At 44.5% G+C, this 288,358-nt stretch overlaps 1 protein-coding gene across 2 annotated transcripts; it reads right to left on the minus strand.

Moving 5' to 3' along the window:
- Nucleotides 1-17,207: 17,207 nt before the first annotated feature.
- Nucleotides 17,208-216,823, minus strand: FAM110B (family with sequence similarity 110 member B). Of its 2 annotated transcripts, XM_075316337.1 has the most exons (4): nucleotides 216,699-216,823; nucleotides 141,332-141,460; nucleotides 63,324-63,407; nucleotides 17,208-20,378 (listed from the first exon to the last, which is right to left on the minus strand). In XM_075316337.1, the coding sequence occupies exon 4, from the start codon at nucleotides 20,070-20,072 to the stop codon at nucleotides 18,960-18,962; it is 1,113 nt and encodes a 370-aa protein (XP_075172452.1). In that variant the 5' UTR covers nucleotides 20,073-20,378; nucleotides 63,324-63,407; nucleotides 141,332-141,460; nucleotides 216,699-216,823; the 3' UTR covers nucleotides 17,208-18,959. The 2 variants fall into 2 exon arrangements, with proteins under 2 accessions (XP_075172452.1, XP_075172453.1); XM_075316338.1 differs by lacking the exons at nucleotides 141,332-141,460; nucleotides 216,699-216,823 and adding an exon at nucleotides 110,505-110,663.
- Between the last annotated feature and the right edge of the window lie 71,535 nt (nucleotides 216,824-288,358).

The raw sequence follows: 288,358 nt of genomic DNA on the forward strand, positions 1-288,358 counted from the left end.
TCCAGAGTCCATAACTGCAGCTGTTTGCGATCTTCGGCAGACTCCAGTACCTGTAGAAACTGCTCCACTAACATCTTGTTGCTGTCGGCGTCACTGATGGTGTCCACCCGCCTCAGGGTCCGGAGGGCCGTCTGCAAGCGCAGGGCATAGTCTCTGATACTGTCCGCGGGCCGCTGCCGACACCAGTAGAACTGCATCCGCAACTCAGCCTCAGTCCGGATCTCAAAGGCGGTTTTTCAAAGATAGTGGCTACCGAGGCCTGGCCCGCTTCAGTCCAGGTCTCCGTCTCCTGCTCGGCCGCGCCGTTCAGCTGCTCGAGTACTACCGTCGCACGCTGTCTGTCAGTCCTGGCGTACAAGTCAAGAATCGAGTTTATCTTTTTCCAGAACACCTGTAAGGCGTCAGGCTTCCCATCGTACTGGGGTAGCCAGGTAGCACCGGGCACGTATGGCAGGGAGATCGGCATTACCTGGGCAACTGCTGGACCCGCGGCCTCTCCCGCTTCTGCGACTGGAGCGAGGGCCGCCACGTTCCCATCTTCGGGCGCTGCCACTCCTGGAGCTGACGCCCTCCCACCGTCTCCGGTAGGTACGGACATCTTCTCCCCGTCCCCCCTTGGTCTTTCTACAGCACTTCTCTCTTTGGGGGCGGGGCTTCACTTTTGCGCCTTCACTGCTCGGGGAAGACGACTCGAGCGGGAAACTTTCGCGCCCAAAATGGTGGATCTTCAGATTTTTCAGCGGGAAGCCGCCGACGGGGACTACAAGGCGCACCTCTACTGGTAAGTAGACTGGTTCTATCCTGTTCGCAGACGCCAGAAGAGTCGCCGAGCCGCTCGGATCCATTCTCATGTACTGCGGGTGGTGGCTCGAGCCTCTCACGGACCCGGGGGTCACGTCGCTCTGCAAGGGGGTTGGCGCTAAACGCGGGGATGTGGGGGTGTTTGGGTTTGAGGCGATAGTTCGTGACGCAACCCACGGGTTGTGCTGATCGTGGACACCACCACTGCGGTGAAGGTACGGGGACTCCCGGGAGCGATGTAGTGGCGCAACTAGGTGTTGACCCCTCCGTGGGCAGGGGATGTTGGTCCCGAGGCCTAGTTGGCGAGAGCTGGGGTGCAGGGCGCGGTGTTGCGGTGCAGCGCGGTGCAGTGCCTGATAGCACTGGTGTACTCACTCTGACACAAGACACTGGAGTCGCTGGTAAAACAAACGGAGTGATGAACGGGGCCCACAGCCGGCTGCAGCTTTTCCAGTTAGGGTGGAAATGTCTGCCTTTCTCCTGCACCTGTGTGTGAATCTTGACTCCTGTGCCTGGGCACCGGTAGTCCGCTCCCCGGCGTATAAGTGTAAGAAATGATTCAAACAGTGAGGAAATAACAAACAGGTGACTGACTGAGACACAATACAAGAAATGCCCAGACATAGAAAACAGCTAGCAATACATAGCAATAAAATGCATGGATAAACTGAGCCGCAACAATCACCTGTTAATGGACAAAAATGTGTGTTGAACCAGAGGATGCAAGGGCAGACGCTAGTAAAAATAAGGGCTGGAGGCAAGAAAAGTGAAAAGAGGGAGTGGGGTGGTGACCCCACGCGTATCGCTACAGCAAAGTGTAGCTTCCTCAGGGGAAAGTGAGGAATGCCATGATTAGCGTGTCTTATATACAAGGAGTAATTAATAGTTGTGTCTCAGTCACCTGTTTGTTATTTCCTCACTGTTTGAACCATTTCTGTAAAGGCATGTTCTCCTTTATATTGTAGATTGGGCTGTTTGGCTTGTTGAGGGTGTGGGGTGCGTTTGGTGTCATATACCATTGACATCAATCATGTGCATATCTATAAGCTTGTGCTTTTTTAATTGTTTTTAATGTATGTCCATGTTGGTGCTTTGTGTCAAATAAACGATATTTTTTGTTATACTGGTGATCCCACTTTTTGCACATTTTCTTCTCCATTTGCTTCAGTCCTTTTAAAATGTGCTACTGGTTTTTTGATCCCTTTCTGATTTTCTTATGCTATATACATCTAGTGCCCTCCCACACTTAAGTGTTACATTTGGCGCAGTTGTGAAGGCTTTCCCTTCAATTCTGGGAGTGTGGCACAGTGGTTGTTTTTGTGATTGTGGTACATTTTTGCAGCATGGATTTGGAGGCCAGAGAGGCTGTATGGAATAATCAATCTGGTGATTTGTTTGGTGCGCCCTCAGAGGTGCCGGCTCAGGACTCTTTCCATCAGTTGTCTACTGAGCTTACGAACTTACATAAAGCGGTCACTAAGACATGGTGGAATGTTAAGACTTTGGAAGAATACGTGAAAATGGGTATTGTGCCCCGTGGGCTGAGAGTGCAGATTTTTCCCGCGTGGGAACCGAACGCAGGGTTTAAGAGCACAGGAGAAGCTGGTCTTATGAAATGCTCAGACATAATCTTACACATGCTGATCGAACATGATAGGGCGTTGTTAAACGACATCAAAGATAAGATTAGAATGTGGGAGTCCAAGTTGAAAACCTTTGACCTTAACACACAGGTCCTTCCCTTTCAACAACAGCTTAAAGCATCTATTGAAAGATATGAAAAGGATATAGTTAGGGGCAAAAAACAAAAATTCTTCAGAGACAAAAAGGACTTTGAAAATGGTGTCGCCTTTAGATGGACACATCAAGGCAACCAGAGATTTCGGAAAGCTGTCGCAATGGGCCACAGTGGATCAAATATCACTACCCGTGATCTATCCTCGAGTGATTTTTTGTCCTCGGACAACAGCGACAGGGAAGGCCCACCAGACGAGGGAGACGCAAATCCACCAAATATGTCAGGGGGTGCGTCACACCAGACACAACGCAAACAATGACCTACAACGTTCAACAGAACAATGAGGAACAGGAAGAAGTGGTGATGGAGGATGGCACCTGCTCTGTGAACCAGGGGAATGACTTGCAAGGTATCGACAGATCATTAATCTTACGAACTATCAGTTGTCTGAAGAAGAATCGAGTCTCTTGTCCAAGGGTCTCTCTTTCTCACCCACCAAGACACTCGATAAATTCGAACTTACTAAAGATGTGTACCTATTTTGTAGGCAACTGGTTTTTAAACTTCTGTACCATCAACCTGGAGTCATTGATACATTACCCGTGGAGGACAGACAAGCATTTCGGGATCTGCTGGAGCTCCTCGAGGAAAGCGATGGACCTGGAGGTAAGAAATTGCCTTTTACATCAAGACTGCCCTCACAGGCTACACCCGCCTTCTCTTTGTTCCCGGCAGTACAAATCTTTTTTGAGACTGTGTGTCACGATATACGGAGTCTCAGGATTTTACCTTTCCGGCAAAACAATCTTACTGCCGTGGAACAAAAAGCCCTGTCTCGACTTAGGAAGAATACCTCATTTATTATCCGTGAGGCAGATAAAGGAGGAAACGTAGTGCTATGGCCCGTTGAATTATACACAAAGGAAGCTATTAGACAACTTGTCAACCGGGTTTTTTACACTATTCTTCCTTCGGACCCTACCGATTCGTATAAGGCAAAACTGGACAGGCTTTTGGGACGGGCCTTTGATTTGGGCATCATCTCTAAACGGGAGAGGGATTTCCTTACCACACGTTATCCTACCATCCCTACGTTTTACATGCTCCCGAAGGTCCACAAATCATTGGTGGACCCACCGGGAAGGCCCATAGTATCGGGCATAGGGGGGTTGTATGAACGTCCGTGTGAGTATTTGGATTTCTATTTGCAACCTTACGTGTTCACTCTTGACTCCTACATTAGGGATTCATCGCACCTAATTACTCAATTGGAGCAGGTTGAACTGCAGGCTGGTACCTTACTGATCACTATGGACATCGAATCCCTATACATGTGCATCGATCACAACCTGGGCATACAAGCGGTTAACAACTTTTTGGATCGTCGCTCTACAGGTGACAGAAAACACGATTCTTTTCTATTAGATCTATTACAACTTGTCTTACATAACAGCTTCTTTGTGTTTGATCGTGTTTTCTACAAGCAGGCGTCTGGGACCGCGATGGGCGCCCGCTGTGCCCCTTCGTACGCCAATCTATTTTTAGTTTGGTGGGAGGAGACACACGTGGCGCCCACCGCTTTGTCCCAGGGGCTTGTGTCACATTGGTTCAGATACATCGACGATGTTCTGTTTTTCTGGGTAGGTGATCGTGCATCGTGTGAGGATTTTATTGCCCAGCTGAATGACAATCCGTGGCATATTAAATTGTCATCAAACATCTCAACCACTTCGGTGGATTTTCTCGACTTGAGGATTACGTTGGAGAACGATCGGATCACGACCTCTCTGTTTCGGAAACAGACTGCAACCAACAGTGTGTTACACTACACTTCGTTCCATCCTAAACATGTGCGAGATGTCATATCCAAGGGCCAGTTCCTGCGGGTACGTCGCAACTGTTCTAAAATGACTACGTTTAGGTGTGAAGCACAAGATTTAACTACACGTTTCCTTAAGAGAGGGTATCCACGAAAAGTGGTCTCTAGAGCCTTTCAACACTCAGCCAATATTCCACGATCTGACACCTTCCGTGGTCGCCACAAAACAGAGATGAGCACTATAAATCTTGTAACAACATATAACAATCATCAATGGGAGGAAATACGACATGTTTTTGCGAAGAATTGGAATATTCTTCTCAGCGAATCTAGGTTGGTCCCTTTTATCAACACCCGTCCGAGATTGATCGCCAAACGTGCCAAAAACCTGAAAGACCTCCTCTCCACAAGTCATTTTAAGAGACCTACGGTATCTTTAGGTCGGGGGGAGAGATTGGTCGGTTCTTTTCCCTGTGGGGATTGTTCCATCTGTCCCTTCCTTGCTGCTGATAGGTCTGTCCAAATTTCTATCTTTCCAGGAACTATCACTACCAAGGTTTATTCCAACTGTCGAACCAAAAATGTTGTGTACCTTTTGATTTGCGACTGTCCCAAGTTGTATGTTGGACAGACCACACAGGAGCTTCGGCGTCGGATTCAGCACCACTTTTCGGATATTGGACGGGCTAAGAAAGATCAAGCCCAAGGTAAGCCCATTACATCTGTGGCTAAACATTTTCTTGACTTACAGAATGGTTCTTTTCACAAGGTCCGGATATTGGTGCTTGAATCTGTCCCCCCTAATATTCGGGGGGGCAGGATGTCCGACGAATTGCTGAGAAGGGAAGCCAGGTGGATTTACCAGCTACAGAGTCTTTCCCCTAAAGGCCTTAATGAGGAAATGTTGTTCACAGGCTTCTATAAGAAATGAGGGCCCAATTTGGGTTCAGGCTTGGACCCTTCTGTAGGTGCTCTCTTTCTGTTGTAGAGGCCAGCTGAACTTTCCCAGTTGGCCCGATATCGGCCGGTTTTTGGGCCATCCTATTTCCCCCAGTGAAACCCCCCTTCTTTTCTGGGGGGTCCCCTTGGGCGGCCTGTTTTCCATCGGGGCCATTCATTTGTGGGTTTCTTCTTCTCTTGTAGGTGCGATTGTATACCTTGGTGGTCTGAACCCCTACGTTTGAACAGCATGAGGACTCGTCTATTTCTCTTGAAGAACTTTGTCTAGTGTTGGGACGTCCCTAGTGATGGATTTTGGTCCACCCACGGCTTCATCTATTTTTCCCTGGCCATAGGTCTCATCAAGCTTTTTTTGATCTGCGGATTTTTCTACACCATCTTGACATCCCTTCATCTTTTGTCCAAGAACTTCATAAAATTTTGTGTGCTTATTATGAACTATGCTTTATAAAAGGAGGGGCTTTCTCCCTTCCAGAGATTGCTTTTGCCCCCCTTTGTATTAAATTAAGGACTTAAATTGCTACACAATTCTCCTTTTCTGGTATGCTACCTGTCATATATGCATATATATGTGTAGGAGTTCTGTATAAACATTTTTTGTACATACATCTATGGGGATTTTGGGATAGGCTTACCCTGTAGGGGGGCCCCTTACTCACTGTTCTGTACTTTCATGTGACTTTTCTGAATGGCTACACCGTGGGGTTCACAGTCCCTATATGGTTGCTTTTATCACCATTGTGACTCACCTATGATTTAGCTGGCTGATTCCCAGTAAATGTTATCATGTCTACAATCTCATTGTTCTCATGCGAACCATGCTGTGTATAATGTCATTTGCTCTCTTTAGAGCTTACATCTCTGGTTATTTTCATAACCGTATATATCTATTTTTTCGACGTGATGGGCGTCACCATCTTTGCGCATGCGCTGGGCAAAGATTTATTTATAGGATGTTGTTGTGATATCATGATACGATTAGCGCTGTAGTTGCGTTTGATGCTCCATAAGTATCTGCAATATATGTAATGCGACCGTGCCAGCGCATGCGCTTTTGACAAACGACGTATACATAGCCTGTGGCCATGTGACTTTATGATGTAACGTTCCCCCTGCTTGTAGCATGCGCATGTGAGGCTCCTTGTACGGGTGCCATGGTTCCAGCGCATGCACGGTGGAGGGCACCTCCACGTCATGAGCCCACCTGACTAGATCAGGTGGCGAATATGGTGGCGCCCATCGGCGTGCTTTGCCAATACAGAGATTCCTCTCTGCCTTCCTTCTACATGCTGGTAAGCAATCTATTAATTACTCCTTGTATATAAGACACGCTAATCATGGCATTCCTCACTTTTCCCCTGAGGAAGCTACACTTTGCTGTAGCGATACGCGTGGGGTCACCACCCCTCTCCCTCTTTTCACTTTTCTTGCCTCCAGCCCTTATTTTTACTAGCGTCTGCCCTTGCATCCTCTGGTTCGACACACTTTTCTCCATTAACAGGTTATTGTTGCGGCTCAGTTTATTCATGCATCTTATTGCTATGTATTGCTAGCTGTTTTCTATGTCTGGGCATTTCTTGTATTGTGTCTCAGTCACCTGTTTGTTATTTCCTCACTGTTTGAACCATTTCTGTAAAGGCATGTTCTGCTTTATATTGTAGATTGGGCTGTTTGGCTTGTTGAGGGTGTGGGGTGCGTTTGGTGTCATATACCATTGACATCAATCATGTGCATATCTATAAGCTTGTGCTTTTTTAATTGTTTTTAATGTATGTCCATGTTGGTGCTTTGTGTCAAATAAATGATATTTGTTTGATTTTTGTTATACTGGTGATCCCACTTTTTGCACATTTTCTTCTTCTCCATTTGCTTCAGGTCTGCTTCTGGACACAACCTGCCTTGAACTCGACTCTTCCAGAGCCAGACTACCACTCTCTTTTCTGTTTTCCTGCCTCCAGGCCTGTGAACTCCTTGGTGGGTGGAGCCAACCGCCTGGCTCCACCCCCCCTGGTGTGGACATCAAACCTGGAGGGTGGTGACAAGGTTTTTGTGTTTGACTGGTGTTACCTAACTGGAAGGGGTGTGATGTTGGGTGTGTGACTACCTGGGACGACCTGGATAGTCCAGGGCGTCACATTTGCACAAGCATATGTGATACATCGTCGTAGGTCCTGCAATGTTGGTGGAGGGGTCGCATACACCTGCTGTTTGATGAGACCTCACAGAATGAAGTCCAATGGGGTCAGGTCAGGTGAGCGTGGAGGCCACTCCACCCAGCCACAATAGCCGATAACTTGTAGAAAGGTCTCCATGAGGTATTGCTTCACGTCCGCAGCCTTGTGAGTTTTACACGTTCTAATGATAGCATTTCTATAAGCAAGGTGTCGATTCGTATTGAATTGATGATGCCCTACCACTTTGTATTTCACTTTTATTCTCTATCTTGTTCTGTTTTCGAGATAAAAATGCTAACTCAGTTGTTTACCACCAGGTGGCGCAATAGGTGGTTTCATTGCGTATAGCATGGCTACTTTACTATAACTAGACACCATTTCTATGCCTATAGCTGTCGCCGTTCTTAAGTTAATGGTGGTGGACAGGATATGGGAGGACACACTGTATATTATATGCCACCTCACACCAAAATCTTGGGAGTAGGATTGGTTTGGCATTACCTATTGAACAATTGTAAAGTGAAAAAAGGGTGGATAGAGAAACCTGAGAATGCATATAGCGGAACAATTGTAAAGTAAAAAAAGTCTAACTCCGACAGCCTGTGTGATGTGGGCAGCCAGTGCAACCGGTGATCTGAACCCAGTTCATGGCCTCACCTTCCCAGCTAATCATTACTGAAGAGAGCTTGTGACAGCGACAGCAGCACAGGAATTGGATGTCGGTCCTTCACTTTCTGCTATCAGCTAGCATTGTGCCTGTCCAGCACAATAGCACAAGCTGATTGACACTCACCTTCAGTGGATCCTGGCACAATACAGATTCAGAAATTGGAGTTCCTCTCTTCCTATTCCTTATTGAAGGTGTATTTATGACATTGTCCACATTGTTTACAGACCAATTTCTGGCAATCATTGCGTTTAAGACAAATGCAAGACTCATCTCTGAAGAAGATAGGCCTCCATTTCAGCTTCCTTTACTGTTTTGCTCTGCACCATGATAGCCTTTCAGAGCAGGGGTATGAAGTTAATTTAACAACTGTACCTGGAAGTCTGTTCCATAGTCCACGTCCCATGACTCTTCCAGCTCTGCTACATTTGAGTTCACAGCGAGTGCCATAGAACATAAGTGCCCACTGTGAGCTTCAGGCAGAGACTGAGTGTGCCACGTGATCAGCAATGACATTACTCAGGTGACTTGCAGTCACAGCTGGAGGTGCCCACAGTCCTCTGTGACCGCAAATAGCCTGGGTGACGTCACTGCTGATCACTTAGCTCACTCAGTATCTGTCTGAAGCTCACAGAGTGCAGTCATTTTCTATGGTGCTTGCTGTGAATTCAGATTTAGCAGAGCTGGAAGTGTCGTGGGACCTCGTGTGGATTACGTTGGACCGGCTGGGGTGTTTTGGGGGTTAATAAAGTTGTGAAAGAGGGTGCTTTTTTGTCTTTTATTTCAAATAAAGGATTTTTTTGTTTTTTTGGCATTTGCATTTATTTCTTGTCCCTTTTTTTTTTTTTTTTAAATAACCCAGAATAGCAGGTTGAACCGGGATATCTGAGAGTCCTCCCATCACTACTATTAACAATCCACAGGGATGTCCTGAGACAATGCCATGGCACACGTCTCGTACTTGACACAGATTGCATGCTGAAATTCATTTCACATCAGATGACAATTTGCATCCTGCACATGTGATTAGAGTTTCCATAACCTCGTGCACGGGCTTCGGAAAATGTCTGTGTATAAATCTGGCCATGTGGGGAAAAGCCTAGGATTAGCTTCATTGAATGGCTATGGATTGATCCTCGGGAGGATTGGCTGCACACCTGTAAAGAATTGATTGAGCACAGATCATGTACTAATTACATGTTGGATTTCTAATATGCAAATTCTACACATGAACACCATTAATGAATCCTTTAACCCTAGAATGCGCAAGCAATTCAATCTACCATAGAAAATAAATGACCTAGCAGGCCTGCGAGGCCCCAGGTATGCGTTCTAGGGTTAAATATAGATGTTGTCATTGCTGTACTGATACCTATGATATAACAGATTGCACAATTTCCTTTATAAACTCAAGGTGGCGTGTGTAAGATCCAGGAGGAAGCCGATATTGATTTGTTACGGATTGTATTGATGTTTTAGAAATGATTATTCACTGTGAAAATATGGAAAAGATTTTCCTTTTTGTGTTGTTCAAGATGCACCTCAGGAATCCACTTAAAGAAGATTGTTAAAAAAAACTAAATATATATATATATATATATATATATATATATATATATTATATATATATTGCTACCACACTGGGCTGTGAACAATGTAACCATGTCACCATGATAAAGTGCTTTATTTTAATATACCGAGACGAAATAAAAGTGTCACGCACATAAAACAAATAGTAATCATTTGGTTAAAGAAAAAAATCAAAAGGTTATTATCTAGATTACAAAAAGTCAATTTGAGCCACGAGTTTCTTTCCTTCCAGACCGTTCCTTTTATGCTGTTTTGATGGAAATTAAAAGCAGCTGCTAGAATGTGTGCGACTGAAAATAACCATCACAAAGAAGCGTTCCCACTCCTAACGCTCTGCAACAAATGGTTCATGTTTTATTTATTATGATGAAAGCAGTTTACCTGGGGCAAGTCATGCTATGGTGCACAATCCTATTGAGAACAAGTACCATGCCGTGCATCTACAAAAGGGAGATGACAGGTACAGAACGGGAAAGTGTCAAAACTTTACAAGAACATTTTTCAGTTTAAAAAGTATGCTAGTTTTGGCAAATAAATATTTGTGTACAATAAGTTAATTTTTTTTCCAGAATAGCTTCTATATTAAAAGGGAACTTTTGGTGGAACAACCATAACTCCCAAGCAGCATGCTCGCTGTCTTGGGGTTATATTTGACACAAAACTTTCCTTTATTCCCTATATCCAATCACTCACTAGATCAAGTCTCCTGCATCTTAAAAATATTTCCAGAATCTGACATTTTCTAACCTTTGAAACTGCAAAAAGCCTTACTGTTGCCCTTATTCTTTCCCGTCTAGACTACTGCAACTCTACAGATCTGTCTCCCTCTAACCAAACTTTCTCATCTCCAATCTGTCCTGAATGTGGCAGCCAGGGTCATATTTTTGTCCAATCACTTCACTGGTGCTTCAACCTTGTGCCAGTCATTACACTGGTTGCCCATCTGCTACAGAATACAGTACAAGCTTCCTTCCCCCTATCATCCACAAAGCCCTTCACAGTAATTCACCTTATATCTCCTCCCTCATTTCGGTTTATTACCTTACCCATGCTTTCCATTCTTCAACTGCTCTCAAATTCTCAATAATCCAAACATTGCACCTCCGCCTTCAAGACTTCTCTCGTGCTGCGCTAGTGTTCTGAAATGCACTACCCCAAATGATCCAATTAATATCTTGCCCCCACGTCCTCAAGTGTGCTGTAAAAACACATCTCTTTAGACAGGCCTAACACCTCAACTCATCAGCCTAACTCTCCACGGTTCCTTCCTTCTAAAAGGTTAATCATAATCTGCTCCCTTCTATTCATCTTTCTCCACATCCTCCATGCACACTACAACTATACTTGACAGATCCTTGCTGATGAACAGATCATACTGCTTTAGATGAAAACCCCTATTAAATATAATGATGGCTGGACCATACATGACAAGCACATTCTACGTTTTGTGTCCCCCTATTTTCCTAATAGATTGGAAGCTTGCGAGCAGGGCCCTCACTACTCCTGTTGTGATGAACTGATTAACTATTTGTTACTTTGTTAAGTTTGTACATGTCCCCGCTAAATTGTAAAGTGCTGCAGAATACAGTATGTTGGCGCTATTTAAATAAAAATTATGTTATAAGCAATCACCAAGTTTTAAAGTACAGCCACCCTTGTTATGATCTAATTTGCAGCATACTAAAAAGCTGTAAAAAGCCCCCAATCCTGTCTGCAGATCAGAAAAAATCATTTTCATTATACCCACAGATGGTGATGTCCAGTCAGATGGACGGCTCTGGTCTCGATCAGTCACCTTTTCTTATAATGGTCATCCTCCAGCTTGCTTCATGTGGATGACTTCTTATTCATACAGTGTCCTCCAATTGGACACCTGTGCAATTACATTTCTCTCTGCTCCGTAACCAGAGGAAAAGGAATTTCTTTGCAATTACTGGAGGTCCAACTGCTGAGGCCTTGGCATGCGGTTTCAGTGTATTTTTCTGCCAAGAGATGCAGATTTGGTGCAGAAATGTCTGCAACCACATTTTCAAGATGTACACAGCATCTAATCTAGTAATGTGACATTAAGTCTAATTGATGTGGGGCAGCGGTGGGCTGCTATTTTCAAGCTGGGGAGGGCCCAATAACCACGGGTCTCTCCAGCCTGAGAATACCAGCCCCCAGCTTCATCTTGGCTGGGTATCAAAATTGGTGGGACATTAAAAAAAAAAAATAATAAATAAATAATTTAAAAAAAGCTGCATGGGGTCCCTTGTATTTTGATACAGAGCCAAGATAAACACATATCGCTAGGTGCTGCAGCCTGCAACTGTCTGCTTTATCTGTACTGGTATCAATATACAGGGGATCCCAAGCCATTTTTTCCAATTATTCATTTTTACACTCCACTTCCGAGACCCAGACAGCTACTGTGAGAGCAACCGACCAAACACAGACACCGGCAGTCTGACTGCAACCAAAGATGCTGTCACAGAGGGTGGGCGGGGGAAGCAGGGAACATTTCTGAGATCTAATGAGCGAACCCGAAAGCAGTATGATAGCCATGCAGCAACTTGGTAAGTAAAATTGTCCTGCTTTAATCCCAGTTTTGCTTTTTTTCTTTTCTGGGTGGCTAAACCCGAACAGCAACATGGACTTCCCAGGGAAGTCAGTGGTTGGGACCCCAAACTCTACAGGTCGGGTTGCCCATCACTAGTGTCCAAGCCCTGTTATGCCCAGCTTTAATCTGGTCTGGTGGCAGATGGATGTGAGCAACACGCGCACTCAGGACAGTACAATTCCAAAATTTTAGCAGCTGCTTCTGGGTGCTGCACCTCATCTCTTCTTCACGTGAGCTCTGTACATTGTTTTTAATCCGGCCACCGTAGTAAGACAATAGTTGAACTGTGGGGGTATATGCACTCCTGGCCACATTCTGAATAGGTGGGCTCGGCCTTACTCAACACACTTGCATTGACCAAGGCCGCAGCCATTTAGACGGAGTCTGGCTGGGAGTGTGCATATCTCATACTCGCAGCCATGTGACCACTGTTCAGGCTCTGACATCGGCGAATCCTCCCAGCACATAGTGCATGCAATGTGAGGGCTGACAAGTTTGCGGTCACAGAGTGACCGCAGACTTATGGATTTAGATTGGACAATCCCTTTAAGTAACATCCTTTTATAGTCACTTGTCACCTGAACCTGTTTAATAACAACACTTACCTGTGCGTGAATTTTTGTTCATTACAATTTTATACTCTAAACTTTAACGTGGCTCCTAAGACTTTAATTGGGATGTACCGATTTTTTGCAACGTAGTCGAATAAAATTGCTAAAAAAAAATAAAATACTTTTTGGGGTGTGCAAAATAAATCTTGTTTGCAGTCATTGGCCCATATTTGTGTATTTTGTAGGGTTGTATTCCATATTCCATAAAAAATGTTGATTCTGAAAGGAAACTAAAGGTTTTCTGACAAATCTGTTGGAAGTACACATTTATGCTGATTACTGCATATTTTATATATAGCATGTAGTCGGGCTTCTATTGCCGCAATGTCGCCAGCTCATACTCTACAGTTTTATTTCATCATCTTGCGACCATTGGCATCCATAACAGAAAAGTGTGTCATGTATAAGGACTGGATGATATAAATATATATTTGAGATCAGCCATTAGCTGTTCCTTGCACTGGCATTTATAAAAGGGGATTATCAGCGGAGTTCATCAGTTTTCACAGTTGATATACATACCATATATATTATATATATATATATATATATATATATATATATATATATATATATATATATATATATATATATATATATATATATATATATATATATATATATATATATATATATATATATATATATATATATATATATATAAAATTCAATGTGCTGCGGTAAGTCACGCCCCTTACCGGCTACTTATTGTCTTAAGCAAATTCCCAGTGAATGCATTATATACCTTGCTTTTCTTCAATTATTAGAACCTCGGAGTAGAAATCTAAAGACAGATACTTTCTAGTATATAACTGGAACTTGAGAAATTCCGGAAAAGTTTATAAAAAAAAAAAAAAAAGTCAAGTCAAGTGGTTTTGATGTGTTTCTATGTACTATTAACACAGTCCAAAGCATGTAAAATGTAAAGGAGTTTCCCAGGATTTTAGTGTAAGGCAAGGTAGAAGATAAAAAATAAGCATTTCTTACTAAATTCTTCCCACTGCCACGGTGATTCTTGGTCCACTGGACTAAGCTACAGCTGTGCATTTGGTTTTAAAAAATGAAAAAGCAAATTGACCGTAGCACTAAAAGCTCAGCTGGATTACATGCACTGTAATGCATTACATAAAGAAAATACATATTCAAAACCAATGTTCTTGTGTATATTACCTTAGAATTGCTATGGTATTTGCAGTCAAGTCTAAGTCCCCAATACACATTCGGTAAAAGTCAAATCCAGCAATTTTCGAGGACTTGGTCTAATATGTATATAGGATCTCCCAACTTTTCCCAGACAGATGATCTAGGGGGAAGGGAAGGATTTGGCGTTTTGAATATCAACGGCTTATCTTTTTGTTCTCCTGGAGGTAAGCCGCAGCTAGAGGAGCCTGCCAGGGGCTATCTGATAGGAACCATACAAGTGCTCGATCGAGTGTGTCTGTGTAAGGGGGAGTCAGTAGAGATGGCTATCAGTCGAACAATGAAAGACATCTAATGAATATGGGGGGCCTTTCCTCATCTAAGCTTTAAGTGATATCTAAGTAATGATGAGCGAGCGTGCTCGTCACTGCTCGATCAAGCACAGGGTGCTCGGGTACGCTCTGTCAAGTACCTAGAGTGCTCGGATGTGTCCTTCATGAATGATCCGACACAAAGAGCGTATTCCCTTCAGTGAATGATGGGAGCCAGCACCCCAGTGAGAGCCACTTCCTGCTCTAAATGGCTCTCACTGGGGGTAAAAACAACGTGTTTAGATGCTATGTGTAAAGAAAAAAAAATCCACCCACATTTCCCCGGAAATACTTTACTCATGGTTGGCTTTATGTGGGCGGAGAACCAAACTGCCCAGTCATTGACTTCCATTATACTCATTACTTGAGTCAAGCCCGTCCGAGGGTCCAACCTGTTCAACTCAAGTAAAGAGCATTCATGCATTTTTGAGCAGTACATTTTCAGAGTGTCTAGACTAGATACATTTGTATGTACCTCTTAGTTGGGAGCAGAACTAGGAAAGTAGTAGTACTAGATCTGGCTATACACATTAAATTTCAGTCGGCCAAATGATGCTTCAGCCAACTGCTATCTAAGCCAATTCTCCCATACACAGAAGTGGTAACTCAGCTAAGTGCTCCTGTGTGCTCTATGCGAAAGTTGCCAACTGTTATGTAAGCCAGCGGCTTCTCAGAGGCAGGAATTGCAATCTGCATAGCACATGCCAATTGACATCTCTCTTGACCATCAGTTGGCTGGTGCCCACAAACACAGACTATCAGCCAAACCCATCAATATGAGCAGGTTCCACCGATATTAGTCTAATATTTATAGGAGCCTTTAGACTGGATAAATGCAGGGTGCTGCTTTTAAATGTTAACATGAGAGTTAATCTTCACTGACAGCAAATATTTTGAAAATTGTAGAAATTTTAAACAAAATTCTGTACTTTTTGGACTATATGATGATTTCTTTTAACAATAAAAACTGTCTAAAAAGTGTGTGTGTCTTTATTCCAGAGGCAACTGCCTGTGATTGAGGAGAATGACACCATATCCTCCCTGGTTACATAGAGAATTGCTCTCTCCTTCTGCCGCACACTGATATATAAGATCGGTGCAGAGCAGGAAAGGAAACTTACAAGGACCTGAATGGACGCTGTATGAGCAGAGCAGCTGTAGGACCTTCCAAAATATTAATTCAAGGACCTTTCGGGTCATGTGACTGATAACACGACCTGAAACGTCCTTGAATTAATTGAGTGGAAGATCCTTCAGCCGCTCAACTTGTACAGCCTTCATTCAGGTCCTGGATCAACAAGTGCAAGATGAGGTAATATACCCCAGTGCCTAGGTCAGTGCATATGTATATAACCAAAGAAACAAAAAACCCCATTAGAAATCCTTAAAAACAGTAATGTTTATTAGTTGACAAAAAGATGTGGTAATGTATAGTGTGTGTGTGTCTATATGGGCATGTAGCAGAGCTGTGTGTTTATATGGTCATGTAGCAGAGCTGTGTATGTCTATGAGTATATGTAGAAGAGCTGTGTGTGTCTATATGTAGCAGAGCTGTGTGTATCTTTATGTGCATATGTAACAGAGATGTGTATATGAATATGTGCATATCTAGGAGAGATGTGCGTTTGTATATGTGCATATGTATATCTAGGAGAGATGTGCGTTAGTATATGTGCATCTATACCAGAGCTGGGTATGTATAATATACATTACAGAGAGACACTAAACAGATTTATTACCTATTATACCCTAGTACTTCAAAAGTACTAATAATGACCAGTTCACTTTACACTACCAGGGAAGTTTTAATAGGCAAAATGATTTTCCCCATTTTCTACTGTATAAACCTGGGGTGGGTTTTATGGTAAGGTGCGTCTTATAGGCTGAAAAATACAGTATATTAAAAAGTTTTAGAACTTCTCTTACACTGATTATACTTTATTTACTGTACATGCTTGCTCAAAGTCTGGCTGCTTAACGTGTGACGTTATATGATCATACCCATTTTTTTGGATACAGACATAAAAGTGTCTCAGTACAAGAACCCACTTTAGACACTTTTCAGTCTACACTAATAGCTCATGATAATGCAGAACTTGACCTGCTTTGGATGTGGAAATCACCCCCTTAGGCTGTGTGCCCACGTGGCGTATTTTCATGCAGTTACGCTGCGATCTGCACCGCAGCGTAACTGCATGCGTCCTGCTTCCCCAGCACAATCTATGACAATTGTGCATAATCCATGCCCACGTGGCGTATTAGAAATCGCTGCCAAATCGCTGCGTTCTAAGAAGTGACATGTCACTTCTTTCGTACGCTTTGCATGCAGCCCCCACTCTGTCTATGGAAGAGGCTGCATCCAGAGCGCATGAAATCGGCAGTCACCGAAGCTTCAGAACGGAGCTTTTCAGCTGCGCTCTGAAGCGCACATGCAGTGACGTTACGCTGCTGAGCAGAGCGCACACACGTGGGCACATAGCCTTACCTCTTGTGGTTGGGTGTCCAGGTTGCACCAATGGTATGTCCGCGCTTGTTTTGCACATACATGTCTGTCTATATAAATCTTATATTTAGAAATATGAATAGCATAGTCTTCAGGAATCCGGATCTCACCTTGGGGTCAAAATGCGCAACTCATCTGGTTTTCCTTCACTTCATGGATTAATGAAATATACATTTATCAATGTGCACGCCATTTTCCATTGCATTATTACTCAAAAACATGAAACCAAACTATGTTGCTGCACAAGAGCTATTTATTAGTAGAACACTTTTTTTTTCCAAAGTTTCAATAGCAAATGAAGTATGTACAAATCCTTACAGCATTTACACCATAAAAAAAGTCTGTGTTTTTTTATTTTTTACATTTTGCATCGGCCTGCTAAAGTTAACAAAATACTGTGAGGACCACTGTAACAAGGTAGCTGGCCTTGCAGTTCCTGTTCAAGTACACTTGTCGCCAGAGACATATAGAGAAGGCAGCCGCTTTGTGCATCGGTTAGGTCATTACTAGTAAACGGATAGTTTGCATCTTCATAAATATTGGCTTAACCTACAAAATGGCTGTCTTCCCTGAATGCGGGCAAAAAGGTGCATATCTAAATGCTACTCAGAAAAGTGCCAGCTGATAATCCACTGGGAAGACACATTGTCAGGAGAACCTTTAAACAACGAAACAAAAACCTAAAAGAAGGCCGACGTGCAGAAGTACTGCCATGAGAAGATGAAAGCAGTTTTAAATTGTTAAAACTACAATATTTTCAAGTGAGACAAACATTCATAGACGGAGATGCAAGACAACACATATAATTCATTCGGCTAGAGTCCAGCTAGTGAGGCTAATCCAGAATCGGAGATTTTTTTTATACTGATATGGCTATAGATTTCCATCTTGCTTAACATGACCGGAAAAAATAAATGGTAGCATGGATCTGCAATGATTGGTTCTGTTGAAGGCAGCTTATAGAAGTTGTAGGTATTATCACATTATTCTGGTCAAAAGTTTAAGACTTGGAAAAAAAAAAAATATATAAAAAAGGTCATGAAAGGCCTCTGCGCCTTTGTACGGTAGCATTTCTGCATGTACCAGGCATGGACAACGTTTTCTAATGCAGATGCCCATGCGTTACACATTTTCAGATTCCTTTCCAGCTCCTAATTGGCGAGTAACCATGAAAAAACAAACAAAAAAACAAACAAAAAAAAAAGACTGCCATGCAAATCATGACACATCTGTATAATATTAAAAAGATGTAACAACTAATAATACTAATAAGGAAACAAATTCTCATAAAAAAGAAAAAGTATCAAGAACAAAATCAGTATTATTACCATCATCTTTTTTTCTTTTTTCTTTTAAATAGAAAAAGACCTAACGTGTAAGCAAGCACTTGACAGCATTCTTATTTTTTAATGAAAAAGGTCATTAATAAAGTATATATAAATGTATATAAAAAAACCCAACAAAAACAGAATAAGACCTATGAATGTTTATGTCTACCTTTATGGTCATGTAAAACAGTCTATCGCTCACCTGCATACATTAGAGACAGGCTTCACTGAGCTGAGACCGCATTGACAATACCCAAGTACTAACGACTTGACTGAGACACATGGCACTTTGGGCCTCTTTGCATCAGCAACTATTGCTAGCTCCTAGTAAACTGACAGACTTTGTATAGATCTAGCCTTCCAAAAGTGTGCCTCCGCTGTTTGTGGGGGAGAGATATTAAAAAGCAAAGCCAAAACTTTGATGGTCTTAAACTTTTGGCAGATGGTAAGCATAGTCATCTAGGCTTTATAGGATTTGTTCAAGTGAAAGCCAGGTCAGTTTACATGTTGACAGGCATGCAACTTGGAAACATTGCACAACAAGCAACACAGAGCAGTTGGAAAAGTTTACAAGACTTCAAGTAGACTTTACAACCCTTCACAACTGAATATTCACAGACAAAACGTAGTCTCTTAAGTTATCGCCGTCTCACCCTCACACATGGGACACCTTCTGTGACTCTCTAGCTTGTTTTATGCTATACAACCATTTGATGATCCTAGCATTCCGCTCAATCGCAGAAATACCGTACGGCACGCGGTCGTTGGCACTATCGTCATTTCTAAGGTCACTGTTGCTATCCTGAGACTGTTCACAGTCTGAGCTGATCATGCTTGCACTGCGAAAGTTCAGAGAAATGATATCAGAATTAGCCCTTGCGAAATTTTCCATCCCGAGGTTTTCAAGCTCTTCAGGATCCAGTCCACAATAATTAAAAAATCTCTCGACATCGGCATCGACACGAAAGTATCTGTCACTTAAGTCAGACTTCGATCGCTGGAGTGATGGCCTTCTGGTTACACCACAAGTGGATTCCAAAGTATCGTTGTCTGGAGTCTTAAGTGTGGTTAAGGTGGCAATTTTGGGTTTTGGTGGGAGAGGTGGGGCTGAACTGCTGCAAGGGATCGCCTTTATCTGTTTCACATTCGTGACTTTTCTAATGTCTGAGGAACTATGAGAAACATGTAAAAAAGTTTCACCTGATTTTTCTAGAAGCCTCCTACTGATGTTGGAGTTGGTTTCTTGAGGGCTCCCATGACTTTGCGTAGGGTAAACCTTTAAGGACTCTGCAAAAGAGTGCCGGTTTTGGTCAGTTGAGTCCGATCTGCCTGGAGGCCAGTTCCGAGAACTTTGCTTGTGTACAGAACCTGTACTGGAGCCTTCAGAGCTATTGATAATGTTTTTAAGGATTTCTAGCTTTAAGTTCTCTCTTTGTACACAGCTCTCAGACTTTGCAATATTATTAAACATCTTCAGGGTTGGGCTAGCCAAAGGTCTTTTTGCCCCTGGGCACACAGGAGGCTTTGCAAGTACTGCTGGCTTCACAGGCTCTTGTTTGGCATTGATGACCTCTTGGCTTTTGACATATTTTGCCTTATCGGCTTCTAGTCTCTCCACTGCGCTGAGTCTTTTGGGATTAGGCTCTGACTGCCTGCGGAAATAGTCAGGTCCTTTGTTCAATATGCGAAGAGGAACAGCCGATGCGAAAGCCACTGCTGGGCTACCAGGTTTCCCCATGCTACCTGTCTGTAGTGCTTCTGTAGGCATGTTTGGCAATTGTTCCCCCGCAGCCGTTTTGGATTCTCTTCTTGTGTTTCCTATATCCACTGTGCAGAAACATGTACATCAAGCACAATGAATAACAGCTGAATCTTGAAATCTGAGTGTTAGCAGCTCTTCATCATCTCACAGCTCATTAAATGACATTTTTTTAATTTATCGTCTGAGAGCCAGCCCTGATACAAAAAGGCCACCAGACAGAAGTCTGTATTAATCTGCTCAGCTGAATCCTTTATTCACACAGAAGGATGTGGGCGTCTCGCTTTTTCTTTGTGTTCTACTACGGGCAGAGATCTGAAACACAAAACAACCAATCATATGTCAGTACCGGCATGTGACATCAAGGCTATAGCAACAGAAAATATTGGAGCATTTTTGTTCATAGTAAAAAAAACCATTAGTTGGCTTTTAACCTCCTCAATCCCAGGAGGGATGTTAATTGTTTTCAGGAAACCATACAACAGATGGTTAATAGAAAACATACAACAGCTATTACCGTTTGATATGCCTTCATTTTTAGAAAGAGGTTGAACAGCATAAAATTAATAAATAATTACATTTAAATAATTAATAAATATTAACTTAATATAAAAAAAAACAAATTTAAATTGGTAAAAGTAATATGTGTTAGTTACTTTTGGACAAATTAGCTTAAAGAAATACTTGGACACAATATGGTCTATATTAAAATTCTGAAATCAGCAATTCATAGCATCAAAAAAAGTGAATAAAAATGAATCCATGTCTTACTAAAGACCATCGCTGATGATCGGAGAACCAGGGTTCACAGCTCGATCATTGGTAAAGGTAAACAAAATAGTCAGCTAAGAAACAATAAACCGGAGACTGAGGGTTCACAGCTTGATCACTGGTCCATGTAAACTAATAATCAGAAAGCTAACGAATAAATCTGAGAACGAGGGTTCATAGCTCGATCATTGATCATTTGTTTACATGGACTAGTCAGAAAATGAACAACAAATCGGAGAACGAGGGTTCATAGCTTGATCATTGGTGAATGGAAATAAATGATCAGTCAACTAATGAAAAATAAATCGGAGAAGGGGGTTCACAGCTCGATCATTGGTGATGTAAACAAATGATCAGTCAGCTAACGAACAATAATTCAGAGAGCAAGAGTTCACAGCTCGATCACTGGTCCATGTAAACTAATGGTCAACTAACGAACAATAAATTGGAGAACACAGCTTGATCATTGATCATTTGTTTACATGGACTATTCAGCTAACGAACAATAAATCGCCTGTTTGACAGCTAATCGGATAATTTATGCCAGCATGAAAATTACTGATGCCACCGCACATCACCTGTATGAACAGGGAATAAGCTGAAGACCATATGCATGCTGTACAGCAATGGAAAGACAGTATCGATGATAGTTCTGTCCCTATACAATTTATCAGTCTGTGTGAATTGGGTCATTAAAAGAGCGCTGATGAACTTGTATGATTTCTCAGAAAGGTTCACTTTAAAAGTCTAAGATTAAGTCTAATTTTCAAACAATAATGAGATGAATTGCAGAGATGATTACAATAATCTCTAACGGATACATAACACATTAACTTTTGGAATAGAATATAGCTGTCACATAGTAATTGGCATCTACAAGTGCCCATACGTTGTAACAGGAGTCATGCAATCAAGTGGTTTCATAGCTAACAGACCCGAATATTGAGAGCAGTGTTATTTCCAAAGCTGTGCCCCAGGGGTAGGTTTTAATTTAAATACCACAGAGCCTAACTGTAGTATCAGTGTGAACAAGCCAAATATCCCCTGCCCTATCACACCGGAGAACACAGATGGAAGTCTCAGCCACAGCAGGAGAGCGAGAGGTCAGCTCAGTGGAGCAGAAAACATCAGCAGCCCATGCCTGAAGGAGGCTATAAAGAATTATTCAAAAGACCTGAAACATTACAGACATTAGGAGTCTCATTAAAGTCCAGGGGGGCGATTGACTCATTCTTCTCCAGTAAGCCACTGCCAGAAGCTGTATTACACAAGAATGTAATCAATGGACGTATCCATGAAGTATAAGAATATTAGTTACATGGTCTAGTTAGTTATGTTGTAATATTATGGTTATTAGGATCTTTAGTACTGTTTTTAGTACCAGGTTTCATGAACACATGGGAAGAACCGCAGTAAGGAATGAATAGTCTTGTAAGCTACAAAAGCCAATCAGATTCTAACCGTCATTTTCAATTAAATTTTGCACAATTATGGAAAGAATTCCTAATGTACATAAAAACATTTTCAATAAATGGTTAATTATTGTCTGATTGACTTGGCACTAGAGAGCAGCGGTTCCATGGAGGTTCGGTTCGCCGGCAGCCAAGGAGCAGAGCCTCCACTGGCTCGAGCTTGACCAAACCACGGATCAAGTAACTGATTGGCAGTTTGAGTCTCCACCCACAAACATCCAGCCGTAAGCAGATCACTTTCGGGGGGAGAGTGGGCGGGCTTTTTTCAAACAATTTTTTGGGTTGCACACTACATGTAATTGTGCTGATGTTACCCCCCCCCAGTGCGAGCTGTTCAAACACTGCAAGCGGCATGCACTGGGCCAAGCACCAAGCATACTTGAGTACAGCGTTGGTTGTGCGATTGAAGTTTGCACGAAAAGCATCCAAACGCAAACCTTGATTTTTTTTAAGTTGGTTCACTCATCTTTACTTGGCACCATCATGTATTATTCATTACAGAATGGAAACATTTCACAGCAGTGTATACAACTAACCACTCAAACCAGTCCCCAAACCAGTCCCTTTCCCTTGTAAATGGTCAAAAGTCTAAATTATCCAATCTATAGTAAACACAGAGCAAATTTCATAGACGCTAATGAAAGCACCACTCAACAGGGTTTTGTTTTTTTTGTTTTTTTATTTCAGCACTGAGCAATGCTTTAAGGGCTTGTGCGCACGTTGCATCGTGTCACTGCAGAAATTTCTGCAGTGATTTGACAGCTCTTGTGCGATTCAAATCTCTGCAGAAACACTGCGTCATGGATGCAGTTTTTCTGCAGAAAAAAATGTCGATTTCATGCGCTCTGAATGCTGCCTCTCCCATAGACAGAGTGGGAGCTGCATCCATAGCGCACGGAATAATTGACATGGTGCATTTTTAAACGCAGAGATTGTCAAATTTTTGACAGCCAAATCGCTGCGTTCAAAAAAGCAACGCGCACACGGATTATGTACAATCTTCATAGATTGTGCTGGGAACGCAGGTCGCATGCATTTACGCTGCAGTGCTAAACGCTGCGTAAACACATGAAATTACGCAACGTGCGCACAAGCCCTAAGCCAAAACTCCGAAGCAACGCTGGAAACATGAAGATGGCAGGTGAAAATAATATAGGGGCAGGAGGCTTACATTAAAAGCAGCACTCCAGCACTGAAATAAAAAACAAAAAACAAAACAAAACTGCTGGAGTGGTGCTTTAAATCTTTTGAGTTTCACTACTTTATGAAGCAAAAAGAACAATTTCTTTCTGTCCCATAAAAAAAGTCAAGAGAAACTCCAGTGTTTTACTGAAATCAAACTAATAGGTTACAAGTTATGGGTAAAAGTATTTTGCCAATTTTTTTTTTTTTATACACACAAAAGCTGTGGTGATCAGGTATCACCCAATACGGTATGACCATTCTTCTGTTGTATTACTGAATGCATATAGAGCTAAAGCTGATCAAAAACATTGGACTTTGATATGCTTAAGGTTTGTTCCCATGATGGTAACCAAAAGATGTTTCATATGTATGACCAGATCAACAAAAGGAGGGGGGGAGGGGGACAACAAAAAACACAGAATGACTCTTCTTTTTAGATTTTGATTAAGTACTCCGCATACTGGAGCATTCATCCCTTACCATCAACCTTAGGGGTGGCCATTGTATCATGTCAATTTGCCGTAAAGAGGTATTCCCATCTCCTATCCTAATATGTAGTACGTGTAGTAATAATTATTATTATAATATAAGCAAATACCTCCAATTAGAAATGTAGCCTAGTGCTTCTGATTCACTATGTTGCTTACCTCATGTTCAGGTCATTGCAGGACATTAGGTACCCAAGGTTATAACCACTAGCAACTAACTGTAACTATATGCATGGTCGTAACCGTGGCTACCCAAAGGATCTGCAATGCCGTACACATGAGGCAAGACAAAAAGCTAATCAAGACAACTATACTACATTTCTAATTTCAAAGATTTGCTAATATTATATTATTATTACTATTAATAATTATTACACCTACTACATGTTGGGATAGTATTTTGGAGATGGGAATAAGCTTTTAAGGCCTCCATACACAGACTAATGTCGGCATAAGCTGCCGATATCGACAGGTCCTGCAGAATGTGTATGGTGGTGCCAGCTGATTGATGGTCGGGGATTTGTTAATAGCATATGTTTGATTTTCGACTGCTCATCACATTTTTTTCTCCTAGATGAAAGCCGCTGGCCGATATGTCGGCTGGACGTTTTCTCTTAGAACACTGGAATGCTTGGCCAAGGCATTGCTCCTGTTTATGGGAAAGGTGGCTGTTGGCTAAACAATTGGATGGAGCATCGTTTGGCCAACATCCACCTAATGTGTAGGCCAGCTTTACACACACTGGTGGCTGTACATCAGACATATGAACACTATTTAGACATCACATACTTGTTGATATAATTAAATTTGGATATCATCATTCATTAGATTCCACCAACTTCCATCTTGAACCTCTCAGAGGCAGCCTCATCACTATTATTAGTGGCACCAGCCACACATTAAGTTATAGATTGAACTCTGTGAACTTGTGTCTTCTTCAAACTATGAAACTTGGTAGTGTAGGACTGACTACAGTATTGTATTCAGAGTATTATTCAGAGTATCAGGCAAAGCATCACTAACTGCAATGGCCATGACCAAGGCAAATAGCTGCAGATATCTAAGGAGCCTGGCTATATCTATGGTAAATGGAGCCTAGGTAGAACTGATCTTAAGTGGTGAAGGAGCCACTTTGTCTACTAAGACAAAATATTACTTGTTCATAAAGTGCCATTTGTGCACTATACTAAAAATATGGTAGGAGATAGAAGCTTGTGCAATTACAAACTCCTTCAATTTAGTCAAAATTAGTTGCGTAAATGGCAAAAAAATTGAATCATCAGAAGTCCAAAGTTTAGATAGACAATGAACTATTTAATGACAGCAAAACCACAATTTATTTCACAGGATACACAAATACATTATATTACACAATAATGATGAATATATTGAAGGGTAGAACAATGGAGATTACAGCAGTGATGACATGGCGGGGGCTTGTTCAGGATTCGGGGGGCAGTATGAATCATGCAGCTTTTGTCATTTGCTTAGGCATTCTGACAGAACAGCACTGATGCAGAAGAACACGATGCTGATTAATGTGTGGGAGATGGACCATCTTGCTCATATAAATAAAACTGTCAGCTCAACAGCCACAGATGTAAAATATAAAAAAGTTTCATAGAAAAAAAAGTTAAGGAAATATTCTTCTATGGATAGATCTTCACTAATAATAGGTCACTATGGACTTCACTATGCACTATGGACTTCAGTATGGACGTATTACATTTACTGTAGGTATGGATTCAGCATTTGGAATGAAATTTACAAAGGCCGAACAAAGTTTAGATCTATTTCACAACTCAAAGAGGAAAATGTTACGCAAGTCTACTGATCACAGTATAGTGGAACCTCGCTTAACGAGTAACCCACTTTACGAGAATTTCGCTTAACAAGCAAAGCTTTCTGTAAATTTGTAACTCTATTTACGAGAAAGCTTTGCTGTACGAGCGAAATCCTCACTGCACACACTTCCGGTTCTGTTCATCCACCGTGCTCTAACCCGACTTGCAGTCCACACAAAACACACACAAACACGCACGCACGCACACAGACAGACACATACATACAGTATTATGCTCACCTTACCTTCCGTTCCACCACCAGCCTCATGGTTTTTGTAGTCCTCGCGGCGAACTACAAGACCCAGGAGGCCCGCGATGGAACGGAAGGTAAGGTGAGCATATAATATAATATAGTGTACCTTCCGTTTCATCGCCTGCCTCCTGGGTCCTGTAGTTCGCCGCTCCGCTCCACTCCAGGCTGTGCATCGGCATCCATAGCGACGAAGCAGGAAATTTCTGTCAGCCGCTACTCAAAGGCAGCGCGCTGGCCAATCAGAGGCAAGCGGCTCTGCCTTTGACGTCAGCGCTCTGGCCGCGGACGTTCCTCCCTTGTCATTATGGTAACCCGATACATAGCCCGGCCCCGTACCAGAGAACAGCAAGTCCCAGGAGACCGGCGATGCAATGGAAGGTAAGGTGAGCATATAATATGTGCGTGTAAGCGTGCTTGTGTGTTTGTACGTGTTTGTGCATGTGTGGAATGACAGAATAGGGGACCAGGATGGGACATTTAACACGTTGTGGAACGAATCGTCTGCATTGCAATTATTTCCTATGGGAAATCTTGCTTTGCTGAACGAGTAACTTGGTTAACAAGCACAGTCCCAGAACGGATTGTTCTCGTTAAGCAAGGTTCCACTGTACTTACAAAAGTATGACCACAGCATAGAGGAGGTAAAAGGCAGAGGAGAGGGGCAGGAGAGGATATAAGTCTCTTCACCGCATGTACAGTCGATACCAGATGTTTACATACACTAGCTATAAAGACACATCTGCATGTTTTTCTCACTCTCTGACATGAAATCAGAATAAACCTTTCCCATTTTAGATCAATTAGGAACCAAAATTATTTATATTTGCCAAATGCCAGGATGATGAGAGAAAAGCATTTTTATTACTTCCTGAAAAGTCAAAAGTTTACATACTGTAATATGCCTTTAAACAATATGGGACAGCCCATATGATGATGTCATGTCTTTGGAAGCTTATGATAGGTTTATTGGCAACATCTGGGTTAATTAGAGACACACCTGTGGATGTATTTTAATGCACACCTGAAACACACTGATTCTTTGTGCAGCATCATGCGGAAGTCAAAGGTTATCAGCCAAAATCTTAGGAAGAGAATTGTGGACTTGGCCATGTCTGGTGCAAGGTGCATCCTTGGGTGCAATTTCCAGATACCTGAATGTGCCTCTTTCATCTGTACAAACAATTATACGTAAGTACAAACAAGATGGGAATGTCTAGCTATCATATCGCTCAGGAAGGAGACGGTTTCTGTGTACCAGAGATGAACATGCTTTGGTCAGACATGTGCATATCAACCCAAGAACAAAAGTATAAGACCTTGTGAAAATGCTGGCAGAAGTTGGTAAGATTGTGTTTATCCATGGTGAGATGAGTACTGTATCAACATGGGCTGAAAAGCCAGTCCACCAGGAAGAAGCCATTACTCCAAAAGAAACATAAAGCGAGAATAAGGTTTGCAAATGCACATAGGAACAAAGATCTTAAATGTTAGTTTCATCAGACCATAGTAACACGTCTCCAAAAATTAACTTTTTGGTCATAATGACCATCGTTCTGTTTGGAGGAAAAAGGGAAAAGCTTTCAAGCATAAGAACACCATCCCAACTGTAAATCATGTGGGTGGCAGCAGCATGTTGTGGGGTTGTTTTGTTGCAGTCAGGACTGGTGCACTTCACAAAATAGATGGCATCATAAGGAAAGAAGATTATGTGGCAATAGTGAAGCAACATCTCAAGACATCAGCCAGGAACGTAAGCCTGGGCAGAAATGGGTCTTCCAAATGGACAATAACCCAAAGCATTCTGCCAAACTGGTTACAAACCAGACAAAATTTGTAAAAAGCAGTGAAATAAAATACGTATTTACTATACTCTTGGAGTGTATCTACTGACATAAATGTATTATCTCATGGTATGTAAAGGACTATATAATACTACGGGCAAATCTCTATTAGAAAAAGTAGAGCAAAAGAGAGAAAAAACGATCAAATGCCCAATTCTCTCAGAATTCCTTTATTTATTTGCAAGACATAGCATAATTTCATGCATCAATATATAAGGACTGGTTAATGTGCATACAAAAGCAGATTTAAAAAAAAAAACAAAACAAAAAAAAACTGGCTACAAAGTCAATGTTTTGGAGTGGCCATCACAAAGCCCTGATCTCAAACCTTTTAAAAATTTATGGACAACGCTGATTGGGCCGGTGTGAGCAAGACAACCTACAAACATGGCTCAGTTACACCAGTTCTGTCAGGAGGAATGGGCCCAAATTCCTACCAAGTATTGTGAGAAGCTTGTGGAAGGATATCCAAAACATTTGACCCAAGTCATACATTTTAAGGGCAAGGGTACCAAACACTAATGAAATGTATGTAAACTTTTGACTTTGCAAAAAGTAATAAAAAATGCCTTAAAATATTCTCTCTCCCATTATTCTGGCATTTGGCAAATATAAATAATTTTGGTTCCTGATTGACGTAAAACGGGAAAGGTTTATTCTGCTTTCATGTCAGATCGTGAGAAAAACATGCAGATGTGTCTTTTTAGCTAGTTTATGTAAACTTCTGGTTTCAACTGTATGTGAGCCTTTGTTGTGTGACGAAACCACCACAAACCACATTTTGTTTTCAATTGAAAACCCGCATTACCAACTAGTTGACCCTGATGTCTACCGACATCCTGTCATTTATAGAAAAAGTCTCGAAGTACAAACCACTGCATGGTAGCCTCACTGCGTAGGTCCAAGACTGACCCGGTCTAGAATTGTCTCCTTTTTTTCTTTAAGAAGTAATTAAAAAAAAATTTGACCATAAAATATCAGTATTACATTCATCATAAACCTAAAAATTCAGATGTTGCAGCAGTTAATCCAATTGACCTATTAATTATTGGGTCATATAAGTAGAGGAAAGGGAAGCTTGGTGGGATCATCTCACTGCACAGATGATATAGTTAGCACTTTTTCTGCTTTGGTCACCAGTAATATTCTGTTCCTTGCTAACAGTAGCTCTGCAGGTAGAGAGCTAAAAAAAATAAATAAAATTTGCTTTAACCCAACCACACCACAAATCAAGATTAATTTCTATAAAAATTGGAAAAATTCTTCTTGGCGAACAGACAGATCTAAAGGGTGCTTTACACGAGACGACGAATTGTGCGATGCATCGTCCGGGTCACGGTGTTCGTGGCGCACATCCGGCATCGTACACGTCGTCGTCTCGTGTGAAACCTCTGAGCGACGCAGTATCGCTCACAAATCGTGAGTCGTGTACTCGTTGTTTAGTTTCATAATATCGTTTATTTTTCCTGCAGCAGGTTGTTCATCGTTCCCGTGGCAGCACACTGCTTCTTTTGGCCAGCCGCTGTGTGACGTCGCTGTGACGCCGAACATCCCTCCCCATTCAGGAAGTGGACATTCGCCGCCCACAGCGAAGTCGCTCAGCAGGTAAGTACGTGTGACGGGGGTTTCACGACTTTGTGCGACACGGGCAGCGATTTGCCCGTGACGCACAAACGACGGGGGCGGGTTTAATCGATTGTGAAATCGCACAATCGGTCGTCCCATGTAAAGCAGGCTTTAGTGTATTAAGTGACCCTGTAAATTAGATTGTTGGTACTGCCTAACATTAAATATTCTGATTATTTGCTAATTTTATTACAATTCCTTAAATCAAATAATTATAACTCCTAATGTTAATGCACAGTTTATAAAAGGGGGAATAAAAGAAATTTAAAATTAGAGCCCTAAGTGCATTACAAATTTCTCAATACAGTCAAGCTGCAAAATGACTGTTTCACAGAGCAGTATTTAGAATATAATTGGACTTCATTAGGTACACAACAAACGTGAGGAAACACATTAACAAAAAAATGTTCTAGAAATCTAATTTCAATTCAACGATAACAATATAACATATTTCCACACAGCAATCAGTTTGCTTTTACCAAGTGAAGCTCCACCTTTTGGATCCTTTTCATCTCATCTGAATTTCTTAATGGATATCAAGCTATTATGAAACCTTTAAACACCAAAGCTATGAAATAATGGCCGTCTAGAGAAATGGAAATGCAAAAATTCAAACCTTCCCAAACTTGCACTTTTGACAGTCTGTAGAGAGACCTGTCCAGCACACGTGAAAGCTAGACATACAGTATGTACAAAGACAAAGTCTTTCACGTAGCTGCCACTGCCGAATGTCCAAGCCCTGCTCCCAACACTCCCTTGAAACATTATTTTTCAAAGGGAAACCACTGCCAGCCAGACTCCTGACAGGGAACGTAAAATGGCTGTCCTCGGTCTTAAACACTAGGACAACCGGTGTCCACCAAAGTGTTCCAGCATACACTGATAAAAATATGTTTAAAAGATGGCTTAACAAAAAGGTCCTGCGTTGGCTGATACTTTGTATTTTTTCCAGTGTATGCTGGAACTAAAAGTTTTTTGAGCAACAGAAGGAGTTTCTGTGCCCTGGATTCCATCCCACATAGCTTCTAATAAGTCAGATCAGATACCCACACTTTGCACTGACGAGGGGCAATCACCCCGAAACACCGTGTCTGCAAATTGGGATTCTGATCTGGCTATAAATCCTAAGTCTTATGAAAAGGCTTTTTTAATAAGTCCCATTTGACTTTTAGGATTGCTACTTTTAATAGGTGGCGCTAGAGTTTGTCTCCTTCCTCACTGGAGGGACAACTTGGATTCCATCGTAATTTCTACAAGTTTGCAGCTAATGGAGGCTGTACAAAGTAGTGAGAGCCATGGAGTGGTGCATGTGATATGGCTGGTTTCATGACTAACCGGATGTCATCGCTGCTGATGGGATGGTGTTCAGCCATTACTTATCTGACTGCAGACAATCAGTGGCCTCAGTAATGGGAAGACTGCCAGAACAAGTGAGGAGGTCCTTTTCATTCACACTAGAGGAGTGATGGTGCTGGGGCAGTGAGGATTTGACTTGTCAGCATTCTAATTATAGAATCTATGTTGCGTTTTAGGGAAAGGGCTGGTGGGACTTTTGTCAAGGTATAGGCTAGAATGGCAGACTAAGTCTTTACCCAAAGTAAAAGACATGCTAGCTCTAAATTCTAGCTAGCTACAAGTTTTAGATCTGGTTTTAAACTTATCCTATTGTTTACTTAAGGCTGGATCCACATTTGCGTGTAACTCACGTGAGGATTGCATCACCCGGACAGGCCGATGGCTCTTCTGACAGGAGAGGCAGCTTCATGTATAACTATGCAGTTGACACGTTCCTGTCAGGAGAGCCACTGGCCGGTCAAGGCAATGCGATCCTCAAGGGAGTTGCATGCAAGTGTGACTGTAGCACAATAGAGTATTTCCAAACTCCAGTCCTCAAAAACCACCAATAGTGCATGTTTTCAGGAGTTCCTTAGTATTGCACAGATGTTGGAATCATATGTGCAGGTGATTAAATTATACCCTGTGCAATACTAAGGAAATCCTGAAACCATGCACTGTTGGTGGCTCTTCGGGACTGGAGTAGGGGAACACTGTTTTAACCAGTGCTCTGCAAAGAACCAACTTGCTAAAGTATAAAATGTACAATTTCATTCCTGCATGTGTGTTCTGATAATAGAGGAACAAGTATTTTTCAGAACTCTCAAGTGAGGGTTGTCTGGATAGTGGCTTATTACATATCATGGTGAAATAACATGGCCTTGAATACAGTTGGATCATTCCACAGTAGAGACCAAGCAATAAAACCGCTGAAGGTTGAACTAATCCTAGATTTCCTTACTCATCAGCTCCATTCTGCACAGACAGTAAGACGAGCTAAGAAAAACGCCGCAATTTGCTGGATAAAGAAGCAGTTATTTCATACAGTAGACTCTTTCATTGCAATCTGTATGTTCTTGTACATTACTATTCTGTAGTGTAGGAGATTCGGGTATTTCCATCGCAAATGTCTTGACTTGAAACCACAAAACACGTCATGGATTTTTATATAGTCAAAGTTTACTGTGTCAAAACAGTTGGACAGTGGGTTGCAAAATGTAATCATGGCATCATCAAGTCCACAGCTTCATACATGTCATGGTTTTCCATTCACTCAGCACAGGAGAGAATGGCAGCATTCATGAATAATATTAGTTATGGTGGGAGAATGAATGGAGCCATTTCCGAGGTATTTATTTCTTTTTAATCAAAAAGGGCATTCAATGTTGGACTTTATTATTTCAGGTCCCACTTGGATCTGTTAGCGAGATTTTGAAGCTTTAATGCAAACATTTCAAAATATTTGGACCATCTATTACTAGACTAAAAGATTTCAGAATTATTTTTATTCTTGTTCAGCTCCTTTTACTTCTTGAGATGTTGATCACTATTTCTTATAAGGGTAGCTTCTGCCTGAGCGTGCACACAGAGTGGAGAATACACTCTTTTAGGCCGAGATCCCATTAGCGTCTATTCTCTCATGCAAAAGAATTGGGTCGATCAAACTGTGATCCTAGAGTCAGCTTAGTGTGATCCGATTCACTTGAATGAGAGAATCATAGCACACTGAGAAGATTGAGAACAAAATTTCTCCATCTTCTCCATTCTACGAGTCCACAGAAATCAAACTGAGCTTGGATGTCCAATGATTTTCATACACCCGTAGACTTGAAGGGTCTGCGCCATCCGATTTGCACTGCCACCTGCAGCATGTTGCCATTTTTATCCCATGCCAAATTGGCATGAGAGAAATAAAGAAACACTGATCAATACTGCACCATAATATAAAATTGGTTTTAGTGCTATCTGATAAAAACACTGATAGGCCTCGTCTGAGTTACATGGTGGTGTGAATGACCTCTAAAACCCATATATTGCACTGTAGCACGATCACGCAGGAGGCAAGTACATTTACCTCCGATGCAGTCTTAAGGGAGTGGTGGGGGTCACAGGTCCCAGAATACCAGCAGTCTGCAGGACCTTCATATTATAAAATAATGCATTTAGGTACACTTTAATCAATACTTGTCCAGCAGGGTCCTTAAAAAGGAGAAACCTCCAAAATGTCTGCAAAGTCTCTTGGGGGCTGCCCAAACTTGCCACTATGCAGCTCTTTTCCCACATTTCCTTTCCCAGATTCACACAGTGCTGTTTAATAGACATCTACTTTGTGAAATAACTCCTTTTTTAAAGGGGTAAAAATCAATGGGTCCTGCATCTTTCAAGAACCATGCTGTCAGTGAAGAAGCGGTTGGAATTCCTATTCACAAATTCCGATCAACTCTCTGCTGACAGCAGCTTGCGTAAAGGCCCAGATCTTGAGAAATACGGGTCATTCCACATCAAGTGGACCAGTTTTAAAAATCGTCCCCACTCGACCTTCTCCGATTTTTTATAAAAAAATTTATAAGGATGTACATGTATGTTTGAAAATTGGTTCTGTAAATTTTTAGGGCCAGATCTCAAATACATTGGGCACTGTTGACCTTTCACTGGAGGGTCCACCAAGCCTGCGGATTCAGCTAAGAGGATTTTGCAAACTTTGGCACATAGCCATTAGAGTTGTATACTGGCTATGATGCTGAAATTTGGCATACTAGCTCAACTTTTGCTGCTAAACACGATAAAATTATTACCGGCTATGACAAAACAATATTTTGGCCGCAATTTTGTGTCAAAGTAGCTTGTAAAATGTGTCGCATAAAATTTATGCCTAATTTTGCCCATATATAACTCAAGACCAAAAACCAATAGTAACTGGTGCTTTGCCCTGTACCCCAAACATCTACATGACTTTGCATTGCTGCAATATCACGGTCAAAGCATATGTATTTGTGGAAATATTCACACCCACATATGATGACAAACTTTAAAAAAACGAATTTTACCTATTTTTAGGTCAAATTTCTCAAATAGGGTACCCCTAAAATCTATTAATTCTGATATCATTAGAAAGAGCACATTTTTCTCTACAAGGATCATTGGGGTTTTTTTTTTTAGTGTCTCAGTTTAAGAAAAGAAAAATGCTACTGAACATGGTGTTACTTATTAATACGCAATGAATGGTAACTGCACTATTCAAACCCTTGCGTTGATCCATGGTGGTTATACCACAACCAATTCCCTAAGAATTGGTATTTTAATCCTATTAAGAATTATAATAATGCTGTCTTTCGAGAATTGGCAGCCCCATCGCCTAGGAGCCATTTGTTGGTCCAATGGTACTAAAATGATAGTACCTAAAGGTCGGTATTTTCAAGATCTCAGTCATGGTGTTCTTCAAGATGTCTGTAATAACTACAATGATCAACTTGACTAGGGGCTACAGGAAAAATAATTAAATCTGTCAAGTAGAAATTAATGAAATATCAGGCACAGTCTAATTTTAGATTCTGGTAATAAAGTACACTACGAGTAAAATAAATGGTAGGACAGACAGAATGTGTTTGTTATTCTGACAAGTGCATTAATTCCATTGTTCTTCCAAGAAGCCAGTAATAGACAGTGTTTATTAGAGGATAGCAGTTTTCCTACATTACATCTGCAGCCCTTACATACTTTCCATAGCATATATAATCCAGGGATCAATGATATAATCTTTACTAAGTCTACTTGTTGACAGTGGAATATGACCATTCCTAAATTAAAGTCAGCCTGTACAATGTTGGGAACCAGAGTCCAAAAACGGGACCAGAGAATCTCAATAGAAAAAAAATCTGAAGAAAACCCACCATAGAATGCATACGCATATACTGTATATTAAATCACACAAATATACATAGCGTATACCTCCATTATCCTCAGGAACAGGGGAAAAACAACAACAACTATCATCGCAAATTACGTGCTCGCTGACAAACAACTTACAAGACGCAAGTGGAAACACCAATGATGCTTTCAAGAAATAGAACAACAATTTTCAATTCCAATGCACATTCACATCCCACTGAAATAATTCCCCTCCATTATCTTCATTGATAGACGTAAAATACAAAATGTTATCACGCACAACAAGCCTTTATTCTCTCTCTCCAAACACTGTGGATACTTTAAGATCCAGCTAAACTACTCCAACAGACACGGGCTGTCCTGGATTAATATATATCTATATATATATATATATATATATATATATATATCTATATCTATATCTATATCTATATCTATATCTATATATATATATATATATATCTATATATATATCTATATATCTATATATATATAGATATCTATATATCTATATATATATAGATATCTATATATCTATATATATATCTATATCTATATCTATATCTATATATATATATATATATGTGTATATTTATATATATATATATATATATATATATATATATATATATATATACAACCCCTTTAAACTAAATTTTAACATGGGATCCTACAGCCACAAAGAAAAAGAGATGCATATATAATAAGACCTACAATAAATAAGCAGTGAAACAAAAAAAAGATAAATAAATAAAAAATACATTCATTGCAATCAATGGTCTAGATTCTAGAATATCAAAAGGCAGATGGGACATGTGGCTGTAGTTTAATTTTGTCCTTAAATATGGACAGCAATGAGCAAAATGGACAGTACTGGTTATTCCCCTAGAGAATGTGATGGGAATGTAGAAATAACTTTCTGCACTTTCTATTAAACTTTGTTACTGGGGTCAACGGAGAACAGATTCTCCATTGTCGTGAAGAAGTCATGTGACTCCAAGCGCTTATAGATTCATAGTTCAAGGAAATGTTAACTCACTCATAGCCTGGATAGTTGACAAGTCAAGAGAAAATAAACTTCAATGGGTTGGATAATAACCTCTACAAGGAATAGAAAATACTCTAAGGCCTCTTTCACACGTCCTTGTCTCCGGTACGTGTTTGGTCCTTTTCCTCACGTACCGGAGACGGGCACACGTAGACCCATTAAAATCAATGGGTCTGTGCTCACGTGCGTGTTCTGCCATGGACCGTGTGTACGTATAGAGTATGTGTGTCCGTGTGCTCCACACGTCAACATGTCAGTTTTTCTCTGGCATCACAGGTGTCACACGGAACGCAAACGGACCACACGGAGGTGTTCCGTGTGACACGCGCCGGAGAAAACACACATGTTTGAGAAAATAAAAAAAAAACAAAAAAACAAAAACCTTTACTCACCTTCTCCAGCCCTGCTGTCTCTGCCGCTGCTGTCACTTGCTTCCGATCGCCGCTCATTATGCTCATTGAATATTCACTTCACTGCGGCCTGAAGCAGCAGCAGCGGGGAGACGGCAGGACCGGAGACCGAAGATCAGCACCACGGACAGCGACGCCAGGGACAGGTGAGCAGAAAGTTTCTGTTCTCCGTGTGTTATCACGGATAACACACGGAGAACACACATAGCCCATAAAAACGGCTCACAGAGGGCAAAATGCACCTCTGACGCGTCCGTGAAAAATGTGCGTGGTTTTTCACGAACGTGTGAAAGAGGCCTAAGAGGTACTTCGTCCACAAGACTTTTAGGGCCCAGTTCACTGCATTGCTGCCGGTTTGTACCAAATTCCTTTTTAGATTTGCATATTTTTATGTTTCTTTCAGATGCGAATGCCTATTTTTATTTTTTTAGTTACTCATTGTGGGTGTGGTTTAGGATTTGCAGATGTTTTCACCCGATCATCATTGTTGCAAATGTAATCCAGTTCCCTCTGACATCCTGGGAGTGATTTTATGTATGACAGTTTTGTTTTTTTGGGTTTTTTCAGCAATTTTTGCAACATTATGATTAAAGACCCAAAAATGGACCAGTTCTCACTTTACAAAAAAATACAAAAAACTTATGAACGGCATACACAATCTTGATGAATTTGGCGTAATAAGCATCAGTTTATATCACAAGATAAAAATAAAGACTTAATAAAAAGGGGTACATCGGAAAGTTAAATCCCACTGTCAATCTCTGAATGGGGGATTTAATGCACGCTGGCGGAGAGCGCTCCATTCCTCGTTCTCCAACAGAGGCCTTGTGACGTGATAACGGAGTGCAGATGTGTTGTCATGACAGCCAGGGGTCAGCTGATGACTAGAGTTGAGAGAGTACTGTAGCGCCCCTGAAGCCATCAGGAGATATAGGGAACTGCATCCTGTCAAGGATGCAGGGCCTACCCTCAGGAACCCAGAAGACCAGTGCCGGTAACACCAAAACATTCATATAATCCCTGTTTTTCCCTTTCCCAAGGACTGGTGACAGGCTAGGGTTAGACCCAATAGATGGCCACCTATGGGTGGAACCGATCCAGTCCACTAGACGACAACCAGGGCGGAGGGGTCAGACATTCAGTAAGTGGAAGTGAGAGGAGACGGACGTAATGGTACTGTTAGGAGAGTGTAATCGTGACCTGTCAGGCTCAGGCGTGTGGTTGCCGAAGCAGTACGGTGGAGTACTCTCAGAACCATAGCACCGGCGGGGTACAGAGCCCTAGGTCGGGAAAACGCTCCAGGCAGACCTGATAAAATCTGCATAGTGAGGGGACCATCCAGGACCTCACCGACCTAAGAGTTCGGGGCACAGTAACGACAGGAGAACCTGGGAACGAGACAGATCTGGCCCAACAGGGTTCAAGTTACCTGCCGTACGAACTAAGACTGAGAGACAACCAGGAAGCAACGGGGACCCACCAACCAGAGACAGGTGCAGGGGAAGAAAGCCACCAGGTCACCACACCGGCACTGGAACTAAGGAGACTAGTGGTGAGGACCAGCCTTCATCGGGTTGCCAGCCATAACAATGCTGTGAGTAAAGAAACCGGTTACACTGCAATCCCTTGTGTGGCCTATCTTCTTTCCGCGCCCAACACCATCATCTATCCCCTGGGGCCTGGCCCAACTTGTAGAGAGCCCAACATCCAGGCTGCCATTAACATTAGCCCCAGCAGCGAGAAACTGTGCAGCGGCGGCTCCATCTAAATAGCCGCAAGTGGCGTCACGACAAAAACTATTATTATTATTCCATTGTACATAACCCCTTTTAAGCGACCCCCAGGGTCATGGAACCGGGCATTGGCCACCCAGTGAACTGTCCCAGTAGATAAACTGCCCAGGACCGAGTACCCCATAGCCCTGGGGTTCAACAGTACCGAACTATTCATACTCGCTATACTCATAACCAGTACTGTGTAATACTCGCGTATTCATTCCGAATAGTGTGTGCAATGCCAGTTAATGGGGAAAAACTCACAATGTAACTAGTAACTCGAATGCTGTACTATTCGTGCAAGTAGCAAATAGTGCGGCATTCGGGTTACTCGTTACATTGCGAGTATTCCCCATTGACTTGAATTGCACACGCTATTTGTAATGAATACGCAAGTATTAGACAGTACTTGTGATGAGTATAGAGAGTACGAATAGTTAGGTACTCACTCAACTCTACTGATGACCCCGGTCACTGTCATGATGTAGTTCCTGCGAAAGCCAACTGAGTGCAGGCATTCACAGAAGATCAGCATTTCTGCTGTACAGAGAAATGTTGAAGAATAAAGGGAATAGTAAAAACAATAAGTATAACAAAAAAAAAAAGTTAAAAAAAAAAAGAAAAAAGAAAATAAACAAAGACCAGCTCAAATTGTCCTCATTTTTACCCCATTGAAAATAAAACCATTAAAGAAAAATTAAAAATACACTTATTTTGTATCGCCATGTGCAGAAATTACAAATATATTAAAATATAAGATAAATTAATCTGACCAGTAAAGGGCATAATGAGGAAAAAAATATATAATCAAAACGCCAGAATTACTTTTTTTGTAGTTGCCGCAACATTGCAATAAAATGTAATAAGAGGTGACCAAAAGATCGCATCTGCCCAAAAATGTTCTAAATAAAAAAAAAGACAGCTCAGCCATCACACAGCGCCAGATCCTCGAAAATTAATTAGAAACGCTACGCGTCTCAGAAAATGGCAATAAAAAAAAAAAAGAAAGAAAAAAGTTGCGGATCTTGGAAAAAGGTGAGGAGAAAGCAAAAAACAGAAAATCACCGGGTGGTGAAGGGGTTAATGACCATTTTCTGCTAATAAGATTTTTGGGTGCACAGGGGTCGGACTGTACACTGGGTATATAAGAAAAATCCAAAAATCCGGCAGACAGATGTTTGGCTCAGTACCTCTCTGTTGGTTTGACAAAGGTCAGAGTAGACCAAAACGTCACATATTTGACACTTGAGCCACAAATTAAAGATTCTCTTTTCACTGCCATTTGAGTGCTGGATTCTTCTTATATGCGGATACGGAGTGAGATCCTATCTGGCACCAGCATATGTTTTGGAGTGCTGTATTTCTCTTTTGTATATTGATATACATTGGGTATTCTCCTCCCTGTTTCTGATTCCCTGGCTCCTCTACCTGTCTCCGGTCAGTGAATGACCTGCCTCCTCGGTTTAAAATCTTAGCAGGGAGCGGTCATTCACAGACCGCAGGCAGGAGCAGCGATCGGGGAATCACAGACAGGGAGGAGAAGACCCAATGTACTGTGCATCGAAATCTTGAATATAGAATAGTATCGTTAATTGTGGAAAAATTATAAAAGTTTCAAAACTACTTTTGCCACATAGAATAGTATTTGAATCATGGAAAGTAGAAATATCATATGTGCTTTGGGCAGTTTGGGCACGGGAACAACGATGAAACTTATTCTGCATCATATCAACTTATTATTTCAAGTGCTAAAAACTGAATGTACTGGCACTGCCAATCATAACACAATGACAGCTGAGTGCAAGGGGCAAAGACAATTACTAAAAAGAGTCAGCAATCTTACTGATCTAATGTTCTGGCTCAGATGCGTTGACTGCTTCGTCTGTCCGCATGCCAAGCTTCCTTGAACTTGCCGAAATTATTTTGGCATTTCTGCTACGTAAGCGACAGCTCTTGCCAATGCTGTATTTTCTGGAAAGTTAGAAGTTCAACAGAACCTGGGAACCAGCTACACTACAGGTGGTTAGAATATCATGAATCTTACTACTTGTCATCAGATCAGACCGCCTCTGCTCTGTAGTTGATGGAATAGCTTTGGTGATGGACTATATAGTTCCCATCATGATATACCGAGGCATACACGTTGTATTCAGCTTGCCATGTACTATCCGCAAAGATAGGATGCACTTAAAAGCTTTAGGGTAATCCACATGCAATAGGATTACGCTCTTAGACAGTGTAATTAGCCACTATATTGTATACTAGGTTTGACTAGGATAAAGCCAGCATAGTACAAACAATTAAATAAGGTAAGCAGGCAATTTACTATTTCAGACCCGATACATGCCGGCTTTAGGGTGATGTAACTATGGGCTCAAGAATAAAGCGGGGTTTATATGCTACGATATCGTTAATGGATTATCGTTGGGGTCACGGTGTTTGTGATGCACATCCGGTGTCATTAACGATATCACAGTGTGTTACACTTATGAGCGACCTTAAACGATTGCAAAAGCGGTCAAAATCGTTTGCCGCGGAGAGGTCGTCCTGAAACAAAAAAATCGTTTTCTGTTAATTAGCGATGTTGTTCGTCGTTCCTGCGGCAGCACACATCACTGTGTATGACACCGCAGGAGCGACGAACATCTCCTTACCTGCCTCCACCGGCAATGCGGAAGGAAGGGTGTGGGTGGGATGTTACGTCCCGCTCATCTCCGCCCCTCCGCTTCTATTGGACGCCTGCCGTGTGACATCGCTGTGATGCCGCACGAACCGCCCCCTTAGAAAGGAGGCGGTTCACCGGCCAGAGAGACGTCACAGAGCAGGTAAGTCCGTGCGACGCTGCCGTAGCAATAATGTTCGCTACGGCAGCGATCACACAATAACGTTCAACGGGGGCGGGTGCTATTGCGCTCGACATTGCTAGCTGATGCTAGCGATGTTGCAGCGTGTAAAGCCCGCTTAAATGTTCTTCTAATAAAGCCAATCATGTCATTTATAACATAACACCATGGTGGTCATTAGCGATCACATATCCAATATGTACATGTCTTTGCAGAACTGGTTGTTTACATAGAAAGACCACGCAATTTTCATTCTGCAAGACGTGGGAGATTGTGTCTGTACCAGAAATGGTAAGAGTATTTCAGCTCCTTATGGGATGACTCAAGAAAACAAATTACTGCTGTAATTATCTCAGAAGAATTAATCATGCTTTGCAACGGATAAAGAGGTAGGTCACAATAAAGGTCAATATCTGTACAAACAACCCACAAAAATAAACTATATACAGTGGAGAAAATAAGTATTTGAATAACTGCTGACTTAGCAAGTTTTCCCACCTACAAGGAATGGATGGGTTTGCAATTTTTATCATAGCTGTGACAGACAGAATTAAAAAAAATATGATTTTGAAATAATTACTTTGCATTTTATCGCATGAAATAAGTATTTGATGCAATAGAAGAACAGAATATAACATTTGGTACACAAATCTTTGATTTCAATTACAGATATCAGAAGTCTCCTGTAGTTCTTGACCAAGTTTGCACACACTGCAGCAGAGATTTTAGCCGACTCCTCCGTACAGATCTTCTCCAGATCTTTCAGGTTTCCGGCTGTCGCTGGGCAACGTTGAGTTTCAGCTCCCTCCAAAGATTTTCTATTGGGCAAGGCCACTCAAGGACCTTGAAATGCTTCTTATGTAGTCACTCCTTAGTTTCCCTGGCTGTGTATTTTGGGTCATTGTCACGCTGGAAGACCCAGCCACAACCCATCTTCAGTGCTCTTAAGGCCCCGTCACACAGAGATAAATCTTTGGCAGATCTGTGGTTGCAGTGAAATCATGGACATATTGTTCCATTTGTACACAGCCACAAACCTGACACTGATTGTCCACAATTTCACTGCAACCACAGATCTGCCGCAGATTTATCTCTGTGTGTGACAGGGCCTTTACTGAGGGAAATCTCACAATATATGACCCCATCCATTCTCCCTTTGATATGGTGTAATCATCCTGTCCCCTTTGCAGAAAAGAACCCCCTAAAGTATGAGGTTTCCACTCCCATGCTTTACGGTTTGGACGGTGTTCTTTGGGTTGTACTCATACTTCTTCCTCCAAACACGGCGTGTGGAGTTGATACCAAAAAGTTCTCTTTTGGTCTCATCTGACCCCATGACCTTCTCCCATGCTTCCTCTGGGTCATCCAGATGGTCATTGGCGAACTTCAAACGGGCCTGGACATGTGCTGGCGTGAGCAGGGGGATCTTGTGTGCCATGCAGACTTTTAATGCATGACACCATATTTTGTTACTAACAATATCATTGAGACTATGGTCCCAGCTCTCTTCAGGTCATTGACCAGGTCCTCCCGTGTAGTTCTGGGCTGATTCCTGACCCTTCTCAGAATCATTCTAACCCCACAGAGACCCAGACTAAGTAAGATTGACAGTCACCTTGTGTTTCTTCAGTTTTCTAACAATTGCGCCAACAGTTGTCGCCCTCTCACCAAGCTGCTTGCCTATTGTCCTGTAGCCCATCCCAGCTTGTGCAGGTCTACAATTTTGCCCCTAGTGTCCTTAGACAGCTCTTTCGTCTTGGCCATGGTGGAGATGTTGGAGTGTGATTGATTGAGTTTGTGGACAGGTGTCTTTTATACAGGTGATGAGTTGAAACAGGTGCAATTAAATAGAAGTATTGAGTGCAGAGTGGGAGAGATTATTAAAGAAAATATAACAGGTCTATGAGAGCCAGGATTTTTGCTGGTTGGTAGGTGATCAAATACTTATTTCATGCAAATTAATTATTTAAAAATCATGCAATGTGATTTTCTGGATTTTTTTTTGTCATAGTGGAAGTGTACCAAGGATAAAAATGACAGATCTCTCCATTCTTTGTAGGTGGGAAAACTTGCAAAATTGGCAGTGTATCAAATACTTATTTTCCTTACTGTAACTTTCATAAAATGAAGATAAAGTGCTGAGAACTGCAAAATCGCTTGCTATTATACAAGCGCCACAGAGCAGCTACCAAACGGACTCACCAAATTAAAGAGGCTGTCCTCTACTTGGACAACTCCTCCTTAAATGTCCAAATGAATAAAATAAGAAAAGTTTATCCTACTCATCCACTTCAGCATCATTCCTGCAATGACAATGCTACATTTCCTGGCGCTCAACATTGTTATGTCATGTGAACGCTGCAGCTAATCAGTAGCTGCTGACAGTTTACAGTCAATACTATATCGCCAGCGTTAATGTCCCCTCTGACTAAATATTTATGAACAGCAGCCGACCAGCTATGGCCGACTGACTGCAGGGATAACGAGACAAAACAATGGGATGTCACCAACCGGGAACAGTAGCGTGGACATCGGAACTGCAGAATGAGGGTAGAATTGCTTTAATTTTCTATGGGGCTCCGGATCGATTAGGCTCAGGTTGTCCAGTAGTGGACAACTCCTTTAATAATGATGTAAATAATGATGTGTTAGCACGTTTTGAAGTTGATGACATAAATTTACATTGGTAACAAGGTCTCCTTATGTTATGAGAATTTCAGCTCATCTACATCATCACGTTGTTGTAATTTCCAATTTCTATTATACTTCTGTACTACCCAAAAAGGTTAATGAACATCAAGGCAAATGCAAATATTACCGAAATTCAGTCAACGCTAAATGACAACATCAGAGCCTCAATTTAATTGACCTCCATAAGTAGGTGCTGCAGAAAATGAAAAGCAAACATTTGTCAGCAGATAGGGGAAGTGACACTCCGTCAAAACACAATTTATGGTTGGAATGAATTAGTGAAGGAAACAGCTTGTATTTTAGCCCAAGGCGGTGACAAAACTACTCAAAAAATATAAAAGAAGATTTACAACGTGAACATTACACCAGATTACTTTACAGTCATCCATTTAACTAACTTTCGTTTATGGTTTTTAAAAAGTTTAAGTACTGTAAAGTTTGTATTGCAAAAGTAAAAATTTTTAAAAACTGATCCAAAAAAGGACCAGTACCTGCTCTCAGCAGCAGGTCCCATGTGCAGAAAAAGTCACCAGTAAAATGAATATGATACTTAGCTACATACAGTGCTGGCCAAAAGTAATGGCACCCCTATAATTCTGTCCGATAATACTCAGTTTCTTCTTGAAAATAATTGCAATCACAAATTCTTTGGTATTATTATCTTCATTTATTTTGCTTGCAATGAAAAAACACAAAAGAGAATGAAAACAAAAATCAAATCATTGATCATTTCACACAAAACTCCAAAAATGGGCCAGACAAAAGTATTGGCACCCTTAGCCTAATACTTGGTTGCACAACCTTTAGCCAAAATAACTGCGAACAACCACTTCCGGTAACCATCAATGAGTTTCTTACAATGCTCTGCTGGAATTTTAGACCATTCTTCTTTGGCAAACTGCTCCAGGTCCCTGAGATTTGAAGGGTGCCTTTTCGAAACTACCATTTTGAGATCTCTCCACAGGTGTTCTATGGGATTTAGGTCTGGACTCATTGCTGGCCACTTTAGTAGTCTCCAGTGCTTTTTCTCAAACCATTTTCTAGTGCTTTTTGAGGTGTGTTTTGGGTCATTGTCCTGCTGGAAGACCCATGACCTCTGAGGAAGACCCAGCTTTCTCACACTGGGCCCTACATTATGCTGAAAAATTTGTTGGTAGTCTTCAGACTTCATAATGCCATTCACACGGTCAAGCAGTCCAGTGCCAGAGGCAGCAAAGCAACCCCAAAACATCAGGGAACCTCCGCCATGTTTGACTGTAGGGACCGTGTTCTTTTCTTTGAATGCCTCTTTTTTTTTTCCTGTAAACTATGTTGATGGCTTTTCCTAAAAATCTCTACTTTTGTCTCATCTGACCAGAGAACATTCTTCCAAAACGTTTTAGGCTCTCTCAGGTAAGTTTTGGCAAACTCCAGCCTGGCTTTTTTATGTCTCGGGGTAAGAAGTGGGGTCTTCCTGGGTCAAGGTTCTTTATCCACCATCCGCACAGTCTTGCGTTGAAATCTCTCGTCAATTTTTCTTTTCCTTCCACATCTAGGGAGGTTAGCCACAGTGCCATGGGCTTTAAACTTCTTGACACTGCGCACCGTAGACACAGGAACTTTCAGGTCTTTGGAGATGGACTTGTAGCCTTGAGATTGCTCATGCTTCCTCACAATTTTGATTCTCAAGTCCTCAGACAATTCTTTGGTCTTCTTTCTTTTCTCCATGCTCAATGTGGTACACACAAGGACACAGGACAGAGGTTGAGTCAACTTTAATCCATGTCAACTGGCTGCAAGTGTAATTTAGTTATTGCCAACACCCGTTAGGTGCCACAGGTATGTTACAGGTGCTGTTAATTACACAAATTAGAGAAGCATCACATGATTTTTCAAACAGTGCCAATACTTTTGTCCATCCCCTTTTTTATGTTTGGTGTAGAATTATATCCAATTTGGCTTTATGACATTTTTTTTTTTTCATTGAAGACAAATTAAATGAAGATAATACCAAAGAATTTGTGATTGCAATCATTTTCAGGAAGAAACGGAGTATTCTCTGACAGAATTGCAGGGGTGCCAATACTTTTGGCCAGCACTGTAGATGCTCTTGCACTGGCGGATACAAACAGAAAAGGGCCCCTGTGCAAAACAATGTATGGGCCCTTTTCAGTCCAACAAATCAACAAAATGCACAATTCTACCTGCTTTGGGGGTAGAAATAGGCCGCTTTACCTCATGTGCCTCTGTGCGGCTGCACCAATGAAATGTCCACCCAGTGTTCTTGTTCATCTCAAACTTAGGCACAATTCTCACACGCCTACCTATGTAACCGATATACCATCAGAAAAAATATCAAAGAAGTGGTCTCCTAAGGAAAAACCCTGCCAATATCGTCTTATTGGGATGAAATGCTCTGGTGCATCAAACTCATCCATGTATTGTACAGTCTGACATTCATGGACGACTACTACAAGTAAAATGAATGGACAGATTATTATTTCCTTTTTACTCCAGGTTCTGACAACATTTGGAAAATAATTTCTATTCATATTTTAATCCATATTCCATTCCAATGCAGTCTGTGCATCATACATATGTTTGTTTTATTACGTCAGTATGCCATCCTTCTGTCCATTATTTTATACGTCCGCATGACATTTGGACTTTTCTTTTTACAATAATTTAATGTGTTAAATTTAATTTAATAAAAAATGCCAAGAACCAATCCTTGTCACAATGAGACTGCAGATGTCACACGTGGTTCTAGAAGGACTCCCGGCGAGTGGCGCGACACAGCGTGAACACCAGGGTAGTGTCATGCCGAGTAATGGGGGGACCCCCGGAGAGCAATGCAACACCAGGAAAACAATACAACAGTAGGCCCTTGCACTAGGGAGAGTGTAGCAGGGTAACATCCCAGCACTCACCTGAGGCGGAAAGTTGCACTTCCAACATCCCTAAAAGGGTCCTTCACCCCGTGCGCTGATCAAGTGGCTAGGCCATCGCTGACCCTAAACTCACTCTAGCTAGTGAGAGCCAGCGAGACGCCAGTCTCACCACTGCAATAAGACAACACAAGGTAGGTAAGACAAATGGGTGGGGAAAGACATAACAAAAAGCACTTTAAGATTTCTACATTAAGGAACTTTGCAGATGCAATAGAAACACGACCACAGCTATGCAGTGACAAGCTCCTTCAACATGGTCAGCATATGAATGATCCTTACAGGTAGGAATGAGGAGCTGATACTGTATTTATAGCAGAAGGGAGTTGCTTTAGCTGAGGTTACAACTACCCGTTAGATCACTGCAAGATAGAAATGGACCTTAACCCCTTTAGTATCGGATATAATTAAATACGATCCAATTCGGGGTAAATGACAAGTGGGCACTAAAGTGTATCTGCGATCAGCTATATGCTGTGACCTTCTTATTCCAGATTGCCCAGAGATTACATCAGGTCATGACACACTCGTGACAATGCTAGATTCTGTGATGGAACGTTGATCTACGAAACTAGTACCATTGCTGTATGTGGAGTCGATAACAGGGGTGGACATATCATTGGGGTAAAATGTGCAGTCGCACAGGGACCAAAGAGATAAGGGGTCCATTTCTACGTCCAACTCAAGTGGATTTGTGCATTTTGATGACCTCTTAGGCTGGAAACAGATCATATATTGTTCTTGCACAGGGGCCCTTTTCTGTCTGCCAGTAGTTGGAACAAAGGTTTCTGCCTCATGAGGTTTTTGCCTCGCTCTCTAAATCAACGTTAGACAAAAGTCCATTGAGTATAACCCACCTTCAAACTTAAAATCTATGAAAACTGTGAAGTACAGTGTTAATTATAATGTAGGCATAAAAAAACAGATGCTTTCTTTTGATACAGCCATAGACTTCAAGTTGGTGAACTTATCTGCCCCTGATCAATTTGCTGTCGGATTTTATGGCCAAGTGCGTGCAAATTTAAAACCTGCTAGTCTGAATTTAGCCAGTAAGAACCAGCAGAATACTAGTTTGCTAGAAATATGAAGGAAAAAAGTGACTGAAGTTGGTAACAGTGCGGTCACAAACTGCAGCTGTGGTGGTTCACCCCCCTATATCTGCGATTGCAATGGAATGCATAGTGGCTGCAAAGTGTGAACAGAGTCTATCCCAACTAGAAATAGTAAAATAAGGGGACTTGAGGTTAGTAAAATTTGATTTATGTGGTCCAGATTAGGTACCAGTCCCATTCTGTATATATTCGTCATATTTTCTTCCCTTGTCTGGAAAACTGGGATCCAATGTACAGGAATCCTGGTATTTAGGTGGGTAAATCCGCAACCAAAATCAGTTGTTGAGCTTTTGCCTAGAGACAAGATGTGGTTATGAGGCTCTGTGTATTCATGTCTTTGTGCCATTAAAACACAGCTTGCATTTCTCCATTACTTTTGATGGTGCCAATCTGTGCCGAGCTACCGGGAACGTCCTGTGTCGTTAAAGCCTCTGCTCGTTCACAGAGAGCACATTTACTACTAGATGGCAATTAAAATACAATTAAAATAGGCTGCCATTTCTATCTAGATGTTGAGCGGAAAAGTCAGCACATGTGCAACAGGACTATGAAGTGGTTTCCTACACGAGCATGGAGTTAATTTCTTTGAAACAAGCCTGGAGGGATCTCCAACTCTCACGTTTCTATGGAAACCGGCTGCATTAACTAAGTGAACTCATTTCACATACTTGGCATCCAGACAAGTGACTTTGTTGTTTTTTTTATTTCCCTTCTTGTTTTAGGCGAGGTGGTATGGAAGGAGGAGACATGACATGTACATGAGGAAGAGGAACCAAAACGGAAAACCCCCAAGATATCTAAAAAAAAAAAACAAGCTACACACAGATGACTCCAAAAGCCTACAGAATATGAAGTAGAATATACAGGAGTACAGAATATGCAGATACTATACATATACACACACAATGCGCAAATTGAAAAGCCACTAAATTGCAAAAGATCTTTGAATTCCTTAATTTATATAAAGAAATGTCTGTATTATAACATTTACTTTATGAACTTGTCGTTCTTACCAAAGCATCTGCTCAACAAAGAGTAGAGATTACATGAAATGTCTGTACGTGCCATCCCATGGATACAAGTAAAAAAAAAATCTTAATTCTTTTTATTGATCTATATATTTGCCAAAATGCAATTTTTTTTGTCTTTCGCTTTCACACACATATAGAAAAATGGCACCTGGCTCACCCGCTCCTCCGCTTTGCACGGTCATCCACATCCATCCCGACTTCGGTGCATCTTCTTATCACCACCGTTGAGTGCTGAACTCACGTATCTCTTCATGGTAGGCTAGGACTTCAGTTTATGACTAGGCCCAGCCAAGCAAGGTAATGGCGTTTGTTATGATGTGAATTTATGATATCCTGGGCCTCAGAGATGGAAGTCCTAACCTAGCGAGACAAGGCCCAGGGACTCAGCACTTGGTGGCATTAATAAGAAGTTGCACTGAGGACCAGACGAGGAAGAGCAGAGGAGCCAATGTGGTGAAGCAAGTAAAATCTGATGGTGAATTTGAAGTTTGTCGGATCCACTCATCTCGATAGGGTGCATCGTACAAACAAGTAACTCACTCAATGAAAAACAGATACGGTGTCTTTTAGAATATTTACTGATGTAAGCCTAGTCTGGGGTATTTGGGGAAAGCATCAGAGATGTAAATACAGACTCAATTACATATAAAAAAAGGTCTTTTGTGTGCGGTCAAGGCTGTCATGACTTCAGTATTGAAGAGGCTTCCCTTCCGACTGACCCCATCACCCTCCAACCATTAACACCTCTACCCTTTACCCACTGATTCTTTCCCAATAAACAAACATCACCATTCTGGATGAATTGGCCAAATTGAACCTTTATTAAACAAACATAATAAATAACTTGAAAGTAAAAAGGTTTTTGGAAGTCAAAAACCTGGGGGAACCAAGCCAATAATAAGGCTATCCAGCATTACCCCTAGCCGCAACCACAGGCATGGAGGCACCTCAGTTGCAAGAAAACCTTTTCCATATCCCGACACCCCAGGACCCCACTCTGAAGAGTCTCAAAATCCTCTAGGTAATTAACCAAAACATAAAAGGGGAGGCTACTATCCACTCGATATACAACCCCCCACCACAATGGCCACCAACTCCAAAAACACCCTCATCACCGCTTGCTGAAATTACCCGAACAAAAAAAAAAACCCACCACCCCCCACACATTTGTCTCACACTTTCTGTCACTTAACGACCCCAATTACAACATAGAGGGAACTTTCCTTATGGAGCCTTGTGTGCCGGTTTAAAACTCCCACCACCTCCCTGATCATATATAGGCCCCATTCAAAATCAACCAACCCCACTAAAACTTTTGACCCCACAAAAGCTGGCTCTTTAAATTTATTTTAACCCCTGCTTGCCCTACAAAGCAGACTCATGGGTCACTACGCCCATGTCTCTGTTGTGGGCCTCGTTTTGCCTTTATACCAGGTTTTTGTGACCATGAGGCCAAGAAACAAGAAGACAGCATAAGGCATTGCTGGATCCGGTCATTCGTCCTTACGGCTTTTTTCTCCGACTATCATTGACAGTCCAGCTTTATGCTTGTGGATACAATGTCCTTTATCTAGCAACTACTTAGATGCACTTTCAAGAAGTTTCAGCACAAAACAAAAAACTGTAAAAACACAAGCTGTTAAGGGAAAACAGCTAAAATAAATGTGGAAACCGACAACCAAGCTCTATTGAAAATGACTTATTCTTGGCATCACTGATAACACTGGAACAGGACTTAAAACGACAGTCACAAACTGATGTGGCAAAACAGGGATACCCCCAACATCAACCCTGGGCTGCTCTGCTCTTCACACAGTCTATGAAATGTACATAACCTCAGCCTCACAAACCGTAATATACAATTATGGCTCTCATGTTCTCTGAGTCACAGGAACTATATTTTAGGATTATCCTGTTTACCACATTTCACAGCTATAACTTACAAATGTCTGTCACAGATGAAACACTGCATGGAGAAGATAGGAAAAAAGAGGCAATTTCAAGTCTATATTAAAGTCATTTCAATTTTAGAACTATTTTATGTGAGTGTTGTCCTGAAACACGTAGTAGGAACCCATGTGCTACTCTACTACACACACTGGATCCTGTGTACACAGAGAAGAGATGGTCTTTACAGCTGCTCTCTACTGTAGATGATGGATGAGGTTTTAAAAGGAACCTATCAGGTACAATATGCATCCAGAACCATGAGCAGATCTAGGTGCATATTTCTAATCCCTGCCTAACCATCCCAGCATATAGTAGCATGGATAAAGGGATCTTAAGAAAAAAAGTATTTTTAAAGATCCCATATGATCTGCTAATGAGGCCAGAGACTAGTCACAAGGGTGTACCCTTGGCTAGTCGGCCCCCTTAGCATGTAAGCACGCCGCGGACTTTCAGTCATGCGCACTATGAAGCTGGGAGTACGCTTCCTGGTTTCACATTCGTGTAGTGCGCATGGCCGAAAGTCCGGGATCCTGTGCACTGAGCCAAAATCCAGGATTTGGACGCGATGGCAGCAGAGAAGTGTTCCAGACCATCCTCTGATGCTGCACATTCATTAGCATGTTAGTACACCCACAGGGGCAGGCTTACATGCTAAGAAGGCCGACTACCAAGGGAACTAATGCCCTTGCGACTAGTCCCTGGCTTCATTAATCATATAATTTGGGATCTTTAGAAATACTTTTTCTAAAGATTCTCTTTATCTATGCTACTATAGCTATATTGGACTGCTGTGCAGGATTAGCAATATGTACCCAGAACTGCTCGTGGTTCTGGGTGCATATTGCATGTGACAAGTTCACTTTAAGGAGAACTGGTCATCTTGGAAAACACCATTTACCTGTAGATATAGGGATAATCTGCACTTAACCAGTGTTATAAATGCTGCCCGCCCTCTTGGGGTGGGGTCACACCACTATTTCATCCACATCTGAGACAAGTGTTCTGATGCCACGCTGATCAGTTATTCGCTGACTTATTTTCCACAAACCCATAGACTTAAAGTGCCTTCCAATTCTTAGAGGAAAATCATGCATGCTGCAATTTTTTTTCACATGCCGAAACGTTCAGTAATGAAAAAAATTGTTCATGTGCACTGCCCTGTTGAATAACATTGGTCAGAGTGCGATCAGATTTTTTAGCAGATGACACTCTGATTGGAAATAAGGTTGTATGCACGAGCCCTTCCTGAAAGAGAAGATACAAGGAGACTATGAACTTATTTTTTTCCTGGGAGGTGTCGTTACATAGAGGTGTCCACAGAGCAGCCACACTCACTGCTCACAACTATTAGAACACACCAGCACTTTGATTGACAGCTGGCTCTGCAGGGTATGTGTGCAGAATGAGCTGTCAAAGTGTCGGTGTGTGCTTACAGTCACCACTCACACTATAGTTAACTGTGCTGTGAGCGATGGACTAGAATTACTCCCTGCAGCCCCACTATGATATTTGGGATGAGTTAGGGCGATGAGTTGAGACCTGTACACATATCAATAAGGATTAATTGTTTACGGACTTGCAAATGGAAAGAGGCAAGATCCCTCAAGATGTCTTGAATACTCTAGTGGCTTCAATGCCCCGTCGGTGTGGTGTGGTAATGAAACCAAGAGGTTATGCTACAAAATACTAAGTTATGGCATTGTAAACAATGAATTACTCTATGTTATGATCAATAAATAGTAGATGCAAAACATTTGGCAGTTATTTTTATTTAATAAAATGACCATTCCTATATTCCTAAGCATTTAATTAAAATTAGGGTCAATTGATGACAACTTCATTCACTTTCAATTCACCACCAGGAAAATGGCATCACAACAACCAAAGAGACATAATCATACAGGACTCACCAATTAACAGGAAGTCTACACCCAGGTCTGCACAGGACCACAAGTCTTCGCTCGGTTTTCAGCTCTACTCACAGACAGCAAATTAGGCAGGTAAACTGCCTTTTAATCACTTGCTCTAAATCAGGGGTGGGGAACCTTTTTAATGCCGAGGGCCATTTGGAATTTTCTACCAACCTCCGGGGGCCGCACAAAACTATCAACTTAAAATTACCCTGCTATACTTAGTCAAACAATTAACTCATCATGGCGGCTGAAGCTTCTTGTTTTTGGTGCGGCTATATTATTCAATATTGATCTTATTGCTTCTCACAACTGTTTTTCCACGTTTGTGTCAGCTGGGACTGCTGTAAATACATCACAGGAGATGCTGAGGGCATATACATCACAGGAGATGCTGAGGGCATATACATCACAGGAGATGCTGAGGGCATATACATCACAGGAGATGCTGAGGGCATATACATCACAGGAGATGCTGAGGGCATATACATCACTGGGGAGGGCTGGAAGGAATATACATTGCTGGGAGGACTAGACATCACTGGGGAGGGCTGGGAGGACTAGACATCACTGGGGAGGGCTAGGAGGACTAGACATCACTGGGGAGGGCTGGGAGGACTAGACATCACTGTGGAGGGCTGGGAGGACTAGACATCACTGGGGAGGGCTGGGAGGACTAGACATCACTGGGGAGGGCTAGGAGGACTAGACATCACTGGGGAGGGCTGGGAGGACTAGACATCACTGTGGAGGGCTGGGAGGACTAGACATCACTGTGGAGGACTGGGAGGACTAGACATCACTGGGGAGGGCTGGGAGGACTAGACATCACTGGGGAGGGCTGGGAGGACTAGACATCACTGGGGAGGGCTGGGAAGACTAGACATCACTGGGGAGGGCTGGGAGGACTAGACATCACTGGGAAGGGCTGGGAGGACTAGACATCACTGGGGAGGGCTAGGAGGACTAGACATCACTGGCGAGGGCTGGGAGGACTAGACATCACTGGGGAGGGCTGGGAGGACTAGACATCACTGGGGAGGGCTGGGAGGACTAGACATCACTGGGGAGGGCTGGGAGGACTAGACATCACTGGGGAGGGCTGGGAGGACTAGACATCACTGGGGAGGGCTGGGAGGACTAGACATCACTGGGGAGGGCTGGGAGGACTAGACATCACTGGGGAGGGCTGCGAGGACTAGACATCACTGTGGAGGGCTGCGAGGACTAGACATCACTGGGGAGGGCTGCGAGGACTAGACATCACTGGGGAGGGCTGCGAGGACTAGACATCACTGGGGAGGGCTGCGAGGACTAGACATCACTGGGGAGGGCTGCGAGGACTAGACATCACTGGGGAGGGCTGGGAGGACTAGACATCACTGGGGAGGGCTGCGAGGACTAGACATCACTGTGGAGGGCTGGGAGGACTAGACATCACTGTGGAGGGCTGGGAGGACTAGACATCACTGTGGAGGGCTGGGAGGACTAGACATCACTGGGGAGGACTGGGAGGACTAGACATCACTGGGGAGGACTGGGAGGACTAGACATCACTGGGGAGGGCTGGGAGGACTAGACATCACTGGGGAGGGCTGGGAGGACTAGACATCACTGGGGAGGGCTGGGAGGACTAGACATCACTGGGGAGGGCTGGGAGGACTAGACATCACTGTGGAGGGCTGGGAGGACTAGACATCACTGTGGAGGGCTGGGAGGACTAGACATCACTGTGGAGGGCTGGGAGGACTAGACATCACTGTGGAGGGCTGGGAGGACTAGACATCACTGGGGAGGGCTGCGAGGACTAGACATCACTGGGGAGGGCTGGGAGGACTAGACATCACTGTGGAGGACTGGGAGGACTAGACATCACTGGGGAGGGCTGCGAGGACTAGACATCACTGGGGAGGGCTGGGAGGACTAGACATCACTGGGGAGGGCTGGGAGGACTAGACATCACTGGGGAGGGCTGGGAGGACTAGACATCACTGGGGAGGGCTGGGAGGACTAGACATCACTGGGGAGGGCTGGGAGGACTAGACATCACTGGGGAGGGCTGGGAGGACTAGACATCACTGGGGAGGGCTGCGAGGACTAGACATCACTGGGGAGGGCTGCGAGGACTAGACATCACTGGGGAGGATTATATATCACTGGGGAGGATTATATATCACTGGGGAGGATTATATATCACTGGGGAGGATTATATATCACTGGGGAGGATTATATATCACTGGGGAGGATTATATATCACTGGGGAGGATTATATATCACTGGGGAGGATTATATATCACTTGGGAGGGCTGGGAGAAATATAAGGACATTGCTAGGGGTTCTGACATACCAGGGGGGCACAGGCAGCAGTGTGGAGGCCGCAGGGGCATAGGCAGCAGTGTGGAGGCGACAGGGGCACAGGCTGCCGTGGGGAGGCCACAGGGGGACAGGCTGCCGTGGGGAGGCCACAGGGGGACAGGCTGCCGTGGGGGAGAGTGAGGAGCACAGGCTGCCGTGGGGGAGAGTGAGGAGGATGAGACGCTGCACGGAGCACAGGCTGCAGTGGGAATGCACAAGGAGGACGGGACGCTGCACGGAGCACAGGCTGCAGTGGGGATGTGCAGGGGCACACACAGGCATGGGAGCACAAACACACCTGTCGGACGCTGAGGTAGTAGCTTCTCTTCTGTGGAAAAAGAGCGAGTTGAGCGCTTACTCCACCCACAAAGTACGTCCTCACGCTAGCATGAGGACGTAAGCCATACAGGGTTTAAAGGGCCAGCAGCAAGCAAGACGCTGCTGCCTCCCGAGCTCTGTGGACTGTGGAATGTTCCCGGGGGCCGCAGAAAAGGTCATGGCGGGCCGCATACGGCCCGCGGGCCGGAGGTTCCCCACCCCTGCTCTAAATCCTGGAACTGGAGGTAAGGCCGGAGTCACACTTGCAAGAGACTCGCGTGAGTCTCGCATCATAATCACCTGGCACAACCCCATACTCTCCGGACAGGAGCGTCTCAGCTGCATAGAAATACATGCGGCCGACCCATTCTTGTTAGGAGAGTGTGCGGCCCTGCCGGGTGATACCAGTGTGAGACTTGTGCGAGTCTCTCGCAAGTGGGACTCTGGCCTAAGGGAAAGGCCATACTAATCAGCTCTTGTGGCCGTTCCTAAAATCCGAACCCGAAATCTGGGCCCTATAGGTGTTGAAGCTTGCTTCTCTGGGTTCTAGATCCCTGAAGCTTGCCACCTTGGTGATATACATCTCCCATCCAGGACCTGTCCTGCTGCCACCTTATATCAATATAGATAGATAGCTATATAGATATACACACACTACTCACAATAAGTTAAGGATATTTGGTTTCAAATAAAAATTCAGGATGATCCAAAAATGCCACTGCACTGCCAGCAGGACAAGCTCACCACAACTCCTGCGCCCTGCACTGCCAGCAGCACAAGCTCACCACAACTCCTGCATCCAGCACTGCCAGCAGCACAAGCTCACCACAACTCCTGCGTCCAGCACTGCCAGCAGCACAAGCTCACCACAACTCCTGTGCCCTGCACTGTCAGCAGGACAAGCTCACCAAAACTTATGCACTCTGCATTGCCAGCAGGACAAGCTCACTACAACTCCTGCGCCCTGCACTGCCAGCAGGACAAGCTCACTACAACTCCTGCGCCCTGCACTGCCAGCAGGACAAGCTCACTACAACTCCTGCGCCCTGCACTGCCAGCAGGACAAGCTCACTACAACTCCTGCGCCCTGCACTACCAGCAGGACAAGCTCACCACAACTCCTGCGCCCTGCACTGCCAGCAGCACAAGCTTACCACAACTCCTGTGCCCTGCACTGCCAGCAGCACAAGCTCACCACAACTCCTGCGCCCTGCACTGCCAGCAGGACAAGCTCACCACAACTCCTGCGCCCTGCACTGCCAGCAGGACAAGCTCACCACAACTCATGCGCCCTGCACTACCAGCAGGACAAGCTCACCACAACTCCTGCGCCCTGCACTGCCAGCAGGACAAGCTCACCACAACTCCTGCGCCCTGCACTACCAGCAGGACAAGCTCACCACAACTCCTGCGCCCTGCACTGCCAGCAGCCCAAGCTTACCACAACTCCTGTGCCCTGCACTGCCAGCAGCACAAGCTCACCACAACTCCTGCGCCCTGCACTGCCAGCAGGACAAGCTCACCACAACTCCTGCGCCCTGCACTGCCAGCAGGACACGCTCACCACAACTCCTGCGCCCTGCACTGCCAGCAGGACACGCTCACTACAACTACTGCGCCCTGCACTACCAGCAGGACAAGCTCACCATTACTCCTGCGTCCAGCACTGCCAGCAGCACAAGCTCACCACAACTCCTGTGCCCTGCACTGCCAGCAGGACAAGCTCACCAAAACTTATGCACTCGGCATTGCCAGCAGGACAAGCTTACTACAACTCCTGCGCCCTGCACTGCCAGCAGGACAAGCTTACTACAACTCCTGCGCCCTGCACTGCCAGCAGCACAAGCTCACCACAACTCCTGTGCCCTGCACTGCCAGCAGAGCTTGAGAAGACAAGGAAGCCTCTACCTGCTGCATTGATGTATGTTGGGAAAGAGGGTGCAATAGAGTTCAACATGGTGATGTGCTGGGAACGTCTATAGACTAAGGCTATGTGCGCACTAGGCCATTTTACCCGCGGATTTACCTGCGGATTTGCTGCGGAAATTTCTTGAGAAAGGTTTGAAATCTTTCTGCAGACATTTCCCAGCAAAACCTGGGAACAAAAAATAGCTGTGCGCACGCTGCAGATTTTTCTCAAGAAACTTTCTTGAGAAAATGAGCATGTCCATTATTTTCCGCAGGTACCTGCGGAATACCCCCGGAATTTCACTCCATTCACTGTAATGTAATCGCAAAATTCCGGGGGTATACCGCAGGTAGCAAATGATGTGCGGTATACCCCCGGTATAGCCGCGATTTACCTGCGGTAATGCTCATCCTTCCTGCCTGCCCTGCAGTGTGTCAGTGTCTGCCCGCAGTGTCAGCAGCTTGTCACGCTGCAGCGCAGGTAGACACTGACACACCGCAGTGCGTGCAGCCGCGGGGATGACGGGCGCTGCTGTCAGGATGTGAGATGAGATCATTACCTGCTGTGACGATCTCCTGCTTCCTGATGTCACCGCTGTCACTGCCGTCTATGCCCGTCTCGCGAGCGGCCAGAGACTGTCACTAGCGGTGACGTCACGGGCTCTTGCGATACTGCTGACAACGCGTCGGGCATAGAAGGCAGTGACAGCGCTGATGGCAGGACTACAGGAGATCATCACAGCAGGTAATTATCTCATCTATCCTCCCGACAGCAGCGCTCGTCATCCCCTGCAGTGACCTGGGCTATTGATGTTAGCTCAGGTCACTGCATTGCTCTCCCAGCCAATGGGGAACATTCTGTTCTTCATGGACTGGGACAGTGACTATGGTATGGATCGCCGTATGACGCCCCCCCCTATTGGATTACGCCGGACGTGGAATTGATTGTTCTTTTCAATAAATTGGTGAAAGAGGGAATGTGGGGCGTGTTTTTTCAAATAAAACTTTTTTTGTTGTCTATTTTTTATTTCTTACTGATTGGGTTGGTGATGTCAGGTATCTGATAGACGCGTGACACCACGAACCCCAGGGCTTGATGATGCCAGGTGACATTACACATCTGGCATCAACCCCATATATTACCTCGTTTGCCAATGCACCAGGGCAACGGGATGAGTTGGGGCGAAGCGCCAGGATTGGCACGTCTAATGGATGCGCCACTTCTGGGGCGGCTGCGACCTGCTATTTTTAGACTGGGGAGTGACAATAACAGTGGACCTCCCTAGTCTGAGAATATCAGACCCCAGCTGTCCGCTTTACCTTGGCTGGTGATCCAATTTGGGGGGGACCCCATGTTTTTTGTTTTAAATTATTTATTTAATGTAAAATAACAGCGTGGGGTGCCTTCTGTTTTGGATTAACAGCCAAGGTCAAGCTGCCAGCTGTGGTCTGCAGGCTGCAGCCATCTGCTTTACCCTAGCTGGCTACAAAAGATGGAGGGACCTCACGTGTTTTTTTTTTTAATTATTTATTTTATGGCTAAATACAAGGCTAGGCACCCTTTAGTGCCACATGAAAGTCACTAAAGGGTGCCAGCTTAGAATATGCAGGGGGGTGGCACATTATATAGGTCTTTCTCATCTATCTATCTATTATCTATCTATCTATTCATCTATCCATCTTTCCCTCTATCCATTATCTGTCTATCGATTATCTATTATCTATGTTATTTATTGCAGCAGTTACAGCATAAAAAAAACGCAGGGACCAACCTGCGGAAAAACCGCGGCAAAATCGCGGTAAAAGCGCAGCAAATCCGCGGTAAAAAACGCACGTGTTTTTCCCGCGGATTTGGTACGTTTTTTTACCGCAGGTGCGGTAATCTTCAACTCCCAGAGGTTTCTCAAGAAATGTTCTTGAGAAAAATCACTTTTCTAGTGCGCACAGAGCCTAACAGTATGTTGTATCATGTCACAACCCCTGTATTGAAAAAACAAACAAAAAAACAACTGTTTATGGGAGTGCTTCTTTACCTGTATATATAAATTGGTGAGTAACTTCGAAACAGAAGCCACTTTAAGAATGGTCAAGTCACTTCTTTTTAGCATTTTACAGCTTTTCAAGCGTGAAGCAGTTAAAAAAAAAACTCGAAAAAACTGAGCATGAGAACAGCTATTCGTTTTGACGTTGCAGTGTATAAGATAAGCCACACCAAAAAGATGTGTGCACATATCCTAAAGAAACTCAAAGAAGGAGAGCTTCCTGAAGTGGATTCAGCTTGAAAAACGTGTGGTTTTTGAATAACAAAAATAACACACAGTGTGCACATACACTAACAGATTACTTCACAAAAAAGCTTCTGTGCATTTCCTTGGATCCATGACGTTAAAATGATCTATGGTGTCAGCATATTGTGTCCTGTTTCACCAATTAATTTTAATGTAGAATGAAAAGAAAAGAAAGAGAAAAATAAAATACATACAATATTTCATATTCTATTTACTGGAGAAAAAAATAAACTAAATCAATGTTTCATTAAGAGATTGCAGGCACTGAATTGCCAAATCTGATCATACCTTGATGTTTTGGTTGTGTTATTGGAAATAATCAATGAGCTCAGTCCAATGGTTGAATGAGCAAATCAAGTTGCATAGTAATTAAAGTAGGCATCCACATTTCTTTTAGAGGTCGTTATGGTGACATTAATATATTAATTTTATGGTTACAGTACAAAAACAGCCATACACTGACTCAGGTTGCCAAAGATGACTGTGTATGACACTTGCTGCTCTATTTGCACAATACCTTTTTGTTCCACAACAATTAGCTGATCACAAGATTTTTCTGGCTGCTAAAAATCCCAACTGCAAAGGCTTCCATACACCGTACTTAAAGAGGTTATCCACTACTTTAAAATGGATGGCCCATCCTTCGTATAGGTCATCAATGTCTGATCGGCCGGGGTCTGATGTCTGGCACACCCGCCAATTAGCTGTTTTCGGTGCCGGCGGTGGCAGTCGGAAATGCTCAGGTCCAGAGCTGCCCCGTCTTCTGATAGCGGCGAAGACAGAGTACTGCACATTCACCTCCTATTGATTTGAATAGCTGCAGTCACTATCAGAAGAAGGGTAAGCTCTAGATGTAAGCATTTGTGGATGCCGCTGTTGGCATGGAGAAGAGCTGATTGGCAGAGGTGTTGGGTGTCGGACCCCAGAAAATCAAACGTTGATGATCTATCCTAAGGCCATCAATGTTAAAGTAGATGATGTCACTTGAACCAACAGATTTCACATGGGGGACTCCCAATTGTCCCCTCACCATAATATCTGTTGGGGGACATAACAATTGGGCGATTAGAATTCAATTGTATAAATTCTCAAATTCTTTAGTTTGAAGGGTAAATAAGCCACTGCGACAGGATTCTCCGAGAAAGCACAGAAATGCTCAGCCAAGCCAAAAGTTCCTCTGTATGGAGGAGTGAGGAGAGAAAGCGATTGTGGGCCTTACTCTGTGGGGAACTTAACAGAAAAGGTTTCACAAAAGCTATCACAGGGAAAGTAGCAAAATAAACAAAAAACTGAAAAACCCACAGCAAAGACCCCACTCTAAAAAAAACAAACAAATAAACCCCAAACAAACACGTGCATTTGATAATGCAACACCGGCTTTGCAGGTCACATAAAAACACAATCACTAACAATAAGGCAGCAAATGTCTAATACCGGTATAAAACCAGGGGTGTAATGTCCACGGTCGCAGTGATTACCACTGCGACCGAGCCCAAAAGGGTTAGGGACCTGGCGCTCACCCTGCAGAGAACCAACTGGCACCTCTCTATGATAGAGGATCTGTGCTGTAACAGGAGACCATGAGGCAGCAATGGAGCCCATGAGTCAAGGAGGCCCAGTGCCAGAGTCGGCACCAGGACCCCCCTTGCCTGCAGGCCCTCGACAGTCTTCAAACACAGCACTGATTAGGAATAGAGGGGACCTTTCTGCTCCATCCGCCATCATTCTTGCCACTGTACCTGCATTTGTCGTCTCAGTGCAGCAGGGCGCGGTGACATCACTATTGAAAGACTGCTGTACTGAGACGCAGGACACTGACCAGAGCAGCAGGGGAGCGAGGAGAGGTGAGGACTTGTTTATTTTTATAATTAGTGAGTACACGTGGCCAGAGGCCTATGGGGGTGCATTAAACGGTATGGGGGCTGCACAATGCAATATGGACTCTGGGGCTGTACAATGCAATATGGACTCTGGGGCTGTACAATGCAATATGGACTCTGGGGCTGCACAATGCAATATGGATGACTAATGGTGTTATATTATACATGGATTATGGGGGTGCATTATAATATATGGAGACCTATGGGGTGCTGTATAATATATGGAACATTAAGGGGTGCAGTATACTATATTAAGAACTATGGGGTAAATTATAATACATGGATGACTATGGGAGGTGCATCATAATAATTGGAGGGCTACCTTATACATGGAGGATTATGTGGTGCATTCTAATATATGGAAGGTTATGTGGGGGCCATTATAGTATTTGGAGAGCTTTATATGAGGATGATCAAAGATACAAGGATGGGAAAGCGTTGTGCTGATGAAAAGAGGCTCTTTTCCCTCAGCACGCAGCTTTCCTATGCTCTGCTATACATCTTCCCTCAGCACCCAGCTTTCTCATGCTCTGATATCATGGTAAAGCTGGGTGCTGAGGGAAAGCTGTATATCAGAGCATGGGAAAGCTGCATGCTGATGGAAAGATGTAGAGCAGAGCATGGGGAAGCTGGATGCTGAGGACAAGATGGATATCAGATGATAGGAAAGCTGGGTGCTGATAGAAAGAGGGATTTCAGATCATTGAAAACATGGGTGCTGAGGGAAAGAGCCAAGTGTCAGCGTCATTATCCCATACCCCGAGTGTCGGCATAATTATCCAGTACTCAGTGTCGGGGGGAGGGGCCAGGTCCAAACTTTGCACCGGGGCCCGTCGAACTCTAGTTACACTGTGGCGCTCTGGACTAGCCAGGTCATCACAGATAACACTCACACACCCCCACCCCCACTAGACAGTAACATTAGCCAAACACAAAACCCTTGTTGCCTCCCTCTAGGGTCTGATGTCCACACCAGGTGGGGCGGAGCCAAGCAGTTGGCCCCACCCACCGAGGAGTTCACAGGCCTGGAGGCGGGAAAAGTGTCAGTTAAAAGTTGGAGAGCAGTGGAGGAGGTTGAAGTGAAGAGTGTCTGGGTTTGGGGCCCGAGCACTGACAACAAGGTTGGCAGACGGTGGTCGCCGTCTGCAGGAGTGGTGAATCAACGCGGAACCGTAGGACCGCCGGTACCGACCGGGGAGCGAAGTGAAGCCAGCACACACAGGCAGGGCCATCGGACCCCGACTAGGCTTGGAGTCGCCGTCAACAGTCAAATCCGAGTGTGACAGGAACCCCAGGGGTTTCCCAACAGCCAAAGACCCGATAGAAGGCAACCGCCCACAGCGTGAGGGTATACAGCTACCGCCTAAGGCTAGAGACCCAAGGGCCAGCGCCTGCGGGCAAATGGGCTCCTCCGGCATCCATACACCGGGGAGTGGACTACCGTTGGGGCTCCACCGTAGTCAAACAAGTACACAAAAGGTGCAGGGAAAGACAGCCGCCATCACCTGTCCGGGGAGAGACACTGCAGCCGGCTGCGGGACCCGTCCATCCAGCCATTTGGTTTACCGAGGACTTTGTGCATCTCTTACTGAGTGAGTACACCCGTGCCATTCGGCACCACGCCGCACTGTCCCTGCAACCCTGCACCTCACCAACCCTGCCTCCCCATCACACCACTGGGCCCCGGGACCACCGACCCCTACCCACGGAGGGGGAAAACAACATCCCAGCTGCTCCATACCATCGCTCCCGGGATCCCCGTCACCAGCAGCGGTGGTGCCTACCTTCACCACAACCCGTGGGTGGCGTCATGGACTAAATCCCCCAAACCAACCACCCCTTTCACTCACGGGCGAGGAGCACCGCTCGAGTCCCCGGATCCGGCCCACCGCTCGAGCCACCGAGCAGCAGCAGCCACAGCAGCGCCGGACCCGAGCGTTAGCGAGCGCAGCGGCGGCGTCATCCCCGCCCGCGACAACACCACTGTGAAACACTGTGTTTAAAGCAGAGCTTGTTGGAAGTATCATTATATAATTTCTGCCACATCACGTAGTATATAAATGTTAATGCTACAAGTTTTGAATGGCAAGTAATTAGGAATCGTTACTCACTTTTTGGATATGCAGAGTTTGGGTCTTTATGAAGCTTCCCACTATGTTGCCCCAGCTTCGTTTGATGTTCAAGGCATTACAGATCTGGAAAAAAAAATATTCCTAATAAGTAAGGCTTTCATATCTGCAAATATTCATCAAAGAAGAGTGTGTGCAAGATTATCTTAATATCGGTCTTGCGTGCTTCCTGCAGAGTTAAAAGAGGCTCTTATAAATGCGGTACTGTGTTAACCAGTAGTTCAGTGTGGATTTGATTTTGGAGAATTCTGCTAGTATCAAGAAATTTGGAAGATAAAGCTTTAGTCTTTAATTCAGACCATACATTTTTAAATCCCAAAAAGCTCCAAAATTTCAGCAAGAAAGATAAAAAACAAAAAAAAAAAAAATCAAGCAATCTGCACTCCTTCGTACTGTACATCTGAGATCATCCTTTAAAAGCTGAACAGTCGTTTCTCCTAAGAGCTAAGCCAGCACAAAATATATGTAATTCTAAAACCACATAAAATAGGTGTTACGGCTCAAATATCACTGTACTTTTGCGTTTACTGCCAAAAAAAGACCGTCATTGAAAAAGTCATTGCCCGGTCTTAACTGTAGATATCAAATCAAAAGATAAAATAAGAACAGCGTTGTTAGTCAAGATGAGGTTTAGGTAATAAAAACAGTTTTCTATAAAAGTATCGTATCACAACAGAGTATTTCTACGGTAGACTGACAAATTGTTACACAATCCACTACAGCAGCCGTCGTACCAATGACTGAGATACTGGAAGGTTGGAATCCAATGTAGATTGCTACGAGAGTAGTGACTTAAGGACATACGTCATTATGGCGTTATTATAAGGCTATTTGTGTCAAGATGCAAACGCTAATGAATTGTTAGTTGTCACCATCCACTCTAATAGTCATGACTCAATCAAGCCACCAAATATACTTCCTTTGATGTACTGTAGTTCTGCAAAGAACTCCTAACTCTCAGGCCAATTTCTCCTCTACACAAATAGTGAAGAGGCAATGGACCAGAGCTGTGCTTCCACCCAAAAGAGGCAATTTATGACCAACTTCTGCACTACATTGTAAAACAAAAATTGTATCATGTAACTAAATACAGCTACAGTATAACCATACAAATGTGTGGGTTTATTAGATTATTGCTACATTCTTTTTTCTCCATGATATCGACAGTTGTATCCTAAAGCGCGGTCGGCAGAAATTACCATGGACATAGCATAAGATGGACATAAGTTGGTGATGTACTGTATTTTATAACGAGGTTGATCAATTTTTGAAGTGCAACAGCGATTCAAAACAAGTCAGCCATCCCACCAGTTAAAAAAAAACAAAACAAGACCACTAACACTATCGCAGCCTACAACAGTGCCCCTACAACTGAGCCAACTTGGGAGTGCACCATGACAGCGCATTTCTGGAATGGTTTGCAACTGGAAGGAATAAGTCGGCAACAGAAGCAACCTCTGAGGATTCCACAATTTCCTCTATAATCTTCTGAAGGCTACCCGCTAGGACACATACGGTATAACAAAGGCTTAAAAACTCTGCATTGGGACTAGAATTGAGCAATTACCCAGTTCTGACCACAGGTCTGGTCCTCTGTGACAGCCAGCCTTCACTTCTATGGAAGGAACCCATTGTCTGGCATCTTCAAGGGGCCTCTGGTCTTCCTTAAGCCCAGAATTGTCAAAAGTATTAAGATGCTAGGCTGAGGATACCGGCTGCAGAAGCTAAGTCCAACTGCAAGAAGACTGGACCAGAGGCTGGAACCAGGTACCAAATATTGTAACTCATCTCTGTTTGGAACTTGAGACCTTAAAGAGGACCAGCCACCAGGATTTTCAGATATAAACTAAAGCCAGTGCTATACTGGCGATATCATACTGATTCTAAACATACCTTTAGTTGTGATATCAGATGTAGGCTTTCTGAAATAAAGGCCCCAGTCTGCCTGCTTGTCTTTCCTTCTCCTGCAATAACAGAGACAATGGCAGGGAGGACAGGCAGGCATATAGGGGCGGGAATAACTAGCAAAACGTGATCCCCCTATTAGATATTCCGTTACACCTCTCATCAAATAACCGTGCATTTCCCAAACTTTACTTGCCTGTATTTCAGAAAGTATACATCCGATCTTACAACTAAACGTATGTTTAGAATCCGCATGATAGCACCAGTATAGCACCGGCTTAAGTTTATATATGAAAATTCTGGTGGATGGTCCCCTTTAAGTCCCAAACAGAGAATTCATAAAGTAGCAATAAATGGTAAGGTAGCAGAAAAACGTAGAACTCCTATGATTTCCCTCATATTCAAGCTTATGATCCTCCTTCTTCAATTCCATAACTTTTAAATTAGGGAATTGTTAGTTATTCAATCTAAATTTGTGATGGTATACATATATATTTCACAACAATTGAGAATATCCTGACAATTAGCTGAAACTAAAATCTGAAAAAGCAGCAAAAACCCCATTTGGAAAACTTGGTGTTTTTAAAAGATGCAGGAAAGTTAAGGCGGCGTTACACGCTACGATTTATCTGACGATATGTTGTCGTTAGCGACGTTGTTGCGTGTGACACCTACGAGCGACTCCGAACGATTGCAAATAGGTTGAAAATCGTTGATTGTTGACACGTCGTTCACTTTCAAAATATTGTTCATCGTTTGGAACGCAGCAGACATATTGGTACGTTTGACACCCTGCAAATGACAAACAACATCCACACGACCGCCTTGGTCAAACAATATATCGCTGAACGATTTTGCGTCGCTTGTGCGATCGTTACATGCGACTGTTAATAAACAACCTATGTGTGATCTCGGCAAATCCTAACTACGATCTGGGCGTGTCATGTCGCTCATGAGATCGTCAGATAAATCGTAGCATGTAAAGCGGCCTTTAATGTGTGAACCCAACCTTAAAAGAAAAATGCATGCTTCAGACAACAAAGGTTAAATTTACTGACCGGCCAATGATTCTGGCAGTTATTAGCTTAAGTTACTCGCTATTACATGCTATCTTTGGATGCAAAAGAGCCTTTGGAGATCAGTTTAAAATCTGGATTTCCATTCTATACTCAGATCTTAAAGCACAGATTAAAACCATCAAGGGAATATTCTATCCGATTAAAAACCTGGCTGAGTTTTAAAAGCAGGCTCTATTCCAGGGTAAGAGTGTTTCAATGCGCTTACCTGAAATTTCAGCAAATTTACAACACTGAAAAAAGGTATAAAGTATTTGATGGCTTACCACCTCCCCCCGAAACCCATACTTTACCGATCAAGATGCATTTTGTGCTGCTTCAGTTTTAGCCATGGCAAAGTGTGTCATCCTTAAGCTCAAGACATCTGTCAAGAGTACAGAAGAGGAACGAATATTCTGTGACAAGTGGTGGTGACCAACATGTCACATCACTTCCTTTTTTTATGTTGTCTGGTTTAGAAAAACCATGGTTACATTCCCTATTAAGCAATTCTGAGTGATTAGGCCCCTCGTCAATTACCCAGAGAGAAGAGTAGAAAAAATAAATAAAAAGAAATATGAGCAACCCTCTTAACTTCTAAATGTGGGAAAGTAGATTTAGAAACGTAGTTTAACCAGGGACCGTTTACAGGAGATGAGGTGAGATTTCATCAAATACAGAAGTTCTTGTTTTCGACATAATACTGCAAACTAACCATTCACAGTAACATAAACCAAAGGGTCAGCAAAAAAAACCCAAGAAAAACAGCACATACTTTAGCAGCAAAATGTTGTTGCAAATAATAATGAAATGTACATACAAATATTAATAAAAAAAAATAAAAAAAAATAAAAACCTATTAAAGCATGGATGTCAAACTCAAATACAAAGAGGGACAAAGTTAAGAACTTGGTAAGTCGTGGGCCAACCTAGCTCTCCATACAGAATACTGGGCCGCACCTAGCCCTCCATACAGAATACTGGGCCCCACCTAGCCCTCCATACAGAATACTGGGCCCCACCTAGCCCTCCATACAGAATACTGGGCCCCACCTAGCCCTCCATACAGAATACTGGGCCCCACCTAGCCCTCCATACAGAATACTGGGCCCCACCTAGCCCTCCATACAGAATACTAGGCCCCACCTAGCCCTCCATACAGAATACTGGGCCCCACCTAGCCCTCCATACAGAATACTGGGCCCCACCTAGCCCTCCATACAGAATACTGGGCCCCACCTAGCCCTCCATACAGAATACTGGGCCCCACCTAGCCCTCCATACAGAATACTGGGCCCCACCTAGCCCTCCATACAGAATATTGGGCCCCACCTAGCCCTCCATACAGAATACTGGGCCCCACCTAGCCCTCCATACAGAATAATAGACCCCACCTAGCCCTCCATAAAGAATAATGGGCCCCACCTAGCCCTCCATACAGAATAATGGGCCCCACCTAGCCCTCCATACAGAATAATGGGCCCCACCTAGCCCTCCATACAGAATAATGGGCCCCACATAAACCTTCATACAGAATAATGGGTGCCTGGCATTGTAGTTCAAATAAAGTCTGCCAGCAGGCCAGAGTTTAACATGTGTGCCTTAAAGGGATCTTCCTAGTCTGATGTCTGTTGTCCAATTACAACATGCAGCAATGCTCTCATAGTGAAGACTCATCCCATGGCAGTCATAAGGCAATGCTGTCCATAACACGCAGGGTCGCTGCACAAAACGTAGCTCCAAGTAGTCATATTCGAAATTTATTAAGAATTTCAGCAGTTTTATTTTCTTGGAGGTTTATGGCATAGTTTACTCACTTTTTATATCTTACTGCTGGTTAGGAGAGTGATAGGCAGGAGTGTAGCTACCACGGTTGCTGGGGTCAACATTGCGACCAGGCCCAAGAAGTTAGGAGCCAGCGGCTGCCCTGCAGATCAGGAGCCAGCTCCTTTCTGAGAGAGAGAGGAGTGAGCTGCGCTGTTCTGTCACAGACCACGCGGCCGCTATATGAACTGGTGTCAGCGGCGGCGGCACCGGGTTCCCATCCCCTGTCATTGCACATTGCAATGATATTGCATCGATCAGCCGGAGCCACTCCATGCATCATCATTCTCCCCCGTGCCTGCGCGGTGACTTCACTCCTGTGGGACTGCTGTGCTGAGAGCACAGAGCGCAGGACAGGAGGACGCTGACCGGAGCAGCGGGGGAACAAGGACAGAGGTAAGAACGAGCAGCGGTGAAACAAGGAGAAGTGAGGACAAAGCAGTGGTGGAAGGAGGAGAGGCGAGTACTTGTTTATTTTTTTATTTTTATAAATCAGTTAGTACATGGTGGCCAGTGGCATGAGGTGCTGCATGATTCATAGAGGCCTGGGGGGGGGGCTGGCTGCATGATACATGGAGGCCTGGGGGGGGGCTAGCTGCATGATACATGGAGGCCTGGTGGGGCTGGCTGCATGATGCATGGAGGCCTGGGGGGGCTGGCTGCATGATACATGGAGGCCTGGGGGGGCTGGCTGCATGATACATGGAGGCCTCGGGGGGCTGGCTGCATGATACATGGAGGCCTCGGGGGGCTGGCTGCATGAAACATGGAGGCCTCGGGGGGCTGGCTGCATGAAACATGGAGGCCTCGGGGGGCTGGCTGCATGAAACATGGAGGCCTCGGGGGGCTGGCTGCATGATACATGGAGGTCTATGGGGCTGCATAAAAAACATGAAGGACATCTTATACATGGACTATAGCGGTGCAATATACATGGAGGAGTATGGGACTGCATAATACAATATGAAGCTTTATTATAATACATATAGGACTAGGGGAGCTACATTCTAATATATGGAGGACTATGAAGGCTACCTTATACATGGACTATGGGGGTGCACTATAAAACATGGAGCACTATGTGGTGAATTATAATATATGGAGAACTATGGGGTGAATTATAATACATGGAGAACTATGGGAAATTCATTATAATACATGGGGGACTATGGAGGTGCATTCTAATATATGAAGGGTTATGTAAGACCCTTTATACTATATGAAAGGCTATGTGGGGGGCATTATAGTATTTGGAGAACTATATACGAGGGGGGACAAGGATACAAGAATGGGATGGGAATGTTTTGTACTGAGGGAAAAAGGCTCTTTCCTTCAGCACCCAGCTTCCCAATGCTCTGATATGGGAAAGCTGGGTGCTGAGGTAAAGATGTATAGCAGAGCATGGGAAAGCTGGGTGCAGAGGACAAGATGGATATCAGAACATAGGAAAGCAGGGTGTTGATAGAGGGATTTCAGATCATGGAAAACCTGGTTGCTGTGGGTAAGAGCCAAGTGTCAGCATCATTATCCTGAACCCAGAGTGTCAGTGTTATTATCCCGTACCCCAAGTATCAGTGTACGTAGAGGGGGGCCCAGGTCCAAACTTTGCACCAGGGCCCATCAAACTCTAGTTACACAACTGGTGATAGGAATATTTAACATTTCCGAGTTATGTTGCCACTTTGGATAATAATACTAACGCTCCCCTGTAGAGATCATCCGTAATCATCGGTATTCTAAAGGCCCCGTCACACACAGAGAGAAATCTTTGGCAGATCTGTGGTTGCAGTGAAATCATGGACATATTGTTCCATTTGTACACAGCCACAAACCTGGCACTGATTGTCCACAATTTCACTGCAACCACAGATCTGCCGCAGATTTATCTCTGTGTGTGACAGGGCCTTAAGAGTTGATCAGGCTGTTGTGGATTTTTATTTCCTAAATTCTTGAATCAACTAGTTTTTTCAGGTGAACTCTTCTGCTCTTGCTAAAAAAAGTGGATAAAAAAACCTGCCTCAGGTCACAGATGACACATGCATGAATGCCGAACCCAGAGCTACAGTGTGCTGAAAATACCTCACTATTTCCTGCAGGTAAAATGTAAATTCCAGAGGATGAAGCTCCGAAAATATCTGTAATTTGTCAAGAAGTGGATTAGACCAGGCAAGGCCGCACTTGTCACTTCCTACCCTTCTTTCACTGCATACATTTAAGGCCCGGAGAATACAAGAAATGCAGTTTGACTTTCTTCCTTTAAGTGGCACAGAAGTCACTTGCGTACTAGTTTTGATTGCAGAAAAAAGCAGCATGTCAATTCTTTGAGTTTTTCCATTGAATATAGTGAAAAAAACGCCTTTGCAAAAATGCACTGAAACAAGTCAAAAACGCAAGCTTTTTTTATACATTTTTTTGGCCGGAGGGTGTGTTTTTTGCTGAAGAAACAAAACTGCAGTGTGCACACATAGCATAACAATTCCACAGTTCAAAGGAGCGGAGTGAGGGTCTTGCTCACAAGAGCTTACAATCCATATTGCATGGTCCAGTCATCTTTATAATATATAAGGGTAAACCAGTAAAGCTGTAAGGACCGGTCACCAGTCAGGATTTGTAGATGTCCATGTGCAACGTCCTATGGAGTATAAGGAATGTGGTCAGGGTTGTCAACTGTGCAGAAATTCCTGGACAGTCCGTTAAAATAGGGTACGGTACTTTTTTGCCCCTTCTAAAAAACATTTGAGGAGTTCATGATTTTTTTTGAAGCTGAAGAAACCTACAGATTTATTATTTACAATAATTATCATTTTACAGTGAATGTAGCAGATTTCTACTGATGAGAATTATGGGCTGTATAAATAGACCACTGATTGATTATCGTTTTCCATTGTATCTATAAAAAACATGTCTGTGACTTTTTAATGAGCTGTGCAGAAAAAAAAAAAAAAGTCAAGTTGGCAACTGGGTGTGTGCGCAGGGGGGAGGGGGGGGGGTTGGTGTAAAGTTTGGTGTTCGGACGCTGCAAAAAAAAAAAAAAAAAAAAAAATCAGTGTCCGAGATCAGAGTTCTGCTGCTTTACGTATGGAAACCACTCTATCGAGCATCGCCGTGCTCGGGTACACTTAGTGCTCAGCCCAGTGTGAGCCGCTTGAAGTGTTTGAATGGCTTGCACTGGGGCAACAACAGTGTTATCAGATGTAGTGTGCACCAAACATGGAGAAAAAAAAAAAAAAAATACCTGCCCTTCCTCCCCCCGGAAGTGATCTGTTTATGGCTGGGTGTACTGTATGTGGGTGGAGACCTGAACTGCCCAATCAGTGACTTCCAATGAAGTTCAGGTCAAGAACTAAACTTTGAGGTTCGGCACTTCAACGGGACCGCTCATTTCTAGCAGTGAGTTGTTGACTATTCATCCATTCATAAAACTGATTAGTAATTCCTTACTCTTGACTTATTTCTTAGTATATATATATACTAACCTGACATCTGCCAAAACAAAGTCTATATTTCCATATAGAACTATTCAATGTGATATTTCTCCCTTTCTAATGGAGTTATAGCTTCTATAGTAGGCAGGAGCTGAACTCACAATTCTGCAGGCTTTAGGCAGAAAACTAAAGCTGGCCATAGAGATATAGTACATGATTGATGGGACTATCTATACTAGCTGTAGTACCCAGGCATTGCCTGGGATAGTAACTGTCTGTCTCTCTCCCAGTCTCTGTCTGTGTGTCGCTGTGTGTCTGTTTCTATCTCTGTATCTGTCTGTACCTCTCTCTCTCTCTCTCTCTCTCTGTGTATCTGTCTGTGCCTCTCTCTCTCTCTCTGTGTATCTGTCTGTGCCTCTCTCTCTCTCTGTGTATCTGTCTGTGCCTCTCTCTCTCTGTGTATCTGTCTGTACCTCTCTCTCTCTCTGTGCCTCTCTCTCTCTCTGTGTATCTGTCTGTACCTCTCTCTCTCTCTCTCTCTCTGTGTATCTGTCTGTGCCTCTCTCTCTCTCTGTGTATCTGTCTGTGCCTCTCTCTCTCTCTGTGTATCTGTCTGTGCCTCTCTCTCTCTCTCTCGCTGTGTATCTGTCTGTGCCTCTCTCTCTCACTGTGTATCTGTCTGTGCCTCTCTCTCTCTCTGTGTCTGTCTGTGCCTCTCTCTCTCTCTGTGTCTGTCTGTGCCTCTCTCTCTCTCTCTCTCTGTATCTGTCTGTGTGTCTCTCTCTGTATCTGTCTGTGTGTCTCTCTCTCTGTCTGTGCCTCTCTCTCTCACTGTATCTGTCTGTGCCTCTCTCTCTCTGTGTCTGTCTGTGCCTCTCTCTCTCTCTCTGTGTCTGTCTGTGCCTCTCTCTCTCTGTCTGTCTGTGCCTCTCTCTCTCTCTCTCTGTGTCTCTCTCTGTATCTGTCTGTGTGTCTCTCTCTCTCTGTATCTGTCTGTGCCTCTCTCTCTCTGTCTGTGTCTCTCTCTCTCTGTATCTGTCTGTGCGTCTCTCTCTCTGTATCTGTCTCTGCCTCTCTCTCTCTGTATCTGTCTGTGCCTCTCTCTCTCTGTATCTGTCTGTGCCCATATATATATTAACCTGACATCTGCCAAAACAAAGTCTATATTTCCATATAGAACTATTCAATGTGATATTTCTCCCTTTCTAATGGAGTTATAGCTTCTATAGTAGGCAGGAGCTTAACTCACAATTCTGCAGGCTTTAGGCAGAAAACTAAAGCTGGCCACAGAGATATAGTACATGATTGATGGGACTATCTATACTAGCTGTAGTACCCAGGCATTGCCTGGGATAGTAACTGTCTCTTTCCCAGTCTCTGTCTGTGTGTCGCTGTGTGTCTGTGTCTCTGTCTGTATCTGTCTGTGCCTCTCTCTCTCTCTGTCTGTATCTGTCTGTGCCTCTCTCTGTTTGTATCTGTCTGTGCCTGTATCTGTCTGTATCTGTCTGTGCCTCTCTCTGTCTGTATCTGTCTGTGCCTCTCTCTCTCTCTGCATCTGTCTGTGCCTCTCTGTCTGTGCCTCTCTCTTTCTGTGCCTGTCTGTGTGTGTCTCTCTCTCTGTGCCTGTCTGTCTGTGTCTCTCTCTCTCTGTGTCTGTCTCTTTGCCCGTCTGTCTCTTTGCCAGTCTGTCTCTCCACCGACATCTTATTACCTCACACAAGCTTCTTATACTAAAGCGGGCTTTACATGCAACGACATCGCTAACGAGATGTTGTTGGGGTCACGGAATTCGTGACGCACATCCAACCTCGTTAGCGACGTCGTTGCGTGTGAAACGCAGGAACGACCGTTCACGATCAAAATTACTTACCTAATCATTGACACGTCGTCTCTATCCTGATTATCGTTGCTGTTGCAGGACGCAGGTTGTTCGTCGTTCCTGCGGCAGCACACACCGCTACGTGTGATACCGCAGGAACGAGGAACATCACCGTACCTGCGGCCGCCCGCAATGAGGAAGGAAAGAGGTGGGCGGGATGTTCGGCCCGCTCATCTCCGTCCCTCCGCTTCTATTGAGCGGCCGCTTAGTGACGCCGAACGAACTGCCCCCTTAGACAAGAGGCGGTTCCCCGGCCACAGCGACGTCACTAGGCAGGTAAGTATGTGTGGCGGGTGTAAGCGATGTTGTGCGCCACGGGCAGCGATTTTCCCGTGACGCACAACTGACGGGGGCGGGTGCTTTCATCAGCGACATCAGTAGCGATATCGCTGTGTGTAAAGCCCGCTTTACAGTTTATTTTGTTCCTATAGCAACCACTGACAGTTGCTATTTATAGCCTGCAGCTCCCATTCATTTTAATGGATGCAGGATTTTTGTAGAGTGACTGTAAAGCGCGGGGTTAAATTTTCCCACCCAAAACATAAGCTATGACGTTCCCTGAGTCACATGGAGTGTCTGTGAAAAATTTCGCTATTGTAAATGCGACGGTGTGGATTCCTTTAGCGGACATACACACATACACTCAGCTTTATATGTTAGATTATGCATGCTTGGGTAGAAGAGGAAGGACGCCCCTTGCACTTGCCAATCTCCGGTAAGAGCAACCGGACTTGTCAAGGTGATAATCGGCACACCCGATCTTCATTTCCCATGACATTGGGCATTAGGAGATCGAGAGGACGCCCTATGCCTATTAGATTCTCAGTGCACAAAACATTTTGGTGGGTTCTGGTGACATTTAGCTAATGTTTATGGACCACAAAACTCTCCCAATGTATGAGCAGAGTTCCATCAAGTCTTTTTCAAAATCCTCTATTTATGAGCATGTAGGTCAATGTCACAATCTAATATTAGACTGCCATATTGGACAGGTAGGTTTCGCTGCAGTCTCATTGTGCTGCTTCAGGGAGGACAGAAGTTATAACTGGTACATCAACAATAAATTACATTGGCTACAGTGTGAACTGTGCCTTAGGCATGTATAGGACATTGCATTGCTATTACATCACTTCTTTATTCTACAGTCCTCCGCTCTCCTATATCTCTTATGAATGTAAAGGAGACTTTCCTGAGCTGAAGGTGAAATCTAAACTGTAAATCTCCAGGGAGGCTGCCATGTCCTTGGATTAAACCTCCAATGAAGGGTTTTAGCACTGACTGAATATATTTTGTACACGGGAATGGCGTCCTTTGGCATCCAACTCACATAGTGAGGCCGCAGCAGATATCAATGCATGACAGTAAAAGTTGTTTTTAAGTAAAAGCCCCTGAAATTCCTGCACTTCTCAGTGTATTTTGGTTACAGCATGACTTAATGTCAGTACTAAGCATTTGCTGACGCTGTGTTACTATCTGAGCCATAGAAAATCCTCTTAGTTTAAAAGCACATTGCTCATCTATTATATGCAAGTAAAGTCAAAATCAGAAACTCTACAGTAAGGATATTCAGTCCAGATAATGTTACAAGGAAGGAGTGTACCCCTCAGCCTCCCCCCATCCCTCCAAATAATTAAAAAATGGTGGTTATGGCAGCAAACCAATAAAATGGCAGCCATTATGGGTTTTTACCAGCATTATAACATTTACCTCGTCTATCGTCTAAGGCAGGGGTCTCAAACTCGTCAGAGTAAGTGGGCCGCACATAAAAAAAATTTAAGGCAGAGGGCCGCATTCCTTTCAAATTTAATACAATACAATATAATTGCTAATCAATTATTTCAACTATTATAACAATGCTACATTAGTATGCGCTGAGAATCAAAAATACCGTGAAGCGAATTGTCATTTTTTTATATTATTTATTTGTCAAAGAGAGTGGGCATCTGTGATTGGCATCAGCATCAAAATGTATAAGCAGATTCCAGGTTATTCCAACAGCCAAGCACAAACACTCATTCTCTGTCACAGCATTAAAAAAATTACATAGCGCTACGCAGTATTTTTGATTCTCAGAGCAGATAAAGCGGACAGGTACGGGCTGCCACCCCCAGCTGCCTGGCTTTACCTTAGCTGGCAATCAAAATATAGGGAGCCCAATTGTTTTTTTAATTAAATAATGGGAAAAAAAAATGCGTGGGCTCCCGCCATATTTTGATCACCAGCCAGGTAAAACCAGACAGCTGAGGGCTGGGATTCTCAGCGTGGTAAGGCCCAAGCATTGTGGGCCCCCCACAGCCCACAACCGCCCCTGGAAATGGCGCATTCATCACAGCGCTATTTCCAGGTGCTTTACCTGGCTCTTCCAGCGTCCCTGGTGGCAGTGGCACGCTGGGTAATAATGGGGTTAATACCAGCTTTGTATTCTCAGCTGGTAGTAAACCCGAAATTCATGGTGTCATGTCAAATTAGATGTGACCACCATGAATTTTTAGTAAACAGTAAAAAAACACAACACAGAGAAAAATCTTTTTATTAGAAATGAAACAAAAAACACATTTAGGGACTCCATATTTTTTAGAAAAAAAAAGCTTCCCTCTGACGTAGTCCAAAGTCAATGTCAGCTCAGCTTCATCGCTCTGAACAGATGAGCGTCTGTCCAGACCGACAAGAAGGCTGAGACTGAAAGTAACATTTTCCGGTCTTCCAGTCACCATCAAAATCATTTTTATCATCATACACACACAGCCACCATCATCATCATACAAACACACACGGCAATCATCATCATCATCATACACAGCCATCGTCGTCATCATCATCATCGTCGTCACTCACAAACAGCCACCACCACAATCATCATCAGTCACACACAGCCACCACCGCCATTATTATCAGTTGCACACAGTCACCACCACCATCATCAGTCACAAACAGTCACCACCACCATCATCAGTCACACACAGCCACCACCGCCATCATCAGTCACACACAGCCACCACCGCCATCATCATCATCAGTCGCACACAGCCACCATCACCATCATCAGTCACAAACAGCCACAACCGCCATCATCATCATCAGTCACACACAGCCACCATCACCATCATCATCATCATCATCAGTCGCACACAGCCACCATCACCATCATCATCATCAGTCGCACACAGCCACCATCACCATCATCATCAGTCACAAACAGCCACTACCACCGCCATCATCATCATCAGTCACACACAGCCACTACCGCCATCATCATCATCATCATCATCATCAGTCGCACACAGCCACCACCACCACCATCATCAGTCACAAACAGCCACCACCACCACCATCAGTCACACATAGCCACCACCGCCATCATCAGTCACACACAGCCACCACCGCCATCATCATCATCAGACGCACACAGCCACCACCGCCATCATCAGTCACAAACAGCAACTACCGCCATCATCATCATCAGTCACACACAGCCACCACCGCCATCATCATCATCAGTCGCACACAGCCACCACCGCCATCATCATCATCAGTCGCACACAGCCACCACCGCCATTAGCATCATCAGTCGCACACAGCCACCACCATCATCATCATCAGTCCCACACAGCCACCACCGCCGTCATCATCATCAGTCCCACACAGCCACCACCGCCATCATCATCATCAGTCACACACAGCCACCACCGACATCATCATGATCAGTCATACACAGCCACCACCGCCATCATCATGATCAGTCGCACACAGCCACCATCAATATCAGTCACACACAGCCACCACCTCTATCATCATCATCCTCATCATCATCAACACACAGCCATCATCATCATCATCCACACACATACAGCCATCTTCACCATCAACACACACAGCCATCATCATCATCATCATCCACACACACACACACACACACACACACACACACACAGCCATCATCATACACACACACATCATCATCACACACACACACAGCCATCATCATCACACACACAGCCATCATCTTCATACACACACACGCAGCCATCATCACACACACAGCCATCATCATCACACAGCCATCATCATCACACACACACAGCCATCATCATCACACAGCCATCATCAACACACACACACACACACACACAGCCATCATCATACACAAACACACACACACACACACAGCCATCATCATACACACACACACACACACACACACACACACACACAGACACCACAAACGTTCTAACGTGCCCTATGCTCTTGTTCCTTCCGCTGCACCCGCCGACAAAGCAGCTGACGTCAGCGCTGCTCAGGTCGCGCTGCTGAGCTCGAGTTGAATGCCGCCGTCGATTGCTTCACCCTGACAACTCCGGCTTTGATTGCTTCTCCCTGGCGGCTTCTCCAATGCGGAAGTGCGGCCGGCCGCGGCTGCAATGTTAAAGTGCGGCTGGCGACCGCTAAAAGACTGGAGGCAGTGGAGGGAAAATATCAGGTGTTCTGCACTGTGTCTGCGGGCCGCATAAATCAGACTGGCGGGCCGCATGCGGCCCGGGGGCCGCGTGTTTGAGACCCCTGGTCTAAGGGGTACTTTCCACACTACGACATCGCAGGTGCGATGTCGGTGGGGTCAAATTGAAAGTGACGCACATCCGGTGTCGCTGTCGATATCGGGGTGTGTAAATAGTTTTTGATACGATTAACGAGCACAAAAGCGTCGAAATCGTATCATCGGTGTAGCGTCGGTCATTTTCATAATTTCGGAAGGACCGATGTTACGATGTTGTTCTTCGTTCCTGCGGCAGCACACATCGCTGTGTGTGAAGCCGCAGGAGCGAGGAACTTCTACATGCGTCCTGCAGCTCACGCCGGCTATGCGGAAGGAAGGAGGTGGGCGGGATGTTTACGTCCTGCTTATCTCCGCCCATCCGCTTCTATTGGCCGCCTGCCGTGTGACGTCGTTGTGACGCCGCACGATCCGCCCCCTTAGTAAGGAGGCGGTTCGCCGGCCAGAGCGACGTCACAGGGCAGGTAAGTGCATGTGAAGCTGCCGTAGCGATAATGTTCGCTACGGCAGCTATAAACACAATATCGTATGTGCGACGGGGGTGGGGACTATCGCACTCGGCATTGCAAGCATCGGCTTGCGATGTCGTAGTGTGCAAAGTACCCCTAAGGATAGTGGTCATCAGTATCAGATTGGTGGGGGTCTGACACCAGGCATCCCCACCGATCAAATGTTTCCAGCCCTAGCCATGGCCAGTGCAAATAGTGTGATGACGATGATCAGTATCGCTGCCATGTACGGTAGTCTATCTGCTTGGTTAGTCACTGAAACAATGTCTGTTATATGTTAAGAACAGGCAAAGTAAGTGAACCATTCATTGCCCCAGTTGTGGCAATAGAAGCTGTGGGGCTGCGATTATTATGAAGTTTCTTTAGTGACTACGTTACTTTCTAGAATGTAAAAAATGTCCAGCATGTAGGAGTTTTTCTTTCAATCTAAAAATAAAAATAAAACAAAAACAACCCAAAATAGACCCTAGTGGACCCAATAATAATTAACGCAGTTTTGCTTTATGCAGACAACTGATCAATAGATCACTTACGCTGTTCCTTAGGCTATGTGTCCACGGGAGAATGTAGCTGCGGATTTTTCTGCATCAAAATCCGCACCTTTTCAAAAGGTGCGGATTTACCGCAGATTTTTTTCTTTCCCCCCAATTTTAAAGCCAAAATCCGGATGAAAATCCGCAACAATAATTGACATGTTGCAGATTTTTCCGGACGAAAATCCGCACGATTTCCGCTGCGGAAAAATCTGCAGCGTGGACACAGCATTTCCAAAATGCCATAGAAATGGCTGGGGAGTAGCTGTGCTGCAGATTTTCGGGAAATCCGCGGCTTTTCCGTGAGAAATCCGCGGCAAAATCCACGCATTTTCCGCAGCGTGGGCACATAGTCTTAAACACAACAGACAACCAGAAGCAGTCATATGGACAGGACCTGATGAGAGCTGATCGGCAGCACCTGGCAGCAGCTACTAAATCATTTGGCAGTGCGGTGGTGTTCTGCTTCTTTACACGGTTTATGGTCATGACTAAAGATGAGTGGACCCGTGGAAGTTCGGTTCGGCAATTTCATCTGGACTTTACCTAAAGTTTGGTTTGCGACTCGACTTGACCTCAACCCCAATGAAAGTCCCTAATAGGAAATTTCGTGTCTCGGCCTACATGCAGCTAGCCATAAACAGATCACTTCCGGGGGCAGGTTTTTCCCATATTTTATTTCTTTTGGTGCACACTACATCCGATCATGCTGTTGTTACCCCCAGTGTGAGCTGTTCAAGTACTGCAAGCGGCTCGCAGTGGCTGAGCACCGAGCGTATCTAAGCACAGCAATGCTGGCGTGAGTGCTTTGCCTACGTAAGCACTCAAAATTTGTTTGGTACGAACACCAAACCTTGGGTTCGCTCATCTCTAGTCATGACCAGAGGTGTAAACAGCAAACTGATGGAAATGGGTATGAAATAATGGCCCCTCACCAATTTGATATTTATGACCTATTGCAAGGATAAGTTATAGGAGTGGCTAATCCAGTCAATAATGATGCTGTGTGTTAGACATTGTTTCATTCAACGCGTTTCGAAGCTGCCTTGTTTCATTAGGAAAATGAAAAACCACAAATGCCTGATGAGGAAAAGCGTTAGCTTCGAAACGCGTTGACTCAATACGCGTTTTTTTGAATAACGCACAACATCATTATTGACCAGCAGTGCAGACTGACCACTAATCATCCCTCTCTCCTACTGATCGGCTCTTTGTATCTGTGGATCTGCAGCAGTGATCATATGCTATTTTTTCCACCGAAGTAAGCACATATAATCATCAACCGTATATTTATTTTTCTCTCGGATAAAAACCCATTGCACTATTTCTCCTTCCTAGCAAGAACAGGTTATAGATATGCAAGTGGTGGACAACCCCTTTAATGGGTGTAGAGTTGGTTTTACATAATTCATTGAACTGAACTGGTCACATTGAGATGGTAAAATTCAGGAATTGAATTGAATCCATCCATTATAGAGCTTCATTAAAATTGATGAATCCAACACGGGCAAAGTCTGGTCAAAATCAACTTCCAAACCTTGACTCGGCCTCTCCAACCTCCACTGCTATCCACGTAAGGTCTCAGTATTTTACTTTACTGTTCCTGTGCAAAGAAGTCGATCATTTCCAATAAAGGCCGCGTCTACCTTCTGGAGTTTATGAGCAAGGCCATGGCATGTTCCCCTAATCTTGTATTAAAGGATAGGAGCACAGTGAGTAAATATCTGCCTGTGAACGTATGCGGTTACTGACCGGCGCAGGTGAGGCTCCTACCACTGTATGTGCATATGGTGGAATTGTGTGACCGCTATTATACTCTCGGCATGTAAAGTATGCATGCTGAGGGGAGGGAGCAGGACAGGTTAAGACGGCATTGTGTGACACTGAAATAGATCATTTCAAATTCTAAAGAAAGATTTAGCAAAAAGCTTCAATGAAATTTAACAATATAATAAAGGTAAGCTAAATGTAACTGCTCATTTTTCATCCTGAAAAGTGTAAGGCTATGTCCGCACGTTGCGTCGGTGTACCTGCAGTTTATTCTGCACGTTTTCCTTCCCTTGGTTTTTGACCAAATGGCTTTTGGCAATTTTTTAGCGCTAAAAACGCATGCGTTTTTACCGCGTTTTTAGTGCGTTTTTAGCGCTTTTTACCTGCGTTTTCACCTGCGTTTCTGCAGATGCGTTTTTGAGATCAAGACACTGAGAAATAAAGTTGAATTAGTCAAAAATAATGAAAAAAGAGAAAAAAAGTATAAAATTAACTTTTAATAAAATTATATGGGAAATTATCATTTTTAATGTAATAATAGTGGTTATGCACATTTTAACAGAAAAATAGCTAAAGTTTATCAATTTTTTACATTTAAATTTTCGGTTATTGTGTGTGTGTAAAGGAACATTAGAACCCATTAATTTTTGGCCAGAAAAGCATGCGTTTTTGGAGCCAAAAACGCAGTTGAAAAGCAGGTAAAAAGCATGAAAAACGCAGGAATTGTGATTTTGGTTGCTTTTTGCCATTTCTCATTGACTCCAATGTTAAGGAAACGCTGCAGAAATGGCAAAAACAACGGACATGCTGCTTCTTTTTCAGCATGGTTTTTGACCACAAATATGCAAATTAAACGCTGCTGAACAAAAAGCAAAGTGCAGACAGGATTTCTGCTTTTCCCATAGACTTTGCTTGAAATAAAAAACGCATGCGTTTTTGCGCAAAAACGCTGCTGCCAAAAACGCTGCAGAAACGCGGTAAAAAACGCAACGTGCGAACATAGCCTAATTCATTATGTAAATATAGCTGCATTCCATTTATCTCGACTATTGTATGACTGGATGCAGTAGTGTTACACAGTGAGGCTATGTGCACATGTTGAGTATTTGGCTGCAGAGATTTCTGCACTATTTCTGCATCTCTTGGCAGGCTAAGGGCAGCACAAACATGCTTTTTTGCATGCTTTTTTTTTTAAATTGAAATCAATGGTGAAAAAGCAGGCAGAAACGCTGAAAGAGTTGACATGCTGCAGATTATTTTCTGCACCAAAATCTGCAAAGAGAAAAAAACTCATTGTGTTGGCTATACTTCAGGATTCGCATTCACTTTTGCTGGAATCAGGATTTGCTTCCAAATAAAATGGACCCAGCTGAATTAATGTTGTAAAAACGGACAAGAGAGTCGCATCTGCACAAGTTTTTGTCAACAGATTGTTGCTGATTTCGTTCTAATGGACGATTACTGGAAATGTGAACTCAGCCTAAGCTTGTAAATCATGGCAATGAAGTGGTTTGGGATCAATGGACGGCATTGTGCACTCCTAATCCCGGCAGAGCCACCGCGCTCCTGATCCCGGCAGAGCCACCACGCTCATGATCCCGGCAGAGCCACCGCGCTCCTGATCCCGGCAGAGCCATTGCGCTCCTGATCCCGGCAGAGCCACCGCGCTCCTGTGACGGCAGAGCCACCGTGCTCCTGTGACGGGCAGAGCCACCGTGCTCCTGTGACGGGCAGAGCCACCGTGCTCCTGTGACGGGCAGAGCCACCGCGCTCCTGATCCCGGCAGAGCCACCGCGCTCCTGATCCCGGCAGAGCCACCGCGCTCCTGATCCCGGCAGAGCCACCGCGCTCCTGATCCCGGCAGAGCCACCGCGCTCCTGTGACGGCAGAGCCACCGTGCTCCTGTGATGGGCAGAGCCACCGTGCTCCTGTGACGGGCAGAGCCACCGCGCTCCTGTGACGGGCAGAGCCAAGCCTTCATTATATAGTAGCATCAGGAGCCCCCAGTTTGGTCCAGCGATGAGATGATGCAGCTGGTCCAAACTGTCAATAACGCAGGGGTGCACGACCCCCAGCACTCAGAGGCTCATGTACCGAAAGCACAAGAACCACCATGTCAGTTGAGTTTACACAATATATTTCTGAAAACATGATAAAAATAGCTATATTTAAAATCTCTGCAAAAAAAACCTCACAAAATTGTGTGAACATGGCCTTAAGCAATGATGTGACCTTCATTTTAAAAGGGGTATTCCTGAGCCCCTCACTGATCATTAGAACAGGAATCCACAGTCCCTTGTGTGAATGCAGCAGAAGTGCCTATAAGTGAATGCTGATCTCGTCACTGTCAATGGGAGTGATGGGGACACATACAGAATACCGCTCTCAGAGCCCCAATATAGGGGGACGCACCACCAATCATTTATTACCCATTTTGTAGATAAATGCAGTCATGACATACCTTTAGTATCACCTAAGCATTGACTTAATAGGAGTCGAATCAACATATACGCGTTGTGTCCATTCACTTTAGAGCAAGGCAGAAGAGATAAGATCTAGCAGAATAATAAAGTTACCATACATTTCCCCGCATCATCTTCCTGAATTGCTTCCATTGCAGTTACTAATCACAGTATCACTGTAGATGTATTAGGACATGTACCACGAAGCGAACCAATTATAATAGGGGGATCGTGGAATTTCAGAAGTCTCATTTAATAGGATCGCAGAAATAGCAAACCTGAGCAGTAAAGCACAGGCATTTGTTTCTGTTAATATGGAGAATGTTTGTAACATGATAATTAGTAAATAAAGTCAGAAGGCAACAAAACACACAAAAAACAGTGATTGTAATGATCTGTTATGTGGATGGTTAAAATAAAGTAGCTATAATACTCAACATTGAAATTGTGACACCAAGAAAGTTGTGAAGTTTTGGAAATCACAATATCGATAGCCATGTTAGGCCTCCGTCACACATCCGTGTCTCTGGTGACATCCGCTTTCACACATACTGAGACGCAGATACACGTAGACCCTTTAAAATCAATGCTCTAAAGGGTACTTTACATGCTGCGACATCGCTAGTGATCTAGAATTTCACATCGCTAACGAGATCGCTAGCGATGTCGCAGCATGTAAAGTACCCTTTAGTCACATATCTGTGCTTTCACAAGTACTGTGTGTCCATGTGGTGGACACGCGTGTCCATGTGCTCCACAAGGCGACATGTCCGTTTTCTACTGGCAGCACTGGTGTCACATGGACCACACACTAATCCGCATAACACGTACCGGAGAAAACACAGGCCACATAATAAATAATTCTTATACTTACCTGTCTCCAGCGCTGCAGTCTCTGCCTCTGCTGTTACATACTACCGGGTGGTGCTCATTGAGCTCATACATAGTCACTGCATGCTGTGAGGACCCAAAAGCAACAGCAGCGCTGGAGACAGGCAAGTATACACGCTCATGCTGTCCAAGTGCTATCACATGGCTAGCACACGGAACACACACATACATATGCACCTTCACCACGGACCATAAAAAAAAACGTTCGTGTTTTGCACAGATGTGAGAAGGATGCCTCACAGATATGTAAAAGATGAACAAAACTGAAACAAAATGTAAAACTCTTGACTTATTTAGCATCGAATCAAGTACTGGTACGAGTATACATGCACTTACAGCTTTGGCTGTGATCAATGAGGTTATTAATGCTAGTCTGAGGAACGTTCTGTTGCACTCTACGCACTTAGGAGCAAGTCATTAGGTTCCCAGTGTAACTGCCGATTAATGAAGTCCCAAATGTGGCCAATGTGAGAAAACTCTGGAGACATGGCAGGCCATAGTAGAACATTTCAACCATGAGCAACATTCATGCAATCAGCATGATGTCAGCAGGCACGCCCCATTAACAGTGCAAAGTGAAAAAAGGTGCCGATCTGTCGATGTGACGTCAGCGGAAGACTCGGTATCGCTGGCAGGAAAAGACTACCTACTGTGTGCCGATGAAGAACAAGGCCGGTCATTAGCAACATCTGACGATTCATTCTTTGGCATGTTAAGTATAATATATATATATATATATATATATATATATATATATATATATATATATATATATATATATATATGTATATTATAGAGAGGAGAGCTGGAAGGAGAGATTGAGGGACAGATATCCCCTTTAAATGCTGGTGCTTCATTTCCATTTCGAGCCACGCCATCTCATCTAAGGATTCATCTGCAGCTATTGACCGTCTGAGTGCCTGGTCAGCATGCACCATGTCACATCTGATATATCCTACTAGATCGCTGACAAATAAAATAGGTGCAGTGCAGACATGAGGGGAATTACCTGTCAGCTGCGACAACTGCATTTGTGAAAACACATTTTACCATATACATTGTCATTTTAATGTTTCTGAAGTGATACTAACATAGTCGGCCTATTACCAAACTGTGGAGTAAAATAAGCAGGAGCTGCGAAGAGCAAAAGCAGGTTCATGCTTTTTGTTTCCTAATCTGCATCAGAATATCGTAAACTTTCACAAATTACCATTGTATTCCAAATACTACTTGTCAAGTATTGCAGCTGTCCATCACCCGGAGCAACTCTCCTAAGAAAAGTAAGACATTTAACACACATACGACAGGTATATATCACTATTTATTTCTATAACCCATTATTACAGTCATTTCCAGCCTTCATCTGAGGTGGTGTTAGTTATTCGTTCCGCTTTTCCCTCCAATCCCTGCCTCCTTTCTATGCGTTTCGCCCTCTTTCCATTTTTTTTTCCTCGTATATACTGTATTTATTTTTTCTTTCTGCTATATTTCTCCCTTGAAGATGCTGTTTTTTGTACGTATGATACGGATTCACGTTTAGAGGGAGCTTTACATTGTCCTGGTCATCATTCATCCTATCCCGTGGACATTTATACTGTATATACAGTATCTAAACATTTATATATTGTGTCACTATATTATGTTTTTTGTACATATTATAAATTTAGGTTTTGTTTTTCTTTAAACAGACTGTATGATTAAGACCACATTGGGTCGAAACGTCACAGCTAAGTCGCGGTTTGCCTGTTCAAATTGGACATATAGTGTTATTAATCCATTAAATATCACTTTTGCATTCTATAAGAGTGTGCTGCAATTTCTTCATAGAGATTGTACATAGACAGTGAGGTGACAACCAGAGGAGGGGGCTTGTCGGACTTCTGTGCCAGTGACATTGTAGTCCAAGCAATGAAAAGGGTCAGGCTGCTTAAACAAACATAGCAAATCAACAACAGATCAGACCTTGACAACACAGGCTTCCCTGAATTCTCTGTGTTAACCCTTGCAGCATGCTGGCTTCAGATTACATAGCAAAAACCATGCGGTCAGACTCCCTTTATATCAAATTGCAAACTGTATCAAAATGAGCAACTTTGCAATTTACTTTTTATTAAGTATTAAAACCTTGCAGTTTTAAGAAATTGAGTAAAGCGTAAAAATGTTATTGTTTACTGTTCATTGCCTAGGTTACCAGCCACCACTGCATTCAATCAGCAGTGGCTGAATATGTGCAGGGTTTACAAAGTCTTTACAGTAGAGCGTGTAAGCGCTGCTCTGAGGCGGACCAGATGTCAGGGGAGAACTGTTAGCGTCGAATCTAACCAGCTTCAGTGCTGCGGTGCACAGTTTGAGCCAGTGACTCAGCCATGACACTGGTCCAAAATTTCAATCATACAAGCTTTCTTCTTTCTGGGGGACATGCATATGTTTAGTGAATGGATACAATGGTTTCAAAAAGTCAAAAATTGGCTGAACATCTGTAAGGTGCCCCAACCTAAATGAGTTTTTTTCCAATTAAAAGGTCACCTTTCAATATTTCTCAAGGCGACAAAAAAAATAAAAGTAGAAACATTACCCCAAATAATATCTAAAAACAAACCTAAAATAAAACAAAATTATTTTTTAGTGCAGTAGTGAGCAATATGCCATCTCTGCGGGTGCATAGCTAGGCTACACAATTATTCCCCTTGCCGAATTCTTTGCTTTTCCCGAGGATTACATTTCAACCATGTGCTTCAATGGGTGTCAAATGACCATCAGTTTAATGAGCCCCAGAGATAAAAGATGACAAGATCCCCCGCCTACCTCCAAATGGGAACTGTGAACTTCAAAGGAACAAAGACTTGACCAATTGTGACAATTTAATACAAATACTAGTACGGTATATATCAAATTAAAGGTAATAGGAGATGGGACCCTCTGGATCCATCTGAAGATCACCCCTATCCTCAGGGTGACCGCATAAAACACTGAGGGACCTTTATGTATCTAGCCATAAACTATTAAGACCCCTACAATAAAGACTAGCAAAATTACCAGGAAGATGAGGGATTTTGATTTCGTTAAAAGGAATGGTGAACAAATATGGCCGAGTGACTCATACAGAGCACTGGTAACACATCACCACCCCCTCGTTTTTCATTGTAAGAGTTGAGCAGATAACATTATTTATTATGGGCTCAGCCAGAAAATGGAAGAGAATTATAGCAATAAGCATCACACAAGTAGGAGTTGCTGAACCATGATTAAATCACTGGGTGAAAATAAATCAATACGTGCAGCATCTTCCCATCTTCTCTAATGAATACGCTAAGTGCTACAAACAGTTTATATATTTCACCCATGTTCTTAGGCGGTACAAAAGCTATTACCCCCCACTCTGTTGAGTGCAACCCCTATAATAATGCTAAAAGAATGCTAAAATAGAAGAAGATAGATTTCCATGTGCCGACTGGAAACATTGCTCCAGTTCTTATACAGTGTTCATAGATCGAACCGGAAGCTGTTTCAATACCATTTCATGGTTACCATGCCTGATGAAGGGACCTGAGATGTCTCGAAAGCTTGCTAAGTTCACACTTCAGTTGTTTTGCATCAGTCACAATCCGTCACCTTGAGGAATTACGGTATCCTGCAAAATATTTTGCAGGAATCCTGTTTTTCCCCATAGGCTTCTATTAGTGACGGATTGTGACTGATGATGCTGCGTTGCATCCGCTGCGTCGCGGTCATTCATTTTTTAACTGACCGCCGGGCGGGAGCAACGCAGCATGTAACGTTTTTTGAGCAGCGCGATCCATAGGATTTTGCTGCACATGCGCTCTCTCTCTCACCACCCCCGTAACCAGGATAAACATCGGGTAACCAAGCAATGCGCTTTGGTTAGTTACCCGATAATTACAGTGGTTACGGGTGCAGGGAGCCCGCGCTAAGCTGGTATCCAAGATAAACATCGGGTAACCAAGCAAAAAGTGCTTTGCTTATGCCCGATGTTTACCCTGGATACAGTGTGCAAGGCACTTCACCACTCTGCTCCGCCCCCTCCCGCACTCCGCTTGTGTAGTCACACACACTCACACTCACTTGTCCCCAGCCCTGCAGTCCCCGCGGCATTGACGTCCTCAGCTCCACGGCACCGCTCGGCTCCGCCCCCTCGCGCTCCGCCCCCTCCCGCACTCCGCATGTACACACGCATGTACACACACACACACACACACACACACACACTTACATACATACACACACACTCACCTACCTGTCCCCAGCCACGCAGACCGCGGCACTGACGTCCTCAGCTCCGCCCCCGAACTCCGCCCCCCGCACACAACGGAGTCCGACAAAGAAATTCTTTTCTTTGTCACCGTTGTCATCCGTTGTACAACGCATCAGTCACATGCGTCAAGCAACGCATGTGACTGATGCAAAACAATGGAAATGTGAACTTAGCCTAACACGGTACCAAAACCTTTTCACTTGAATACCATTTCACTACCATGTGTTGTCAGTACAAAAAAAAAAAAAAAAAAGCTGACCCTTTGTAATTCAGATGACCATGAGAGATTCCTACGGTGCACAGGGCCTTTTCAATGTCCGTCAAGGCATAACAGCTTGGCGGTGCCTGTTATGGCAGCCACACCCCATTCATTTCAGTCTGTCAACCATTGGGGTGTCCTGGGATCAGAATCCAACCCATCGTGGCAGACCAGTCACAAAATGTTCGTGACAGCCAAGACAGTTTTCCACGTTCGATGAGGATGTTTAAAGGCCTTGTTCACACTCTGCATTTTTGCCACGTTTTCCCAACGCATTTATCAAGAGTAAAAACGCTGCACCTTACAGTGCCAGCAATGTGAATAAGATTGCTGCAACCTCATGCTACTTCTTATTCTTATTGTTCAAGTCTGCAGCATGGCAGCTCTTTTAGCATTTTCAGCACTTTTCATCCACTCAAATGAATAGAGAAAAAATATTGCACATAAAAAACAATTTTGTATATCTAATAGATTACACTAGAAACTCAACAGTGAACCATGAAAACTTGTGGCAGGCAATGGAGGAGGGGAATTTAAGGGTTTATAACAAACTATTATTTTCCAGTCTGGGGGAGCTTTAGGAAGGTTTCCAAATAATTATTTATTTACAAATAAACACTAGCGTTTTGTTTTTCTGTTTAGAAGGGAAATGGTTACTAAGTAAAAGTGTGTTCCATCATTTTTTTTTTTGCTTGGGTTTAATGCCCTTCAGCTTGATTTTGAGCCATCGCGACTTGATGGATGAACGCTCTTCAGGAAGACCGATATTGTGTAAGCCTAGATAGGTCCACAGGGTGTTGTCCACTGTTTTCTTGATTGCATCAAGCCATCAGATTGCTGATCTTCCTCTTCGCCTTGTTCCTTCCAGTCTTCCGACCATGGTGCCCTTCTCCAGTGATTGTTCTCTTCGTATGAGGTGTCCAAAGTAGGCAAGTCGTAGATTGGTGATCCTTGCCTCGAGTGATATGTCTGGCTTAATTTGCTCAAAAATTGATTTGTTTGTTCTTCTTGCCATCTATAGTATTGATAAATTCCTTCTCCAGCACCACATTTCAAACGCGGCTTTTTCTATCTCGCTTCTATTTCGCATCCATATGCGACTACAGAAAAGACCAGGCTATGTACGAGCCAAGTCTTCCTCAGTGAAATGTTCCTTGATTTGAGGACCTTGTCAAGTGACATCATTGTTCATTTGCCCATAGTTATTTTACTAAGTTTTATGATGGGATTCCATTACTCATAAATTTTCCAAACCCGTTTGCTGCGAGAGGAAAACTATCTTGTTCACTTTTAGTTTCAAAAACCTGTCCTTTTCTTGTCCTGCTAATTATTACAAGTGCAATCAACCTGCAGTCCACAAAAAATAGAGACTTGCTCTGCTGTGTTTTTGCTTTTTAGAGGACTGTGTAGATGAGGGGTGCATGGCCTGAGGCCTGGGAGCCACATTCAGTCAGATTATGCCATTCAGAATAGATCTTAAACTTCTGGACACAGACATGCTTGTAACTATCTGGTGGATGCTCCCATGTAGCTTCCATGTCAGAGAAATGACAGACAATGTGGGAGCAGGGATGTCAAATTATGAATGGTGTACTGCATGGTCATATGGAAAGTAGCTCTGGTGGGCAGAGTCTCCAGCCATTCATCAGGCTTGGTCTGGCGGAGACTTGCTCTACTACTGGCTGACTGCAGTGGTGTGCGCCTTCAAGCTGAGGTTATCAACTCCCACTCCAGCCAATGGGAAGGCGCCACATCCATTTTATACCTTCACTAGTCTGCTGTCCTTTGTCAGATATAGCCTTGTTTTTTACTAGAGCTACACGCTTTCCTGGAACTATCCATACCTTGCTGTTTGTCCCCTGTTTTGACCTTGGCCTGTTTTCTGGACATTCCTCCTGCCTGCTGATTTTGTACCTTGCGGATAATCCTGGTTTTGTACCCTGCCTGGTGACTATCCCAGTCTCTGGACTGCTGCCCTTCTATAAGCAGCAAACTCCTGGGCCTTGCAGTAAATCCAGATCCCTGTATAGGGGTTAAAGGGTTTCAAGGTACCTCGGGATCCTGCTTAGTGAGCGGCTGGCCCTAGTCGGTTTTGGGTTAACCATTTTGTGTCTGTGGTCCCGGATTACCATTACAAAGCTAAGATCTGGAAAATGTTGAGTGTTTGTTACAAATGCTGAAGATCGCCTTGATGTCAAAGCAATTTTCAGCCTCCGGTAACAAGAGGATAACATTGACCTTGAACTGAAAGACACAGAATATTAGAAAGTTGTAGAACATTTAATTTATGAAGAAGCTTAATTTCCATAGTTCATTAGTTTACCTGTACATGCTGTCAAAACAATAATAAATTATAAAATATGTAACTGGATCTACGTGTCATACAATATATTATTGGACAATGTATCCACAGAGTTTCTAATTTTAGTAATTCAATGTGGAGCATTCTCAAATAAGTGACATTTTACCAGCACGAGGCAGGTCTGGTCTGACACTGCGCTCAGTGATGAACACATCTTAAAAGGGAACCTGTCACCATATTTGGTGACTATAAGCTGGGGCAATCACCACTGGGCTCTTATATACAGCATTCTAACATGCTGTATATGTGTCGCCCTGGGCAAGCCAGGGGACACAGGTCACAACACCACCACACCCCACACTCCAGGTAGGCACATCTGCTAACCAGAAATCCTTGTTGCCTTGCTCCAGGAGTCTGTTGATGCACACCAGGGGGTGGGCCAGGCGGTTGGCTCCGCCCACCAAGGAGCTCACAACTCTGGAGGCAGGAAGTAACCAGGCAGTTAGAGTCCAGGGAGAGTCGAGTGAGGGAGGAGGAAGTGGAAGGAGTGAGGAGTAGCCCAGGCAGGGGCTAAAGTAAACAACAAAGTGAAAGTAAGGAAAGTAGTAAAGGAGAAGAGTAAGCAAAGTGACAGAAGGAAAGAAAGCCTGAGAGCCCCGCTTTGAGTAGGGCCAGAACAGCAAGGTCAGCGACGGCGGTGACTGTTTGGAGGGGGACAGTTCGGAAGTTCCTGGAAGGACCCCGTTGGCTGTGTGCCCGGTGGTCTGGAGCAGTGTTCCGAAGGACAGTCAGCACCAGGGCAGGGGCCTCTCGGACCCCGGCAAGGCTAGGAGTCGCCAGATTTGCCAAATCCGTCAGTGACGGGGACGCAGCTCCCCCAACAACCAAGTCCCGATTGACGGCAACAGCCCGACCATTACCGGGGAGACACCACCACCGCCAAGGCACAAGTTTCCCCAGGGCCAGCGCCTGCGGGCAAAGTGTAGAGCTCCTCCGGCCCAGATTGCAGTCGGGGAGCGGGTAACCGGAGGGAATCCACCGTTACCATCAGACAACATAGGTGCAAGGAAGAGAAACGTCACCGTTACCTACCGGGAGTGCAGGTGCAGCCGTCTGTGGGACCGTCCTACCAGCCGTTGGTTTACCGTACAAACTGTGTCCGTGTGTCAGGCTGAGTGAGTACCATAGTGCCGCAAGGCACAGCGCTGCCCCCGCGTCCCTGCGCCCTCCAGGCCCTACACTTCACATCTCATCACCGGGCCCCGGGATCACCAACCCCTACCCACGGAGGGGCAAGACAACACCTGGCTGCTCCGCATCACCATCCCCGGGACCCCCACACTGAGCAGCGGTGGTGCAATCACCACAACCGTGGGTGGCGTCACGAACTATAACAATCCCCACACCCAACAAACACCCCCTTTCACTCACGGGCGAGGAGTGTCGCTCGAGACACCCCGGGATCCGGCCCACGGCTCGAGCCACCAGGAGCAACTGCCGGACCCGAGCAGAAGGGGTGAGCGCGGTGTGCTGACACCCTCCTCCCCGCCCGCGACATATATAAGAGCCCAGGCGTCTGTGTAGAACGTAAAAATGACTTTATAATACTCACCTAAACAGTCGGTACGGTGGAGATGGGTCAGATGGGTGGCTCCGTTCTCCGGGTGCGGCGCCTCCTAACTCGGCCATCTTTGTCCTTCTTCTGAAGCCTGTATGCATGACGCATTCTACATCATCCACATTCGCCGGCATGGAGGTCCTGCGCAGGCGCACTTTGATCTGCCCTGAGAAGTGTGTGTGACATAGGACGTGTCATGCACCCCGGCTTCAAAAGAAGGAGGAAAAAGATGGCTGAATGAGTAGGCGCCGCACCCGGAGAACGGAACCACCCATCTGACCCATCTCCACCGTACCATCCATTTAGGTAAGTATTATAAAGTAATTTTTACGTTCTACACAGCTGGCTGGGCTCTTATATACAGCATTCTAACATGCTGCATATAAGAGCCCAGTAGTGATTGCTGCAGATTATAGTCACCAAATCTGGTGACAGGTTCCCTTTAAAGTACTGGCCATTTCACAATCAGTCTAAAACTGCTTATACATTACAAAGTGTGAATAGAACAATAATGTTTACTAAACGGAAAAGTTAAAAGATTCTGGATAAATTAAAAAAATAAATAAATTAAAAATCACGTAGCAGTGAGCTTGGTAAAGCCTGACATCAGTCTATCCAACAACTACTTATACCAAGTTTAGAAAAGTGTTCATCACTCAGAACAAAGTTTCTGCTTCACAGCACACAATCAAGTAAAACTCCAATATCCACAGCATTTACTTTCCCTGCCAGGCAATTTACAAGAAGAAATTAGCAGGGAAGCCAACAGCAGGCATACTATTAAAGTGTATGAGCAATTGTATCTTGTGACCCCCAGGGAAGGAAAAATCTAGGGGTTTCCAAGACTGGTGTGGAGATTCCAGAAGTCTTCAAGACGGCTTACCCCTTATTAGGATATGCTTTGACACTGTATGCATGATCTGCCCCATCATCTGGATCATTAGTCTATTTCAGAGATGAGCAAACTGGAACAGTAAAGTTCGGTGTTCGCACCAAACACGGGCGTTGAATAAAAATCAGTGTTAGAGTTTGGAGGCTTTACGTATGCTAACCACTCAATCAAGCATTGGTGTGCTCGGCCCAGTTGACCACTGCCTCCAACTACATAGCCTCTATGCCATTGGTGTTAAAGACATTGCCCTATCCTGGATCTCCTCGTACCTTTCCAACCGTACATTTATTGTCTCCCACACTATCTCCTCACTCTGCACTCTCTCTGTTAGAGTCCCGCAAGGCTCCATCCTAGGACCACTACTATGCTCAATCTATTCCCTTGGCCTGGGATAACTCAAAGTCCCATGGCTTAAAAAGTAATACGTATATGCAGATGACACTCAGATCTACCTCTCTGTCCCAGATGTCACCTCGCTGTTGTTCAGAATCCCAGACTGTCTATCAGTAGAGATGAACAAGTACTGAACTATTCGTAATCACTAGTGATGAGCGAGCATGCTTGTAACTACTCGGTACTCGCACGAGTATCGCTGTACTCGGGCTGCTCGGCGGGGACCGAGTAATCTCGCGATACTCGTGCTGTACTCGTGGTCTTCATTTCTGCATGTTGGCGCTCTTTTGAGAGCCAGCCCTCATGCAGGGATTGGCTGGCAGACCACTGCAATGCCACAGCCCTGTTAGTTGTGGAATTGCAGTGATTGGCCGGCCTGCACAGCGTGACCGAGCCTTTATACCGGCCGGCGCGCTGTGCTCTGCTCACAGCTATCCAGACAGTCAGTGCAGGTAGAGTGTCGCTGATTCAGGGAAAGCTTTGCGGCCCTTTATAGCTTTTTCAGTTGCAGGGCTGCAAACAGTGTGACCAAAAGTCCTTCTCAGGACTATTCTAGTTGTATACAGGCAGGCAGGGTATAGCCAGGTCGGAGTACAGTAGCAGAGTCCTTCTCAGGACTATTGTTGCTATATACAGGCAGGGTATAGCCAGGTCTGAATACAGGCTAGTGACCAGAAGAGTCCTTGTCAGGACTATTGTACCAGTATACAGGCAGGCAGGCAGGCAGGGTAGTGGTGACCGTATACCAGCCTTCATCATATCTGGGGCTGGTGTACACAGTGTAAAACAGTCCAGATAGTGTCTGACTTGTCTGTAATTGTCGCTCCCCAAAAAAACCTGTTAGGTTCTTATTGCGTCCGTGCTTGGTTTTTAAAACCGCACGTGTGTGCCTGTTGGTGGCAGCGTACAGGTGCACTTGTGTGCAATTTCCACAAACTTTGATATAACGCACAAGTAGTGAATATACACGTCAGCAGTGCACAGCATTGCAAAATGCGCAAGGGCATTGGCAAGGAACAAGGAAGTGGACGTGATGGTGGTGCAGGCAGAGGCCGAGGTCGTGGGCAAGCTCTAATTTCGCCACAACAAAGGGCCACATCTAGTCGCTCGCACGTCCTGTCCCAAATTCTTGGGGACCGCAGCAGTACACCGCTCTTGAACCAAGACCAGTGTCAACAGGTTGTTAGTTGGATAGCAGATAATGCTTCCAGTCAGATTGGCACCACCACAAACACTCTGTCTTCCACACGGTCAAGTGTCAGTAGCCGTGATACTGCACCGCACATTTCTGAACCTGATCCTCCTTCCTACCACCAGGCTGAGTACACGTCCTCCTCGGACATTAATGATCCCACACTTGGACACTCGGAAGAGCTGTTCACGTTTCCATTCACACATTCTGGCCTCTCGCCAGCTCATATTGAAGTGGGTCATGAGGAGATCGTCTGTACAGATGGCCAAATATTTGAGCAGCCACGTTCTCACGAAGTTGGCAACGTGTCTCAACAAGTGGTGGACGATGATGAGACACAATTGTCAGGAAGTCAGGAGGAGGAGCAGGGTGCGGAAGAGGAAGACGACGTGGTGGATGATCCAGTAACTGACCCAACCTGGCAGGAGGATATGCAGAGCGAGGACAGCAGTGCACAGGGGGAGGGAGGCGTAGCATCACAACAGGCAGTAAGAAGCAGGGTGGTGGCCCCAGGCAGAAGTCAGGCAACCGTTCCCCGGAACAACACGACGACACAAGGTGCCTGTACAAATGTTAGGTCTTCCCGAGTCTGGCAGTTTTTTAAGTTGGATCCAGATGATTCAAAAAAGGCCATTTGCAACACCTGCCGTGCCAGCATCAGCAGGGGTACCAAAACTAGCAGCCTGACCACCACCAGCATGATCAGGCACATGTCAGCCAAGCACCCGACTTTGTGGGAAGTACAACAGAGTCGAGGAGCAGTGCTTGCTGATGTCACTGCTACGTCTTCGCTGGTTGTGCATGCGAGCCAATCCCCTGTCCATGCTGCCTGCGAACAAGCCTCCTCCACTCCTGCACCTGCAGTTGCCTACGCAGAAAGAACACCATCATCAAGCACGTCCTTGTCCCAGCGCAGCGTTCAGTTATCCATTCAGCAAACCTTTGAACGCAGGCGCAAATACACTGCCAACACCCCACATGCCACAGTTCTAAATGCTAACATTTCGCGACTGCTTGCGCTGGAAATATTGCCTTTTAGGCTGGTGGAGACAGAAGCATTCCGTGACCTGATGGCGGCAGCTGTCCCACGTTACTCGGTCCCCAGCCGCCACTATTTCTCCCGGTGTGCCGTCCCCGCGTTGCATAACCACGTGTCACAAAACATCACACGTGCCCTGAACAACGCTGTTTCACCCAAGGTCCACCTAACCACAGACACGTGGACAAGTGCTTGTGGGCAAGGCCGCTACATCTCGTTGACGGCACACTGGGTTAATATTGTGGAAGCTGGGACCCAGTCTGAGCGAGGGACGGAACACGTCCTTCCCACACCAAGGTTTGCAGGCCCTACCTCAGTCAGTGTTTCACCCACACTCTACAGCTCCGGAATGTCATGCTCTTCAGCCTCCTCCTCCTCCTGCGCATCCTCATCCACTGTACCCTCCACACCAGTCACAAGCTGGAAGCACTGCAGCACTGCCTCGGCGAAGCGGCAACAGGCTGTGCTGAAGCTAATCTGCATAGGTGACAAACCCCACAATGCAGAAGAGCTGTGGACAGCTCTGAAACAGCAGGCAGATCACTGGCTCACACCTCTGAACCTAAAGCCAGGAAAGGTCGTGTGTGACAATGGCCGGAACCTGGTGGCGGCTTTGAGGCGAGGCCAGCTGACACATGTTCCATGCGTGGCCCATGTGCTCAACCTCGTGGTTCAGCGGTTTCTAAAGTCATACCCAGAGCTGTCTGATCTGCTGGTAAAAGTTCGCCGCCTGTCTGCACATTTTCGAAAGTCACCTACTGCTTCAGCCGGCCTTGCCGGCTTTCAGCGCAGTTTGCATCTTCCGGCTCACAGACTGGTGTGTGATGTCCCCACGCGTTGGAATTCAACTCTGCACATGTTGGTCAGGATATGTGAGCAGAAGAGGGCAGTTGTTGAGTATCTGCATCACCTAAGCCGTCGGGAAATGGGTCAAACTCCACACATAACACCTGAGGAGTGGAGATGGATGTCAGACCTATGTACCATCCTCCAAAACTTTGAGGACTCCACCAAGATGGTGAGTGGTGATGACGCCATTATTAGCGTCACCATACCGCTACTCTGCCTTCTAAAACGGTCTCTGCTGAAAAACAAACATGATGCATTGCAGGCGGAGCGCGATGAGTTGCAGCAAGACGCGATGAGTTGCAGCAAGAAACAGTAGTGGGTGTGGGTGATAACACACAGCCCAGCCTCGTCTCATCACAACGTGCAGTGGAGGACTATGACGAGGAGGAGGATGAAGACATGGAGCAACTCTCCGGCCAAATTGAGGATATGACATGCACACCAGTCATATCCTCGGTTCAGCGTGGCTGGCCAGAGGACAGGGTAGATGAGGAGGAGGAGGAGGAGGAGGAGGAGGAGGAGGAGGAGGAGGAGGACAGCATGTTCAGTCATCTTGTTGGTCAGGCTACTGAAGTCCTGGCTGTTAAGAGTCTGGCGCACATGGCTGACTTTATGGTAAGCTGCCTGTCTCGTGACCCTCGCGTTAAGAACATCTTGGCCGACAATCATTACTGGTTGGTAACACTGTTAGACCCACGCTACAAGGAGAACTTTTTGTCTCTTATTCCCGTGGAGGAGAGGTCAACCAAAATGCAGCAGTTCCGGAAGGCCATAGTCACGGAAGTAGGCAAAGCATTCCCCTCACAAAACGCTAGCGGCATAGGTCAGGAATCAGTGGACAAACGAGGCGTACAGCCGAGAGAGGCACAAGTCCAATCCGCCAGAGGTAGGGGAACAGTCTTTAAGATGTGGGACAGTTTTCTCAGCCCCTCACGTACCACAGCCCCTGAGGTGCGGGGTAGTGCCACAAGAAATCCTAAGTTTGCCCAGATGCTGAAGGAGTACCTTGCAGATCGAACAACTGTACTCCGACATTCCTCTGTGCCTTACAATTATTGGGTATCCAAGCTGGACACGTGGCATGAATTGGCTCTCTACGCCTTGGAAGTCCTGGCCTGCCCTGCTGCTAGCGTTTTGTCAGAGCGTGTTTTTAGTGCCGCAGGTGGAATCATTACAGATAAACGCACCCGCCTGTCAACTGAAAATGCTGACAGGCTGACTCTGATCAAGATGAACAAGGGTTGGATTGGGCCAGACTTCACCACACCACCAGCAAATGAGAGCGGAATTTAAAGTTTGCCATGTACCTCCACTCACCCATGGGTACACACTTCTGGACTTTGGATAATCGCTGGACTGCTCCTCCTTCTCCTCATGCGCCACCATGATGATGACCGTTACAAATTGCAATACTTAGGCCTTTGTTTCAGGTATACCCCCAGTGGTAAATTTTTTCGCCCATTCTTTGCAGAATGGACATTACAACGACAGGAGACCCGCTCCTTTGCAATGGGAACAATGTTTTGAGGCCCTCATGCACGTCTCTACCCAGGGACAACGTGGAGCCTCCCAATTTTTGGCTGCCCTGCCTAAGGGCTATACTACAATAGACCCACTTCCTTACAATGGGCACTTCAGGTTTACAGGCCATCATGCACGTCTCTATCCAGGGACAATGTGGAGCCTCCCAATTTTTGGCTGCCCTGCCTAAGGGCTATACTATAATACACCCACTTCCTGACAATGGACACTTAATGTTTTGAGGCCCTCATGCACGTCTCTACCCAGGGACAACGTGGAGCCTCCCAATTTTTGGCTGCCCTGCCTAAGGGCTATACTAAAATAGACCCACTTCCTTACAATGGGCACTTCAGGTTTACAGGCCATCATGCACGTCTCTATCCAGGGACAATGTGGAGCCTCCCAATTTTTGGCTGCCCTGCCTAAGGGCTATACTACAATAGACCCACTTCCTTACAATGGGCACTTCAGGTTTACAGGCCATCATGCACGTCTCTATCCAGGGACAATGTGGAGCCTCCCAATTTTTGGCTGCCCTGCCTAAGGGCTATACTATAATACACCCACTTCCTGACAATGGGCACTTCAGGTTTACAGGCCATCATGCACGTCTCTATCCAGGGACAATGTGGAGCCTCCCAATTTTTGGCTGCCCTGCCTAAGGGCTATACTACTACAATAGACCCACTTCCTTACAATGGGCACTTCAGGTTTACAGGCCATCATGCACGTCTCTATCCAGGGACAACGTGGAGCCTCCCAATTTTTGGCTGCCCTGGCAAAGGGCTATACTAAAATAGACCCACTTCCTTACAATGGGCACTTCAGGTTTACAGGCCATCATGCACGTCTCTATCCAGGGACAATGTGGAGTCTCCCAATTTTTGGCTGCCCTGCCTAAGGGCTATACTATAATACACCCACTTCCTGACAATGGACACTTCAGGTTTACAGGCCCTCATGCACGTCTGTATGCAGGGGCATTGGTGAACCTCACAATTTTGGACTGCCCTGGCAAAGGAAAATACTACAAAGACTCACTTCCTCAAAATGGGCACATTAGACTCAAGAGGCCTTCATGTACGTCTCTTCTCAGGGACATCGGAGTGCCACACAATGTTTTCACGTAAAATCTTTCATGTATTAATCTCAAAAAGTAACATACACCAGCTCTATCTCACTATTGGGTATGTGCCCTTAACATTTCCGCCATGAAAAATCATTTTGGGGTCATTTTGGAAGGTTTTCTGGTGAGTCCGTAAAAATGGCGTAAAACGCGGACAAAATTGTTCACAGCTGTGACTTTTCAGTGATAAATGCTTCAAGGGGTCTTCCCCATGCTGTTGCCATGTCATTTGAGCACTCTTCTGAGACTTTTGTGACATTTTTAGGGTTTCTCCATGCTGCCGGGGGGTCATTTCACAAAAATACTCGGGTCTCCCATAGGATAACATTGGGCTCGTTGCTCGGCCCGAGTACACGAGTATCTTGGGAGGCTCGGCCCGAGCTTCGAGCACCCGAGCTTTTTAGTACTCGCTCATCACTAGTAATCACTATCGCTAGTCAATAGGAAATGTGAGTAATTTTCTGCTGGACCCAACAAAGAGGTCTGGCGGATAGGAAAGTGATGAAACAGAGCCTGGAAAACATGCCTGCATGCATTTCTGACTCACATATGGGTCTCTCTCGCGATCAGTAAGTATGACCAGCCAAGCACAGTAATGCCACAACCAAGATGGCAGCGGCATTGCTGTGATTGGTTAAGAAGTCCAGCACGTTAAGTGGCTTCAAATCAGACGCCAAACCTGCTGGGTGGGACATACAAATATTGCGAGACAAGTACACCAAAACTCAATGTAATGGGTAACCCGAATACCGTACTATCAGTGTGAGTAGCAAATAGTAACGATTACAATCGCTCATCACTATCAGCCATATTCTCCTTCTCTTGCTTCCTGAAGCGTAACGTGAACAAATCGGAACTTATTATCTTTCCTCCATCTCATGTATCTTCCCTTCTTGATCTAGCACAGTAAATGGCATCATGCTCTCGCCTGTACCAGAAATCTGGTGCCTCTGAGTGACCTCAGACTCTGCCCTGTACTTCAAACCGCACATACAAACAAACTCTCACCCCTAGATATGAGCGAACCCGAGGTTCAGTGTTTGTATCTAACACACACTTTACAAAAAAAAAACAACCAAAAAAACCCAAAACAAAACAGTTCACGTTCGGATATTGCCTGCTTCACATATGCAAACCACTTGAACGGGCATCGCTGTGCTCAGCCCAGTACGAGCCACTTGCACTGTTTGAATGGCTCTCACTGGCGGTAACAACAATGTTATTGGATGGAATGTGTCCAAAAACAAACAAAAAAAACACATGAAAAAAGCTCACTCTCTCTTCCTTCCCTGGAAATGCTCTGTTTATGGCTGGCTGTATGTGGGCAGAGAGCCGAACTGCCAATCAGTGACTTCCAGTGGGGTTCAGGTCAAGTCCAGGTTCCAAGCTGAACTTTATATAAGGTGCGGCTGAATCCGCTAAACCAGAACTTCAATGGGTCCACTCATCACTGGTCCCGACTCCCTAGAGGTGCATTATTAGTACTAATAACTGGACACAACAAAGCTCCAAGAACAAGCTGTAGCTCCAAAGGTAGACTCCAATATTTTCGGACCATCAATTCCAAAGGAATGAGAAAAATCTGTTTGGCATAGGTGCCCATAAAATTCAGATAACCATTTGTGGTTGGATTGTTTTTCCTTAGCCTTCCATATACAGTCAAGTACACAGGTAATTTTTAAAACAAACTTCTCTGGCAATGGATGATCTCACATGGCGAGAAAAAAAAAAATAAAGATCCAGTGTTGACCAAAACGCTCTTTCTCTTGGCAACAAAGGTCAGGACACCCCTCCCCAACGACGAAAGTCAGCGAGCTAGTCAATTACTATACCTAATATTGTACAAGTACACTCTGAATTGTAAACAACTGTGGAATTTGTTGGCATGATGGGAAAAAACCGGTAGACATTGACTTAACCCTTCCACACCTTCCCTGCCCTGCACAATATTTTAACTATAATTGGCCATTTAGTGGTAGATACATTTTCCCAAATTTATGGGAGCAAAGTTTACCAAAGTTCAAGTAAAATATATAAATGCCCTGGACCCTCATTGAGTTTTAGTGGATGAGGATGGCTTTTTACCTCCGAAGCCTCATTAGAGTTTAAATCATGAAGCAATACTTTCTATTTACTTGAATTCCTTGCTTTCATTTCTCGATTCTACAGCTCTGACCACATTAACTGGACCTCTCTCTCATGTTCTGAATTCCCGACGCCTAGTAAAAATTGGTCTTTCCTATAAAGTCTATTCTTGTCATTTTGGTGTCTCAGTCATGATTGACATAACTTTCTTTGTATAAATTATATGTTTACATATAGATACACCAGTAATAAATATATAATATATAAATAATATTTTTTTCATTTTTATTATTGTTACCATAACCCCCCCCAAGAAAAAAATAAATATCAGAAGCTGAAAAGGGTAATTGAGATATATGTTTTTTTTACCACACACAAAAAGTATTAATTACATCACAAGTTTTCTAAGTAAATATATTCCTAAAAGGTGCTATTGACATATATTTATTTCTCACCAAATTTGGGTAACAACCCATCCAATCCACACAGGCAAAGAAAACAAACCATAGATGTCCAAAAAGTTATGTGCAATAATAATGAGAAATGACAAGGAAAAGGTATTGAACACCTGAAGATGCAAAAAGCCATGGAAACTCGTTACATCAGTTGAAATCTATCAGTAATTAAAAACAACCCTGCCTCTTAGTGAAAAATATTCCATATATTCCAATAGCCCATATATATTCTAGCATCTAGCTTTACTTTTAGTGCACGATCTAGACCCACGCAGCTCCGAAAGTGAATGTGTGACCCGCTAGCAGCTTGCTGCCATGACACGGAGCATGGGTGAGTACACCGCACGCTCCTATCCCCCTATCCCTTCCACCAACATTTTTAATCCCCGGATTCTGGATCCCATAGACGTCTATGGGTACCAGATTCCACACCGGATCCGGATTTTTTAAGAAAATGAACAGGGCCCTGCACTATATAACTGGACTCCAGAGGACAGACATCCCAGTTTTCCCAACCAACACTAAAGGGCTTGGATACATCCTGCATAAAAATGGAAAACAAACGAACAAACCAAACAACAAAACAAGAGCTATTGGCTGTAAGCCAGACACTGTATCACATTTAGCTGTGTGCCTGGCGCTCTATGCAAGTTGTGTGTACAGTGACAGCTCAGTAATCCAATCTGATTCTGGGAGTTGCTGGGTTATTCAGGTGTTCCTTATTCCCAGTGATTGCCCAGCTACTCAGCTGAGCAGTTTCTCCCAGGAACTCTGCTAGTATCCATTTGTTTAGCCCCTTTGCACTTATCCACTACTCTCCAGGTATTCCGATTTCAGACCATGACCCAAATATGCCTTTGTTTTTGTCCCCTTAACCCTTGAAATGCTCTTCAAGTATCTGACCCAAAACGCTTGCTTACTCTGTATAACAACTTGTCATTAGTGACCAGTCACACTGATGGCATTGGTTACGGAACAATTTCTAAAGTACTGAAGGTTCCAGTGAGCATAATGCGGAAGTGGAAGGAACATCATTTCACCATAAATTGGCTAAGACCAGGTGATCCCTGGAAGATTTCAGCTAAAGGAATGAAAAGAATCTTCAGATGAGTTGTCCAAGAGCCAAGGACCACCTGTGGAGAGCTACACAAAGACCTGGAATCAACAGGTACAATGATTTCAAAGAAAACTAGAAGTAAAAGGTACTCAACTGCCTTGGCCTGTATGTACACTCACCACGCAAGACTCTACTACTGAACAAAAAGGATTTTTAAATGCATTTCAAGTTTGCTCAACAACATTTAGAGAAGCCTGTGACATACTGAGGGAATAGTCTGGTCAGATGAGACAAAAACCGAATGCTTTGGATGCCGTAATACACACTATGTTTGGAGGTCAAAAGGCACTGCATATCGCCCCAAAAACTCATTACCAACACTGAAGTTTGGAGGTGGAAACATGGTATGGGGCTGTTTTTCAGCACTGGCAAATTTGATATCATTGAAGGAAGGATGAATGGACAAACAGTACTGAGATTCTTGATAAAAATCTGCTGCCATCTAGGAGGATGATTAAGATGAAAAAAGGAGGCAATTTCAGCAAGACATAAACCAAAAGTACATAAAATGCATGAGTAGGTGCAGAAAAAAAAATGCAGATTGCTCTAGATTTCAGTTTTAAAATTTGCCCGAAACATCTGCACCAGTCATGCAAGGTGTGACCCCAGCCTTACAAAACTCCTTTTCCTATAGCTAGTTTCTAGGTTCAGACAGTCGTCTCTGCTCTTGAATCCCATCATCACACTGACCATTTGCTGAAGCAATGATAGTAGTATAAAAGCAGGGGCCAGCTGGCAAATTTTGGCCTGGGAGGGCAATTACAAAGCAGTGGCCCTCGAGTTGTAGCAACCCACCTTTAGCCTGCTTATCTCTCGCTGCTACATTAAAGCAACAGAGGTAAAAGGATTTCAAAATAATGGTGGCTGGGACATACAGTAGATATGGAAACAAAACCGAGCTTACTACATAGATACAGGATCAGAACCAAGCTTACTGTATAGATATGGGAAGAGAACCAAGACTCCTAAATAAATACAGTACCAGAACTAAACCTACTACATAAATACAGAACCAGAACTGACCTTACTACATTGATACGGGAACAGAACAAAGCTTATTGAATAGTTACAGGAACAGATCCGAGCCTTCTACATAAATACAATACCAGAAAAGAGGTTACTACATAAATATAGAGAATTGGAAAACATCCAAATCCTAACAGTATGTTACACAATGTTAGGAGCCACAGTGAAATCCTACAAGTATGCTGAAATCCGATTTAAAAGGAACTTATCACCTCAAGAAATGCTATTTCTCTCCAGATATAGGGTTCACCTGTAGGCAAATACAGTGCTATGCAGAAGTTTGAGCACCACTGGTCAAAATTACTGTTATTGTGAACAGTTAATCAAGTTGAAAATGAAATGATCTTTAAAAAGGCAAAGTTAAAGATGACACATTTCCTTTATATTTTAGGCAAGAACAAAAAAATAATTTTCATCTTTAACATTTCAAAAACTACAAAAATGAAAATGGGCCAATGCAAAAGTTTGAACACCCTTGGAGATTTGTCTGCTCAGATAACTTTGACTATCATTTCAGACCTTAATTAGCCTGTTAGGTTTGTGGCTTGTTCATTATCATAGTTAGGAAAGGACAGGTGATGCAAATTTCACAGCTTTATAAAAACCCAGCTTCCTCTAACCTTGTGCAAATAAAACAGCCATGGGTTTTTCAAAGCAGCTGCCTAGCACTCTGAAAATCAAAATGGTGAAGGCCCACAAAGCAGAAGAAAGCTAGAAGAAAATAGCAAAGCGTTTTCAAGTTGCCTTTTCCTAAGTTCGAAAAGTAATTCAGAAATGGCACTTACAGAAACAGTGGAGGTCAGGATAAGGTCTGGAAAACCAAGCAAAATTTCTGTGAGAGCTGCTCGTAGGATTGCTAGAGTGGCAAAAAAAAGACAGAATGTCATGACAAGAACATCTCGCCAACCATTAAGCATGTGGGTGGATTAATCATGCTTTGGGTTGTGTTCTATCCAATGGCACTAGGAACATTTCACGGGTAGAGGGAAGAATGGATTGAATTAAAGTTTAACAAATTCTTCAAGCAAACATAACACCATCTGTAAAAAAGCTGAAGTTGAAAAGAAGATGACATCTACAAATGGATAAGGATCCTAAACACAATTCAAAATCCACATTAGCCTATGTCAAAAGGTACAAGCTGAAGGTTTTACAATGGCCCTCACAGTCCCCTGATCTGAACATCATTGAAAATCTGTGGCTAGACCGCAAAAGAGCAGTGCATGCAAGTGTCGCGGGCGGAGGAGGGGACGCTGCGCTCTCCCACTGCTCGGTTCCGGCTGCTGCTCGGTGGTGGCTCGAGCGGTGGGCCGGATCCCGGGGACTCGAGGGGCGTTCCTCGCCCGTGAGTGAAAATTGGTTTTGATTGTGGGGATTTGATATTGTCCGTGACGCCACCCACGGTTGTGGTGAAGTTGTGACACCACCGCTGCTCTGGACGGGGATCCCGGGAGCGGTGACAGGGAGCAGCTTTGATGTTAGTTCTCCCCTCCGTGGGTAGGGGGTTGGTTGTCCCGGGGCCCGGTGATGGGGTAGGGATGGATGGCAGGCGGGTTACGGGGCCTGGTGAGGTGCAGGGTCGCGGGGGCAGCACTGTGCCGCACGGCACGGTGGTACTCACTCAGCCAATGATGAGGACACAGTTCTCGGTAAAACACACGGCTGGATGGACGGGTCCCACAGACGGCTGCGGTTTTGATTCTCCCGGCAGGTTGATGGTGACTGCCTTTCCCTGCACCTGTGTTGTTTAACGGTTCCAATGGGTTCCCACCGGTAACCCGCTCCCCAGCTTGGTTGGCTGCCGGAGGAGCCCCTTTTGCCCGCAGGCTCTGGCCCTGGGAACTTTAGCCTTGGCGGTGACTGTGTTTCCCTCTCTCGGTTGGACGGTTGCCTTCTGGCCCGGCGGTACCGGACCGCTACGCAAAGAGAAGCCAGCACCACCCGGCAGGGGCGTACGGACCCCGGCAAGGCTAGGAGTCGCCGTGAATTTGCCAAATCCGTTAGCGAACGGAACCTCCTGGGTTTCCCAGCAGCCAAGTCCCGACAGAAGGCAACAGTCCAACCGAGAGAGGGAAACACAGTTTCAATGTGTGAAAGCAGCCATATATCGTTCTCTCAGATAAAGGCTGTTACATTTAGATCCGAGATCCACCTCACTACAGGTTGCTAAAAATGGCACCTTGCAGCCAATATGAGGCAAAAGTGGACATTCTAAACTTTTTGTCACAAGTTCTTCCACCTTTTTCACATTCTTAACTTGGCTCTACTGCTTATTTAGTTAATGAATGCACGCTGCCTGGGACCGACTCTTTACATCACGTTCCTAGAGATGACAAGCTTTTATATCATAACAAGCATTTGCCCATTTCATTTTCCTTTTGGTTCCATTTATACTCTCCCCGCCTGCATGAGTGGAGATAATGAGCTCATACATGGAGGTCGTGGTCCCACCATATGTGAGCAATGCAGGGGTCCTGTTTACATCCTTACGTCAAATCTCTTTTTTCTGATTTTAGACCAAGTGTACAATCATTGCTCGTAGATAGCTTGTTCTTGGCAACACCAATGGTTAGGGACCCGTAACCAAGGAGGAGGTGGATACTGTGCAGAAGGGCAGATTGCACAATACACTTTAACCACCTGATAGGCCATGGCGTCACATTTACATACAGCAAATATGGCACAAGTTGACGAGGAGATACATTTGAGAAGACACTTACGTAATTCCACCATATAATATCCAATTGCAGACTACTTAAGCCTATCACATAATGTAGAAGTACCATTCTTGGGGTGTCAAGTGATCCTAAAAGCAGAGTGTGTGGTAATGACAGTTCCTAGAAGAGGATAATGTGAACGTTCATCTCTACACACAATGTGTGGCTGATATATAGATATAATAACATGAAAGGTCACGTTGTTCCATTACTTACTATATACTGATCTTTAGGCTACATTCTCAATGCCGTCTCTATTTTCACATCCATAGAAAACAGACCCCTTTTCTTTCACGTGTCATCCATATTATATTATGTGGCATCCATTTTTAAAATGGATGTGCATGTGGATCAATGAACCTATGGGTCAGAGTGCTGTCCATAATAGAAGCAAGAGCAAAGGATATGATAAAGGTATGTGTAAATATAACCTTAAAAGGGAATCTGTCAGCAGGTTTTTGCTAGGGCAGTATGCTATTGGGGTAGAGAACTGGATTCCACTAATGTGTCACTTATTAGGCTGTGTATTGTTGTTTCAATAATATTGTTTTATGAGCAGAAGATTATCACTGGAGGACTAGGTGTCTGGTGCCTCCAAGTCAATTGCTCTGTCTCACCCCATGCCCACGACTGATTAGCAGCTTTTTGTCAATATACAGTGTACACAGAAAGTTGCCAATAAGTGGTGTGGGCAGGGTTATACAGAGGTCAGTATTCTGAGTACTGCTAGATTTGCAGCAGAGAAAACCGTGATTGTATCAAAATGACAGCATGCAAACCAGGGGTGGCACAGACAGATGAAGCCCCTGTGGATAAAAAGAATATCAGCTCTTTGATGTCCAATAACGTGTCTGGAGGTAAAAGTGGGCCCCGCTACCTCTTGGGCACCTGTGCAACTGCAAAGGTTGAACCAATGGTGTGCCTGCCCCTGATGCAGAACAGAAAGCGAGATTTCTAGTATTGTGTGCTCAGCCCCTACATTCTACTGCTCTCAGATTACATAACAAAAACCTGCTGACATTTGTTTAAAGGGAACCGGTCACCAGTTTTTTGCCCTATAAGCTGCGGTCACCACCACTCGGCTCTTATATATACAGCATTCTAACATGCTGTATATAAGAGCCCAGGCCACTGGGTATAACATAAAAAACACTTTATAATACTCACCTAGAAGGTCGCTCCGGTGCACAACGGTCTGATGGGCCGAGCCATTGTCTGGGACCGTCGCCTCCCCTTTCGGCCATCTTGGTCTTCCTTCATCTGAAGCCTCGGTGAATGACACGTCTACGTCATACACACGCGCTGGCATTGGAGGTCCTGCGCAGGCGCACTACATTACCTGAGCAGGGCAGATCAAAGAGCACCTGCGCAGGACCTCAATGCCGGCGCGTGTGTATGACGTGGATGCGTCATGCACCGCGGCTTCAGAAGAAGGAAGACCAAGATGGCCGAAAGAGGTGGCACCAGTTCTGGAGAACGGCGCCACCCATCCGACCGTTGTGCAGCGGAGCGACCTTCTAGGCGAGTAGTATAAAGTGTTTTTTATGTTCTACCCAGCGTCCTGGGCTCTTAGATACGGTATGTTAGAATGCCTTCACGTTTTCCTCTTTTAACAGTTAAACTGTTATTTCACACAAACCAGAATTGAAAACAAAAATGAGGCTTATAGCCCCATCCAAAACAATAAGGGAAAATTGCTTTTTGGGCATATACTTGTCGAATATGTCCAGGAATGGTCCTGATTCTCATGCTCTGCAACCAGCTACCCACTTGGGCAGGTTTCTCTTAATCAGCTTTCTGCCAGCACTATAGGTACTGAAACTTCCTTTCCCAGCATGCATTACTCCTGCCATTGGCCAATGCCCTGCACTGAAAGCCTGTCTTGTGCCTGTACGCATAGGATAACCGCTTCCCTCCTACCCTTCCTATAATCCGTCTCAGTCTCTGCTTCTACATGTGGATTATCTGTGACAACAAGCAGTGGAAAAACAAAGTGATTTGCAGATTTCCATTTAGCACATTATCAAATAAGATCAAGCTTTCTGGTTGTACATTGACCACTTAAATACTTATCTATGTAGTCATCTTCAGACTCTATGCTTGGGAACCGTTGTGGAGACTGACACATCCAGTTACTTGCGGTGCTCCACCTTTGCTATGTATCCTCGCAGTGGGAAGTTGCCGGATATCAGAACTTCATAAACGAGTAAATATAAGAATACAGTAATAATGACTATATAGGAGTCTGATAACTCACACAAAGAGCAGTCTAGGAGGCCTAAAGCATGTGCAGCATATCACACGCCTCACGTCACACATGGAGAACACCGTCATTCATCTCATTTTTATCTAGAGACAACCAACCAACACTCCCGACACGTTGTGGCAGCGAGCCAGTTGTGTGACCTAGTGACTGTGCAAAGAGATTCAGAAGGTCTGCCTTCATTATACGACACAGGAAAAGACCTTCAACCAAATCTACAAAAAATAAAATAATATATTCTAAGACAACTAATGGTAAGAATATCCCAAATCATTAATTACATATACTAATAGTGTAAGAAGCCACTACTTACGGACAGAAGCAAACCTTGGAAGCTTGTGTTAGGCTGGTCACAAGTTTTTTTTAAGTAACCTGTATGAAACCAATCAATACCTGATCTATTCAATAAAACTTTAGTCTGGATTTGTAGAATAGTCACTGAGCCTCAAGAGGAAGGTAAAGTCAGACTAGAAATACCAGGTCTATATGTTAAAAAGTCCAATCTTTCTCTATAGACCATAAGTAGCTATTCTTTTAGGAGCAGAGCTTAAGAACATATCATCACAATTTGGGGCATGTTAAATGTTGGGAAGAATGCGTATGTTTTGGGGTTTTTTTTTACAATTTTGATTAACGATCTGTAATAAATCCCTGAACTTTTCTTCTAACCATGTTTTTTTTTTTAATTAATGCAATCTGATGTGTTTATTCTAATGAAATGATCAGTAATAAAGACCCTTTATGAACGGTCATCAGGTCTATGGCTACCTTGCGTTCGCCCAGTGTACTAAACACACAATCTATAGGAGGAGATGACCCATCGCACTATATCCACCAGCATGACTCAAAGCAGACAACAACAGGCCAAACTGGAGGAGATCAGGACTAGATCGTAAAGTTTGGAGCGCATTCAAGTCTATACGCACTAAGTAAAACCTATTCTCCGACTTCACGGAATTCAATGCCACGGTCTGTAGGATGTCGTGTTTGTGCATCCAACATCAGTTCACGAGAACGGAAAACAGGATTTACTTTTAAAGAACGAGAAACCTTGTACGAATAGAGAAAAAAGGAAGAAACGAGCTGGACACAGCCTCACGGTGAGGATCCTGCCGGCACACAGTATAAATCACATTAATAGGAGAGCACAGCACATTAAACACATTACATGATCACGACCATTCATTTCATGCATGGCTGTATAGTAGAGAGCGGATAGAGAGGGCTGATGTACCCTTTTGTTTGACCTCTTCTTGCAGTCAAGTATGATCCTCCAAGGGAGAGGGATGTCTCTGGCTGGTGGGTCCCTTTATCCGGGGCTCCGAGCTCCTTTCCCACTTACTGCGAGGACACAATACCTCTGTGCTTCTAATGCAGCACACAAAGATTACAGAGAAAACCTATGGAAGGAGGTAAGCAGCAACATGAGCAGCCAATGGGGGCGAGATCCATGGAGGAAATTAGCACATGCTCACTGGGGCTCTGCTACTGTCACCAGCGCTCAGAAGCCTCATAATCTAATTATAGCCGTTTGCTAGGACCGTACGACTGAAGCAAAGCCTGGGAGCAAATTAAATTTTAATAAGTGAAAACCTTTTTAGATAATACAAAGATTCCTGCGTGATATCCCGCTCAGACACACGCATCCACTGATGTGCTCTCCGGGTTATAAACTCTGTTGCCACGCAGCTTTTCTTTTTTTTCCTTCTTCTTCTCTTCCTGCTTAATCATGAAAAGCATTTGTCACTTTAACCTACGTATGCATAATTCATTAACTCCGTGTGCAGCAGGAGATCCTACACTTATTGGCACCGACCAGATAAAAGTAGCTATCGATAGAATTGATTTATTGGTTTATGATCCAAATGTCCCAGAATCGACAGAGGAAACAGTCGAGAACACAGACCCTATAGCAGATGTGCACGACTCCGTCCTCAAGAGTCACCGGCAGTGCGTGTCTTCAGGGTTTCCCCAGCATTGCACAGTGATATTTAATCACCTGCGCAGGTAACAATTCCTTCATGTGTGCAATGCTAAGGAAATCCTGATACGCGCACTGCCGATGGCCCTTGAGGATTGGAATTGTGAACGATTGCTCTATAAATAACCTGATAAAGTCAAGCTTGTGCTGAGACAACTGGTAAAAATGGCAGAAGTGAAGGGCATTCAAGTACCCCAAACTCCTCACTACACTATGTAACTCTTGGCACTTCAAAAGCACTTCAAAGACTCTCTAGATGAAGGTTCCCCTCTCCAGTCTTCAAGACCCACCAACAGTGCATGTTTTCAGAATTTCATTAGTATGGCACAGGTGATAATTTCATTACCAGTGCAATACTAAGGAAATCCTGAAAACATGCACTGATGGTGGTGTCATAAAGACTGGAGCTGGGGAACCCTAATCTAAAGAGTCTCTGAAATGCTTTTGACGTGACAAGAGTTACATTTAGTGTAGGGTGGAGTGGTGCTGTCATGCTAGGTACGGGGAAGTACCAAGTGAATGGCAAAAGGGAAGAGAAACCCTGTGTCTAGGGAAGAGGAAGATGGTGACCCCTGACCAAACCTACCACTGGCCCCTGGGGTTCCTCACCACCCTAGATAGGTTCTGCACCTATGGACGAGCCGGATACCTGACCATAGGTATCACTACTACTGGGCCCTAGATAGGGAATGGATGTGATGAGCTCTTAGTCAAGCCCACTAAACACTATAGACAACATAAGGAGGTTACGAAGGGAAAGTGCATGAACTACTTATCCACAGATGACTCAGGTAGAAGTTCAGCAAAGTTAGAGTAACGATACTACAGATGAGTACAAGCTACCTACTTGCAACCAGAGATGAATGAACTGAATAATATTACCAACACAAGTCCAGGGACGATGGGCCTATTAAAACAGAAGGGGAATACTGATAATCATCAGCTGGACAGACTGAGGGCACCGCTGGGTCCTAAAGGGGAATAGATGAAAATCCAGTAGGAAAGCTACCTAGTACAATGAATACTAACAGTCAGGGAGCGTTTTGCACAGCCAAACGCTGTGACCTTCTACTGCCAGAAACCAATGACTGTCACCCAAGACAGGTGGCTTTTGAGGACTGGAGAACACTGCTCTAGATAATCTTAGGGTTTGTGCTGGAAGGTCGTACCAGTCACAATAGCAAAACATATACTAAGTTATCAAGTTGTGCAGAACAAGTTTCTTTTGCTGCCTCTGAAAGTAGTGAAGGTAGGGTTGTACTTCCATTCCAATCAACTTCAGCTTCCACCTCATTTAGGTTGATTCTCATTAACATATCAGGTCTCCATGCACATGACTAAAGGGGGCTTTACACACTACGACATCGCTAATGCTAAGTCGTTGGGGTCACGGAATTGGTGACGCACATCCGGCCGCATTAGCGATGCCGTTGCGTGTGACACCTATGAGCGATTTTGCATTGTCGCAAAAACGTGCAAAATCGCTCATCGGTGACATGGGGGTCCATTCTCGATTATCGTTACTGCAGCAGTAACGAAGTTGTTCCTCGTTCCTGCGGCAGCACACATCGCTCCGTGTGACGCCGCAGGAACGAGGAAGCTCTCCTTACCTGCCTCCCGGCTGCAATGCGGAAGGAAGGAGGTGGGCAGGATGTTACGTCCCGCTCATCTCCGCCCCTCCGCTGCTATTGGGCGGCGGTTCAGTGACGCTGCTGTGACGTCGCTGTGACGCCGCACGGACCGCCCCCTTAGAAAGGAGGCGGTTCGCCGGTCACAGCGACGTTGCAGGGAAGGTAAGTATGTGTGACTGCTCTGGGCGATGTTCTGCGCCACGGGCAGCAATTTGCCCGTGTCGCACAACAGATGGGGGCGAATACCCAAACTAGCGATATCGGTACCGATATCGCAGTGTGTAAAGTGGCCTTTAGGCTAAGGCCCCTTTCACACATCAGTTTTTTGCCGTCAGTCACAAATCAGATTTCTCGACGAATCCATCGAGACTGTGGCGAAAAAGATGCGACGGATCAGTTTTTCGACGGATCCAACTAGCTGGGGGCTAAATAATAAATTGGAGCACGCTCAGTTAAAAAAAAACAAACAAAAAAACAGTACAGAATCCGATGCCAGATTCTATCATTTGACGGATTACGACGGATCCTGCGCCCATAGGCTTCCATGATACCAAACGACGGATGGCGATGGATCCGTCGCTGTCAGTTTTTTCGACGTACACAAAAAGTTTCTTACTAACTTAAAAGTTAGTTACTTTGGCTGTCTTCTCCATCTGATGGACAAACATTTTTCGACGGATCAGTCTAATAATGGATGAAACGTGAGCCCATCCGTCGTAAACCGTCACTAATACAAAACTATGAGAAAAAAACCCGGATCCACCGGCATTAGTCGCCGGATCCATTTTTTTTCAAAATTTGATGTATTGTGACTGACGGCAAAAAAACTGGTGTGTGAAAGGCGCCTAAGTTCACATATATAGTACTCATTTGTTAGAATTGATCCTACAGAGACCTGTTGGGAAAAAAGTTGTGCAGAAACAATTGTTTTGTCTGTTATTAAATAACAGTTTTGTTTTTTTCTTTTTCATTTTTTTAACATAGGAGTCCATGGAGAATTGGTCCGTTAACGGACTGCTATTTAGTCATCTGTTTTACTTTCATTTGTAATGGATCTGTTTTTTTCTTACAGGATCTGTTTCAATTGGAAGGTAAATAGCGATCCGTTAACGGATCCATTCTCCATAGACTCCAATGTTAAAAAACTGCTGAAATCATTTTGGGAAAGAATCTCTGCTGGATCCATTCTAAAGCCTGCTTTACACGTTGCAATTAGTTGTACAATCGCATTTGCGATGTGACACGCCCAGGTTGCATACGGGATCTTATGAGATCACACGTAGGTCGTTCATTTGCTGTCACATGTGCGTTAGTAGTCTATGTTAAATTGATCAATTTTGTGTGCGATCCTTTAGATCATGTGTTCTGTGACGTATGCATTGGGCACCCTTTTTTTTTTTTATTTATTGACTTGCCAAGCGTGTGTAATGTGTAGGGATGCGTTTTTACTATGTCATCTGCCATTCAGCTATGCTACATGGCCGCTGACAGCAGACACAGACAGCCATGTAGCAGAGCTGAATGGCAGATGACAGCAGACACAGACAGAGCCGCACTGTCAGAATGAACTCGGGTGAACTTCACCCGACTTCATGGTCATGCTGCGGCTCTGTCTGTGTCGCGTCCTGATTAGCGGTCACCTGTGAAGGGCTCACCGGTGACCGCTAATCTCCTAAGTGACTGAAGTTAGCAGCCCTCTCTCATACTCACCGATCCCCGATCCCCGGCGCTGCACGGCATTCACACTGCTCCGGCGGCTTTTACTGTTTTGAAAAAGCCGGCCGCCCATTAAACAATCTCGTATTCCCTGCTTTCCCCGCCCACCGGCGCCTATGATTGGTTACAGTGAGACACGCCCCCACGCTGAGTGACAGGTGTCACACTGCACCCAATCACAGCAGCCGGTGGGCGGGTCTATACTGTGTAGTGAAATAAATAATTAAATAATTAAAAAAAACGGCGTGCGGTCCCCCCCAATTTTAAAACCAGCCAGATAAAGCCATACGGCTGAAGGCTGGTATTCTCAGGATGGGGAGCTCCACGTTATGGGGAGCCCCCCAGCCTAACAATATCAGCCAGCAGCCGCCCAGAATTGCCGCATACATTAGATGCGACAGTTCTGGGACTGTACCCGGCTCTTCCCGATTTGCCCTGGTGCGTTGGCAAATCGGGGTAATAAGGAGTTATTGGCTGCAGCTAGGCAGCTAGCTGCCTCCTGCTCCTGCTAGTGTGCCTAGCATGTACACAATGTAGAGGAGCGCAGCGGGGACAGCGGATCCAGCGGCCCACCACACCGTGCCCCTGCTTCTGGGGGGGGGGGCAGCTGCCCCCCCCTCGCTGGGTACGGCCGCAGCACATAGCAGGGAGCATTAGCACACCTCTGACCCCGGAAGTGCAAGAGGCCGCTGGTACTTCCAGGGTCAATCAGTGTCCTGTTCCGGCAGTTTGTTTTTGCGTCTTAAAGACGCAGATGCAAATAGCGGTGCTCCAACACCCCGCGGCCCCCCCCCTCCCGAAAACACAGCTGATTTATTAGACTGTCTTTACGGAGGGGGAGAGGGTGTGAAGAAAAAAAACAGGTGCTTAGTGCCAAGTATGGTGGGGGCCCCCTTAGAAGCTCTTTTGGTGGGGGCCCCTGGGCTGGAGCCCCGCCTGCCCCGCCTATAATCCGGCCCTGGGGCTAGGTATTATCTGAAGGAGTTTGTTTGGCTTTAACAGTAAAACCAACCACATGACGTTATCACATTGGATTCCCAATAGAATTAGAAATTAGTCCTTCATCACACTTTGAGGACTTGTCACCAGTGACTTGCGATAAAAAAACAAAAAAAAAAAAAAAAAAAAAAACACAGGATGGAAAGCGTTAGCACAATTTTTTTATTTTTTGGGGGGGAAACGGTGGGAACTCAAATAGGCAAGACACCTATGGGACAACCTGGATTTCTTAGAAGGGTCTCTTAAGATAGCGGATCACACTGTTCTCCATTGCTGTGACACCGTGGCGGAGTGTTCAAGCCTCCTGCAGCACCACGGCCAAATAAGTCATAATGAAAATTAAAAAACACAGGAATAATTGTCATTTCATGATCCAGAAAAATATAAACAAAAATAAAAACAGGAGTTTGTCAGGTCTCACTAATGTTGGATTAATGGAACTTTGCTGAATAATTTTCGTTAATGAAGTTAACCACAATAATCACAACTGATGTCATTGTCAGAAGAATGTTGGTAGTGACAGCAGCATTATGGAGTGTCTCGCTAAAGGGGGAAGGGTACCAAGATACAGAAAAGACTGCACATAGACCCCTGAGCTAGGATACTGGTCTGTAAGATGTGATGCGAGCAGACTACTACTAGCTTCCAATGGACGGATGTCATTGCAAGGTAAACGGTCTGGAAAAGTAAGCAAAACAGTAAGTGACCTGGCAATAATTAAGAAAGACAAATTAGTATACTACTGGATTTGTGAGAAGTGAAGACCATATCCCAAAACAGAAAAAATAATGCCAGACCAAGATTTTATTTTGCCAGTAGAGCAAAAGAAGATGAGCTTATGTGTAAAGAATCATATCTTGTAGAACCACAAGCCTTACAGATTCCAAGTGTATATTGTTATATGACCCTGCGATAGACATATGTCTGATTATGTATGGGACTAGAAATTTCCTTACAAGCTGAAGTCCTACAGAAACTCAGGTCATTTGTCCCATGATGCATCACGTCAGATGGAAATGTGCTGGAAATCAATAGAAACCTCAATGCACGAGAAAAAAAAGCCATTGTGCACTGTCATCTCCAGTATGCAGCAAAGGAACTGGTCAAGTGAAAAGGACATAGGTGCTACAGCTGAGGAGAGGAGGCCAGGTTTGATGCGGAGAGGAGGCCAGGCTTGGATCAGCGTCACCCAGCTTGTCAGATGGGATTGTGCACCTCACAGCGTTCACCACCTTCGCTAGAGAAGGGCACAAGGGTCATACTGTGCCCCACTCCATATCATAGCCGGGAAAGCAGAGAAATAGGTTTACATCCTTTTACCAGGGACAAGGGTCTGTGATGTGATTTTCATTGCTGAACCCTATGACATTTCTACTGCACATTTCAGCTCAACCAAACATATACCCAATAATTAAAGGGAACCAATCACCAGAATTTTTGTATATAAGGTAAAGCCAGTGCTATACTGGCACTATCAGGCTGATTATCTACATACCATTAGTGGTCAGCTCAGATGTGTAAGCTTTCAAATCCAAGAAAGTGAAGTTTAAAAATTCGTCAGCTTTGTAACTGACAGTTTCACCGCAGCAGATAATAAACGGGTGGGTATTCATACGGATTCCAGCCCACCTTCCCCCCCACCTTCCCCGCCACCTGTTCCTCCCGCTCTCTGGCTCTATGGTAATTTTTTTCTATTCAGTAAGATGGCGTCTGAGTCGGAGCCTGCGCATAGCGCTCATCTCCGACACCATCTTTCTGAAGCCTGCATTACCCCCCTGCTGTTTTATTCTTCCGACTGAGAGGGCAGCGCATGCGCACTCACATCTTCTGCTCTCATGACCGTGGGAGCGCGCGCGGTCACAACAGCGGAGGAGAACAGCTGATCAGAGGACACCATTACGCCCCAAGCCAGGTTGAAGAAGACAGAAGACCAGGATCATGGGAGGGTGAGAGGGAGTAATAAACATGGGAGTCCCTAAGTGTGTCTGTGTATTTATTTCAAATAAAGTAGTTTTTCTCTGTGTGGTGTCTTTTTTAACCTTTTATTGGAGATTCTTAATGGCCACGTCAAGTTTGGTCTGACAGTAAGAATCATGTGCTTTATATCAGCTGGTAAAACAAAGATGGTATTAACCACTTATTACCAGGGCCGCTGGAAGAGTTGCACACAGCGCCAGAAAATGGTGCTTCTATGAAAGCGCCATTTTCTGAGGCAGCTGTGGACTGCAATTTGCAGTGGGGGTACCCCAGAAAGCTTGGGCCACCCTACACTGTGGATTCCAGTCCCCAGCTGCCTAGTTGTACCTGGCTGGATACGAAAATTGGGCAAAGCCCACGTCGTCTTTTTAATTATTTAATTAAATTCATGAAATAATAAAATAAAAAAAAAGGGGGTTCCCTATATTTTGGGTTCCCAGCCAGGTACAAATAGGCAAATCAAAAATGTTTGTGGAGCCTCTGTTAGGAGTTAACACAGAAACTAGCCAGATATCTCTCCGGGATCCCCGAGATCAGTGATTGTTTTGTCTTGTTGGCATTGTCTACTAGGCATTGCTCCTACCTGGCCAGAATCCTACTCCACACTGATGAGGGACAATACTCCGAAACAGCTGTCTGTGGATGGATATCTGGCCTTGGTAATTCCCTTGTAATATCTTTAAACTTGTCAAAGAGTTGGATATTTACTAAAAGGGCCACTTAATATGGTGGTTATGGTGATTTCCTAAAAAAAGCAACTCCTTGGCTAGGTCCTTCCCGGAGGGATATCTGGCTAGTTTCTGTGTTGAGACTCCTAACAGAGGCTCCACTGACTTTTTTGATTTGCATATTTCCCAGGGGGCAATGCACCTAGGATTTCACTGTCTTGAGTGCCCTTGTTGGCTGCCTGCAGTGTTTTCTCTGGCTGGTCTCCCCGAGATCAGTGATTGTTTTGTCTTGTAGGTACAAATAGGCAGCTGGGGGCAGCCTGTACCTGTCTGCTGTACCTGTCTAATATACAAAAATATGGCGAAGCCCACGTCCTTTTTTTTAGATTTGGGGCAAAAAAAAAACTTAAAAAAAAAAGTTTCCCATTACCAGTGAAGGTAACACCAAGCAGCGGGGGTTAGCAGACAGTAGCTGCTTGGGTTACCCTTAGCTAGCAATAGAAAATGCAGCGGGAACCCACACATTTTTTTAAATGAATTAAAGAAAATAAAATAAATATTACGTGTGCTTCGCCATATTTTTCTATGCTAGCCAGGTACAGCAAGCAGGTACGGGCTGCCTCCAACCCTCAGCTGCCTATTTGTACCTGGCTGGGAACCAAAAATATAGGGCAGCTCCTTTTTAATTATTTCATGAAATAATTTAAAAAAAAAAAACAAACAACAAAAAACAAAAACTAAAGACGTGGGATTCGCCCAATTTTTTTTATTTAGCCAGATATAACTACACAGCTGGGGACTAGAATCCACAGCGCAGGATGGCCCTAGCTTTCTGGACCCCCCCACTGCAAATTGCAGTCCGCAGCCGCCGCAGAAAATGGCGCTTTCATAGGAGCGCCATCTTCTGGCGCTGTATCCAACTCTTTCAACAGCCCTGGTAATAGGGGGTTAATACTAGCTTCGTTTTGCCAGCTGCTATTAAGCCAGAGATTCTTAATCGGCGGGGTGGGAATCGAGATGAATTCCCACCCGGTTATTATCTGCTCCGATGTAACTGTCAATCAAAAAGCTGACGAATTTTTAAACTTTACTTTCTTGGATTTGAAAGCCTAAACATCCGAGCCCGAGCTGACCACTAATGGTATGTAGATAAGCAGCCTGATAGTGCCAGTACAGCATTGGCTTTACCTTATATACCTTGGTTCCCTTTAATGATGGAAAAGTAGAGGTTTAAGATAATCCCAAATCTTCATAAGGCTATGTTCACACACTGCATCTTTTGCGTTTTTGATGCATTTTTTTAGGTCACAAAGATGCACCTAAATGCACACATTTCCTTCCCCTAGCAAAGTCTATGAGATTTCTATTTTGCTGTCCACACTGGGCATCTTTTTTGGCTGCATCTTGGCTGCATTTTTGAAGATGCATTCAAGATGCAGCATTTCAATTCTTTTTGCATTTTTTGCCAGCATTTTAGAGTCCTTCCAGTGAAGAGATTTGACTTAAAAAATGCATTGGGTAAGATGTGGTAAAAACGCATGCGGTTTTTTTTGGGCCCACAAAGCTGCATTTTATGGTTAAGAAAAGATGCAGTGTGTGAACATAGCCTAATAAGCAGTACTGCAATACATTGCAAAAATGGGGTGAAGTTCACGAACTCCAATAAAGCCATAAAGAAAAGCGGTGCATGGAGCTCTAGTCCGAATTCCTGGATTAGGTTTCCATATAAGAGAGGAGATCGGTATATCCAGCACTCGTGATGAGCAAGATCCAAAGTGTTAAAATATCATGTTTATTAAAGAAGGTTAAAAATTAGAATTAAAAAGGAAAAAAACAAACAAAACAACAGATGTAGAACTTGTCTTCGCGTTTCGAGCTTTTGAGCTCTTTGTCATGATAAAGCTCAAAATGAGTAGAGTGGGTCTACAATCTGTCTTTTTTATGTAATACGTGATATTTTAATACTTTGGATCTTACTCAATGGAAGTGCTGAATATACCTACCATAGCTCATCACTAATGCAATACACCACTATCCATCCACTCCCAACCAGCTTTTCACACATAAACAATTTCTGTGGCTACACAAGCGACAGCCAGTTACAGTTCTGTCAGACATGGGTTATATGTGGGATGTAATGCCAGGCAGTTCTAGGAAAGATCGTTAAGAAACATTAGACATTACTCTTACTGGTATTAGGAAGATAATTGATCATAATATAGACACAATCTCCAGGAGTCTGAATGGCAGTACCACACGCATAAATAGAATAGAATCAATTATTGATTCATTTACGCGAGGAGAATCAAGACAAAGACCAGTGATGTATAGCTGTCCACTAACTTGACAAAAAAATAAGTTACTTTCCCATGAGAAATATTAGATAAGAAAAAAAAATAATCTGGCTCTACTGTCTTCATGTCATTAAGTTTCTGATAACTACAAGTCATGTAAGTGGCTCAGAACTGGAGCGTTGTTCTTTGATCCTAAACCCAACTCTAGGACCAAGGGTTGCACAGTGACAAGATACAGTTATAGTGTTGGCCAAAAGTATTGGCACCCCTGCAATTCTGTCAGATAATACTCAGTTTCTTCTTGAAAATTATTGCAATCAAAAATTCTTTGGTATTATTATCTTCATTTAATTTGTTTCAATAAAAAAAAAAAAAAAAAAAAAAAGTCAGGTATAGGGATGGTTTGAAAAATCATGTGATGCTTCTCTAATTTGTGTAATTGACAGCACCTGTAACTTACCTGTGGCACCTAACAGGTGTTGGCAATAACTAAAATCACACTTGCAGCCAGTTTACATGGATTAAAGTTGACTCAACCTCTGTCCTGTGTCCTTGTGTGTACTATATTGAGCATGGAGAAAAGAAAAGACCAAAGAACTGTCTGAGGACTTGAGAATCAAAATTGTGAGGAAGCATGAGCAATCTCAAGGCTACAAGTCCATCTCCAAAGACTTGAAAGTTCCTGTGTCTACGGTGCGCAGTGACATCAAGAAGTTTAAAGCCCATGGCACTGTGGCTAACCTCCCTAGATGTGGAAGGAAAAAAAAAATTGACGAGAGATCTCAACACCAAATTGTGCGGATGGTGGATAAAGAACCTAGACTAACATCCAAACAAGTTAAAGCTGCCCTGCAGTCCGAGGGTACAACAGTGTCAACCCGTACTATCCGTCGGCATCTGAACGAAAAGGGACTGTATGGTAGGATACCCAGGAAGACCCCACTTCTTACCCAGAGACATAAAAAAGCCAGGCTGGAGTTTGCCAAAACTTACCTGAGAAAGCCTAAAACGTTTTGGAAGAATATTCTCTGGTCAGATGAGACAAAAGTAGAGCTTTTTGGGAAAAGCCATCAACATAGAGTTTACAGGAAAAAGAAAAAAAAAAAAAAAAAGAAGAGGCATTCAAAAAAAAGAACACGGTCCCTACAGTCAAACATGGCGGAGGTTCCCTGATGTTTTGGGGTTGCTTTGCTGCCTCTGGCACTGGACTGCTTGACCGTGTGTATGGCATTATGAAGTCTGAAGACTACCAACAAATTTTGCAGCATAATGTAGGGCCCAGTGTGAGAAAGCTGGGTCTCCCTCAGAGGTCATGGGTCTTCCAGCAGGACAATGACCCAAAACACACTTCAAAAAGCACTAGAAAATGGTTTGAGAGAAAGCACTGGAGACTACTAAAGTGGCCAGCAATGAGTCCAGACCTGAATCCCATAGAACACCTGTGGAGAGATCTCAAAATGGCAGCTTGGAGAAGGCCCCCTTCAAATCTCAGGGACCTGGAGCAGTTTGCCAAAGAAGAATGGTCTAAAATTCCAGCAGAGCATTGTAAGAAACTCACTGATGGTTACCGGAAGCTGTTTGCTAAAGGTTGTGCAACCAAGTATTAGGCTAAGGGTGCCAATACTTTTGTCTGGCCCATTTTTGGAGTTTTGTGTGAAATGATCAATGATTTGATTTTTGTTTCATTCTCTTGTGTTTTTTCATTGCACGCAAAATAAATGAAGATAATAATACCAAAGAATTTGTGATTGCAATCATTTTCAAGAAGAAACTGAGTATTATCTGACAGAATTGCAGGGGTGCCAATACTTTTGGCCAGCACTGTAGGTCCAGAAATATTTGGACAGTGACTAAATCTTTGTGATTTGGCCTCTACGCGCCACTATTTTTGGTTTAAAATGAAACAACTGAGATGCAATTGAAGTGTAGACTTTTAGGTTTAAATAAAAGGGGTTGAAGAAAAATAGCCTATGAAATGTTTAGAAATTGCAACTATTTTTCTACAAAGCCTCCTCATGTCAGGGGCTCAAAAGTAATTGGACAAATTTACGTTACCATAAATAAAATGTTGATTTTTAAATCTTTATAGAGAATCTTTTGCAGGCAATGACTGCCTGAAGTCTGAAGTCTAGATGCCATGGATGTCACTAAATGCTGGGTTTCCGCCTTTGCAATGCTTTGGCCTATACTGCAGCTGACTTCAGTTACTGCTGGTTTGTGGGTCTTTCTGCTTTAAGTTTTGTGTTAAGTATGTGAAATGCAACTCAATGGGTTTGAGATCTGGTAATGGACTCAGCCATTGAAGATATTCCACTTCTTTGCCTGAAAAACAAAAAAAACAAACAAACAAACTCCTGGGTCGCTTATGCAGAATTTTTTGGGTCATTGTCCATCTGTACTGTGAAGTGCCGTCCAAATCAACCTTGCTGCATTTAGTTGAATCTGCGCAGAAAGTATCACCCTGTACAATTAATTAGGAAGCTCCTGTCTTCCGTCACATCAGCAATAACCACTAGTGACCCAGTGCCATTGGAAGTCATGCATGTTGGCCATCTCGCTGCCTCAATCCGGTTTTACAATGGATGTGGTGTGCTTTGGATCATGAGCCATTCCAAGCCTTCTGGATACTTTCTGCTTCCCATCATTCTCGTACAGGTTGATCTTAGTTTCATCTGTCCATATAATGCTTTTCCAGAGCTGGGCTGGATTCTTTAGATACTTTTTGACAAAGTCTAATCTGGCCTTTCTATTTTTAAGTCTGATTAATGGTTTGCACCTTGTGGTGAACCCTCTGTATTTGCTCTCATGAAGTCTTCTCTTTATGGTAACTTTTTTGGTGGAGGTTGTGAAGGGGGTTTTCCTTCACTATGGAAAGGATTCTGTGATCATCATTGATTCCATTTTCTCGGATGAGAAAAAAAAGAATGTGTTTCTCGGACGCTGGCCATATACTAGACAACTTTGCTCAGTGTGAGGCAGGACTAGTCTCTCAAAGTATTCAGACACCGAGACCATCATGTGGCATGAATCATTTTAGATCTTTAAATCTTGGAACGTGAGCTGGCAAAAATTACCTTTTTAACTACAATTCAACAGTTACATGTCACAAATAAGGCACAATTATGGCCATTAAGATACATCAGTACATGATATAGGCTTGGTGGGTAAACCTCCGAGGCACAGAGCTTGACAGTTATACTATTAGGAGGCACAGTGCTTGGTGGTTGCAGAGTAATAGGAACAGCTACATTCACTCTTTAGACCCTTAAAACTCTCTCCAAAAACAAACAGTCTAACTACTATGGGGTTTTGGGCAAATATCACAGCACACTTTGCAGAGTTGCACAGCGGTGGGGCACAATCAATTCTCTTTACTTTGACTACATCTCCTGGGTGTGAGCTTCAGTCTATCCTTGCGGTCTCACATGATCAGAAGTGCTGCAGTGATAAGAGACTATCAGGCACCGCGAACCCAGTGTATCAGACCAAGAAACCACTGCATCTATCTGAGGCAACAGAACCAATTAGTGTCCATGTAGCCACTCCATTCAATGGGACATTCAAGAGCCCAGTACTTAGAATTGGGGTGCAACCCATCAATAACAAACTGGCATGTGGCACAGTGGCCAACCTGTTTAAGCTACGAACACACATCCGGCTTTTCTGCCGTTTGTCGTGTAACGGGGGCAGGGGGCGCCTCAGGGGGTGTAGTCGGGTCCCCTCGCCTTGTGGGCCGCAGGCTGAACCCCGGCCCGGCCGTTACTTGCAAAACAGGTGTGTTGTTGGGGCAGAGTGTGGATGCATGGGGCCCATTCATAACAGCGTTCTTTCTGTGCTCTCCAGCTCCTTCTTCACTTTCAGGAAAGAGACAATTGCAGGCAGCGGATAAACCAAACACCGATTTATTAAACAAAGCTTCCATCTTTTTGTTTGCAGCAGGTTTACTTTAGTACGTTACAAGTTACAGGTCCTTTTCTACAAAAACGGTTTCCTTTTCTCTACGGGCACTTTCCTTTGCCTGCAGGGGACATACGTTAACCCCCTAGTAGCTGTGCTCTAACCCGGATTTACTGTAGGGCAGATCCAGCACACACTACCGGCTCTGGATAAGTTCTCACCTCTCCACTTCTTTGTCAGGGCACTAACCTTCGCCTGCAGGGGCCACTTGTTATCCCCCTGATAGCTGCACTCCACTCTAGTACACACCACCGGCTCCGGACTAGTCCCAACTCTTCCACCGTTTCTCATGGGTTTCCTCTGCTTTCTAGCCAAGAGTACTCACTCAGGCTGACTGCCTCATCTCACTCCCACACTCTGCCCCGTCACCTCAGACCGAGCTTGCTCGCCTCTCACATCTCACTGCACACTGGACTCTGCATTCAGAACCCTTCCTTCCCCACCTAGGCTGCCCTGCCCCTTCCTTCCCTGCCACTGTTACCAGGGGAACCACTGCTCTACACTGGCACCTAGTGGGGAAACAGTTTATGACAGGTAACATTTTACCATCGACATTTACAATTTGCCACCATACTACTGTGGCGTCTTCAGGGGGGAAAAAACGCTCCTTCACTACCAGGGGTCCGACTACCCCTTACATTCGGATCCGGCGAGCTCCCGTACAGTCTATACAGTACAGCGGCTGCGCGACAAGCTCCAGTCACGTGCTGTCATGTGACTGGAGCATTTGACTAGGAAGTTGCAGCGCACCCACTGTACTGTATAGACTGTACAGGAGCCCGCCGGATCCGACAAACGGCAAAAAAGCTGGATGTGTGTTCGTAGCCTAGGGGGATCATGCTTCATGGTCATGTCAGTGCATAGCTTTCATTCTTCACAACGTAATTATGCCACAATTAATACAAAATAGTTAGAAAATAATGTCTGTGTGTCAACATATAACATTAAAGCAGTAGTTCCAATATAAGCACCATACAACAGATCCATAATAAGACCCAAATGCAGTTTAAGAGAAATTATTTTAGAATATATGCGATTAATAGGAAATTGCTCACAACATCCATTATGGTATAATCACACAGTCATAAAAGAGGGAACCGTTTTACACTTTGCTGCTATCATGGGTATTAAAGACTCTAAAAGCAAATTTTAATATAAACTAATTTAAAAGATTTGGTCCAACAATGTAAGATTCTTTATAGGTTACAAAATGCTTTTAAAGCATCGGTGTCTGCAATGTTCTAGAAAGCATTTCTATTTCATGCCACGCACGCTTTGTTCCTGCCGTCTCCTCCTCTCGCCTTCAGACAAGGCTTTGTGCTTCCTTCAAGCATTAGGACTTTGCATATGAATACATGTACATGGAGTAAACAATCTATTGCCTTTTGTTTTTAGAAGAATGACCTATAAATGGACAGGACGAGTCTCTTTATCTGGAGCGGTCGACAATCAAAATCTGTAGACGTTGTTTCAAAGCGAGCAACTGCAATTACCAATAATGTGCTAACTGTTTTAATGAGGCCATCACTCCACAATATACAAACCTAAATAACCCAGAAACCGGACCACAAAATACAACATCACCGGGAAGTTATTAAATTAGTTGCTCAGTTCAATTTAGAACAGTGACAGGTCAAGAATATTAAGAATATTATACCTTTAAGAGCTGCGCACATTCTTACAAGCTCAATGTCCAGAACTGAATTACATATAATGTCGAAGAACCACAAAAACTGGATATCTTTGTAGGTGACCGGGGGGGATACGGGTGGGCTGTGTTAGGATATTTACTGACGTTAATTATTTTCTGCAGACATTTCTGCATCAAACATGTCTCTTGGCAGAAAAAAATACAAGGTTTTTTTTTATGCGTTTGTTGACTTTGAGGATGGTGTAGTTATACGCCGAAACGCGTAGTCCGGTGGGATTACTACCCCTCTGTTCACAACTTTATGCCCTACTTGTGGAATATTTTTAATGAATTTATAAAATAAAAATAGAGTTTTTGTTTAAAGACAAGAAATTGCCTTGGATCTTTCCGCTGGATATTGCTCCTTTTTGTACTTTAAAGTGTGTGGCTAGCTCCCGCCCTGTTTCCTTTGCGGACTGCTAACAAGGACTGAGAGGATTCCACAAGCTCGGCAGAACGTCGGTAAGCTGGCATAAAAATAGGTTTTTGCATTTTGATTTAACACTAAAAACATCACTCTTGATGATGGTTAATAAAAAAAATGAATTGTATAAAACTTCAGCACCATAAAAGAAAAAAAAATGGCAAGTGCTACTGTGTTTTCTATGATAGAGACAATACCAGACTCTTCTGGTGAGGTCTTATCTCACAGAGAACAAAACATGGATGTTGATATACAGTGGGTACGGAAAGTATTCAGGCCCCTTTCAATTTTCACTCTTTCATTGCAGCCATTTAATAAATTCAAAAAAGTTCATTTTTTTTCTTATTAATGTACACTCTGCACCCCATTTTGACAAACCGCCCTCAGAAATGTAGAAATTTTTGCAATTTTTTTTAAACAAGAAAAACTGAAATATCTCATGGTCATAAGTATTCAGAACCTTTGCTGAGACACTCATATTTAAGTTCTATGCTGTCCATTTCCTTGTGATCCTCCTTGAGATGGTTCTACTCTTATTGGAGATCAGCTGTGTTTAATTAAACTGATAGGACTTGATTTGGAAAGGTGCACACCTGTCTATATAAGACCTCACAGCTCACTGTGCATGTCAGACCAAATGAGAATCATGAGGTCAAAGCAACTGCCCAAAGAACTCAGACAGACTTGTGGCAAGGCACAGATCTGGCCAAGGTTACAAAAGAATTTCTTCAGTACTCAAGGTTCCTAAGAGCACAGTTGCCTCCATAATCCTTAAATGGAAGAAATTTAGGACCGCCAGAACGCTTTTTAGATCTACCCATCCAGCCAAACTTAGCAATTGTGGGAGAAGAGCCTTGGTGATAGGGGTAAAGCAGAACCCCATGATCACCATGGCTGAGCTCCAGAAATGCTGTAGGGAGATGGGAGAAAGTTGCACCAACTCAACTATCCCTGCAGCCCTCTACCAGTTGGGCTTTCATGGCAGAGTGGCCTGACTGAAGCCTCTCCTCAGTGCAAGACATATGAAAACCTGCATAGAGTTTGTAAAACAAACAAACAAAAAAAAAAAACACACATGAAAGTCTCCCAGACTATGAGAAAGAAGATTCTCTGGTCTAGTGAGATGAAGATAGAACTTTTTGGTGATAATTCTAAGCGGTATGTGTGGAGAAAACCAGGCACTGCTCATCACCTGCCCAATACAATTCCAACAGTGAAACATGGTGGTGGCAGCATCATACTAACAAACTTGAAAATATGCAAATTTAAGCAAAAAGATATTTTTTGACTACTTCTCTTTAGGAGAGAAAACTGCAATGTTTTAGAACAAAGGTAAAATCTTCCTGACAGCCTTACCTTTTTTTTGGTAATATTGGGGATCCAACAGCATAATGCAAATGACATACAGTGCCTTGCGAAAGTATTTGGGCCCTTGAATTTTTCAACCTTTTCCCACATTTCAGGCTTCAAACATAAAGATAAAAATGTAATGTTATGGTGAAGAAACAACAACAACAAGTGGGACACAATTGTGAAGTCGAACGAAATTTTTGAAAAAATAATAAACTGAAAAGTGCGGCGTGCAATATTATTCGTCCCCTTTACTTTCAGTGCAGCAAACTCACTCCAGAAGTTCATTGAGGATCTCTGAATGATCTAATATTGTCCTAAATGACTGATGATGATAAATATAATCCACCTGTGTGTAATGAAGTCTTCGTATAAATGCACCTGCTCTGTGATAGCATCATAAAGATCAAGGAACACAACAGGCAGGTCTGTGATACTGTTGTGGAGAAGTTTAAAGCCAGATTTGATTACAAAAATATTTCCACAACTTTAAACATCCCAAGAAGCACTGTGCAAACGATTGTATTGAAATAGGAGTATCATACCACTGCAATTCTACCAAGACCCGTCCGTCCATCCAAACTTTCATCTCAAACAAGTAGAAGACTGATCAGAGATGCAGCCAAGAGTCCCATGATCACTCTGGATGAACTGCAGAGATCTACAGCTGAGGTGGGAGAGTCTGTCCATAGGACAACAATCAGTTGTACACTGTACAAATCTGGCCTTTATGGAAGAGTGGCAAGAAGAAAGGCATTTCTCAAAGATATCCATAAAATGTGTAATTTAAAGTTTGCCAAAAGCCACCTGGGAGACAGACCAAACATGTGGAAGAAGGTGCTCTGGTCAGATGAAACCAAAATCGAACTTTTGGGCACAATGGCAAACGACATGTTTGGCATAAATGCAACACAGCTTATCACCCTGAACACACCATCCCCACTGTCAAACATGGTGGTGGCGGCATCATGGTTTGGGCCTGCTTTTCTTCAGCAAGGACAGAGAAGATGGTTAGATGGGAAGATGGATGGAGCCAAATACAGGACCATTCTTGAAGAAAACCTGTTGGAGTCTGCAAAAGACCTGAGACTGGGACGGAGATTTGTCTTTCAACAAGACAATGATCCCAAACATAAAGCAAAATCTACAATGGAATGGTTCACAAATAAACGTATCCAGGTATTAGAATGGCCAAGTCACAGTCCAGACCTGAATCCAATCGAGAATCTGTGGATAGAACTGAAAACTGCTATTCACAAATGCTCTCCATCCAACCTCACTCAGCTCCAGCTGTTTACAAAGGAAGAATGGGCAAGAATTTCAGTCTCTCGATGTGCAAAACTGATGCACATACCCCAAGCGACTTGCTGCTATAATTGCAGCAAAAGGTGGCGCTACAAAGTATTAACTTAAAGAGGATGAATAATATTGCACGCCCCAATTTTCAGTTTATTATTTTTAATAAAAGTTTAAAATAAGCAATACATTTCGTTCAACTTCACAATTGTGTTCCACTTGTTGATTCTTCACCATAAAATTTAAATTTTTATCTTTATGTTTGAAGCCTAAAATGTGGGAAAAGGTTGAAAAATTCAAAGGGGCCGAATACTTTCGCAAGGCACTGTAACACAGAAAACAGATTGGATTAAAGAACTGGCTGAATCCAAAGGTGAATACAGTCATAAGAGCAGCACAGGAGCAGAATTAATCCAAATACACAGCTAAATCTGCACAAACCAAACTCGTTCACTTAAAGTATATAAAAAGAACACAGAAAATACTCAGAAACATGCAACGGTCAGTCAGAAAAAAAACACTACACCAGCAAAACCACAGGTTATTTCAATTTTACTTTGTCAAAACAAATGTACAAGAAAACGTCATGCAAGGAGATCTGGGACATTTCCTGGATGCTTACGAAGCACATGCTCTGACATACAGCATCCTGTTTGCTGACCATGAAAAACAGTTACTTCATAGAATTTTAATTGATAATTTTTGCCAGATGTGTGAAATTGCAACAGAATGAACTACCATGAGAACCGCACAATTATCCACTAGTACCGTAGTGGGTGGGAAGAAGCGCTAACCATGTGCACCATTCAGTAGTGAACAACCTGTGTCATATACTACATCACTACAATAGTTTGGATACATAGATCTTTACTAGTGATGGCTGAGCACTACCATGTTCAAGTGCTCAGTACTGAGTAACGCCTAGTGATGGGTGAGCACTACCATGCTCAGGTGCTCAGTACACGTAACAACTAGTGATGGGTGAGCACTACCATGCTCGGGTGCTCAGTACTAGTAACGCCTAGTGATGGGTGAGCACTACCATGCTCAGGTGCTCAGTACACGTAACAACTAGTGATGGGTGAGCACTACCATGCTCAGGTGCTCAGTACACGTAACGACTAGTGATGGCTGAGGACTACCATGTTCGGGTGCCTAGTATACGTAACAACTAGTGATGAGCGGGCACTACCATGCTCAGGTGCTGGTTACTCGTAATGAGCAGTTGGAATCTCTTGGATGGGCTCTACTTGTCTACTAGGTATAATGGAAGATCTTACGGATTTAAGCCCGCTTTACACACTAAAATATATCTTACGATGTGTCGGCGGGGTCACGTCGTAAGTGACGCACATCCGACATTGTAATGTACATTGCAGTGTGTAACAGCTACTTGCGATTGCGAATGAACGGTAAAATGTTCATCGCATACACGTCGTTTATTCCTCATGAATTGAACGTCAGGTTGTTCATCGTACCCGTGGTAGCACACATTGCAATGTGTGACACCCCGGGAAAGATGAACAGATCTTACCTGCGTCCTGCGGCTCCCGGCCCACAATGCAGAAGGAAGGAGGTGGGCGGGATGTTTACGTCCCGCTCATCTCCGTCCCTCCGCTTCTATTGGCCGGCTGCCGCGTGACATCGATGTGACGCCGAACGTCCCTCCCACTCCAGGAAGTGAACGTTCGCCACCCACATCGAGGTCGTATGGACGGGTAAGTACGTGTGACGGGGGTTAATCGTTTGTGTGGCACATTCAACAAATTGAACATGCCGCACATACGATGGGGGCGGTTACGATCGCATACGATATCATATGCAGAATCGTAACATGTAAAGCAACGTTAATGCTTGAGTTCCCCATTGACTTCCAGTATACTCAGGCACTCAAGCCAAGCTCATCTGACTGCTCATTATGAGTACTACTGAGCTCATCAGTAACCATTACCTTTGTAGGCTGAGGGTTTTACATTTAAGATGATCTGTCACCATTCCTGATGATCTGTCACCATTCCTGATGATCTGTCACCATTCCTGATCATCTGTCACCATTCCTGATCATCTGTCACCATTCCTGATCATCTGTCACCATTCCTGATCATCTGTCACCATTCCTGATCATCTGTCACCATTCCTGATCATCTGTCACCATTCCTGATCATCTGTCACCATTCCTGATCATCTGTCACCATTCCTGATCATCTGTCACCATTCCTGATCATCTGTCACCATTCCTCACTGATTCTTTACCGCTTTAGTAAATTACTTTAATTGAAATAACAATTCTGCAGCATGTCTTCTCAGAATGATGTGCTGTGCCGTTCCTTCTTTACTTCCAGAAATTTACGAGTAAATTGACAATGAGGTGTTAGAACTCTGTCTAATCAATGCAGCTCGTAATCAAATGTAGGAGACAGACACCATTTTTGAGAAGGAATTTTTAAAAAAAAAAAAAAAAATAAAATTGTGGTTCTCAGCAGCGCGTCCTGTCCATACTAGACGTGATGCCAAATGAAGCCAGTGCTATAGTGGCGCTAGGATGCTGAATGTAAGCATACCTTTTGTTCAGAGATTGGATGTTTTATTTCAGAAATATGTGCAAGCAAAGTTCCAGCAATGCACTGCTATGTGATTGACAGGTGCAACAGGAAGGGAATATGTGGCTCGGGTCTTGCTTTATATTCCTGGCCCAGTCACACTATATAAAAATCGACTTGCGGTGCTGATTTGAGATCCACAACCTGTAAATTTCTCTTGCAGGTACATGTAGTTTAACGTGTAGCTTTTCCCCTATGGATTTGCATTACATTTGGAAGATCTGCACGTAAAAATGCATGCAAGAAACCCCTTCTCATATGCAAAAATATACAGATTAAACTCTCACAAGGAAAACAAACAAAACCATGGCCCAAAATGTAATCCAAATTGACAATTAAAATTGATCCCCAACGAAGGCTAAAAACTTGGACTATCCCAAAGGGTGCTTTACACGCTGTGACATCGCTGGCGATTGCTAGCGATGTCGCGAGCGATAGCACCCACCTTCGTCGTTCGTGAGATATGTGGTGATCGCTGCCGTAGCGAACAATATTGCTACGGCAGCGTCACACGCACATACCTGTTCTGCGACGTCGCTGTTGCTGCCGAACAATCCCTCCTTCAAGAGGGAGGTGCGTTCGGCGTCACTAAACAGCCGCCCAATAGAAGAGCGGGGGGGGAGGAGATAAGCGGCCGGAACATGCCGCCCACCTCCTTCCTTTCCGGTGGACGCAGGTAGTATGATGTTCGTCGTTCCTGCGGTGTCACACACAGCGATGTGTGGTGCTGCAGGAACGACGAATAACCAGCGGCATGCACCACCAACGATATTATGATAAGGAGCAACGTGTCAACGATCAACGATTTTTGACGTTTTTGCGATCGTTGATCGTCGCTCCTTTTAGTCACACACAACGATATCGCTAACGGCGCCGGATGTGCGTCACGAACACCGTGACCCCAACGATATATCGTTAGCGATATCGTTGTGTGCAAAGTACCCTTTATACTTCAGTTGGTATGTAATGTACCTGATCATGATTAAGGATGCTGAGTACACCTGAAACGCGTGAAACCACTATCCACACCTTCACTGTCTGCTTTATGATGCACTGTAGGGAATGAATGAAGAAGATGTGGGGTGTCAGATCTGGACTTCTACTCTTTCTCTATTAGTGGTCAGAGCCGTGTTTGTTTCATATGAACCATTTTGTTATTTTTAGACTCATACCAATGACACATGTATCTATTATATGAAGTGATGTCATATTATGTCACAAAGTCTTTTATGTGCAAGTATAGACAGTCAAGCAATTATCTCAGGTATGAATACCTGAATATGAAGCATCACTTCGTGTACAAGGCAGGCCGGGAGAACTACAACATGGACCAGCAGCCCCATTTTTCTGCTGCCAGTCTTTTAAGTAGAAAGAGTGTGCACACGTACATTCACAATGCCGCCACAGTGTACACTGGGTCATTACAGTGCCAGCATAAAGATACTTTTCTGGGGGCAGGGCTTGTGCTCTGCTCTATCCCCGTTGATAGATGGATTCTGATCACCTGTGCCCCCATCGCTGGACATTATCCGTCATTTAATCTTCCTCTCTCCTCCAGGACCCCACTGGGTGTATGCATGTGTGGATGCAGAAGTCTCAGCCTCCTACATACCACAGTCTTGGCCTCCTACATGTACATTATAGCACAAAAGTGAGTACACCCCCTCACATTTATGTGAAGATTAATTTTATTATATCTTTTCATGGTACAACACTGAAGATATGACACTTTGATGCAATGTAAAGTAGTCAGTGTACAGCTTGTATAACACTGTACATTTGGTGCCCTCTAAATATCTCAAACACACAGCCATTAATGTCTAAACTGTTGGCAACAAAAGTAAGTACGCCCCTAAGTGAAAATGGCCAAATTGTTCAAGTGTCAATATTTTGTGAGGCCACCATTATTTTCAAGCACTGCCTTAACTCTTTTGGGCATGGAGTTCACTAGAGCTTAATAAGTGCCACTGGATCCTTTTCCATCCTCCAAGATGAACGACATCATGGAGCTGATGGATGTTGGAGACCTTTCATTCTTCCACCTTTGGTTTGAAGAGGTTTAGGTCTGGAGACATGCTTGTCCAGTCCAGCAACTTTACCCTCAGTTTCTTTAGTAAGGTACTGATGATTCTGGAGGTGTGTTGTTTGGGGTCATTATCACATTGGAATACTGCGCTGTGGTCAAGTTTCTCAAGGAAGAGATCATGCTCTGCTTCATATGTCACAGTACATGTTGGCATTCATGGTCCCCTCAATGAACTGTAGCTCCCCACAGCCGGCAGCACTCATGCAGACCCAAACCATGATACTCCCACCACCATGCTTGACTGTAGGCAAAACACACTTGTCTTTGTACTCCTCACCTGGATGCTGCCACACACTAGATTATCTGAACCAAATAAGTTTACCTTGGTTCACAGGACATGGTTCCAGTAATCCATGTCCTTAAGGCCCCGTCACACTAAGCAACATCGCTAGCAACATCGCTGCTAACGAACAACTTTTGTGACGTTGCTAGCGATGTTGCTGTGTGTGACATCCAGCAACAACCTGGCCCCTGCTGTGAGGTCGTTGGTTGTTGCTGAATGTCCTGGGCCATTTTTTAGTTGTTGCTGTCCTGCTGTGAAGCACAGATCGCTGTGTGTGACAGCGAGACAGCAACAACTAAATGTGCAGGCAGCAGGAGCCGGCTTCTGCGGAGGCTGGTAACCAATGTAAACATCGGGTAACCAAGAAGCCCTGTCCTTGGTTACCCGATATTTACCTTTGTTATCAGCCTCCTCCGCTCTCACTGTCAGTGCCGGCTCCTGCTCTGTGCACATGTAGCTGCAGCACACATCGGGTTAATTAACCCGATGGGTGCTGTAACTAGGAGAGCAAGGAGCCAGCGCTAGGCATTGTGCGCTGCTCCCTGCTCTGTGCACATTTAGCTGCAGCACACATCGGGTTAATTAACCCGATGGGTGCTGTAACTAGGAGAGCAAGGAGCCAGCGCTAGGTATTGTGCACTGCTCCCTGCTCTGTGCACATTTAGCTGCAGCACACATCGGGTAATTAACCCGATGTGTGCTGTAACTAGGAGAGCAAGGAGCCAGCGCTCAGTGTGCGCTGCTCCCTGCTCTCTGCACGTGTAGCTCCGTGCGGTGGTAACCAAGGTAAATATCGGGTTGGTTTCCCGATATTTACCTTAGTTACCAAGCGCAGCATCTTCTACGCGGCGCTGGGGGCTGGTCACTGGTTGCTGGTGAGCTCACCAGCAACTTGTGTAGCGACGCTCCAGCGATCCCTGCCAGGTCAGGTTGCTGGTGGGATCGCTGGAGCGTCGCAGTGTGACATCTCACCAGCAACCGCCTAGCAACTTACCAGCGATCCCTATCGTTGTTGGGATCGCTGGTAAGTTGCTTAGTGTGACGGTACCTTTAGTTTGTTTGTTTTTAGCAAACTGTTTGCAGGATTTCTTATGTATTATCTTTACAAGAAGCTTCCTTTTGCGACAATAGCTATGTAGACCAATTTAATAAAGTGTGCAGTGTATGGTCTGAGCACTGGCAGTCTGCCCCCCCCACCCCTTTAACTTCTGCAGCAATGCTGGTAGCATTCATACATCTATTTTGAAAAGACGACCTCAGTATATGACGCTGAGCACGTACACTCAACTTCTTTGGTCAACCACGGTGAGGTCGGTTCTGAATGCAACCTGTCTCGTTAAACCGCTTTATGGTCTTGGCCACTGTGCTGCAGCTCAGTTTAAGTATGATGACAATCTTCTTATAGCCTCTGCCATCACTATGTAGTGAAACAATTATTTTTTTCAGATCCTCAGAGAATTCTTTGCCATGAGGTACCATGTTGAACTTCCAGTGACCAGTATGAGAGTGTGTGAGCGATAACAGCAAATGTAACACATCTCCCTATTCACACCTGAAACCCATGACACCGGGGAGGGAAAATGGCTAATTGGGCAAAATTTGGCCATTTTCACTTAGCGGTGTGCTCACTTTTGTTACCAGTGCTTTAGACATTAATGGTTGTGTGTTGAGTTATTTAGAGGGTACTGGAGAAAGAATGGATATATTTCCGCTCTTCCACCAATGCTAAGAAGTGTTGATTAATATTAGTAATTTATTTTACAGGTCAACGCGTTTCTGAGATCAAGTCCCCTTCCTCAGGACCATGGAAAACAACAGACTGTTGTTGATTTCCATGGTCCTGAGGAAGGGGACTTGATCCTAGAAACGCGTCGACCTATAAAATAAATTGGTAATATTAATCAATACTTCTTCGCATTGGTGGTAGCGCGGCAATACATCCATTCTTTCTCCAGTACCTTCCAGATTATTTACGTGGAGCTGCAGCAACCGCCATTAAATTATACCTTATATAGGAATTGTGCTTGCCACAACCCTGCCAGGTGAGTGTTTTCAATTTTACCTAACTCAACATTTATCTGGTAAAGCCCTTTTTTGCGCTCTCCTTTGTTTTTAGCTTGAGTTATTTAGAGAGCAACAAATTTACACTGTTATACAAGCTGTACACTTACTACTTTGATACAATGTAAATTGTCAAATCTTCAGTGCTGTCTCATGAAAATATATAAAATGTTTACAAAAATGTGAGGGGTGTAGTCACTTTTGTGAGATACTGTTTATGCCGCAGTCTCGGCCCCCTATCGGTACAGGCGGCAGTCTCGGCCCCCTATCGGTACAGGCGGCAGTCTCGGCCCCCTATCGGTACAGGCGGCAGTCTCGGCCCCCTATCGGTACAGGCGGCAGTCTCGGCCCCCTATCGGTACAGGCGGCAGTCTCGGCCCCCTATCGGTACAGGCGGCAGTCTCGGCCCCCTATCGGTACAGGCGGCAGTCTCGGCCCCCTATCGGTACAGGCGGCAGTCTCGGCCCCCTATCGGTACAGGCGGCAGTCTCGGCCCCCTATCGGTACAGGCGGCAGTCTCGGCCCCCTATCGGTACAGGCGGCAGTCTCGGCCCCCTATCGGTACAGGCGGCAGTCTCGGCCCCCTATCGGTACAGGCGGCAGTCTCGGCCCCCTATCGGTACAGGCGGCAGTCTCAGCCCCCTATCGGTACAGGCGGCAGTCTCAGCCTCCTAAGTCTATGAGAGCCTCATTCGGGCCTCATAGACTTTCATTGGGAGATGTGACGTAATGATGACTTCTGGCCAGTGAAAAGTGGATTGACACTGAAAAACTGCCGGAGGGAGAGTAGAATACTTAGGGCAGGGTACTTGCATGTAAAGATCCACTCCAGCGCTGAAACCCCCCCCCCCGAATAAAACAAAAACTGCATTGGTGCTTTAAGGCCCTGTGCGCACTGGAAAACGGAATTTTCTCAAGAAAATTCTGCAGGCACTGAAAGATTACCGCACCCGCGGTAAAAAAAAACGCGGCAAACTGCACCCGAAAACCGCATGCGGTTTGCCGTGGTTTTACCGCGGTATTGTTCGCGGTATTGCCGCGGTTTTGCCGCGTGCGGGTTGGTACATGTGTTTTATTGCATTCAATGCAATAAAGCACATTGAAAAAAAAAAGAAAAAAAAAATCATTTCCTTCTGAGATAGATAGATAAATAGACAAATAGATAGAGGGCAGATCGCTGCATTTCTCCCGAGCGGTAAGTAGTTCACATTACTGGCCGTAGGAAATGTCCTGTGGTTACCTCTGCTGTCTCGCTGCGAGGCTGCATTCAGCAGTGTGTGAGTGTCAGTCGTGGCTGGATGCAAGCATCGCAGGATGTGGATTACGTCGGAGCTGTGTGTTTTGGGGGGGTTAATAAAAGGGTGAACGAGGAGGCTTATTTGTGTTTTTATTTAAAATAAAGGATTTTTCGGTGTGTGTGTTTTTTCACTTTACTTACGGGTTGATCATGTCAGCTGTCACATAGACGCTGCCATGATCAAGCCTGGACTTAGTGGCGGCGATCCGCCGCCATTAACTCCATATTACCCTGTCTGCCACCGCATCACGGCAACAGGAAGAGCTGGGGACACACTCCGGTACTGCCGCATAATGGATGCGACGGTCCCGGGGCAGCTGCGGGCTGATATTCTCGGCTGCGGGAGGGGGGGGGGGCATTAACCCTGTCCCTCACCCTCCCCAGCCTGAGAATACCGGACCGCAGCTGTGTGCTTACCTCGGCTGGAAGGTAAAAATACGGCGGAGCCCACGTGTGTTTTTTCTATATTTCCGTTTAATTTCTATGTGTATTCTATATGTCTGTGTGTGAGTGTGATATGTGTGTGTTCTATGTGTGTCTGTGATGTGTGTGTTTACTCTGCTCTGCTTCCTCTTCCTGTCATAATGACATCACTTCCCTGCAAACCGCAGGCAGCGATGTACATTACCGCAGGTAAACCGCAAAATACTGGAGGGAATAATGCAGGAAAACGCAACAAATCGCATAGATTTTGCTGCCTGCGTTATTCCCTGCGGGATTTCACGTTTACATTGCAGTCAATGGAGTGAAATCCCGCAGCGACGTGCGGAAAAGAAGTGACATGCAATTATTTTTGCTGCTGGAATCCCGCAGCAAAACATGCAGCTGTCAAAATCCGCATAGTGCGCATAGGATTTTTTTTTCCCATAGGTTTTGCTGGTGAATCACTGCAGAGATGTTATGAACATAACATGCAGCGAAACATGCAGCAAAACCGCAGGAAATCCGCGGCCAAAACCGCAGGAAATCCGCACAGGGCCTTAGAGAGTAAAGAGGGGCATGACCAACAAAGCAAAATTCCCTGATTGTGGGGTGAGGAGTGTTTAAGTATGTGGGCTGCTTTTTGTTCCAGTCAGGCCCTGGTACAAGGATTTAACAGTTTGATAATATAATATTACACCAATATACTGTGACACTTCCTCTGCGAGGTAAAGGCTTTACAATACATGATAAACTCAAACTTTAAGAACATTTGACAGACAGCTCAAACTTTTCATCTGGAGTTCGTGCTCCATAAGAATTTACTTCCGTCAGATTTCCTTCATATGTAAAAAAAGAAGCCATTTGTATCTTCTCAAAAGGCAATTACACAGTGAGTGAACATGCTTATCTTGTCATTTCCATGTCCATGCCCCCACAACTTAGCTGATGAGCAACAGCACAGTCATAATTTTTGTAGAAAGCCTGAAGGCGGTGTGGTATACAATTCGTGCAGAAGTTTTAGTAGTAGGAAAACAGAAAAAAAAAAATATATATATATATATATATATAAAGTGTACAAAACTCTATTAAAGGAAATTAAAAAAGGCAATATATTTTCTGTGTTTCATATATATATTTTTTTTATATCCCCATGGATCTGTAATGCTTGCATTTTATCAGCTGTGCAAGTGCAGAAAGAACATCTGGCGGTATAATAACTGGAGGATTTTATATCTGCTATCGCTCAGCCTAAGCAAATTGAAGGAATGCAACACAGTAACAATAGGCCTTTTGTGACCTACCAGCACAAGATTAACCAAAAAGGGGTAAATCATGTGAAATATCTCTTCATATTAAGCTGAACTCAAGGTTTCCCATGAATAACAGTCAACACTGCTGAAAAACTAGAAGATTGGAAAGTGTAACTAAAATTCTAAAATCGGAAAATGGGAAGTGCAATTTTTTGCGGGACTGCCTTGCCTCTGTCCATGAAAGCATTTTTACGGCTCCCCCACGTGAGCGTATAACATGACCGAGGATTTGACATTTTGTTGGATCGCACTTGGCCTAATGTTATACTATGGGGCAGTGCGCTGTTTTACTCATGCCGATTCGGTTTGAGAACTAAAAAAAAAAATATCGCAGCATGCCGCGGGTGCATCCTATAATCAGATGACATGCACCTATTCCAGTGTGTGTGTGTGTGTGTGTGTGTATGTATGTGTATATATATATATATATATATATATATATATATATATATATATTATATATATATATATATATATCATCCGACTGCACTCCGATGACATCCGAGTACAGTTCGATATACACAGACAGTGGAGAAGGAGAAATTAAGCTCTTATTATCTTCAGCTGTGCTCAGACTCTCACATGTGAGAAAATTGGATCACAGAAAAATGACACTTGGCTCGAACTCTGATAAGAGTTAAGCTAGGTGTCATTAAAGGGTGTTGTCCACTATTAGGACAATCCCTTCTAATTCCACGTTTCCACCAGATGGAATAAAAAAAGCCTTTACTTTGCTCCAGTACTGGCACCGTTCCAGCGGTGCCACAGTTCACTTTCCCATAGCTCACATACCATTGGACGCGGGCTTCGCACAATAACCGCTGTCTCCTGTGTCCCAGCTGTAATGGCTCCAGTATGGGAGGAGAGTATAGACTTCTTTATTTAATCTGAGGAAAACATGTGGAATCAGAAGGGGTTGTCCTAGTAGTTGACAACCCCTTTAACATAATGGCCAGTTTCTCTTGCATGATATTGAAGAAAAAGCTGTGGAAAATAAAGCGCAATAGGGTCTTACCCTTAAAAAGGTACAGGGCAGGGGAGGGGGGAGCAATATTACTCACCAACTGTAGTTGTGACAGTCACAGCTACTATAATCGCATGTAGAAATGGACCACGGCAGCAGCAACCCAAGCGGCAGATAACAGAGAGAGGTAGAAGACGGGTTTCTAAATGCCGCGCCAATGATCACAAGTCTGAAGATCAGATTAATGTAGCTTTATTGTTGCATAGGTCTACGCGTTTCAGGAGCTCTGCCCCCTTCCTGGTAGGGTTGTGCAAGTCACAACTCCTTATGATCGCATGCGAGTGCCTTTTTGTGGTTTAGCAGCGGCCCCGGAATGCAGTATATAATATATAGGTCAGGTAAAGAGAAAACCGGTTTAAATGCCGCGCTAAAAACCACTGATGCTGTAGATGAAAAAGATTTCCTTTATTTCATAATTCTACGCATTTCAGAGACATCTCCGTCTCCTTCCTCAGGAAAAGAAATCATATGAATATGGAATATGATTTCTTTTCCTGAGGAAGGAGACGGAGATGTCTCTGAAACGCGTAGAATTATGAAATAAAGGAAATCTTTTTCATCTACAGCATCAGTGGTTTTTAGCGCGGCATTTAAACTGGTTTTCTCTTTACTTGACCTATATATTATATACTGCATTCCGGGGCCGCTGCTAAACCACAAAAAGGCACTCGCATGCGATCATAAGGAGTTGTGACTTGCACAACCCCACCAGGAAGGGGGCAGAGCTCCTGAAACGCGTAGACCTATGCAACAATAAAGCTACATTAATCTGATCTTCAGACTTGTGATCATTGGCGCGGCATTTAGAAACCCGTCTTCTACCTCTCTCTGTTCTCTTGCATGATAGAATTTACGCCCGTATGTGTGAGCCCTTAATATCTTTTGGTTCTAGAAAAAGTTTCTACAAAAACTTGAAAAAGTCAAAAGAAACAACATAGCATCAGGTTATAATAGGAAACAAAGAGACAAATGAAGAATTCAATGACTGCTTTACCTCTTAGTTGACTCCAGTTTCAGCGGCTCAGAAGGGATCTGGTGAGGTCATGTTACTATCGCAAAGGAGTGAAGGCAATCATAAGGCAAATGGGGCTTCTGTAGTTCTCGTTGAGTTACGTTCGCAGAGCTGCATAAAGAAAGGGGAATAAAAAATGAATATTGTTATTAGCGAGAGCATAAAAGCAAAAATAAAATATTTTGCTCAAAATACATTTTTTAAAATTAATACTGCCCACAAACATCCATGAGATCCAAGCAAATCTAAATAACTAGGTAGTGAATGAGCCTAGAAAGTTGTGAGTTGCAGCCTAACTTTAGAAAGGTATTCTCTATATAAAAAAAAACAAAAACAAAAAAAAAACAAAAAAAAAAACAGGCTCCTGGAGTGGAGGAAGTATACAGAAATGTGTCCATCTGTCGTCAAGTACTTCCAGATATCTGAAGTCTGGAGCGGGTTGGCCAAACTAAGGCCAGTTTCACAAATTTGAAAGACGGACCATACCTGGCCTCACCACTGGGTCCCTTGGCTTGAGTTGACTTACTCATACATGGCTATGGAGAGATGTGGCAGATATGGCACTCAGAGCGCAGTCCATGCAAAACCGGCCTAAAAAGGAGACAGATAAAAGTGTTCCTTTTCTCTATGCTATTGGAGTGGGGATGATTCTACACTACAGTCAGACAGGAAGATCTTATAATCGAGCAATAAATGGTCTCTTTTTCAGATTAGATGAAGAAAAGGACCAGATATTACTGAATCATCTACCTAATTGGAAAACTTAAAAGCGAACATGTCAGGTCCCCTATGCACCAGAACCACGAGCAGTCCTGGGTGCCCTGCCTAACTGTGCCTGTATTTAGTAGCATAGATAAAGGAATTTTTAGTAAAAGTATTTCTAAAGATCCTTTATGATATGCTAATGAGCTCAAGGACTAGTCGTAAGGGCTTAGTTCCCATGCTCATTCTGCCCTCCTAGCATGTTAGCACGGCAACAGGGGCATATAAACATGCTATTCAATGCCAACTGCCCAGTGTCATCATCAACAGTGACGTGCGTACCTGTGTCCGTTCCATTGCATCAGAACGCCTGGCTTAAAGTCACTGCGCATGATCAGAATTCCCCGAACTTTCGGTCATGCACACTACACCAGTTTGAAGCAGAGACGCGTACACCCGGCTTTATAGTGCGCATGACCGGACGTCCGGGGACTTCTGATCATACGTATAGAGACAAAAACCAGTGTTGGCCGCGGTGACAACAGAGTGGTGAGCCACCATGCCTCTGATGCTGTGCATTCATTAGCATACCCACAGGGGCGTGCTTACATGCTAAGGGATCTGACTAGCCAAGGGAAGTAACGCCCTTGCGATTAGTCGCTGGCCTCATTAGCATATCATAAAGGATGTTTAGAAATACTTTTTTTAAAGGATCTCTTTATCTCTACTACTATAGACTAGGACAGTTATCCAGGGATTAGAAATATGCACCCAGAACCGCTTTTGGTTCTGGATACATATTGCACCTGACAGATTCCCTTTAAAGGGGTTGGCCATGTTACAGTCAATATTAAGACGTGGGTTTTAAAAACGCATATATTCAACTTCCTGATACGTCCATCTTTGGTCCATAAGACTGCTTCAGTTAAAAAGACCACATGCTCATGCACCCCCTTCAGCCTGCTGTAATTAGTTCCTTGTGTCCAGTGTGTTACTATAGAGGAGGTTGGATGATGTGGCTCAGTGGTTAGCACTGCAGCCTTGCAGCGCTGGGGTCCTTGGTTCAATTCCCACCAAGGACAACATCTGCAAGGAGTTTGTATGTTCTCCGTGGGTTTCCTCCAGTTTCCTCCCACACTCCAAAGACATACTGATAGGGAATTTAGATTGTGAGCCCCAATGGGGACAGTGTGTCCACTGTATGTAAAGTGCTGTGGAATTATATATAAATGAATTCTATATAGATATATTATATATAAATGAATAAATATTATATTAAGTGCCTCATCAGATGCCTCTCAATCGGCCGAGCTTCACTAATAAATAAAGTGAATATATACACAATGCATCAACTTCACGACACATTTAGACGTTATTTTTTGGAACTCTACATTATGTTGATTAGCAACAATTTGGCCCTATGGTCCGACTCGCTTTCATCCATCTCCAAACTACAGAATTTGTTTGTAGTCTGTAACCCTGGAAATGGTGAATGTTTAGACCTAGACTATTTCCATGTCATTTTTTTCTATTTTAGATGCATTATAAGTAATAAAAACCTTAACCAGTTCCAAAACTATACAATTTATTAAAAAAGTGCGTATAAAATGTATTTTACAAACATTAATTACAAAAGCAAAATGCAGCCTACAAAAAGCAAAAAAGGTTCTAACTAGGACTGGCCGAAGACATCACATAATAAATAATAGGACATATAACGCCTCGTCTCCGCTGTATACTTCTGCAATTCAGGGACCATTAACTTTTCTCATCTTTTCCAGGCAAAACAGACTGTGCTCAATAGTCTCTCTGATTAGTGATGAGCGAGCATGCTTGTCACTACTCGGTACTCGCACGAGTATCACTGTACTCGGGCTGCTCGGCGGGGACCGAGTAATCTCGCGATACTCGTGCTTTACTCGTGGTCTTCATTTCTGCATGTTGGCGCTCTTTTGAGAGCCAGCCCTCATGCAGGGATTGGCTGGCAGACCACTGCAATGCCACAGCCCTGTTAGTTGTGGAATTGCAGTGATTGGCCGGCCTGCACAGCGTCACCGAGCCTTTATATCGGCCGGCGCGCTGTGCTCTGCTCACAGCTATTCTGACAGTGAGTGTAGGGAGAGTGTCGCTGATTCAGGGAAAGCTTTGCGGCCCTTTATAGCTTTTTCAGTTGCAGGGCTGCAAACAGTGTGACCAAAAGTCCTTCTCAGGACTATTCTAGTTGTATACAGGCAGGCAGGGTATAGCCAGGTCGGAGTACAGTAGCAGAGTCCTTCTCAGGACTATTGTTGCTATATACAGGCAGGGTATAGCCAGGTCTGAATACAGGCTAGTGACCAAAAGAGTCCTTGTCAGGACTATTGTAGCAGTATACAGGCAGGCAGGCAGGCAGGGTAGTGGTGACCGTATACCAGCCTTCATATCTGGGGCTGGTGTACACAGTGTAAAACAGTCCAGATAGTGTCTGACTTGTCTGTACTGTAATTGTCGCTCCCCAAAAAAACCTGTTAGTAGGTTATTATTGCGTCCGTGCTTGGTTTTTAAAACCGCACGTGTGTGCCTGTTGGTGGCAGCGTACAGGTGCACTGGTGTGCGTTTACCAAACTATTATATAACGCACAAGTGTAGTGTATAATACACGTCAGTCAGCAGTGGCTGATAGTGTCAGAGTTCTTAATTTTTGCTCCTAAAACCTGTGTTAGGTTATTATTGCGTCCGTGCTTGGTTTTTAAAACCGCACGTGTGTGCCTGTTGGTGGCAGCGTACAGGTGCACTGGTGTGCGTTTACCAAACTATTATATAACGCACAAGTGTAGTGTATAATACACGTCAGTCAGCAGTGGCTGATAGTGTCAGAGTTCTTAATTTTTGCTCCTAAAACCTGTGTTAGGTTATTATTGCGTCCGTGCTTGGTTTTTAAAACCGCACGTGTGTGCCTGTTGGTGGCAGCGTACAGGTGCACTGGTGTGCGTTTACCAAACTATTATATAACGCACAAGTGTAGTGTATAATACACGTCAGTCAGCAGTGGCTGATAGTGTCAGAGTTCTTAATTTTTGCTCCTAAAACCTGTGTTAGGTTATTATTGCGTCCGTGCTTGGTTTTTAAAACCGCACGTGTGTGCCTGTTGGTGGCAGCGTACAGGTGCACTGGTGTGCGTTTACCAAACTATTATATAACGCACAAGTGTAGTGTATAATACACGTCAGTCAGCAGTGGCTGATAGTGTCAGAGTTCTTAATTTTTGCTCCTAAAACCTGTGTTAGGTTATTATTGCGTCCGTGCTTGGTTTTTAAAACCGCACGTGTGTGCCTGTTGGTGGCAGCGTACAGGTGCACTGGTGTGCGTTTACCAAACTATTATATAACGCACAAGTGTAGTGTATAATACACGTCAGTCAGCAGTGGCTGATAGTGTCAGAGTTCTTAATTTTTGCTCCTAAAACCTGTGTTAGGTTATTATTGCGTCCGTGCTTGGTTTTTAAAACCGCACGTGTGTGCCTGTTGGTGGCAGCGTACAGGTGCACTGGTGTGCGTTTACCAAACTATTATATAACGCACAAGTGTAGTGTATAATACACGTCAGTCAGCAGTGGCTGATAGTGTCAGAGTTCTTAATTTTTGCTCCTAAAACCTGTGTTAGGTTATTATTGCGTCCGTGCTTGGTTTTTAAAACCGCACGTGTGTGCCTGTTGGTGGCAGCGTACAGGTGCACTGGTGTGCGTTTACCAAACTATTATATAACGCACAAGTGTAGTGTATAATACACGTCAGTCAGCAGTGGCTGATAGTGTCAGAGTTCTTAATTTTTGCTCCTAAAACCTGTGTTAGGTTATTATTGCGTCCGTGCTTGGTTTTTAAAACCGCACGTGTGTGCCTGTTGGTGGCAGCGTACAGGTGCACTGGTGTGCGTTTACCAAACTATTATATAACGCACAAGTGTAGTGTATAATACACGTCAGTCAGCAGTGGCTGATAGTGTCAGAGTTCTTAATTTTTGCTCCTAAAACCTGTGTTAGGTTATTATTGCGTCCGTGCTTGGTTTTTAAAACCGCACGTGTGTGCCTGTTGGTGGCAGCGTACAGGTGCACTGGTGTGCAATTTCCAGAAACTTTGATATAACGCACAAGTAGTGAATATACACGTCAGCAGTGCACAGCATTGCAAAATGCGCAAGGGCATTGGCAAGGAACAAGGAAGTGGACGTGATGGTGGTGCAGGCAGAGGCCGAGGTCGTGGGCAAGCTCTAATTTCGCCACAACAAAGGGCCACATCTAGTCGCTCGCACGTCCTGTCCCAAATTCTTGGGGACCGCAGCAGTACACCGCTCTTGAACCAAGACCAGTGTCAACAGGTTGTTAGTTGGATAGCGGATAATGCTTCCAGTCAGATTGGCACCACCACAAACACTCTGTCTTCCACACGGTCAAGTGTCAGTAGCCGTGATACTGCACCGCACATTTCTGAACCTGATCCTCCTTCCTACCACCAGGCTGAGTACACGTCCTCCTCGGACATTAATGATCCCACACTTGGACACTCGGAAGAGCTGTTCACGTTTCCATTCACACATTCTGGCCTCTCGCCAGCTCATATTGAAGTGGGTCATGAGGAGATCGTCTGTACAGATAGCCAAATATTTGAGCAGCCACGTTCTCACGAAGTTGGCAACGTGTCTCAACAAGTGGTGGACGATGATGAGACACAATTGTCAGCAAGTCAGGAGGAGGAGCAGGGTGCGGAAGAGGAAGACGACGTGGTGGATGATCCAGTAACTGACCCAACCTGGCAGGAGGATATGCAGAGCGAGGACAGCAGTGCACAGGGGGAGGGAGGCGTAGCATCACAACAGGCAGTAAGAAGCAGGGTGGTGGTCCCAGGCAGAAGTCAGGCAACCGTTCCCCGTAACAACACGACGACACAAGGTGCCTGTACAAATGTTAGGTCTTCACGAGTCTGGCAGTTTTTTAAGTTGGATCCAGATGATTCAAAAAAGGCCATTTGCAACACCTGCCGTGCCAGCATCAGCAGGGGTACCAAAACTAGCAGCCTGACCACCACCAGCATGATCAGGCACATGTCAGCCAAGCACCCGACTTTGTGGGAAGTACAACAGAGTCGAGGAGCAGTGCTTGCTGATGTCACTGCTACGTCTTCGCTGGTTGTGCATGCGAGCCAATCCTCTGTCCATGCTGCCTGCGAACAAGCCTCCTCCACTCCTGCACCTGCAGTTGCCTACGCAGAAAGAACACCATCATCAAGCACGTCCTTGTCCCAGCGCAGCGTTCAGTTATCCATTCAGCAAACCTTTGAACGCAGGCGCAAATACACTGCCAACACCCCACATGCCACAGTTCTAAATGCTAACATTTCGCGACTGCTTGCGCTGGAAATGTTGCCTTTTAGGCTGGTGGAGACAGAAGCATTCCGTGACCTGATGGCGGCAGCTGTCCCACGTTACTCGGTCCCCAGCCGCCACTATTTCTCCCGGTGTGCCGTCCCCGCGTTGCATAACCACGTGTCACAAAACATCACACGTGCCCTGAACAACGCTGTTTCACCCAAAGTCCACCTAACCACAGACACGTGGACAAGTGCTTGTGGGCAAGGCCGCTACATCTCGTTGACGGCACACTGGGTTAATATTGTGGAAGCTGGGACCCAGTCTGAGCGAGGGACGGAACACGTCCTTCCCACACCAAGGTTTGCAGGCCCTACCTCAGTCAGTGTTTCACCCACACTCTACAGCTCCGGAATGTCATGCTCTTCAGCCTCCTCCTCCTCCTGCGCATCCTCATCCACTGTGCCCTCCACACCAGTCACAAGCTGGAAGCACTGCAGCACTGCCTCGGCGAAGCGGCAACAGGCTGTGCTGAAGCTAATCTGCATAGGTGACAAACCCCACAATGCAGAAGAGCTGTGGACAGCTCTGAAACAGCAGGCAGATCACTGGCTCACACCTCTGAACCTAAAGCCAGGAAAGGTCGTTTGTGACAATGGCCGGAACCTGGTGGCGGCTTTGAGGCGAGGCCAGCTGACACATGTTCCATGCGTGGCCCATGTGCTCAACCTCGTGGTTCAGCGGTTTATAAAGTCATACCCAGAGCTGTCTGATCTGCTGGTAAAAGTTCGCCGCCTGTCTGCACATTTTCGAAAGTCACCTACTGCTTCAGCCGGCCTTGCCGGCTTTCAGCGCCGTTTGCATCTTCCGGCTCACAGACTGGTGTGTGATGTCCCCACGCGTTGGAATTCAACTCTGCACATGTTGGTCAGGATATGTGAGCAGAAGAGGGCAGTTGTTGAGTACCTGCATCACCTAAGCCGTCGGGAAATGGGTCAAACTCCACACATAACACCTGAGGAGTGGAGATGGATGTCAGACCTATGTACCATCCTCCAAAACTTTGAGGACTCCACCAAGATGGTGAGTGGTGATGACGCCATTATTAGCGTCACCATACCGCTACTCTGCCTTCTAAAACGGTCCCTTTTGAAAAACAAACATGATGCATTGCAGGCGGAGCGCGATGAGTTGCAGCAAGAAACAGTAGTGGGTGTGGGTGATAACACACAGCCCAGCCTCGTCTCATCACAACGTGCAGTGGAGGACTATGACGAGGAGGAGGATGAAGACATGGAGCAACTCTCCGGCCAAATTGAGGATATGACATGCACACCAGTCATATCCTCGATTCAGCGTGGCTGGCCAGAGGACAGGGTAGATGAGGAGGAGGAGGAGGAGGAGGAGGAGGAGGACAGCATGTTCAGTCATCTTGTTGGTCAGGCTACTGAAGTCCTGGCTGTTAAGAGTCTGGCGCACATGGCTGACTTTATGGTAAGCTGCCTGTCTCGTGACCCTCGCGTTAAGAACATCTTGGCCGACAATCATTACTGGTTGGTAACACTGTTAGACCCACGCTACAAGGAGAACTTTTTGTCTCTTATTCCCGTGGATGAGAGGTCAACCAAAATGCAGCAGTTTCGGAAGGCCATACTCACGGAAGTAGGCAAAGCATTCCCCTCACAAAACGCTAGCGGCATAGGTCAGGAATCAGTGGACAACCGAGGCGTACAGCCGAGAGAGGCACAAGTCCAATCCGCCAGAGGTAGGGGAACAGTCTTTAAGATGTGGGACAGTTTTCTCAGCCCCTCACGTACCACAGCCCCTGAGGTGCGGGGTAGTGCCACAAGAAATCCTAAGTTTGCCCAGATGCTGAAGGAGTACCTTGCAGATCGAACAACTGTACTCCGACATTCCTCTGTGCCTTACAATTATTGGGTATCCAAGCTGGACACGTGGCATGAATTGGCTCTCTACGCCTTGGAAGTCCTGGCCTGCCCTGCTGCTAGCGTTTTGTCAGAGCGTGTTTTTAGTGCCGCAGGTGGAATCATTACAGATAAACGCACCCGCCTGTCAACTGAAAATGCTGACAGGCTGACTCTGATAAAGATGAACAAGGGTTGGATTGGGCCAGACTTCACCACACCACCAGCAAATGAGAGCGGAATTTAAAGTTTGCCATGTACCTCCACTCACCCATGGGTACACTTCTCGACTTTGGATAATCGCTGGACTGCTCCTCCTTCTCCTCATGCGCCATCATGATGACCGTTACAATAGTTAGGTCTTTGTTTCAGGTATACCCCCAGTGGTAAATTTTTTCGCCCATTCTTTGCAGAATGGACATTACAACGACAGGAGACCCGCTCCTTTGCAATGGGAACAATGTTTTGAGGCCCTCATGCACGTCTCTACCCAGGGACAACGTGTAGCCTCCCAATTTTTGGCTGCCCTGCCTAAGGGCTATACTGAAATACACCCACTTCCTTAAAATGGACACTTAATGTTTTGAGGCCCTCATGCACGTCTCTACCCAGGGACAATGTGGAGCCTCCCAATTTTTGGCTGCCCTGGCAAAGGGCTATACTGAAATAGACCCACTTCCTTACAATGGGCACTTCAGGTTTAAAGGCCATCATGCACGTCTCTACCCAGGGACAATGTGGAGCCTCCCAATTTTTGGCTGCCCTGCCTAAGGGCTATACTATAATACACCCACTTCCTGACAATGGACACTTAATGTTTTGAGGCCCTCATGCACGTCTCTACCCAGGGACAATGTGGAGCCTCCCAATTTTTGGCTGCCCTGGCAAAGGGCTATACTGAAATAGACCCACTTCCTTACAATGGGCACTTCAGGTTTAAAGGCCATCATGCACGTCTCTACCCAGGGACAATGTGGAGCCTCCCAATTTTTGGCTGCCCTGCCTAAGGGCTATACTGAAATACACCCACTTCCTTAAAATGGACACTTAATGTTTTGAGGCCCTCATGCACGTCTCTACCCAGGGACAATGTGGAGCCTCCCAATTTTTGGCTGCCCTGGCAAAGGGCTATACTGAAATAGACCCACTTCCTTACAATGGGCACTTCAGGTTTAAAGGCCATCATGCACGTCTCTATCCAGGGACAATGTGGAGCCTCCCAATTTTTGGCTGCCCTGCCTAAGGGCTATACTGAAATACACCCACTTCCTTAAAATGGACACTTAATGTTTTGAGGCCCTCATGCACGTCTCTACCCAGGGACAATGTGGAGCCTCCCAATTTTTGGCTGCCCTGGCAAAGGGCTATACTGAAATAGACCCACTTCCTTACAATGGGCACTTCAGGTTTAAAGGCCATCATGCACGTCTCTACCCAGGGACAATGTGGAGCCTCCCAATTTTTGGCTGCCCTGCCTAAGGGCTATACTATAATACACCCACTTCCTGACAATGGACACTTAATGTTTTGAGGCCCTCATGCACGTCTGTATGCAGGGGCATTGGTGAACCTCACAATTTAGGACTGCCCTGGCAAAGGAAAATACTACAAAGACTCACTTCCTCAAAATGGGCACATTAGACTCAAGAGGCCTTCATGTACGTCTCTTCTCAGGGACATCGGAGTGCCACACAATGTTTTCACGTAAAATCTTTCATGTATTGATCTCAAAAAGTAACATACACCAGATCTATCTCACTATTGGGTATGTGCCCTTAACATTTCCGCCATGAAAAATCATTTTGGGGTCATTTTGGAAGGTTTTCTGGTGAGTCCGTAAAAATGGCGTAAAACGCGGACAAAATTGTTCACAGCTGTGACTTTTGAGTGATAAATGCTTCAAGGGGTCTTCCCCATGCTGTTGCCATGTCATTTGAGCACTCTTCTGAGACTTTTGTGACATTTTTAGGGTTTCTCCATGCTGCCGGGAGGTCATTTCACAAAAATACTCGGGTCTCCCATAGGATAACATTGGGCTCGTTGCTCGGGCCGAGTACACGAGTATCTTGGGAGGCTCGGCCCGAGCTTCGAGCACCCGAGCTTTTTAGTACTCGCTCATCACTATCTCTGATGTGTATGGAGATCCGCTAACAGCAGGGTCATCGACAGAGGGTGACGCTGGTCCCATAGATACAAGGTAATGGTTTTCTTCATCAATACATCCCAAAGAGACCGATAAATGTATACTTATAAGAAATACAAGAGAAAAGAAAATAATCACCCGCCAAGAGCTCATGAATATATTTGAGATGCTCAATTTACCCAAATGTGCACAAACAAAAATAAAAACAGCAGGTCCGGCTAAATCGGATCACAACAGCCACACTGGAAGCTAAACTTATTAAGAGTTCAGCCAAGTGACAGCTCGAAATGTTATAATGCATTCAACTGGCACAATCACCGTTTGCATACAGATTGTAAAGTGCTGAATTCATTAATATTAATTATAGAAGACACATTTGTAATCCTGTGCGCAGCAGATGGATTACTTACATGTATGTGCTCTAGTCTTGGTTTTTACAGACAGGACCTGTAAACGTTATATGTTTTTTTTGGCGTACCATGTGTTAATACAAAAATGACTGACATCTTCGGCTGAATGCCCTCCATGAAGAGCCACATTGTGCCTAGTGCCACCTTGTATTCACCCCTAGATGTATAGTCTCCATACCAAGGAATCTGATGGAACAAGTCCACCGGCAGATACAGATAGAAAAGGGAACCTGTGCAAGAACAATAGACAGTGGAACCTTGGATAAAGAGTAAAGGCCACTTTACACGCTGCGACATCGCTATCGATCGCACCCGCCCCCGTCGTTTGTGCGTCACAGGCAAATCGCTGCCCGTGGCGAACATTATCGCACGAGTTACACGAACTTACCTTCCTAACGACGTCGCTGTGGCTGGCGAACAGCCTCTTTTTTAAGGGGGCGTTTCGTGCGGCGTCACAGCGACGTCACACAGAAGCAGAGGGGCGGACAGCAGCCGCATTAACGGGACTCCCACCTCGTTGCCGGAGGATGCAGGAACGCTGTTGTTCGTCGATCCCGGGGTGTCACACGTAGCGATGTGTGCTGCCTCAGGAACGACGAACAACCTGCGTCCCAAACGAGCAATGATATTTTGAAAATGAATGACGTGTCAGCAATCAATCAACGATTTGGTGAGTATTTGGGATTGTTAGCGGTCGCTCGTGTCACACGCAACGACCTCGCTAACTAGGCCGGATGTGCATCACGAATTCCGTGACCCCAGCGACATCTCGTTAGCGATGTCATTGCGTGTAACGGGGCCTTATCTTGGTTTGAGAGCGTTTTGCCAGACAAGCAAAGCTTTTTAAACATTTGTAACTCGGTTTAACCCCTTCACGACCTTGGACGGATCTATCCGTCAAGGATCGTGTCCCGTTAAGCCCCACCCCCTGCCGCGGGCAGGCGGCGGCGGTCGGCACACATATCAGCTGTTTTCAACAGCTGACATGTGTGCCTGCATGTTGCGAGTCGAATCGCTTCCACTTGCAACATTTAACCCCTTAAATCTCACTGCCAAAATCTAGCAGCGAGATCTATATGCGCGCGGCCATGTTTTTTTACTTACCGCCGCCCCACCAGAAGTCACGTGAGTGATCACGTGACGTTCGGTGGTTGCCATTGTAGCACAGGGTCATGTGATGACGCCTGCAGCTACGAAGTTTCACTTTCGTTTTTCCTCGGCACGGAGCAGAGGGAAACCGGAAGTGACTGAATCTGCTGTTTACAGCTGTATAGCTGTGATCAGCAGATAGATAAGAGCGATCGGATTGCTGATCGCTATAGCCCCCTAGGGGGACTAGTAAAATAAAAAAAATAAAAAAAAAAAACCCTAAAAGTTCAAATCACCCCCCTTTCACCCCATTGAAAATTAAAGGGTTAAAAAATAAATAAATATACACATATTTGGTATCGCCACGTTCAGAAATGCCCGATCAAAATATAAAATCAATTAATCTGATTGGTAAATGGCGTAGTGGCAAAAAAATTACAAACGCCAAAATTACGTTTTTTGGTCGCTGCATGTTTTACGCAAAATGCAATAACAGGCAATCAAAACTTAGCATCTGCGCAAAAATGGTACCATTAAAAATGTTAGCTCAAGACGCAAAAAATAAGCCATCACTGAGCCATAGATCCCGAAAAATGAGAACGCTACGTGCTTCGGAAAATGGCGCAAAACCTGCACCACTTTTATTGGACAAACTTGTGAATTTTTTTTAACCCCTTAGATACAAGTAAACCTATACATGTTTGGTGTCTACAAACTCGCACCGACCTGAGGCATCACATAGATACATCAGTTTTACCATATAGTGAACACGGTGAATAAAACATCCCAAAAAACTATTGTGCGATCACACTTTTTTTTGCAGTTTTTCCACACTTGGAATTTTTTTGCTGTTTTCCAGTACAATATATGGTAAAACCTATGGTTTCATTTAAAAGTACAACTCGTCCCGCAAAAAACAAGCCCTCATATGGCAAGATTGACGGAATAATAAAAAAGTTACGGCTCTCGGAAGAAAAGGAGCAAAAAACAAAAACGCAAAAACGGAAAGTGCCCGGGGGCTGAAGGTTAAGGTTAAGAGCAATGATTTGCAATAAGAGCAAATACTCACCGTGCACTTCCGGTTCTGTTCTTTCCCCACGCTCTGACCCGCTCTGGAGGTAACTTTCTGTACATATGTACTGTATACCATTGTACAGTACAGTATAGACTATATAGCATGTCTATCAATTTGCATTTATGGATACAGTATTGTACTTTCTTTCTGCTAACCAGTACAGCACATTGCTTATACTGTAATCGAATGGCCTGTGCAGTATTCCTACCTTTCTTTTGGCTTAGTTCTGCCCTTATTTTGGGGAGAATAGATTTGGGGTGTGTTTTTTTGTGTATTGTACTACAATAAAGGTTGTCATATTTATACATCATTTTTTCACTATACTTTACCTCCCATACACCAACAATTCTATTGTAAGCTAACGTACAGTTTAATTTGTTTAATGTTTTTTACTGTACTGTATAGTATTATGTATGAGTGTACTGTAATAATTGTATATTATTATTATTATTATTACTTATTATTATAGCGCCATTTATTCCATGGCGCTTTACAAGTGAAAGGGTATACGTACAACAATCATTAACAGTACATAACAGACTGGTACAGGAGGAGAGAGGACCCTGCCCACGAGGGCTCACAGTCTACAGGTATGAACACAGGACATTATATTGTATTACTGTAATAAGTTTGTATAAATACAGTAAAGATTTTTGGGTTGTAGAACGAATTGTCTGTGTTTCAATTATTTCCTATTGGAAAATTTGCTTTGATATAAGAGTAACTTGGTTTAAGAGGAAACGCCCAGAACCAATTATGCTCGTAATCCAAGGTTCCACTGTATATGGACCCTGTCACAATCCACAATACTACCTGGTTTGGAAGTGAAAATTGGCCCCCTTACCTCTTGGGCCCCTGTGTGGCTGCACAGTTTGCAACAATCACATGTCCACCCCTTAACAAGTCATAATGTCACGCGCAGGTACAGCACACATCCATACTTTCTTTCTACAGAGCTGTAATAGGGGTGCAAAACAATTGCATAAATTGTACCAACATATACTTTCGTTTACCTTTTTTTGTTGCATTTTCTACAATTTCAACAGAAATAACATTATGGTACTCTCCATCAGGTTCTGTTTGTATGGAGACATTCTATCTTAGAAACATTTCAACACACACACACACACACACACACACACACACACACACACACACACACACACTGGAATCAATCTATACTCATTCTCTAACTGGAGTCCACCCCAGGCTGTCTCAGTAGGACATGAAGTGTAGGTTCTTTTTGGACTAGATGAAGATCCTGGATAAGGAACTCATGTCTATCAGACATTTCTCGCTTATCCTTTTTACGTATGTTAAATCTGTCCATTGTGGAAAAACCTTTAACTAGATTCGGTTCACCACGCCCGATTTCAATGACATTGATGATTCAACGATGAAACTATCTGAAACCCGTAGCACCTCTGGACGGATACTCCAACTTAAGTATTTGCTTTGTTGGCCTTCAGAGGAAACATAATGCAGAAGAATTCTTCAGTGATTGTAGAAAACCACAGAAAGGCATTATGGAATGTGAAGTGAATACATTGCAGTACTTGTAACCTAAACTATTACATCACCAAGTCAGTCATTGAAATAAATCAAATTTACCAAACCTCGAATGTTACGGAAACGTCAAAAGATTCTGTACAGTTTCCTACAAGTATCAAATAATGGAAAGTCCAACCAACCAAGTCAATTCCCTCTGTAACTCTGTAATTCCACGAAAACATGTGTTTAACTTTTAGGAAAGTCAGCATTTCCAATTTCACTTACGTCAAAACAGATGTGTGTATACATAGAGTTTCCCAGGGCCACAGATTATTCTACACTCAACTTTTCACAGTCAACTCTTTCAATGAGGAATTACATCTGATATTCCCACCGGGAGACGGCTTAAAAAAGCCACAAGAGTTATCACATCCAAGCAGATTAAACTTTATGCTTTCCAAAAATCCAATTCTGTACAGTAATGCAGCCGCATAAATAACACCATCATGTTATGTTCATAGTGAAAATGTAGCACAGAAAACCCCTGATGAGGAAAGAAGGCTGGTTTCACGCTGGCTTTTTTAAGGGACCCTAAGGGTATATGCACATGGGACTTATCCGCTAAAAAAGATCTGAAGAAGTGGCAAAAATATCTGCAGCATTTCACAAGTGAAATCCACAGCATGGTGAAAGTAGTTGTAGAATGTAGACGCTGGTTACGCATGTGCCTGATTATGCCAGTCTATGGCACTGTGTAACACTAGGCTTATTCTTATTATGGTCAGTGTCACAGATTTAGGGTGAAAAATAGCGAAGAATGGGAACCCCACTCTAGTGGCTACAGTAAGTGATGAAGAGGCATTCCGGTCTACGCAAACGAGGCATTCCGATCTACGTAAACAAGGCATTCCGGTCTACGTAAAGGACTATAATAAGCTGGTCATGAAAGAGGGACCTATCGTAAGTTTTAAAATTGCTACTTTTTGGCAATTTTACGGCACTTAAAAGGGGTGTGTCTATGAAAGTAATTATGCACAGCATACTAAAGCCATGCCCCAGGGAATCCTGGCCACCACGCTTACTCGATATAGGCCATAAAACTTAGCACTCGTCAAAAACTGCCATCTCTCTGGACCCATATTGCGGCTTTATGAAAAACAAAAAGCAGAATACTCAGGGGAGCAGCCGATATAAAATAAGACCAAACAACTGGACAATTTTGACCTAATGACAGGTTGTCTTTAAGGGGGTTTATGTAATTTATAACTACTGTATATAATTTAGTTTTCTAAGGTCGTTTTTCATCTATTCAGGACCGTTTCAGATTGTTTTTGACTTTCGTTCTGCACATTGCAATACACCATTTTTCTTGAATAGCCAGTCATCATCTGCCGCAAGCTGCAGCCTGTGTGACTGATTAATGTTTCTGTACAACACCATACTGGGGCTGCTGGACCATGGAGCGCTTCTCTCCTCGTGTCCTCTCCAGTCAACTGAGCAAGAGAAGATTTTTGCAATTAGTTTAAAAATGCCAGAAACAAGAACAGCTATTCTGTGGAGAGAAGGACATCCAGTAGTGAAAATAAACCCAATATCTGGGATAAAATGGCAAATATACTTGCATTACAATGGCTTTGAAAAAAACAAAGGTTAAAGAGGATACCTTATTAGAAGACCATTACCAGAATCAAAAAAGTGACCCGCAGCGTTTTTGGGAACCCAGTGAAGGTGCAAATGATCAAAAACTGATTTCCACTTATTGGAAATTCTCCCACAGTCCTATAGATATTGGACAGAGCAGTGGTTTAGCATGTACACCCCGGCTCTGTGCAAGATGAGGTGTACCCAGGATCCAGCTCTAGGCTGCCATGGTCATCTTCTTGGAAAAATATGGCACCAGTAGTGATGAGCGAGGGGGCTCGCCACTGCTCATTACTCTATCGAGAATTGGGTCGAGTACAGAGTATAATGGAAGTCAATGCTAAATAGGATCATTTTTAAAAACAGAGAAAAAACAGCCAGTGTTGAAGCTAAGGAAGAAGAATTTACTACGCATGCGCAGGATTTGGCAGCACTGAAAAAACAGTCACAGGCAGATTGTGACGCTAATAGGAGGAGACATCCACGGCAATCAAGTGCAGAGGCGGGGATTCCTTCCAGACAGAAAATGCCAAATATTCTGGAAGGGCTCATTTACATACGAAGATATTTCTGCAACAAGACATCTGCTATGAGGCATAATTATCCTATTACCTGTATGCCCATAGTGACAGTTTAAAACGGTCAAAGGGGGCGACAGATTCCCTTTAATGATTTAGGCTCTGTGCGCACTAGAAAGAAGAATTTTCTTAAGAAAATTCCGGAGGCTCAGTAAGATTTCCGCACCTGCGGGAAAATACCGCATCGAAATTTTGCTGCGGATTTGTTGCGGATTTTGTGCGGAAATGCCGCAGCCAGAGTCGGACTGGCTACTGGAGGAATCTCCAGTAATACCAGACCTGGCCGCAGTCACCTGCACTGAGCTCCGGAGCTCCCACCTGAGCTCCGGAGTGCAGCCTAGACTAAACTGCGAGCGCCGAATGTTGATCCCCGGCGATTGCAGTTTAGTTCAGGCTGGGCTGATCTCCGGAGCTCAGGTGACAGCTCCGAAGTGCAGCCCGGCCTCTCTACAGCTGTCACCTGAGCTCTGGAGATCAGCCCGGCCTGAACTAAACTGCAATCGCCGGGGAATCAACATTCGGCGCTCGCAGTTTAGTCTACGCCGCACTCCGGAGCTCAGGTGACAGCTCCGGAGTTCAGTGCAGGTAACTGGCATTGCTGGAGATTCCTCCGGTAGCCAGTCCCGCAGCTACCTGCGGAAAAGAAGTGACATGCAATTGTTTTTCCTGCGGGAATCCCGCAGCAAAACATGCAGCTGTCAAAATCTGCCTAGTGCACACAGCATTTTTTTTCCCCATAGGATTTGCTGGTGAATCACTGCAGAGATGTTATGAACATTTTCTGCAGCGAAACATGCAGCAAATCCGTGGGAAATTCCGTATAGTGCGCACAAGGCCTTAATGCATCAGTCTGCAGTCTGAGCATTGCCTAGACTGGATACAATTGTATCTACTTCTTAGGCTACTTTCACACATCAGTTTTTTGCAATCAGGCACAATCTGGTTTGTGCCTGATGCAACTCCGTGTCAGAGTGTGTAAAAACTGATGCGACAAATCCGGTAAAAAACGGATCCGGGTTCTTTTTTATAAAGCTGAGAGAGAGGGAGAGACCCCGTCATCCCCGCACACATCCCAGCACTCCCGCACGAACCATCCCGGTACTCTTGCACGCACCATCCCCGCACACATCCCGGCACTCCCGTACGCACCATCCCGGAACTCCCGCATGCACCATCCAGGCACTCTTGCACGCACCATCCCCGCACACATCCCGGCACTCCCGCACGCACCATCCCCGGCACTCCCGCACGCACCATCCCCGGCACTCCCGCACGCACCATCCCCGACACTCCCGCACGCACCATCCCCGACACTCCCGCATGCACCATCCCCGACACTCCCGCACGCACCATCCCCGGCACTCCCGCACGCACCATCACTGCACACACCCGGCACTCCCGCACGCATCATCCCCGCACACACCCCGGCACTCCCGCACGCATCATCACTGCACACACCCCGACACTCCCGCATGCATCATCCCCGCACACACCCCGGCAATCCCGCACGCATCATCCCCGCACACACCCCAACACTCCCGCAAGCATCATCCCTGCACACACCCCGGCACTCCCGCACGCACCATTACTGCACACACCCCGACACTCCCGCACGCTTCATCCCCGCACACACCCCGACACTCCCGCATGCATCATCACTGCACACACCCCGACACTCCCGCATGCATCATCCCCGCACTCACCATCACTGCACACACCCGCAAGCACCCCAACACTCCCGCACGCATCATCACTGCACACACCCCGACACTCCCGAACGTATCATCACCGCACACACCCCGGCACTCCCGCACGCATCATCCCCGCACACACCCCGGCACTCCCGCACGCATCATCCCCGCACACACCCCAACACTCCCGCACGCATCATCCCCGCACATACCCCAACACACCCGCAAGCATCATCCCCGCACACACCCCGGCACTCCCGCACGCACCATCACTGCACACACCCCGACACTCCCGCACGCTTCATCCCCGCACACACCCTGACACTCCCGCATGCATCATCACTGCACACACGCCGACACTCCCGCACGCATCATCCTCGCACACACCATCACTGCACACACCCGCACGCACCCCAACACTCCCGCACGCATCATCACTGCACACACACACCGACACTCCCGCACGCATCATCCCCGCACACACCATCACTGCACACACCCGCACGCACCCCAACACTCCCGCACGCATCATCACTGCACACACCCCGACACTCCCGAACGCATCATGCCCGCACACACCCCGACACTCCCAAACGCATCATGCCCGCACACACCCCGGCACTCCCGCACGCATCATCACTGCACACACCCCGACACTCCCGAACGCATCATCACTGCACACACCCCGGCCCTCCCGCACGCATCATCCCTGCACACACCCCGGCACTCCCGCACACATCATCCCCGCACACACCCCGGCACGCCCGCACGCATCATCCCCGCACACACCCCGGCCCTCCCGCACGCATCATCCCTGCACACACCCCGGCACTCCCGCATGCATCATCCCCGCACACACCCCGGCACTCCCGCACGCATCATCCCCACACACACCCCAACACTCCCGCACGCATCATCCCCGCACACACCCCAACACTCCCGCAAGCATCATCCCCGCACACACCCCGGCACTCCCGCACGCACCATCCCCGCACACACCCTGACACTCCCGCATGCATCATCACTGCACACACCCCGACACTCCCGCACACATCATCCCCGCACACACCATCACTGCACACACCTGCACGCACCCCAACACTCCCGCACACATCATCACTGCACACACCCCGACACTCCCGAATGCATCATGCCCGCACGCATCATCACTGCACACACCCCAACACTCCCGAACGCATCATGCCCGCACACACCCCAACACTCCCGAACGCATCATGCCCGCACACACCCCGGCACTCCCGCACGCATCATCCCACCACACACCCCGACACTCCCGCACGCATCATCCCCGCACACACCCCAACACTCCCGCACGCATCGTCACCGCACACACCCCAACACTCCCGCAAGCATCATCCCCGCACACACCCCGGCACTCCCGCACGCACCATCACTGCACACACCCCGACACTCTCGCACGCTTCATCCCTGCACACACCCCGACACTCCCACATGCATCATCACTGCACACACCCCGACACTCCCGCACGCATCATCACTGCACACACCCCGACACTCCCGCACGCATCATGCCCACACACACCCCGGCACTCCCACACGCATCATCCCAGCACACACCCCGACACTTCCGCACGCTTCATCCCCGCACACACCCCGACACTCCCGCATGCATCATCACTGCACACACCCCGACACTCCCGCACGCATCATCCCCGCACACACCATCACTGCACACACCTGCACGCACCCCAACACTCCCGCACACATCATCACTGCACACACCCCGACACTCCCGAATGCATCATGCCCGCACACACCCCGGCACTCCCGCATGCATCATCACTGCACACACCCCAACACTCCCGAACGCATCATCACTGCAAACACCCCGGCACTCCCGCACGCATCATCCCCGCACACACCCCAACACTCCCGCACGCATCATCCCCGCACACACCCCAACACTCCCGCAAGCATCATCCCCGCACACACCCCGGCACTCCCGCACGCACCATCACTGCACACACCCCGACACTCCCACATGCATCATCACTGCACACACCCCGACACTCCCGCACGCATCATCCCCGCACACACAATCACTGCACACACCCGCACGCACCCCGACACTCCCGCACGCATCATCACTGCACACACCCCGACACTCCCGCACGCATCATGCCCACACACACACCCCGGCACTCCCGCACGCATCATCCCAGCACACACCCCGACACTCCCACATGCATCATTACTGCACACACCCCGGAACTCCCGCACGCATCATCACCGCACACCCCGACACTACCTCAGTGATATCCCCGATGACAGCACGACTCCCTCAGTTGCTGCCTGGAGCTGATAGAGAGCGGCAGTGTTCCACGGCCGCTCCTATCAGCTTCATGTGGCAGAGCTGAAATCGTTGCGGGACCTCGTGGATTACATCGGACCTGGAGGGGTATTTGGGGATTTTAATAAAATGGTGAAAGAGGGTGTTTTTTTGTCCTTTATTCCAAATAAAGTATTTTTTTGGGTGTATGTGTTTATTTACTTTCACTTACAGGTTAATCATTGGGGGTGTCTCAGACGCCTGCCATGATTAACCCCTTATTACCCCGATTGCCACCGCACCAGGGCAATTCGGGATGAGCCGGGTAGAGTCCCGGGACTGTCGCATCTAATGCATGCGGCACTTCCGGGCGGCTGCTGGCTGATATTGTTAGGTTGGGGGGCTCCCCATAACGTGGAGCTCCCCATCCTGAGAATACCAGCCTTCAGCCGTATGGCTTTACCCTGGCTGGTATCAAATATGAGGGGGGACCGCACGTCATTTTTTTTATAATTATTTATTTATTTTACTGCAAGATATAGACCCGCCCACCGGCGGCTGTGATTGGTTGCAGTGAAACAGCTGTCACTCAGCGTGGGGCGTGTCTGACTGCAACCAATCATAGGCGCCGGTGGGTGGGGAAAGCAGGGAATAAGAGATTGAATAATGAGCGGCCGGCTTTTTCAAATCAGGAGAAACCGCCAGCAGTGTGACAGTCGTGCAGCGCAGCGCCAGTGATCGGTGAGAGTGAGTGAGTCAGTGAGTGAGTGAGTCAGTGAGTGTGAGAGAGAGAGGCTGGGGCCACACAGGGCACTACTGCGATGCTCGCATCACACTCGGCTCGCGCTGGCAGCACAGCAGAGCCGAGTGTCATGCTAGTGTGCCTGCATCTGAGGTCCGACCGTGCGAGCGGACCTCAGCTGCGGGGGGGCGGCCCGGCTCTCAGGAGGGGCGGGTCAGTGCTGCGGAGGGGCGGGCCGGCACGAAGGAGGGGAAGGTGGGATTTCTCTCCCTCTCTCCTCCGTAGCCGGCTATTGCGATTCTCGCTCTGCATGCATGGTACACCGGTGTACCGCGAGTGCAGTGCGATTTTTCTCTTGCCCCATTCACTTGAATGGGTGCGAGAGAAAGTCTCGCATTACAGTCGCATCATGCTGCGATTGTTTTCTCGGTCCGATTAGGACTGAGAAAATAAATCGCTCATGTGTGCAGACACAGGCTAGAATTGGTCCGAGTGGAATGCGATGTTTCATTGCACTCCACTCGCACCGATTTTCTCAGAGAATCACTTCTGGGCATGCTCAGAAGTAAAAACCGAATCCGGTATATGCTTCCGGCATTTGATGCATGCCACCGGATTCGGCGTGCATAGACTTTCATTATGCACCATGCAGTTTTTTTTATGAGTCAAAAAACGTTACATGAAACGTTCCATGCGGCCACCGCATTCATTAATTAAGCCGCATCCGGAAAAAGCCGGATGCAACGCAAGGTCATCAGGCACAATCCGGCGACAATACAAATCAATGGGGATAAAACGGATGCGGTACCGGATCCGTTTTAACCGTTTTTTTCCGGATTGTGCCTGATGGGAAAAACCTGATGTGTGAAAGTAGCCTTAGCTGACAATAATGAAACACCTAAACAAATATAGAAGACCGCACTACTAGGTTCAATTTCAAGCTAACATTTACTTTATCACTACAGCAAAACCTCAACGTACGTCTTGAGCAACACTTAGTCTAGGAGCCAGGAGCAGCATTTCCCAGTGGTCCCCAGGTAACACATAATAAGCCAGAAGTTTGGTGCTGGTAATAAGCAAGTTCTAGGAATTGCAACAAGACTACTCAACATATATTTTATAAGCACTCACTAAAATTCTCATGAGGGATTTCCAATGAAAAAAAACTGCTAACATGGTTTCATATTACTTTCCCGTGACCCATTGTACATCTGGCTTTAATTTAATCCATTAAGCAAACAATCTGAAAATCTAAACTCCATCTATAAAAGCCATGTTACTGCCGCTAGGAAAACAAATAAATAGATTAGACAATCAAGACAATCAAAACACTGTCAGAATTATACAAGGAAAGAGAAAGGGATGTATTTAAAGTTTACACTGGGATAAACAAACATGTTGGCTTCTATCATGGGAAAAATAACGAGCACTGAGACACTTTGTACAAAATTGGATTTGACCTTAATCAAATATATACTTGCCAGGATCAGAAACAAATGACATACAAGGGGGTTCGGCAGATAATTGTCAAATGAAAACGTTATGATACTTTTCCACCAAATTTACCGTAGAACATCAGAAAGACTCTCGGTATCGGGGCAGGGTAAGATATAAAAAAGGTTTTACATAGAATTCCAGTTAAGAGATTAGGATACTGTACACGTGCATGAACTTACTCATCATTTGGAATAACAAACCAGAAGACGATGTACCCTACAATTACTTTAATACATTCTCCCCCCACCTTCCAGCAGAAAGTGTATTCTAGATGTCAGTCTTGTACAATTAGGGCCAGCAATATTGGGACAGTGACAAGTTTTAGCATTTTAGTTGCTAGAAAAAATTCAAGATACAATCATCTAATATGCAGCTGCCTCTTTTCCAAAGGACCAAAAAGGTAAATGGACAATTATCTTAAAAGCTCTCTAATGAGCTATTCCCTCTTTAAACCATCAATTAAGCAGGTAAAAGGTCTGGATATGATTCCAGGTGTGGCATTTGCATTTGAAAGCTGTTGCTGTGAACTCACAAGATACGGTCAAAAAAAAGCTCTCAGTGGAAGAGAAACAGACAGACAATCATTAGGCAAAAAAAAAAAAAGAAAAATCATCCAATCAGAGAAATGGTATAAAATTTTAGGAGTGGCCAAATCAACATTTTGGATGGAGGCAGTGTGATGCCCGAGCATGCTTGGCTTCCAACAGCATATAGAAAGGAGGGAGGGGGGACTTCGCACCGATTCCGCAAGACAAAACGTAGAAACTTTATTATAGCTTCTTAAAAATTCATGATACAAGAAGTTCCAAAGTATACGCCATTCGACTTGACGTGTTTCGGACGAAAAGGGAATAAAACCAGTCCTTAATCATATTCCCTTTTTGTCCGAAACGCATCAAGTCGCATGGCGTGGAATCGGTGCCGAGTACCTCCCTCCCTCCTTTCTATTTGTCTTGGATCACGGACCTGCCTGTCTGGTGGACTGTGAGCTGAATGTTTTTTTTCTTCTATGGCTTCCAATGGCCCTGGGTCACTAGTGTTTATTGCTGATGTGACTGAAGACAGAAGCAGCCGGATGAATTCTAAAGTGTATAGGGCTATACTTTCTGCTCAGATTCAACTTCAACCAAAACGCAGCCAGGTTTATTAGACAGTGCTTCACAGTACAGCTGTACATTGACCCAAAACATACCACAAATGCAACCCTGGATGTTTTTTTTAAAGGCAAAGAAGAGAAATATTCTGCAATGTACGAGTAAATAACTGGATCTCAAACCCATTGAACATTAGATTATAGAAATTTATTGTAGTGTTTGGCTATGTTCACAAGTTGCAATTTTTTTTTGCAGCTTCTTTTTCCATGAGCATTATGAAAATTAAAATCTACTTTTTACAGTACCAGCAAAAGCTATGAGACTCCAGAAATGTCATGCACACAATTGCTTTTTTTTCCCCTGACTGAAATGGAAAACTGCTGCGTTTTTCATGGAATCAGCATGTCAATGTTTCAGCACTTTTGCAGCATTTTGAATGTGCAGAAATGCAACCAGTTTGTTTTTGCTCCATTTTTGCTGCTTTTGTGGTGAATAAAACTAACTTTATTAAATATGCACTGTAGATAAAAAGCACAAAAAAAAACAAAAACCTGCTGTTTGGAAGCAACTACTATATTTTACTGCCAAGACAGCAGGTTTTGGCTGCAGCAAAAATGCAACGTGTGAACATAGTTTAAGTCTATTAATATATTCACCCAGCACCATGTCTAGGCACAACCGGTAGAAGGGTGCTGACAGGCCACCTGATCTGGAGGTCCGAGAGGTCTTCCCAGTGGTTGTATTTTGCCATCCCCCTTAGTGGGAGTCGGCTGTTCTCTTGAATGACAGCTGGCTCACAGAAGGTGCAGTGCGCCGGCTCCCAGAGATCAATTGTAGTTGTGCAATTGAAGCTCTGACTTCCGGCACTTCTGGTTCACGCCGACAGTAGCAGTGTGATCAGGTCAGCTCCTCGGAGCATCAGAGGTGGCAAAAATGTATTTTTGTTAGTGCTCCAGGGGAGCTGAAGACATTAAAAACTTTAATTAGCGGAAGACATTTGAGTACACAGTATGGGAAGAAAGGGTGGGGGGAATGTATATGGACACAGTATGGAAAGTAAAGGGGGGGGGGAAATTTGGGGAAACATTGTGGTGAGAGATGGCTCGGATGTAGTGAGGAGACAATATGGGATGATAAAATGTGGGTGGGTAGCATGGTGGGGGAGGGGGAAGGAGTCAGAGTGGAACCAAAGAAAGAGCCGGAGAGTGCGATAATAGAGCACAGTATAGAGACTGGGCAGTATAGTGGGGACACCGTGTGAACATCGAGCCCAGTATAGAAAGGAGAGTGCATGTACCAAAAGATTGACATTGTGAGGTCATATTTTGTGCAGGGAACACAATGAGGAGCAATTATTTTTTCAGGAACACAGCGTAGGGGAGATATTTTTATTCAGAAGCATTATGACACGGCTATTTTTTTATGTCTTGCAGAAGACAGGAGAAGATGGAAGTCTGCAGAGACATGCTATGGATGTGAAAAGCCATCATGGCATCTGGACAAGATGGAGAAAAGAAAGAACTACTTAGATTAGAGCATCTATAAAAAAAAAAAGGTACCTGAATGTAATGATTATTTGTGATACTGACTAATTCTCCTCGGTACTGTGGGTAACATAATTGCTAGACCATGTGCTGATGGTGGTTCTTGTGATGTATTCCTGTACTGGTGAGGATTTGATGCCATGTTTCTGTACAAATGGAGGTTATATGGAATTATTTCTGTACTGCTATTTTTTCTGATGATGACTTTGTGCGCTGTTGGTGGGTATGTAAATGTATTCTTGTGCGGTGTGAGGCTGCGCTCACTGAATGTATTGGGGGAGGGGACACACTCACTTGGCTGCTATAACTGAGGTACACAGGAACACTTTTCCATTTAAAAAGTACAGTTGGTTTATTTAATGCCACATAAACCCCATTGCAATTTATACACAAAAACATTTTCCGGCTTAAAAAGGAATATACACGGTATTAGTCCATTTAACTGTGGACTCACCCAGTGATCACACTGACCCCAGTCAGCATTAATGCACAGATTCTCAGTCCGCTCCTCTCAGAAGATTTAGTAGTCTCTTCACACATTCACTAAAGTGCGTCCACACACCTCACCATGAGGTTCATTCATGGAAGCCTTGCAGCTTCCTCACACACACTGCCTCCTGGCAGTCTCTCAACACAGCTGACATCCCACAGCTGTGTTCCATACAGAGGCTCCTGCCTCTGAGATTAGCAACCTCTCTCAGGCTGCTTCTCCTACAGTGTGGCACCACACACTGCTCACAGACTCCACACAGTCTGCCATGTGCCAAACAACAGACTCTATTAAAGACCATATGACCTGTCAGCCACATGTCAAACACAGCCATGGGCGGGGTATGTGAGTATCCAGATCTGTCGAGCACACTGGCTATTCTTTAAGGAAACCTGACCCTTAAATACAATATACCAAGACTTGTGGAACTACAAGTCCCATAGTAACATTTTCAGCTTCATTTCGCAGGGGACCTTCTCCGCTGTGACACGTAGCGACCATTTACAACATTGCTGGTCGCTACCTCACAGCAGTTATTGGTTTTGATTCTGTCAAAAGGGGAAGCAAGCATTTTCCTCGAGATTTTCAGCAAAAATGCTTGATTCCAACATAGAGTTCCATTATACCCAGTACATGAGTCGAGGCTGTCCGAGCGCCCAACTGCTCATTAGGAGTACAGAGCAAGATAGTGCTCACTCATCACTAGTGGCAACTCAAAATATTAACACTGGGCACAATTTGGCTATTTTTACTTAGGGATGTACTCACTTTTGTTGTCAGCATTTTCTTATGTAAGGGATACAGTGGTGGATATTATTATATGAGGCAGCAAGAGGAACATTGTTTTTGCACCACACAGCAGGTGCTGTAATATGGCAGCAACGGCTCAGCATTGAGGTGACAGCAGAATGAGGAGTTTGTGCCTCTTTGGGAGTAGATAAAAAAGGAGCTGAAATATGAAAAGTCACATGTATCTTTGTTGTAATCTCTGCAGATGATTCATTGCTAGAAGACATAGTTATGTCAGGGCTAGATTTAAAGATAATTAAAAAAGTGATCGACTCCATAAGAGAAAGTCAGCTGTAACACACTACGACATCGCTAGCGATCTCATTAGCGATGTAAGACGCGAGATCGCACTTGCGATCTGCTGAGATAGCAAGTGCGATCTTGATTTTAAAGCATGACCTATGTGCGATCTCAGCAGATCGCAAGTGCGATATTGCGTGTTACATCCCTAATGAGATCGCTAGCGATGTCGTAGTGTGTAAAGCACAAGTCACCATCTGTAACTGTAGTGCCAGACTGGTATCTACCACTATATGGGTAGCGTATGGCATTAATATCAGTGTTTGTCTGTATGGAGATTTATTTTCAGTAATACATCTGCTGAGATTACCCAATACCCACAATTAGGGTGCCCCACCTTAGTGGTTATCTAGTTAGGGTCTCACAAATGTTCCCCCCACCACTTCCCCCCTAAACTGATACCCCTAGCTACACCGCTGGTGTTTGAGCCTCCAGACTCTTCCCTGACCAGTGATGTGCAAGTCTATAATATATTGCCACTAGTATATATAGTAGTAGTAGTATATAGTAACTAAATACTATCCACCGTGTCCACAATGCATAGAGAAAAACAAACATGTAACTTCAAAAGATTCCCAGAATTGTATTAACAATTAATGGCAGACTAAGTAAGGGGTAAGGCTCACAGGTCAAACTTAGACAACCAAAGCACAGTGGTTAAAAGGGAACCTGTCAGGTCCCATATGCGTTCTGACCTAGAAGCAGGGTGATGTATGGCCTTGAAACCCCTTCCTACCCATCCCTGTGTTGTAATATTGTATAATATGAATTTATAAAAAAATGTTTTATTACTTACATCACTGTTTCTCAACTCCAGTCCTCAAGACCCACCAACAGATCATGTTTTCAGGTTTTCCTCAATCAGGTTTTCAATCTTTCATTAATGATGCACAGGTGATGGAATTATTCCCTGTCTAATATTGAGGAAAACCTGATCTGTTGATGGGTCTTGAGGACTGGAGTTGAGAAACACTGACTTACATGTTCCCTATGTAAATGATCAGAGAGGCTAGTCCCCTGGGCGTCAGATGGCCCGTGGGCATTTGCATGCTTTGCATGGTATCACGTCTCTGTGGGCGTGATACCATGGGATTTAAATGAGTGTGGCGCCCTGGACTAGCCAGGTCGTCACAGGTACTACAACACACACCCCCACCCCGAGATAGGCACATCAGCCAGACACAAAATCCTTGTTGCCTCCCTCCAGGGGCTGATGTCCACACCAGGTGGGGTGGAGCCTGGCGGTTGGCCCCACCCACTGAGGAGTTCACCGTTCTGGAGGCGGGAAAAGGAAGTCAGTGAAGTTAGGGAAGTGGAAGAGTGAGGAGTAAAGTGGTAGTAGAGGAGCAAACTGACTGTGTCCGGGTACGTGGCCCGGGCACCGAGAGCAAGGTTGGCAGACGGTGGTGGCTGTCTGCAGGAGAGGCAGATCGACGCGGAACCGTAGGACCGGCGGTGGCCCGCCGGTACCGAACCGGGGAGTGAAGTGACCCCGACCAGGCTTGGATTCGCCATTAAATAGGTCAAATCCGTCAGTGACCGGAACCCCAGGTGTTTCCTAACAGCCAAGACCCGATTGAAGGCAACCGTCTAACCAGCAAGAGGAAATATAGCTACCGCCACAGCTAGAGTTCCAAGGGCCAGAGCCTGCGGGCAAAAGGACTCCTCTGGCACTTATACACGCTGGGGAGCGGGTTACCAGTGGGAATCCATCGGGACCGAACATACACACAGGTGCAGGGAAAGGCAGCCACCACCAACCGTCCGGGAGAAACCACAGCAGCCGGCTGCGGGACCCGTCCATCCAGCAGTTTGGTTTACCAGAGACTTTTCATCCATTTGTGACTGAGTGAGTACTACCGTGCCATCCGGCACCGCTCTGCGCAGTCCAAGCGACCCTGCAGCTTGCCAACCCTGCCTCCCCGACACCTCACCGGGCCCCGGGACCACCAACCCCCTACCCACGGAGGGGAGAGAAACATCCCAGCTGCTCCCTACCATCGCTCCCGGGATCCCCGTCAATAGCAGCGGTGGTGCCCAACCTCACCACAACCTGTGGGTGACGTCACGGACCAAATCCCCAAACCGAACTACCCCCATTTCACTCACGGGCGAGGAGCGCCGCTCGAGTCGCCGGATCCGGCCCACCGCTCGAGCCACCGAGCAGCAGCAGCAGCAGCGCCGGACCCGAGCGTGGTGAGCGCAGCGCCCCGCTGCCCGCGACATGAGCATCGTCACCATTAGCTCTTTGAGATCCCACGCGTGATCGCTTGCCATTCCCGCAGCATTGTTATCCGGGTGCTTGCTTGTCAGCTTCAGACATGCTGTATGCATGGTCAGAACCACAGGAGTCTTCTGAGCATGCTCAGTGCATGTCTGTAAATCCATGACAACATGCCCACAGGGGCGTGATACTACGAGAAGCATGCAAATGCCCATGGGGCGATAAGACACCCAGGGGGCTATAGCCTCTGCTCATTTACATAGGAAACATATAAGTAATAAAACTTTTTATATTTATAACACATAATATTACAACACAGGGATGGGTAGGAAGGGGTTACTGGGCCACACATCACCAGAATACATAAGGGACCTGACAGGTTCCCTTTAAAAAAGGTATATATGGAAATTGACTTTTTAAAAAGTCACAATTAATATTTTGGGGGACAATCAGTACCTCTAATTACGGTAGGTCTGCTTTCAGGGAGACATAAGGCAGGTATATTGACTGTTTTTTTTTCCGGTTTTCTTTGAATTACAGTAGGTGGCACCAGGGGTCCCTAGCTAATCATTATTTTCATCTCCGTAACATAAAAGTACATTAAAAGGGGTCATCCGAATATTTTATTTTACAGATTTAACCATGCAAACTTCCCTGTTACTGCCTCTATTACAGATGAGCTCTGCAGTCACCATTCTGCAGGCTTCAGAAAAATCCAAGCATTCAACGAAAAACCTCAAAACACTGCATTTCAAGAGCTCAGCTAAACTCTTAGATATCTTTGACAGGCCTAACATATTTCTGATAACAAGCGGCAGAATTGTAGATGCAGCTCTAGGCCATAGCACAGGTTACAACTCAGTAACAGTACAAAGTTAGTGCAATGCGTGCATAAGTTACTGAACTTTGTGTATATTTTACGTATACATGAACTTTAGTAACTGAAAAAAAAGCAAGAAAATCAGTTTTTGCATATCATATATAAAGAAGGTAAGAAAACCAAAACGGTGTAGTACAACAAAACCAGATCGTATGTGACAAATTATTTGTACAAGAAATATAATAGAACAGAGTTACCTTCGATCTGGTTTTATTGTCCTATACATTTTTGACTTTGTAGCCTTCTTTATATATGTAATGCAAAATACATTTTAAACCTTTTAGCTATAAAAACTGATTTTTGCTTCTTTTCTTCAGTTACTACAGTTTATTCTTTAGCATCAAAAACTTTTATGCTTAATTATTTGGAGTGGTTAATGTTAACCGTTACTGCTTACAATTAAGGCCGCTTTACACGCTACGACATCGCTAAAGCAATGTCGTTGGGGTCACAGAATTTGTGACACACATCCGGCCGCATTAGCCGCAACGCATATCGTTGCGTGTGACACCTATGAGTGATTTTGAATCGTCAAAAAAAACGTTCAAAATCAATAATCGGTGACATGGGGGTCCATTCCCAAATATCGTTGCTGCAGCAGGTACGATGTTGCTAGTCGTTCCTGCGGCAGCACACATCGCTATGTGTGACACCGCAGGAACGAGGAACATCTCCTTACCTGCGTCTGCCGGCAATGAGGAAGGAAGGAGGTGGGCGGGATGTTACGTCCCACTCATCTACGTCCCTCCTCTACTATTGGGCGGCCGCTTAGTGACATCGCTGTGACGTCAAACGAACCGCCCCCTTAGAAAGGAGGCGGTTCGCCAGTCACAGTGACGTCGCTCGGCAGGTAAGTAGTGTGATGGGTCTGAGCGATGTTGTGCGCCACGGGCAGCGATTTGCCCGTGACGCACAAACGATGGGGGCGGGTACGCATGCTAGCGATCTCGCTAGAGAGATCGCAGCGTGTAAAGCGGCCTTTAGAGTGGCTTTCTTACCTTATGTTGGGTTTGTGCCTAGTTCGTAACTTTTTCATGCTCCTAATGGATTTGATATGTCCTAATTTGATATGTCAAACTGCAGTAAATAGCAAAATGACTAATCTAGAATACTGTAAAATTGTGCTCATAGTTTAAAATAAGCTTTCACGGTGGACTCATCCATTTACTATAAATGGTGGACCGAAACGTCTTTTTCTTCAGCGCCAGTTGGAGCGTGCAGTTGGCATGCTGACTGCAAGAATGTTCTCCAGAGCTGGTGTCTGACTTGAATGTTGATTTCTCTACCATAAGCCATCTCCAAAGACGTTTTAGAGAACTTGGCAGTACATCCAACCAGCCTCACAAATACAGACCACGTGTAACCACACCAGGATCTCCACATCCAGCATCTTCACCTCCAAGATCATTCGAGACCAGCTGCTGTAACAGTTTGCATAACCAAAAAAATTCTGCACAAACTGTCAAACAGTCTCAGGGAAGCTCATCTGCTGCTTGTCATCCTTCTCAGGTTCTTCACCTGACTGCAGTTCATCGTCGTAAGTGACTTGAGTGGGCAAATGCTCACATTCGACAAAGTATCACGTTGGAGAGGTGTTATCTTCATGGGTAAATCTCTGTTTTCACTGTACAGGGCAGATGGCAGACTTGAAAATGTTGGTCATACCATATACTGACTGGTTTCCTGAACCACCAAACCCACCCAATACGGTAACTGCACATTTTAGAGTGGCCTTTTATTGTGGCCAGCCTAAGGCACACCTGTGCAATAATCATGCTTTCTAGTCAGTATCTTAATATGCCACATCTGTGAGGTGGATGGATTATCTTGGCAAAGAAATAACTCTCACTAACACAGATTTAGATAAAATTTGTGAATAATATTTGAGAGAAAAAGGCCCTTTGTCTACATAGAATAAGTTTCAGATCTTTGAGTTCAGCTCATCGAAAATTGGAGCAAAAACAAAATTGTTGCGTTTATATTTTTGGTCAGTATATATAGATGAATAGGTAAATTTGGGAATGAGGATAATGCAATATATTTGTATGTATCTGAACGATGGACTCTCAAAATTAAATGTTACTGTAGGCCCTTAGCACCCCGGTCTCCATTCCATATTGCCTGTGATCCAGACAGAATGAATCATCTAGAAGTCCCAGAATTTTTGAGCTCCATAGGGTTCCAATGGTAGAAATGTTAAATGACCCCTCTCTGGGACTTCTAGTGTTAAAAGTTGCATTGGACTCAAAAACATTTACCAGAAAGAGGAATGCAATTTGGCCCACTATTGAAGAATCCAGCCCATTATATTCAATCCCCATGACTATAAATGTAGCTGAACATGTGAATATTTTGTGGGTCTAGACAGCCATATGATCAACTTAGAAGCCAAACTGTGGAAGCAAGAATCACAAGGATTATTTGGAAGGTTAACAATAATGTCCTCAATTATTTACAGAGGTTTGAAAATAGCACTTTATACAAAGAACTAGTATTCTGTGTTGTCATATGGTTTGTAGATGACCACAAAACCATATTTTACTAGCTACAACTGAAGGACTGTTCAGTGATTGAGGCTATGCGCACACGTTCATCAAAAAACTTGAAAATAGCTCCATAACATCAGATTGTGGGTCTAGAGCAATGATGTTAATGCTTAACAAGACCTTCCATTAATCAGTGATAGTTCTCTGTGACCTTCAATCATCCAAAGCAAAGAATCACAGCTTTTATGCTGAATAAGTGCATGGAAATAACTGCATTAAAATTATATATCACACACACACACACACACACACACACACACCACTTAAGAGCTTGTCAGGATAATATTAAGTAGGTTGACAATGTGCTTTTATTTTTCCTGGACGTTTTATCCAAAAATCTCACAGCCAAAAATTGTTTATGGGTACATTGTAAGAAGATATTCAATAAACATGAGAGAACCCAAACGGAAACGTTCAGGGTTCGTACCAGACACCTAGTGCTCAGTACTGAACTCCGAACATGCACTTCTCATGGATGTCCATGGTACAGTTTTGGTTGCCACCCAAATAAAGCTTGTTGAAAGGCTGCACTGCAGCCTATCAATAGGCTTTTGGGCTGTGGGCCCTTCTGTACCCATGACAGCCATGCCAAGTATGGTTGGCGCACCACGACTCGGCCTGTATAAAGGTTGGATCATGAGTTGCACTGCCATTTCATTCTCGGCCTGGTGCAGAGTGTCACAGTATAGTCTGGTGCATAGGGAATAAAAAATAAAAATAAAAAATAAAAATAAAAAAAATAACCCGGGGTCATCCCTATTTATGATATCCTAAGCAGGGAAAGCAGACAGCTGCGGGCTGCAGCCATCAGCTGTCTGCTTTACTCTGACTGGTTATATTAAAGAAAAAAATAAAATAAAATAATAGGATCCCACACCATTTTTTGCCACTTTAGGTATATTTTGGTCATTTTCACTCAGAGGTGTACTCACTTTTGTTGCCAGATATTTAGACATTAATGGCTGTGTGTTGAGTTAGAGGACACACCAAATTTACACTGTTATACAAGATGTACACTGACTACTTTACATTGTATCAGTGTGTCATATTTGCCGTGTTGTCCCATGAAAAGATATAATAAAATATTTTCATCATTTATCCCGCTACTCTTTCTGTGATTTTCAGTCTAGTGGACAGGTTTATCAGTGACTAACCACTGTTAAATCACTAATATTGAATGCTATCCCACTGGACAGACAGTCCCAGAAAGAGCAGGTATAAAGAATTAAAACACAGGTTATACTGAATCTTTGCTCACAAAACTATATAATCTGTTGGCTCCTCCTGCTCCATAACATGACACTTGTAGATTGGAAGGAATTTTCATGACTAGATTCCCTTTCACACTGTGCAGTGTATTGGTGGTTGTTTTATGTGATTTTTGAGAAATCTGCATGCCTATCCTAAAGCCAGCAAAGTCTATGAGATTTTAGAAGTGCTGTGCGCACATTGCTTTTTTTTTTTGCAGATTTTGGCGCAGAAAAGTAATCTGTAGTATCTGTAGCCCATGCTGTAGCATTGTGCCCATCCTTGTAGCATTGTGCCCATCCTTGTTGCATTGTGCCCATCCTTGCAGCACTGTGCCCAAGTAAGTCTCCAGTCCACCTAGTTCCCCATTATGCTGTTCTTGACATACACACAAAAAAAAAAACAAAAAAAAACAAAACACAAAACGTCTTGCCTTTCCTCCGTTCCCTTTGTTTTCTCTTAACTGCTTGTTGTGGTCTGCAGACCCGTAGACCCCGTGACGATCTCGTTACTATGCAGGGGGCCGGCGTTGCAGGGCTTTACTACATTTGAATCACTTGCGCTGCAGCATGCACTTAGGAGCTCTTTGCACTATACCATTCACAGGCAAGCAGGTGACTTGGCTGGGCCCTTCCCGGAGGGATATCTGGTTGGTTTCTGTGTTGAGACTCCTAGCAGAGGCTCCACGGACCTTTTTGATTTGCATATTTCCCAGGGGGAAATGCACCTAAGATTTCACTGTGCTGAGCGCCCTCGCTAGCTGCCGGCAGTGTTTTCTCTGGCTGGTCTCCCCGAGATCAGTGATTTGTTTTGTCTTGTTGGTCTACTAGGCATTGCTCCCACCTAGCCAGAATCCTACTCCACACTGATGAAGGGCAATACCCCGAAACAGCTGTCTGTGGATGGATACCTGGCCTTGGTATTTCCCTTGTCATATCTTTAAACTAGTCAAGAGCTGGATATTGACTAAAAGGGCCACTTCATATGGTGGTTATGGTGGTCTCCTAAAAAGAGCCATTCCTTGGCTAGGTCCTTCCCAGAGGGATATCTAGCTATTTTCTGTGATGAGACTCCCAACAGAGGCTCCACTGACCTTTTTGATTTGTTAACTCACTGCTGGGCAGATTTAACCTTTAACTTCTTCAGCCCTGTTCTCCATCCCCACCCGATGCTAAGGGACCAGTGACACCTAGTGGTGCCTGAAAACAGTGCAACTGATAGGACACACATATAAGCAACATTTCCCATACATAAATGCACAAAATAACCATGACATCTTCAGGGGGGCTACAGGGCACCGGTCACCTTCCTACAGAATAACAAGCAATTTTTCATCCATGTGCTGGAAGATTTTTCAGAGTGTTTGCATTAATCATCTGGGCGTCACCAGTTTCTCATACGAGGGGCTGCTGATAGAAACAAAAAAGATCACAAATCCAAAAACTATGGTAACAAATGTTACATCACATGAAACCCTTGTATATAATATAGCTTTTCACAATTTTGTGTGTTTCTAATGACAACAGTATACTACACACATTGTAAAACAAAATGAACAAAATGACGGGGTCTAATGCGCTATTCCCAGCAACTGGGAGCAGAGGAGTGATAAAATTCTTGTTTCTGCAAGGAAAGTCCACAAAAGATATTCATGGTGATAGATCGCAGACATTAAGGTATCAATGAAACCTCATATTCAACAGTTAAGAACTGCATTGCCAAGTTTAAAATGGGCCACTTCAGCACCAATGATGAGGAACGTCCTGGACAACTGAGAGTGGTTGTTGTTCCGGAGATCGTCGATGCTGTGCACAACCTCATACTGGAGAATCGATGAATTTCAGCTAAAGCAATAGCAGACATCATGGGGATTTCCCGTGAACAAGTTTGTATCATTATCCATGAACATTTGGACATGAGGAAGCTATCTGCAAAGTGGGCCCCCAAATGTTTGACAACAAATCAGAGAACCATGGGAGTGAAAACTTCCGCCACTAAGGTGATGTTGTCTGTGTTCTGGGATAAGGAGGGCGTGCTGCTAGTGGACTACCTTCAAAAGGGTTCCACCATCAATGTAAGGTATTACATTGAACTTTTGGACCAATTGAAGGCAGCTCTGAAGGCCAAAAGGCGCAGCAAGCTGTCCAGAGGAATCTTGTTCCTGCAAAACAACGCCTCCGCTCACACCGCACACGAACACGGCAAAGCTGGCAGAGCTGGGCTTCAAGCTGGTTGACCACCCACCGTACTCACTAAATCTAGCTCCCTCCGACTATCATCTGCTTCCAAACCTGAAGAAACACCTCAAGTGTACCACATTTCACACCATTTCTGATGCCATGGCTGCTACGGATGCCTGGTTTGAGGCACAACTGAAATCCTTTTTGCTAGGCTTACAGAACTTGGAATACCGATGTAAGTGTGCTGACATCAGTGGAGAGTATGTGGACTAAATGTAAAGTTTCATCATCCTATCTCATTTCTTTCTGGGTAAACCCAAAGACTTATCAGCAGCCCCTTGTATAATAATTTTTTATATGTGATTCAGGAGCGGAAGAAAATTGATAGAAAAAAAAAAAGAAAAAAAAAATCAGTCCCCAAGGATACTGAAGCCAAGGCTTCTAACCACCAGTAATTTGCCACTATGGCCAGGGGAAGCTATGTCTGTCAATTAGGAATATCATTAACATTTCTAATCTGTATGAATATATGTTATATTACCATCTCATGTTTGATTTTTATCTTTTATGATGGAGTTTCTACAGATGACCACTATCATAAAATGAATAAATGGGGGACGACCACAGTTTATAACATTCTCCATATTATGTGGACTGCAAGTGATAACCTCAAATTAATTTACTTGTAATTAAAAGCGAGAAGAGAATCTGTGAGTCAACACTGCCTGGCGGACGGCTCCGCAAGATCAAAGGCCAGGAATGAACACAAGTCTAGATGTCACATGGTGGTTAAAGAGCTATAATTATTGCTTCTGGCCACAAGAGCCGCCCAGAGGATCCTGTAGTGCATCCAAGATCAGGTGTAATTGTAAAGATTTTAGGAAATCTGCAATAATTTCAAATGTCATGTACAGAACTGAGAATATAATAGCACTGTACTGTATAGTGAAAGCAAGTCTTTTTTTAAAGATCACAGGCCTGCATTTTAATATAAATCTTGGCATCTACAGCGTATAGTCTTTAGATTTCAAACAATGAATGTGTCGCTGTGTATTTTCCTTGCACTAAAAATAAAGCATCTTACAGTTCCAGCAAAGTGAAGTGTTTGAAATCCACATGTCAATCTGTCTTGTGGTCACGCTGACTTTTATAGGCAAATTATCCCTATAGAATTGTATTACATGCGGAGAAACTGCAGGTAAAAAAAAAAAACAAAAAAAACAAAAACATACGTAATACACACATCAATATAAACGTTTTGCCAAAAGCAAATCCACAAAGTATCTAAAAGGAAGCAGCTTAATTTAAAACAGGACATAGCAAAAATAGAAAATCACAGTGTCAAAAACGCACGTAACCTAACAGGTGCAGAAAGCCTACAGCATCACAAATGCAAATACCCCAAGGCCTCTTTCACAGGTTCGTGTTTCCGCTACATGTGACGGCTGTTTTTGTATGTATCAGAGACACGGACACCCATTAAATTTAATGGCTTTTGCACACATCTGTTTTCACACAGACCGCGTGAAGCACATGCATGTCCGTAAGTTCCACATGGAGACATGTAAATTTTCCGCCAGCAACATGGGTGTCACACGGACCGCACAGTGATGTGATCCGTGTGACATATACCGGAGAAAACATATATCACTTAAAAAAATAAAAAAAAAAAATATATACTTACCTGTCTCCAGTACTGATTTAACACTTGCTTCCAGGTCTCTCTCATTATGCTCATGAATATTCACTGCACGGACTGCAGCCCCAGAAGCATCCATCCAGCAGCGCTGGAGACAGGCAAGTTTACAAGTTCATACTGTCCGTGTGCTATCCGGATGTCACATGGAGAGCACATGGACAGCACCAGGAAAACACACACACACACGTTTGTTTTTTTACATGGACTTGTGAAGGGGGGCCTAAGGTTGCGTTCCCACATGAGGGCTAATGCTGGTTGAAGGTGGAAACTGCCTTAAAAAAAAAAAAAAATTTTACTTACCCTTTGCAGGAGTTCATATATGCATCACAGTCAAATTTGACAGGAAAGTATATAACGTCAATGCATGATGGTTCAATGGGCCCTTTAAATACCAGTGTTATCAGCTGTATGATGGAGCCAACGTCATGACAGCAGTTATAAATGAAACACGGATTCAGATGTGAAGAAATTGCCGTATTGCCCAGTATTTTAGGAACATACAGTAATTTGGTATTTAAAGAGTAAAAAAAAAAAAAAAAAAAAAAAAAAAAAAAAGACTGATGTTTGGCCATGCCACAGTGGGGTCAAGTGTGCAATGTCATTCATAGAACGCTTTATTATAGTTACAGGATGTTGTATAAGCGTACAAAAAAAAAAATAACAAATGTTTACATGATTTTGAAACAAAAAAAAACAACTTAAGAGAAAACCAACAACTTGAAAAACCACATCAGATCTGAAAACCTTAATAGCAGAAAACAAACAAATGTGGATTTGTCTTGAAAACCACGTCAGATTTGCCAGTTTGAAAAATCATCAGTGTAAAGACTGAACGGCCATGTTATGTGACCCCCAGGGCCTCTTTAGAAGCACTTTTACTAAATACTTGTATTCCCCATAAAATAATAATTCTGGGGCATCTTTTCTTAGAACAATATGTTGTGCGGTTCATCTCCAAGAGGAGACTCCTGGGCTTGCCTCTTGCAGAATGAAGAAACTGATTTGCATACTGGTCTCTCAAGGATAGGATCTCACAAGGAGCATTTTGTGCATTTCTTCCTCTGTATAATTGCATGCACAGAAATTGCAGCGTAGTGTATGGGATTTCTATAAATCTAAGGTCCACTGTGCTTTTCTCACGCTGTGGACACAGACCTGTGGTGTAATTTTGAAATCTGTAGGTCAAAAAACAGTGCAGTTTTATAGCATGTCATCACAAAATGCAGACAATAATACAGGTAAGGCTGCTTTCACACTACGTTTTTTTTAACATGCGTCATGAACTTTTTTTTAACGCAAAAACGGATCCAGTGCAAATGCGTTTTAATTTCAATGCATTTGCAATGGACTCGCGTCAACATGCGTTCATATGCGTTTGCATGCATTATAGTGAGGATCCAGCGACTTGCAGTTAAACTTTTTTCAAAAACGCTACTTGTAGCGTTTTTGAGCTGCGTCCAAATACTGCAAATTGCTGGATCCTGACTAAACAGCACGCAAACGCATGTGAACGCTGGCATGCTCATACAGAATTCTGCTTGCTCTACTGAGCATGCCCAGAAACCAGCCTGGCGTGATCAGTCTCTCTCCCCCTCCCTCTCCCTCTCCCTCTCCCTCTCCCCCCTCCCTCTCTCTCTCCCCCTCTCTCTCTCCCCCTCCCCTCTCCTCTCTCTCCCCCTCCCTCTCCCTCTCCTGAGAGCCGCAGATGCTCGTAACCAAGGTAAATATCGGGTAACCAAGCAAAGCGCTTCGCTTAGTTACCCGATGTTTACCTTTGTTATGTGTGCAGGGAGCAGGCAGCCCGGCTCCTAGCAGCTGCGGACGCTTGTAACCAAGGTAAATATCGGGTATCCAAGCAAAGCACTTCGCTTAGTTACCCGATGTTTACCTTGGTTACCAGCGTCCGCAGCTGTCAGATGCCGGCTCCCAGTCTATCACATCCAGTTCCCCTCACTCCCGATCACATGACTTCAATGCCCGCCCATAAACTTCAAGTGACAGGATCCTGCAAAATAACACTTGCGTTTGCCTGCGTTTTTCTTTGTAAAAATAGGATCCACTTTTACAGCAAAAAAAGTTCATGACGCATGTTAAAAAAACGTAGTGTGAATGCAGCCTAATCTGAATATGACTTCATCAAAAATTTTTTACCTAGCCTAATGGAGAGGCAGCCCTGCCTCAACGTCACTTCAAACATGCCAGACCCTATTGTACACAGATGGTAAGCACCACAACTCAGGCTCCTGTGTAGGAGTTTACGGCTTTTATCCCTAGGCACATTAAAAGGATCCTTACAGGATCAGACATTGGCTTATAGGATCACTACTTTTGATGAGCAAGCACTGCCATGCTTGGATGCTCAGTACTCGTAACGAGTCGACTAATGATGGGCGAGCACTACCATGCTCGGGTGCTCTGTACTCGTAACGAGCAGTCAGACGCTCGGATGGGCGCAACCTGAGCACAATGGAAGTTAATGGGGGATTCAAGCATTTTTCGAGAAGATCTTCCGGAAAAATGCTTGAGTTCCCCAGTGACTTTTTATATTCGGTACACAAGTTGCGCCCGTTTATGCATCAGACTTCTCGTTACGAGCACCAAGTATGGTAGTTTGCGCTTATCACTAGTCAGATCGAGCACCCAAGCATGGTTGTGCTCGATCATCATCATCATCTCTCGTAGGTGGTACTTTCTAGAGAGGGTTTATAAAGATCTGCGAGTGTGTTAATTTACATCTTCTCTCTCATGCAGTATTGCCTCTACCACTCCATACTCAGCAGTTCTTTTTAAAGGAGAAGCAGTACTTACCACATAGCGTTCCTCAGTTATTTCTATTGGGAACTTTAAAGAATAAGCTGACATTTATGCATACCATTTCAGCAAATTACCCCCAGACTATGTTCCAACAATTAACTTTTGGTGAGTTTTTGATGCTGAATGTTTTTGTTGCGTCAAAAACGGAGGGGGTTTTACAGTTCCAATAATGTGGATGCTTTTCTTTTCTAAAGGCCGCTTTACACGCTTCGACATCGCTAAAGCGTTCTCGTTCGGGTCACGGAATTTGTGACGCACATCCGGTCGCTTTAGCGATGTCTTTGCGTGTGACACCTATGAGCGATTTTGAAAAAAAAAAATTCGCAAAAACTGTCAAAGTCGCTCATCGGTGACATGCCCCCCCCCTATTCTCGAATATCGCTGCTGCTCAGTATACAAAGTAGTTCGTCGCTCCTGCGGCAGCACACATCGCTATGTGTGACACCGCAGGAACGAGGAACCTCACCTTACCTGCGGCCGGCCGCAATGAGGAAGGAAGGAGATGGGCGGAATGTTACGTCCCGCTCATCTCCGCCCCACCGCTTCTATTGGGCGGCGGTTCGGTGATGCTGCTGTGATGTCGCTGTGACGCTGAACGAACCGCCCCCCTTAGAAAGGAGGAAGTTTGCCGGTCACAGCAACGTCGCAGAGCAGGTATGTGCGTGTGACGCTGCCGTATTGATAATGTTCACTACGGCAGCGATCACACGATATTGCATGTACGATGGGGGCGGGTGCTTTTGCGCTCGACATCGCTAGCAATAGCTAGCGATGTCGTAGCGTGTAAAGCGGCCTTTACTCAGCGTAAACTGACTTGTGGTGTGTTTTTGAAATCCACAACATGTTAATTACTCTTGCTGTTACGCTGAGTTTTCTGTGTGGATTTTCCCTATAGAATAAAATCTGCAGGTAAACAAAAAAAAAAAAAAAAAAAAAAACAAAACAAAACCCTCACTTGTGTTTATAGTGTGTTTCCGGTTCGGAAATGCATGTAATCCGCACCTAAGAATATTAATAAAGTTTTGTCAATGTAAAAAATGCAAGTATCCTAATTTAACTAATAGGTGCAAAGTTTCTGCAACATCAAAAAAATCACCAAAAGCTGATCGTGGGAACTTCGCCTAAAAGGGAAGCTGTCACCAGATTTTCCATATATAAAAATTGTATTAAGCACACTTGTGCGTTTTTAAAAACACTCTTCCAACCCAGTCATAATTGTTCCTGCAGATATACCAATCTGACCAGGGCACCTCTGTGCTTAGTGCCTCCTCTGTCCCCACAATCACCATCTCTTCAGCCTTGATTGACATGGTTGTTTCCTACGTCATCCACGTAATCTGTTAGCACTTGTGCCTTCAAAGTATGAAGCAAAAGCAGCCCGTGATCAGCAGTCTGCTGGGAGGTCTTAGGGAAACGACAGCCATATATCAAGGTTGTAAGAACAGAGATTGTGGGGACAGGGGGGGGCGCAGAGCACTGACTGGAGATGCCCTATATTGGATTGTGCCGATTAGCATTTGGAGAGGAACAATTATGAAAGACATTCTTGGGTATACGGAGAAACTGATCTTATACAGGGGATGCAGTTGTGCTTTTAACCTTTTCCTATCCTGAGTCCCCCCAGGGGAGGGGCATTCAAAATAATCCGTTGTTACTTTGTCCCCTGGCAGGGGACATCACGCCAACGAGTGGTAACGAATGTCAATTTTTGCCAATGGGATTGAGCAGATTCCGTTTTCACTATCGAACGCTGGAATAAATATAAACTGATGACGACCTATTATAGGTTTTCAATGGGTGAAACAGGAAATTGTATTGGATAGGAAAAGGTTAATGACAGTACAAGGGTGGTAGATGCACTTTATATAGGGAAAAACCTGGTGACCGGTTCTGTCTGATAAATGCCAATTAGACAATATAAGAAGTTCAGTGATTCTATACAGAGCCTGACAAAATTATGGGCACAAAAGTTAATGCAACAATCGTTCTGCCCCACACAGTATGTCACTGGCAGCACATTATGGGTTCACATGGGGTTATGTGCTGCTAATTTTTTTTTTTTTGCTGGAATAAACCATCCAAATGACTGTTTTGATCATTCATCGGTTGAGCTCCAACATATTTACAGGGGAGGATAATTGAGAAGGAGCGTTCCTATGAATGCTTGTTATCCGATTATCGGTTCAATTAAATGTACATGTATACAAATTAGATCTCATCTGTCTACTGATGTAGAATACGAAGGGTAACGGTGGGGAACATTAATTCCCTGCAGCCTGGCGAGAAACCCAACTCTTCTAAAGGAAGCAATTTTGACAAGGAGCACACATTAGGCAGCAATAACACTAGATTTTTTTTTTAAGAAGAAGTAAAAGCTCTTATGACGTCCTTGACTCATTCTCCTGGCACTTATCTCCAAGATCCTTGATCCACAACGTGGTATGGCTAAGTTTATTCTCTTCCCACCACTTACTTTACAGCCAACAGATGGAAGGATTCTGTCGCAGTCCAGAAACGGATTCAAGGATTAGTCAAAGCTTCAAATCTCTCCCATAATTATTTACTCAACCGTGCGTTATTTTAGAGACCTCAACTAACACTCGTTTACTCCCCTCCGGTGATCTACGCACAGTACATTATTCATACATATTCCCTATTTTTGCCTTTCAGATATATTTTTTCTTAAAGACAAATATTGATCATTGACAGACAGGATGGGTTCCCGACTCCTGCATCTCTTGATTAGGGATAAACCAGGAACAAACAGAACTTAATCCAGATTACTCCTCGTGACAGTTTAGAGGAGTGTAGAAAATACTACCGATATAATAGTTACATATTTACACAGCCCAACACAATACCCCTTGTACTCTACATTGTCAGATTACACAGGATCTCCAGGACAGAGGAGAAAAAAAAAAAAAGAAAAAAAAAAAAAAGAAGGACATGGTCTGTGTACAACTTCACTCCATAGACATCAGAATTATGGATGCAAATACATTTAATAAATAAAATACTTTAATTGCAGCCTAAAGTAAAAAAATAAATAAAAAGAAAATATAAAAAAGTAATTCCGGGGATTTTGCGGCCCCATTGACTTGTTTTGTGTCACGGTCTGCAATTAAGGAACAGAATAGGACATGTTCCATAATAACAGATCAGACATACGGCATCCGATGTGTTTTTTGTAGGAACTGATGGCACATGGAAGTGCTTCCGTGTGCCATCCGATCCTAAACAAAAGACATTGAAAATATGTTCTTGTCAGTAGGTCCGCAAAAAACAGGAACTGAACAGGACAAACGGAACGGTCGTCTTAATGAGCCCTAATGAAGGGATAAGCACAGAGCTGTGCCTGGATAAACAATAAATGGGCCACATGTCATGTGGCTGTGCAACTCCCAGGTTTATACCCTTTGGAATATTGCTCTGCTTGATCATGAAGTGGTGTGGCTATTCTATATTAGCACAAAGAGCAACCTGGAAACAAAAACAGCCGGGACAGTGATGAAGCCGGGAGAGGCAAGTAACCACTGGATCCCTTAAATGTAGCAATCACTCTGTTACAGTCCTGCGCCAAGGGTCATAAAACGATTTAAAGTATTTTATTTTCCATGAACAAAATTAATTTTAGCCAATAGGTCTTTGAATGAGAATAGGTTAAAAAATTGGGTGTGTTTAACCCCTTCCCAACATTGGGTATAACGTAACGTCATACTTTGCAGTGTGTGCCCGCAAATGTAAATACAGGTATGTCCTGGCGATCGCACAGGCACAAGACCACACGATTGGTGCTGGGAGCTCGGTGACCGTGATAACAGAGATTTAGATGTCACAGTCAGGTCCGGGGCCTGAACACTCCCTGGCTGTTTAACCCCTACTAAATGCCGCAATCAATTGTGATCGCAGAATTTAGAAGGCTGGGCGAGGGAGTGAGCTCCCTCTCACATCTGACAGGGACCCCCCACCATGTGATGGCAGCCCAAGGTCAAATGATGGCCTCCAGGTTACCTGTCTATGGTGGCCTGTTAGACAATGCCAAAAGCATGGTCAAAAATCCATTCTGTCAGCTTCACACTTACAGGTGTAATGCATTGCCAAGTTTGTGCATGGCAATGCATTACACCAGTGATCAGAATAATAAAAGTGAATGTCCCATAGAGGGACCTAGTGGGAAAAAAACCCCCCAAAAATAAAAATATAATAATAATACATATTTATCTTTGAAAAAAGAACACATATTTGCTATGGTCATGTCCACAATGACCGGATTCCGATGGGTCTGAAAAGCATTGTTAGGATTGAGGGCAGGGAGAGGTCTATTCCAATCAAATAACATGCCCAAACTAGTACAATTCTACACAAATCAGAAAAACGTATATACATGTATCCAAGAATAGCTTAATTATTAAATGGGGCATGTTTATATACTAAATGCCTATGAGACACTAATAGTAAATTACCATGAACACATTTTTCCCATATGACTAATGCTTATACATGCTCGAAAATTCACAGAAGCAGAGACAAAAGGAAGGGGGATGCATGTGGGTAGGCCGCCTGTGTGTTGTCTTAGGTTACAAAGTGATCACATTTTTCTGCTTTAATTGTTAACTAACTATATAAGAAAAATGGAAACCTATATGAAAATTGCCAGTCCTAACAAATGTTGGCTAATATGTACACGTTCGGCTTAAAAGAAGGTTTCAGAAAATTAAGTCTATGCTAAGTATGAACTGTCGTAGTTTGTCATTTTTGACTCTTTTCTGTGTGAAATAAAAAGACACCACTTTTATGTGAGCACTAGTGATGGGCGAGCAGTAGCAGGCTCTGGTGCTCAGTACTTGTTAAAGGGGTTACATAGTTACATAGTTACTTAGGTTGAAAAAAGACCTAGGTCCATCTAGTTCAACCTTCCTCCACCAGTTCTACATTTAGTCACTAAGTCATTTATAACCAACAATGTTTTGTGTACTGAGGAAATCATCCAGCCCTTTTTTAAAAGCTGTTATAGTATCTGCCATTACTATCTCTTGTGGTAGTGTATTCCACAGTCTGACCGCTCTAACTGTAAAGAACCCTTTCCTATTTAGGTGTCGGAATCGCTTTTCTTCCACTCGCAGTGAGTGCCCCCTGGTCCTTAGTATTGTTTTTGGAAGAAATAAGTTATGTGCCAGTCCTTTATATTGACCACACATGTATTTATACATATAAATGAGATCTCCTCTGAGACGTCTTTTTTCTAAGCTAAACATATCTAACTTTTTCAACCTGCCATCATATGTGAGGCTTCCATTCCTTGTAATAGTCTAGTTGCCCGCCTTTGAACTGACTAACTTCTGAACTTCGGGTTATCCGGCTCCTTTTGACTTTTTTTTTTTACCCTATTGGGCTACATTGGGGCAGGTAAGTAGATAGAGACCACTTACCTGCCCTGCTGTCAGCCCCTCTCCCCCGACTCAGAGTGGTCATGTGACCACTCCTGCCGCGATTTTGCTGCTTCCGGTCATTTCATGTCAACATGGGCAGGACCATGTTGACATGCAAATCTGGAACAGCATGTCGCCTCCCTGCCGGACGGCTACAGTGCGATGAGCCCCGCCCCCCCTTCCCTGCACCCCTTACTCTACCCGCAACCTCCCCCTGCACTGCTGTGGGGTACGTGACCTGGGGGAGGGTCCTGGCGGCGGCTGCCGTGGTGTCAGCGCCAGCACCGGGCCCCCTGCTCAGGATCTTACATTCAAATGTACCGGCATCACAGATCACAGATGCCGGTACATTTGAAAGCCCTGATGAGAGGGAGCGCTGCTTCTCATCACTGTCCCGCTGTCTGGGCTCTCTTCAGCACAGCGGTAATGTCACTACTGTGCTGAAGAGAGCACAGAGAGCGTGCGAACGTACAGGTGCGGCGGGGACCGAGGACGGGTGAGTATGTACTCCCTACATGTGTTCCCTATGGGGGTAGGGGGGGTCGGTACAGAGCGCCGTGTGTGCGTGCGGTGCAGAGCCATATGTGTGTGTGTGCGGTGCAGAGCTATATATGTGTGTGTGTGTGTGTGTGTGTGTGTGTGTGTGTGTGTGCGGTGCAGAGCCATATGTGTGTGTGTGTGTGCGGTGCAGAGCCCTGTGTGTGTGGGGTGCAGAGCCCGATGTGGTGTGGGGTGCAGAGCCCGATGTGGTGTGGGGTGCAGAGCCCGATGTGGTGTGGGGTGCAGAGCCCGATGTGGTGTGGGGTGCAGAGCCCGATGTGGTGTGGGGTGCAGAGCCCGATGTGGGGCTGTTATTTCCAATGCTGTAGTGATAACAGGTCAGGTGCTGGGGAAGAATACTGACAGGGAATGTGTATGCAGGGGGTGGGCAGAGGGCGAGGCTGGACACTGGGGAGCGGCTGGACACTGAGGTCGTGCAGTGTCAGCTCTGACTGAGGTTTTGCACAGGAAGTGGTCATGTTTGCTAGAGCTGAATGTAAACAAAGAGCTGCAGAGAATAAAGGGTGAATTCAAGAGGAACAAAAGTTAGAAAACAAAAAATAATAATGTAGGGGTGACTTATATGACTATACAGCACAGATTAGCTTACCAAAAAGTTTATGTCGGACAACTCCTTTAAGAGCAGTTGGATGCTCGCAAATCATTCACGTGAAGTAAAGCGCTGATGGCGGCCCTGTGTACCGACTGAGATCATCAAGGGGTCTATGTGCCGGCAGTCCGCAAAAAGCATGTAAAAGGACACCAAGGGAACGGAGGACAGGTGAAAACAATTTTTTGTGGGACCCTCACTAGAGTATAAGCCGAGGGGGCTTTTTCAGGATAAAAAATGTGCTGAAAAAGACAGCTTATACACGAATATTATATATAAAATTTTTAGAGTACTATTGAATCCATGGTGCCGTGCATGAGATGGTGTTACATACAAAATACAAATATATAAAATTACAATGAACTAATACTGAGACTGGTATAGATGGCAGAGGGTCCGCCCTTGGAAAAATGGACAGTACATAAAATGGCATCCGAATGCTGTCTGATTTCTTCTCCAAGACTCGGATGTAAAACTTGTGAGTTTGATCCATTACTCAGATCAAACTCAGAGGACTACAATTTTGTACAAACCACTTAGTCCACCAAATTACATGGACATGTGAACATCCAAAGAGACCATTATAGGCACAAAGTGTGAGAAAAACACAGATACTTGTACTTGGAAAAACGAATGTCTGAATGAGCCCTACCATTAAGTGGTTCTAGAGAAAAAAATAAAAATCATGACTGAGATCAGTAGGGATCATTTTTAAGTAGGTGACTTGGCTCCAGTGAGCATCATGGCTGTGCAGATCAGCCCCATTCAAGTGAACAGCATCTTTATATATCAGAAAACTGGTCTACAGTCAATAGTAGATTCCCTTCCTAAAGTTTGTGTGTTCTTTTTCAGCAATGATAAAGCTCTGACACAATAGTTTGAAGTACATTGAATGCCGGCGATGGCTTAAGACAACACAGCCCTATACAATATCTCCGGCCACGTCACATATGCTTTGCCAGGTCTGCTGGTCCCAGTCTGTCACTTAGTCACACGCTGGATTCATTATGACAACTGAACATTCCTCCTGCGCAGAATGGAGGAACAGGAAAGTGGAATCCCACGGAAAAGCTTCTCATAAAACATGTATGTTTAGACTAATCTAGGATAGTGCTACAAACCACGAGGTTCCAAAACCCATTGCTGGGAAACCCCCTCCCCCAACACACACCTCCCAGACTTCTACTTATTGAAAAAGAGAGGGACGCAGGATTAATGAGGTTCTCAACAAATACAAGTAGATTGAATTTCCTCCCAGTCAGAGGTTAGGAACTGAAAAGGTAAAAAGGAAGTCCAGATGTCCCAGTACTTTAAATCGAGTCAACTAACCGTGCCTTACATAAAAACACACATGTCCAAGCCAAAAGAAGGAATAGTAATCCTGAAGGTAGAAACTGGTGCGGGAATGTAGCCTGACAACTCTGAAAGACAAATAAAACCGACCTCAGTCAGTATATGAACAATAATCCTATAAAAGCATGTTCATATACTAACAAAATGATGCATACATATTATACACCGAGAACAATCCCTATTCTTACCATTAACGGATGACTCAAGTTTCCATTGAGCGTCCCTGCCACAGGCTTAGGTGCTGTATTATAGTAACACTCAAAAGCATAGCACAGACTCGGATCGAGTAGCCCTACACAACAGTTCTATGTCTCTAAACTGTCTATTAGTGTCTGAATAATAAAATATCAGTAGAACACACCCCACCATTGCCATACAACAATCTAGGATTGTGCAGGATAACAGCAGAGTGCTCTGTCACCAAGACCTAGACTTGTATTTTGAAAATGGTGATCCAGTTTCTGTTTGCAATTTCATTTTAGAAAGTCTTACCTGAAACCATTAATTTAGGACCTACATGTCCCATGATTTTCACAATAGGAAATAATAATAATAATAATAAAGTTTATTTACGTAGCGCCAACATATTCCGCAGCACTTTACAATCCGGTGTGTGTGTGTGTGTGTGTGTGTGTGGGGGGGGGGGGGGGTGTTGTATAGACAAAAACAAACCAAAATAGTACATAATTCAATTCAACAGCTACAGTAGGAATGAGGGCCCTGCTCGAAAGCTTACAATCTATGGGGAAGAAGGGCGACACAAGAGGTGAAGCACACTTGTAGATCTGGCCGGCCATCGTTATGTTAGTTTATTGGTTACATATAAGGATGAATGATCTGATCTTTAGACCGTAACCTTTCGGGTGCCCTTACGTGCTATTGGTTGTATGTAGGATGGGATGATGATTCATCCATCCAAGTGTAGCCAGACACATGCGTAAAGAATCATGGGACATGTAGGTCCTACATTATTGGTTTCAGGCAAGGATTTCTAAAGTTAAATGGTAAACAAACTGGATTATCATTTTCTAAAATTCAAGTTAGGCCTAAAGATAAGAGGAAATTAAAAAAAAAAAAAAATGCACCCAGTTATAGAATTTTTATTTAGCACAGGAGGCAGTACAGCTGGCATATGTGCGAGCCGTTCCCCGAAAGTAAATCCTGAAACGTTATGTGATCAAAGCTTTATAATAGGGTAGATAATACAGCAAATAATTTTATGCATCTGCTATAGCCTCTCTAAGTATACATCACAAAACTGGAGAATAGATTCAATGTAAATTGAAAAGGCATTTAATTTTTTTTAAAGTTCTCTAAAAACGCAAAAAAAAAAATTTGAATAAATTGCAATGCATCTCATGTGAATCGCCAAAAATGCTATTTTACACAATCCAAAAGATTGCATCAGCGAGAAGAGTCATACGATATCGGGCGCGACTGGAGGGTTTCCAAGAATGTCTTGCAGAAGTAGCGTAGCTACCGGGGACATGTGTGTGTTGTAAGGGCAGATGAGGCGGTTGCCTTGTATCCCGCCTTTTCAGGGGCCCACCCGGAGCCACCACTGCACTACCACTCTCAGACTCATAGATGAGGTGGGGACGTGGAGTGGAGTGCCGTGATTCAGGCTGCGACTGCGTGTCCCAGCACGATGACATCACTGCGTTGGTCCTCCCACAGCTTGCTCCTGTCACCGGTGGACACCTCAGGATCCATAGATAGGCGAGTATGAAGTTATTTTTTTGGGGGGTTGTGGTGGAAATACTGAGGGCAACCAGAGTGTGAGTAGGGCTAATGAGGACTGTCATACAGTGGGGGCTAATGGAGTCATCATGCTGTGTAGAGGATAACTAGGTATGGGGGGGGGGGGTGGGGGGGGGACTCCAGATACATTATTAAATGTTAAGTGGGCACTGAAGTAGTATTATTGTTATAGGGGCACTGTTATGGAGATTGTAACATGGCCACACTGGAATCATTATTACTTTCTATGGGACAAAATGCGCACACTTCTCTAGGGCATCTGTATACGACATCCGTATTTATACATAAGTTGTACTTAAACATTTAAAAAGGTAAATGATAAAGTTCATTATGGCAATGGATCCATGGAAATCACATGCAATACTAACATTCCATATAGGATCCAATTTTTTATTTTTGTGCCTCAATAGACTTTAGTGGGCGAGTCTGATTTAATGTTTTTTTTTCCCTCCATACGGACACGTGATGAATGTACAGAACCGTCATCTGGACGTCCCTACTCCATTACATTGGTCAGTGTGCTGTGCAATCTTTTCTCGGGCCACACACGTCCGGATATTCTCATCTGCACAAAGTTCTTTAAGCTTCAATTAGAAACCAGCCTATATCATCTACTTCAGTTGGACAGAAGGCTTTACGTTTAGACCGTAGCATAAGTCTTAACACATGAAATCTTATCCCTTTTCTTCTGAGTTGACTTTTCGGTCCCTGCTAAATTAAATTAACTTTACAAATGAGGTGTCCTTTATCTTTGTTTTACAGCTTTATATTTCCCAGTTAATGATCAGCTTTAAAAACTTTTGACTTTTAAATGCGTCTGTGCTTCAAAATCACTTATGTTATCCATTACTTTCCTTAGCTATCAAATTACTATTTTCTAAGCAATCATTAATGCAATGTTGTGAAATTGAGCACTGTAGGAAAACCCTGGAGACAGTCCCATAAATTCAATTGTGACTATTTCATCAGCGTTAAAAATACAGTCCATGTACCAACAGTAGCTGCTGACAACTGCTCAGAAGGTACCAATGGGCCAATTTAATAGAAAGCAAAGTCCTACAAGAACAGTTTCTAATGGAGGGCATATTTTATATTATACACACACACACACACACACACACACACACACACACTTTCCTATATGTTACTCGCCAGCACATCGCTTTCTTAGGATACATGCCTATGCACAAACATCAGGTTATCATTGTGTATAACAGTAATTGTATAGTCAGTGAGATTTCATACAATCTCACTCATACTCGGCAGAGAAAAAACACCATGGTAGATTATGTGGTGGGTGCCACTGTGGATTTCACCATTTGCAGAACAAACACTACAATGTGCAGCAATTCTGCAGCATTTTCACACCTTCTCATTCAAAGAGTTTTCTTTATTTTCATGACTCTGAAAATTGTAGATTCACATTGAAGGCATCAAAACTATGAATTAACACATGTGGAATGAAATACTTAACAGAAAAGTGTGAAACAACTGAAAATATGTTTTATATTCTAGGTTCTTCAAAGTAGCCACCTTTTGCTTTGATTACTGCTTTGCACACTCTTGGCATTTTCTTGATGAGCTTCAAGAGGTAGTTACCGGAAATGGTTTTCACTTCACAGGTGTGCCCTGTCAGGTTTAATAAGTGGAATTTCTTGCCTTATAAATGGGGCTGGGACCAACAGTTGTGTTGTGCAGAAGTCAGGTGGATACACAGCTGATAGTCCTACTGAATAGACTGTTAGAATTTGTATTATGGCAAGAAAAAAGCAGCTAAGTAAAGAAAAACGAGTGGCCATCATTACTTTAAGAAATGAAGGTCAGTCAGTCCGATAAATTGGGAAAACATGAAAGTGTCCCCAAGTGCAGTGGCAAAAACCATCAAACGCTACAAAAACTGGCTCATATGAGGACCACCCCAGGAAAGGAAGACCAAGAGTCACCTTTGCTGCGGAGGATAAGTTTATCCGAGTCACCAGCCTCAGAAATTGCAGGTTAACAGCAGTTCAGATTAGAGACCAGGTCAATGCCACACAGAGTTCTAGCTGCAGACACATCTCTAGAACAACTGTTAAGAGGAGACTGTGTAGCAGGCCTTCATGGTAAAACAGCTGCTAGGAAACCACTGTTAAGGACAGGTGTGACGCCCTGGACACCCCAGGGGTCACAGGTCACTACACCACACACACCCCCCCACACTAGGCAGGTAACACCCGTCAACCACAAAGACCCGATTGCCTCCCTCAGTGTTCGACAGGCACACCAGGTGGGCGGAGTCAGGCAGAAAGACACGCCCACCGAGGAGTCTGCTGGCCTGAGGCAGGAAAACAGACAAACAGTACAGTTCAGGAGTAGTGGAGTGAAGTGCAGTTCTGTGCGGGGCCTGGGTTGGAGCCTAGTACCCCCAAACAGTCAGGCAGGCAGACGGCAGGGGCCGCCTGCAGGAGACCGGGAACACGACCAGTGAAACCGTAGGGACCGAGACAGGGTTGGAGCCCGCCGGAACCGAGGCGGTGAGCCAACAGTATACCGGAGCACCAGGATGGGTACTCAGACCCTGACTAGGCCGTAGGCCACCACCATAGTCAAATTCACTGATTGAGGATCTGGACCTCTCGGGGTTCTTTCCCACCAAAGTCCCGATTGAAGGCAACAGCCCAACCCGACCGGATAGTAGCCACCGCCAGAGGCCAGAGATCCAAGGGCCAGCGCCTGCGGGCAAAGGAGCTCCTTCGACACACCCGCCGGGGAGCGGACCACCCGTGCTTAGGCACAGTGGTCCATTTACACTTAGGTGCAGGAGAAAGGTGGACTCTGCCAACCCGTCTAGTGGACTGCAGCCGGCTGTGGGCCTCCCTTCTATCACTATGTTTGGTTTACCAGTGACTCTGTGTGACTTAATCGTGAGTACAACAGTGCCATCCGGCGCCACACCGCAGCACTGCGCCCTGCACCAGCTCCCCGGGACACACCGCCCCTACCCACGGAGGGGTTAACACCAAAGCTGCGCCCTGACACCGCTCCCGGGAGTTCCTCACCTCTACCACAGCGGTGGTGTCCACCATCACCATGACCCGTTGGTGGCATCCCCGCGTGTAGCGCCAGCGTCCCTTACAGAGCAAAGTGATCCCTGGGTTCGTGAGAGGCTTGAGCCACCGACCGCAGAACAAGCACGGATCCGAGCGGCTCGGCGGTCGCAGCCGAGGCCGCGGGGCGGTACACAGGCAACAAGCAGAAGAGACTTTTTTGGGCTAAAGAACACAAGAAATGGATATTAGACCAGTGGAAATCTGTGCTTTGGTCTAATGAGTCCAAAATTTGAGATCTTTGGATCTAACCATTGTGTCTTTGTGCGACGCAGAAAAGGTGAACAGATGGACTCTACATGCTTGGTTCCCACCGTGAAGCATGGAGGAGGTGGTGTAGGGGTTCTTTGCTGTTGACACTGTTGGGTATTTATTCAAAATTGAAGGCATACTGAACCAGCATGGCTACTACAGCATCTTGCAGCGGCATGCTATTCCATCCGGTTGGCGTTTAGTTGGACCATCATTTATTTTTCAACAGGTCAATGACCCCAAACACACCTCCACGCTGTGTAAGGGCTATTTGACTAAGAAGGAGAGTGATGGGTTGCTACGTCAGATGACCTGGCCTCCACAGTCACCAGGCCTGAACCCAATTGAGATGGTTTGGGGTGAGCTGGACCGCAGAGTGAAGGCAAAAGGGCCAACAAGTGCTAAGCGTCTCTGGGAACTCCTTCAAGACTGTTGGAAGACCATTTCCGGTGACTACCTCTTGAAGCTCATCAAGAGAATGCCAAGAGTGTGCAAAGTAGTAATCAAAGCAAAAGGTGGCTACTTTGAACAACCTAGAATATAAGACATATCAGTTGTTTCACACGTTTCTGTTAAGTATTTCATTCCACATGTGTTAATTCATAGTTTTGATGCCTTCAATGTGAATCTACAATTTTCAGAGTCATGAAAATAAAGAAAACTCTTTGAATGAGGGGTGTCCAAACTTTTGATCTGCACTGTACATACATACATACATAACACTACAATCTTTAGCAACTTTTACAACAATATTCTTTGTAGGCGCACCAATCACCAGGATTCTCCTTTATAACCTAAAGCCAGTGCTATACTGGCACTATCAGGCTGATTCTCTACATACCTGTAGTTGTCAGATTGGATGTATTAGGTTTTGAAACACAAGCAAGTAAAGCTTATAAAATGAACAGTTTTTTGAATGGCAGAAGCGGACGATCAGCTGACAGCAGGTGTGGGTATTCATAATGATTCCCACCCCCCTGCCTGTCCATCCTCCAACTATTATTTATGCTAATTTCGTTATAGAAGGTTGTGACTATAATCATGGTGGTTAAAAAGGACCTGTGCTGATGTCATACCCATGTGACCAGAAGGGGTGGAGCTGAGAGAGAGCTAGAGAGATTATGACCAATTTGCCTTCCCACCCCTTTGAGTGTATTTGAACAATACAAAAAAAACAAAAAAAAACAAAAAAACACAACAACAACAACAACAACAACAACAACAACATGTAATTGCAATAATTTTATGGGAGAAGCACTACAATTTTTTTGAACAATATCAAGGGTGCCATCACTTTCGGCTATGACTGCTTCTACAGGAGTTACACAAACCGCGCAGCACACCTCTGCTCAGGTGATTTCCCAGCCAAAACTCTGGTGGCCGGGTCTAGAAGCAGCTATTTCTATCTTGGCCATGAAATGCTGAGATAAAAAGTAACCAATTAAAATGGGTGGGGGGAAAATTTATCACGACTGTCAATAAATAAAAATATCCACAAATATTCTTACTATGCGCAGCTGTAAACATTTTTGATGGATCCATTTGACGGACTTGATCAATATACCACAGAAAAGATAATGTCCAAATAAAAAGTATCCTGCGAGGTTTGTTCCTGAAGAAGCATGACACACACACAAAAAAATGTAAATCACTTCCACATGTTAAAGCTAGTTGTGAAAGCGGAAAAAAAAAAAAAAGTACTGTATTTCTCTGCAGATCCATCTGTACAATGTAATGCCTTGAGATATAATATCCCAAGATGAATGGTGTGAGATCTTAAACTTTGAGAAGAAATTTTCCTGGATGGTTTAAGACTGGAGATGAGAAGATCCGTGTATGTTGAGTTTAGCGGATTCAGCCGGACTTTAGATAAAATTTGGTTTGGGACCTGGACTTGACCTAAACCCTAATGGAAGTCACTAATTGGGCAGTTCGGGCAGTCTCCGCCCACACACAGCCAGCCATAAACAGATCACTTCCGGGGATGGATTTTTTTTGTTTGGTGCACACTACATGTGATCAAGTTGTTGTTTCCCACAGTGAGAGCCATTCAAACACTGCAAGTGGGTCACACTGGGCTGAGCACAGAGCGTACCCGAGCACATTGATGCTCACATGAGTGGTTTGCATACGTAAGGCACCCAAACTCTTTTTTCTAAAGCTGGTACGAACGTCGAACCTTTATAATCTGCAATGACAAATGTGTCGCCCCCGCGTCAGCAGGCTGCTCGGATCCGGATCCGCGGTGGCTCGAGAGGACTCCGAACCCGGGGGGGGGGGATGATCGTGCAGCTATTCAAACCAAAGGGGTTATGTACAGGGGATGGTGTGGAAAGTTCATGACGCCACCCATAGTGCATGGTAAGGTGGATTACCACCACTGCACGGTGGCGATTGTGTGGGCAGCTAGGTAATTAACCCCTCCACGGGTAGGGGGGGGATGCCCCGGGACTCGGTGACTGTGACAGGGGTGTGCCGTTGGGACGGTAAGGGTCACTTGCGTATTCACTCAGTCCAATAACGCTGACACCGACAACTGTAGTAAACCAAAAGTTCTGGACACTGCTGCTGCTGCGAGGGAGCACGCCTGGGTCCCGTGCCCGTTGGTGTTGCCTGTTGGCCTGTGACCTTTTCCCATGGCACCTTGTCTTCTAGTTGGTCTCTTTAGTGTGAAACTAATCGGGTCCCGCTCCCCACTATGAGAGCAAGCTCACCCAGTTAGTCAGAGTTCATGCTTGGGATTTTCTGGACCGTGTAGTGGAAAGTCTTATCCCCCTCATTGCGCTAGTACCCAGATTTTGGAGTGGGTGGATAATGGATCTTGAAGGCTCCGTCCTCGTTGGGTAAAGTCTCAGGACGCTTGAAGCTAGTCCCTGACCTAGGGTTCACGTACCCAGTCGTACCCTGGCCCCTGCCCGGTGATGGCACAAGGCCGCCGGCTCTCCTCCTCGACAGTCCGTGCCCCTTGTCACGATCCCCTGCGATCAGGGTCCAGCTCCTACCAGGCCCAGACCAACGTCTGCCACCTAGTAGTTCACAGAGCCCAGCTGCTGACTGCTCCTCTTGAGAGTCACTTCACAACTGACCTGTCTCCTGACACTCCTTACCCCCCTTACCACACCCCCCAGTGGGCGACCCTATTCAACTCAGGCCTTCCACTGGTGTGGCTGGTGGGTGTGGTGCAGAGTGTTCCTAGGATTTTGATTAGCCTGTTCTTGTCAACACCAAAGGTGAGGGACCCGTAACCAAGGAGTAGATGGATATTGCACAGAAGGGCAGATTGCACAATACCCTGTGACGGCCTGATAGGCCAGGGCGTCACACAAATACTTCATAGTGTTTCAGACTTATGTTGAGCTTTCCAACTTCTGATCAAAATTATCAAAAATACTGTAGGAGTAAGCTTGTGCAAACCTACTATAGCACGTTACATCGCCTAAACCAGATGTCTGAGGTCTGTTGTAGGTCACAAGATCCTAAGGTCGCCATCTAATCAGGTTATTAAAGAACTGAACTTACTGTGAAAAAGATACTAATAAGGTTGTGTGCACACCTGAAATTTGTGTTTGAGTGCAGATTTGTCATAAAACCTGAAGAGAACCCTGATGCCAGCAAAGTGAGTGAGAATCCTGAAGTCTCATGCACACGTTGAGTATTTTCCTGCCAAGAGATGCAGAAATTTTGACATCAAACATTAAACGTGAGCGCGCCCCAAGATGTTTTCTTAGATGAGCTGGCACGTGGATGACCGGGGTTACTGTGGTGCACAGGAGGATGGCACCCAATGCAGGTGTGCACTAAGCCCTACAGCAGGTAAACAGAAATTCATTCAGTTTGCAAATACTTCTCTTTTACTCAGCTATGTGAAAAATAAATAGCCTTTATCCCTGTGTAAAGTGTGTGTTATTTCCGGGCAGTTTCCCATCACTTCCTCCTCACTCAGAAATGATAAGTATTTTTTGCCTAGTTTATAGCTGTCAATAACATGGGCTCCTGAGTGACTATGTGCATTAATGAGTAACCGCCTCGACCATCTACAACCACCCAGGACCCAGATTTCCACAGAAGCCATTATGGATCTTACTGATATGTTATTATCCGCTTTAGAATTTCTTTCACATACAGTAGGACGGTATAATACACATACACACACACAGAGTATAATATATATTCTATTTTGGTTACCACTATATCCACAGCATGCACACTGCAGAAGCCGATCTTTGCTCATTTCCATAACCCCATAGCATTGTATGGATTAGTAATGAGCAGGTTGAACTGTTAAGGAGAGCCATTAGATCAAATACTTGATTAACCTCTTGACAGGGGATTGTGAGAAGTGTGTCGATTTGCCTTACATGAACCAGGTTTTCAGAGATAACTAAGATGGCCACCGATGACATCATAGACCCTCCCATTAGCATGGATCCACCAGATGACGACAGACCCTCCCATCAGCATCCCCACGGATCCGTCCAGTGACTTCATAGACCTGCCTACGATGACGCCCAAAAATAAGCTCATGGACTAACACATTGTTCAACCCACTGACCAATGGACACATCCAAGTATGCCCACTGTAGGGCTGACCATGCCCCTTTTCCTAGTTTTTACAAGAGCATGTTCTTGGAATATATCTGAGTTTTGGGCTGACCTCGATCGAGGAAAGATGAATATCTGACTGTGTGTCTGATCTAATTTTTCAAGCATGCACTCGATCCCCACCAATTAGAATCAGGCAGTAGGTAACACGAGTGAACCCTGGTGAAGTGTTCACCCTAACAGAACCTAATACAGAGTCTCCTCACAAAAGGCTTACAGACCGCAATATTAGTCGTGGGACCCCCAAACAATCGAATATCCTATGAACAGTTGATGGACATTGACTCAGGGGGCGAAAACGTTAAGATTATGGTATGGGCACACAACAGTTTTTCAGGCCGATTTCGCTTTGACAACCACATGAAAAGTACCAAAAAACACCAAAAGAATGAAACATTTCTATACAAAAACAACCTGCAGTTCACAAGTTGAATCTTTTGAGCATGTTTTAAGGAATGAGCTGCCCATTTTTCAGGGTTTTTTCCCCTGTGAAGATGCTTTATAATTTACAATTGAAGTAAATGCAGAAGCTAAAAAGAAGCCCAGGCATCAAACAACAACAACAACAAAAAATACTGGCTGTCATAAACGTTGAAAAAGCAGACAAGAAAAGCAGTGCTCTTTCCTGGTTTCTGTGGCCCTGTCTGAGCTACAAATTAAATATGGATTAATTAAAATGGTAAAAACCACACAGCTCGCTAGAATAGCCCCTGTAAAACAGGTTGATGCAGGCCGTTCAATTTGCATGTAACCAATCTGCAGCTGTTCATCAGTGGTCATTTATTAGCATGTTGACATGGGCCAAAAAACATTTTATGCACACACAGAGGCATAACGACGTTGGTCGCAAAGGAAGCAACTGTGCCCGGGGCCCTGCTAAAGAAGGGCCCACTGACACCATCTATTTCAGCTGGATGGATGTACGTTGGAGGAAGTACATTCAGCTGAAATGTATTGCAACACAGAGACTAGCCAGGTTCCTGCACTGCAATACACCTCACCAGCCAATCAGAGGCTGGCAAATGAAGTTGCCATGCCAGACATAGGAGGCACAAAACAGTGACATCATATGTCGACCATGGCAGGTACAATCAGCTACCAGCCTGGCTATAGAAGAGGATGCAGCGCATCATGGGAAAATAGTTTTTTTTATGTCTTAGGCTGCGTTCACATGTCCAGTAATCATCCGTTAGAACAAAAACGTGGTTCAAAACACAACTTTTTTTGTCCGTTGTTAAATAACTGATGTCTGATGGATCCAATATTTAACATTGGAGTCTATGGAGAACAAATCCGTTAACGGATTGCTTTTTAGTCTTCCATTCTTCTTGCATTTGTAATGGCTCTATTTTTTCTTACAGAATCCATTTGAAATGGAAGGTAAATAGTAATTGGTTCTCATTGCCAATGTATGGCAGCAGATCCCTACAGGATCCATTCTAACTGGTGATTACAGCACATGGGAACTTACCCTTAGGCTACTTTCCCACATTTTTCCATCAGGCACAAAACGGGTAAAACGGATCCGGCGCCGGATCCGTTTTTTTCCCCATTGATTTGTGTTAGCGCCGGATTGTGCCTGATGGCCTTGCGTTGCGTCCGGCTTTTCCCGGATCCGTCATAATTGCCTAAAGCGGCGGCCGGAGGGAACGTATCTTGTAACGTTTTTTTGGATCCGGCGTGATACGGCATGTTTTACAATGGAAGCAGGCGTAATGCGGTAAGAAACGGATGGGGCCGCCGGATCCGTTTTTGTAAACTGAGCATGCTGCAATGTATTGAAAAAAAACGGATCCAGCAAAAAAACGGACGAAAAGGATGCAAAAACGGATGCGCCGGATCCGTTTTTTGACGGATCAGGTATATTGGAACCGTCAAAAAAAAGGATCAGGCACATCAGTTTTTGCATATTCTGCGCCGGATCTGTTGCATCAGGCACACGCCGGATTGTGCCTGATGCAAAAAACTGATGTGTGAAATTAGCCTTAGGCTACTTTCACACATCAGTTTTTTTCCATCAGGTACAATCCGGAAAAAAACGGGTAAAACGGATCCGGTACCGCATCCGTTTTATCCCCATAGATTTGCATTGTTACCGGATTGTACCTGATGGCTTTGCGTTATCCGTTTTTTTCCGGATGCGGCAAAATTAGTTAAAGCGGTGGCCGGAGGCAACGTAGCTTGCAACATTTTTTTTGTCCGGCGAAAAAACTGCATTGCGCCGCATCCGGCTGCTGCGGCGCATTTTTCAATGCATGCCTATGGACGCCGGATGTGGCCAAAAACCGCATCCGGCCGCCGCATGCGGTTTTTGCCACTGCGCATGCTCAGTAGCGTGCCGCAACCGGAAAAAAACGGACGGGCCGCATGTAAAAACTTATGCAAAGGATGCGGTGTTTTCCCGTGCTTGTGTGGGTTTCCCCCAGATTCTCTGGTTTTCTTCCACACTCCAAAGACATAATGATAGGGAGTTTCAATTGTGAGCCCCAATGGGGACAGTGATGAGAATATCTAAATCGCTGTGGAATTAATGGCGCTATACAAGTAAAATAAATAATACATTTAGTAGGAGCAGCATTTCCACGACTATTGTTTTTCTGGCTTCAGATTGAATAAGTAGCACAGACATGAGTGTCTCTTTGCCCACAGAAAATACAAAATGTGACAGAATGGTGGTGGGAAGGATGAGGCTGGCATTGCTATGGAGAAACTTTAGCTTTGTACCTTTTTAGCCAAGATACAGTCTGGAGGGGCTGGTATAGGTATCTGCATGTGTGGACTTCATTTCTGCTTTGTAATTATTTTAAAGGAAACCTGTCTCCAGATTTGTCCCTATAAGCTGCAGCTACCACCAATCCCCTATATACAGCATTATAGAATAATGTATATAAAAGTGCCCACTCTCCACTGTAGAACATAAAAATCACTTATACTCACCTAGGGGGTGGTTCGGTTCAATGGGTGTCGCTGCTCTCTAGTCGGGTTTTTTTCTGAGACCTGAGTGCATGACATGTCCTACGTCATCCACACAGGCCAGCATTGAGGTTCTGCTTAGGTGCACTTTGATCTTCCCTACTCAGGGCAGATCAAAGTACTGCAATGCGCAGGCGCAAGGAAAGGTTAAAGATCGCCCATGCATGCGCACCACAATACTTAAATCTGCCCTGAGCAAGGCAGATCAAAGTGCGCGCCTGCGCAGGAGGACCTTAATGCCGGCCTTTGTGGATGACATAGGACACGTCACACCTGGCTGAGAATAAGAAGGATGTTGACAGTCGTAGACAGCAGGCACCAGACCAGAGAGCAGTGACACCCATCGGATTGGACCGCCCCATAGGAGAGTATGATAAAAGTGAATTTTACATTCTATAGAGCGGCCTGGGCTCTTATATACAGTATTCTAGAATGATGTATATAAGGGCTCACTGGTGGTGGCCCCAGGTTATAGTCGCCAAATCTGGTGACAGGTTCCCTTTAATAAAGCAAATAATAGAAAAACAATAAACCTTAGACTCTTTCTTTGTATGTAAGGGAATATGCTTCCCGCTTGTCATACTCTTGGCTGATCGTAATGAGAAGAAGTTAAAGCTGCAATGCTATAAAACAAATGTATTTATAATGAAGCATGAACTTCCAGAACCTCTGTATACAGGGGCAGAGATTGTTCAAATTAGCAAAGACAAATCAGTTATTAAAAAAAACTTCAAGAACGTTTTCCCATGCCAACGCCACCTACGTCTGACATTTCTAATAATGAGCAACTTTGAACAAGTATATAGACCCCAAGGGGCATGACAAATTAGCCAAGATGTACACAAACTGCTAAGAGTGTCTGAGGCAAAGCAGGAAAATGCAAGCTAGGCATCTATCTATTGAGAATATGCCAAGTGTTAAATCACATGAAAGCAGAAAGTTTGAAAACATGCATAGCAGCGCTGGAGGCCGTCCAGATCCAGATTCTCCACGCAACGTCTTTTATAAACCAAAGCACAAAATACCTACCAGAGTCCGGCCAAACCCAAATCACCATGACAAAGTACCGGTTCTGATGCCGGTACCTGAAATGAATTTTGTCAATTTACAAATAAAAGGATCCAATGAATCTGTAAAATTAAAGGCGGTGTGCACACGTTGAGTTTTACTGAGATTTTGATGTTGCGTATTTTCACAGTCTCAAAAACACAACGTCTTACAGCAAAGTGGATGGGATTTAGGTTACGTGACCACGATCAGGACCCGCTGCATTGTGGACGTGGCAAGTCCTGACCTGCGGGACCTAGAGTCTCCTCCGCAGGAGAACACAGGAGACCGCAGCTGCTCACGATCAGGGTTGGGGGCGCTGCGATCTCTCGCTTAGATTCTCCCTACAGAAGACGCTTGCGACTCCGTAGCAAAGAAATGACATACCTACAGCTCGGAAAGCCGCACCGTAGGTCAGTTTTCGCTGCGGGCCGCACACGCACAGTAGGCATGGAATTTCTAGAAATTCCCATCCACTGTGCTTGTACTGTACAATGCAGCGTTTTGGACGCAGCTGAAACACACTGCATCCAAACTGCTGCAAACACTGATTGTGGGCACGCACCTTTAGGCCTCTTTGACACGTTCGTGAAAATCATGCACGTTTTTCACGGACATGTCAAAGGTGCGTATTGCCCTGCGTGAGCCGTGTTTATGGCCCACGTGTGTTCTCAGCATTTGGTGAGTTTTTTTTACCTCAGTATTTGTAATCCAAACCAGGAGTGGGTAGAAAATACAGAAGTGGTGCCCATGTTTCTATTATACTTTTTCTCTGATTGTTCCACTTATAGTTTCGTCTTACAAATACTGAGGTAAAAAAAACAAACCAAAAAACTTCAAAGTGTGTATGTGGCCTAAGGCTATGTGCCCACGGGCGCTCGTACCTGCGGATGTATCCGCAGGTACGAGCGCATGTTTCCCGCAGCTGCCCGCCGGCGTCCGCAGCTATTTTTAGCTGCTAGATTACAGCGGAATAGCTGCGGGAAACATGCGGACATTCTTGCGGCTTACCTGCGGACGTCTCGGCCTCTCATCTCCATAGCGGAGGTCCGGGACATCCGCAGGTAATTCCGCATGAATAATTGACATGCAATTATACATGCGGATGCCTACATCCGCAGCATGTTCGGCAGCCGCACTTTCCGCAGCGTGGACACAGCACTCCCCATGTCCCATAGGATAACATGGGGAGTGACTGTACATGCTAAAACCTGCGGATTTATCTGGAAAATCCAGAAAAATCCACAGATTTTCCGTGGCAAAATCCGCACAAACAGGCTCCCGTGGGCACATAGCCTAAAGGGTACTTTACACACTGCGACATCGCTAGCGATCTCATTAGCGATGTGAAATTCTAGATAGCAAGTGCGATCATTTGAGATCGCACATAGGTCATTTTACGCATGTGCGATCTCGAAAGATCGCACTTGCGATCTAGAATTTCACATCGCTAACGAGATCGCTAGCGATGTTGCAGTGTGTAAAGTACCCTTTAGACTTTGTAAGACTGTGGTACTGTAGTGAAAATCCATGCCAGAATAGCTGTATAATCATTTACAGATAATTTGTCACCAGATTTGAGATTTGTTCCAGATGAGCTGCGGCCACCATCAGTGAGCCCTTATATACAGTATTCTAGAATGCTGTGTATAAGAGCACAGGCTGCTCTATAGAACATAAACACATTTTATTATGCTCTCCTGGGGGGGGGGGCGGTCTTTGACCTTTCCTTGCACCTGCACATTACAGTACTTTGCGCTCAGCAGGGCAGATCAAAGTGCGCTTGTGCAGGAGAGCAATGGCGGCCTCTGTGTGAATGATGTAGGACGCGTCACTATCACGGAGCTAGGAAGGTGGTTGGTGACTGCACTAGATACAGGAGGTGCTGGACCGAGAGCAGCGATGCCCATCAGACCCCCTAGGTGAGTATTATAAAAGGAGTTTCTTACATTATACAGAGCGGCCTGGGCTCTTATATACAGCATATATAAGCGATTACTGGTGGTGACCACAGTTTATAAGTTAAAATCCTGGTGACAGGTTCCTTTTAAACTTCATCCCTGCAAACGCCTCAGTGTCCTTCCTCCCTGCTGCTGACAACATCACACACTACATAGTACAAGGTGTAGCTGTCTGTCGATCAGGGTGGGCGCAGACTGAATCCATGTGGGCTAAAGAGCTGCTGCAAGTCAGGTTCTCAAAAATAGAATGTCAGGATTACACAACCATTCTGACATGGCTTTTAAAGCAAGTACACCATCCTCAACAGGTCTAAGATCTATTTAAGAAGTCACACAGTTTATATTGAGAAATCCTGAGACAAATCCTTTATAAATATGCCATGTATTTCAAGATCAGTCATGAGAGGCCACAAAGAAAAGTGAGGCAGCTGAGGGAGAAGAGTGTCTAATCCAGAGGTCTTAAACACGAGGCCCGCGGGCTGCATGCGGCCCCCCCAGGCTGCTTCTTGCGGCCTGCTGGCCCATGGACCTGGTAACGATTGTGGCAGATGCAGGGGCTGCAGCCGTCAGCGCTTTATTTCAGCTGAGAATTTTGCTGTTGCTGCGCACAGTCAAATACTCTCTGCACAGCTCAATAACAGTCGCCCACCAATCAGAGGCATGCAACTGATGCTTATGACCCCAGCTGCTTGCCTCTGTATGGCCAGCGACTGTTGTGCAGAGATAACTTGGCTGTGCGCGCGCCAGCAAAACATTCAGCTTAATTTCAGATAACGCGGTGACAGCGGCTGTGATCATTACCGGGTCCACGTGCCTACCGGCCGCCGCCGAGAGGACACAGGAAAGGTGGGAAGAATATTTTGTTGTGTGACTGCGTGTGTTTGCTGAGGCTGCACAGGTGTGTGTGTGTGTGTGTGTGTGTGTGTGTGTGTGTGTGTGTGTGTGTGTGTGTGTGTGTGTGTGTGTGTGTGTCCCAGGATGGGACATTGCTACAAGAAGGGGTCCTACATGGGGCATTGAAAATAAAGCATTATTTTTTGTTTACCTGCAAAAATGTGTGTAATGTGTAAAAAAAAAAAAAAAAAATATATTTATATATATTTTATTATACACACACACACACAAAAAGTGCACATTTGTTATAGATAAAAAAAAAAAAAAAAAGTAGAAATGTTCAAAAACACAGATCCAAAAAGGTGTATAGAAAAAAAAACAAAAAACACTAAAAATGTCTGTCCTGAAAACAATGCGGTCACCCAAATTATTATTTTTTCTTTGTGCAGCCCTTATGCCCAGCCAAGTTTGAGACCCCTGGTCTAATCAATCTAGCACATTTATTCTAAATTAAATATGCTCAATTTTTAGTAGAAGGAAACATTTTTAAGCTTCATATATTAAAGACATTTCAGAAAATAGGTTCAGAATTAAATATTAGTAGGTGGTAACTAGGATTTCTAATAGAGCATTTAATAAAGATCAGAATTATATCCCATATTATCAAGTGCAGCGACTCTGTGCCAGGACGTCCTGGAGTTGTAATAGGATTAGTAAATCCTTCCTTCTGGATGACATGACCGATAGCTTATGCGGTAACTCGTGCAGTGACAGTATGGTGAATTATATTCCATATGTCACATTCTCAACAACACAAGGGCTGAAATCAATATTGGGTCATTTCACGGCTGGAGATCTGAGAACTTAGTGTATTAAACATATTGGGGAAGATTGCGTCTATATCCTCCAAAAGATCTCAGAAAGACGAGAACTGGACTTAAAATTGGTTTCTATGGTTTACAACAAGACTTTAAACTATTTTAGAAATATGGTTGGCACCTTCTGGTAGGCAGACATAGCCTCCCACGCGTGGAGGAGGACGAGGCATAGGAGGAGGAAGAGGCATAGGAGGAAAAGGCAGAGACAGAGGAGGAAGAAGAGGAGGAAGAAGAGGAGGAAGAAGAAGAGGAGGAAGAAGAAGAAGAGGATGAGGAAGAGGAGGATGAGGAAGAGGAGGATGAGGAAGAGGAGGATGAGGAAGAGGAGGATGAGGAAGAGGAGGATGAGGAAGAGGAGGATGAGGAAGAGGAGGATGAGGAAGAGGAGGATGAGGAAGAGGAGGATGAGGAAGAGGAGGATGAGGAAGAGGAGGATGAGGAAGAGGAGGATGAGGAAGAGGAGGATGAGGAAGAGGAGGATGAGGAAGAGGAGGATGAGGAAGAGGAGGATGAGGAAGAGGAGGATGAGGAAGAGGAGGATGAGGAAGAGGAGGATGAGGAAGAGGAGGATGAGGAAGAGGAGGATGAGGAAGAGGAGGATGAGGAAGAGGAGGATGAGGAAGAGGAGGATGAGGAAGAGGAGGATGAGGAAGAGGAGGATGAGGAAGAGGAGGAATAGGAGGAGGAAGAGGAATAGGAAGAAGGAGGAAGAGAAGGAAGAAGGAAAGAAACAATTGTATGAACACACTACCATTGTAAAAGAGTGAGCCCCGTAAATATGTCTAGACGCCAAGACTCGCACGGGAATTTTTCAGGGAGTGCTGCTTATCGGAAGGCTTCAGCAAAACCGGGGAGATTTGCCAAATCATCTGGGCCTGAAGGTCTCACTTTTTTTTCTGGTAGCCATCCACACATTTCAGGGGAGTTGGCACATTGGATTTACCTGTAGCTAATACTGCAAAAGACTCAGCAGCTTTATTGGGACAAAAGTAGAATTTCCTTTCTGTAAAGTATAATTGACATAATAGCCGCTTTCCCAGTTACCTCATTTGTTTCCCTTCCAACAAAATGTTCATCAGTTTTCCAGCCCTACTTGAAAGAGAATATACACAAGCAACTTGCTCCTGGGATGATAAATTATAGTGCAGTAATTGTGCTCTGCTCTCATACACTGAAAGACAACACCATGGAGCCGTACAATTATTCTCCTCTAATTATATGCTCTGGCATCATACTCCGAACATAGAAATTCTGAAGCTGCTTTATCAAGACTTGGCAATCCGTACTACTAATTGCAGATTTTTATTTGGCTTAGGGAGCACGCCATGTGACGCATACAAGCCACAAGACCGCGGGCCAAGTGTATGGTATCCAATAAATACATACTTGGAAATTGAAATTAATTCACTGCTATGTTCTTGACAAAGTACAAAATATTACATCACTCCAGAGGGATGGCTGACATACGCCGACTGACTGCAAAATGTTGTGATGAATGGAAGGTCAAGAGCATAACTGCATATATCCTCCAAACATCACCAAAGGGCAACCAACCATTCTGTAAAATACAAGACATTGACAAACATAGGCTAGACAGAAACATTACGTAGTCGTCATATACTGGCACTGAACCAAAAAAACAAAATCTTTCTGTGGCTGAACCAAATATTTAGGGCATACTTGCCAACTCTGTCAGAAGCAATGGCCAATGCTCTGGGGTTACAAAAGCTACCAGTGGCCTACCGGAAGGCAGCGCTTCCAGAAGGATTTCTTTGGCTCTTGCCAAGATAGTTGGTCTTTGGAGGGAGTATTGACCCCCAGATGCACCTTCAGTGATATGGAAAGGGCATGATCTGGAAATAGGGGCACAGTCATGAAAAATGTCATAACCAGGTGTCACTTGAGGCAGACTTTATGCTTATATTTCTACACCATACAATGCAAGGAAACTGGGTTGTTTCTACAATATGTAGCTGCTTTTTGAAAAGTAAATTTATTAGAAAAGGACATTTGCAAAATATCTGGCATGTACCGTACTTAAAGTTTCCTAAAAACAATGTTCTAAATAGCTGTACCCAAGCAAGTCAGTAAGATTATACTATTCATACACATTTTATATGGAGACACTCTGTATAGACGTTTATTTTCTATGCATCAGACAGAAAAATAAATATATTTCTCCGTATTCCAGTAACTGGTATTATGGTATTTGTTCAATATTACAACCCTAATGAAGAAACAAGTTGTTTCGAAACGCGTTTGATTGGCCCCTGGAGGCCACCGTACTTAGTGGTGTTCTGCGTGTTCTGTGTACGGGACGCTAACGGCCGAGGCGTCCAGCAGCAGCTTCGCGCCTAGCAGACCGCGGATTGCTCTGCTGTGTTGAGATAGACCCTCACAGTACCCCACACCTGACGTGCTTCCTAGGTTGGCGCAATACACAGTGGACTTACCAGCTCCCTGGCACTCCGTAACTGGTGTTTCCTCAGACTCTGTTCTATCCAAGATCAGGTACCTCCAAGTTAATTATCTGCAACCAGCCTCAGGACGGAGTCAGTTTGTCTTTGACCCCCGGCTTCCATTTGGGTACATCCACGACGCTTTGCCTATGGTCGAATCGAGTGTCTGTACTGGCTGTAATACACACGCTTATTTGGAATACTTTTCCTGTGGTGTTTAACAGTTTTATACTTTAAACTATGTTATTGGCTTACTATTAGAGCTGGTTGTGCAGCGGTACATTAATTAGACAAAATTACAACACGTTTTCCTGTTAAGAGGATCTCTCTGCTGCAATACATGGCAGTACGGAGGCACTATTTGGTGGTACCCAAATGTCAGTATGTGCAGGGTTTGGAATCACGAGGCCCTGAAGCCTAAAGGAGCCCAAAAAGTCCCTTTGACCCATATGAACGGCCAATATGGGTAAAGAATCATGATAACTGGGGGTCCTGAAGGAAATTTTGCAATGGGCCCATGACATGGAAATTATATCACTGATTATGACATCTTTGAGGTTCTGCCCTAGATTTCATGGATTTCCCATCAACTATTGTGTTGCCCTCAGCTCGCTCAAGATAATCCCAACAAGAAATAATGAAACTTGCATAGCACATGTTCTATTACACAACCTCTCAGGGGTCTGAGGGAACAGAGGCCCAGACTAGATAGTTACACTATTAGATTACATGTAACTTCAGATCTCCTATTACATGGAGGCTTCCGTCAAAGCAGATGTGACAATGTCATTGTTCTATGGAAGCCAATTGGGACCAGACACATGAAGGAACATGAATTCTGTTCCCTCCAAAAATCACATACTAGCTTATAATGTCTAATTCATTTCATATGGTACTTATTCTGAAAGAATGCATCACTGATTGAACGCCACCCTAAAATCGACCATAAAAATTGATATTTCAGGGTCAAATTAAACAACAAATAAACCAATGGTAGATAAAGAAAAATAGAAGTATGAGTGTTTAACCAAAAAATCCTCTAAAAACAGACCTTTATTAAATATTTAAAATCCCAAGCAAACAGCGCAAAACAAAAGTGGTGTATACATTCTACACCAGGGGACCTTGAGGGCAGGAAACAGCAGGGGTAAAAGTAAGTGATGACCAGTGTAGGTCAGGGCATAGGTAATCCAGTAATGTTATTCAGGATTTGGGCCTTGCACTTATCCCTGCTAAACAAAGGAGGTAATGTCACCCTAATTTGTATGGCCGTTCCTCGGCGGCTATTCCTATTACTCCCTACTCTGCCACTAGATATGAACCCTCCACAAAAACCTCATTAAAGTGTAAGTGGAGACACAAAATCACGTAACACATAGGTAGGAACATGAATAAATCCACCCTAAATTATGTACGTATGTATACATGGGAAATTAAGTTATCCCCACCAAAAAAAAAAAAAAACGAGGCTTGGACAATACCTAAGTAATAAATAATGGTAGGTAGAATAAATGGTCCTTATTGGGGGGGGGATACTTAGCACATCATTGGTAACTCCATAGATGTCCGTAAGGATTGTCTACCAGGCAAAGGAAATCCCTTCCATATATACATCATCCTGATGTGTTCCCCCCCCCCCTCTTTCGGGGTTTATCAGGGGTAGGAGGACTAATACAGACCTGGCAAGAGGCCACCTGTTTAAGCCTTCCGCCACAAAAAACAGCATGCCCGAGATATAGATATGGGTAATCCCCATTGGCCACGAAGTGGGGTCCTGTCTCGCCACTTTGGCTACAGTGAGTGCCAAACAAAACAACAGATTAGATGGCAATGCACACTGGCTATTTTCTTTCTTAACTCTATTGTGTTTTAAGATTATTATTGATAATAACTAAAATGTAAATTCCACTCCTCGAATGGTTTAAGTGGCTCAAAATTCCATAATGTTTTGTTCATCACCATCCATAAGTGGTTGTCTGACCTACTAAAATGGAAGGTCCAGAAATTCTGTTTACCTGCACTTATAGTGGTAATCTGAGGGCAAAGAGTTACTAAATCATATCTGGCAGGCTTACCAGGAGAAAATGAAGTTATATTCTCCATGCAGCCGATGCCTTCCACTCATGAGAATGGTAAAGTGAACAGTTAGTCACTGCTATCTATACAAAAGTAGCATAATCATATGGATGGAATAAAAGTGGCCCGATGCAGAACATTCCTACCCACCCAAAACTCACCCCTGCAATGTGAACACTTAATATGCAAAGTTGGAGCCTAGTGTGTAATCATATTATGGGCACATCTCAAAAGTTAACGTACATTAGAAAAATGTCAATCCATCAAAATTATCAGGTCCTGCCGACAGTCCAATGTGTATGGGAGCCCCAAAAGATGATTGTTGGGGGGTGTTAAGGATTTCAGACTAAACGATCCTTTTAGCCTAGAGATAAGCCACCATCAGACAGATTTAGCAGCAGCTCTCGCAGAAAGAGCACTTCTACGTATAGGAAAGTTGGGCAAGATAGCTGCTGGCCGACCAACATCTAATATGTATGGAGTGGGGATTACTTAAATGTTATGGGCAGCGTAATTCAGTTGATGAGGAACCCACCCTTCTGGACATATTTTAAACATGTTAAAATGAAGAACCAAAAAACACGTAGAAACATTCGTGACCACAGAGGTCGAAGAAAGCCCACGGCATAGCTCGGAGATATGGAAATGTCAAAAAAATTAAAACACGCAAAAAATGTGCATAGATTTTACGAATGACTATATAATGTATGCTTGTGAGCAACAGTAAATCTTATAAATATCATCTTAAAGATCTTGTAGGGAACACACGGAAACGAATTTGGCGTCTGCCAGTGGGACAATCTGTTTAGAATAAAGTAATGAAATACCTTCCCATGACTTTTAAAGAAAAACAAATTTAGCGTTACAAAGAAAGTATGAGCTCCATATTCCCCAAACACTGCTGCATTGTTTCTGCTTTTATGTCCTAATGTCCATATCATGGCAAATGTATAACATGATACAGTTAATGGATAAAGCCTCATTACTTAATCACTATATACAGTGCCCCATTCTCTATCACAGCTGTTTCCTTCTGCACAAAGTACCAGGAGGTGGATTTTAGTGACTGTTGTGACAGATGTGCACCAGATTTGAAACACTAGATAAGGATCCGGCTGTAGTAGTATGAAACACTTCTCCTGGGTCCCCATGGGACAGATATGGAAATGCCCCCATTAATATAAAGCAGCATAACTGAACAGTCACACAGCCTTGTGTATGGTTACAATGAAACGGAAGTGGTCAGACAGCACAAGAAATGATGAAGATAGAGACACATTTTATATATGTTAAGTACAGTACAGACCAAAAGTTTGGACACACCTTCTCATCTTTAGAACAACTATTAAGAGGAGACTTTGTGCAGCAGACCTTCATGGTAAAATAGCTGCTAGGAAACCACTGCTAAGGACAGGCAACAAGCAGAAGAGACTTGTTTGGGCTAAAGAACACAAGGAATTGACATTAGACCAGTGGAAGTCTGTGCTTTGGTCTGACGAGAAAAAAATTTGAGATCTTTGGATCCAACCACCGTGTCTTTGTAAAAAGGTGAACATATGGACTCTACATGCCTGGTTCCCACCATGAAGTATGGAGGAGGAGGTGTGACGGTGTGGGGGTGCTTTGCTGGTGACACTGTTGGGGATTTATTCAAGATTGAAGGCATACAGAACCAGCATGGCTACCACAGCATCTTGCAGCGGCATGCTATTCCATCCGGTTTGCGTTTAGTTGGACCATCATTTATTTTTCAACAGGTCAATGACCCCAAACACACCTCCACGCTGTGTAAGAGCTATTTCACTAAGAAGGAAAGTGATGTGGTGCTACGCCAGATGACCTGGTCTCCACAGTCACCAGACCTGAACCCAATAGAGATGGTTTGGGGAGAGCTGGACCGCAGAGTGAAGGCAAAAGGGCCAACAAGTGCTAAGCATCTCTAGGAACTCCTTCAAGACTGTTGGAAGACCATTTCCGATGACTACCTCTTGAAGCTCATCAAGAGAATGCTAAGAGTGTGCAAAGCAGTAATCAAAGCAAAAGGTGGCTACTTTGAAGAACCTAGAATATAAGACATATTTTCAGTTGTTTCACACTTTAAGTATTTCATTCCACATGTTTTCATTCATAGTTTTGATGTCTTCAATGTGAATCTACAATTTTTAGAGTCATGAAAATAAAGAAAACTGTTTGAATGAGGTGTGTCCAAACTTTTGGTCAGTACTGTATATATATATTTAGCCAATGCATTTCCCTATATGTTACTAGACAGCACATCACTTCCTTAGGATACATTTGATACATTCCTATACACACACATCGGATCTTCATTGTGTATAATGGTGCATAAAAGGATGAAGACAAATTATATAATATATATCTATCTCTATCTATCTATCTATCTATCTATCTATCTATCTATCTTCATCATTTCTTGTGCTGTCTGACCACTTCAATTTCATTGTAGCCATGCACAAGGCTGTGTGACTGTTTAGTTATGCTGCTTTATATTAAATGGGGGCATTTCCATATCAGTGGATCTCACCTGACGCACATTACTTGAATTCTTATGAGGGTTAGGCTGCTTTCACACTACGTTTTTTTAACATCCGTCATTAACGTTTTTTTAACGCAAAAACGGATCCAGTGCAAATGCGTTTTCATTTTCAATGCATTTGCAATGGACTCGCGTCAACATGCGTTCACCTGCGTTTGCGTGCGTTATAGTAAGGATCCAGCGACTGCAGTTTTTTAACTTTTTCAAAAACGCTACTTGTAGCGTTTTTGAGCTGCGTCCAAATACTGCAAATTGCTGGATCCTGACTAAACAGCATGCAAACGCATGTGAACGCTGGCATGCTGATAGACAGGATCCTGCTTGCTCTACTGAGCATGCCCAGAAACCAGCCTCGAGTGATCAGTCCCTCTCCCCCCTCCCTCTCTCCCTCCCCCTCTCTCTCCACCTCCCTCCCTCTCTCTCCACTCTCCCCCGCTTGAGAGCGGAGGACGCTCGTAACCAAGGTAAACATCGGGTAACCGCGGTCTTAGTTACCCGATGTTTATCTTGGTTACGTGTGCAGGGAACCGGCTCCTAGCAGCTGCAAACGCTCGTAACCAATGTAAATATCGGGTATCCAAGCAAGTTACCCGATGTTTACCTTGGTTACGAGCCTCCACAGCTGTTAGATGTCGGCTCCCAGTCTTTCACGTTCAGCTCCCCTCACTCCCGATCACATGACTCCAATGCCCGCCCATAAACTTAAAGTGACAGGATCCTGAAAAATAACATTGGACTGCACACGGATGAGTGTAAAAATATAGGGCAGTGTTCCTCTGGGATTCTTTTCTCATGCCATATGGTCACGAGAAAAGAATTGCAGCATGCTGCATTTGGCAGCGAGTCTCGGTTCACGCACACCCATACAAGTCTATGGAAGCATGTGAAACATCGCACTGCACTCGGATGTCATCAGAGTGCAGGGTGATGTACACAGAGACAAGCAGCAGAGACAGTCACAAGATGGGATCACAGTTGCATGACCCTCGGCTCACGCTCGCAGCAGAGTCTGAGCTGAGGGGTCATTAGCATGTCATATCGGATATGCAAGTGGAGCCGAGGCCTATAACTGTGCATGCAGAAAAGGCTGTCAATCACTGAGTAGCACCGCCCACTGGACTCCTATACACACAAACAATGAATAAAATACATTACTACTATATTATACAGATTCATTTCCAACAAACCCATATATCGTTCTGTTCAGCTTCTCCTCCATACCGTACTGTTCACAGACCGGACAACATGTACAATGTGACTGGTTCTCATTGTCTACCAATGTATTTGTCATCAGTCCAATGAACTTTACATTCTTAAAAGTTGTTTCAGCCAATCAAAACACGTCTGTTCTAAAGAAAACACAGGCTGAAGATCAATGATGAGTCTGTCCTAGGTGTAGGGCACTGTCTGGGGAAATAGAAACATGGCTAACAACCCTTTTATCAGGTTTAAAATGCAAGTATATGACAAGAATACACACTGCATAAATAAGACGCCAATTACTATAGTAGCTGAAGACCTGGACTGGGCGCGATCTTGGGGGGGGGGGGGGGTTACAGCAGCTCGTCAGCCCCTCCACACAACAAGTAGTAAAACGTCTGGAATACAGAGTAGTAAACACGGATCGCTCATGGCAACCAGACACACATCAGATTCACAAATCCAGGCGCACAAGACGTACATAGAAAAAAATACCACCAAGGCAAACATTGGGGCACCAGAAAACCGCGTGAAGCAACAATATCCTGAACATTTATATCCAGCAGATGAATAGAAAACATTGGGGTCTGGAGACGAGTCTGAAGATGGGGGTCCGTGAGCCCAAAGTATGCCTGGAACAAAGAAGCGGTGGCACAAGAATCTTAGAACTTAGACATGACACATAAAAGGAGAAGGGTTTTTGTTTTTTTAATAAAAATTGAGATTCTATCATATAATATTCACAATTACACTATATAACAATCCGAATAAGTCCATTAACTTAGCTTCTCCTATGATCACATCTATTCAACCAGAACAATCACTTATTATATCACATCCTGAGGAACAAAGTAATGACAGATTCCCGTGTAATGGACCTGTAGGAGCTTCTGCTTCTAAAACACAGACAATCTATTATGGCAACATAAAGGATGATGAAGCCAAGTCCCTGAGAAAGCCCAATAATAATCAAAGCCCAGCTCAGCATCCACCACTGCACAAGCAACTATCACCGGAGAGAGGAGCACTGACAAAGGGAAGAGGAAACACAACAATGAGCAATCAATGGAAGACCCTGCACACAGCAGCACAGCCCACACTCCAGACAAGGTGACAACTGCACTGGCCAGTGCCATTAACCCCTGCACTCCCATGCACACGTGCAGCTCCATGCCCTGGGAGATTTATCACCATGCACAGCTGATCAGCTGAAGCAATGAGCAAGTCAGTCATTCAGACTGTACACTGACATGGAGAACAATGGACTGAGCAGCAGAAATGATCTCACCTTGGTGGGTATCAGGCTGCAGTGGATGAGGTGAGAGGACTGTGATGAGCACACACTGAGCACTGGAAATGTGAATTAAACTGCCTCCTCCAGCCTGCAGGAACAGCTCAGCCCTTCCACTTCCTGGGGAGGGGGAGGGATCACACAAATACCTCTTCTTTTTAGCGTTTTATTAGGATTTTAACCTTGGTGGCTGGGCGTTTTGGCGCCACCTAGCGGTACATCTGCTTATCACATCACTTGCTTTAGGTTTTACTCTCCCTGATGAAGAAGCTACTATTGTTCCATTTTTTGTATTCTTTCTTCCAAATGATATTTTCTGACAATTTACATTTTTTTGCACTTTTTTTTTCTTTTAACACAAATTGTATTCACTGCAGTAAGTGAAGCAATTTTACAACCCACTCTAGGAATTCTCCGCAGAGTATTAACCCCTTCCAGAAATAACCAATTTTCATTTTTATCACTTTCGTTTTTTTCCTCCATTTCTTCTGTGAGTCATAACTTTTTTATTTCTTCAGTCAACATAGCCGTATGAGGGCTTGTTTCATGACCAACAAGTTGTAGGAAAAAAAAGAAAAATAATTGTTTTGATCGCATGGATAATAATTATAATAATAATAATTTTTATTTATATAGCGCCAACATATTCCGCAGCGGTTTTCAATTCAGAGGGGACATGTACAGACAATATGAGGCAATACAAAATAAAAAAAATTCAGATACCAAGTGAGGGCCCTCAATGGCCTCCAACACACATCCGTTAAAAATACGCACGTGCCGCGAGACACGTATTTTCCCTGTGTGTTACGTGTGGTAAGTACGTGTCTCGGGTACGTGCGGTCCACGTGTGTTCTCCGTGTGCTATCCGCGATAACCGGTAATTTGCATACTCACGTGGTCCGCGCTGCTGTCCAGGGTTCTGATCTTCGGCTCCAGCCCCGCCCACTCCCCGCTGGCGCTGCTTCCGGCCGAGCGTAGGGGCGGAGATTAGCACCCGCGACAGCACGCCCACCTCCTTTACACGCTCATAACGAGCGGCGGCCGGCAGCAACAGTTTACTGCGGAAGAATCTGTGGGGCTGGTGGAGGTGAGTATGTTTTTTTTTTATTTTTAAATTAATGACACATCTTCTCTGGCGCGTGTCACACGGAACCGCATCCACACTACATCCGTGTGGTACGGGTGGAGGCCGTGTGACACCCGTGCTGCCGGAGAATTTGTGGACATGTCAGCGTGAGAAAATCACAAACGCACGTAAGTACGGAACGGACACGCGTTCCGTTCCAAAATACTTCCGTGTGTCCAAACAATAATGAAAACATAGGTCCACGTGTCTCCGGTACGTGAAAAAACTGCCAAACACGTACCGGCGGCACGGATGTGTGTCTTAGGCCTATGAGGAAATAGGGGAGGCACAAAAGGTGAATGGGGAGGGGGAGCTTGTCATATATGGTTTAATAGGGGATTCAAAACCAGCTGCGTGGACCGGTCGCCAGCCAGAATATATACATACAGAGTGTTAAAATTACATGAAGATGAAGGAACCAGAAGATACAGGGGACAGGAATTGGAAGTAAATTTTATGAAGGGCAGAAAGGGACTAGATTAGAAGAGGAGGTGAGGTGATAGGCTAGTCTAAAGAAATGCATTTTTAGGGCCCGCCTAAAGGTGTAGATGTTGGGAATTAATTGGATTGTTCTTGGCAGTGTGTTCCAGAGCATTGGCGAGGCTCGTGAGAAATCTTGAAGATGAGAGTTGGAGGTTTGAATTATTGAGTTGGATCCCAAGGGCGTCGAAGAAGGAGAGATGAATTTCTCCATCTTCTCCATTGTCTGTGTGTATATCTGACTCAGGTCATCCTAGTACAGTCCGATGTTTCACACACCTGTAGACTTGTATGAGTGCGCGCGATCCAACACGCTGCCAATCACAACATGCTGCGGGATTTGGCATGAGAAAAATAATCGCAGATTTTCTCTGCCTCATTGAATAACATTAGTCCCAGTGCAATGTGAGATTTTCTCTCCAATTCAATCATCCAATTCATACCCTCAAGTGACCCCGGCCTAAGTGGCATAATAATGGGGGTAATTATAGTTGCTGCAGTTGCTCATAAAAGATCAATACTATTAAAGACCAGTAATAGTTATGGGCCCAGTTCTAGATTTTGCATTGTGTCCACAAGCTTCACGTTACACCACTGTGCAGACTGGTCTACGGCTGACCTCCCTTTTTTATCAGGTGCCAGTGTCAGGGTGTGGCTGCTACCTCTGCACAATCTTCACCCCCTGCAAATTGTATACAATATTCAATATTTTAAAGGAATCACGTCAGATGAGACATTCTGCCCAAACCAGGGGCCGCATGAATCAGAGAGGGGTTGTATTATGCCAAATATCCATGTTTTAAACTGCGGCTTTCATAGAACACTTACTATGAATTAGAAACCAAGAATGAAATGACTAAGAGGGCTAAGGCCACATTCAGATATCTGGGGTTTTTCATGCAAAAAGAAAAAACTTTTTGTCATCCGTATAATAGATCTCAATTTCATCCATTCTTGTGCCCTGCATCCATTCTTACTATCTGCATACCAACTATTTTTCTCATATGCCTATTTTTTTCTCCAAATTTCCCTTACCCATTAAACAGTAAAAAACAGTCAATGGTCAGATGACATACAGATAGCACTGCTTCCAGCAGCTGGGACATCTGGGGGCTGAGAACTGTTACCAGAGCCTCCAGGTGTCCCAACAGCTGGGAACTCCAGGAGCCTTAGGAGCTCACTAAAAGACTACTTAAGTTTTCCAGGCTTCACAGTTACCACTCTGTCTGACTGCTGTGCCGCCGTGTTCTCCAATCCGACAGTACAGCAATCCGGCAGTCAGGTCACCAGAAGTCACCGGAGTTCACACTTGGGGGCTCCCCCACTGCTTTCAGTGAAGTTGAACCCGCTGCCTGATAACTGAGTTCACTGCTGTACCGCCATGTCCAGCAATCCGGCAGTCCGTCAATCCGACAATCCAGCAGCAGGTTCACCGGTGGTCACACTTGGTACTATGGGAACCTTCACAGCCGGGTCCCTCGCTGCCCTCAATGTGTCCCAAGAGCTGCAGTGATCGTTCACGTTTGCCATCCCTACAGCTTCTGGAATAGTCCTGGGATGTCATGTTTATTACGTCGGACCTGCGGGGGTGTTTTAAGGGATAATAAATTGGTAAAAGAGAGTACAGGTTTTTTATTATTTAAAGAAAAAAAAAAAAAAGATTTTTGTGTGTTTGTGTTTTTTTTTCTTTTTACTTACAGGATTAGTAATGGGGGTCTCAAAGACACCTCTCCATTACCAACCCAGGGCTTGATGGTAGCTGTGATTCTTGACAAATCACACCAGACATCAACCCAATATATTACCCCGATTGCGATTGCACCAGAACAATCGGATTGAGCTGGGGCAGCTGGGGGCTGCTATTTTTAGGCTGTGGAGGGCCCAATAACTATGAACCTTCCCATTCTAAGAATACCAGTCCCCAGCTGCCTGCTTTATCTGTGCTGGTTATCAAAAATGGGCAGGGGTCCATGTTTTTTTTTTATTTATTTACATTTTTATTTTTTTTTCAAAAGTCATAGGGGAGCCTCTATTTTTGATAACAAACCAAGATACAGCACACAGCTGAGGGCTGCAGCCCACAGCTGTCTACTTTACCTGCACTGGTTGTCACAAATAGCCGGGGGACTACACATCATTTTGTTTTCACTGCAGTGGCCAATCACAGTAATGTCAGTAGCGAAGATGGCTGCGGCATTACTGTGGTTAGCAGGCAACCCCTGCCTGTTTAGCGGCTGAAAATCAGGCACCAAACATGCGGGTAGAGGACTTGAAACTCACAAGGTGAAGAGTAAAAGACTCAACGAGTAACGAATATCACGAATACCTTAATATTCAAGACATTAACGAATAGCGCCGAATATATTCGCTCACCACTAGTTGCCATACATTTTCCACATGGACTGAAAAAAAATGTGTGGCTGTACATAATGGGCAGGTGTCATACCTCTTTTTGTCACAAAAACAGAGCGATAGTCAAAATCTGCCTTTGCTGTCATTTAAAATCTCTAGTGTATGGATAGCTTCAATCAGGATCACACTCATCTTTTCCATTCTACTTTTAGCAATGTGTTATGTGTTGGAGAGAATGAACATATTCCATTTACTGTATGCAGATTTATAGCAGGCCTGGAATAGCTCTTGCTTATGTCTGACCATAAAGCATTACAAGAGGCGCATACTTATTCCACCACACCTAGTTTAACTGCTACATTGAAACAACCTGTAATTCTAATATGTTTATTGTTGTTACAGGACAGGAAAATATTTGCAAACTATAAAACAATACAAGTCTGCTTAGTAAAAGGCATAATACACATAGCAGACTCTATTGCATGACGTGATGCAGCATGTGACACTCGGTGGCGGTGGAGATGATGTACATGCTGTACATTATCAGGGAGTTTTGCTTTTATGGCTTTGTAAGGATAATAAACAACAATCAAGGACTTGAGTATAAAGAAAGCAACATTGACATCTTCCTAGGCCAACACCTGTCCTTAGAGAGAAATGACTCAGTTGTGTTCAAGTCCGTACAAGTGTTAGCGGGATTATGTTTATTATGGGCACGATTTACAGAACGGAAAGTGAGAGTTAAAATTGGCATTTCTGGTCCTGACATCAGGTCAGTTATCAACTGTTTTCAAAACCATTACAATGCCATTCATTCCGGAAGAGCCGCTAAGACTGAGCTGGCAAAGCGGAGACAGCAGCAGCTGCCGGAGCACAAGCCCCCAGCTAAAGGCGGAATCTCATGCAAAGATACAGGCACATTCCAAGACACAGAAAATTCCTGAGAATGCAACCTTGTGATATGTCAGGGATGATGGCTTAGCAGGTGGAATGCCAAGTTTAAGAGAAGAAAAGGACAGATGGACCAAAAAGGGCAGAGAAAAATATCCTGTGGTTAACCAAAGCAGCCAGCCAGCCCTGTCATCACATAAAAGCGCTTTCGCCACAAAGTGTATGCATGCTAAAAAAAAATCCCCTTCAGAATCAATAGATGTATGCATTCACAGGCACAGAAACATGAAAACTCAATGACACATGAAGTCTAAGAGGTCAACTTAGATTTCCATTTTTTCTCCTTATTGTTATTATTATTATTAGTAATTCTTTTTGAAAATATTTTCTTTATTAAAGGATCATCTTTTCATAACATATGACATAACGGCATATCATACAAGTATTTATGTAATGGACTGGGTGATAAAGCCCTTACTGATAATGGAAAGAAATAAGAGCAACTGCTCTGCAGATTTGTCGCCTCTTATCTCTCATGTATAATTCATTCATAAAGCGGGTGAAATAAGTATTGAACACATCAACAATTTTCAAATTAAATATATGCCATCAGTATGTTTTTCAAGAAAAAGGTTCAGAAGGTATTGAGACAGCTCACTGGTTTTACCTGTCATGAGATGTTTCTTGTGTGGCACCTTGGTAATAAGACTCCTTATTAAAGGCTATCAGTTGAACCAGATGATATTATTTTTAAATAAGTGGCAGGATTGCTTTCTAATTACTTATAGATTTCAGCTGGTATCATGACTTTCCATGGATTTTTGCACCTCTCTTTCGTCATGCGTTCAATGCTTTTTCCCAGTGTCATTTCTCATTTTTACATATCTATGTTTTGATGTCTTTTCCTGTGTGGATTGGATGAGCTGTTACTAACATCTGGTGAGAAATTAATGGCAATAGCAGCTTTAGAAATATATTTACTTATGTGTTCAATACTTATTTCACCCACTCTACATAGCCCTCCAAGATGACAAATCAGTAGTCTTCTACTCTCTAGTTCAAGCTATTGGTGACATTCTCAATTACTATGTGAGACAATTTACTGTAAAATATAGGGTCAAAAGTATAAGGCAATGGTGGTGTGAAATTAGGCTAAATTGTTTAACCTCTTTCCGTTGGAGCCACTTTCTTTCTCCTCCTCTTCTTTCCTGAGATCTTTAGCGGAAATATTTTTTAATTGACTTAGTCATATCAGTGCTTGTTTTTATGGGACAAGTTGAAGTTCTGAATGCTACCATTCATTTCACCATTAGGCTGTTTGCCTACGATGAGTTTTTAAAGAGATTTTTTAGAGCGTCTGACTGCTTGCGATCACAGACCCTATCTGTGGGTCAGTATCGTGGCATAAACATAAATAAATTGTCATAGGGTCCCCCCATATTATGATACCCAGTACAGATAAAGCATACAGCTACAGGCTGCAGCCCCCAGCAGTGTGCTTATCTTGGCTGTGTTTCAAAATAAGAGGAACCGCAAGCAACTTATTTTTTCTTCATTATCAAAATAAATAATTTAAAAAATGGTGTGTAGTCTCCCCCAATTTTGATACCCAGCCATGATAAAGCCGACAGGTTGAGCCTGGTATGCTTAGGCTGGGGACACCAATGGTTATGAGCTCCCACAGCCTAAAAAAGCAGTCTGCAGCCTGCTGCCACCCAGGATTGTCGCATCCACTGTATGTGACAGTCCCGAAACTTTACCTGACTTTTTCCAATTGCCCTGGTGCAAAATTGGGAGGGGGACCGTGACCCGGTTTTTAAATTATTTATTTAAATAATAATAATAATAATAATAATAATAATAAAAGCCTCATGCGGTTCTTATTATTTTGATACACAGCCAAGATAAGCACATGGTTGGGACTAGAGCCTATAGCCATAAGCTTTATGTGTGCTGGGTATCATATGGGGGACCTTATGTGAAGTTATTTATTTATTTATTTTTATACCACAATAGTGACACGCAGACAGCAAGAAGTTAGACGCTGTCACACAGGTTGGGGGCGCATCTGACTGCAACCAATCATAGACGCTAGGACTGCCGGTGGGCGAGGGAAGCAGTGAATATGCATGAGGGTAAAGCGGCCTCGGAAGTAGAGTGAGCAGCCTGGAAGCAGTTATAGCTGCTCACTCTACAAAGTCGGATTATGGTCCCGATAGACTTATATGGGGACTATCGTCCGGCCAGATATCTGGGATCAATTCCAGGCCGGAATAGTTTTTTTTGTTTGTTTTTTCAAGTACGGTTAGTCCCGCTGATCCAGGACATCTGCGAGTTCTCCCATCACTAACCAGGAAGTATCAAACAAAAGCAGATTTGTTTAACTCTTTAATGTGGAAACTGCAAACTTTGCCATAACATGATGTCTGAGTTATTCAGCCATCACCTGCCTCTAATAGACACGGGTGGAGTGGAGCTCCGCTCTAGGCTGTTAACATGTTAAATGCCACTGTCAACCTCTGACACCAACAATTAATGCACAGCAGCAGGGCAGGGGGTGCGCTGTTCTAACCTCACTTAGGTGCGCCAATGACACAATCACGAGATGCTTATGTGACGCCCTGGCCAGGCCAGGTAGTCACAGATAGGGCCCCACACGACACCAGTCCCCTAACAAGGTGACAGCTGCCAAACACTAAAATCCTAGTCACCCCCCTCAGTGCTTGATGGACACACCAGGGAGCGGAGCCAGGCAGTTGGCCACGCCCACCAAGGAGATCAGAGAGCCTGGGGCAGGAAAAGTAGTTAGTTTAGTTTGAGAGTTCAGTGGAGGAGGTCAGGCCTGTGTGACAGGCCTGTAGCAGACTGACAGGTGCCAGGGTAGGAGCCCGGGCACCTTTGGCTAAGAGGCAGATGGAGGTCTCTGCCTGCAGGAGCCGGGAAGATGGCTCGGTGGAACCGTGGTGGACCGGGACAGGGTAGTGGCCCGCTGGTACCGACCCGGGGAACTGACTCGGAAACCGGAGCACAAAGGGGGGTACTCAGACCCTGAAGCTAGGTCCAGAAGCTACTGGGGGCTAGCTAATTAACTGATTGCGGCCAGGACTAAAGGTCCTGTCCCACCCAAAGTCCCGACTGAAGACAACAGCCCAACGAGGGGGATAGAAAGCCACCACCACGGCAGAGAGATCCCACAAGCCAGCGTCTGCGGGAAAAGGGCTCTTCCGATATCTACAAGCCAGGGAGTGGACTCCTGATGTTGCAGGCGCAGGTAGTCCACCATCACACAAACAGATGCAGGAGAAAGGCAGAGACCACCAACCGGGTGGGGGACCAGACTGCAGCCGGCTGCCGGCACCGACTACCATCACCTTGGTTTACCAGAGACTTGTGTGTTACTAATCGTGAGTACACCAGTGCCCTCCGGCCGCCCATCTCCCTGCACTGCCCAACTACATCCCCCAATGGGTCCTGGGGCGGCGGGCCACCATCCCTACCCATGGAGGGGTTAACAACTTGCTGCTCAACATCTCCACCGGGTGCCCCGTAACTGCAGCGGTGGTGTCCACCTTCACCACAACCCGTGGGTGGCGTCACGAACTCAAACACGGCTCCGGCCGTACACCTACGTCCCCAAACCGCCAATACCTTTAGATCGGAGTACCGTGGACCCCCAGGTCCGGAGACCCTCAAGCCACCCACTGAAGGTCCGGATCCGAGCTGCTCGGGGTGGCACACTTATGTGTTGTCATGACAGCCAGGTTTCTGCTGAAGATCCCTGTGTCTGTCATTTCAGTACTCCTGTGAAAAACAGTTTGTGGCTGAAATTCATAGGAGACTGTGATTTCTGATTGAATGATCCAGGTTTCAGTTTTCTAAGGAGACTATTAACTACAGTGAAAAGTAGAAAAAATATTAAAATATAAAAAAGTTCAAATCACCCCCTTTTTACTACATTAAACATTAAGAAATAAAAAAGTACACATATTTGGTATTGCTGTATTCGTTATAGTCCAATCTAATAAATAGCGTAACAAGAAAAAAATAAAAAAGAGAATTGCATTTTTTTGGCCACTGGAACAACAGAAAAAAATGTAATAACTTGCGATCAAAACATTGAATGTATCCTAAAAATAATATCAATAAAAGCATCGGCTCGGCGCAAATCCAAGCTCTAACACAGCGACATTTCCTGAAAATTGAAAATGCTATGGCTGAATTTCTGAAATTTTTTTCACCACTTAAAAAAAACAAAAAGGTATATATGTTTGGTATCTACGTAATCATACTAACCTGGGGAATCATACCGCTAAGCAAATATTACAGTAAAAAACAATTGCAAAATTGCACTTCCTTAGCTATTTCACCACACTATTTTTCCCCACTTTCCATTACATAATATAAAAAAAGAATGGTGTCATTCAAAAGCATAACTCATCCCGCAAGAAACAAGCCTTCAAATTCTAAATCAACATAAAAATAAAAAAAGTTATGGCTACGGGAATAAGGGGAGGAAAAATAGAAAGCACACAAAAGAAAAAAATCGTCCTAAGGCCCGTTTCACACGTCTGTGAAAAACAGTGACGTTTTTCACTGGCGTGTAAAACACGCACATGTCCCTGCGTGTGCCGTGAATCACGGCACACGTGGGTTGTCTAAGTGCAATCCGGGCTCCGTTCTCCTTGGCCCGTGATTGCACTTAGAAATCAACTCACCTGTGCCCGCTCCCGCTGTCCGTGGTGCTGAATCCTCCCGCGGTGCAGCATCCGGCCGGCGGTGACCCCCGCAGCAGCTGCTTTCGGGTTGGCTGTGTCGTGCATCATTAAGATGCGCGACAGTAATGAGCCGGCTCAGAAGCAGCAGGCAGAACGGGCTGCAGAGAGCGCGGCTGAAGCCGGGTGAGTTAAAATGTTTATTATTTTAAATGCACGTTTTTTTCTGGCACGTGTTTCAGGAACCACACCACTGCGTGGTCCGTGGAACATCAGTGATGCCAGAAAAAAATGGACATGTCTCCGTGCAGCAATCACGCACACGCGGGTACGCTGCATGGAGACACGTGCAGTGAAAAATCACTGACGTGTGAGCACATTCATTATAATGGGTCTGCGTATGTCAGTGATTCTGGTACGTTTAAAAAAAAGCACAAACGTACCAGAATCACTGACGTGTGAAAGGGGCCTTAAGGTGTTAAAACATGACATATGAATAAGAGACAAAAAAAAACCATGTAAAAATACACACAGAGGATGCAAATAAACTAATATACATAATAGGTGCATTGAAAAAGAGGAAAAAAAATTGCAAGAGATAAGAAAAAAATGCAGCATAATGTAGAGACAGACTCTGAGTCCGGCAATATGTGAGTTACTGAGCTGTTTGCTATCATGTTGATAAAACCGATGTTTCTGCTGCAGATCTAGCAGTTATACAAAGCTCATGAATATGCTGGACTAGTAGTGCTGTTCCAGCAATGTTGCCGCCATAGTTCTCGGATGGTAACATGACATTGGTGTGATATTGGTGCTGTAGCTAATGAGCGACCACTATTTAGCTTCCTATTAGGGTAGATGCCCGCCCTGACGAAATAACAAAGACTGAAGCCAAACAATGGATACTCATTCCTTGAGAAAGCACTGGTTGCGAAACGTGCGTCGGTTTGCGTGCGGGGTCCTCCAATATGGGTAAGCAGTGCACTATTTGGCCACACTTAAGCTTGCTTTACACGTTGCAATGTCGCATACGATATCGTATGCGATTTGCAACGCCCCCAACGTATGTGTGGCACATTCAATTTGTCGAATGTGCCGCACAAACGATTAACCCCTGTCACACATACTTACCTTCCATACAACCTCGATGTGGGTGGCGAACGTCCACTTATTTGAGTGGGAGGGACGTTCAGCGTCACATCGATGTTACGCGGCAGCCGGCCAATAGAAGCGGAGGGGCGGAGATGAGCGGGACATAAACATCCCGCCCACCTCCTTCCTTCCGCATTGCAGTCCGGGAGCCGCAGGCCGCAGGTAAGATCTGTTCATCGTTCCCGGGGTGTCACACACTGCGATGTGTGCTACTCCGGGTACGATGAACAATCTGATGTTCAATTCGTCAGGAATGAACGACGTGCGTGCGATGAACGGTTTTTCGTTCAATCGCAATTGCACGTCGCTGTCACACGCTACAACATACCTTACGATGCCGGATGTGCGTCACTTACGACGTGACCCCGCCGACACATCGTAAGATATCTTGTAGCGTGTAAAGCTGGCTTAACCCCTATGTGTAGGGATATTTTTTGATGCTGACATTTGTATGGGCAAAATTAATGCATTTCAATTACTCGTCTATATATGGATGATGGTATTTATATCATTTATACATTTTGCCTCATATGTATGTTATTTGTCACTTGTCCATTAGCTAACCTTTGGCAGCATTTCATATATAACTACCCAGTGTTACTTGTGTCACCGCCCTCAGGAGTTTTTTATTGCTTACTCCTTGTGACCTCAACCTCAGTTTTTTGTATGTCATATATGTTTTTAATATATTTCCCAATAAATATTTTTGATATTTTTATAAATCTGTTTGGGCTATTTATCTGGTTTGCTCTGGCCATAAAGACTTTGCATTTTGACCACTTTTGTGAGTAGTATTACCAGAAAAAATGGGGGAGCCTATCTCATTTTGAGTGGATCCCCGACATTATTGAACTATTATGTGTTTTTTGAATCTTGTATTGAATGGATACTCATTGGCTGAAGCAGGCAGATGACACGCCAATGTTATGTTACCATCCGAGAACAATGGTGGCAACATTGCTGGATCAGCACCACCACAACAGGCAAGAGTCCACTGTTTTTTTTAGTTAAGGTCCAGAGTTGATTGAGATGGGGTTGTACAGTAGTGGATCTAAATCTTAGATAAAGTAACTGAGCCCTTTCTTTGTATATTTGGAGAAATATATTATCGCCATAGTCTCACAACCTCAGTAAATGACAGTACGCTTCTTGACAATCTGAACAAGGCAAGCGCACAGAAACTGCATTTCAGATCTCGTCAAATCAACATATGACAGGAGGCGCAAGGCCAAAACCTCCTGTCCTAAAAGAGCATCAGCATATAATTCATCAATATGTCCTTTGTCTGGGAAGCAGCCGAAGTGTGATTAGTTCTCGTCTAGTGTCTGAACCAGCGATATTCAGTCCTTTGGGCTTTTCAGAGCTTTTATATGAGCAGCATTCATTGAACTAGCTAAAGGTAATGTTGTAAATTAAAGTCCCTTCAGAAGCCCTTAGGACCTGATGATGTCATATCTCTATTGATAGTGATGAGGCCATGATGCTACATGAGCCTCTGCTGGTTTGCAGTATTCCTTTCACATTAGGCTTTGTGTTGTTAATGTTCTGTTTGTGGTTTTTACCGGCAGCGATGGCTGCTGATGCTCCGTCATTGCCACCTTTTGCTCCAGAGACTAAGATTCAGTTACTAAAGTTCTAGTCTACAGCCCTGTCATTATTCAATGCATTATGCAATTGAACGCCTAAAGTGGATCTTCTGGTAATTATTATTTTAGCAATATCAATGCTACATGGAGACTATTAAAGGGACAGACCAATTTAACATCATCTACATTTAAAACCAAATAGTGATACATCATTTTTTGTTAATACATTTTTAATTTCTGATTGTGTCTTTTAATTATATTTGTCAGTACATAGTGAGTGGTGGCTGTAACCATGCCCCTTAGAGTGACTGACAGCTGGGTCAGCAGTGTATCAGTACAGAGTCGGCTGTCAGTCAGTGGCGGTGCGTGGTTACAGTCGCCACTCACTATGTACTGAGCGGTGACAAACCATGCCGGCGGCACCCCTATGACTTAAAGCTGGAGGCTGCCAGCAGGCATAAAGCTAATTTCCTCCTCCAGTTGGCCAGTTTACAAGTGTGGTGGCTACACAGAGTCACAGCGCTATTAACCTGCAGATTAAAAACATATCTGCTTAGTAGCGCTTTTTACAGAACAGGTTCCTTTTAACAGCATATAGAGATAAGCTCTACAGCAGCCGCATGGATCATACACAGCATTAGTCTGGATCTGACTTACTGACATCTATTGGGGAGTTTTTTTAGACATGCTAAAATTTATGCAGGGGGTGTGGGGAGATGAGCTATGGCTATAAGCTATGTTCTTTGCTATCTGCCTGTGCTCATAGTAATTCTTCAACATTATTTTCTAAAATGTGTCTTGGGAAAAAAAAAAATATATATATATATATATATATATATATATATATATATATATATATATGACTTTTACTGATTCACCTTATAGTATATACAGTGGGGAAAATAAATATTTGATACGCTAATACACTTTGATATGCTAATTTTCCAAGTTTTCACACCTACAAAAATGGAGAGGTCTGTAATTTTTATTGAAAAATTACACTTCAACTGTGACAGACAGAATCCCCCCCGAAATCCAGAAAGTCACATTATATGATTTTTAAATAATTAATTTGCATTTTATTCCATAAAATAAGTATTTGATACAATAGAAAAACTTGAATTTCAAAAAAAGATAAACAAGGGTGCTGTCAAAACATGTATCACAGTAAAAAAACCTTAAAATCAAAAACTTTAAGACCCTGTCTGTGCGCACTAGAAAATGGAATTTTCTTAAGAAAATTCCGCAGGCTCTGAAAGATTTCCGCACCCACAGAAAAAAACGCAAATAAACCGCACCGAAATACGCATGTTTTTTGTTGCGTTTTTGGTGCGGGTTGGTACATGTGCATTCAATGCAATAAAGCTCATTGAAAAAAAAAGAAACAAAAATAGGTAATTTCCTTTTGATATAGATAGATAGAGGGATAGATAGATAATTGATTGATAGATAGATAGATAATGGATAGATAGATAGGTATATAGATAGATAATGGATAGATAGATAAATAAATAGATAATGGATAGATAGATAGATGGATAGATAGATATATAGATAATGGATAGATAGATAAATAAATAATTAATGGATAGATAGATAGAAGGATAGATAGATAGAAAGATAGATAGAAAAAAGGATAGATAGATGGATAGATAATCAATAGATAGAGGACAGATCAATCAATAGATAGAGTCCCTGTGAGGACATGTCATGCCCCAGGAGCGCTGATCCTGTTCGGGGACACCACAGTGCTCCTTCAGCAGGACAACAGGTATGTTGGATTTTACTATCTTAGTCATGACGCCACTCTCGGTTTTGCGGTCAGGATGAGGGGTGACCGCCACTGCAGTTTAGTGAGCGTCTGGGGCTGATGGTATTTGCAGTTAGATGGTGTGGCCTCCCGAGAGTGAGGCTGGCCCCAGGGGCTTGAGTGTAAGTATGTAGACTTCCTAGCCCTTCTTGTTTGAGATGACCCCTGACTTGAAGTATTGCGGGAATAACCCAGGGAAGTCGCATCTGCCTTTTCTTCCCTTTCTGGCCTGTTTGCTGGCAGCGTGGACCAAATAAAGATGGCTTCTTGCCCTATCTGACTCATGGGCCCCCTCCTTGCTGCTGATGCTGCGGACTCTGTGTTGGTTGGTGAGGCACATCCAGCACCCTCAACGGCAGGTTTAGCAGACCGAGTCAATGCATTTCTGCTCACCTGTTTCCCCGTGCGGGCCTGGTCTACCAGGAGTCCCCGTACTCAATCACCTCGCTCCTTCCTGAGGTGTCTTTCAGGCTGACTGTGTGGCAACCGAACTCCTCCGCCGACAGCCACTACACGTGCAGGGTCTGACTAGTGACACCGCGCACGTCCTCCTTCTGCGACTGCACACTGCGCTTCCTCACTTCAGACTGGTTGACTACTGCCTCACCTCTGTGCCTGCCACTGCAACCTAGCAACCAGCTTCTCCACCCACCACTAGCTGAGATATGCCCAGGGATCCCCTCTAAGATGTGTGTGAGACCTGGTCACTATGTGTCTGTGTGTCCACACCCTATTCCAGCCATCAGGATTACCTGTTTGCACTCACCCAGCGTGGGTGCAGTACTCAGTGGTTCCTGACCAAGTCAGGGGCGCCACAGACACACTGCAGTTCTCGCGAGCGGTAGTGTGTTCACATTACCGACCATGAGAAATGACCTGTAATTACCTCTGCAGTTTAGTTACGAGGCTGCATTGAGTATGTGTCAGTCAGCTGGATGCAAGCGTCGTGGGACCTCGGTGGATTACGCTGGAGCTGTGTGTTGGGAGGGGTTAATAAAGTGGTGAAAGAGGGGGCTTTTATGTCTTTTATTTAAAATAAAGGATTTTTTGGTGTGTGTGTGTTTATTCACATTACTTACGGGTTAATCATGTAAGCTGTCTCATAGATGCTGCCATGATTAAGCCTGGATAGCGATAGCTAGCGATGTCGTGCATGATAGCACCCGCCCCCGTCGTTCGTGCGACATTTCGTGATCGCTGCCATAGCGAACATTATCGCTACGGCAGCGTCACACGCGCATACCTTTTCAGCGACGTCGCTGTGACCGCCGAACAATCCCTCCTTCTTCGGCGTCATAGCGACATCACTGCAGCGTCACTAAGCGGCCGCCCAATAGCAGAGGAGGGGTGGAGATGAGTGGCCAGAACATGCCGCCCACCTCTTTCCTTCCTCATTGCCGGTGGACGCAGGTAAGAAATGTTCGTCGTTCCTGCGGCGTCACACATAGCGATGTGTGATGCCGCAGGAACAACGAACAACATGCGGGATGCACCACCAACGATAATATGAAAAGGAGCGACGTGTCAACGATCAACGATTTTTGACGTTTTTGCGATCATTGATCGTCGCTCCTAGCTGTCAAACGCTGCGATGCCACTAACGACGCCGGATGTGCGTCACTAACGACGTGACCCCGACGATATATTGTTAGCGATGTTGCAGCGTGTAAAGCACCCTATAGAGTAGAAATTGGGCACATTGTCAGTAATCAGTTGGGTTACTTAACACTCTCCCATGTGATGGACCAAGAAGCAAGCCTCAATACGTTTCCCTTTTAACGGTTCCTCAGGAGGCCAATATAGGAGCCGGGGTCCTCATATTCCAAACTGATATGTTGGTCCAGTAGAAATATGGAGAAAATTCATGTATGTGCAGATAATGGAAGTCAATGATTCAGTCAAGCAGCAAATTAGCTGTGTAGTAGATTGCTTCTTGGTCCATCACATGGGAGAGTGTTAAGTAACCCAACTGATTATTGACACTGTGCCCAATTTCTACTCTGACCCTTGATTTCTGTGAATTTGTGCAGATTAGACCCTATACCTGTCTGTATTAGTATTAGGCATTGGAGCACTGTGTGCTTTATGTGGTTGATTATTGCACCTTATAGGCACGGCACTTTTTCTATGACAGGAATTTCTAGGGTCACTAGGGAGAGACGATGGTGAGTGGGGGCGCCATACCGACTATGAGGGCACCGATCTCAATTGTCAGGTAGGGCACAAGAGGAAGTCCATTATTAGGGTCAGTGTCTTTTCCTCCTCTCTGCAGCTAGTCTTGTGTTTTTGTGTGTTTGCTTGTTGGAGTATTGCTTTTAATAATTGATCTATTAAAGTTTTTGATTTTAATTAGTTTGGCGATTCTAGCGGTCATCACATGACCACTCATATGCGACTTTCATACTTGTGTCTCAACTAGCTTCTCTTCCTGCTTCTGACAATGAAGAAGGGGCTGTAGTTTTTCACTTTAAATTATTATTGAGAGAATTAGTTAGAGCAGTTAGTCAGCATGTCAATGTAAGTATGCAAATCGCATAGGAGAGGTTACATGAGAGGCGGCGCCAAGATGAATTTTTGCCTTGGTGCAGGAAAATCTAGATTCGTACCTACACTAACTTTATCACAGGGGTGCACGCTATATGATGGATTTGGCCCATTTTAATGCACATTGTCATTAATTTGGTGCAAAACTTGGTTTACACACAAAAAAAACCCCCACGTGCAACCACTTTAATAAATGTGTACCAATGTCTTTAGTCCTTGCTCATACTACATGTACTGATATAGTATTGTATGAACTGGGAAAAGATTGAAAGATGAAGAAATATAAAATTATCATGAAAAATGTTTCCAAAAAGAGAAAAAAACATGGTGTAAACAGGTAACATGGTGTTAACAAAAAAAAATGTCCATTTTAATTAAGGTTTGACATTTAATAGCAATAAGGAAACATCTAATAACAACGACTCATCATCTTCTAAAATGAATTTACTATTTCTTCAATTTGTTTTTGGAGTCCGCTATAATTAAAATAAGAGTTATTTAAAAAACGGAACAATAAAGATCCTAGTAATAATTTGTAGCCACAATTAATTAAAGCACAAGCTATTTTGCTCAATTTCCCCCTGTATTTAGGCCTTCTGATAATGGGTATGTGTAAAACCATTTTGGCAGGTGAGGTCGGCAAACAAAGTATCTGGCTTGTGATTCAATGCTCCATATTTAGAAAGCCGGATGATTATACCTACACTGTCATGTGCCTCGCTTTGGATTTAAAATTATGGGTAGAACTTTCCGACACAAGTTACCAAATGAGTCATATTAAGATAATTACATAGTCCATCCAAATGTAGAATGTGGTAACTTTTTACTGCTCACCCAGAAATAGATCTACATCAAGTATAGCCTTTGTAGACCCTTTTTAATTGTCTGCACATGATTCAATAAATATAGAGCATTTCACAAATGAGACACATTTTTTACATTTGTTACCATTTACAGCAGCGTTCCAATAATATGTATCATCAGATAGTAAAGGGAGGAGGTATAATAGACTAGAAACAGAAATTATAGATATCCAGAATTAATTCCTTAACCCTAGAACGCGCAACCATAGAAATCAACCACAGAAAAAAAGTAACCTAGCAGGCCTGTGAAGCCTCAAGTATGCGTTCTTGGGTTAAAGGGGTTGTCCACTACTGCAGTGACAACCACTGCGCAATCAATTCAGTGTCCCAAAGAAAATAGAAACAATCTATATTAGGCTTCTGCAAAGACCCTGTGGCAGCAATGGTGGAGATGTTGATCAGGGCCGATGAGATGACATTTTTATATCATGTTATGCCACAATATATTCCTCAGTCCATATTATACCCCTTATCAGTAACATTGAGTGATATAAGGCCCTGTCACACACAGAGATAAATCTTTGGCAGATCTGTGGTTGCTGTGAAATCATGGACATATTGTTCAATTTGTTCACAGCCACAAACCTGGCACTGATTGTCCACAATTTCACTGCAACCACAGATCTGCCACGGATTTATCTCTGTGTGTGACAGGGCCTATACACAAGAATTACTTAATTTTTCAACATTTTATTGGGAGTTCAGCTTTATCTGATACCGTATTTTTCGGACTATAAGACGCACCGGACCATAAGATGCACCCTGGTTTTAGAGGAGTAAAATAGGAAATTAAAATTCTAAGCAAAAAATGTGGTCATGATACATTGTTATGGGGCGAGGATCTGCTGCTGACACTGTTATGGGGGTAATGTCCCCAAATTCTCTACTAAGGTACCCCATCCTGGTAATGATCCTTCTGCTCCTTGCTATACATGTCCATCATCCTGGTATGTACCCACATCCAGGTACCGTATATGTCCCCATCCAGGTGTATGCCCACATCCTGATATGTGCCCCAATCCTGCTATATACCCCCATCCTGATAAATACCCCCATCCTGCTATGTGCCCCCATCCTGCTATGTGCCCCCATCCTGCTATGTGCCCACATCCTGATATGTGCCCACATCCAGGTACCGTATATGCCCCCATCCTGCTATATACCCCCATCCTGATATGTGTCCACATCCAGGTATCGTTTATGCCCCCATCCTGCTATATACTCCATCCTGATATGTGCCCACATCCTGATATGTGCCCACATCAAGGTACCGTATATGCCCCTATCCCGCTATATACCCCATCCTGATATGTGCCCCCATCCTGCTATATACCCCCATCCTGATATGTGCCCACATCCTGGTACCGTATATGCCCCCATTCTGCAATATACCCCCATCCTGCTATGTGCCCCCATCCTGCTATATACCCCCATCCTGCTATATACCCCCATCCGGGTATGTGTTCCCATCCTGAAATATGCCCTCATCCTGGTATATGGCCCACATCATGTGGTACACACAAAAAAAAATGTTTATACTCACCTTTCCTTGCTCCATGCAGCATCACTCGTCTTCCTGTCTGTGCCAGCAGCAGCGCCGCTGACCTGTGTGGAGCCATGCGCACAGCGATGACATCATTGCTATGCCCACCACTCTCCACACACATCAGCGGGCCGGCAGACAGGAGGTCATTGCGCTGCTGCAGGGAACGGTGACCGATGAGTATAGTTATTCACTGCCCCCCGCGCTGATGTTGATGCTCGGGGGGCAGTGAATATAGCCCCACATGATCACTCCAGGCTGTAGTTGCCAGGGATGATCACGCGGGCTGGCTGTTTAGTATGCGCGCATCCCCTGCCCATTATCCCACCCACCTGTCAGTGCCGGCTTCAGCGCTGAGAGATAATGGGTGTCGGGATGCATTGCATTTGAAAAGAGATAATGAGCGGTCCCATGTGGTAACGGTAGGTGCTGCTTCAGCCTGCTCCTGCCGCCGATGACCTGTTCCACCACCACCGGACCCCCCTTCCCCGCAGCCATCAGACTATAAGACACCCCCCCCCCCACTTTCCCCCAAAATGTTTGGGAAAAAAAGTGCGTCTTAGGCTATGTGCGCACTAGACCGTTTTTCCCGCGGATTTACCCGCGGATTTGCCCCGGAAATTTCTTGAGAAATGTCTGCAATCTTTGTGCAGACATTTCCCATGAAATTCAATGAGAAAAAAAAATAGCTGTGCGCACTGTGCGGATTTTTCTCAAGAAAATTTCTTGAGAAAATTTTCTCGAGAAACTTTCTTGAGAAAATGTGCATGTCCATTAATTTCCGCAGGTACCGGGGGTATTCCGGGGGTATTCCGCAGGTAGCAATGATGTGCGGTATACCACCGGAATAGCCGCGATTCACCTGCGGTAATGCACATCGCTGCCTGCGGTTTTGCAGGAAGCGATGTCATTATGCCAGGAAGAGGAGCAGAGGAAACACACGTCGCACTCCCTGGACGCCGCACAGAAGCACTTCCGTGCGACCTCCAGGTGTCTGTGCAGTGTGTGTCCTGCTCCGGCCTCGCGGCTCCCAGCACTGCAGGGTGTCAGTGTCTGCCCGCAGTGTCAGCAGCCTGTCACGCGGCAGCGCAGGCAGACACGGACATCCTGCAGTGCTGGGAGCCGCGGGGATGACGATCGCTGCTGTCAGGAGGTGAGATCATTACCTGCTGTGACGATCTCCTGCCTCCTGACGTCAGCGCTGTCACTGCTGTCTAGGCCCGACTCGCGAGCGGCCCGAGACTGTCACTAGCGGTGACGTCACGGGCTCTCGCGATAAGTCAGTGACAGCGCTGACGTCAGCAGTACAGGAGATGATCACAGAAGGTAATGATCTCATCTATGCTCCTGATGGCAGCGCTCGTCATCCCCTGCAGTGACCTGAGCTGACCTATTGATGTTAGCTCAGGTCACTGCACAGCTCTCCCAGCCAATGGGGAACATTCTGTTCTTCATTGACTGGGACAGCGACTATGGTATGGATCGCCGTGCCCCCCCCCCCTTATTGGATTACGCCGGACGTGGAATTGATTGTGCTCTTTTCAATAAATTGGTTAAAGAGGGAATGTTTTGGGGAGTGTTTTTTCAAATAAAACTTTTTTTGTTGTCTATTTTTTAATTATTACTGACTGGGTTGGTGATGTCGGGTATCTGATAGACGCCTGACCTCACCAACCCCAGGGCTTGATGCCAGGTGACATTACACATCTGGCATCAACCCCATATATTACCCCGTTTGCCAACGCACCAGGGCGCGGGATGAGCTGGGGCAAAGCGCCAGGATTGGCACGTCTAATGGATGCGCCACTTCTGGGGCGGCTGCGGCCTGCTATTTTTAGGCTGGGGAGTGTCCAATAACAGTGGACCTCCCTAGTCTGAGAATATCAGACCCCAGCTGTCCGCTTTACCTTGGCTGGTGATCCAATATGGGGGGGACCCCACGTTTTTTGTTTTAAATTATTTATATAATTTAAAATAACAGCGTGGGGTGCCCACTGTTTTGGATTATCAGCCAAGGTGAAGCTGCCAGCGGTGGTCTGCAGGCTGCAGCCGTCTGCTTTACCCTAGCTGGCTACAAAAAATGGGGGGACCTCACGTCATTTTTTTTTAATTATTTATTTATTTTATGGCTAAATACAAGGCTAAGCACCCTTTAGGCTGCTTTCACACATCCGGCTTGAGCTCTGCGGCTCAATCCGGCTGTGCAAGCTATGCAACGGATGCGGTGAAAACACTGCATCCTTTGCATAGGTTTTTCCTTTGCGGCCAGTCCGGTTTTTGCCGCTTGCGGCATGCTACTGAGCATGCGCAGTGGCAAAAACCGCATGCGGCGGCCGGATGCGGTTATTGCCGCATCGCGCCGCATCCGGCCGCCATAGGCATGTATTGAAAAATGTGCCGCATCGGCCGAATGCGGCGCGATGCGTTTTTTTTTGCCGCACGAAAAAACGTGCCAGGCAACGTTCCATCCGGCCGCCGCATCGGCTACATCTGCCGCATGCGGCAAAAAACGGACGGAACGCAAGGCCATGCGGCACAATGCGGCACTAATTAAAGTCTATGCAGGAAAATCGCAACCGGCAGCAAAAAAAACCGGTTGCGATTTTCATGCAAAGTGCCGGATTGTGCCGCATAGCAAAAACCGGAGGTGTGAAAGTAGCCTAAGTGCCACATGAAAGTCACTAAAGGGTGCCAGCTTAGAAAATGCAGGGAGGTGGAACATTATATAGGTTTTTCTCATCTATCTATCTATCTATCTATCCCTCTATCTATCTATCCCTCTATCTATCTATCTATCTATCTATCCCTCTATCTATCTATCTATCCATCTATCCCTCTATCTATCTATCCCTCTATCTGTCTATCTATCTATCTATCTATCTATCTATCTATCTATCTATCTATCTATCTATCTATCTATCTATCTATCTATCCCTCTATCTATCTATCTATCTATCTATCTATCCCTCTATCTATCTATCTATCTATCTATCTATCCCTCTATCTATCTATCTATCTATCTATCCATCTATCCCTCTATCTATCTATTCATCTATCTATCTATCCCTCTATCTATCTATCTATTCATCTATCTATCTATCTATCTATCCCTCTATCTATCTATCTATCTATTCATCTATCCATCTTTCCCTCTATCCATTATCTGTCTATCGATTATCTTTATTATTTATTGCAGGGACAAACCTGCGGTAAATCCGCGGTAAATCCGCGGCAAATTCGCGGCAAATTCGCGGCAAATCCGCGGCAAATCCGCGGCAAAAACGCATGCGGATTTGGTGCGGATTTTTTCCGCAGGTCCGGAAATCTTTCACTGGCAGAAGTTTCTCAAGAAATTTTCTTGAGAAACTTCACATTTCTAGTGCGCACATAGCCTTATAGTCCGAAAAATACGGTAAGTTAAGAGGGAAACCAAGTTTGATGTCATGTTGTAAAAATTGGAAAAAAGTTTGGTGTTATAGAGAGCAGAGAGAAACATACATAACAAGTTACAATACATATCATTAGCTATGCACTGATGGGACAGCGCCGTCTACTGTCATGTTAGTGTAAGCACTGTACTATTTTACCCCCCCTGGTATAGCATTTATCCCACAGGGTATATACTATGGCCTCGGTCAGACTATACTCAGGTTCCAGGTTATATGGGTATATTCTGGCCTTTAGGGGTAAAGTTTGGCCTATTCTATATTACACCCCGAGGTATAGTTTGGCTTAGGACAGTTAATCCCCCGGGTATACTCTGGCCTTGGGCCAAACTATTCCGGGCTTAATCTGGAAAGACATTAATTTGGTCTGCTACACCAGTGCCATTGCGATAGCTGCGTCAGAGGTGAGTATAAGTTTTTCTTATTTTACTTGGGAACTCAGGCATTTCAAAAGGGCTTGTCCAAATATTGGAGAATCCCTTTAACCACTTCACAACCTTGGATGTATATTTACGTCCTAGGTCGTGTTGTTCCGTTAACTGCGGGCTCTGGCTGCAAGCCCGCGGTAATCACCGCACACATCTGCTGATCCGATTGGCAGTCATGTGCTCCGGCTTACCACTTGGGTTGCGCTGTCAAAATCTGACAGCATGATTTAAATGGCCACGGCAAGGATTAGGGGATGCCAGTAGGTAGCCATAGTAGTGCGGGGTCAGCTGATGACCCCTGTCGCTGCCATGACGTATTACCTGTGATAGCCAACAGAAAATAGAAATTTCACCTGATCAGAGCGATGATGCAGCATCACTCTGATCAGGAGAAGCAATTGGATGGTACAGTGAAAAGGTCCCCTGGGGGACTAGCAAAATAAAATAAAAAAAAAAAAAGTAAAAAAAGTTTTAAAAAATACGAAAAAAAATTAAAAATTAACTAGAAGTTCAAATCACACCCCTTTCGCCCCACTGAAAATAAAAAAATTTAAAAATACACATACTGTATTTTTCGGACTATAAGACGCACCTGACCATAAGACGCACCCTGGTTTTAGAGGAGGAAAATAGGAAAATAAAATTTTAACCAAAAAATATGGTCATGACACACTGTTATGGGGCGAGGATCTGCTGCTGACACTGTTATGGGGGTTAATGTCCCCAAATTCTCTACTAAGGTACCCCATTCTGATAAGGATCCTCCTGCCTTGTATATGATCCTGCTCATATACCCCCCATCCTGCTAATAATATACCCCCCATCCATCCTGCTCATAATATACCCCCATCCATCCTGCTCATGATATACCCCCATCCATCCTGCTCATGATATGCCCCCATCCATCCTGCTCATGATATGCCCCCATCCATCCTGCTCATGATATGCCCCCATCCATCCTGCTCATGATATGCCCCCATCCATCCTGCTCATGATATGCCCCCATCCATCCTGCTCATGAAATGCCCCCATCCATCCTGCTCATGATATGCCCCCATCCATCCTGCTCATGATATGCCCCCATCCATCCTGCTCATGATATGCCCCCATCCATCCTGCTCATGATATGCCCCCATCCATCCTGCTCATGATATGCCCCCATCCATCCTGCTCATGATATGCCCCCATCCATCCTGCTCATGAAATGCCCCCATCCATCCTGCTCATGAAATGCCCCCATCCATCCTGCTCATGATATGCCCCCATCCATCCTGCTCATGATATGCCCCCATCCATCCTGCTCATGATATGCCCCCATCCATCCTGCTCATGATATGCCCCCATCCATCCTGCTCATGATATGCCCCCATCCATCCTGCTCATGATATGCCCCCATCCATCCTGCTCATGAAATGCCCCCATCCATCCTGCTCATGATATGCCCCCATCCATCCTGCTCATGATATGCCCCCATCCATCCTGCTCATGATATGCCCCCATCCATCCTGCTCATGATATGCCCCCATCCATCCTGCTCATGATATGCCCCCATCCATCCTGCTCATGAAATGCCCCCATCCATCCTGCTCATGAAATGCCCCCATCCATCCTGCTCATGAAATGCCCCCATCCATCCTGCTCATGATATGCCCCCATCCATCCTGCTCATGATATGCCCCCATCCATCCTGCTCATCAAATGCCCCCATCCATCCTGCTCATGATATGCCCCCATCCATCCTGCTCATGAAATGCCCCCATCCATCCTGCTCATGAAATGCCCCCATCGATCCTGCTCATGAAATGCCCCCATCCATCCTGCTCATGAAATGCCCCCATCCATCCTGCTCATGATATGCCCCCATCCATCCTGCTCATGATATGCCCCCATCCATCCTGCTCATGATATGCCCCCATCCATCCTGCTCATGAAATGCCCCCATCCATCCTGCTCATGAAATGCCCCCATCCATCCTGCTCATGAAATGCCCCCATCCATCCTGCTCATGAAATGCCCCCATCCATCCTGCTCATGAAATGCCCCCATCGATCCTGCTCATGAAAAGCCCCCATCCATCCTGCTCATGAAATGCCCCCATCCATCCTGCTCATGATATGCCCCCATCCATCCTGCTCATGAAATGCCCCCATCCATCCTGCTCAAGATATGCCCCCATCCATCCTGCTCATGAAATGCCCCCATCCATCCTGCTCATGAAATGCCCCCATCCATCCTGCTCATGAAATGCCCCCATCCTGGTAAATGGCGTGTATCCTGTGGCACAGGAAAAAAAAATAAACGTTTATACTTACCCTTCCTCACTCCCTGAAGCACCGATCTCTGTCTCAGCTGCAGCGCCGCTGTGTGGAGCCGTCACTGGTGTCTGCAGCATCGCGTCTTCCTGTCTGTGCCGGCGGTAAGCTGATCGATTCTGGTGGATACTAGCGGCGCGCACAGCGATGACGTCATCGCGGTGCAGCCGCTAGTGTCCAGATCAGCTGACCGCCGGCACAGGCAGGAAGACGCGATGCTGCAGGGGGGCGGCTCCACACACGGTGACAGGTGAGTACACTGATTCACTGCACCCCGCGCTGATAATGATGCACGGGGGGCAGTGAATACAGCCGCACATGATCACTCCAGTCTGTAGTTGCCAGGGGTGATCACGGCCGGCTGCTAATTATGCACGCACCCCGCCCACCTGTCAGCGCCGGTTTCGCTGAGAGATGATGGGCGGGAGGATGGGCGTGCATATGTAATGAGCGGGCCCACGTGGTCACGGCAGGCTGTTACAGCCTGCTCGTGCCGCCGATGACCCGCTGCACCGCGGCACCCTCATTCCCCGCAGCCTTATAGTCAGACCATAAGACGCACCCCCCACTTTCCCCCAACATTTGGGGGGAAAAAAGTGTGTCTTATTGTCCGAAAAATACGGTATTTGGTATCACCATGTTCAAAAATGCCAGATCTATCAAAATATAATATCAATTAATCTGATCAGTTTACGGTGTAGCGATAAAACAATTCCGAACACCAACAATTATGTTTTTTGAAATTCAAACTTAAATAATATATATTTTTTAAAACATTTTCTTTTTTAGTAATTTTTACTCTATTTTTGAGTGGCCCTTGTTGGGCTTCACAGGAGCAGGCCCCCAGCAACCAATGCAACCTGTCAACACCACACAATCACAATGTGGGGAGTTCTTATTGGATTCACCACCATTGGGTCACATTGGGAGTACACTGTTCTTCCACTTTCCACTTCCAGTTTGCTGGATGGCGGTGATCTTTTGGCAATTGACAGTTGAGACCAGCCACATTGTTGCACTTGGTCTGAACTGTTTGCTTGCCCATGCTGCTAGCAGATTCAGCTGTGCGTTGAAACTGGCCTGATCAGTTTCAAAGAAGCTCTCCCAAGCTGCATCGCTAACACGTTGCAAGCGTGTATTCATAGGCTAAGAAACCTGCCACAATGAGGTGGCCAAAAAATTAGACAGTGAACTGTACATTACAAAATAAAAAATTCCTCCAATCTTGACAATGGAAATGATTTTTCACACACTGATGAGTGAGAATCTGGGATGACCTCATGAGGTCATGTCAGTTCACTGCAGTGATTCTGTGAGGAACGATCTTCATTGGCTGGGACAGTGAGTCTTGGAACATCATGGGACACCCTTTTCGACTACATCGGACTGTGGCTTAGGGTTTTTGCAGGGTAATAAATTGGTGAATAAGAGTATCTTTTAGCTTTATTTCTTTTATCATTTTCTCTTTTTATGTCTTTCAGGTTTGCTTTTGGGGAATGTCATGGTAATGAGAATGTCTGACAGATGCCCACCTATTACTAATACCAGGACTTGATGCCAACTGGCAATTCATAGCTGACATCAACCCCATATATTATCCTGTTTGCCAAAGCACCACAGCACTAATAGACGCGCCACCTCTGGGACGACTGCGGGCTGCTATTTTTAGGCTGGGAAGGGCTTAATAACAATGGTCCTTCCCACCCTAAACATATCAGCCCCCAGTTGTCAGCTGTCCCTTGGCTGGTTTTGAAAAAAATGGGGGGTACCATACATTGTTTTGTTTTTTTTAAATTATCTGTTCAAATAATTTTAAAAAATTAGTGTGGGATTTCCTTTATTTTTAAGAACCAGCCAAGGGACAGCTGACAGCTGAGGGTTGCAGCCCGCACCTGCCGCTGTACCTGTGCTGGGTATGAAAATTAGGGGGAACCCCACTTTTTTTTTTCCTTAAATTATTTATTAACTCTGCTAAATGGCTATACAAGCTATCTTTCTATGTACTGTATCTATCTATCTATCTATCTATCTAACATTAATCTATCATTTTTCTTGCTTTCCACGTTTTACAAATAAAAAACCATTAATTTCAGTATCATGAATATTTTCCGGTACTGGTCACACGGATGTCACATAGATGTCATACGGACGTGTCACATAGACATACGGATGGCACAAGGACGTCACACGGATGACTCACGGATGACACACTGGACACATGGATGGTTATACGGCTGCCCAAAACGGACAGTGCAAAATGTGTTTTTTTTTAAATGGATGTGTGAAGGACACCGTACACAGCACATAGCAGGGACACATATATAAGATTATCTCAGCACAGGAAAAAAATTTTTCAACACATTCAATTGTGGAACTTATTATTACTCCAAGATCTATTGATTAAAATGAATTTTAAAATTAACTTTGTTCATGGGAAAAGACTTTAATCTCTGTATACTTTGTACACAACTTTCTGCATTTCCCACAAAGTTGATCTGATTACAGCTCACTTTTTTTTCCTGAATCTTCTAAACTGTATTTAATTAAAATTACATTTTGTTAGATTATTCTTTAATCTTTGGTGCCGCTTAATAAAAACATACAGCAGAAAGAAAGGACAGATAACAGGCCTATCATCCACGTATGTACATTTTATAGACTCTTCTGCTATGTGGGAGGTAAAAGCCAAAACTAGAGACAGTTATTACAGACGAGTTCATTACGAACAGATGTTGGTGCACAGGACTGTTATGTAACAAAGTGACGGCATTTCCTTTGCTTTGTTTTCACAGAAATTTTCTTAAAGTGTTTTTTTTTGTATGAGCATTATTTAAAGGATCTTATAAAAAAAAAGTATTCGTGAGGGGTACGCATATACAAAACATACAACGAAGACAAAGGTATTGAATACTGCCAGGTACGACTGAGACACATTTGAGATGGACAACAACAAACTGGAAGTTGTCAAAGACTTCAACCTACTCAGATCAATGATCCCTCAAGATGCAGCGACCACACTGAAAGTCAATAGGAGAATAACTACGGGCAAATCAACAATGAAGTCACCGAAAGAGGTATTCAAATCAAGGAACATTTCACTGGTGATGAAAATTCGGCTCATGCATAGTCTGGTCTTTTCTCTAGTAACAAGGGATATGAAACCTGGACAAGAAAGAAACAAGACAGATGAAGAATCAACACCTTTGAAATGTGGTGCCGGAGAAGGATGTTTGCAATTCCATGGATGGTAAAAAGAACAAACAAATCAATTTTGGAACAAAATAAGCCAGACATGTCACTCAAAATAGGAATCTTCAAGCAACGCCTTGCCTACTTTGGACACATCATACGATGAGTGCAATCACTGCAGAAGGACATGATGATCTGAACAATAAAAGAAACAAGGCTAAATGGTGCTTTACACGCTGAGACATCGCTAACAATATACCATCGGGGTCACGTTGTTAGTGACACACATCCGGCGCCATTAGCGACATCACACCAAGGAGCGACGATCAACGATCGCAAAAACGTCAAAAATCGTTGACACGTTGCTCCTTTTCAAAATATCATTGGTGGTGCATGCCGCTGGTTGTTCGTCGTTCCTGTGGCATCACACATCATGGTGGCCATGTCTAATATTGGCGTGACACCATGAATTTCGGGCTTAGGGCCAGTTGATAATATACAGCTAGCCCTAACCCCATTATTACCCAGCGAGCTACCCCTCACCAGGGCAGCTGGAAGAGTTGGATACAGCGCCAGAAGATGGCGCTTCTATGAAAGCGCCATTTTCTGGGGTGGCTGTGGACTGCAATTCACAGCAGGGGTGCCCATTAAGCTTGGGCACCCTGCGCTGCGGATTCCAATCCCCAGCTGCCTAGTTGTACCTGGCTGGACACAACAATTGGGCGAAGCCCACGTAATTTTTTTTTAATTATTTCATGAAATTCGTGAAATAATTAAAAAAAAAAAAAAGGGCTTCCCTATATTTTTGGTTCCTAGCCGGGTACAGATAGACAGCTGGGGGTTGGGGGCATCCCGTAGCTGCCTGCTGTACCTGGCTAGCATACAAAAATATGGCGAAGCCCACGTAATTTTTTTTGGGGGGGGCAAAAAACTCCTGCATACAGTCCTGGATGGAGTATGCTGAGCCTTGTAGTTCTGCAGCTGCTGTCTGCTCTCCTGCATACACTAGTAAATGAAGCATGCTGAGCCTTGTAGTTCTGCTCCCCCTGTCACTCCCTCCTGCATACACTAGTGGATGAAGTATGCTGAGCTTTGCAGTTCTGCTCCCCCTGCCTCTCCCTCCAGCATACAGTCCTGGATGGAGCATGCTGAGCCTTGTAGTTCTGCAGCTGTCTGCTTTTCTGCATACACTAGTGGAGAATGAAGAACATATTGAAGAAGGAAATTACATCAGACCTTTTTTTTTTCTTTCAACAATCTTTAAAAACGCATAAAAACGCAGTGAGCAAAAACGCAGCAAAACACAGCCAAAAATGCAAACAAAACCCACATTTTTTTATAGATTTTTTTAAGATGCTGCGTTTTTGTGCGTTTTTTGTGGGAAAAAACGCACAAAAACACTGAGTAAAAAAAACGCAGTGTGTGAACTTACCCTAAGCGTTTCTATGACTATAAATGCAACTATAAATGCAAGGGGTGGGTAGTACAATCACGTGTACAGGAAGAGGATTACTTGTGTTGGTAAACACAGAAGAGTGGATCCTCCCGGTACCGCCAACCCTGCTTCCACCTCCCGTCCGGCGCCAGGTCCAGACAGGAGGTGGAAGCAGCTGCGAAATCAAAAGTGAATAGTAGAAAAAAAATATTATATTCACCTGTCTGCAGACAGTCTGCACAGAAGTGTGTAGTTTTTTTTTTTTTTCTACTGATGCATCAGCTGATTGTATAAACGGCTTTTATATAATCAGCTGATGTGTCATGTGATTCAGGTCCTTGAACACCTAACACATCATCTGATCGCTTTGCCTTTCAGCAAACTGATCAGAGGATATTGGATCCGGATTGGAGATCGCGGGACCCTCAACCCAGGACTACAGCGGAGTGGGGGGGTTTAGTTCAATAAAGGTTGAGTCACTAATTGTGTTGTGTTTTATTCCTAATAAAAATATTTTTCTGTGTGTTGTTTTTTTTTATCTTTACTAGAAATTCATGGTGGCCATGTCTATTTTGGCGTGACACCATGAATTTCGGGCTTCGTACCACCTGAGAATACAAAGCTGGTATTAACCTCTTCATTACCCAGTGAGCCATCGCCATCACGGCCGCTGGACGAGCCGGATAAAGTGCCTGGAAATGGCGCTAAGAAACAATGTGCCATTTCCAGCGCCCAGCTGTCTATCTTTACCTTACTGGCGATCAAAATACGGCGGGAGCGCACGCATTTTTTTTAACTATTTTTTTAAATAAAAAAAAATGAATAGGCTTCCCTGTATTTTGATTGCCAGCCAAGGTAACGCCAGGCAGATGGGGGTGGCAACCCGTTGCTGTCTGCTTTATCTGCGCTGAGAATCAAAAATACCGCAAAGCGCTGTCATTTTTTTTTAATGATTTATTTTTACAGTACTGTGATGTCAGGCAATCAAAATACAGGGAAGCCCATTATTTTTAGTTATTTAAATAAATAATTAAAAATAAAATATGTGGGCTCCCCCTGCATTTTTTGTATTGGTAGCTATGCATAATCCAAGTAGCTACTGGCTGCTAACCCCCACTGCTTGGTGTTACCTTCACTGGCAATGGAAAATCCAGGGAAACATTTTTAATTATTTTTTTTTTAAGTTTTTTGCCAAAGAAGTAAAAAAAAATAAATGACGTGAGCTTCGCCATATTTTTGTATGCTAACCAGGTACAGCAGGCAGGTACGGCTGCCCCCAACCCCCAGCTGCCTCTTTGTACCCGGCTGGGAACTAAAAATATAGGGAAGCCCTTTTTTTAATTATTTCATGAATTTCATGAAATAATTAAAAAAAACGACATGGGCTTCACCCCATTTTTGTGTCCAGCCAGGTACAACTAGGCAGCTGGGGATTGGAATCCGCAGCACGGGTTAGCCCGAGCTTTCTGGGCCCCTCTGCTGCGAATTGCAGTCCGCAGCCTCCCCAGAAAATGGCGCTTTCATAGAAGCGCCATCATCTGGTGCTGTATCCAACTCCTCCAGCTGCCCTGGTGACGGGTGGCTCGCTGGGTAATAAGGGGTTAATACTAGCTTTGTTTTACTAGCTAGTATTAAGCCAGAGATTCTTAATGTCAGACAACTTTGACCCGGCCATTAAGAATCTCCAATAAAGGGTTAAAAAAAAGACACCACACAGAGAAAAAATACTTTAATAGAAATAAATACACAGACACACTTAGAGACAACAGGTTTATTACTCCCTCTCACCCCTCCACAATCCTGGTCTTCTGTCTTCTTTCTCCTTTAACCCATGCAGCTCTGCTACATCAGAAAGGGCAGGGGAGGAAGACGCTCCTCCTCCCCCGTGCAGTCTAATCACTCAATGAGTGTGCAAAGACTGTGGGTTGGTAAGCGGTGATGTCACTGCTGCCACCGTTGCAATAGTAACCTGACAGGCGGGTTACTATAGCAACGGTGATCTCCGATCACCTGATTCCAGGCGCCGCTATTCACCAGCTGTGGCATCCAGTCCCTGCATGTGGGCTGACTTTGTAAAGCGTGCCAACATGCAGTAACGGGGAGTCAAGCATGTGCACGAGTATACTGAGTATGGAGATGCTGGGCGAGCACCGCATACTGGCAACATGCACTGACAGGACCTAGCATGATGTCATAGCCATGTGACCAGTCTGTAGCCAATGAGATAATACTGGTCGCATGCTATGACATCACAGAAAGGTCCTATCATCAGTGCTGGTTACCGGGAGGACACAGCGATGATCGGAAGGAGAAGCGGTGGGAGACAGAGTGAAGGACGCGTTGCGGGACCTGTAAGTATAATAGATAAGGGATCATGTATTAGTGGCATCTAGGAAGGGATTATTGCCTTGCATTCCTTGCTGCTGATATGTTAACACAAAAGTTGTTTTCAGGGTCTAATTCAAATATATTCTATTCTCTAATTATACCACTCTCAGCTGCAGTTAGTGTAGGTCAAGCTGCTGGAGAAGTGATACTGTATTAGAGACATCTAGACATTGATTATTGCCTTATATTTCTTGTTGCTGCTACAGTAACCCAAAAGTTCTTTTTAGGGCTACTTCAAATTATTCTATTCTCTAATAATACTGCTCTTAGCTGCATACCTAATTCAAAATGTGCAAGGTGTGCGGTAAAGTGATTCTATGATTCTAAGGGATGAGGAAGTGGATGTCCCGCTGATGGTGGTTCACATATAGGACATTTGCGAGGGAAAACTGTGTAGGGAAAGGAAAGATGGTGACCCCTGACCAAACCTACTGTTGATCCCTCAGGTCCCTCACCACCCTAGATAGATTTACGGACCTATGCGCCAAGCCGGATACCTGACCCTAGATATCCCTAGTGCTGGGCCCTAAATAGGGAATGGATGGGATGACCTCTTTGTCAACCCTACTAAACACTATAGACAACCCCAGCAAGACACACAGGGTAAAAATGCATGAACTACTTATCTACAGATGACAACAGTAGAAGTTCAGCAAAATTTTCAGCAACGATACCACAGAGGAGTACAAGCCACCTGCTTGCAAGCAAGAGTTGAATTTACTGACAAATATCACCAGCACCAGTCCAAGGAAGGAAGGGCAATTAAAACACCAAGAGAATACTGATGATCAGCAGCTGTGTAGACTTGCCAAACCTGAGCGTTTCTAAAGCTTTTGGACTCCAGCGAACCACAATAAAAGCAATTATATACAACTTGCGAAAACATGGAACAGTGGTGGACCTTCCCAGGAGTGGCTGACCTACCAAAATTACCGTAACAACGCAGCGACAAGAGATCACAAAAGACCCCACAACATCATCCAAAGAACTGCAAGTGTCACTTGCAGACCTCACTTGCCTCAGTTAAGGTCAGTGTTCATGACTCCACCATAAGAAAGAGACTGGACAAAAATTACCTGCATGGCCATAGTTCCAAGATAAAAACCACTACGGAGCAAAAATAACATAAAGGCTTGTCTTGTTTTGCCAGAAAACATCTTGAAGATTTTGACTTCAACATCTTGATTACTTGACTCCCAAAAACTTTTGGGAGATTACTCTGTGAACTGACGAGAAAAAAGTTGAACTTTTTGGAAGGTGTATGTCCTATTATATCTGGTGTAGCAGTAACAATATTTCATAAAAAGAACATCATACCAACAGTTTAATATGGTGGTGGTAGTGTGATGGTCTGTGACTGTTTTGCTGCTTCGGGACCTGGAAGACTTGCTGTGATAGACGGAACCAAGAATTCTGCTGTCTACCAAAAAATCCTGAAGGAGAATATCCGGCCATCTGTTCGTGACTAGAGTTGAGCGATGTTCGATTCGAACGGTTCACCAATTTCAAATTCGAGTGATTTTGGGCGGTGTTCGAGTCATTCAACGAACTCGAACGATTTGCTTCAAGTTCGGCAGTTCGAGTTACATTCAATAACGGTTCGATCACCAAAAGCATGGCTTTTCACAGTAAAGCTATGTGTGCATGTTGTGTATTTGCATGTGTGATGCCCTGGACTAGCCAGGTAGTCACAGTTAGTGCCCCACACAACACCGGTCCCCTAAAAAGGAGTCATCAGCCAACCACAAAACCCTAGTCACCTCCCTCAGTGCTTGACGGACACACCAGGGGGGCGGAGCCAGGCGGGTGGCCATGCCCACCAAGGAGTTCTGAGGGCCTGAACAGGAAAACACAGTCAGTTGAGAAAAGATCAGTGGAGTTGAGTTGTAGTCAGATTAGTGGCAGGAGTGGAAAGGTGGTTCAAGCTCGGAAACCGTCCAATGTGACTCAATGGCAACTATTCTGCAAAAATGAGTGGGCCAAAATTCCTCAAGTTTAAAAGATTCATTGCCAGTGATTGCAAATGCTTGATTGCAGTTGTTGCTGCTATTGGTGATCTGAAACATTTAAGTGTGATAAACATGCAAAAGAATAAGAAATCAGGAAGATGGCAAACACTTTTTCATACCAATGTACAAACTACATTTTGACAATCAAAAATGATTAGCTTTCTTGTGGAAAAAACTTTGAGAAATTCACGTTTGGTGAATTTTTTAAAGTGTTTTTTGTTTCCTAAAACAGGTTTAAAGAGTTTTTGAAGAATTTTTTCATGAAGCTTTTTTTCAGGCTTCTTATTGGACAGTGCCTAGTTTGAAGTGGATCCATCAGGTATTGCTTCAGTGAGGTGACATGCACTTTCCCACCAGATAATTTTCAAAACCTGAAGCAAAAAAATGCTCAAAAGACAAAACATGTTTTATAAAAGAAATGAGTAGGGACTTCCTGTTCCGGTCCTGGCTGAGGAGGCAGCATAGAGGAGAAGCTCCCGACACCCCTCTGAGAAACCGACGATAAACAGCATACCCGGGCAAGTGAGCGAGCAGAGAGCAGCACGTCTGGTAGCAGGAAGCACACAGCTATGGAGCGGTACTTACTGAGGAGTGCTGGTGGTGGTGAGGGGCCCTGCAGGAGTGGAGATCCTGACTGCCGGCGTGGAGAAGAGGAGACTGTCATGGCACCGACAAGCCTGATGGAGGAGGAGCCAGAGTCCCCAGTGCAAGATGTGGTAATGGAAGCCAGGAGAGGGAGAAGTGAAGGAGATGAGAGCGGGGGGTCGGGGGAGGATGGAGCAGGAGAGAAATCGCTGCAGGGGATTGCAGAGGGAGAAACACAATGGATAGAGGAAGGGGACATGGAGGAACAAGAAAGAGAGGAGGAGGAGGAGTGCAGCAAGCAAAGAGTGGCCAGAGACGCAGGAGACCGGACTGATCACTTAGACATGCAATATAAGGTGTCTAATCATGATAAATGCCAGCAGAAGCTGCATGTCAGAAACAGTAACATTCCTTCTAAAGCAAACAAGAAACTGCCGGCCACACCATTATCTAAATACTGTAAACAAATGGGGGAGGGTGGAAAATCCCCAGCTCAGAATAAGAGAACTAAGAAACCAGCACCACCTGCAGGCCAAGACAAGCATGCACAAGAGCTCAATGTTGATTATAAAAAATTGGCTGCCGAAGTGACATCACAGCTGTCAAAAGAGATTAAAGTGGCCATTGAAACAGCCATACAAACATCCCTAGCAGCTATGCAAAAGCAGATTAGTGGACATGCATCTAGACTGGCAGAAACAGAGCAGAGAATATCTGACTCAGAGGAGAAAATAATGGCTATGCAAGAGCAAATAGCAGCTCTAGTGAAATCTAACGATTATTTGAGAGATAAAGCGGAAGACTTAGAGAACCGATCGAGGCGAAATAATCTGCGCATTGTGGGGCTGCCAGAATCGGTATCTTTGGGACAGCTGGATAACATATGTGAACAGGAGTTACCTCAGGCCCTGGGCATTAAGGCTAAATTCAGAGTGGAAAGAGCGCACAGAGTGGGACCACTGAGACAACAAGAAGCGAATAGGGGAGAGGATCCAAACCCAAACAAGAAAGCCCCGCTGAGGGCTAGACAAGTGATAGTCAAATATCTTGATTATAAACATAAAGAGGAAATACTGAGGGCCTTTAGAGACAGACAGCGACCATTGCATTACCAAGGCAACAGACTGCTAATTTTCGGCGATTATTCAGCAGAAGTCTCCAGAAAGAGAAAAGAATTCAGCAAAGTATGTTCATTCCTGTATAACAAAAAAGTCAAGTGCCAACTGCTATACCCTGCCACACTGAAAGTCAGAAATCTTAATGGCTCGTTTGCATATTACAAAGACTTTAAAGAAGCAGAGCGTACTCTCATGGCAGAACAAGATAAGAATCGGGCTGATGGACAAAAAAGAGGAAACAATGGAGAAGGGACCAGCAGAGGAGGATCTCCAAGAGGCCCAGGGAAAGACTCGAGAAGCTTTGAGGAGCAATCGCGGGTGGAGAGTAGAGAGGAAAGGAGATTGAGCCCAAAACAACAAAATAATCCTCGCTCGGAACACAGAGACTAACTGTTGGAAATGGTCCATGATAACTGAACTGAACTAGATATTGCTGGTCCTGTTCTCGCACTCTCTCACTCTCTTGATTTCACTCTCTCATGTTCAGTTTTGCTTTCACGCTTGCTATCAGTTTCACTTTCAGTCTTACTCAGTTTCATTTTCAGTCTCACGCTCACTTTCAGTACCTCACGCGCTCTGTCTCACTCTTTTTCTCTCGCATATTCAGTCTCACGCTTACTTTCAGTTCCACTTCCAGATTCACTTTCATTCTTACTTTCACTCGCCTTTGTCCAGGAACGACTTCCAGGCGTAAATGAAGTGGATCTGTCTGCTCTGAGTGCGGGGATGACCACCAGAAAATAGAGCTAAGTTGGACTTGAAGTCCTTATAGAGTTTTTGTCATACTGTACTATTTTTGCCATTATTTAAGGCTTGTTCATGTGACTCATGTGAATCCGGGGCTAGAACGTATACTCTAAGGGGGGTGACTAGGGAGCTCAACAGTTTGGCTAGGAAAAGGGGAAGTCATCAGCATGGCGAAAAGAACCAAAAATTTACCAGAAGGGAAAACGTGTTCTACAGTTACTTGTTTATTGTTATATTTGTTATACATACAAGGTGGGGAAAAGATATATCAAGCCTGGGGGGCAAATTCTATACCTGGTAATAATTGTCTCGTCTCTTGTGAGTTCAGGGCCCACAGGGGAGGAAGTAGTAAGAGCAAAATACAAAGGCAAATATGGTACAAATAACTACATGGAATGTGAAAGGCTTGAGATCTCCTAACAAACGAGCAATGATACTAAGACATCTGAAAAGACTAAAAACAGATATTGCATTATTACAGGAAACGCATTTGAGGAAGGAGGACTTTTTCCGCATGAAGAAATACTGGGTGGGTACTGTATATGGGGCAGAGGCACAAGGTAGGAAAGCGGGGACAATGATTCTAATACATAAACAGCTCAGCCATGAAGTAGTGACACACGAGGCAGACGACCAGGGACGGTGGCAGCATTTAACAATCATTAGTCCAGCGGGTAAATTAAGTATCTATAATGTTTACGGTCCAAACTCCCAACAGAGCATATTTCATGATGGCATAAAGGCCAGCATACTAGCAGATGGGGAGACCAACATCATAGTAGGAGGTGATTTTAACACAGTTCCAGACTCAGCTGAAGACAGGAGGAGGGGGAAGGAGAGGACAGGGGATGTGGACAGAAGGCCGGACCATAGGGATGTGACATTAGAAGACGTGGGTTTGAAGGACATCTGGAGATTAGCTCACCCGCATGATAGAGAATATACACACTTCTCGCATCCTCATGATAGCTGGTCGCGTATTGATCAATTTTGGATTTCTCAAGGCCTAGTTAATCGGGCACAAGAATGTGTGATAGAAAACATGGTGATATCTGATCATAGTCCGTTGAGATTGGGTATCAGAGAGCAGTTCAAGAGAGGTACAGATATCATATGGAGATTTCCATCATTTCTTCTCAGACAAGATAATTTCCACAGGGTATTACGAGAGTGGTGGGGAGAATTCACAGAGGAAAACAAGGAACACAAAGGGAACCCAGTGCTATACTGGGAAACGGCAAAAGCGGTCTTGAGGGGTCGCCTGATTGGATATGCGGCCATGATCAAAAGGAAGACCAATGAGAATTATAATGCCCAGAGTGAAGCAGTGCGGGTAGCATACACAAAGTATTTGGCTAATAGATCTCCCACGACGAAAGACAGATGGTTGGAGGCAAAAAGGGGGTTCGACGAATGGGCAAAAAAAAAGGAACAATTATTTTGGTCGCACAGGGAAGCAGAGCTACATAGATTTGGCAACAAGGCGGGGAGGATGCTGGCAAATTTGGCAAGGGGTAGCAGGAAAATGACAGTGATTTCCAAACTAAAAAGAAAGGGGGGGGAGGTGACCACAGATCCTAAGGAAATTAATAAATTGCTGGGACATTTTTATAGAAAACTATATGGGCCAGGAAACAATGACATGACTGACGAGGCAGAGTGGTTAAGACAAGCGCACTTGCCTAGCGTAACAGAGGAAGATCTGAGTGACCTAAATGCAGATATCACAGTTGAGGAGGTGACTAGAACAATCGGGGAGCTTAACACCAACAAGGCACCAGGCCCCGACGGTTTTAACAGCGAGTTTTATAAGGCTATGAGGGATCTGATCTCGCCAGATTTAACTGCGGTATTTAATGCATTTTTGGAAGGAGAGGAAATTCCTAAAAATTCAAACGTAGCATATATCAAATTACTCCCTAAGGGAACTAAAGACCTGGATGATCCCTCTAGTTATAGACCCATATCACTTATAAACCAGGATTTAAAAATAATATCTAAGATTATGGCTAATAGATTGGCCATGATTCTTCCAAGGATCATTACAGAGCATCAGGTAGGGTTTATTAAAGGGAGAAATGCTGTCACTAATATCCGGAAGACAATACTAGTGGTGGATGCGGTGAGATTGGATCAGATAGAGAGGGGGGCAAGACCCGCTCTAGTTACACTCGACGCAGAAAAAGCGTTTGACAATGTAAATTGGAGCTGGCTGGACAAAGTACTAGAGGCCACAGGGATTGTAGGCAAAATGAGGCTTTACATTAGGAATCTTTACGCTAACTCGGGAGCTAGGGTACACACTCCAGGTTTTTTATCAGACGTGTTCCCTTTGATGAAGGGAACAAGACAAGGCTGCCCGCTATCTCCCCTCCTATTCGACTTGGCCATTGAACCATTGTCAAGAATATTGCAGGGCCCGAATAGTTTTAAAGGGATTAAGGTAAGGGGAACTGAAATAAAGACAGCACTTTTTGCCGATGATGTCATACTATATATGGGGGACCCTAGCGTGGATTTGTCACAGACTCTAGCCCTAATTGAAAAATTTGGATTAGTCTCAGGATTCAAATTGAATAAAAAAAGTGTGAGATCCTGTTCCTAAAAGGGGGGAATGTAAGGGATGGTTGTATATGTGGCATTCCTATAGCACAGACATCACTTAAATATCTGGGAATTCATATAGGAAGAACGGTGGAATCAATTTACGAGATGAATTATGGCCCACTAATTAGGAAAATTATAGCACAACTAAAGGGTTGGAAGGGTCTGCCTCTACCACTACTGGCAAGGTGCCACCTGATAAAAATGATGAGCTTTCCTAGACTGTTGTACCCATTCCAGACGATCCCGATATTGCTAAAACTGAGGGACGTAAATAGGCTCAACTCAGCGTATGCGGATTTTATATGGCGGGGAAGGAAACCTAGAATAAAGTTACGAACATTGATGAAGTCAACGGAGGAAGGAGGTCTTAGTTTCCCGGATGTTCGGGGTTATAACCTGGTGTGTATAATGAGACATGTGTTTGATTGGTTGAGAGGAACAAGCAGGCACTCAGACTATGGCATGGAAGCCAAGTATGCATCACCGTGGGATTTGGCGTCCATTTTACACTCCCCATTGTCCAGGGCGGATGGGCATATAAGGAACTCAATCTTATTCCGAGACACTATGCTAACATGGAAACTGGTAAGAAAGAAATTGGGACTGTCATGGAAAGTATCTAAGTACTTAAATCCCTGGGCATCTCCGAACTTTCCCATGGGACGGGAAAATAAGCTATTTACTAGATGGAAAGAGAAGGGCGTCGAGAGAATGAAGGATGTCATGAATGTGGAGGAGAGAAGGTGGCTGACAGGACGGGAAGTGCTTGACAAGTATGAACTTAATAGCTCACATATCATCCAGTATGAACAACTGAAGCATGGAGTATTTGTAGATTTGGGGGAGCTTGGAAAGGAATTGAATAAGAGTTTGATTGATGAGCTTATGGAAAGTGATGTAGCAAGTGTAAATGTTTCCAAAATTTACCGAACATTTCGGGGAATGCTTATATCTGGGGAGGATAGCCGTACTCTAACAGCGTGGGGGAAACAATTGAAAGGGCAGGAAGGTGTAGGGGATATATTGAAGGGATGGGTACAGATGCGGAAACATGTTACCAATGAGAGATGGAGAGACACCCAATTTAGAATTTTACACAGGGCTATTATGGGCTTCAACATTCCGGGAAGAGATATGCGGTGTCCTAAATGTCAAAGAGAAAAAACAGATATGCTACATGGACTATGGGAGTGTAAGGAAATTCACAGGTTCTGGAATCAAGTTAGATTATTTGTCCAGGCAACATGGGGAATTTCTGGAAATCTAGAGCTAATGGTGTGGATTTTCCATTCCTTTGAGGGAGGAGTAAGAGGGGGATCGGACATGCCGGGAAAGAAGAAATATACAATAGTACATGACATAGCCATGATAGCCAAACGGTCCATATTAAAGCATTGGATACAAAGGGAGGGACCATCCATAAAAGAGGTCATCGGGGAATTACATAATTTATTGAGGCTGGAGAAAGTGGAAGCGGAAACGGACAAAGACAGGTTGACACCCAAGTTCTTTGGGAAATGGAGAAATTTCATTGAAAGTCAATTTACTCAGGGAGAAATAAATAATCTGATGACACCTTTTATACAATCGGAATGGTACCTTCTGAATGATATCCAGGACAAACTGGGTAAATTGAAAATCACGGAGGTGTGGGTTCCGGAGGAAAGGGAGACGAGACGCTAAGGTAGCCACAAGACGTGCCAGAAAATTTGGAAGCATTCGGGGTTGGCTTAGGGGCTTAATGACTCTAATTGACTTGTATCGCGTCTGTTATTTCTTAGTACTTTTGCCTTGGTTTAATAGAGACCATATCAATCAGATAATCAGTTTAAAATATCAAGTTGGGGCATTGCACCCTATTATGTCACGTATTGTCAGACAAATGTTTTTCCTTGCGTAACCTTGAATATCTTGTTATGTTTATAAAAAATTGGAAAATTAATAAAAAGTTTTGGAAAAAAAAGAAATGAGTAGGAAATGTCTTTCATGAGTTTTTAAAGTGATATTTCAGTCCTTTTTTTAAGTGAAACAACTAAAAAAAACCTTTATTTGAACATATACTAAAGCCTGCTTTACACGCTGCAATGTATCTTACAATGTGTCGGTGGGGTCACGTCGTAAGTGACGCACATCCGGCATCGTAAGGTACATTGCAGTGTGTGACAGGTACGTGCGATTGCGATTGAACGTTAAAACGTTCATCGCATACACATCGTACCTTTCTCTAGAATTGCATGTCAGATTGTTTATTGTACCCGGGGTAGCACACATTGCAGTGTGTGACGCCCCGGGAACGATGATCAGATCTTACCTGCGTCCTGTGGCTCCCGGCCCACAATGCGGAAGGAAGGAGGTGGGCGGGATGTTTACATCCCGCTCAGCTCCGCCCCTCCGCTTCTATTGGCCGGCTGCCGCGTGACGTCGATGTGACGCCGAACGTCCCTCCTACTCCAGGAAGTGGACGTTCGACGCCCACATCGAGGTCGTATGGACGGGTAAGTACATGTGACGGGGGGTTACTCGTTTGTGCAGCACGTTCAACAAATTGAACATGCCACGCATACGATGGGGCGTTGCAAATCGCATACGATATTGTAGGCGAAATTGCAACGTGTAAAGCAGGCTTAAGAGGGGAACACATGTAGCACTGTTTGTTCTCTCTAAAAATGGACACAAAATGGAAACTAAATGGACCACTTTATAATCAATGGGGCCATTCTGCATCAGCTTGGATCTATTTTGTAATTGATTCTCTTTAATACTAAATTCTTAAAATGTAAAAGCGAAATGGAACTCAGAATACAAGGGTGTGAACAGGGCCTAATCTTTACTGTATTGTATTTTAGCACATTTATGACCTTCACTAGTTTGGCATCTTTTAAATTATAAAGAGAATCTCCATCTTTTATTATGGAATGTCATTTTAGATTCCAAAATTAGTGATGATCAAGTTCTTGTATATCTCTATAGTGGTTGAAGTTTTTCTGATACAGGACTCAAAATTCCCTACAAAGACAATGTTCCGCTATTTTTGATGCTATATCTAAAAACTGATTGGAAAGCTATTTTTAACTGATTTTGAATAAAAAAAAAAAGCAAAACAAAAACATCCCTTTCAAAGGCAGACACTCACTTTCAGCCATATAAAATGTCTAAAAACCACACAATTAGGTAAGCCACTTATTTCAGGTTACAACAGGATCTGCTTATTTTACTTGTTTCCCCAAAAAAGGATTGAAGAAACAGGCATAGCAATTATGGAAGCATAATTATACATTGAGTATAAAGTGTCTAAAATGGATAAATGTGACAAGTTACTAAATACATTTCACAATTATACAACTCTTACAATAGCAATATTTCCACTTCCTTGCTAGTCTTTATTGCATTCCACAATACAATGCAAACCAGCCCCCATACAGCTACATTCTACCCCTATGTTTGACTACTGGTGTGATGCGTATACGTTAAAATGTTGTAATGTCTGCTACATCAGAAACTGAGAAAGAGAATCAAGTTAAAAAAAAAATAAAAAAATGTTGTAATGTGTGTATATGGTTTACACAACACAAAATGGGAACTGTTTCTTTTTTAACCCCTTAGTGACGGAGCTAATTTTCACCTTAATGACCAGACCAAATTTTGCAATTCTGACCAGTGTCACTTCATGAGGTTATAACTCTGGAACGCTTCAACGGATCCCGGTGATTCTGAGATTGTTTTTTCGTCACATATTGGACTTCATGTTAGTACCAAATTTAGGACAATATTTTTTGCGTTTATTTATGAAAAAAATTGAATTTTGGCAAAAATTTTGAAAATTTAGCAATTTTCAACTTTTGAATTTTTATACCGTTAAACCAGAGATTTCTGTGACACAAAATAGTTAATAAATAACATTTCCCACATGTCTACTTTACATCAGCACAATTTTGGAAACAAAATTTTTTTTTGTTAGGAAGTTAGAAGAGTTCAAAGTTTATCAGCGATTTCTCATTTTTACATCAAAATTTACAAAACCATTTTTTTAGGGACCACATCACATTTGAAGTGACTTTGAGGGGCCTAGGTGACAGAAAATACCCAAAAGTGACACAATTCTAAAAACTGCACCCCCCAAAGTACTCAAAACCACATTCAAGAAGTTTATTAACCCTTCAGGTGCTTCATATGAACAAAAGCAATGTGGAATGAAAAAAAGCAAAAATTAAATTTTACCTAAAAATGTTGCTCTAACCCAAATTTATTCACTTTTAGAAGAAATAACACAATAAAATGGACCCCAAAACTTGTTACCCACTTTCTTATGAACGCGACAATACCCCACCTGTGGTCAGAAACCTCTGTTTGGACAAATGGGAGGGCTCGGAACAGAAGGAGCAATATTTGAATTTTGGAAAGCAAATTTGGCTGAAATAGATTGCGGGCACCATGTTGCATTTACAGGTCCGCTAAGGTACCTAAACAGAAGAAACCCCTCACAAGTGATGCCATTTTGGAAACTAGACCCGTCAAGGCTTCTATCTAGGGGTATAGTGAGCATTTTGGATCCACAGGTACTTCACAGATTTTGTTATCGTTACGTTGTCATATTGAAAATTTTAATAATTTTCTCAAAAATGTTGCTTTAGCATTAATTTTTTCACTTTTTTAAGAGGTAATACCAAAAATTTGACCTCAAGGTTTGTTACCCACTTTTTTATGAGCGCGGTGATACCTCACATGTGGTCTGAAACCTTTGTTTGGACAAATGGGAGGGCTTGGAACGGAAGGAACAATATTTGAATTTTGGAAAGGAAATTTGGCTGAAAAAGATTGCGGGCACCATGTCGCATTTGGAGGTCCCCTAAGGTACCTAAACAGCAGAAACCCCGCACAAGTGACCCCATTTTGGAAACTAGGCCCCTCAAGGAATTTATCTAGAACTTTGGTGAGTACCCTGAACCCCCAGGTGCCTCACAGAATTTTATAACGTTGAGCCATGAAAAAAAAAAAAAAAATTTACCACAAAATTGTTATTTCAACCAGGTAGCTTTTTTTTTTACAAGAGTAAAAGGAAAAAATTCAGCATAACATTTGTTATGCAATTTCTCCTGAGTTTGGCAATACCTTATATGTGGTGGAAATCAACTGTTTGGGCGCATGGCAGGGCTCGGAAGGGAAGGAGTGCCATTTGACTGCAAAATTGGCTGGAATCAATAGCGGACGCCATGTTGCATTTGGAGAGCCCCTGAGGTGCCTAAACAGTGGAGGTCCCCCACAAATGACCCCATTCTGGAAACAAGACACCTCAAGGCTTTTATCTAAATTTCTTACTTTTTCAACAGACAACAACAAACTGTGGACCCCACAGGTTGTTATTCAATGTCTTATAAGCACAGGGATACCCCACATGTGGCCAAAAACCTCTGTTTGGATAAATGGGAGGGCTTGGAATGGAAGGAGCACCATTTGAATTCTGAAAAGTTGAAATAAACTGCGGGCACCATGTCACATTTGCAGGGCCCCTTGGGTCCCTATACAGCAGAAACCCCCCCACAAGTGACCCCATTTTGGAAACTGGATTTTATTCAGGAGTATAGTAAGCATTTTGAATCCACAGGTACTTCACAAAAATGTTGCTGTAGCAACAAATGTCTCACTTTTAGGCTATGTGGCCATGATCCAGCGACACGGCGTCTAGTATACAGTGTCAGCCTTCCTGCAGAGATGTGAGTGTTGTCCACGGGAGAACGCAGCTGCCCATGCCCAGGATTTGGGTTCAGGCCGCTGTGGAGCTCTATGCTACCTGCAGAGAACACTCTTGTCTCCGCAGCATAAATTGACATGCTGAGGCTCGGGAAGCTGCGCCACAGGTCAGTGTATGCTGCAGAGAAGAAAAGCACATTGGGCATGAGATTTCTAAAAATCCTTCCACTGTGCTTCTACTGCACAACGCAGCGCTATGGACGCAGGGAAAACACTCTGCGCCCAAAACGCTGCAAACCCCGATTGTGGGCACATAGCTTAAAATGCTACAATGGATGAATGGATAGATGTCAAACAAATATAACGTCCCATTCCCCTGCATATTCTAAGCTGGCGCCCTTTAGTACCTTTCATGTGGCACTAAAGGGTGCCTAGCCTTGTATTTAGCCCCCCAAAAAATTAATAATTAAAATAAACGACGTGGGGTCCCCCCTATTTTTGATAGCCAGCTAGGGTAAAGCAGACAGCTGTAGCCTGCAAACCACAGCTGACAGCTTCACCTTGGCTGGTGATCAATTTGGAGGGCTCCCCAGGCATTTTTTTAAAAAAAAAAAACAAAACGTGGGGTCCCCCCCAAATTAGATCACCAGCCAAGGTGAAGTGGACAGCTGGGGTCTGGTATTCTCAGGGTGGGAAGAGCCATGGTTATTGGACTCTTCCCAGCCTAAAAATAGCAGGCCGCAGCCGCCCCAGAAGTTGCGCATCCGTTAGATGCGCCAATCCTGGCGCTTCACTCCAGCTTATCCCGCGCCCTGGTGCGGTGGCAAACGGGGTAATATACGGGGTTAATACCAGCTGTAATGTCACCTGGCATCAAGCCCTGCATCTAAACAGATACCCGACATCACTAACCCAGTCAGTAATAGAAAAAAATAAAGACAAAAAAAAAATTTATTTGAAAAAAAACTCCCCGAAACATTCCTCTTTCACCAATTTATTGAAAATAAATAAATTTCAGTCGCTGTAATCCATTTTGGAGGTCCCTCGGCGACTCTGGACCTTCTAGAATATGGGGGGCACGTTCAGGGAACGTATCCCCCATTTTCTGGAAGAGCAAGCTCTCCATGAGCAGTGTGGGTGCCGTAATCTGAGAATACTGCACTCACACTGCCCCGGTCCAACCTAGGGCAGAGTGACCTGCAGTAACCTCATTCTAGAATATGAGGGGCACGCTCACAGAACATACCCCCCATTTTCTAGAACAGCAGTCTCTCCATGTGAGGAGTGTGGCTGCAGATTACCGCACTCACCCTCCCCGGTCCACAGTGCAGCAGCCTGTGCAGCAGCGACGTCAGCGTCCCTGCTTGCAGGGATCCAGCTGACAGCCGCTGTCTGCGCATGCGCCGCCAGCTTTCAAGAAGGAGGCGGCGTGATCGCGGGGACGGAGCAACAGCAGCCAGGTAACGTAAAACCGGGGGCTGGGGGGGGTGACGGCGGGACCTGGGGACAACTTTCTGCCGCATGTGACGTGTCACATGCAGCAGAAAGAGCAGGATGAATGCGGCCGCGCGCTACTGTGCGCTGCGCGCCGCCATCTTCCACGCTCCGGAGGGGGGAGGAGGGGACGGCTCTGGAGAATCGGAGGGGGCTCCGGGGACCAGAGATCTCCGGTGTACCAGAGGAGGGGTCAGGGGGAGGACATTTCCCTCCGATCTGAAATGTTTGATCATTTCAGATCGGAGGGAAATGAATGCAGAGCCGGCGGCGGCGGGAGTTTTCAGCGCGCGTCGGCGCCATCTTGGATTTTCCGGAGGGGGGGGTGTTGGATAGATTTCTCCGGTACCGGGGGCTTTGGGGGCACTAAGGGCTCATATTTATTTCTCATCTGACATGTTTGATCACGTCAGATGAGAAATAAATCAATTTTACCGGCCATTTATTTTTTTTTAATGCGATCGCATTAACGGGGTCCAGAAAAAACACCCCGATTCATAATCTGGGGGGTCTCAGCTACCCCCGGTAGCTGAAACCCCCGAGATTTTCGGTCGCTGGGGGGCGCTACAGGGTTTTTTCAAGCCGCCGCTTTAAAGCAGCGGAACAGAATAAGTACCCTGTTTTGCTGCCGCTTTAAGTCGTACGGCCGTCGTTATGAGGTTAAGGTGCTCAGCCTAATCTGTGATAGAACTAGAATTTTGTTGGGTTGGCTACTTCTGGAAATATGTATGATACCATTACAGTAGTCCACGGGCTCTAATGCAAAATCTAATTATGACTAGTGATATAAAGTTTGAGGTCTGTACTGGACACCTAGCGTCTGAGCACTGACCTTGAACATGGACTTTTCAGGTAAGACTCTGTTACTCTTCAGATTCAGATGGGGATTAAAGCAGGCCAATTATATTTACCGAGTCTCCCATGCAGCTGTCACACTGCTTCCAGGTCCACTCATTAAATCTCATGCATATCCACTGCTTTCCCCTCCAACCCTGTGTGTCAGTGTTTTTGATTGGTTGAATTCAGACTGCCGGCATGCCAGGTGGTTGGGGTGGCTGCGGGCTGCTAGTTTTAGGCTGGGAAGGGTCCAATAACCATGGGCCTCCCCATCCTGAGAATACCAGCCCCGAGCTGTCTGCTTTATCTTGGCTGAGGGACCACACTCTGTTTTTTTTAAACTTATTTATTTAAATAACTAAAAAGAAGTTGCATGGGGTCCCTCGTATTTTGATACTCAGCCAATATAACGCATACAGCTGGGGGTTGAAGCCTCCAGCTGTCTGCTTTATCTACTCTGGGTATCAAAATATGGGGGACCTCATATCATTTTTTCAAGTTATTTATTTTTACACTCCACTTTGGGGACCTACACAGCTACTGTGAGGGCAATAATAACAGACGTTGCCATGCAAGCAGTGTGACTGCAACAAATCACAGACGCTGTCAGGATGGGTGGGGGAAGCAGTAAATATTCATGAGATTTAATGAATGGACCCAGAAATTGTGTCAGCCGTGCGGAAGAGTCGGTAACTATAATTGTCCTGCTTTAATCCCCATTTTGCTTACTTTTAGAGTCCCCTAGCCCTTACTAACATCATTTTATAACACAAGTTCGGGTCCCTTATACTTATATGGGGTTCGGCATCCAAGGTCAAGTTCAACCTTTTTCTTTAAAGTCTGGCCGGACCTGCCAAACCCGAACCTCTGCGAGTTTGCCCATCTATTCTTATGACCCTTGTCAGTTGCCCCTTGCCAATTTATTAACAGTATATTTGGGGGGGGGGGAGTGGTTATTTTTTGGAATTGTTCAGGCACCAGGTGCATAAATATGGTAGCTATTTCTACATCCTCTATAGTTACTTTCAGTAGTAGCATTCCCAGTCATGAGAATATCTAAAAATAAAACATAGGTATGTAGCACAGTGGCTCAGTGGTTAGCACTGTAGTTTTGCAGTTCTGGGGTCCTGAGTTCAAATCCCACCAAGGACAACATATGTAAGGAACAGAATAACCCATAGTGGTGCACTCTATAGATACCAGACTAAGCTACAATGTCCAATATATTAAAGTCTATTGCTAAAGAACTCCCCTGCTTCTCCTGGGTTTGCCATGGCTACTGATTCAGGAGCCTGTTCTTGACTGCTGCTTTGGAGAGGTCATCTGTTGGGGTCAGTGTCTCCTCTCCATTCGACTGGTCCAACAACCACAATGTCCTTCTTGTCTGCTGGGTCTGCCCTCTGCCTATTGGTCTTTTGTGGATATCTTCGACAAGTAGCAAGCTGATGTCTAACCCCAACACAGACTATACGATTGTCCTATTGACCATCTGACTGGAGCCACTGTGCCTAGGGGCCATATCTACCCTTTGCCACTGGCTGAGATGCAGGCCATGTCTGAGTATGTCAAGGAGACGCTTGAAGAGGTTTTATATGGAAGTGCTCCTCTCTGGCCAATGCCGGGTTCTTCTTCATCAACAAGAACTATGGTTCTCTTCGACTCTGTAGTGAGTACAGAGGTCAAAGTCAGCTCATGGTAATAAACATAATATCCTCTCCTCCTCATCCCTGAGTTGTTTGACCAGCTCAGAGGAGCTTGAATTTTCACCAAGCTCGACCTTTGTGAGGCATAGAGCCTTTAACACCCGAATACTGTCATGCCATTTAGTCTCAGCAATGCCCCAGCTGTCTTCCAGGAATTGGTGTACGACATCTTTTTTGACCTACTGTATACCACTGTGGTGGTATATCTGGATGTTATCCTGTTTATTTTTCCTCACCTGTCCACTAATAGAAGAAACGCTCAACTGGTCTTGCAAAGACTGAAAGAGAACCACCTGTATGCTAAATTCGAGAAGTGTATCTTCGAACAGACCCCTCTTTTAACTTCCCTGGCTATGTCATCTCTGACACAGGATTGAAGGTGGACCCCGAGAAAGTGTCTTCCATTCTCAAATGGCCTCTTCTCATGGGAATTAAAGCTATCTAGCTGTTCCTTGGCTTTGTGAATTACTACCAGCAGTTCTTTACACACTTTTCCACTCGTACCGTTCCTATGTCTGCCAAGACCCAAAAGGGAGTGAATCCTAAGGCCTGGTCACCCTAGGCCTAGGAAGATTTTCTTTCCCTGAAGCAATTGTTAGAGGAGTGGGGTTATTCATTGGGTAGTCCATTCATTGATGATCTATACCAACCACAAGAATATGGCATATCTGCACTCGGCACAAAGATTAGCAAGCTAGGTGGTCTTTATTCTTTGCCCGTTTTGATTTCATTCTACATTTCCACCAGGCAGAAAAGAATATCAAGGCCAATATGCATTGCAGGTCCCCTCTGATGAAGAAGAGGATCCTCAGCATATCATCAATCCAATTAAGATGATTAATGTTGCTCTGGTTACCCTGTCCCGGATACCTCCTGCAAAAACCTTTGTTTTGGAATCTAACAGAAAGAGGATTCTTCATTGGGGTTATTCGTCTACGGTGGTCGGTCACATTGGCCTGAAGAAGAATCTCATTCTCATTTCTCAACACTATTGGAGGCCAGCTCTTCATAAGAATATAATGGACTTTGTTGCTTCCTGTCCATCCTGTGCCTCGAATAAGACCCCCTAACAACTTCCTTCCGGGTGACTACTACTTCATCCTGTATGCTCCGCTCCATGACAGCACATGGACATGGACTTCATCACAGACGTTCCTGTGTCCACCGGCTGCTCCATCATTTGGGTTATGGTGGACCACTTCTCCAAGATGGCTCATTTCATCCCACCACCAGGCTTGCCCTCTGCCTTGGAGCGTACAAGAGTTTTTATCCAGCACATCTTCCATCTTCACGGTTTTCCACAACACATCATGTCTGACAGAGGAGTTCAAATTGGTTCTGGAGAGCGATCTGTAAACTCATAGAAGTGTCTCTGGACTTTTCTCCAGCTTACCAACCTCAGTCAATGGTCACGTAGAGTTGGTGGGCAGAGGAAGCAGTGCATATTCCTGAAGGATAATGAGCGGCCCCAGAAGTAGAATGAGCGGACTTGGAAGCAGTTACAGCCGCGTCTGAGACTCGGTAAGTATAGTGTGCTTGCTTTACTTTTTTCTTATTTTTCCTTAATTTTTTTTAATACTTTATCAATACCCAGGCCCGGGTCCAGCACTCGGGTACCTTCGAACCGGGTCCAGACTTTATAGTCCAAGTCCGCCCATCACTACTCCCTACCCAATGATAAATCATAACTTTTATGGAATTATTCATAATATTGTAAAACATTTCATAATTAATATAATAAAAAGTTTTCTTCTTGGGCAGAGGAAATAATTGTAACTTTGTTCTCTGGTTTGTTCTGTAATAATCTTTGGTAAATTGAATGCACTGATATAATTTGCGGGTTGAGAGAGCAATCTATCTACTTGATGTCAGTAGTGACATTAGCTGGATGTTCAGGAAACACAAAGTGGCCTGTAAACATTTTATTTTCATTCTTTCAGCTTCAGGTCATAAAAGGCACAATACTCTTTGTACGATCATGGATGAGTTGTATTGCTCAGCTCCATAAAATATGTGTTGTCATGATTTACTCTCTGCAGATGTCATCTTCCATTGAGATGGTGCCTGCAAAGTTCTGCAGTTTCCGCCTGTACACAAAATTGATCAGAGGACTCTGGGCAGAACGTTTCATCTCTCCGCTTGTCACTGTGATTGATGATTCAGCAGAAATTAATTCATAGTGTGGAACTCTGAATGTACAGTAGTGAAACAGATTCTTCTTCAAACAGAAAAAGTTTAACATTTTGTGTTTTTTAGGTGCCATGGAAACGTCAAACCAGCTTAAACATAATAATGAGATTATTTTAGATAATGCAGCTTCAGTGAGAATAGTATTGCTTTAAACCCCTTTTCCCACCCACCCTATTTTCACCTTCCTGACCAGGCCAATTTTATCAATTCTGCCCAGCGTCACTTTATGAGGTTATACCTTTGGAACACTTCAATGGATCCTGGTGATTCCAGGATTGTTTTTAGTGACATATTAGTACTCATGTTACTGGTAAATTTAGGATATTTTTTTGCTTTTATTTGTGAAAAAATCTGAAATTAGGCATAAATGTAGTAATTTCAAACTGAATTTTTATACCCTTAAACCAAAGATGTTAGCGTGAACACTCTGAAATATTCACAAGTTGCCTGCTCCTGACTTGATTGGTATTGATCAATTGCATGTGTGGAAGAATTAACACCAGACAAAGGGTCAGATATGAAATCTCTCCTTGATCAGAGATTGGCCCCAGAGACCTTTATTTGAACACAGCTTTGCCTTAAGGCCCCGTCACACTAAGCAACATCGCTAGCAACATCGCTGCTAACGAACAACTTTTGTGACGTTGCTAGCGATGTTGCTGTGTGTGACATCCAGCAACAACCTGGCCCCTGCTGTGAGGTCGTTGGTTGTTGCTGAATGTCCTGGGCCATTTTTTAGTTGTTGCTGTCCCGCTGTGAAGCACAGATCGCTGTGTGTGACAGCGAGACAGCAACAACTAAATGTGCAGGCAGCAGGAGCCGGCTTCTGTGGAGGCTGGTAACCAATGTAAACATCGGGTAACCAAGAAGCCCTGTCCTTGGTTACCCGATATTTACCTTTGATACCAGCCTCCGCCGCTCTCACTGCCTGTGCTGCCGGCTCCTGCTGTGTGCACATGTAGCTGCAGGACACATCGGGTTAATTAACCCGATGTGTGCTGTAACTAGGAGAGCAAGGAGCCAGCGCTAAGCAGTGTGCGCTGCTCCCTGCTCTCTGCACATTTAGCTGCAGCACACATCGTGTAATTAACCTGATGTGTGCTGTAACTATGAGAGCAAGGAGCCAGCGCTCAGTGTGCGCTGCTCCCTGCTCTCTGCACGTGTAGCTCCGTGCGGTGGTAACCAAGGTAAATATCGGGTTGGTTACCCGATATTTACCTTAGTTACCAAGCGCAGCAGCTTCCACGCGGCGCTGGGGGCTTGTCACTGGTTGCTGGTGAGCTCACCAGCAACTCGTGTAGCCACGCTCCAGCGATCCCTGCCAGGTCAGGTTGCTGGTGGGATCGCTGGAGCGTTGCAGTGTGACATCTCACCAGCAACCTCCTAGCAACTTACCAGCGATCCCTATCGTTGTTGGGATCGCTGGTAAGTTGCTTAGTGTGACTGGACCTTTATATACAGTGTGTCCACCCATATCCTGTCCACTGCCATTAACCTGAGTACGGATGCAGCTATAGGCATAGAAGTGGTGTCTAGGTATAGTAAAGTAGCCATGCGCTATGCAATGAAACCACCTATAGCGCCACCTGGTGGAAAACAACAGAGTTAGCATTTTTATCTCGAAAACGGAACGAGATAGACAAAAAAGTAAATTAAAAAATTGTAGGGCATCATTAATTTCAATATGAATTGACACCTTGCATACAGAAATGCTATGATATGAAACCCATGACCCGCCCAAACATTGAATGCTGGTCACGCATATGGCGCTCATTTATCTTTGATGCGCAAAGTCGCCACCATCAGCTGCACTGCACATCTGGACTCTGGACAGCATACTGTATCTTGCTGCACGTTGTGCAATATGGTAGGTGACACGTTTTCACAAGCATCTGTGATACGTCGTCGTAGGTCCTGCAATGTTTGTGGAGGGGTCGCATACAACTTCTGTTTGATGTGACCTCACAGAAAGAAGTCTAATGGGGTCAGTTCAGGTGAGCGTGGAGGCCACTCCACGCAGGCATCATACCCAATGACTTGTAGGAAGGTATCGCTTCACGTCCGCAGCCTTGTGAGTTTTACACGTTCTAATCTTAGCATTTCGGTATACAAGGTGTTGATTCATATTGAATTGATGATGCCCTACAACTTTGTAATTCACTTTTTTTCTCTATCTCGTTCCGTTTTCGAGACAAAAATGCTAACCCCGGTTGTTTTCCACCAGGTGGCGCTATAGGTGGTTTCATTGCGTAGCGCTTGGCTACTTTACTATACCTAGACACCACTTCTATGCCTATAGCTGCCGCCGTTCTCAAGTTAATGGCGATGGACGGAATATGGGTGGACACACTGTAGACTAGAAAAAGGGACATGGTTAGCTCTACAGTGGGCATGCCCGATGTGTCCATTGGTCTCTTGGTCAATGGGCTAGCCCATGGGTTGATTGGTGGGCAGATCCATGACATCATCATGGGTGGATCTATGACATCATGACATCATCATGGGTGGATCATGTAATCGGTGGGCAGGTCCATGAAGTTATTGTGGGCGGGCCTATAACATCATTGTGGGCAAATCTGTGATGGCTTCAGTGGGCAGGTCTATGACGGCATCAGTGGCCATCTTGGATGTGTGACACACATGATAATATATCTAAAAATTGTCTTATGTATGGAGAATTGATTTCATTGAGCATACTTCCCACAATCTCCTATGTCTAATGTCTTGAGGTTAATTAAGTATTTGATCCAATGGCCCTCCTCAACAAAGAAATATATCACACAAAATCTATATATATAATTGCCTTATTCTGTCTGTCTGTCTGTCTGTCTGTCTGTCTATCTGTCTGTCTGTCTGTCATGCTCCGAAATTGTGTCCTTACGGTGACACAAAGCTGATTGGCCGCTGGGCTTGCCATGGCCCCGCCCCCCCACACGGATTGGCCTCTCGCCCCGGCTCTCTGCAGGCCCCGCCCCCCTCACGCAATGCACGCTCGCTGTGGCCCAACTGACACGGGGCTCCGATTCCCAGGTGAGTACACACACATCAGATCACACTCACTCTCACACACACCTCACACATCACATCCACACATCACAACATGCTGGGATATCGCTTGCTTCTACACCGGCTCCGTCAGGATCCCGGCAGCGCCAGACATAACCTTGCGATGCTGGGATCTTAACGGAGGCCGTGAAAGCTGGTAACCATTATACACATCGGGTAACTAAGGTCCCTTAGTTACCCGATGTGTATCATAGTTACCAGTGTACACCGGCTCACACTCACTCTCACACACACCTCACACACACATCACATCGCATCCACACATCAAGGTCCTGCAGCTGCGGAACATACATAACATAACAGCACACACACACAAATCAGATCACACTCACACACACACATCACATCGCATCCAAATACTCACAACATCCTGGGATATCGCTTGCTTCTCGGCGGCGATATTGTGCTGTGAGCTTCCAGGACCTGACGGAGGATCACATGGCCAGAAGCATGTGATATCCCCGGATGTTGTGAGTATCAGCGCGTATGTGCAATATCGTCAGTGTCTGTGTGTGTGAGTGTATGCGATCGGGTGTGTGTGAGTGGATGCGATCGGTTGTGTGGGTGAGTGGATGCGATCGGTTGTGTGAGTGAGTGGATGCGATCGGGTGTGGGTGAGTGTCGGCAGAGGAGCACGGCGTGCTGGAGGAGGCTGGGAGCAGAGTGGCTGATCTTGGGGAAGGCTGGGAGGGGGAGGCTGATGCTGAGGGAGGCTGGAAGGAGAGAGGCTGAGCAAACGTGCTCCATCCGCCATACTGCGCACTCCCCATCGTACTGCATCCCCCATGCTGCGCACTCCCAAACGTGGTCCATCCGCCATGCTGCGCACTCCCAAACGTGGTCCATCCGCCATGCTGCGCACTCCCAAACGTGGTCCATCCGCCATGCTGCGCACTCCCAAACGTGCTCCATCCGCCATACTGCGCACTCCCAAACGTGCTCCATCCGCCATACTGCGCACTCCCCATCGTGCACCATCCGGCATGCTGCGCACTCCCAAGCGGATGGAGCATGATGGGGGGTGCGCAGCATGGCGGATGGAGCACGTTTGGGAGTGCGCAGCATGGCGGATGGAGCACGTTTGGGAGTGCGCAGCATGACGGATGGAGCACGTTTGGGAGTGCGCAGCATGACGGATGGAGCACGTTTGGGAGTGCGCAGCATGCCGGATGGTGCACGATGGGGAGTGCGCAGTATGGCGGATGGAGCACGTTTGGGAGTGCGCAGTATGGCGGATGGAGCACGTTTGGGAGTGCGCAGCATGGCGGATAGAGCACGTTTGGGAGTGCGCAGCATGGCGGATGGACCACGTTTGGGAGTGCGCAGCATGGCGAATGGAGCACGTTTGGGAGTGCGCAGCATGGCGGATGGAGCACGTTTGGGAGTGCGCAGCATGGCGGATGGAGCACGTTTGGGAGTGCGCAGCATGCCGGATGGTGCACGATGGGGAGTGCGCAGTATGGCGGATGGAGCACGTTTGGGAGTGCGCAGCATGGCAGATGGAGCACGTTTGGGAGTGCGCAGCATGGCGGATGGACCACGTTTGGGAGTGCGCAGCATGGCGGATGGAGCACGTTTGGGAGTGCGCAGCATGGCGGATGGAGCACGTTTGGGAGTGCGCAGCATGGCGGGTGGAGCACGTTTGGGAGTGCGCAGCCTGGCGGATGGAGCATGATAGGGGGTGCGCAGCATGGCGGATGGAGCACGTTTGGGAGTGCGCAGCATGGCGGATGGAGCACGTTTGGGAGTGTGCAGCATGGCGGATAGAGCACGATGGGGAGTGCGCAGCATGGCGGATGGAGCACGTTTGGGAGTGCGCAGCATGGGGGATGCAGCACGATGGGGAGTGCGCAGTATGGCGGATGGAGCACGTTTGGGAGTGCGCAGCATGGCGGATGGAGCACGTTTGGGAGTGCGCAGCATGGGGGATGCAGCACGATGGGGGGTGCGCAGCATGGGGGATGGAGCACGATGGGATGTGCACACCTCCCCCCAACACACACACACACGCGCACTGCACAACACACACACACTAGGAATCACAAACAACGCCCTACACAGACACCCACACACACAGACAACGCTGCACACACAAATATACGCACATACTGCACAACACACACATTGCTCAAAACATACCTCCCCCCAAAACACACCACACCCACACAAACCGCACAACACACACACACACAACGCTACAGACACACAGCGCTCCACAAACAACGCAACACACGCAACACACATACAACACCGCTCTCACCCCCCGCGACACTCAGAACATGTACAGCGCCCTACACAAACACTTGGTAACTACACACAACAACATCTATATATATATATATATATATATATATAACAAAAATCATACATGAACTACACAATACATAAATTCTAGAAACCCGATGCGTAGAATCGGGCCACCTTCTAGTAGTTAATAAATAACATTTCCCATATATCTGCTACACATCAGCACAATTTTTGAAACAATTTTTTTTGTCAGGAAGTTAAAAGGGTTCAAAGTTTATCATCAACTTCTCATTTTCCAACAAAATTTACAAAACCATTTTTTTTAGGGACTACATCACATTTGAAGTGACTTTGAGGGCCCTATATGACAGAAAATACCCAAAAGTGACCCCATTCTAAAAACTGCACTACTCAAAGTACTATAAATCACTCCAAAAAGTTCATTAACCCTTTAGATGCTTCACAGGAGCTAAAGCAATGCGAGAGGAAAAAGTAAAAAATTTACTTATTCCCAGAAAAATCTTACTTTAGCCTCAAATTTTGCATTTTCACAAGGGTATAACAAGTAAAAATGCATAATACAGTTTGTTGGGAGATTTATCCTGAGTACGCTGATACCTGGAATGTTGTGGAAATCTACTGTTTGGTAGTACGGCAGGGCTGGGAAGGAGCGCCATTTGCATTTTAGAGTGCAAAATTGTCTGCAATAGATAGCGGATGACATGTCATGTTTGGAGAGCCCCTGATGTGCCTAAACAGTGGAGCTCCCTCACAATGAATTTATCTAGATGTTTGTTGAGCACTTTGAACCCCCCGGTACTTCAGAAAATTTCATAGCATTGAGTTGTGAAAATAAAAAACAAAAAAACAAAACATTTTTACCACATAATGCTGCTTTAACCTCAAATCATTCATTTTTACAGGGGTAACAGACGAACATGAACCATATAATTTGTTGCACAATTTCTCCTGAGTATGCCGAAACCCCATATGTGGTGGAAATCTACTGTTTGGGCACATGGCAGGGCTGGGAAGGAGCGCCATTTGAATTTTAGAATGCAAAATTGTCTGCAATCGATAGCAGATGCCATGTCACGTTTGGAGAGCCCCTTATGTGTCTAAACAGTGGAGCTCCCTCACAAATGACCCCATTTTGAAAACTAGACCCCTCAAGAAATTTGTCTAGATGTTTGATGAGCACTTTGAGCCTCCAGGTGCTTCACTTAATTTTATAACGTTGAGCTGTGAAAATGAACAAATAGATGTAAACCACAAAAATGTTGCTTTGACATCAAATTTTTCAAATTCACTAAGATAACAGGAGATATTGGACAATACAATTTGTTGTCCAATTTCTCCTGAGTATGCCAGTACCCAATATGTGGTCAAAAACTACTTTTCAGGCACAGTGCAAAGTGTAAATTGGAACAAACGCTATATTTCAGATCAGACTCAGTTGGAATGGTTTGTGGGTGCCATGTCACATTGGCAGAGCCCCTGAGATGTCATAACAGTAGAAACCCCCAGAAGTGACCCCATTTTACAAACTGTATCCCTCAATGAATACATCCAGAAGTGCAGTTAGCATATTGACACTACAGGTATGTCACAAAATGTTATACTATCGGGCATTGAACAAACAACATTTTTACCCCTAAAAAGTAGTTTTAACTACAGATTTCCAATTTTCACATTGGAAATAGATAAAGAAGTCCCCAATTGTGTTGCACAAATATTTCTGAATGTGGCAATACCACACAAATGACTGTTCAATACTGTTTGGCCACACCACAGGACTCGGGGGGGGGGGGGGGGGAGGAGCACATACTCTCCTAGAATAGTTTGCGTACTCCATTTGCAGAGCTCCTAACTGCCAGGACAGAAGAAACCCTCCCACGTGATCAAATTGTGGGAATTACACCCCTCTGGTCGTTCATCTATGGGTGTAGTGACAATTTTGTTTCTGGAAAACACCCAAGAAGTCAAACGCAGTGAATGTTTCAGAATTATCAATTGCAAATAAACCCTTGTTGTGCCCAGTACATTGTAGTGCCCGTATATTGTGCATAGTTCGTGCTCCTGATGACCTGCACCTTGTAAATTAACTGGGTGGACGCTAAGGCTATGTGCGCACGTTGCGTCGGAGTACCTGCAGTTTATTCTGCACGTTTTCCTTCCCTTGGTTTTTGACCAAATGGCTTTTGACAATTTTTTAGCGCTTAAAACGCGTGCGTTTTTACCGCGTTTTTAGTGCGTTTTTAGCGCTTTTTACCTGCGTTTTCACCTGCGTTTCTGCAGATGCGTTTTTGAGATCAAGACACTGAGAAATAAAGTTGAAATAGTCAAAAAGATTGAAAAAAGAGAAAAAAATTATAAAATTAACTTTTAATAAAATTAAATGGGAAATTATCAATTTAAATGTAATAATAGTGGTTATGCACATTTTAACAGAAAAATAGCTAAAGTTTATTATTTTTTAACATTTAAATTTTCGGTTATTGTGTGTGTGTAAAGGAACATTAGAACCCATTAATTTTATGCCAGAAAAGCATGCGTTTTTGGAGCCAAAAACGCAGTTGAAAAGCAGGTAAAAAGCATGCAAAAAACGCAGGAATTGTGATTTTGGTTGCTTTTTGACATTTCTCATTGACTCCAATGTTAAGGAAACGCTGCAGAAATGGCAAAAACAACTGACATGCTGCTTCTTTTTCAGCATGGTTTTTGACCACAAATATGCAAATTAAACGCTGCTGAACAAAAAGCAAAGTGCAGACAGGATTTCTGCTTTTCCCATAGACTTTGCTGGAAATCAAAAATGCATGCATTTCTGCCCAAAAACGCTGCTGCCAAAAACGCTGCAGAAACGCGGTAAAAAACGCAACGTGCGAACATAGCCTAACTGTGATTTAGGCACATTGTAGGGCTCCTAAGAGAGGATTTGGATTTGGGAGCACAGATTTTGTAGGATTTCTTTTTTGAGAGGGGAAGCCATAGCATTTTTACAGAGTCTTTAAGTTACCAGTAAAGTGAAAGCCACCTATATTTCTGTTAACAGATGATGGACCTGAGTGGGTACTTGTGTTTTTGTGAGTTGAACTGAATGCTATTTGTGGTGATTTGAGTACAGAGCATTTTGGATCAGTTCACATTTATCCTGTGCTCTATGTTCAGCATTACAACAGGGTTGCCATCTACATCTCCAAAATATATGATTAAGGTGAAACCTCCAACGGATTCATTCACTAATGAGGCAGCAGAGGTACTCCAGACTCCCTTTGGCCTTTGTTCAATGTTGTCCATCTTTTCAAAGGTGAACAAAACTGTTGATGATCGTACTTTTGTGCACATCTAAAAAGCCGGCTAAAAAAATGGACACTGCCGCACCACAGGTCAGGTCAATGACTCCCTCTGCCTCATTACAGTGAATTTTCCATTGATAATTTTGTAAGAATCATGTTTTCAGAGATTTACACGTATTAACCGGTATAAGCGCTCTGCATAGAAGGCAGAAACAATATGAGGCGTGGCATACTGCGAGCTTTGGGAGGCAAAATAAACAAATCAACAGCAGTTGAAGAATTAATTTTATTTATTAATTGTTTTAAACCTTTCATCTTGTGATATAAGGGATTGGGAGCTTTAGGGGTACTTCACACACAGCGAGATCGCTACTGAGATCGCTGCTGAGTCACGTTTTTTGTGACCTCATTAGCGATCTCGCTGCGTGTGACACTGAGCAGCGATCTGGCCCCTGCTGTGAGATCGCTGCTCGTTACACACAGTGCTGGTTCGTTTTTTTATTGTTGCTCTCTCGCTGATAAGCACACATCGCTGTGTGTGACAGCGAGAGAGCAACAATCCTGAATGTGCAGGGAGCAGGAGCCGGCGTCTGACAGCCTGCGGTAAGCTGTAACCAAGGTAAACCTCGGGTAACCAAGGTGGTTACCCGATATTTACCTTCATTACCAGCCTCCGCAGCTCTCACGCTGCCAGTGCCGGCTCCTGCTCCCTGCACATGCTAAGTTACCCCTTCAGCCCCGGGGCACTTTCCGTTTTTGCGTTTTTGTTTTTTGCTCCCCTTCTTCCGAGAGCCGTAACTTTTTTATTTTTCCGTCAATCTTGCCATATGAGGGCTTGTTTTTTGCGGGACAAGTTGTACTTTTAAATGAAACCATAAGTTTTACCATATTGTGTACTGGAAAGCAGAAAAAAAATTTCAAGTGTGGAAAAATTGCAAAAAAAGTGTAATGGCACAATAGTTTTTGGGATCTTTTATTCACGGTGTTCACTATATGGTAAAACTATGATATGATATGATCGCACCGACCTCAGGTATGATGCCTGAGGTCGGTGCGAGTTTGTAGACACCAAACATGTATAGGTTTACTTGTATCTAAGGGGTTAAAAAAAATTCACAAGCTTGTCCAATAAAAGTGGCGTACGTTTTGCGCCATTTTCCGAAACCTGTAGACTTCTCATTTTTTGGGATCTATGTCTCAGTGATGGCTTATTTTTTGCGTCTCGAGCTGATGTTTCTCATGGTACCATTTTTGCGCAGATACTACGTTTTGATCGCCTGTTATTGCATTTTGCGTAAAACTTGCGGCGACCAAAAAACGTAATTTTGGCGTTTGGAATTTTTTTGCCACTATGCCGTTTACCAATCAGATTAACTGATTTTATATTTTGATAGATCGGGCATTTCTGAACGCGGCGATACCAAATATGTGTATATTTTTTTTTTTTTTAACCCTTTAATTTTCAATGGGGGGAAAGGGGGGTGATTTGAACTTTTAGGTTTTGTTTTTTTTTAAATTTTTTAAAACTTTTTTTTTACTTTTTTTATTTTATTTTACTAGTCCCCCTAGGGGGCTATAGCGATCAGCAATCCGATCGCTGATCGCTATCTGCTGATCACAGCTATACCGCTGTAATCAGCAGAAATAGTCACTTTCTTTTTTCCTCTGCTCCGTGCCGAGGAAAAAGGAAAGTGAAACTTCGTAGCAGCAGGCGTCATCACATGACCCTGTACTACGATGGCAACCACCGAACGTCACGTGATCACTCACGTGACTTCCGATGGGGGCGGCGGTAAGTAGAAAACATGGCCGCGCGCATATAGATCTCGCTGCCAGACTTTGGCAGCGAGATCTAAGGGGTTAATGTTCCGGGTGGAATGCGATTCCACTCGGAACATGTAGGCACACATGTCAGCTGTTGAAAACAGCTGATATGTGTGCCGATCCACGCCACCTGCCCGCGGCAGGGGGTGGGGCTTACCGGGACACGATCCATGACGGAAAGATCCGTCCATGGTCGTGAAGGGGTTAAGCGGTGTGCGCTGGTAACTAAGGTAAACATCGGGTAACCATACCCGATGTTTACCTTAGTTACCAGTGTCCGCAGCTTCCAGACGCCGGCTCCGTGCAAGCGCAGCGTCGCTTGCACGTCACTGCTGGCTGGGGGCTGGTCACTGGTGAGATCTGCCTGTTTGACAGCTCACCAGCGACCATGTAGCGACGCAGCAGCGATCCTGACCAGGTCAGATCGCTGGTCGGATCGCTGCTGCGTCGCTAAAGTGTGACGGTACCCTTAGTCTTCAGCTCAGTAAAGTTACAGAGATACCAGATTTATAGTATATGGTTTCTATAGGTTTCGCTACTACCGTGTTTTTCTAAAAATAAGACACTGTCTTATACTTTTTTACCCCCCACACACAAAAAAAGAACTAGGGCTTATTTTTGGAGGAGGGCTTATTTTTTGGAGAAACATGGTTGGGGGTAAGTTTAACTCCCAAGAAAGCAGACACAACACTTCTCAGGAGCGTCATTCTTACCAGACCCGGACATCTGCATGGCTCCCAAGTCCTCCCTGTGATCTCTGGTGGGTGCTGCATGCCGTCCTCCCCTGCTTCTGGCTGGCTGACTGACACTGACACACACACACACACTCATTACATCCAGCGTTACAGAATACTTCTGGCCGCTGGGAATGATGGGAGGAAGTCACGCGTCCAGCCCGCAGGTCCTGTAAGCAAGTGTGACGCCCTGGACTAGCCAGGTAGTCACATACATACCAGCATACACACCCCCACCCTAGGCAGTTACAACAGTCAGACAAAAAACCCTTGTTGCCTCCCTCCAGGGTCTGATGTCCACACCAGGTGGGGCGGAGCCAGGCGGTTGGCCCCACCCACCGAGGAGTTCTCAGGCCTGGAGGTGGGAAAAGTGTCAGATCAGTGTTGGAGGTGAAAGTGAGAGGAGTGAACACTTGAAGTGTCTGGGTCAGAGCCCGGGCACTGACAGCAAGGTTGGCAGACAGTGGTGGCCGTCTGCAGGAGTTGGTAGAATTCCACAGAGCCGTAAGGACCGGGGTCGGGCGTCGGCCCACCGGTACCGGACCGGGAAATGGAGTGAAGCTAAGCACACAGGCAGGGCCATCGGACCCCGACCAGGCTTGGAGCCGCCGTCAATAGTCAAATCCGAATGTGACAGGAACCCCCGGGGTTCCCTAACAACCAAGTCCCGATTGAAGGCAACCGTCCACCCAGAGAGGATATACAACCACCGCCACAGGCTAGAGATCCAAGTGCCAGTGCCTGCGGGCAAAAACGGGCTCCTACGGCACCTATACGCCAGGAAGCGGACTACCGGTGGGCAACCACAGGAGTCAGAACATTCTAAAAAGGTGCAGGGAAAGACAGCCACCATCAGCCGTCCGGGGAGAGCACAACAAAAACAACACTGCAGCCGGCTGCGGGACCCGTCCATCCGGCCGTTTTGGTTTACCAGAGACTCTGTCAGTGATTGTCTGAGTGAGTACACCAGTGGCGTCCGGCACCGCGCCGCGCTGTCCCTGTAACCCAGCCATCCAACCTCCTCGTTACACCACCGCGCCTCGGGATCACCAACCCCCTACCCACGGAGGGGATAACATCCTAGCTGCTCCCTACCATCTCTCCCGGGATCCCCGTCACCAGCAGTGGTGGTGCCATCATCACCACGTCCCTGGGTGGCGTCACGAACAATCTCCCTAACCAAACCACCCCTTTTCACTCACGGGTGAGGAGCGCTGCTCGAGTCCCCGGGTCCGGCCCACCGCTCGAGCCACCGAGCAGCAGCAGCAAAAGCCCTGGACCCGAGCGTGGTGAGCGCGTCCCCTACGCCCGCGATACAAGCATTGCGGCAGGTCCTTGCGCTCCACTGCGCTACCTCCCAGGATTCTGCCAGCCAGAAGAAATTGGTGCCATTGGATGTGGTGAGTGTGTGATGTGATGTGTGTGTGATCCGATGTTTGTGTGTACGATCTGATTGTGTGTGTGTGAGATCGGATGTTTGTGTGTGCGATCTGATTGTGTGTGTGTTTGATTTGATGTGTGCCAGGGTGTGATCACTGCAGGTTCTCTGCTCGGCATCTGGTGAGTCTGATTGCAGAGTGTCCGCAGTCTATAGTGAAGTGTCCTGCAGTATCTGTAACTTTTTTAGCTGCATGGACACTTCATTATTGAACCGCGACCAGGGCTTATTTGCGGGGTAGGGCTTGCATTTAAGCCTTGCTCCAAAAATGGTGAAAATCCCTGCTAGGGCTTATTTTTGAGGGAGGGCTTATTTGTGGAAAAACATGGTATCACACTGAAAATGCTTTTTTTACAAAGTAAAGGTTTTTTGCATCAGAGAAGTTTGAAGGCTATAGTTATTTTATTTTTCTGCCAAAAAAGTCATGTGAGGGCTTGTTTTTTGTGGGATGAGTTACAGTTTTTATTGATACCATTTACGGCCATATAGTTTTTTTATTTCATTATATTCCGCTTTTTGTTTAGCGAAATCAAGAAGAAACAGCAATTCAGGATTTTTTTCATTTTAGCTGTCAGAGTTGCAGTGTCAGTAGCTTCAGTGATCATGTTGCAGGCAAAAAATTGACGTAATTGAAAAAAGCTTTACCAGTAGAGGTTGCAATAAATGGATGCTGGAGCCTAAAAAGACCAGCCCGCAATTGCCCAGAATTGTCGCATCCATTGGATGCGACAATTCCAGACTTTACCTTGCTCATCCCAATTGCCCTAGTGTAGTGGCAATTGGGGTAATAAAAGGGGTTAATGGCAGCTGGGATTTGTCAGCTGCCAATAAACCCTAGCTTAGTAATAGGTGGCGTCTATGAGACACCCCATTACTAGTCCTAACAAAAGAAATAAAACACAAACACCAAAGAAATCCTTTATTTGAAATAAAATATACACACCCTCTTTCACCCCTTTATTATCCCCCGAAACACCCTTGAAGATCCGACGTAATCCATACGTATTCCCACGACATTCCCGTCACTGCTACATCCGGATTCTGGAGAGAGAGGAAACATGTCCGCTCTCTGCAGGCTCCTGAAATTACTGACAGCAGCAGGGGGAGCCCGCCTGTGAGCAGTGACATCACTCAGTTCACCAGAGGTCACAGCTGAGTTCCCACGGTATGACCTTCGTGACCTGACTGTCGGACTGCTAGACATGGCTGAGACATGCAACCCGACAGTCGGACAGCAGCTTCAAAGTGAAAATGAAAGTGCTGCCCGTCCAACAATCTGGCAGAACTTTTACTTTGAAGCTGGTGCCGGACTGTTGAATTGCGGGTCACGGTTGTGTCCCACAGTCTGACAATCCGGCAGCACTTTCACTTTCAAGCTGCTGCCGGACTGTCAGATTGTGGGTCATCTTCTGGCAGAAAAGTGCAGTTTTTTTTGCAAAGAGACACAGAATTGGTGCTGAAATTTATACATTCCATTCCTGAACCAAATTTGCATCTCTTGGGAAAAAAACGCATCAAAACAGCATCAAAACTGTATTGCATATAGATGCGTTTTTTTGTCAGAAGATGCAGATTTGGTACAAGAATTGGTGAATAAATTTCAGCATGAAATCTGCATCTTTTGCCAAAAAAAATGCACAAAAACAGTTTTGAACCTGTTTCCGTGCAGTTTTCTGCCAGGAGATATAAATTTGGTGCAGAAATCTGGTGCAGACATTTTAGCACGAAATGTGCATCTCCTGGCAGAAAATTGCATTGAAATGGTGTCAAAACTGTTTTTGTGCATTTTTTTGGCAAGAGATACAGATTTGGTGGAATTTATACACCAAATTCTTGCACAAAATCTACACCTCCTGGTAAAAAAAAAATCGCATCAATACTGCATCAATACCGCAAGATGCAGATTTAGTGCAGGTATTTGATGTATAAATTTCAGCACTAAATCTGCATGTCTTGGCAAAAAAAAATAGTTTTCTGCCATGAGATACAGATCTGATTGAAATCAATTCACCTGAGGTGGTCACTTCTGAGAGTTTACCTGAGGTGAGTTTACCTGTGGTCACAGGTGGGGTAACATGGGAATCTCCACATAAACTCAGTGATGTCACCAATCACAGCTGCGCCTCAGTCAGTCTCTATTTTCAGCCACAGCGAGTGGTCATGTTCTGTGCCTGCGTGCTATGACTTTAGGATGTAGCAGAATCAGGATTGTTGTGGGACCTCGTGTGGATTATGTTGGACCTGGGTGTTTCGGGGGTAAATACATTGGAGAAAGAGGGTGTTTTGTTTGTATTTTATTTCAAATAAAGGACTTTTTCAATGTTTTTGTTTCTTTCTTTTCATTTACAGGATTAGTAGTGGGGAGTCTCATTCATAGATCCATACCCATTACTAATCTAGGGCTTAATGGAAACTGTGAGCTGTCATTTACTCCTTATATTACTCTGCACCAGGGCAATCGGAATGAGATGGGTAAAGTGCTGGGATTGTCACATCCATTAGATTCGGGGCGGATGAGAATACCATCCCCAAACTGTTGACTTTGTCTTGGCTGCGTATCAAAAATTGGGGGGGGGGGGCACAGTGTTTTTTTTTATTTTTCATTTAAAACATTTAAAGAAATCTGCACGGGGTCCCTCGTATTTTGACACACAGCCAAGATAACGTCTGTGTTTGGTACGGACTACAGTTCTTGTTCGTTCATCCTTCTTAGTAAAAGCTGTTAAATATGTTTGCACATTTTGTGTAATTTTATTTCAAATTTTGTTTTAAAGTCTGCAATAATCATGTGAATGAATGAATTAATGGCAGTTCAGAGCTAGTGTTGTGTCTGCTTCACAACAGTCTTTACTTATTGGAGACATTTATCATGAGTAGTGTAACAGTTTTATAAATATGCTCAAAGCATTACTCAAATAGTGCCAGTTTTTACATAGTGGCAGAGCAGGTGCCTATGCCAATACTTATAAATCTGCTTCTCATGTCATTCATTGCCTACGCTGAGTACCAGGATGATCTCCTTTGTGACCATAAAAATGAGCTATCAAATCTTCTGTGCATGAACATAATTTAGTACAACAAACAGTAGAACGTAGTGAGGGGTATTATTAATTATGATTTTATATACTTATAGTCATCTCCCTGGACAAACAAAGGCTATGCACACAGAACCACAAGCAGTTCTGGGTGCATATTTACAATTCCTCCCTTAATCTCTAAGCATTTACTAACATACATAAAGAGATCTTTATAAAAAGTATTTCTAAAGATCCTTTATGAGATGCAAATGAGCGCAGTGATTAGTCGCAGGAGTGCTATTTCCCCCGACTAGTCTGCCCTCTTAGCACGCTCCTAATATAACATCAACAGACCATACATAAGATAACATGAAAAAAAAACAACTAAATCTGTGATGACAAATATAATCCTATTTTTCACGGACCATAGTCTTCTATTGGCCCTTTTTATCAGTGCTGATGGTAAAAAGCAGACATGTCTCTGTGTGGATCACACGAACACATGTATGGTTCACACGGACACATGGTCTGTGTGAAAATGCGGTAATCAACAGCTATTGTAATAATTATGTATGTGAATGTGTCTCCAGAATGTGTGAAAACGTATACCACACGTACTGGGAACACGTGAAGCGGGTCCTAGATCAACTCTCCCTGAACTCCTTCAAAAGGAGAGTGTGCTGAGCATTGCATCACCGGGTCTTATCACAGTAATGCCAGTAGCCAACATAGCTACTGTGGCGACCCTGAGGCTCAGGTCACCACAGGGTACTGCACCCCACTTAGGGTGTGGTGCTGATCATGGATCCAAAAGAGGTCGGTACCGGTTTCATCATCCTCAACCACATACACACATGGGTTGCTCCTTCGCCACTGGGGACTGGGCTAGGGTCAGGTATAAAAGGGGTTTCCAACAGTGGACCACAGGGACCTGCACTAGAAAGCGCAGTGAGGAGGGGCCCACAGACTACCGGACCCAGACCGGTTCTGACCTCCCGCGGATTCGGGATTTACCTGAGCCAATCCCGGCAGTGTCACCGGGCTGGCAGCTGAAGTTGTGTGTAAACTACACCCTGAATGCAGAGACTGTGTTGGCTCGTCCTTACCACTGCCACCGCCCATGGCCATTATAACCCTCATCATCCACCCGGGGCCCACTCCCCTTGTAAGGAGCAACACCATCTTGGCTGCCATAACACCTGCCACAGCAAGGAACTCCCTGGCCGCATACCACAGGTGGCATCATGACAAACTTTTCCAAATATCCAGCTTCCGCCACTATTTACTGTACGCCTCGAGGCAACTGAACTGTGCAAGGCCACACGTGACATTGCCTGACCCAACCCGAAACGGCCCGGCGACAAGTAGGTTAACCACCTGCCCCGTGGGATGCTACAGCTACATTACCGTGTATGGTAAGCCATCCCCGCATGTTTATTGGCTGCAGGCGGGGACTGGAGCATCTGCGATACTTGATTAACAAACGTACCCGAGCACCCCAATGCTCGATCGAGTTTCAAGCAGTGGCGAGCACGCTCACTCATTACTAAGACTTATGATATAACATCATTCTCTGTAATCTTTTCCCAGGAGTACTGTGCAGCGACCCATAGCGTGCGGCTATGAACTGTCACAGTCATTAACATTGCTCATTAAGACCACATATTACCTCCAAATTCTGCGGAACCTAAATAATATAAATGAGAAAAACGCCACTGCTGTGCATGTGGGTAGAAATATATGATCCACCTCTCTTTACTCAAAGCACAATGCTGCAAGTGGATGTAACATGGGACGTCATGCTCTGTAATTCTTTCCTGGAGACTTTGTTTACAGATTAACGTAATTAGGTGCAAATTTGTCATGTCATCATCTGAAGACCTCAAACAAAGAGGTTGTTGAAAGCTATATTTATATTAAGAAATCAGTTTGGTTTAGTCAATAGAAGATAGCTTCCATTGATTTATTAAAGGTTTGTTTTTCTCAATTGGCAAAATAGGGGTAGGCATACCTCCCAACTTTTCAAGAAAGGAAAGAGGGACAAAGTATGCGGTGCGTGCAGCTCGCCACGGCAAATTTTGACCACGCCCCTAGCCACACCCCTAGCCACACCCATTGTCAGTAAGGGTCATTCAGCAGATGTCCCGGACTGTTCATTTATATTCATAGCAGTCAGAATTTTTTTATATTTCTATGTGTCACTATATGACATGTTGCTTATTTGTGCCTATAAATCCGTGTTCACACGTTGCATAAATTCTGTTTTTTTTGTTTCTGTCTGCACCAAACTACACAATAACTATCTTCTCTGTTTTTTCCATTTTTGCTGCATTTTTTCTGCCTTTTCTCCATTATTTAATGTGTTTTTGGTTCAGATGTGAATCTGCGTTTTTAAGTGTTTTTATTGTACAGAGAAGCTTTTTCCTGCATTTTTTTAAGCTCCACATAGAAACCTCCAGAGAAAAAACCCCCCGAAAACCGCAGAGTTCAGCGGCGTCTTTTCATGGAATCACATCCACTTTACTTGGACAATTAAACACAGCAGAATAAATGTGCAAAAAAACTGCAGAAAAAAATGCAGCATTTACACTACATGGGAATATGGACTAAATTTCCAAGCAAAGTGGATGAGACGTCATGAAATCTCCGCCCCTGGTGCATGTAAAGACGCCGCTGAACTGTGCGGATTTGGTGTTTTTTTTCTTTATAAGCTTCAGGATTCACATCAGCAACAAACATGTATCAAATAAGGCGACAATGCATAAAAAATACCGCAAACATGCAATACACTGGGGAAAAATTTGAAAAAAAATTCTGTTGAGTTAGGTTTTTGAGCTGATTTATACTAAAATTGGCATGCTGATTCCAAAAATGTAGTCAGTTTTTTTCTATCATGTCAAGTTTTTCCTCCTCAACTTACCTGCCATAGAAGCACAATTGCACTGATTTCTGTAATAAGACTTGTAGAACTCGACTCATATAGAGCTACGTGGCAACTTGTAAGAGTAGTCACAACTGAGACAGTGTGGTGAGAGGTGTGTGCAGCTCCCAATACGTCATAATTATCAATATCTTTACACAAAAAATGTATCATAGTAGGAATAAATAGGATTTGTGATAGCTTCTCTGTACATTGGGCGCTTAGTTGTAATTTATATATCTTTTATGATTTTTTTCTTTATTAGTTTTCAAAGCTTGTAACTTTCCATCTCAGTGTTTTATTTACTTATGTACATATTTCCTTTGTTTCAGATCAGGTCTGCTCCTTCTTCCTCTCGTCGTAAATGCCTAAACAACCCTGACTCCTTCTGCTATATTTGTGGTGTTTTCACCATTCCAGTTCAAAGGGCAAACATCAGTGCATTTGTCAAACAAGCATATTTTGCATATTTTAAAGTAAAACTCGGTGATCAAGATAAGCCATGGGACCCTCACATAGTGTGCAAGCAGTGTGTCGAGAGTTTACGGATGTGGACCAAAGGAACACGTGAAAAGTTGGCATTTGGTATCCCCATGGTGTGGAGAGAGCAAAAAAGTAATTCCACAGAATGTTACTTCTGTTTAGTGAAAACATCAGGATTTAACAGGAAAAATAAAAGTAAAATAGAATATCCAAATCTACCGTCAGCTATCAGACCAATGCCTCATTCAGCTGAAATTCCAGTGCCAGTTTTCGAACAGCTACCATCTCTAGAAGTTCTGAGTGATGTTGACGAACACAGTGACAGCAATGATGCAGAATTTGAAATTCACAAGGATTCAGTTTGTAAGGGATTTGATCAGCACGAGTTAAATGATTTAGCACGTGAATTGAGCTCATCAAAAAAAGCTTCAGAATTACTAGCATCAAGGCTGAATGAGAAACAGTTACTTGAACAAGGAGCGAAGGTATCATACTTTCGTACTAGAGAAAGTACATTTTTGCAGTACTTTCGGTGTGACCGCGGTTTTGTGTTTTGCCATAATATTCCTGGTTTACTACAAGAATTAGGGCTTTCAATGTACAATCCAAATGAATGGCGACTGTTTATTGATAGCTCAAAGCGGAGTCTTAAGTGTGTCCTTCTACACAATGGCAATTTATTTGGTGCAGTCCCTATTGGGCATTCTCCCTCTCTTTGTGAAGAACATGGAGATGTAAAGAGAGTTATTGAGTTATTGAAATATGACACACACAATTGGATCATCTGCGTTGACCTTAAAATGGTTTGCTTCCTTCTTGGTCAGCAACGCGAGTACACAAAGTATCCCTGCTTTCTCTGTATGTGGGATAGCAGAGCTCGAGAAAAGCATTGGGGTGAGTCGAATTGGCCTCCAAGATCTGGTTTTAAACCTGGAGATCCTAACAGATCCTAACATTCTACATCAGCCACTTGTTGACAGGAAGAATATACTATTCCCATCTCTGCACATAAAACTAGGTCTCATGAAGCAATTTGTAAAAGCATTGCCAACTGACGGCGACTGTTTTAAGTACATCATGTTGGCACTTCCTGGACTGTCCATTGAAAAACTCAAGGCTGGTGTGTTTGATGGTCCACAAATTCGACAGCTCATCAAAGATGAACATTTCACCGGGACTATGTCAGATCTTGAAAAGAATGCTTGGTTATCATTCAAAGACGTCGTCAAGAACTTTCTTGGAAATACACGTGCAAGTAATTACAAAGAAATTGTTCAGAAACTATTGGAGAGCTACAAAGCGCTTGGTTGCAACATGCGTATTAAACTACATTTTCTGCATTGCATGAGCAAGGTGAACGATTTCACCAAGATTTGAATGTTATGGAAGACCGT

The sequence above is a fragment of the Anomaloglossus baeobatrachus genome, chromosome 6, assembly GCF_048569485.1.
Source record: "Anomaloglossus baeobatrachus isolate aAnoBae1 chromosome 6, aAnoBae1.hap1, whole genome shotgun sequence".
In the NCBI taxonomy this organism is placed as follows: Eukaryota; Metazoa; Chordata; class Amphibia; order Anura; family Aromobatidae; genus Anomaloglossus; species Anomaloglossus baeobatrachus.

Coding starts and splice junctions, on each gene's coding strand:
- FAM110B (XM_075316337.1), bottom strand. CDS start 20,072: ATGCCTACAGAAGCACTACAGACAGGTAGCATGGGGAAACCTGGTAGC.